Here is a 288,358-nt window from a genome sequence, read left to right as displayed (position 1 = left end):
CCAAGTCCTTTGTGTGTTAGCTGAGCCAGTGCATTTGAAGCACAAGTGTGTAAGGTTACTCCTCTCCCACTCCCCCATCAAGTCAGGATGGCCCATCCTGCCAACACCCAGAAAATCTATTGTGATATTGCCTGGGAAGAACACACAAAGGTCAATGGTCAACTACACCTAGCCAAGTGATCCAGAATGCAGACCAGACGTCTAGGACAAAAAATGCCAAATTTCTAAAAGTGGCATTTTCAGAATTCTGACTTAAAATCCGATCATATTTAAAATTATAATTCCTCAGATGCCAAACTTCAAGTTCTTACCAGCTCACACACAAAAGTCAGCACTTATTAAATGTGATAAGGTAACCCCTGTGGGAGAGGTTGCAGTAGTGAAACACAATTTTGAGAGTTTTTTACTACCAGGATATATGAAACTTAAAAGTATATGTCCAATTGTTAAATACAACACACTCCGCTGAATGTCCAATTAAAGCCTACCCTATGAGTGACAGGAATTAAAAAATAAGAATTAGACTTGGCAAATGTTTTATCTTGCCAGGTCAAAATGTCACTTTGAAACTGCACTACAAGCTGCAATGGCAGGCTTGAGACATTTATTAAAAGGGCTACTTAAATCAGTGGTACAATAAGTGCTGCAGACCAACCAGTAGCTTTTAACCCCTTCTGTGCCCAGGACGTAATGGTTACGTCCTGAGGCACAGTGCTGCTCTCGCTCCCTCTGTGGGGTTCCCCCCCATCCCCCCAAGTCAGGGATGGAAGGGGAAGCCCTTCCCCTCCCACCCCCGACCCCCCCTGTGACGTCAGCGCGCGAGTGCGCGCTGATTAGTCACAGGGTCTCCCCCATCGCGCTGGAAGCAGAGCTTCCAGCGCGATTGAAAAAGAAATGCTTTTGCATTTCTTTTTCAATCCCATGGGGAGGCCCCGAGAGGCTTCAAAGGGAAGGAAATGTATTTCCTTCCCTTTGAAGTCTCTCACAGGTTTCAAAAGCCGGATTGCTTGCAATCCGGCTTTTGAAACCCCACTAGACACCAGGGATTTTTTTTTTTCTTCTTGAAATTGGCAAAAGGGAGCGACCCCTTGGGCAAGGGTCGCTCGAAGGGGGTCATTTTTTTAGGAAGGCCTTTTCTGCCCCCCCTGGGGGCAGATTGGCCTATTATTAGGCCGATCTGCCCCCAGGGGGGGCAGAAACCTCTAGGCACCAGGGCACATTTTTTGTTTGTGTTTTTTTTTTGGTTCTTTTTTTTTTTTTAGAGATGGGGAGCGACCCATCAGGCAAGGGTCGCTCCCCTGGGGGGCAAATTGTATTTAGACCATTTCTGCCCCCCTGGGGGCAGATTGGCCGATTTTAGGTCAATCTGCCCCCAAGGGGGCAGAAACCACTAGGCACCGGGGATTTGTTTTTTAGCGCCAATGTCACGCAGGGGGAGCGACCCCGTAGGCAAGGGTCGCTCCCGGGGGGGGGGGGGTTGGGGGGGCAAATTTATTTTAGCCCATTTCTGCCCCCCCGGGGGACAGATCGGCCTATTATTAGGCCGAACTGCCCCCGGGGGGGGGGGGGGCAGAACACTCTAGGCGCCAGGGCAATTTTTTTTTTGTGTTTTTTTTTTTTGTTGTTTCTTTTTTTAGAGATGGGGAGCGACCCATCAGGCAAGGGTCGCTCCCCTGGGGGGGCAAATTGTATTTAGACCATTTCTGCCCCCCTGGGGGCAGATTGGCCAATTTTAGGTCAATCTGCCCCCAAGGGGGCAGAAACCACTAGGCACCGGGGATTTGTTTTTTGGCGCCAATGTCACGCAGGGGGAGCGACCCCGTAGGCAAGGGTCGCTCCCGGGGGGCAAATTTATTTTAGGCCATTTCTGCCCCCCCCGGGGGACAGATCGGCCTATTATTAGGCCGAACTGCCCCCGGGGGGGGGGGGGCAGAACACTCTAGGCGCCAGGGCAATTTTTTTTTTGTGTTTTTTTTTTTTGTTGTTTCTTTTTTTAGAGATGGGGAGCGACCCATCAGGCAAGGGTCGCTCCCCTGGGGGGGCAAATTGTATTTAGACCATTTCTGCCCCCCTGGGGGCAGATTGGCCAATTTTAGGTCACTCTGCCCCCAAGGGGGCAGAAACCACTAGGCACCGGGGATTTGTTTTTTGGCGCCAATGTCACGCAGGGGGAGCGACCCCGTAGGCAAGGGTCGCTCCCGGGGGGGGGGGGTTGGGGGGGCAAATTTATTTTAGGCCATTTCTGCCCCCCCGGGGGACAGATCGGCCTATTATTAGGCCGAACTGCCCCCGGGGGGGGGCAGAACACTCTAGGCGCCAGGGCAATTTTTTTTTTGTGTGTTTTTATTTTTTTTTTGTTTCTTTTTTTAGAGATGGGGAGCGACCCATCAGGCAAGGGTCGCTCCCCTGGGGGGGCAAATTGTATTTAGACCATTTCTGCCCCCCTGGGGGCAGATTGGCCAATTTTAGGTCAATCTGCCCCCAAGGGGGCAGAAACCACTAGGCACCGGGGATTTGTTTTTTGGCGCCAATGTCACGCAGGGGGAGCGACCCCGTAGGCAAGGGTCGCTCCCGGGGGGGGGTGGGGGTTGGGGGGGCAAATTTATTTTAGGCCATTTCTGCCCCCCCGGGGGACAGATCGGCCTATTATTAGGCCGAACTGCCCCCGGGGGGGGGGCAGAACACTCTAGGCGCCAGGGCAATTTTTTTTTGGTGTTTTTTTTTTTTGTTGTTTCTTTTTTTAGAGATGGGGAGCGACCCATCAGGCAAGGGTCGCTCCCCTGGGGGGGGGGCAAATTGTATTTAGACCATTTCTGCCCCCCTGGGGGCAGATTGGCCAATTTTAGGTCAATCTGCCCCCAAGGGGGCAGAAACCACTAGGCACCGGGGATTTGTTTTTTGGCGCCAATGTCACGCAGGGGGAGCGACCCCGTAGGCAAGGGTCGCTCCCGGGGGGGGGTTGGGGGGGCAAATTTATTTTAGGCCATTTCTGCCCCCCCGGGGGACAGATCGGCCTATTATTAGGCCGAACTGCCCCCGGGGGGGGGGGTAGAACACTCTAGGCGCCAGGGCAATTTTTTTTTTGTGTTTTTTTTTTTTTGTTGTTTCTTTTTTTAGAGATGGGGAGCGACCCATCAGGCAAGGGTAGCTCCCCTGGGGGGGCAAATTGTATTTAGACCATTTCTGCCCCCCTGGGGGCAGATTGGCCAATTTTAGGTCAATCTGCCCCCAAGGGGGCAGAAACCACTAGGCACCGGGGATTTGTTTTTTGGCACCAATGTCACGCAGGGGGAGCGACCCCGTAGGCAAGGGTCGCTCCCAGGTGGGGGTTGGGGGGGCAAATTTATTTTAGGCCATTTCTGCCCCCCCGGGGGACAGATCGGCCTATTATTAGGCCGAACTGCCCCCGGGGGGGGGGGGCAGAACACTCTAGGCACCAGGGCAATTTTTGTTTTCTGTTTTTTTTTTTTTGTTGTTTCTTTTTTTAGAGATGGGGAGCGACCCCGTAGGCAAGGGTCGCTCCCGGGGGGGGGGTGGGTGTTGGGGGGGCAAATTTATTTTAGGCCATTTCTGCCCCCCCGGGGGGCAGAAACCTCTAGGCGCCAGGGTAATTTTTCTTTTTTTTCTTTTTTTTTTTCTTTGTTTTTTTTTTTACAGATGGGGAGCGACCCATCAGGCAAAAGTCGCTCCCCTGGGGGACAAATTGTATTTAGGCCATTTCTGCCCCCCTTGGGGGCAGATTGGCTGAGTTTAGGTCAACCTGCCCCCAAGGGGGCAGAAACCACTAGGCACCGGGGATTTGTTTTTTGGCGCCAATGTCACGCAGGGGGAGCGACCCCGTAGGCAAGGGTCGCTCCCGGGGGGGGGTGGGTGTTGGGGGGGCAAATTTATTTTAGGCCATTTCTGCCCCCCCGGGGGGCAGATCGGCCTATTATTAGGCCGATCTGCCCCCGGGGGGGGGGGGGGGCAGAAACCTCTAGGCGCCAGGGGAATTTTTCTTTTTTTTCTTTTTTTTTTTTTTTTAGAGATGGGGAGCGACCCATCAGGCAAAAGTCGCTCCCCTGGGGGACAAATTGTATTTAGGCCATTTCTGCCCCCGTTGGGGGCAGATTGGCTGAGTTTAGGTCAACCTGCCCCCAAGGGGGCAGAAATCACTAGGCACCGGGGATTTGTTTTTTGGTGCCAATGTCACGCAGGGGGAGCGACCCCGTAGGCAAGGGTCGCTCCCGGCGGGGGAGGGTGGGGGTTGGGGGGGCAAATTTATTTTAGGGCATTTCTGCCCCCCCCCCCTGGGGCCGGCTGAGCTACAGGCCAAACACCACAGGTAGGCACCTTGCAAAAAACACCTCTGTTTTCTGTGAAAAAATATGTTGTGTCCACGTTGTGTTTTGGGCCATTTCCTTTTGTGGGCGCTAGGCCTACCCACAGAAGTGATGTACCATTTTTATCGAGAGACTTAGGGGAACGCTGGGTGGAAGGAAATTTGTGGCTCCTCTCAGATTCCAGAACTTTCTGTCACCGAAATGAGAGGAAAAAGTGTTTTTTGGGCCAAATTTTGATGTTTGCAAAGGATTCTGGGTAACATAACCTGGTCAGAGCCCCGCAAGTCACCCCATCTTGGATTCCCCTGGGTTTCTAGTTTTCAAAAATGCACTGGTTTGCTAGGTTTCCTCAGGTGTCGGCTGAGCTACAGGCCAAAATCCACAGGTAGGCACTGCTTTTTATAAAAAAATGTGATGTGTCCACGTTGTGTTTTGGGCCCTTTCCTTTCGTGGGCGCTAGTCCTACCCACACAAGTGAGGTATCATTTTTATCGGGAGACTTGGGGGAACGCTGGGTAGAAGGAAATTTGTGGCTCCTCTCAGATTCCAGAACTTTCTGCCACAGAAATGTGAGTAACATGTGTATTTTTAGCCAAATTTTGAGGTTTGCAAAGGATTCTGGGTAACAGAACCTGGTCCGAGCCCCGCAAGTCACCCCTCCTTGGATTCCCCTAGGTCTCTAGTTTTCAGAAATGCACAGGTTTGGTAGGTTTCCCTAGGTGCCGGCTGAGCTAGAGGCCAAAATCTACAGGTAGGCACTTCGCAAAAAACACCTCTGTTTTTTTCCAAAATTTAGGATGTGTCCACGTTGCGCTTTGGGGTGTTTCCTGTCGCCGGCGCTAGGCCTACCCACGCAAGTGAGGTATCATTTTTATCGGGAGACTTGGGGGAACGCTGGGTGGAAGGAAATTTGTAGCTCCTCTCAGATTCCAGAACTTTCTGCCACAGAAATGTGAGGGACATGTGTTTTTTTAGCCAAATTTTGAGGTTTGCAAAGGATTCTGGGTAACAGAACCTGGTCCGAGCCACACAAGTCACCCCTCCTTGGATTCCCCTAGGTCTCTAGTTTTCAGAAATGTACAGGTTTGGTAGGTTTCCCTATGTGGCGGCTGAGCTAGAGGCCAAAATCTCCAGGTAGTCACTTTGCTAAAAACAGCTCTGTTTTCTGTGATGTGTCCACGTTGTGTTTTGGGGCATATCCTGTCGCGGGCGCTAGGCCTACCCACACAAGTGAGGTATCATTTTTATCGGGAGACGTGGGGGAACGCTGGGTGGAAGGAAATTTGTGGCTCCTCTCAGATTCCAGAACTTTCTGCCACAGAAATGTGAGGAACATGTGTTTTTTTAGCCAAATTTTGAGGTTTGCAAAGGATTCTGGGTAACAGAACCTGGTCCGAGCCCCGCAAGTCACCCCTCCTTGGATTCCCCTAGGTCTCTAGTTTTCAGAAATGCACAGGTTTGGTAGGTTTCCCTAGGTGGCGGCTGAGATAGAGGCCAAAATCTACAGGTAGTCACTTTGCTAAAAACAGCTCTGTTTTCTGTGATATGTCCACGTTGTGTTTTGGGGCATATCCTGTCGTGGGCGCTAGGCCTACCCACACAAGTGAGGTATCATTTTGATCGGGAGACGTGGGGGAACGCTGGGTGGAAGGAAATTTGTGGCTCCTCTCAGATTCCAGAACTTTCTGCCACAGAAATGTGAGGAACATGTGTTTTTTTAGCCAAATTTTGAGATTTGCAAAGGATTCTGGGTAACAGAACCTGGTCCGAGCACCGCAAGTCACCCCTCCTTGGATTCCCCTAGGTCTCTAGTTTTCAGAAATGCACAGGTTTGGTAGGTTTCCCTAGGTGGCGGCTGAGCTAGAGGCCAAAATCTACAGGTAGTCACTTTGCTAAAAACAGCTCTGTTTTCTGTGATATGTCCACGTTGTGTTTGGGGGCATATCCTGTCGCGGGCGCTAGGCCTACCCACACAAGTGAGGTATCATTTTTATCGGGAGACGTGGGGGAACGCTGGGTGGAAGGAAATTTGTGGCTCCTCTCAGATTCCAGAACTTTCTGCCACAGAAATGTGAGGAACATGTGTTTTTTTAGCCAAATTTTGAGGTTTGCAAAGGATTCTGGGTAACAGAACCTGGTCCGAGCCCCGCAAGTCACCCCTCCTTGGATTCCCCTAGATCTCTAGTTTTCAGAAATGCACAGGTTTGGTAGGTTTCCCTAGGTGGCGGCTGAGATAGAGGCCAAAATCTACAGGTAGTCACTTTGCTAAAAACAGCTCTGTTTTCTGTGATATGTCCACGTTGTGTTTTGGGGCATATCCTGTTGCGGGCGCTAGGCCTACCCACACAAGTGAGGTATCATTTTGATCGGGAGACGTGGGGGAACGCTGGGTGGAACGAAATTTGTGGCTCCTCTCAGATTCCAGAACTTTCTGCCACAGAAATGTGAGGAACATGTGTTTTTTTAGCCAAATTTTGAGGTTTGCAAAGGATTCTGGGTAACAGAAAATGGTCCGAGCCACACAAGTCACCCCTCCTTGGATTCCCCTAGGTCTCTAGTTTTCAGAAATGCACAGGTTTGGTAGGTTTCCCTAGGTGCCGGCTGAGCTAGAGGCCAAAATCTACAGGTAGTCACTTTGCTAAAAACAGCTCTGTTTTCTGTGATATGTCCACGTTGTGTTTTGGGGCATATGCTGTCGCGGGCGCTAGGCCTACCCACACAAGTGAGGTATCATTTTTATCGGGAGACGTGGGGGAACGCTGGGTGGAAGGAAATTTGTGGCTCCTCTCAGATTCCAGAACTTTCTGCCACAGAAATGTGAGGAACATGTGTTTTTTTAGCCAAATTGTGAGATTTGCAAAGGATTCTGGGTAACAGAACCTGGTCCGAGCCCCGCAAGTCACCCCTCCTTGGATTCCCCTAGGTCTCTAGTTTTCAGAAATGCACAGGTTTGGTAGGTTTCCCTAGGTGCCGGCTGAGCTAGAGGCCAAAATCTACAGGTAGTCACTTTGCTAAAAACAGCTCTGTTTTCTGTGATATGTCCACGTTGTGTTTTGGGGCATATCCTGTCGCGGGCGCTAGGCCTACCCACACAAGTGAGGTATCATTTTTATCGGGAGACGTGGGGGAACGCTGGGTGGAAGGAAATTTGTGGCTCCTCTCAGATTCCAGAACTTTCTGCCACAGAAATGTGAGGAACATGTGTTTTTTTAGCCAAATTTTGAGATTTGCAAAGGATTCTGGGTAACAGAACCTGGTCCGAGCCCCGCAAGTCACCCCTCCTTGGATTCCCCTAGGTCTCTAGTTTTCAGAAATGCACAGGTTTGGTAGGTTTCCCTAGGTGGCGGCTGAGCTAGAGGCCAAAATCTACAGGTAGTCACTTTGCTAAAAACAGCTCTGTTTTCTGTGATGTGTCCACGTTGTGTTTTGGGGCATATCCTGTCGCGGGCGCTAGGCCTACCCACACAAGTGAGGTATCATTTTTATCGGGAGACATGGGGGAACGCTGGGTGGAAGGAAATTTGTGGCTCCTCTCAGATTCCAGAACTTTCTGCCACAGAAATGTGAGGAACATGTGTTTTTTTAGCCAAATTTTGAGGTTTGCAAAGGATTCTGGGTAACAGAACCTGGTCCGCGCCCCGCAAGTCACCCCTCCTTGGATTCCCCTAGGTCTCTAGTTTTCAGAAATGCACAGGTTTGGTAGGTTTCCCTAGGTGGCGGCTGAGCTAGAGGCCAAAATCTACAGGTAGTCACTTTGCTAAAAACAGCTCTGTTTTCTGTGATATGTCCACGTTGTGTTTTGGGGCATATCCTGTCGTGGGCGCTAGGCCTACCCACACAAGTGAGGTATCATTTTGATCGGGAGACGTGGGGGAACGCTGGGTGGAAGGAAATTTGTGGCTCCTCTCAGATTCCAGAACTTTCTGCCACAGAAATGTGAGGAACATGTGTTTTTTTAGCCAAATTTTGAGATTTGCAAAGGATTCTGGGTAACAGAACCTGGTCCGAGCCCCGCAAGTCACCCCTCCTTGGATTCCCCTAGGTCTCTAGTTTTCAGAAATGCACAGGTTTGGTAGGTTTCCCTAGGTGGCGGCTGAGCTAGAGGCCAAAATCTACAGGTAGTCACTTTGCTAAAAACAGCTCTGTTTTCTGTGATATGTCCACGTTGTGTTTGGGGGCATATCCTGTCGCGGGCGCTAGGCCTACCCACACAAGTGAGGTATCATTTTTATCGGGAGACGTGGGGGAACGCTGGGTGGAAGGAAATTTGTGGCTCCTCTCAGATTCCAGAACTTTCTGCCACAGAAATGTGAGGAACATGTGTTTTTTTAGCCAAATTTTGAGGTTTGCAAAGGATTCTGGGTAACAGAACCTGGTCCGAGCCCCGCAAGTCACCCCTCCTTGGATTCCCCTAGATCTCTAGTTTTCAGAAATGCACAGGTTTGGTAGGTTTCCCTAGGTGGCGGCTGAGCTAGAGGCCAAAATCTACAGGTAGTCACTTTGCTAAAAACAGCTCTGTTTTCTGTGATATGTCCACGTTGTGTTTTGGGGCATATCCTGTCGCGGGCGCTAGGCCTACCCACACAAGTGAGGTATCATTTTGATCGGGAGACGTGGGGGAACGCTGGGTGGAATGAAATTTGTGGCTCCTCTCAGATTCCAGAACTTTCTGCCACAGAAATGTGAGGAACATGTGTTTTTTTAGCCAAATTTTGAGGTTTGCAAAGGATTCTGGGTAACAGAAAATGGTCCGAGCCACACAAGTCACCCCTCCTTGGATTCCCCTAGGTCTCTAGTTTTCAGAAATGCACAGGTTTGGTAGGTTTCCCTAGGTGCCGGCTGAGCTAGAGGCCAAAATCTACAGGTAGTCACTTTGCTAAAAACAGCTCTGTTTTCTGTGATATGTCCACGTTGTGTTTTGGGGCATATGCTGTCGCGGGCGCTAGGCCTACCCACACAAGTGAGGTATCATTTTTATCGGGAGACGTGGGGGAACGCTGGGTGGAAGGAAATTTGTGGCTCCTCTCAGATTCCAGAACTTTCTGCCACAGAAATGTGAGGAACATGTGTTTTTTTAGCCAAATTTTGAGATTTGCAAAGGATTCTGGGTAACAGAACCTGGTCCGAGCCCCGCAAGTCACCCCTCCTTGGATTCCCCTAGGTCTCTAGTTTTCAGAAATGCACAGGTTTGGTAGGTTTCCCTAGGTGCCGGCTGAGCTAGAGGCCAAAATCTACAGGTAGTCACTTTGCTAAAAACAGCTCTGTTTTCTGTGATATGTCCACGTTGTGTTTTGGGGCATATCCTGTCGCGGGCGCTAGGCCTACCCACACAAGTGAGGTATCATTTTTATCGGGAGACGTGGGGGAACGCTGGGTGGAAGGAAATTTGTGGCTCCTCTCAGATTCCAGAACTTTCTGCCACAGAAATGTGAGGAACATGTGTTTTTTTAGCCAAATTTTGAGATTTGCAAAGGATTCTGGGTAACAGAACCTGGTCCGAGCCCCGCAAGTCACCCCTCCTTGGATTCCCCTAGGTCTCTAGTTTTCAGAAATGCACAGGTTTGGTAGGTTTCCCTAGGTGGCGGCTGAGCTAGAGGCCAAAATCTACAGGTAGTCACTTTGCTAAAAACAGCTCTGTTTTCTGTGATGTGTCCACGTTGTGTTTTGGGGCATATCCTGTCGCGGGTGCTAGGCCTACCCACACAAGTGAGGTACCATTTTTATCGGGAGACTTGGGGGAACATAGATTAGCAAAACAAGTACTATTGCCCCTTGTCTTTCTCTACATTTTTTCCTTCCAAATATAGGAGTGTGTGTAAAAAAGACATCTATTTGAGAAATTCCCTGTAATTCACGTGCTACTATGGTCACCCCGGAATTCAGAGATGTGCAAATAACCACTGCTCCTCAACACCTTATCTTGTGCCCTTTTTGGAAATGCAAAGGTTTTCTTGATAGCAATTTTTTACTCCTTATATTTCAGCAAATGAATTGCTGTATACCCGGTATAGAATGAAAACGCACTGCAGGGTGCAGCTCATTTATTGGCTCTGGGTTCCTCGGGTTCTTGATGAACCTACAAACCCTATATATCCCCGCATCCAGAGGAGTCCAGCAGACGTAACGGTATATTGCTTTCGATAATCTGACATTGCAGGGAAAAGTTACAGAGTAAAACGTAGAGAAAAATTGATGGTTTTTTCACCTCAATTTCAATATTTTTCTTTTTCAGCTGTTATTTTCTGTAGGAAACCCTTGTAGGATCTACACAAATGACCCCTTGCTGAATTCAGAATTTTGTCTACTTTTCAGAAATGTTTAGGTTTCTGGGATCCAGCATTGGTTTCATGACCATTCCTGTCACTGACTGGAAGGAGGCTGAAAGCACAAAAAATTGCACAAATGGGGTATGCCCCAGTAAAATGCCAAAATTGTGTTGAAAAATTGGGTTTTCTGATTCAAGTCTGCCTGTTCCTGAAAGCTGGGAAGCTGCTGAGTTTAGCACCGCAAACCCTTTGTTGATGCCATTTTCAGGGGAAAAACCACAAGCCTTCTTCTGCAGCCACTTTTTCCAATTTTTTTGAAAAAAACGAAATTTTCACTGTATTTTGGCCAATTTCTTGGCCTCCTTCAAGGAAACCCACAAAGTCTGGGTACCTCTAGAATCCCTAGGATGTTGGAAAAAAAGGACGCAAATTTGGCTTGGTTAGCTTATGTGGACAAAAAGTTATGAGGGCCTAAGCGCGAACTGCCCCAAATAGGCAAAAAAAGGCCCGGCACAGGAGGGGGAAAAGGCCTGGCAGCGAAGGGGTTAATTTACAAGCAAGGCATACACTTGTTGTGGCAGTTTTATTCTTTAATGTAAGTGTTAAAGACAGATACGTTTTTAGCTACTCGGAAGCAACAACTGCTAGGGCATTTGGCTGGTGGTCAAAATGCACAATAAACACTTGTGTTTTCATTTTGTTACTCATACAGTTTAAGTGTGTATTACACAAACCCTTTCTTCAGACTGAGACAAAAAGAGAGAAGGAAGAAATCGGAGAGGAAGGAAGGAAGGTAGGATGGCAGTGTCAAAAACACAAACTACAGTATTTTTCTTTGCAAAGGATCAAAGGCAAATTGTAATGCGCAGCTCATGTATCACTAGTCATATAGTACCTGTGGTTTGTGTAGGGGCAATAATATAATAGTGATACACTGTGCTGTAACAAGCCTATGTCAGCATTAGGAAGCAATGAAAAAAGTTGAAGCGGAAGAAGTAATGGATGGAAGAAGATATCTGAGGAGGAGGAAATGCACTACCAAGTAAGAAGTGGAGGGAGAGGAAAACAAGTGTGACAGGAAGGATAGAAAGAGAGAAAGGTGCAAAGAAAAAATGAAGCAAGTTATAATAGGACACTATTAGGATTGAGAGAAATCAAAGCAATAGTGGGTGTTTTTAAAGTTCCCCACAGCTACACATGCTTCATCTCTAGAATGTTTCTTAAGTGCATAATCAGTGCAGCACAATGCACTAACCAGCTGTGGTAGTCCATGCATAGGCCATTCATCTGACAAGCTCCCTTCCTCCAGCAAGATACACTTGTAGTTATCCCAGAAAACTGTAACTTCAAGGAGCGAGGAAGGTGACTACAACAAATGAAATAAGAAGAAAAAGTTACTGCAAATAAATTAACAGATAAACCCTGGTGGACTGTAGAACGCCCATTAGGGTGGCTGATGAACAACAGCACAATCGTCCTAAACAAAATATGTGAGAAAGTTACACAAACTCTGATTATAATTCCAGTCAAGCTGAGTTGGGGTACAGCCAGATGTCATGTCCACAGACAAAGCAAATCAAGTGGGAAGCCATATAATACCCCACAGAGAAGATTAGAGAACGGATGTTGCATGAACTAAAAAAAACTGTTTATAAATTGCAAATGTGAGACTTTGGAAATTAAAGACAAGTAAACAAAAGTGTTTGTCAAGAATAACAGAAATTATGTCATTGCTAATGTTGACAAACCCTCAACAAAAGAGTCTATTGATGCACTAAAAAATAAACTGCAGGCTTGGGCACGGACTTAAATTGGTCCTGGTCTAATTAGTACTCAGGATCTGAAAGTTCTGTGAAAGCTTGGTACATAGTAATGGTGATCAGAGAAGGCTTGACTAGTAGTCGGATGCTGAAGTAGAACTCATCCGTAATTTCCATTGTCTGTCCTCCCAGCCTACTGTCACCACTAGAACTCTTTGCGGGCCAACCGCTTTATCTTTGGCCATGTACTACGTTTCCTATTCCAAGGGCTCTGTCACTACAATCCTTCCACTGTTCTTCTATTGCAAGCACCCAGAAGGTGCAAATCCTGGCCTGATGGATGTGCTTTTTCTTGACTTAGTCAAAAGCATAACTACTTATGTCTAAATGAAGACTTGAAATAAACAAACAATCAAACCAAATGCTAGTGTCGGATAAACTTTCAGTAGTGGGACGCAAAACGTACATGTGAATGTTTGCACTAAAACTGTAGAAGTGCTCCTTTTCCATGTCAACTGAAACAATCATTGGTGAAGCCAATAGGCCTGGGGTTGGCCGCCATCCTTTTGGAAATTGTTTTGTCAAGGTTTTTGCAAAACATTGTTGTTTAGGAAGCTGCCAGACTCTCACTAAATCTAAAAGAAAAAAAACATTAGCTAGAGGCAAAAGTGTTTTTTTCTGTTCTCTGAAAAGTACATATTACCATAGGACACCCGGCTCTAAAGGGAAATACCTTGTGTGTCGATGTGCTCCTTGTAAAAGGGCAGTATGCCAAAACTCATAGTGAAGTCAGTTATCAGTGGCCTAGCATTGCCCCTTGCTGCATGCTGGAGTAGTTGTGAGAAACATGTTACTGACTCAGTTACATACCAATGGATGAAGTCTGGCGGACAACCTCTATAATTAATCATATTTACATACGTCTTGGTTATAAAAAGTTAGCAGTTTTGTATTGGCTGCTAGCCTTGCCTTTGAGAAGGAAGGCAAGAGTAGGCCCTGACTTCCTTGAAATGGTTTTCTCCTTACCTTTTGCCTTCAATTCTTCTGTTTTTGCTGGCTTTAGGACTCTGCACAATTCACCAGTGCTAACTAGTAAGGTGCTTGTGCTCTCTCCTTCATGCATGGTAACATTGGCTTATACTCAATTGGCCCCTTTACTTATTTGTAACTCCATACTAAAGTGATATTAAATGTATCCAGGGCTTGTAAATTAAATGCTATTGGCGGGCATACAGCACCATTTGTACACCCACTTAAGTAGCCTTTTAAACATGTCTCTGACCAGCCTTTGTAGCCTGTGTGTGCAGTTTAAATTGCAATTTTGATTTGCCAAAATAAACCCTTTTCCAGGCCTAAACCTTTCTTTTTAATACACTCATCCTATTACTATAAACTCCCAACTAACTGTGATGCTGTTAATTGTGTTTGACCAATGACTTTGTGTTTCACCACTGCGCATATTAGTTGCTCAATGTTCACCAGTAGCACATTATATGTTTTGTTCAGTTTACCTGCCTATTGGCTTTAACATGGAGTTAGCCATTTCATTCTGTATTCAGTTTAGCCGCCTATTGGCTTTAACATGGAGTTAGCCATTTCATTCTGTATTCAGTTTAGCCACCTATTGGCTTTGACATGGCATTAGACATTACATTCTGTATTCAGTTTGGCTGCCTTTTGGCTTTGACATGATATTAGACATTACATTTGATATTTAGGTTAGCTGCCTATTGGCTTTGACATGATATTAGACATTACATTTGATATTTAGGTTAGCTGCCTATTGGCTTTGACATGACATTAGCAGTTTAGCTGCCTGTTGGCTTTGACATGACATTAGACATTACATTTGATATTTAGGTTAGCTGCCTATTGGCTTTAATGTGGAGTTAGACATTGCAGTTGAGACATTGCAGAGATGTCTGTGTTTGTTCCAAGCTGTGTTTTTCCACAAGATGAACCAAGCTGTTTTCTTCACACCAGACCTTAGCTGATAAGAGCACGTAGATTTTGTGTTTACCACACAATCCAGCCTGAGAGCGGAATGACTCAAGAGAACTGACCATTCTCCAAGGCCGTTCAAATCTCACACTGAGTTTGCTTTTAAGGATGACTCTGGGCTACAGTGAGTTAGATTCGAATCTGCTTGACTTCAGGCTGGAGCTAGACGTCAGTTGCCAGTCTCCCGTTTGGGTAGATAATCTCTTTCTCGCAGTTGACCGGAGTCATCAACTTGCAGACCCCGGAAAGATGAAGCTGAATATAGGCCCTACTTGCCCATACAGTGATGAATTTGGACTTGTATGCTTTGCTTTGCCATTATATTATGCTATAATCATATATATTTGCTGTGTACATTGCAACTGAGAAGTACTGTGATATATTTTGCTTTCATTGCTGCGACTACTCTTTTAAACGTGTGCTTGAAATCTACTAATTTTGTCTCTCAGGAACTTGTGGGTGGGGGAGAATTAACAACAATAAAGGTCTTCTTTGAACTCAGAAGTGTATTCCAGAGAGGTTCTGGAAGCTCCGATAGGAGATATGTAGGAAAGCAGAACATTATGCCGTAGTCGTCAGTCTTGAGAGTCAAATTGGAGATTTCTATGTGCACAATTTAAAAGTGTAATTGTTTTTTGTTGTTCAGAGAATTACAGAAGCACGGCAGACCATGTTTGAAAATGCATGTGAAGTTAAACTGCCTGATGGTGCTGTGAGAAACATGTTTTCTTGCTGTGATAAAGCATATTTAGAAAATGTGCCTTTTGAAAGCAATGATGTTCCTTTTGTTCTTGACAGAAGGGTTTGGATACTTATATCTGCTTACAGAAAAATGCAGGAGAAATGTAGGCAGTTAGAACATGAAAATAAGAATTTACGTGAGCAAATTAGCCAGAACACATTAATGCAAGATAATGCTGAAAGCTATAAAACTGCAGTTTTAGAAGAATCTGGCTTTTCCCATTCCAGTAATGAGGGGGTTAAGACAGCTGTGACCCAGTCTGAGCCTCCGTGTGAGCCCGGCTTTTTGGCAGTTGAAGTGCATTCCTTAACTGATAAAATGGAGACCAGAGCTCAGAATGTGATTTACGAGGTACCGTCGCAAAATGTGCAGTTACTGGCACAAGTAAAACGAAAGATTTTAGAGATTCTTACTGTTTGCAGTAAGCAAGAGACACCGAGTTTCATTAGCTTGTTTGATTTTTGGAAACAGAATAGCCCTCATCTCAGTGAACTTCTAACACTTTGGTATAAAGTCACTAGAAAAAAAAATTTAAGCAGCTGCGCGCTTGTGATTTGGCAAATGAAATAAGCAGACTTTAAGTTTCTGCGCAGTGCAAGAGGGAAACATTGATTTACATGTAAATCAGGTACAGGGGAAGAAAAGAGTGACCCTAGCCAGGATCATACACTGGATCTGGTACATGCAAAACAGGGCTAGAGTCACTGCAGCCCTACATGAACAGGTGCCACAAGCCCCTTTTCAGGATGTGGAGAGGGTGCAGAGACTACCACAGGTAAAAGAGTCACCAGTGAAATTGAGTCCACCATTTGAATTTGTGTCCCCTGAGGATAAAAAGCGTGCATGTTTGACTAATGATTCATTGACTGAAATTTTGCTTTCTAGCACAGGAGAAGGAACAGCATTGTACAATGTGTGTCAGACTTTAAAGCAAGAGCTGCTTGAGATGTGTAGTTTTTACGCTGATCCTTGGTTCACTGCCAATGGTTTAGCCGTTTGGTTTTCCACATGGCTTGTACATAACTGGTTCACTTCCCTTGCAGATGTTAAAGAGAAAAATTCAGAGTCTGAAGTGTCCACCCAGAATTCTGACTTAGTGGGGATGGCTAAATGTGTGCACCAGAAATGTGGACAGCTAGGAGAAAAAGCCACTTACAGGTGGGCAGAGATGAGAGAGATGCACATTCCCCTAGATTTGATCAAAACTGTGCAGCACGCACAAGAGCAATCTGTCCCACAAGCACTCACAGACCAGTTGGAGAGAGGAAAGTTACCAGGACAGATATGGCAAATTGATCAGGTTTTAGTGGGAATGATTGCTGCAGATTACCTAGGAGAAATCAAAATTATGCTGATCCCTAGAAAAGAATCTGATTCATTCATACAAATTGGAGACAGAATGACCCAACTTGTCAATAGTGCAGTGAATGGAGGTTTGGTAAATAAGGAGTCTGTCCCAGCCCTTCTGACAGTGCAAGAAAAGGAAAGCTGTGGTGCAGCAGATAAAAACCTCAGTGCTGAGGTGTGGGCTGAATCCCCAAATGACCCTCTAGAACCTGCAGAAATTATAACAAAGGGCCTCAAAAGCGTCCTGCTGATTATAAAACAGGGAAAGGAAGAGGAAGGGTACATTTCAGATGACAAATGTTATTTGCAAGAAAAGTCATACTTTTTTCTTTTGCAGATCCTACCACGTTTTGCCACTGTCCTTGAGTGTGCTTTGTGGTCTCCCTTCAGGTGTGTGCGTGTGGGGTCGGGGAAGGGAAGGGGCCGAACCCCCAACCTGAACCTGATTGAGTAAAGTAAAAGCACCATGGATCCATTTTGTGCAACTGGCGCCTTCAGTTCAAGTTCAACTTGTTTGATTGCATTCTTCCACTGGAACTAAGCAACCTTAACAGTTAACTGTCTGTGTTTTTTCGTTTGGAACTCTGACTTTCGCTTACATTCCAGCAAACCTTTCAGGTGGACTCTGCACCTTTACATGAGTAGAACTCATGCTACATCAAATTGCTATTTTAGAGACACTTTTCTGTGTAGATGTATCTGATGTGAAAGGTTATGAGATCAATATGTTAACCCACTTCCATTGCTTTACAGTGATTTCTTTTATCATTCAAATCTGATTTGCTTACAATGTTTCTTTTTGTGTTGATGTTTTTGTTTTTTATTTTTGTTTGAAATAAGAGGTATGTGAAACAAAAATTCATTGGTCATAGGGTGGAATGTGATGCTATTAATTGTGTTTGACCAATGACTTTGTGTTTCACCACTGCGCATATTAGTTGCTCAATGTTCACCAGTAGCACATTATGGGGGTCATTACAACCCTGGCAGATGGTGGAGAACCGGCGGTAAGACCGCCAACAGGCTGGCGGTCTTACTTTGGTGAATTATGACCATGGCGGTTACCGCCATGGTCATCCGCCTGTTGTCCGCCCTGCCCGCCAGGGGGGAAACGGCATCTGGGCTGGAGACCTGGGTCTCCAGCCCCGCGGCCATCAGTATACCAACGGCGGTATTTGTACCCGGCTTACTGCCGTGGATTTCCAGCAGTTTGAACCGCCATGAAATCCATAGGGGTCTCCCCCACCCCCCACCCCCACCCGACTCCCTCCCCTACACCACCCATGCCACCCCCCAAAGGTGACAGGGCACCCCTCCCCACCCCGACCCCCAACATAACATTACTCACACACACCCGACACGCATGCAGGCACCACCAACACACACACGCACACACCACGACATACATGCCTACATCCACACACACAGTCAGGCACGCACACCCACATTCAAACATACACGCACACATCCATACAGACATACCCACAGACATACAAGCACTCATTCCCATACACACAACACTCCTGCAAGCATACACGCACTCACACACCCCCTCTGCATACACACACGCACACGGCCATGCACACACACAACACACTACACCACCCCACCCCCCTCCCCTAACGGACGATCAACTTACCTTGTCCGTCGATCCTCCGGGAGGGGACGGGAGCCAAGGGGGCAGCTCCGCCGACACCTCCACGCCAACAGAACACCGCCACGGCGAATCACAGGACGGGATTCGCTGGGCGGTGTTCTGTTGGCGTGGCGGTGGAGGTGGAGCAACCTCCACTTCCCTGCCGCCTGCAAGTATGGCTGTTGACGGCTCTCTGTCGGAATAACGACGGAGAGCAGCCAACAGTCATAATACGCCGAGCGGCAAACCGCCTGCACAGGCGGTCTTCCGCACGGCGGTCCCTCAGCGGTCTTACTAAAAGACCGCCGAGGTCGTAATGACCCCCTATATGTTTTGTTCAGTTTAGCTGCCTATTGGCTTTAACATGGAGTTAGCCATTTCATTCTGTATTCAGTTTAGCCGCCTATTGGCTTTAACATGGAGTTAGCCATTACATTCTGTATTCAGTTTAGCCGCCTATTGGCTTTGACATGATATTAGACATTACATTTGATATTTAGGTTAGCTGCCTATTGGCTTTGACATGATATTAGACATTACATTTGATATTTAGGTTAACTGCCTATTGTCTTTGACATGGCATTAGCAGTTTAGCTGCCTATTGGCTTTTACATGACATTAGACATTACATTTGATATTTAGGTTAGCTGCCTATTAGCTTTAACGTGGAGTTAGACATTGCAGTTGAGACATTGCAGAGATGTCTGTGTTTTTTCCAAGCTGTGTTTTTCCACAAGATGAACCAAGCTGTTTTCTTCACACCAGACCTTAGCTGATAAGAGCACGTAGATTTTGTGTTTACCTCGCAATCCAGTCTGAGAGCGGAATGGCTCAAGAGAACTGACCATTCTCCAAGGTCGTTCAAATCTCACACTGAGTTTGCTTTTAAGGATGACTCTGGGCTACAGTGAGTTAGATTCAAATCTGCTTGACTTCAGGCTGGAGCTAGACGTCAGTTGCCAGTCTCCCGTTTGGGTAGATAATCTCTTTCTCGCAGTTGACCGGAGTCATCAACTTGCAGACCCCAGAAAGATGAAGCTGAATATAGGCCCTACTTGCCCATACGGTGATGAATTTGGACTTTTATGCTTTGCTTTGCCATTATATTATGCTATAATCATATCTATTTGATGTGTACATTGCAACTGAGAAGTACTGTGATATATTTTGCTTTCATTGCTGCGACTACTCTTTTAAACGTGTGCTTGAAATCTACTAATTTTGTCTCTCAGGAACTTGTGGGTGGGTGAGAATTAACAACAATAAAGGTCTTCTTTGAACTCAGAAGTGCATTCCAGCGAGGTTCTGTAAGCTCCGATAGGAGATAAGTAGGAAAGCAGAACACTAACACTTCTGGATTCTTACCTCCTCTATCCCTCTATTACTCTAGTCAATACAACTAACAAACTCACATATCTTCTGCTCAAATTAACTCATAATATTCCTAATACAGTACTCATATTTCCCTATACTAATCCACCACTAATTCCTCTTGGGTTCAAGAGTAGCGTGCTACTCACCGAAAAGTGCTTTGACCCCTCAACAGCGGTAGTAAGCACTGTATAAATACTATTACAATTACAAGTACATCTCACCTACGGTAGGCCCAAAACAGCCCAGAGTGCTGGGTGCAATGCCCAGAGTGCTGGGTGCAAAGATGTTGGGCATGTACTTTTAATTTTTACATGTTCTGGTGGTGTGAAACTCTTAAATTCGTTTTTCACTCATGCAAGGCCTATCTCTCCCATAGGACAACCTTAGGATATCTTATTACATTTAATAAGATAAGTGCTAACTTTCAATTGGGAGTAGGTGGGAATATCGTGTTTGGTTTCTGTGCACGTTGTCTTCTATATCTTTTTCCAGCTATGGCAGATTCTTGAAAGCAATATATTGTTACGTCTGCAAGACTTTTCTGGTTCAGGGGATATATAGGGCTTGTACACTCATTGATAGAAATGGAGTTTCTGGTTGGCTATGGTATACATCTAAGCCAGGCAGAACCCGCCCATTCTAGTCAGGGCAAGGGGGTTACACGTCCAAGATAACCCCTGCTCACCCCCTTTGTAGCTTGACACAAGCAGTCAGGCCTAACCCGGAGGCAATGTATAAAGCGTTTACACAACACAGACAACACACGTAACCCACTATCCACACCACAAAGGATACACAACACCAAATTATATGAAAATATACTGTATTGTACTGTACTGTACACAACACAATTATTATACCAAACATCACATATCAGTAATATCCTGCTATCTTAGCAGTTGTCAGAACTTTACAAAGTAGTCACATATAACACACAGGTTACTGCAACATAAGCAGTAGTCAGGAAACAGGTTATTACACCAAAGCACTTGTCATGAGAATATCATAAACGCGCATATTAGGAACATTATAAAACGTATGGCAAGTCAGAAAAACATATTAGCATGTTATGCCCATAAAAGGAACATTTGCATAGACATCTGAAAAAATCATAAAACAGGTAGGCAACATATACATCAATAAAGTCTCTAAAAATAACTTATGTCATATACATTGTCTCTGAGTAGTATCTGATTAAGATCAGGGTACCTTCAGTGCCAGTGGAATGAAATTGGGCCCTCCAGCCCTCCTCTGCGCCCAACGGGGGTCTCCTGCTAGTTCTTGGGTAGAGGTGGGCGTCACGCACCCTCTCTGGATCAATGACAGGCCCCTCCTGGGGCCCACAATCGCTTGGAGCCCCCCCCCCAGATCTCAACCGACCCTCACGAGGGGGGGGGCCAAAGTAAAAAAACAATTCAGGAAGGAAGGGGGCACCACACACCCCCTCCGCTTTAATGAAGGGCCCCTCCTGGGGCCTGCGATCTCTGGAGGTCCCCCCCGGGCCTTCACTGGCCCTCTAACTAGGGGGGTGGGCAGCACAATGGCACAGATACTTTCTAGAAGTGGCATTTATGTAATAATAATAAAAAATACACCTACACCAGTAAGCAGCATTTCTTACCACCATTACAACCATACCAAACATGCCTATGCTACCCCTCATAAATCAGACAATTCCCCCTACATATACATCAGGGCATTTCTAATGCAATCCTATGAGCAGACAGCACTCACAGCAGTGAGACACCAAGTTAGGCTGTTTGTCACTACCAGGACAGGCCATGCAAACTGGCACATGTCCTGCCTTCTACATACATGGCACTCTACCCATAGGGCTAGCTAAGGCGTACCTTAGGGGTGACTTACATGTAGCAAACGGGGAGTTTTGGGCCTGGCAAGTAAATTTAGATGCCAGGTCCTGGTGGCAGAGAGCTGTGTACACGGGCCCTGAGCTAGCAGGCCTGAGACAGGTTTGAAAGGCTACTTCAGTGGGTGGCGCAAGCAGCGCTACAGGCCCACTAGTAGTATTTAATTTACAGGCCCTGGGTATAGAGATACCAGTGTACAAGGGACTTATAGGTAAATTAAGTATGCCAATTAGGCATAAGCCAATCATACCAACTTTAGATAGGAGAGCACCTGCACTTTAGCACTGATCAGCAGTGATAAAGTGCTCAGAGCCTAGAGCCAACAGCGAGAGGTCAGAAAAAATAGGAGGAAGAAGGCAAAAAGTCAGGGGATGAACCTATACAATGAATATAGAGAATGGCGAGGGGCAATAACACCTGTTCTTCTATTCTGTGTTCCCCCAAGTCTCCCGATAAAAATGGTACCTCACTTGTGTGAGTAGGCCTACTGCCCGTGACAGGAAACGCAACATGGACACATCACATTTTTACATTGAAATTTGACGTGTTTTTTTTTATGTCCCTAGCCTGTGGATTTTGGCTTCAGCCGGCACCTAGGAAAACATACTAAACCTGTGCATTTTTGAAAACTAGACACCCAGGGGAACCCAGGATGGGGTAACTTTGGCATTTTCACCAGGTTCTGTTACCCAGAATCCTTTGCAAACCTCAAAATATGACCAAAAAAACCCTCTTTTTCCTCAGATTTCTGTGATAGAAAGTTCTGGAATCTGAGAGGAGCCACAAATTTCCTTCGACCCAACAGTTCCCCAAGTCACCCGATAAAAATGGTACCTCACTTGTGTGGGTACGCTTAGTGCCTGTGTCGGGAATGGATCACATAATGCTCAATATTAGTCCTTAAATGAGGGCAACTGTTGACCCTGGGGTGATCCATTACTGACGCAGGAACTAGGTACAGGTACTCTAGTGAGGTAGCGTTTTTATCAGGACAGGTGGGGAAACAATGAGTGAAAGGAACTTTGTGGATCCCAGCATATTCCTGTAGTTTGTGTGACTGAAATGCAAGAAAAAATAGAGTTTTTATTCAACATTTAACCTTTGCTGGGTATTCTGGGTAAGAAAACTTTGGGGGAATCCACTCAAGTCACATCTGAATGGACTCCCCTGGGTGTCTAGTTTCCAGAAGTGCCTGAATTTGGTAGGTTTCCATATATGGCTGCAGAGCCCGGGACCAAAAACGCAGGTGCCTGTCTTACAAAACCAGGTTGTTCTGTGATAGATAATTTTGATGTTTCCACAATAGGATTTGGGCAGTGGAATTTGGGGCTGAACTAAATTGAGGAGCCCCCAAGAGAGCACTCTCTCTGTGTTTGCCGCCACATGCACCTGCTGTCTGGTTTGGGCTAACTCGCTATTGTCCCGCTGCACAGACTGTTATTGCCAAGAGACAGCAAGGCCGTCCTCATCACCACCCTCAGAATCACTGGAAGAGGGAGTTGTTGGAAAAATCACTCCCAGAGTCTTCGCCATTGTCCTATCCTTCAGACGCTGTCTCAGTATCTGCTGTCTCAGTCTCTGATCCTAAGTCAGAGCTGTGCTTTATAACCCAAGTTAGGGCTTGAGCAGCAGTCACCCAATGAGACACCATCTCTGATACTGGCTAAACTCTCACTCTAAAACACTAGCCTCCGTAGACGGTCACAAAATTGCTGGTCAGTGAGTGTGTGATGCGTGCAGCAGTAAAGGTCAGTCACCTTACCTTCGCTCCTTCCCTCAATCAGCACGTTCTCTCAAGACACTAAAAAAAAAAAACAGACACACTATTACTTAACCTTGTCACACAGCAATCATCACAGTCTTTAGCGCCTCTGGCGCCCAGTACAACAATCATTATTGGTGATCCCTCTCCCATGACCTCCGCCTCAGATTACCTCACTACCACCCAGCAAAAGTGCCCTTCAACTCTCCATAGTCCCCCTCACACATACATTTCATTTGTACTATTGCGCAGGTAATGGCTGGCTTTACAAATCCACTCAGCTATTTACATAAAATACAGATTTGATCTTTGCAAGAGGCATATAAACCTTCTGCACTACTTTATGGCATCAAAACTGCCACTAGACAAAAGTCAGATCGATTTGTAGGAGAACCATAATCACAAGAGTTACTTGACTTTTTTATTGCTGCCTAAATGCTACAGTTGAAACGCGTTAGTTGAAGTACATATATTGCTTTAAAGATGCAAGCTGCAACTGCAAGAGAACTGGTGGAGAATATATATATATATATATATATATATATATATATATATATATATATATATATATATATATATATATATATATAGAGAGAGATAGAGAGAGAGAGAGAGAGAGAGAGAGAGAGAGAGAGAGAGAGAGAGAGAGAGAGAGAGAGAGAGAGATCACTTTTATATGTGGATGTGGTTTTCCTGGGGGCTGATCGCAGCCCCCAGGGAAACCACACACGCATTGATAAAAGTGATCCCCCTCTCTCTCTCTATGTATACATATATATTTATATATATATCTATATATATATATATATATAGATATATATATATAGATAGATATATATAAAGAAAACCTCCAGGTAGGCCTATTGTAGCAATACAAGGAAGTATTTTTGAATTCACATCACAGTACATAGATACATTTTTAAATCCACTGGTACGTACTTTACCTTCATATTTGAAAGACACTACAGAGTTCTTGCAAAGGGTGTTTTATGTCAGTTGGGAGGCAGACATGATTCTGATGACTCTTGATGTGACAGCTCTATATACTAGCATCCCACATGAAGATGGAGTGAGATCTGTTGAATACTTTTTGAGGACAAGACCGAAAAGATTTTACAAACATAGTAAAATGTTAATTAGTATGATAAACTTGTGCTTAAAGCACGCTATTTTCTTTTTCAACAATGAAGTCTTTGAACAACAATGTGGAGCTGTGATGGGAAACTGTTTCGCCCCAAGCTACGCAAATTCATACATGGGTTGATGGGAGGGACAGGTTCTCAATAGTCCTCTGTTATATGCATGGAATGACCATATTGTAATGTGGCTGAGATTTATAGATGGCATCTTTGTTATTTAGAAAGGAAGTGTGGAAAGTGCTAAGAAATTCATTTGTAACATCAATGAGAATGATTTAAATTTGAAATTTACAGGCAACATAAACACACAAGATATTGATTTTTTAGATGTTAGAATCAGGATAGAGAATGGAAAATTGGTGACAACTTTATATAGAAAGCCTGCAGCAGGAAACAGTATATTGCCTGGGGCTACCTTCCATACCAAAACATTAAAAGAGAGCATCCCCTTAGGAGAGTTGCTATGAGCTAAAAGAATCTGTAGAACAGAAACATATTTTGAAACAGTTCAACAAGATGTGATGGCGAGATTAAAAATGCGAAGTTATTCTAATGCAACGTTAGAGGCAGCCAGTAGAAAGGTAGGCTCACGTTCTAGAGATTCTTTATTATTTAATGCACAAGAAAACAAGAAACAGATCAGGGAACAAGTAAACCATAGGTGTATAACGACCTACAATATTGCACATGTACAAGTAATAAGGATACTGCAAAAACATTGGCATATGTTGAAAAGTGACCCTTTGATAGGTGCACAAATAATGACGAGTCTGCAGATAACCTACAGAAGAGGGAAATCCATGAGAAATGTATTGGTGAAAAGTGATATCAGAAAGCAAGGAACAAGCAATGCTTGGATAAATAAAAAAAAGGGTTTTTACAAATGTTCAAAATGTAAAGCATGGGGAAAACACCAAATCGTTGGTGATGGGAAGAAAAACAATCCATAAGATCAGGGGACTATGCACATGTGTTAGACCTGACAGCCTTAGGGTGGTCACCCCTAACTTTTTGCCTGCCCCCCTCCACATTGTGGACACTGTTTTTTAGACTCTGTGCACTTTACCTCTGCTGACCCGTTCTAAAGTGCATATGCTGTCTCCCTTTAAACATGGTAACATTGGAACACTCCCAATTGGACTATTTAATTTACTTATAAGTCCCTAGTACTGTGCACTATATGGGCCCAGGGCCTGTAGACTAAATGCTACTAGTGGGCTTGCAGCACTGGTTGTGCCACCCACTTAAGTAGCCCCTTATCCTTGTCTCAGGCCTGCCATTGCAAGGCCTGTGTGTGCAGTTTCACTGCCACTTCGACTTGGTATTTAAAAGTACTTGCCAAGCCTAAACCCCCCTTTTTTCTACATATAAGACACCCCTAAGATATGCCCTAGGTAACCCATAGGGCAGGGTGCTGTGTAGGCAAAAGGAAGGACATGTAGCTATGTAGTTTATGTGTCTTGGTAGTGTAAAACTCCCAAATTCGTTTTTACACTGCTGTGAGGCCTGCTCCCTTCATAGGCTAACATTGGGGATGCCCTCATATGTTGTTTGAGTGGTAGCTGCTTATCTGAAAGGAGTGGGAAGGTCATATTTAGTATGGCAAGAATGGTGATGTAAAATCCTGTTAACTGGTGAAGTTGGATTTAATATTACTATTTTAGAAAGTGAGCATTTCTCTGCACTGAATTATTTCTGTGCCTTACAGTCCACGTCTGACTGGGTTTAGTTGACAGCTCCTTGTGCATTAACTCAGACACAGCCCAAACACAGGATATTCAGCCTCACTTGCACACATCTGCATTTTGAATGGGTCTTTCTGGGCTGGGAGGGTGGAGGGCCTGCTCTCAAACGAAGGACTGCCACACCCCCTACTAGGACCCTGGCAGACAGGAATGAACTGAAAAGGGACCTGGTGCACTTCTAAGCCACTCTTTGAAGTCTCCCCCACTTCAAAGGCATATTTGGGTGTATAAACAGGGCCTCTGCCCCTTCCAACTCAGACACTTCCCGGAGAAGAAACTTGTAACCAGAACTTGCATCCTCCCACGAAGACCTGCCTGGCTGCCCAAATAACTCGCCTGACTGCTTTCTGTGAAGGACTGCTGCCTTGCTGTTGCCTGGCTGTGGTGAAGAAGTGCTCTCCAAGGGCTTGAATAGAGCTTGCGTCCTGTTCCCTGAAGTCTCAGGACCAAAAAGACTTCTCTCTTGCAACTGGACTCCTTGTGTGGGGAAAATTAAACGCACAGCTTGCTAAAAACGACGCACAGCCTGCCCCGCAGTGAGAAATTCACTACAGGCTGAACCGGAGCGGCTTAGCCCTACTTCGCAAGGAGAAGATCAATGCAGCGCCTGCGTCGCGACCTGAACTTCGACACACGGCACACCGGATTGACGCACAGCCGACCTGTGATGACGCGGGACGACTTCCAGAGGGGAAATCCACGCAGCGCCTGCCGTACGAAAGAAATTTCAACGCAACGGCCACCGGAATGACGCAGCGCTTGTGACTCCACTCTGCAAGCCCAGGATTCCACGCACAGACCCCGGGGTATCTGAAAACTCCGCAACCCGAAGAGGATCCACGACCGGGCACCAGAAATCGATGCACAGCCATCCCTGCGTGGAAACTAAACGATGCAACAATGTGTGCGGCCAGAGAAATCAACGCACACCCCCTTTGTTTCCCCGCTTCTCTGCCTCTGCGGCCCATTGTGGAGATTTTTCATGGGAACCAGGTACTTTGTGCTAAAAAGAGACTTTGTTTGCTTTTAAAAGACTTAAGACACTTTGGGCCTGATTCTAACTTTGGAGGACGGTGTTAAACCGTCCCAAAAGTGGCGGATATACCACCTACCGTATTACGAGTTCCATAGGATATAATGGACTCGTAATACGGTAGGTGGTATATCCGCCACTTTTGGGACGGTTTAACACCGTCCTCCAAAGTTAGAATCAGGCCCTTTATATCACTTTTCCGTGATATCTCTACATTTACTTATTGCATCTTTAATCGTTTTGACCTGCAAATATCCAGATAAATATTATATATTTTTTCAAAATACTGTGTGGTGTATTTTTGTGTTGCTATATTATGTTATTGTATGATTTATTGCACAAATACTTTACACATTGCCTTCTAAGTTAAGCCTGAGTGCTCAGTGCCAAGCTACCAGAGGGTGGGCACAGGATAATTTGGATTGTGTGTGACTTACCCTGACTAGAGTGAGAGTCCTTGCTTGGACAGGGGGTCACCTGACTGCCAACCAAAGACCCCATTTCTAACAACATGCAAGAGTGAATTTGTAATATGTATTCTAAGATGCTATTTCCCTAAAATATATGTAGGAAGCATTAAGTTACAAGTCCACAAACGTATTTTACAACATTTAAGAGCCATCCAGAGTAGAGGTGATACTTATCCGGTCGCACAACACATCCACGAAATGCATTGTGGTAGGGTGGATGATTTAAAATATAGTGTGATAGATGGAATACCTAAAGATTTTAGAGGAGTAGATAGAGAAAAGAAGTTGGGGATGCTAGAGTCAAGTTACATAATAGCCATTGATACGAAAGAACCGAATGGACTTAATAGTAGCAAAGAACTTTACATACATTTACAATGATACAAGCAGTAATTTAGGACGTGATAAGAGGAAGGTATGTAAATAATGAGTTGAAATTGGGCAAATATTGATTTGGCCAATGCCTATTTCATGCTTTCGAGAAGTAATTACCTGATTATAACTAATTAGCCGGAGAATACATGAGAGTACATGTTCATCATATCTGAGGAAGACTTTCTGACATAAAATAAAAAGAAAACTTTGAGTCACCATTGAAGATATATAGGTTATCCTTGTTGGTAGCTAGTAAGAAAATATATATATATTTTTTACAGATGTGTTAAAGCAAATATGAATTCTTAATTTACATTCAAAATTTATAATCAGGACATCTGTGCAATTATTGGTATTATTATGTTACGTTTGAAATATCTTTACGAACTAAGCCCATTTGCAATAGAAATTCATAATATGTATAATTTTGAGATTACAATTAGGACTCCTTTATGGCAGTATGTTCGTGAATGTGTTTGTATGATTGGAAAATATTGTGAACATAAAAAATATAGGTAAATAATAGGGTCAATTATGTAACTATAAAAATCATTATGTCCTTTGGGCTTTTTCACGAATCATGTTTTTTGCAAAAATGATGTAAAAAGATTATAAATAGCATTAGATATTTATCTAAACTATTCAGAAAGGTGGTATTTCATAGTGGGAAACATTGTTTTTTTCTCTGTTTTTACTGTGTGCTATTTTGCTAAAGCGATCCTGTGATGGTATAAAAACAAAACAAAATATGGCGACTATCAGGTTGACAAAGGCAGAAATGCCGAAACATGTTCCTGTACGTCACTAAAATTCCTTTTATATTTTCCATGCTTGTGAAGTGCTGTGCTTCCGAATGAAGGAAGAAAGTGTGGATATTAAGACGTGGTGGTGCGCGTCATATGTTTGGCACCACTGGTGATCAGGTGCGGAGAGGCCACGCCGAAATCAAGTGTCTCTGTACACACATATATATATATATATATATATATATATATATACATATATATATGTATATATATATATATATATATATATATATACGCCATCAAAAGTTTTCTCCGCTGAGAGCCATGGTCTAAAAATAGGGCGGCCTCTGTGCTATGAAGGCGGAGAGCCTTCACAATAAATACCACAACTTTCTCCACAAACTAAAGTTTTTTAAAGATGCAAATGAAATAAAGTGCCCTATAACGCTGTTCTACTGGCCTGATGCACTTCTTGTGGAGAAAGCTGTGGGATTTATTGCGAAGGCTCTCTGCCTTCATAGCACCGAAGCCGCCATATTTTCAGACCATGGCTCTCAGTGGAGAAAACGTTTGATGGCGATTATGTGTGTAGGAGCCAGGTCTGCCTGAGTTCACAATCAAAGCATTTAAAGAAACTAAGGGTACAGAGATGCCGACCGAGGAAAATGAAAATACATTGTTTTACATGTGGAATCAGGAAAGGGAAGTGAAGAAGAAACTTATCTAATTCACTGGTTTTCAGCGTTTGGAGGGCACGAAGGTGAAATGGAAGCCATCAATAATCCTTAAAGCATGCACAAGGCCAATAAATAAGGAGCAGCTGTAGTGTGTTTATGAAATAATATTCAAAGACACGGTTTAAACATACACAAAGGAGTTCATTGCTGAGTAAAAGTAAGTGTGCTTTGATTTAAAAAGACTTTCACACTACAGCGCAAATTAAATGAAGTGCACTCATTGCTGAAAAGAGACATTGTGACTTTAAGACTATGATATATAACGATGGCTAATTTCATCACGTGGTTATTTTGAATCTGGAAAATGATGTACCTAAGATGAAGGCTGTGCTGTCAGCCGAAACGTGTCAGGGAAGAACTTTCCCCCTGTGAATTTCACTTTTCAAAAACAAAAAAAAATGATTTAAAATTACTTAAAAAAAATAAAATAATAATAATATATATATATATATATATATATATGCTCCCAGGGGGGAGGGGATGGACTGTTTTCAGTAGGGGCCGACCCCCTCAAGTGAAATCCCTGGTGTCTAATGGGTTTTCGTGGCCCTTGATCGCAGCTGTGCTGTGTTCACTGGCCAGGAAACCATTTCAGGAAGGCCTTGTTTGAAATGGGAGAATCTCCCCTTTCAAACAATGCATTCCCAAAAGGTGGGAGGCCCGTTTGGGCATATTTTCCCCACCTTACCTCCACTTCCTGCTGCGGTGGGGAAAACAGATTGTGACGTCAGCACGCCTAGTGGCGCACTGATGTCACAAAGGGGGGGGCACAGGGGGAGACACAGAAGCTCTTTTGTGTCTCCAGGGGGAATTTACTGTCCGTGACCCGCACCAGGGAGGTAGTGCTAACCTAACAGGTTAATGAGTATTACTGTAGAATACAAGCCCTTGTTTGTAAAAGTCAATACAACATTGTGCAGTAATACTTAGCCTTTTCTTATTGTGTATACTACATAACGTCATTGGCTCATAATGCTGATCAACCCACGAACGTCACTTCACCAAATGGCCTGGAGTAGCAGAAGTGACATCATGTACCATTTGATCTTTACTTACACTCACATACACATTTTTACACATACATACATACACAATCACACATACACATTGACTCTCACATACACACACTCTGATCTGCACACATGCACTCAACAGACATTTAATAGCATTTTGTACTTTTGGCAGCTACCAGGTAGGGTCATATTCTAGCTATTTGTATTTAATTTTTTATTGCACTAATAGTGAATATTGTTGTTCACTAATAGTGTAATAAAAAAAACTTGACAAAAACAAGGAGATTGGAGCCCCAACCGATGTTCATTAAAACAAACTTGCTGTGTTCCTTGCACTAATTTTGCCACCTCAAATGCAGTACCAGGGCTCACAAGGGGCAAGCCAGGGGTCGTAGTTGCTACCCCTGATGATCTGTAAATGACAACCATGCATCAACCTCCTTGATATATACTACACATCACACATATACAATGTTTATTTATTTAAAATTTGAATTTATTTGTAACACGCCAGAGATGCCCCAGAACATAATATAGCACATTAATTGACAAATCAACATACAACTTAACAAATTATATAACCGAAGAAAATACACAAAAAGTGTGCAGTACAACACAATCTCATAGAGAGCACTGCAGAAATACAACATTGGACAGCAGGTGAGAACAGACAGGACAATCGAGATGGCAGGCTTGTTGTCCCTCTCTTGAAAGAAGGGAAACATGCCATCATGGCCTCCATCTTGGAGCTTGCTTTCTCAGTGACACCCCACTCCATGGTTCCATACTTTCACTTAATCTTTCCTCAGTGAAGTTTTGAATGTTTTTCTAAACAGTAACTCATCCCATTGACGACATAAGAGAAAGACTGTCATTTAGTAGCATGAATATGATACATACTTTACACAGTCTTCGATTTGAAATTGCTGTGGGTTTAGCAGATTTTTGTTTTTTAGTAAGTGTTTATCAATTATTAGTCAGGCGTGGATGAGTTATACTAAAAGGGGTCCCATTCTAAACTTAGAGAGCTGAAGACCCACACCGAAAGGGCAGAACCTTTAATCTGCTTTAAGGTCCTCCATTCTTATGCACATGGCTCTTTGTCCTGCTTTAAAAAGCAGCCTCGGTACCTGATCTTGCCCAATCTCTCCACTGCTCTTGCAGAAAAAGACCTGTGATAATAAATAAACTAAAGAGGATTCAACAAAGGATTTTTCTCAATACGTTTCTTTCTTAACACTGTTGTCCAAGGAAAAATAAATTAAGCAACTTTAAGTAGCCATAGTCAATAGTAAAAGTCATCTTTTTTTAAATAATGCACAGCATTAATTTTTGTTATTATCACTTAGTTCAGAATTTCATAGAAATAAATTATTACATTTGTCAGTCAATGTATAGAAATACATTTCAATAAGTTAGCATGTGTAATATTGTCTAATAGATTAAAACTAGAATCAGACGTATTTGACTAAAACTCTTCTCTGGACAGTTGAGAATTTTCTGGATTTGTGTTTCACTTCGATTTGTAGCGTGAAAATATTTGTGCAGCTCTTTTGCGTAAATCCTCAAGAAAATCTTGCAGTTTGATTGCTGAATATTGTTCTCCAAGCGTGCAATCCTGAAACATAAAATGATCGTAAAATGAATATACTGAACAAAGAGGGAACTATGTTACATTCAATATTCAACATCGCTGATAGTAAGCACATTGCACGAGACCAATGACCATTTACACTTTTGCCAAGTTCTCATAGGTTAAAATAAAGTATCACCAAAAAACTTAATTTTAGCACAATTATTGAGTAAAATATGAAATATTGTGACCAACCTAAAAGAATTGCAGCTTTATTTTAGACAATTAACTCCAAGAAACATAGATAAATAATAATATTCAGGAATGCTTTCAATTAAATCAATAAATTGTAAAGTGTAAAACTACAAGATGGAGCAAAAGTTCAAAAAAGTTTAGAAGTAAGAAGAGGGCCTCCTGAACTACAAGGGCCCAAACTGTGCACTGTGTTGGTTTTTTTTCTTGCAACATATTCATTTAAATATTCGTTTTAGGAATCGGGGTCAAATTGTTCTAGTGACTTTGGGACGAGATTATATATAATGAAACCAGTTTTCATACAAAAAGTAATGTTTATTATTACCTTTTATTTTCTCACAGCCTATTCAACATTTCAACTATTGCATTTACGTTCAGTTTCCCTGTTCAAAAGTATATTTTGCCAACTACCTGGGAAAATGTTATTGCTTTGCAGACACTCTTTCACCCTTCCCTATTGGTTGAAAAGCTGGATCGTTTCCCCGTTCCACGCACTCTACATAGCTCCTCCATCATTCCCGAAGAGAGGTGGGGCGCCAGAGAATGGGGAGGGCAGCCCTCCCTTTTAAACATGGCTACTGTAGACATATTGCCTCCAGGTATTGATGAAGCAGCATCTACACATGCAATAACAGCAATAACAGTACAGCGTTCCACGTCTTGCCCAAGGAACATTTACAGTAATGCTTCAGAAGGAAATCTTGTGGTTTTTGGTACACAAACAAATACATTTTGCCTATTTCACAAGAAACAAAACATTGGTAAATCTAGGAAAGAAAGGAAAGTAAATACAAATCTTGTCATCTAACAACACTTTGAATACATTATATATATATAGGTATGTTTTTTTAATATATATATATATATATATATATATATATATATGTATATATATATATACATATACATATATATATATATATATATATATATATATATATATATATATATATATATATATTTATGTATATGCTTGCAGGGGTAGGAACTCCATTTGTCCCTTAGCACACCTTAATTTTTTTCTGTGATATTTTTACCTCTAGTGAGGATGCATGTGATGTTCCCTTTACTGAGAGATGAACAAGACATTCACATCTTTATTTAGTGATATAGTCTGACATATGCAGATTAGGCAATTAATGCCTTATTCTTACAGCATGGGTGTCTGTGCAGGCACCTCTACCGTAATTTCAGGCCATTAACTGGGGTTCCTTTGACTCTCTGTGCCCAGAGCTCATCACCCCGCTCTGTGCAGTGATCCAGTCTGCTCAGTCCCGGTGTCTGGGACAATGTCAGGAACAGGCAGCTACACTTAGTGTGTGCAGCTCTGATTCTATAACCTGTGGTTCTGATGCATAACCTTAAACTCGACCTTCTAGGTTTTGGCGTGGACTATGTTTAAGGCAAATTCTGAGAGCAGTAGAGGCAAAAGAAGATATTTCATACACTGCAAAACTTAGACATTTTGAAAGAGCATTTGTGTCACTAGGTGGAAAAGTCAGATTGAGAGATGACAGTTCAGGCATCGCACATGTGGGGGGACATTCATGATCATACTTGTGTTCAGAACTCTCAAGACTGGAGCACACACTCTGTGGTGTGTGGTGAGGCCCTTCCAGCATTGGCTCAACCTTGCTGTTTTGCAGTAGAGGGCACAACTGTACAGCCTACTGCTCTCCTGCTCGCCAGCAAGATCCTTAAACTTCAATTTTCCTGGCTTCCTGCCCCAAAATGTTGAAGGCAAACAGACACCAGTCATAGGATTCAGAATATTTACATCAGTGAGAATCTGTTCCAATTGAACAGTACAAATATTAAACCAGGGCTGACCGTTCTCACATTCTTTTGTCTTTAAAGGGTGCAGTGCTAGTGTTTCAAGTGTAAATTATAGTATTTCAAACAATTATTAGAACACCCTGACCATGTTCATCTACTCTGATTCACCCTCAGGTGAACAACTGCTGATAAATGCTGCTGTCTTGCTTATTAAAGCCTGTCTATTTGGATTTGATGATGACAAGCCAATCATTTGATGAACTGAGACTGCCAAGCCCTCTTCCAGTCCAACAAATGCCTCAACAGGATGGCTCCAATATTTCTCGGATATAAAACACAGCGCTGGTTGCCAAGCCTTTCTCTGTACACATCTAATCAAAACTTACTACCAATCCTTCCGGTGATAATACCCATAATAATAAGAAACACGCTTCACAGTGCAGTGACCCCAGTTATGTACTGGCTCGTTATTGCCATTCATGATAAAGTGAATTACTTCATCTTCAGAAAAAAACCTCCTAACTGAACTTTTTATGATTTTACCCATACAACCACTCTTCGAAATAGAGGAACCCAGAGTTCATTTAGTTTTAATTGGTGTGACAAAAACTCTTTACATTCATCCAACCATCAATCGTCATCCGTTGTAATCTTATTGGGGAAAAGTGTAGGTATCCAGTCAAGCATTAGCAAATGTCTCAGTGTCTCAAACTTATCGAGCATTCGTCGAAAGAAAGCTTTTTGAGCTTGACCGGAAATTCAAATGTGAGGCATGTGCTTTCCAAATACTAAGGGCCTGATTTAGAAGTTGGCAGATGGACTATTCCATCACAAACGTAACGGATATTCCATCCACTCTATTATGATCCCCATAGGATAAAATGGGTTCCTAACATGGAGGGTATATCTGTCACTTTGTGATGGAGTATTTACCTCCGCCAAGTTCTACATCAGGCCCTAAATCATTTGAATGGACTACTATTCTTGGAAGCCCCCATCTCTCTTTAAGCCAGAACTCCCGGGGTCATCTTTGTCAAAGATATCACCTTTGTGCCTAGGTAAACACAACATCAAAAGGCGTAAGATTTGAGCTAACTTGAACCTTTGTAATGGCACAGTGGGTCTCACCAAGAAACATATAGGCAGGGTTAAGAAAGTGAAACTTTAAGTTACCAAAATCTATCTTAGTCAAAGGGACTGAGACCGTGTGACTCAGCATTGAAAAACATCATTGACCTTCTGTGGAGTTGAGCATTACATTAAAAATCCTATGTACTATTTACAGAACACACAGTCAAAGATCCAAGGTGCTTATTACCTCCAACCTGATGCAACCAGCATCTGCATTTAGGAAACACTTTATACTAACCGGTTCACAACGACTTTCAACTGAGCTTGTTCATTGAGGCCAATGTCAGAAGAATATAGAATAGATATACCTCCCAACTGGGTACCCTGATCAATATCTATCCCATATGGTGCTCTAGCACTACAAAGTAAAGTAAGATGGCAGTGTGGCACTTGATAGCATTTATTAAGCAAAACATCAATACATACATTTAAAATCTGAAAAACACACTGAGTGGAGTCAAAACTTGGCCCCAACTCATGTCTCATTTCATTTCTGAAGATGTGCCACATCCGTTGTGGGTTCCTTTACAAGAGTTCAATGGGTTATTCTATAGGGCCAAGGTGTCCCCTTCTTTCCACTGTTTAAGTTGTTATACATAAGAGCAATGAGAACAATACTTACAGCTTTGCTCAGCCTGTGAAGATTGATCTGCAATCGTATGATTTGACCCTGCAGCGAGGGACAATCTGTGATTTCCTCCAGCACTTTTTTTGCCTTGCAAAAGACAGATTCATCCTGCATCTAATAGAGAGAAGATTTGGGACAATGATATCTTCATTTTCTTTCTAATCATTCAATTCTATTCCAAACATAACGACTTGTGCTGACAGTGTGTAGGTCCATTGTAGTCTTTGGAGGTGGACTACGTTGCCATGGGAGTCAACACTGAAATTGAGCATTTTTTGCTAAGTTTCTTTTTGCCCACTTGAGAAAGATGAGTTTGACCACCCCCTTAAGTTTACTTTATTATATTTAATTATCAGAATTGTTGCTACTGCCTCTGCTGTATTGGAGACATTTCAGGCTGAGTATCAAGCACTGGTAAAGAGCAGACACTGAGATCTGACCTCATGGTTACATTTAGATGGCATGTGACGAGGTTACAACCATCCAGAGGTAGTAAAATACCAAAATTACTCAAGTCCTCTTTCTGAGGTTATCTCGTAGTCACAGAGATCTTTTTTTGATATGGCACCTTATGAAAACCATGTATTGATCAATGAACTTTTGAAGTTGCTCACCTTAGTGTTTTCAAAAATATTTGTAACAAATGTGGCACAGTCATTCTGAAAAAGAGAAAATAAACAAATGAATGTCAGAGAAGGGCAAGTGTTCTGCACCTTATCTGTAGTCATTTAAGGATTGCACTGGACAAAGGTAATTCTCGCCAATATCTACACTGTCAATTTCAAGAGCCCCTGAACAACTAACTATTGCATTGCAGAAGAGACACAGAGGACAAGCAAGCAGAACCGTATATATGGGGAGGTGAAAAGGTCATTATTATTAACGAGAAGTATTGATCATTTATGATGGAACGCTTCTGGATGTTGCCACAGCACAGTGATCTCGCAATACCCAATAAAAGAAAAAATCTTACACCCAAACAGAATCATCACCTTTTTTCCATTGTGATTGATAGAGCTTATTACCCCTGAAAGTGGAGACACAACACTTACAAATCCTTTAGTTGGTGACAAAGCCCATTCAGTGGCACATCAGTGAAGTATGCCATGGTTGCTGTTTAGTAGGCCTGAGCCGAGTTCATGGAGTTGGACTCCTCGCAATTCCGCAGAGTTTATTAAAAACTCCATGGATTTCCACGACAGAGAAGTTCTGTGACTCATGGAGTTCTGAATTTGCCTGATCTCGGAAGTGCTAGTCAGGACTGGGTAGCCAGGCCCGACTCTGCTTAGCACTTCCAAAATCAGACACATTCAGGCGAGGGACGTAGGATAAGACAGCTGCTGTTTCAGGCCTCTTGGGCACTGGCCAGTCAGTATACACTCCACATGGGGCACGCCGGTGCACAAGAGACCTGAAACAGCAGCTTTTGTTTGCTGCCCTTGTCCGTGGCTGAATTCAGGCCTGGCCCGCAGTCAGCGAAGATACAGTTTCACTCTGTGTTTGTGCACCAGTGTGCACAAACAACAACAAAAAAGAAATAGGAGAGGAGGACTTACCTGGGTTGTCCTTTAACCAGCAGCCTGGCTCTCTCCCTGCCTCCCTCTGTCCTCTGCTCCGCTGCTGGCAGAGGGAGGCCAGGCCCTCCCTGGATGTCACCAATGCACACTGAAGCCCTGTTATGGGCTACACAGTGTAAGTGCAGACTGTCTGCGATTGCACTGTGTTACCCATAAATTGGATGAAGTGTGCACCAAGTGAATTCTGCTCTGCAGGGAAGCCTAGCATATTTGTTGGCAAACGCTGCGCTCCATGTGGATCGCAGAGTGACAAAAACTCTGTTAGCTCCATCAGCGGAGTGGAGCTGCCCGCCCAACTCTACTAATTAGCGGCTGCTCCCTTGATAACAATCAGTGAGCAGCCTGGCCTAAATTTGGGAGTTCTGTTCAGCAGTAGCTCAGATGGTGCAAACTGTATTCTGGCATTTTGTGAAGTACAGATCCTCTACCAGTCTGCACTATCTCATGTCCATTCGCTCTGGCTAAAAGGAATCCAAAGGGGCAGAACCACTGAAGTAGGTTAAAAATCTGCCTCAAAAAAATAATAGCTGACTTTTATATAGGGGTGTGCAAAATTTGTATATTTAGCTTTTTCGTAATTATGTGAAATTAAAGGACAATTCTGCAAAATGAGTGCTTGCTTCCATGTTTGACTCAATGATCCATTTTGTGGTAAAAAAATAAAAAGCCACAAAAGTCCCAAAATCAACATGTGCTCCTTTAACTGTCGCTTGCAGTGTTACAAGTTCTTGCTGTAAACATTTGTCACAAATGAAGTTAATCTAGCACAGTGAGCTATGAACTGCCATCAAAGAGCTGCATGCAATTCGCATGATACAGGTTAGAAAGTTATTTTTTAACAGTTTTTGATTATCCTAATTATGCTAAAAAAGGTTTGTTTGGGTAGAAATAAAGTGTTATTATTAAAGTCAACATTAACCACTCTGTTCTGAAAACTGAGTTTATTCTTCGACAGACAAAGTATTCTTAAACAATTGCCTACCAGTATGGATGACATAAATCCTACACCATGTAGTCCCCTTTGTCTTTTGTAACATTTTCTTTACACTGATTTACACATGTATGATTCATTGTCTTTGTATGTGTGTGTGATGTAAAGTTCTCCAACACCCTACACTGGGAAGAGGCAGTATACAACAAATGAAATAAATGTAAAAGATGTGCTATGGAGAGATGAGGGGGTCTGTTAGAAGGGTGAGGGTGGTAGAGTCATTGAAGAGCCCCAATAAAGATTGCTGTATCCTGGTGCAATGTAAGGTCATCATTTACTATGCCTTAAAAACAAAACAAATTCCATATATAATGAAAAATGTGTTGTACACTGCACCATGTTTGCCATTTTGCACAAAATTGTCTTTGGGCATGAGAACCACCAAACCCCATTATAGTGTCCAGGCTCACTCGCTAAGCACCCCATGGGGGCTAGTCTGACAAATGTTGCCAGGGCTGCTTTGGGTTTTCAGTCCGGCCCTGAGTTTAATTTAATAGTGTGGCATAATAGTGTAATTTCGTCAGTCATGTAACAAGCACAATGTGAAATTCACAAAATCTTTCGAATTACACCCAGGGCCTATTTTTATACAAAACACTCCAGGAACAGAACAGTGTCTAAGAGGAGATTTTATCATTACCTACCTCATTGGTGCTCTCTATCAACTTCAGGTGACAGAAGGATGGGCAGGCCACGCCATTACTCCAACCTGTAACCTGGAGGTCACAAACAGAGTCCTGCAGCAGGTGCACACACCCACTAAGCTAACTTGCCAGCATGCAGGAAGTGACAGCGTTCTTCTATACCTACACTTCATAGGCCCACCCACTCACCATGTTAGAGGAGAAGGAGCCAGCAGTGGCCATGATTTCCTCCAGGAGGGTACTCCTCATCCTGGAGCATCCGACGCACGCCACAGCAACGAAGAGAAGGGCACACCTCAGAGGGGAGCTCATAGTTCAGAATGCAGCACGTCTGCCAAAACCCCAAAGAAGACCAAGTTGTACTGTCTTCTTTTTACCCCAAATCGTCTTATATATTGAGTGGAGTTGTTCGGAGGGATTTTTTGGGGGCACTCCTCTGTTCGTCACAAGGAATTGGACTAGGAAATAGCAAAGCAAAGCAATAGAGATAAGAGATATGTGCCTCAGAGACTAATCTGTGGGTGACGGGATGCCCATTCTACATGAAAACCGCTGAGACAGGCATGAAGGGAAGGCCAACCGCAGAACTAAGACTTTGCCCTACATACGCTGCCACACAACAATACTGTAGAAGTGCCAAGTCCCCACTTAAACAGAAGAGAATCTGGTTTTGGAATAAAATCATAACTCCTCACTTGTGATATTTGGATTGCTTTAAAGCTTGACAAGGAAGCCTGTCACTTTGGTATGTCTAGTGGTACATCACACACTTACTAGGAATCACTGTTACGGTAGCTTTGCAGTAACACGTGAAGGAGTGTAAACTTTTTGCATAGATCTGGGTTTCAATGAGTGCAGGTACCCTTTGTTGCCTTATTGTCTATTCCAGGAATGTTATGGCCACAGAAAGTCTTACGCCTAGAGGTGAATGTAAACATGACAGGCACTACGAAGTGAAATGGACGAGTGTAGCCTTTACCCAGCCCTCAAATTAAAAAGCAAAACATTGGCAACTCCAAAGAACGGTCGTACCTCACAGATGACCGTTTCCTCTTTTGGACATCCTGCCTACGTTTTCTCATGCAATGTCCCCTTTAATAACAATGACAATTGTATCTATCGGGAGAGATACTCTAGACCAATATTCCCTATGACTGCCATTTACATAATACCGCCACGTGCCAAATAAACCCTCATTGCAGCCCTTCACGTGTGCCAATTCTGAATATTTCTGAATCACGATTTTAGAGTAATTATGAGCAACAAGTGGACGAATCTGCGTTATTTCTCCACCAAAAACGCCCCTATTTGGATATCTACCACTTCCCCTCAAGAACCACGTCGCCTACTGTAGCAAAGCTTGCTACTCCATTCCCTTCACATGTGGGTGTAGCGCTGCCATTTTGGGCGCAAGTCTCCCTGCTTGAGTAGTTCCTATACATTATTTCCTTTCAGCAGAATGTGCCTTCTTCACTTAGACTGAAAATGGAGTAGCAAGCTTTTCTGAAGTGGTTCTTGAGGGGTAGTAGTAGACATTCAAACAGGGGCTTTTTGGTGGAGAAATAACGCAGATTCGTCCAAACGTTGCTGATAATTTCTCTAAAATCGTGATTCGGAAATATTCAGAATTGGCACACGTGTAGGGCTGCAATGACGGTTTATTTGGCATGTGGCGGTATTATGGAAACGGCAGTAGTAGGGACTATTGGTCTACAGTGTCTCTCCCGACAGATACTATTGTCATTGTTATTAAAGAGGACATTGCATGAGAAAACCTAGGCAGGATGTCCAAAAGAGGAAACAGTTATCTGTGACATTCCACCTTTCTTTGGAGTTGCCAATGTTGTGTTTTTTAACTTGAGAGCTGGGTAAAGGCTACACTCGTATATTCCATTTCGTAGTGCCTTGTCGTGTTTACATTCACCTCTAGGCGTAAGACTTTCTGTGGCCTAACATTTCTGGAACAGGCAATAAGGCAACAAAGGGTACCTGTACTCATTGTAAACCAAATCTAAGCCAAAAGTAAATGGGATTATGTTAACCACATACACTCTTTCACGTGTTACTGCAAAGCTACGGTAATCGTGATTCCTAGTGAGTGTGAGATGTACCACTGCACAAGTTTAAAGCAATCCAAATATCACAAGTGAGGAGTTATGATTTTATTCCAAAACCAGGTTCTCTTCTGTTTAAGTGGGGACTTGGCACTTCTACAGTATTGTTGTGTGGCAGCGTATGTAGGGCAAAGTCCTAGTTCTGCGGTTGGCCTTCCCTTCATGCCTGTCTCAGCGGTTTTTATGTAGACTGGGCATCCCGTCACCCACAGATTTAGTCTCCGAGGCACATATTTCTTATCTCTATTGCTTTGCTTTGCTATTTCCTGGTCCAAGTGACGAACAGAGGAGTGCCCCAAAAAATCCCTCTGAATAACTCAACTCAATATATAAAACGATTTGGGGTAAAGAGAAGACAGTACAACTCAGTCTTGTTTGGGGTTTTGGCAGAAGTGCTGCATTCTGAACAATGAGCTCCCCTCTGAGGTGTGCCCTTCTTTTCGTTGCTGTGGCGTGCGTCGGATGCTCCAGGATGAGGAGTACCCTCCTGGAGGAAATCATGGCCACTGCCGGCTCCTTCTCCTCTAACATGGTGAGTGCCTGGGCCTATGAAGCGTAGGTATACAAGAACGCTGTCACTTCCTGCATGCTGGTAAGTTAGCTTAGTGGGTGTGTGCACCTGCTGCAGGACTCTGTTTGTGACCTCCAGGTTACAGGTTGGAGTAATGGCGTGGCCTGCCCATCCTTCTGTCACCTGGAGTTGATAGAGAGCACCAATGAGGTAGGTAATGATAAAATCTCCTCTTAGACACTGTTCTGTTCCTGGAGTGTTTTACATAAAAATGGGACCTGAGTGTAATTCTCAAAAATACATGAATTTCACATTCTGCTTGTTACATGACTGACGAAATTACACATTTTTTCATTATATGTCGAATTCTATTTGTTTTTAAAGCATAGTAAATGAGGACCTTACAGAGCACCAGGATACAGCAATTTTTATTGGGGCTCTACAATGACTCCCTCACCATCACCCTCTAACAGCCTCTCATCTCTCCATAGCCCATCTCTTACATGTATTTCATTTGTTTTATGCTGCCTCTTTTCAGTGTAGGGTGTTGGAGCACTTTACGTCTCACACACACACACACACACACACACACACACACACACACACAGAAATACAATGAATCCTACATGTGTAGATCAGTGTACAGAAAATGTGACATAAGTCAAACGGGACTCCATGGTATAGGATTCATGTCATCCATCCTGTGACGCAATTTTTTAAGAATGCTTTGTCTGTAGAAGTGTAAACTCAGTATTCAGAACAGAGTGGTTAGGGTTGTCTTTACTAATAACACTTTGGGCCTGGTTACAACTTCGACGGAGGGGATTACTCTGTCCCAAATGTGACGGATATCCCACCCGCCGTATTACGAGTATCCATAGGACATAATGGACTCGTAATTTGGAGGATGGGATATCCGTCACATTTGGGACGCAGTAATCCCCTCTGCCGAAGTTGTAATCAGGCCCTTTATTTCTACCCAAACAAACCCATTTTAGCATAATTAGGATAATCAAGGACTGGGAAAAAAATATTTTCTCACCTCTGTCATGCAGATTGCATGCAGCTCTTTGATGGCAGTTCATAGCTCATTGTGCTAGATTATGACCTTAACTTTTGAACTGCATAGTAACAGATGATCTCCGTAACAAAAGCAGTAACCCACTGAGCTATGCACATAAAATACTGTTTTGTGATCTGCATTGTACACATTCATTGTGACAAGCATATTAAACCCATGCTTTATCTTAGATTAGTCAAAACTGCCCACTACCACCAGTCCAGCCTTGATTACACTTCGTTTGTGGCAAAAGTTTACAGCAAGAACTTGTAACACTGCAAGCGACAGTTAAAGGAGTACCTGTTGATTTTGGCACTTGTGTTTTTCTTGCTTTTTATTTTTTTACCACAAAATGGATCATTGAGTCAAATATGGAAGCAAGGACTCATTTTGCAGAATTCTACTTTTATTTCACATAATTACGAAAAAGCAAAATATACACATTTTGCACACCCCTATATAAAAACCAGCTATTATTTTTTGAGTCACATTTTTAACCTAGTTCACTGGTTCTGTCCCTTTGAATTCCCATTAGCCAGAGCGCATGGACATTGGAGAGTGGGGACTGGTGGAGGATCTGTACTCCACAAAATGCCAGAATACAGTTTGCACCATCTGGCCTACTGCTGAACAGAGCCCGTAAATTTAGGCCAGGCTGCTCACTGATTGTTATCAAGGAAGCAGCTGCTAATCACCAGGGGTGGGCAGGCAGCTCCGCTTTGCTGATGGAGCTAATGGAGTTTTTGGCACTCCGCGTCCTGCTTGGAGCGTGGCGTTCACCAAAACCTACGCTAGCTCCCATGTGGAGCGGAGCTCACCCGCTGCACACTTCATCCCAGTTATGGGTAACACAGCATAATCGCAGACAGTCTGCACTTGCGCTGTGTAGCCCATAACAGGGCTGCAGTGCGCACCGGTGACGTCCAGAGAGGGCCAGGCCTCACTCTGTCAGCAGCGGAGCAGAGGACAGAGAGAGGAAGAGAGGGAGCCAGGCCGCTGGGTGAAGGACGACCCGGATAAGTCCTCCTCTTCTATGTTTTTGTTGTTGTTGTTTGTGCACACTGGTGCACAAACAAGGAGTGAAACTTCATCTTTCACTGCCTGCAGCCCAGGCCTGAATTCAGCCACGGCCAAGGGCAGCAAAAGAAAGCTGCTGTTTCAGGTCTCTTGTGCACCAGCCTGCCCCATGTGCAGTGTATACGAGACTGCCCAGTGCCCAAGAGGCCTGAAACAGCAGCTTTCCCAGCCTACATCCCTCTCCTGAATGTGTCTGATCTTGGAAGTACTAAGCAGAGTCGGGCCTGGCTACCCGGGCCTGACCCTGGTTAGCGCTTCCGAGATCAGGCGCATTCAGGACTCCATGGGTTACAGAACTTCTCCTCTGTGGAAATCCATGGAGTTTTCAATCATCTCCGCGGAATTCTGGGGAGTCAAACTTTGTGAACTCCACTCAGGCCTACTAATCAGTAACCACGGCTTACTTCACTGATGTGTCACTGAATGGGCTTTGGCATCAACTAAGGGATTTGAAAGTATTGTGTCTCCACTTTCAGGAGTAATAAGCCCTATCCATCACAATGGAAAAAAGATGATGATTCTGTTTGGGTGCAAGATTTTTTCTTTTATTGGGTATTGTGAGATCACTGTGCTGTGGTGACATCCTTTTCACCTCCCTTTATATACGTTTCTGCTTGCTTGTCTTCTGTGTCCATTCTGCAATGCAATAGTTACTTGTTCAGGACCTCTTGAAATTGACAGTGTAGATACGGACGAGAATGACCTTTGTTCAGTGCAGTCCTTAAATGACTTCAGATAAGGTGCAGAACACTTGCCCAACTCTGACATTCATTTGTTTATTTTCTCTTTTTCAGGATGACTGTGCCACATTTGTTTCAAATATTTTTGAAAACACTAAGGTGAGCAACTTCAAAAGTTCATTGGTCAATACATGGTTTTCATGACGTGCAATATCAAAAAAAGATGTTGGTGATCGTTAGATAACCTCAGAAAGATGACTGGTTGAGTAATTTTGGTATTTTACTACCTTTGGATGGTTGTACCCTCGTCAAATGCCATTTAAATGTAAACATGAGGTCAGATCTCAGTTTTTGCTCTTTACCAGTGCTTGATGCTCAGCCTGAAATGTCTTTAATATAGCAGAGGCAGTAGCAACAGTTCTGATAATTAAATATTATAAAGTAAACTTAAGTGGGTGGTCAAACACATCTTTCTTGAGTGGGCAAAAAGAAAAAGAAAAAAATGCTAAATTTTAGTGTTGACTCTCATGTCAACGTATTCCACCTCCAAAGACTACATTGGACCTCAGCACTGTCATCACTAGTAGTTATGTTTTTAGTGGAATGGAAGGATTAGAAAGAAAATGAATACATAATTGTCCCAAATCTTCTCTCTATTAGATGCAGGACGAATCTGTCTTTTGCAAGGCAAAAAAAGTGCTGGAGGAAATCACAAATTGTCCCTCGCTGCAGGGTCAAATCATACGATTGCAGATCAATCTTCACAGGCTGAGCAAAGCTGTAAGTATCATTCTCATTGCTCCTATGTATAGCAACTGAAACAAGGGAAAGAAGGGGACGCTGTGGCCCTATAGAATAACCCATTAAACTCGGAACAAACGGATGTGGCACATCTTCAGACATTAAATGAGACATGAGTTTGGGCCAAGTCTTGACTCCACGCACTGTTTTTTAAATGTATGTGTTAACGTTTTGTTTAGAGAATGCTCTGAAGTGCAGCACTGTCATCTTGCTTTACTTTGTAGTACTGGAGTGGTGGTAGATATTGATCAGGGTACCTAGATCGATTCTATATTCTTCTGACATTGGCCTCAATGAACAAGCTCAGTTGAAAGTTGTTTTGAACCGTTTAGTATAAAGTGTTTCCTAAATGCAGATGCTTGTTGCATCAGGTTTGAGGTAATAAGCAGCTTGTACCATTGACTGTGTGTTCTGGAAATAGTGCATAAGATTTTCAATGTAATGCTCAACTCTACCGAGGGTCAATGATGTTTTTTAATGCTGAGTCACACGGTCTCAGTCCCTTTGACTAAGGTAGATTTTGGTAACTTAAAGTTTCACTTTCTTAACCCTGTCTATATGTTCCTTGGTGAGACCCACAGGTTAGCACAAATCTTATGCCTTTTGCTGTTGCGTTTACCTATGCGCAAAGGTAAGATCTGTGTCAAAGATGAACCCAGGAGTTCTGGCTTCCAGAGAGATGGGGTCTTCCACGAGTTGTAGTCCATTGAAATGACGTAGAGCCTGATTTAGAACTTGTTGGAGGGAAATACTCCATCACAAATGTGACAGATATCATACCCGCCATATTAGGATCCCATTTTATCTTATGGGGATCATAATACGACGTACGGAATATCTGTTACGTTTGTGATGGAGTATTCCATCTGCCAGCTTCTAAATCAGGCCCTTGGTATTTGGAAAGCACATGCCTAAAATGTTAAATTTCGGTCCAGCACAAAAAGGTTTTTTTTGACGAATGATTGATAAGTTTGAGACATTGAGACATTTGCTAATGCTTGACTGGCTACCTACAATTTTCCCCAATAAGATTAGAATGGATGACGATTGATGGTTGGATGAATTTAAAGAGTTTTTGCCACACCATTTAAAACTAAATGAACTCTAGGGTCCTCTACTTCGTAGAGTGTCAGTATGGGTAAAATCATAAAAAGTTCAGTTAGGAGGTTTTTTTCTGATGAAGTAATTCATGTTATCATGAATGGCAATAACGAGCCAGTACATAACCGGGGTCCTTGCACTGTGAAGCATTTTCCTTCTTATTATGGGTATCATCACTGGGAGGATTGGTAGTTAGTTTTGATTAGATGTGTACAGAGAAAGGCTTGGCAACCAGTGCTGTGTTTTTTTTCTTGAAATATTGGAACCATCCTGTTGAGGCAATTGTTGGACAGGAAGAGTGCTTGGCAGTCTCAGTTCATCTAATGATTGGCTTGTCATCATCAAATCTAAATAGACAGGCGTTAATGAGCAAGACAGCAGCATTTATCTGCAGTTGTTCACCTGAGGGTGAATCAGAGTAGATGAACATGGTCAGGGTGTTCTAATAATTGTTTGGAATACTATAATTTACACTTGAAACACCAGCACTGCACCCTTTGAGGACAAAAGAATGTGGGAGCGGTCAGGCCTGGTTAAATATTTGTGCTGTTCAGTTTGGAACAGATTCTCACTGATGTAAATATACTGAATGCTATGACTGGTGTCTGTTTGTCTTCAATATTCTGGGGCAGGAAGCCAGGAAAGTTGAAGTTTAAGGATCTTGCTGGTGAGCAGGAGAGCAGTAGGCTGCGCAGTTGTGCCCTCTACTGCAAAACAGCGCATTTGAGCCAATGCTGGAAGGGCCTCACCACACACCTCAGACTGTGTGCTCCAGTCTTGAGAGTTCTGAACACAAGTATGAACATAAATGCCCCCCCCCCACATTTGCACTGCCTGAACTGTCATCTCTCTATTTGACGTTTCCACCTAGTTCCATGGCTGCACTTTCAAAATGCCTATGTTTTGCAGTGCATGAAATATCTTCTTTTGCCACTACCCACTCTCAGGATTTGCCTTAGACATAGTCTACACCAAAACCTAGGAGGTCAAGTTTAATGTTATGCATCAGAACTACAGGATAAAGAATCAGAGCTGCACACACTAACTGATCTGTGGCTGCCTGTTCCTGACATTGTCCCAGACACCGGGGCTGAGCAGAGTGGATCACTGCACAGAGTGGGGTGACGAGCTCTGGGCACAGAGAGTCACAGGAGCCCCAGATCATGGCCAGAAATTACACTAGAGCTGCCTAAACTGACAATGATGGCGTAAGAATAAGGCATTCACCTCCTAATCTGCATATGCCCCACTATATCACTAAATGTGCATGTCTTGTTCATCTCTCAGTAAAGGAAGCATCACATGCATCCTCACTGGAGGTAAAAATATCCCAGAAAAAAATTAAGGTGTACTAAGGGACGAATGGAGTTCCTACCCCTGCAAGTATATATATAAAATATATATATATATATATATATATATATATAATTGTATATATGTATATATATATATATATATATATATATATATATATATATATATATATATATATATATAATGTATGCAAAGTGTCGTTAGATGAAAAGATTTGTATTCAATTTGCTTTGATTCCTAAATTTACCAAAGTTTTGTTTCTTGTAAAATCGGCAACATTCATTTGTTTGTGTGCCAAAACACCACACGATTTCCTTCTGCGGCATTATTGTAAATGTTCCTTGAACTAGACTAGGAACTCTGTACTGTTATTACTGTTATCGCATGTGTAGATGCCGCTCCATCAATACCTGGAGGCAATATGTCTACAGCAGCCATGTTTAAAAGGGAGGGCTGCCCTCCCGATTCTCTGGCGCCCCCCCTTTCTTCGGGATCGATGGGGGAGCTATGCAGAGTGCGTGGCACGGGGAAACGATCCCGCTTTTCAACCAATACGGAAGACAAAAAGAGTGTCTGCAAGGCAATAACATTTTCCCAGGTAGTTGGCAAAATATACTATTAAACAGGGAAACTGAACATAAATGCAATAGTTGAAATGTTGAATAGGCTGTGAGAAAATAAAAGGTAATAATAACCATTACTTTTTGTATGAAAGCTGGTTTCATTATATATAATCTCGTCCCAAAGTCACTAGAACGATTGGGCCCGATTCCCCAAACTAATGTTCAATTGAATATATTGTAAGAAAAAAAAGCAACACAGTGCACAGTTTTGGCCCTTGTAATTCAGGATGCCCTCTTCTTACTTCTAAACTTTTTTGAACTTTTGCTCCATCTTGTAGTTTTACACTTAACAATTTATTGATTTAATTGAAAGCATTACTGAATATTATTATTTATCTATGTTTCTTGGAGGTAATTGTCTAAAATACAGCTGAAATTCTTTTAGGTTGGTCACTGTATTTCATATTTTACTCAATACTTGTGCCACAATTCATTTTTTGGTGATACTTTATTTTAATCGATGGTAACTCGGCAAAAGTGTAAATGGCCATTGGTCTCCTGCGCAATGTGCTTACTATCTGCACTGTCGAATAACGAATGTAACATACTTACCTCTTTGTTCAGTATATTTAATTTTAAGATTATTTTCTGTTTCAGGATTGCAGGCTTGGAGAACAATATTCAGCAATCAAACTCCAAGATTTTATTGAAGATCTACGCAAAAGAGCTGCACACATATTTTCACGTTACAAATCAAAGTGAAACACAAATCCTGCAAAATCTCAACTGTCCAGGGGAGAGTTTTAGACAAATATGTCTGATTCTAGTTTTAAGCTATTAGACAATATTACACATGCTAACTTATTGAAATGTATTTCAATACAGTTACTTACAAATGTAGTAATTTATTTTTGTGAAATTCTGAATTAAATGATAACAATAATTTATGCTATGCATTATTTAAAAAAGGATGACTTTTACTATTGACTATGGCTACTTAAAGTTGCTTAATTTATTTGTCTTTAGACAACTGTGTAAAGAAAGAAACATATAGAGAAAAATCCTTTGTTGAATCCTCTTTAGTTTACTTACTATCACAGGTCTTTTCTCCAAGAGCAGTGGAAAGATTGGGCAAGAACTGGTACCAAGGCTGCTCTTAAAAGCAGGACAAAGAGCCATGTGCATAAGAATGGAGGACCTTAAAGCAGATTAAAGGTTCTGCCCTTTCGGGTGTGGCTCTTCAGCTCTCAAGGATAAAATGTGACCTCTTTTAGTATAACTCACCCACGCCTGACCAATAATTCATAAACGCTTACTAAAAACTGAGATTTTGCTTCTGTTAAACCCATAGCAATTTCAAATCGAAGACTGTTTAAAGAATGTATCATATTCATGCTACTAAATGACAGTCTTTCTCTTACTTCGTCAATGAAATGAGTTATGTGTTTAGAAAAATCATGAAAACTTCACGGCTGAAAGATCAAGTGAAAGTATGAACCATGGAGTGGGGTGTCACTGAGAAAGCAAGCACCAAGATGGAGGCCATGATGGCATGTTTCCGTTCTTTCAAGAGAGGGTGGAGAAGCCTGCCATCTCGATTGTCCTGTCTGTTCTTACCTGCCGTCCAATGTTGTATTTCTGCAGTGCTCTCTATGAGATTGTGTTGTACTGCACACTTTTTGTGTATTTTCTTCGGTTATATAATTTGTTAAGTTATATGTTGATTTGTCAAATAATATGCTATTATGCTCTGGTGTCATCTGTGGCCTGTTACAAATAAATTAAATTTTAAATAAATACACAATGTATATGTGTGGTGTGTAGTATATATTAAAGAGGTTGATGCATGGTCATCATTTAGGAATCTTCAGGGGTAGCAGCTCCGACCCCTGGCTTGCCCCTTGCAAGCTCTGGCACTGCATCTGAGGTGGAAAAATAAGTGCCAGGAACACAGCAAGCTCGTTTGTATGAACATCGGTTGGGGCTCCAATCTCCTTGTTTTTGTCAAGTTTTTTTATTACACTATTTGTGAACAACAACATTCACTATTAGTGCAATCAAAATTAAGTTCAAATAGTTAGAATATGACCCTTCATGGTAGCTGACAAAAGTAAGGAATGCTTTTAAATGTCTGTTGGGTGCATGTGTGCAGATGAGAGTGTGTTTATGTATGTGTGATTGTGTATGTATGTGCAAAAATGTGTATGTGAGTGAAAGTAAAGGGCAAATGGTGGATGATGTCACTTCTGCTACCCCTGGCCTCTTGGTGAATTGACGTTCATGCCAATGACGATATCTAGTATACACAATAAGAAAAAGCGAAGTATTACTGCACAATGTTGTATTGACATTTACAAATGAGGGCTTGCATTCTATAGTAATACTCATTAATCTGTTAGGTGCGGGCGTCGGCCACTTGCTGATGCTAGCACTACCTCCGTGGTGCGGTTCACGACCAGTAGCCGACACCAGGAAGGGGGTTCAAAAAATCCTCTGGTGCATCTCACCGGAGGATATTTTTTAAAATTTAAAGCACCCCCGGGAGACACAAAAGAGCTTCTGTGTTTCCCCCTGTACCCCAACCCCCTTTGTGATGTCAGCGCGCCACAAGGAGCGCTGACGTCACAATCTGTTTTCACCACTAGAGCAGGAAGGGGAGGTAAGGTAGAGAAAATGGGCCCAAATGGGCCTCCCCACCATTCAGGAAGGCCTCGTTTGAAAGGGGAGATTCCTGAAACGGTTTCCTGGTTTGCGATTGAGGGCCAGGAAACCCCACGAGACACCAAGGATTTCACTTGGGGGGGGGGGGTCGGCCCCCTCTGAAACAGGGCATCCCCCACCACCCGGGGATATTAAAAAAAAAAAACATAATTATAAATGTACCCCTGATTGCGCCCCCCCGGGTTAAAAATATATTTTTTTAAAGCATTTAAAAAAAAAAAAAATGAAATTGACAGGGGGTCGTCCGTGAGCAGGGCGACCCCCTGTGGAAGCAATTTTTATTAAATAGTTGTATGGTACAGTGGCCCCTAGGGAAACCATACAACTATTAAAAAAATACAGGGATCTATAGATCTATATATTTATATATATATTTATATATATATATATATATATATATATATATATATATATATATATATATATATATATATATATATATATAAATATATATAGAGAGAAAGAGAGAGGGAGATGCCTTTTGTCAATGCGTTTGTGATTTTCCTGGGGGCTGCGATCGGCCCCGGGAAAACCACACCCACATACAAAACAAAGAAAAATGGAACCAGACACTGCTATCTTCAGTCTAAGTGAAGAAGGCACATTCTGCTGAAAGAAAATAATGTATAGGAACTACTCAAGCAGGGAGACTTGCGCCCAAAATGGCAATGCTACACCCACATGTGAAAGGAATGGAGTAGCTGAAAGGAAATAATGTATAGGAAGTACTCAAGCAGGGAGACTTGCGCACAAAATGACAATGCTACACCCACATGTGAAGGGAATAGCAGTGTGTGGTTCATTTTTCTTTTCTTGTTGCGGCCACAGATTTCCATTTCGTTAGAGAAAGGCTGGAACACATGCACATGTGATGTCCCATTTTTGTGCTCTCTCCATATCGCCAGTTTGTACAATTATCCCACTCTCTTCATTGGCCATCTTTTATTATTAGTGCTCACATGTATCAAGTAGACCCTCCCCCGATCTTCATCATGTGGTTCATACTATATACGCATCATACACCTTTACCTAAAGTTATATTTATTGAAGGGCTGGGCACAGCCACGTTCCCTTTCCATTCAGGTTCTCTTTCTAGGCGAGGACAGCATACATTTCCCCTGGTAGGCTATTCGCTCCCACAAATGCAGTGACATATCCTGCCAGTGCTCAATTATTATTATTTTTTGGACGAACAGATTAAAATATGTTACACAGACACATTCATCAGAGGGAGACTGAAAAGAAAGTTGAGGTCAGGAAACAGACTGGACAGGATAGTGCTTACAAAGATTAAGGGCTGTACCAGGGCAGGAGCACTCTGCTCACACTTCACTAGACACTTTGGGCGTGTGGTGTAGGGCAATATCATTGATCTAGCAAAGTATGGTAACTGATCAGTCTCAGGGGAGGTGATAAGAAGTAATAGAAGAAGTTCTAGAGTCAGGAATGGAGGGGGGAGATAGTGGATGAGGAAGGATGAGCACAGAGAGTGGAGAGGAGAAGGAATGGAAAATATGATTCTAATTTGCACAAAAAAACATGTTATTTGCTTTGATTTACTGTAACCTGATGACATAATTTAGGCATACACGGATGAGTAAAAAAAAACATAAAGACTAGAAATAAAACATGATTGGTAAACTAAAGTACTTGCCCACAAGACCTGGCAATGAAGTGCATTTTATTTTAGGTGGATGTGCACCAGTGATCAGGGAAAATGCAGTCACTAACGGAGCAAGAGAGTCGGTAGTGAATGTAGAATACCCATTGCCATTTTATGCGTCCGGTGGTGGGCAGAAGCAAAATGTGAATGACAGTTGAGAAGATCAATCAGTGAAGATGGCTGACCCACAGTGCATCTATCTATCTATCTATCTATCTATCTATCTATCTATCTATCTATCTATCTATCTATCTATCTATCTATCTATCTATCTATCTATCTATCTATCTGTCTGTCTATCTATATATCTATCTATCTATCTATCCTTTTTATTTATACATTTTATTAATGTATATATCTATCTATCTATCTATCTATCCTTTTTATTTATAAATTTTATTAACTACGTGAGGCTGGAGAGCTCTGAGGGTGTTTCAAGGTAAGACCTAGTAATGCATAGTGTTGTAAAAACAAATATGTAATTTTTGAAAAAGGTACAGAAATTAAGAACACACTTGTAGTATGAAATTGGGCTATTAGTTTGGTGAAAGGGGTGGCAGTGGAAGCCCCACTCAAACAACAACCACAATCCTTGTCAGAGTGAACCCATCTGGTAGCTTGACACAAAAGCAGTCAGGCTGAACTTAGAGGCAATTTGTAAAGTCTTTATGCAGCACACAAACAGCGATAAAGTGATAATACAGCACAAGGAAAATCACAAACCAATTTAGAAAACTAGAATAATTATAATAAATAAAATGATATCAGAATGAAAAAAATCCAATCAGTAGAACCAGAGACAATAAATTTTAATTTAGTGACAATAACAACTAAAAAAGTTCCGGCCGGTGGTGATAGAGCACAGGTTAGATACAGAGACCATCCATCCTTACATACATCTTTCACTCATCCATTCATTCACTCATCCATCCATCCATCCTTTCACTCAGTTCATCCATCCACTCATCAATACATCCATTTAACCTTTCACTCATCCATCCATCCTGTCACTGACCCACCCATCCATCTTTTCTCTCATCATCTATCCAACGATCCACCATTTCACTCATCCATCCACTCATTCACACTTTCACTCACCCACCGTTCCGCCCTTTCGCTCATCCATCTTTACATCCATCCTGTCACTCATTTAGCCATGCATCTATCCTTTCACCTTTTTACTCACCCATCCATCCACCATTTTACTCACACATCCATCCATCCATCCATTTACCTTTTCAATCATCCATCCATCCTTTCACTTACCCATCCATTCACCCTTTCATCTAGCCATCTGTCTAGCCTTCCTTTCACTCATTCATCCATTCATTCACTCATCTGTCCTTACATTTCACTCATCCATCTATCCATCCACCATCCGTTTACCCTTTCAACCTATCCAACTTTTACTCACTCATCAAACCATCCTTTCTCCCATAATCCATCCATCCATCCACCCATTCATTGTTTCACTCATCCATTCACCACTCCACTCATCCATCCTTCCTCCCTTTCACCCATCCATCCTTATGTCTATTATTTCACTGATTCAGTCATGAATCTGTCCATCCACGATTTCACTCACCCATCCATCCACTATTTCTCTCACACATCCACCCATCCTTTCATTCATCTAGCCGTCCTTTCTCTTATCCATCCATTCACACTTGCCCTCATCCATCCACCCTTTCATATAGCCATTCATATATTTTGTATTTCATTCGTTTATCCATTCTTTCACTTATCTGCTCTTACATCCCTCATTTCACACATCCATCTATACTTTCAACCCATCCATCCATTTACGCTTTCACTCAATCCATCCACCCACCACTCAATTACCATTTCAGTCCATCATCCTTTCACTCACTCATCCATCTATTCATCCTTTTTCTCATCATTCATCCACACTTTCACACATCCATCCACCTTTTCACACAGTTATCCATCCATCTATCTTTCCCACTACATGTGTCCGTTCTTACATCCATCCTTTAACTCACTCATCCAGCATCTATCCTTCCACTCCTTTACCTACCTATACCCCATTTCACCCATCCATCCATCCTTTCACTCACTCAGATCCTCATAATTTGCATTAAACATGAGCCTCTGTCTGTTGCGTTGAAGACTGAAAAGGCCCATCAAAACCCCCGCTGTAGCTTCTAAACTGGGAGGTTGATGACACCCCTATCTAGGTGTGTTTTGAAGTCTGGCTCTAGAGGTCCAATATTTACCTGGTCCAGCCTTTGTGTGAGGGTGCACTCCCTGTCCTACACTCACATCTGGTTCTGGAAAGCTCTTCTCTTGGTAAGGCTCCAAGACTGTCCTCATCACCTCCGTCAGAATCACTGGAAGTGGGGTTGTCAGGAAAATTACTCCCAGAGTCTGCGCCATTGTCCTATCCCTCAGATGCTGTTTCAGTATCTGCCGTCTCAGTCTCTGATCCTACGCCAGAACTGTCCTCTGTAATCCGAGTTAGGGCTTGAGCAGCAGTCATCCAATGAAACGCCATCTCAGCTACTGGCTAAACTCTCGCTCTAAAACACTAGCCTACGTAGACGGTCACAAAATTTCTGGTGTGTGTGTGTGATGCGTGCAACAGTAAAGGTCAGTCCCCTTACCTTCGCTTCTTCCCTTTATCAGCACGTTCTCTCAAAACACTCATAAAAACAAAAAAGACACACTATTACTTCACCTTGTCACATAACAATCGTCAAAGTCTTCAGCGCCTCTGGCGCCCAGCCCAACAATCATTATTGGTGATCAAAATCCCATGACTCCCTCCTCAGATTCCCTCACTACCACCCAACAAAAGTGCCCTTCAACTCTCCATAGCCCTCCTTGCACATACATTTAATTTATATTATAGCGCAGGTAATTGCTTGCTTTACAAATCCACTCAGCTATTTACTTAAAATACAGATTTGATAATTGCAGGAGTCATATAAACGTTCTGCGCTACTTTATGGTATCAAAACTGCCACTAGACAAAAGTCAGATTCCTTTGTAGCAGAAATATAATCACTAGAGTTACTTGACTTTTTTATTGCTGCCTAAATGCTACAGTTGAAACGGGTCAGTTGAAGTATGTGCATTGCTTTGAAGACACAAGCTGCAACTATAGATCACTTTTGTATGTGGGTGTTGTTTTCCTGGAGGACGATCACAGCCCCCATGGAAACCACACATGCATTGACAAAAGTGATCTCTCTCTCTCGATATATATATATATATATATATATATATATATATATATATATATATATATATATATATATATATATATATATAAATAAAAAGATCTATAGATCTATATATTTTTTTATAGTTCTACGGTTTCCCTGGGGGCCACTATACCATACAACTATTAAGAAAAATTGCCCCCACAGGAGGTCACCATGCTAACGGGCAACCCCAGTCAATTTCATTTAAAAAAAAAATATTTTTTACCCCTCCCCCCAGGGTAAACTTACTTTTTTTTTTTTTTTAAATGCCCCCCTGGTGGGCCCGGTTTCAGAGGGGGTGACTGTCCCAAGTGAAATCCCTGGTGTCTAGTGAGGTTTCCTGGCCCTCGATCGCAGTTGTGCTGCGCTCATGGGCCAGGAAACCGTTTCAGGAAGGCCTTGTTGAACGGTGGGGAGGCCCATTTGGGCCCATTTTCCCCACCTTACCTCCGCTGCCTGCTCTGTTGGGCAAAACAGATTGTGACGTCAGCATGCCTCGCAGCGCGCTGACGTCACAGAGGGGGGTGGGGGTTGGAGCTGCAGGGGGAGACACGGAAGCTCTTTCGTGTCTCCCTGGGGTGTTTTTAATTAAAAACAAATTTAACCCCCTTCGTGGTGTCGGTCACTGGTCATGACCTGCACCAGGGAGGTAGTGCTGGCATCGGCCAGTGGCCGACACCCGCACCTAACAGGTTAATGATAATTAAGTTTGTAAACATCAATACAACAGTGTGCAGTAATACTAAGCTTTTTCTTATTGTGTATGCTAGATAACGTCATTGGCTCATAATGCTGATCAACCCATGAACGTCAATTTACCAAATGGCCAGGGGTAGCAGAAGTGACATCATATACCATTTGGACTTTACTTTCACTCACATTTGTACACATACATACACAATCACACATACACATTGGTTCTCACATAAACATACTCTCATCTGCACACATGCACCCAACAGACATTTAAAAGCATTCCTTACTTTTGTCAGCTACCAGGGAGGATCACATTGTAACTATTTGATCTTAATTTTTATTGCACTAATAGTGAATTATGTTGTTCACTAATAGTGTAATAAAAAAACTTGACAAAAACAATGAGATTGGAGCCCCAACCGATGTTCATACGAACAAGCTTGCTGTGTTCCTGGCACTGATTTTGCCATCTCAATGCAGTGCCAGGGCTCGCAAGGGGCAAGCCACGGGTCGTAGCTGCTACCCCTGATGATCCCTAAATGACGACCATACATCAACCTTCTTAATATATACTGCACACCACACATATGCATCGTGCATTTATTTAAAATTTGAATTTATATGTAACACGTCACAGATGACACCAGAACATAATAGCACATTATTTGACAAATCAACATATAACTCCACAAATTATATAACTGAAGAAAATACACAAAACATGTGCAGTACAACGCAGTCTCATAGAGAGCACTGCAGAAATACAACATTGGACGGCAGCTGAGAACAGCAGGACAATCGAGATGGCAGGCTTCTCCTCCCTCTCTTGAAAGAAGGGAAACATGCCATCATGGCCTCCATCTTGAAGCTTGCTTTCTCAGTGACAACCCACTTCATGGTTCTATACTTTCACTTGATCTTTTAGCAGTGAAGTTTTCAAGGTTTTTCTAAACACATAACTCATCTCATTGACGACGTAAGAGAAAGATTGTCATTTAGTAGCATGAATATGATACATACTTTAAACAGTCTTCGATTTGAAATTGCTATGGGTTTAACAGAAGCAAAATCTCAGTTTTTGGTAAGCGTTTATGAATTATTGGTCAGGCGTGGGTGAGTTATACTAAAAGAGGTCACATTCTATCCTTGAGAGCTGAAGAGCCACACCCGAAAGGGCAGAACCTTTAATCTGCTTAAAGGTCCTCCATTCCTATGCACATGGCTCTTTGTCCTGCTTTTAAAAGCAGCCTTGGTACCTGATCTTGCCCAATCTTTCCACTGCTCTTGGAGAAAAGACCTGTGATAGTAAGTAAACTAAAGAGGATTCAACAAAGGATTTTTCTCTTTATGTTTCATTCTTAACACTGCTGTCTAAGGACAAATAAATTAAGCAACTTTAAGTAGCCATAGTCAATAGTAAAGGTCATCCTTTTTTAAATAATGCATGGCATAAATGATTGTTATCATTTAATTCAAAATTTCACAGAAATAAATTATTACATTTGTAAGTAAATGTATTGAAATACATTACAATAAGTTAACATGTGTAATGTTGTCTAATAGATTAAAACTAGAATCAGACGTATTTGACTAAAACTCTTCTCTGGACACTTGAGATTTTTCTGGATTTGTGTTTCACTTTGATTTGTAGCGTGAAAATATGTGTGCAGCTCTTTTGCGTAGATCTTTGAGAAAATCTTGGAGTTTGATTGTTGAATATTGTTCTCCAAGCGTGCAATCCTGAAACAGAAAATGATCTTACAATTAATATACTGAACAAAGAGGGAAGTATGTTACATTCGATATTCGACAGCGCAGATAGTAAGCGCATTGCGCAGGAGACCAATGGCCATTTACACTTTTGCCGAGTTCCCATTGGTTAAAATAAAGTAAAGAGTAGCACAATTATTGAGTAAACTATAAAATATTGTGACCAACCTAAAAGAATTGCAGCTGTATTTTAGACAATTACCTCTAAGAAAAATAGATAATTAATAATAGTCAGTAATGCTATCAATTAAATCAATAAATTGTGAAGTGTAAAACGTTACATGATGGAGCAAAAGTTCAAAAAAGTTTAGAAGTACGAAGAGGTCATCCTGAATTACAAGGGCCAAAACTGTGTAGTGTGTTGATTTTTTTCTTGCAAGACATTCAATTAAACATTAGTTTTAGGAATCAGGGCCAAATTGTTCTAGTGACTTTGGACGACATTATATATAATGAAACCAGTTTTCATACAAAAAGTAATGTTTACTATTATCTTTATTTTCTCGCAGCCTATTCAACATTTCAACTATTGCATTTACGTTCAGTTTCCCTGTATAATGGTATATTTTGCAAACCACCTAGGAAAATGTTTTTGCTTTACAGACACTCTTCCGTACTTCCATATTGGTTGAAAAGCTGGATCGTTTCCCCGTGCCACACACTCTGCATAGCTCCCCCATCGTTCCGGAAGAGAGATGGGAGACCAAAGAGCAGCCCTCCCTTTCAAACATGGCTGCTGTGGACATATTGCCTCCAGGTATTGATGGAGCGGCATTTACAATGCAAAAACAGTAATAACAGTCCAGGGATTTCAGTCTTGCCCAGGGAACATTTACAGTAATGCTTCAAGAGGAAATCTTGTGGTTTTTTGGCACACAAACAAATAACTAATGCCCATTGTACAAGAAACAAAACATTGGTAAATCTAGGAATGAAAGCAAAGTATATCCACATATTTTCATCTAACAACACTTTACATATATTATATATATATATATATATATATATATATATATATATATATATATATAATGCTTGCAGGAGTGGGAACTCCAATTCTCCCTTAGCACACCTTAATTTTCTTTCTGTCATATTTTTACCTCCAGGGAGGATGCATGTGATTTTCCCTTTACTGAGAGATGAACTCGACATGCACATCTTTATTCAGTGATATAGTCAGGCATATGCAGATTAGGAGGTGAATGCCCTAGTCTTACAGCATGGTTATCAGTGTAGACAGCTCCTGCGTAATTTCTGGCCATGATCTGGGGCTACTGTGACTCTCTGTGCCCAGAGCTCGTCACCCCGCTCTGTGCAGTGATCCACTCCTCTCAGCCCCGGTGTCTGGGACAATGTCAGGAACAGGCAGCTACAGATCAGTTAGTGTGTGCAGCTCTGATTCTATATCCTGTGGTTCTGATGCATAACCTTAAACTCGAACTTTTAGGTTTTGGCGTGGACCATGTCTAAGGCAAATCCTGAGAGTGGGTAGTGGCAAAAGAAGATATTTCATACACTGCAAAACGTAGACATTTTGAAAGCGCTTCTGTGGAACTAGGTGGAAAAGTCAAATTGAGAGATGACAGTTCAGGCAGCGCACATGTGGGGGGACATTCATGATCATACTATTGTTCAGAACTCTCAAGACTGGAGCAGACACTCTGAGGTGTGTGGTGAGGCCCTTCCAGCATTGACTCAACCTTGCTGTTTTGCAGTAGAGGGCACTACTGTGTAGCCTACTGCTCTCCCGCTCACCAGCAAGATCCTTAAACTTCAACTTTCCTGGGTTCCTGCTCCAGAATATTGAAGGCAAACAGACACCAGTCATAGGATTTAGAATATTTCCATCAGTGAGAATCAGTTCCAAACTGAACAGCACAAATATTAAACCAGGCCTGACCACTCCCACATTCTTTTGTCTTTAAAGGGTGCAGTGCTGGTTTTTCAAGTGTAAATTATAGTATTCCAAACAATTATTAGAACACCCTGACCAGGGCCATCTACTCTGATTCACCTTCAGGTGAACAACTGCGGATAAATGCTGCCTTCTTCCTGATTAACGACTGTCTATTTGGATTCGATGATGACAATCCAGTCATTAGATGAACAGAGACTGCCAAGCCTTCTCCTTGACCAACAAATGCCTTAACAGGATGGCTCCAATACTTCTCCGAAATAAAACACAGCACTGGTTGCCAAGCCTTTCTCTGTACAATCTAATTAAAACTTACTACCAATCCTCCCAGTGATGATACCCATAATGAGAAGGAAAACGCTTCACGGTGCGAGGACCCCCGTTATGCACTGGCTCGTTATTGCCATTCATGATAAAGTGAATTACTTTATGTTCAGAAAAAACACCTCCTAACTAAACTTTTTATGATTTTACCCATAAAGCCACTCTTCAAAGTAGAGGACCCTAGAGTTCAGTTAGTTTTAATTGGTGTGGCAAAAACTCTTTACGTTCATCCAACCATCAATCATCATCCGTTGTAATCTTATTGGGGAAAAGTGTAGGTAGCCAGTCAAGCATTAGCAAATGTCTCAATGTCTCAAACTTATTGAGCATTCGTCGAAAGAAAGCTTTTTGTGCTTGTCCGGAAATTCAAATTTTAAGCATGTGCTTTCCAAAGGCCCTGTTTTAGAAGTTGGCAGATGGAATACTCCATCACAAATGTAACGGATATTCTGTCCACTGTATTATGATCTCCGTAGGATAAAATGGGATCCTAATATGGGGGTCGTGATATCTGTTACGTTTGTGATGGAGTATTTCCCTCCACCAAATTCTAAATCTGGACCTAAGTCATTTCAATGGACTACTATTCTTGCAAGACCCCCATCTCTCTTTAAGCCAGAACTCCTGGGGTCATCTTTGACAAAGATCTCACCTTTGTACCTAGGTAAACGCAACAGGAAAAAGCGTAAGGTTTGAGCAAACTTGAACCTTTGTAATGGCACAGTGGGTCTCACCAAGAAACATATAGACAGGGCTAAGAAAGTGAAACTTAAATTACCAAAATCTATCTTAGTCAAAGGGACTGAGACCGTGTGACCCAGCATTAAAAAACGTCATTGACCCTCTGTGGAGTTCAGCATTACATTGAAAATCCTATGCACTATTTACAGAACACACAGTCAAGGTCCAAGGTGCTTATTACCTCCAAACTGATGCAACAAGCATCTGCATTTAGGAAACACTTAATACTGAACAATTCACAACGACTTTCAACTGATCTTGTTCTTTGAAGCCAAAGTCAGAAGAATATAGAATAGATATACCTCCCATCTGGGTACCCTGATCAATATCTACCCCATACGGTATTCCAGCACTACAAAGTAAAATAAGATGGCAGTGTGGCACTTAATAGCATTTGCTAAACAAAACGTCAATACACACATTTAAAAAACACACTGAGTGGAGTCAAGACGTGGCCCAAACTCATGTCTCATTTCATTTCTGAAGATGTGACATGCAGGAAAGTACCATCTTGCCTGGCATGTTACCCCTATTTTTACTTGTGTGTTGGTTTGTTTTTGCCTGTGTCACTGGGAACCTGCTAGCCAGGGCCCCAGTGCTCATAGTTTGTGGCCCGTATTTGTTCCCTGTGTGGTGCCTAACTTTACAACCGAGGCTCTGCTAACCAGAACCTCAGTGTTTATGCTCTCTCTGCTTTTTAAATTGTCACTTCAGGCTAGTGACCATTTTCACCAATTCTGATTGGCACACTGGAACACCGTTATAATTCCCTAGTATATGGTACCTAGGTACCCAGGGTATTGGGGTTCCAGGAGATCCATATGGGCTGCAGCATTTCTTTTGCCACCCATAGGGAGCTCAGACAATTATTACACAGGACTGCCACTGCAGCCTGAGTGAAATAATGTCCACATTATTTCACAGCCATTTTTCACTGCACTTAAGTAACTTATAAGTCACCTATATGTCTAATCCTCACTTATTGAAGGTTAGGTGCAAAGTTACTAAGTGTGAGGGCACCATGGCACTAGCCAAGGTGCCCCCACATTGTTCAGGGCAATTTCCCCGGACTTTGTGAGTGCGGGGACACCATTACACGCGTGCACTACATATAGGTCAATACCTATATGTAGCTTCACAATGGTAACTTCGAACATGGCCATGTAACATGTCTAAGATCATGGAACTGTCCCCCCAAGCCAAATCTAGTATTGGTTTGCCAATCCCATGCATCCCCGGGGCTCCAGCATGGACCCCGGGTACTGCCAAACTAACTCTCTTGGGTTTTCTCCGCAGCTACAACTGCTGCCAACCCTCGGACAGGTTTCTGCCCTCCTGGGGTCTGGGCAGCCCAGTCCCAGGAAGGCAGAACAAAGGATGTTCTCTGAGAGAGGGTGTTACACCCTCTCCCCTTGGAAATAGGTGTTAAGGGCTGAGGAGGAGTAGACTTCCCCCAGCCTCTGGAAATGCTTTGAAGGGCACAGATGGTGCCCTCCTTGCATAAGCCAGTCTACACCGGTTCAGGGATCCCCCAGCCCCTGCTCTGGTGCGAAACTGGACAAAGGAAAGGGAAGTGACCACTCCCCTGTCCATCACCACCCCAGGGGTGGTGCCCAGAGCTTCTCCCGTGTGTCCCAGACCTCTGCCATCTTGAATGCAGAGGTGTGAGGGCACAATGGAGACCTCTGAGTGGCAGTGCCACCAGGTGACGTCAGAGACCCCTCCTGATAGGCTCTTACCTGGTTAGGCAGCCAATCCTCCTCTGAGGGCTATTTAGGGTCTCTCCTGTGAGTTTCTCGTCAGACAACGAATGCAAGAGCTCACCAGAGTTCCTCGGCATCTCCCTCTTCGACTTCTGCCAAGGATCGACCGCTGACTGCTCCAGGACGCCTGCAAAACCGCAACAAAGTAGCAAGACGACTACCAGCAACATTGTAGCGCCTGATCCTGCCGGCTTTCTCGACTGTTTCCTGGTGGTGCATGCTCTGAGGGCTGTCTGCCTTCACCCTGCACTGGAAGCCAAGAAGAAATCTCCTGTGGGTTGACGGAATCTTCCCCTTGCTACCGCAGGCATCAAACTTCTGCATCACCGGTCCCCTCTCATCTTGACGAGCTTAGTTCTGGAACACATGAGCTGGATCCAAGTGACCCCGACAGTCCAGTGGTCCTTCTGTCCAAATTTGGTGGAGGTAAGTCCTCGCCTCCCCACACCAGACAGTAATCCTGTGTACTGTGTGATCTGCAGCTGCTAGGGCATCTGTGCACTTTTGCAAGGATTCCTTCATGCACAGCTCAGCCCATGTCCCCAGCACTCCGTCCTGCATTGCTCAACTCGCTGAGTTGACCACAGACTTCGTGGGACCCTCTTTTGTTGTGTTGAGACGACCGCCGTGCTCAGATTTCTTGAACACCTGTTCAAGTGCTTCCGTGGGTGCTGCCTACTTCTGCATGGGCTCTCTCTGTTGCCGAGCGCTCCCCCAGTCTCCTCCTCCAAGGGACCACCTCTTGGTCCTTCCTGGGCCCAGGGAGCACCCATTATCTTCAACCGTGACTCTTGCAGCTAGCAAGGCTTGTTTGTGGTCTTTCTGCGTGGAAACAACTCTGCATCCTCCAGCACGCCGTGGGTCATCGTCTGACCAAAGGAGAAGTTCCTGGCGCCTTCTGTTATTGCAGAATCTTTAGCTTCTTCCACCCGCCGCCCTTTCATCCGGGGTTTAGTGGGCTCCTTCCCCCCCGGACACTTGCGTGACTCTTGGACTTAGTCCCCTTCCATTGCAGGTCCTCAGGTCCAAGAATCCGTCTTCAGTGCTTAGCAGTCAGTTGTTGTCTTTGCGGAATCCCCTATCTCGACTTTACTGTCTTTCTGGAGTAGTAGGATAACTTTATTCCTACTTTTCAGGGTCTTGGGTTGGGGTATCTTGGACACCCTTAGTGTTTTCTTACACTCCCAGCAACCCTCTACACACTACACTAGGCCTGGGGTCCATTTGTGGTTCGCATTCCACTTTTGGATTATATGGTTTGTGTTGCCCATAGGCCTATTGTCTCTTATTGCATTCTATTGTGTTCTACCATGTTTGCACTACTTTTCTAACTGTTTACTTAACTGATTTTGGTTTGTGTGTATATTATTTGTATATTACTTACCTCCTAAGGGAGAATATCCTCTGATATAGTTTTGGCATATTGTCACTAAAATAAAGTACCTTTATTTTTAGTAACTCTGAGTATTGTGTTTTCTTGTGATATAGTGCTATATGATATAAGTGGTGTAGTAGGAGCTTGGCATGTCTCCTAGTTCAGCCTAAGCTGCTCTGCTATAGCTACCTCTATCAGCCTAAGCTGCTAGAACACTACTAATCTACTAATAAGGGATAACTGGACCTGACATAAGGTGTAAGTACCATCAGGTGCCCACTATAAGCCAGGCCAGCCTCCTACATGACACATCCATTGAGGGTTCCTTTACAAGAGGTTAATGGGTTATTCTATAGGGCCTCAGCGTCCTCTTCTTTCCCTTGTTTAAGTTGTTATACATAAGATCAATGAGAATGATACTTACAGCTTTGCTCAGCCTGTGAAGATTGATCTGCAATCGTATGATTTGACCCTGCAGCGAGGGACAGTCTGTGATTTCCTCTAGCACTTTTTTTGCTTTGCAAAAGACAGATTCGTCCGGCATCTAATAGAGAGAAGATTTGGGACAATGATATCTTCATTTTCTTTCTAATCATTCCATTCCATTACAAATATAACTACTTGTGATGACAGTGCTGAGGTCCATTGTAGTCTTTGGAGGCAGAATACGTTGACATGGGAGTCAACACTAAAACTGAGCATTTTTTGCTAAGTTTCTTTTTGCTCACTTGAGAAAGATGAGTTTGACCACCCATTTAAGTTTACTTTATAATATTTAATTATCAGAATTGTTGCTATTGTCTCTGCTATATTAGAGACATTTCAGGCTGAGTATCAAGCACTGGTGAAGAGCAAACACTGAGATCTGACCTCATGGTTACATTTAAATGGCATGTGACGAGGTTACAACCATCCAAAGGTAGTAAAATATCAAAATTACTCAACCAGTCCCCTTTCTGAGGCTATCTAGCGGTCACCGGCATCTTTTTTTTTTTTACATTGCACCTTATGAAAAACATGTATTGACCACTGAACCTTTGAAGTAGCTCACCTTAGTATTTTCAAAAATATTGGAAACAAATGTGGCACAGTCATCCTGAAAAAGAGAAAATAAACAAATAAATGTCAGAGATGGGCACCTTATCTGTAGTCATTTAAGGATTGTAGTGGACAAAGGCCATTCTTGCCAGTACCTACACTGTCAATTTCAAGAGCTCCTGAACAACTAACTATTGCATTGCAGAAGGGACACAGAAGACAAACAAGCAGAAACATAAATAGGGGGAGGTAAAAGGTAATTATTATTAACAAGAAGTATTGATCATTTATGATGGAACTCTTCAGGATTTCGCCACAGCACATGATCTTGCAATACCCAATAAAAGAAAAAATCTTGCACCCAAACAGAATCATCATCTTTTTTCCATCATTATGGATAGGGCTCATTACCCCTGAAAGTGGAGACACAATATCTACAAACCCTTTAGTTGGCGCCAAAGCCCAATCAGTGGCACATCAGTGGAGTAAGCCATAGTTGCTGATTAGTAGACCTGAGAGGAGTTCACAAAGTTTGACTCCCCTGATTTTCTGAGTAGTTGATTAAAACCTCTGTGGATTTCCACAGAGGAGAAGTTCTGTGACCCATGGAGTCCTGAATTCACCTGATCTCGGAAGCGCTAGGCACTTCCAAGATTGGACACATTCAGGAGAGGGACGTAGGTTGGTAAAGCTGCTGTTTCAGGCCTCTTGGGCACTGGCCAGTCTGGTATACACTGCACATGGGACAGGCCGCTGCACAAGAGACCTGAAACAGCAGCTTTCGTTTGCTGCCCTTGTCTGTGGCTGAATTCAGGCCTGTGTTTCACTCCTTGTTTATGTACCAGTGTGCACAAACAAAAAAAAAAAAGAAAATAGTAGATGAGGACTTACCTGGGTCGTCCTTTCCCCAGCGGCCTGGCTCTCTCTCTGCCTCCCTCTGTCCTCTGCTCTGCTGCTGGCAAAGGGAGGCCTGGCCCTCCCTGGACGTCACCAGTGCACCCTGCAGCCCTGCTGTGGGCTACACAGTGCAAGTGCAGACTGTCTGCGATTGCGCTGTATTACCCATAAGTGGGATGAAGTGCACACCGGGTGAGTTCTGCTCCTCCGGAGAGGGCTGCGTATTTTTGGGCAAACGCCGCACTCCAAGCAGGACGCGGAGTGCCAAAAACTCCATTAGCTCCATCAGCAGAGCGGAGAAGCCTGCCCACCCCTACTGATTAGCGGCTGCTGCCTTGATAACAATCAGTGAGCAGCCTCGCCAAAATTTGGGAGCTCTGTTTAGCAGTAGCACAGATGGTGCAAACTGTATTCTGGCATTTTGTGAAGTACAGATCCTCAACCAGTCCCCACTCTCTCATGTCCATTCGCTCTGGCTAATAGGAATCCAAATGAGCAGAACCACTGAACTAGGTTAAAAATCTGCCTAAAAAAAATAACAGCTGACTTTTATATAGGGGTGTGCAAAATTTGTATAGTTTGCTTTTTCGCAATGATCTGAAATTAAAGCACAATTTAGCAAAATGAGTCCTTGCTTCCATGTTTCACTCAATGATCCATTTTGTGGTAAACAAATAAAAAGCCACAAAAGTGCCAAAGCTCCTTCAACTGTTGCTTACAGTGTTACAAGTTCTTGCTGTAAACTTTTGCCACAAACAAAGTGTAATCATGGCCGGACTGGCAGTAGTGGGCAATTTTTACTAATCTAAGATAAAGCAGTGGGTTAATATGCCTGTCGCAATGAATGTATACTACGCAGATCACCGAACAGTATTTTATGTGCATAGCTCAGTGGGTTTCTGCTTTTGTCACGGAGATCTTTTGTTATTTTGCAGTTCAAAAGTTAAGGTCATAATCTAGTAAAGTGAGCTATGAACTGCCATCAAAGAGCTGCATGCAATCTGTATTATACAGGTTAGAAAGTTATTTTTTCCCATTCTTTGATTATCCTAATTATGCTAAAAAGGGTTTGTTTGGGTAGGAATAAAGTGTTATTAGTAAAGTCAACCCTAACCACTCTGTTCTGAATACTGAGTTTATTATTCCACAGACAAAGCATTCTTAAACAATTGCCTACCAGTATGGATGACATGAATCCTACGCCATGTAGTCCCCTTCGACTTTTGGAACATTTTCTTTGCACTGATTTACACATGTATGATTCATTGTCTTTGTATGTGTGTGTGTGTGATGTAAAGTGTTCCAACACCCTGCACTGGGAAGAGGCAGTATAAAACAAATGAAATAAATGTAAAAGATGTGCTATGGAGAGATGAGGGGGTCTGTTAGAGGGTGATGGTGAGAGAGTCATTGAAGAGCCCCAATAAAGATTGCTGTATCCTGGTGCAATATAAGGTCATCATTTACTATACTTTAAAAACAAAAATAATTCCATATATAATGAAAAATGTGTTGTACACTGCACATTGTTTGCAATTTTATCCAAAATTGTCTTTGGGCATGAGAACCACCATACCAAATTGTAGTGTCCAGGCTCACTCGCTACGCACCCCATGGGCTAGTCTGACAAATTTTACCAGGGCTGCTTTGGGTTTTCAGTCCGGCCCTGAGCGTAATTTAACAATGTGGCATAATAGTGTAATTTCGTCAATCATGTAACAAGCAGAATGTGAAATTCACAAAATTTTGCGAATTACACCGAGGGCCCATTTTTATGTAAAACACTCCAGGAACAGAACAGTGTCTTAGAGGAGATTTTAACATTACCTACGTCATTGGTGCACTCTATCAACTCCAGGTGACAGAAGGATGGGCAGGCCAAACCATTACTCCAACCTGTAACCTTGAGGTCACAAACAGAGTCCTGCAGCAGGTGCACACACCCACTAAGCTAACTTACCAGCATGCAGGAAGTGACACCGTTCTTGTATACCTACGCTTCATTGGCCCAGGCACTCACCATGTTAGAGGAGAAGGAGCCGGCAGTGGCCATGATTTCCTCCAGGAGGGTACTCCTCATCCTGGAGCATCCGACGCACGCCACAGCAACGAAGAGAAGGGCACACCTCAGAGGGGAGCTCATTGTTCAGAATGCAGCACTTCTGCCAAAACCTAAAGAAGACCGAGTTGTACTGTCTTCTTTTTACCCCAAATTGTCTTATATATTGAGTTGAGTTGTTCAAAGGGATTTTTTGGGGGCACTCCTCTGTTCGTCACATGGAATTGGACTAGGAAGTAGCAAAGGAAAGCAATAGAGATAAGAGATATGTGCCACAGAGACTAATCTGTGAGTGACGGGATGCCCATTCTACATGAAAACCGCTGAGACAGGCATGAAGGGAAGGGCAACCGCAGAACTAAGATTTTGCCCTACATAAGCTGCCACACAACAATAACGTAGAAGTGCCAAGTCCCCACTCACACAGAAGAGAACCTGGTTTTGGAATAAAATCATAACCCCTCACTTGTGATATTTGGATTGCTTTAAAGCTTGACAAAGACGCCTGTGACTTTGACATTTCTAGTGGTACATCACACACTTACTAGGAATCACGATTACCGTAGCTTTGCAGTAACACGTGAAGGAGTATATGTGGTTAACATAATACCATTTACTTTTGGCATAGATTTGGGTTACAATGAGTACAGGTACCCTTTGTTGCCTTATTGCCTATTCCAGAGAAGTTATGGCCACAGAAAGTCTGACGCATAGAGGTGAATGTAAACATGACAAAGCACTACGAAGTGGAATGTACGAGTGTAGCCTTTACCCAGCCCTCAAGGTAAAAAGCATAACAATGGCAACTCCAAAGAAAGGTGGAACGTCACAGGTAACTGTTCCTCTTTTGGACATCCTGCCTAGGTTTTCTCATGCAATGTCCTCTTTAATAACAATGACAATTGTATCTATCGGGAGAGATACTCTAGACCAATAGTCTCTATTACTGCTGTTTCCATAATACCGCCACGTGCCAAATAAACCGTCATTGCAGCCCTTCACGAGTGCCAATTCTGAATATTTCTGAATCACGATTTTAGAGTACTTATGAGCAACAAGTGGACGAATCTGTGTTATTTCTCTACCAAAAATGCCCCTATTTGGATATCTACCACTACCCCTCAAGAACCACGTCTCCCAATGCAGCAAAGCAGCATTTTTGTTTCCCGCACTTTCACACCTGCTGAGAGCAAGCATTAAAAGGAGGCTTCCATTCATTACAATGGGCCTCTGGGTGCCTTGCAGGCAGAGAGGCTAGTGCAGATTTGCATAAAAAAGTATAATGCCAGCTACCGCCATTCCAACGCCCCAGCTGGGCGTCATATTTATGGAATGACGATAGCCAGCACTGCGGCCTGGTTAGTGTCAAAAGAAATGACTGTAACCGGGCAGTGGAAGCGTAGGGAAGACTGGGGGTTGTGCGTCAAAGAATGGTGCAAGTCAGCTTAGAGTCCAAAATAGTGACTCTAACCAGACTAGCATCATTTTTTGATGCACAACCCCCCCCCCCCATGGAAAGACATGAGTCATGCCCCCCTGCCCAATGGCCATGCTCAGGGGACTTCTGTCCCCTGGGCATGGCCAATGGGCACAGTGGCATGTAGGGGGGCCCGAGTTAGGCCCCCCATGCCACTTCTACGTAAATAAAAAAAATACTTACCTCAACTTACCGTAGATGGGTCCCACCATCCATGTGTGTCCTACAGGGGTGGGCGAGGGTGGCAGGGGGTGTCCCTGGGGGCAGGGAAGGGCACCTGTGGACTGCTTCCATGGCCAGAGACCATGGAAATGAGCCCACGGGTCCCTTAACGCCTGACCTGACCGAGGCGTTAACAAATGACTGTAAACCGGTTTAGAGTCATTTTTAAGGCCCTCCCCCTCCCGTGCATCATTTTTGCGTGGAAGTATAAATAAGGCACAAATGCCTTTGAGTCATTTTTTGCCCAGGAATGCCTACCTTGCATGTCATTAATGCAAGGTAGGTTTCCATGGTAAGAAAATTACTCTGACTCCATAAATTTGACACTAAACGGGTCTAGCGCCAAAGTATAAATATGGAGTTAAGTTTGTGCTGAATTTGCTTCAAAACAATTACGCAAATCCGGCACAAACAGAGTATAAATTTGCACCTTAGAGTCAAATATTTTTAATGCTAATCCTGCAAAGCGCCGGACTAGCATAAAAAATTATGACACTAGTCCCTTAACTACTGCCATGGTGCACCCTACTTTAAATATGACGTACACATGGTGGCGTTAGGGTGGTGCTAGGGGGTACAAGAAAAGTGGTGCAGCACTGTGTGCAGCGCCGCTTTTTTCAAATATGTCCCATAGGGCTGTGCTTAATTTGTAAATAAAAAGGTACTGGTGTCCAAAGCCCCCCTCTTAAACATGCAGCTGCTGCAATTAAATGTGTGAACATGGAATACAGAGGCAGCGTAATCCTGATACCATCTCGGGCCTCTTCAGTCCATTTACAGGCACACCTTTACCCTTCTGCTCACTCTGGCAGATTTCTGTTTTTCCCCATTTTGACGCATTTTAGTTTTTCGGTTCCTCTGTCTTTCCCATATTTGTCTTTTTCTCGCAGTAAATGCTTGAGGCAAAAAGATAAGTGCTGGCCCTCAAAAACAAGCACAGATTAAGCACTGTCATAGGGGCATATTTAGATCCCCTAGTGCCACTCTAATGCCACATAAGTGTAATTATTTTACTCTAATATGGCATTAGAAGGCCAAAAACGCTGTGCCATATTTACAAAGAAGCACAATGCATGCATTGTGCCACTTTGTAACCCTCTGCGCTACATTATGCCTGCGCCACGCATAATGCATGCAAAATGGGCATCCCCCATCTGTCAGATTTCTTCGCATCATTTTGTTTCGCCACTTTTAATGCCTGGTCAGAGCAGGCATTAAAATGAGGCTTCCATTGGTTACAATGGGCCTCTGGGTGCTTTGCAAGATTAGCATCATCAATTTTGATGCTAATCGTGCAAAGCACCAGACTAGCGTAAAAAGTTCTGATGCTAGTCCCCTAACTACCACCATGGTGCACCATATTTTAAATATGACGCACACATGGTGGCATTAGGGGGCGCTAAGGGGTGCAAGAAAAGTGGGGCTGCGCTGTGTGCATATGCCCCATAGTTCTGTATTTTGCAGCAGGCATATTAACCGCCTATGCTACTTTATGTTGAGTCAAAGCTGCCACTAGGCAAAACCCCCATCTCTCTCTAGCAGGAACATTAATCACAAGGGGTATCTTGACATTTTAATTGTTTCTTGAAGACTAAACGCACAAGGAAGTTTTAAGCAGGTGCTTTTAAATCACAAGTTTCTTAAATTATTGCTAAACACAGAGCTCCCCTGAGGTCAGGGCACAGTGCAGTCCACCGCTCGCACCACCCAAAAGCCGACCCTGTATAAATAAATATATATATGCAAAGTGTTGTTAGATGAAAAGATTTGGATTCAATTTGCTTTGATTCCTAAATTTACCAATGTTTTGTTTCTTGTAAAATGGGCAACATTTATTTGTTTGTGTACCAAAAAAACACACGATTTCCTTCTGAAGCATTACTGTAAATGTTCCTTGAACAAGCCTGGGAACCCTGTGCTGTTATTACTGTTACTGGATATGTAGAGCCCGCTCCCTTAATACCTGGAGGCAATATTCCTACAGCAGCCATGTTTAAAAAGGAGGACTGCCCTCCCCATTCACGTGCGCCCCCCCTCTCCTCCGGAATGATGGAGGAGCTATGTAGGGTGTGTGGCATGGGGAAACGATCCAGCTTTTCAACCAATACGGAAAGGTGAAAGTGTGTCTGTAAAGCAATATCATTTTCCCAGGTAGTTGGCAAAATATACTAGTAAACAGGGAAACTGGACGTAAATGCAATAGTTGAAATGTTGAATAGGCTGTGAAAAAATAAAAGGTAATAATAAACATTACTTTTTGTATGAAAACTGGTTTAATTATATATAATCTTGTCCCAAAGTCACTAGAAGATTTGGCCCCGATTCCTAAAACTAATGTTTAATTGAATATATTGTAAGACAAAAAGCAACACAGTGTACAGTTTTGGCCCTTGTAATTCAGATTTTTGGTGATCCTTTATTTTAACCGATGGGAACTTGGCAAAAGTGTAAATGGCCATTGGTCTCCTGAGCAATGTGTTTACTATCTGCGCTGTTGAATATCGAATGTAACATACTTCCTTCTGTGTTCAGTATATTAATTGTAAGATAATTTTCTGTTTCAGGATTGCACGCTTGGAGAACAATATTCAGCAATCAAACTGCAAGATTTTCTCAAAGGTCTATGCAAAAGAGCTGCACACATATTTTCACGCTACAAATCAAAGTGAAACACAAACCCAGCAAAATCTCAACTGTCCAGAGGAGACTTTTAGTCAAATACCCCTGATTCTAGTCTTCATCTATTAGAAAATATTACACATGCTAATTTATTGAAATGTATTTTAATACATTTACTTACAAATGTAATAATTTATTTCTGTGAAATTCTGAATTAAATGATAATAACAATAATTTATGCTATGCATTTTTTTAAAAAGGTGTCTTTTACTATTGACTATGGCTACTTAAAGTTGCTTAATTTATTTGCCTTTAGACAACTGTGTAAAGAAAGAAACGTATAGAGAAAAATCCTTTGTTGAATCCTCTTTAATTCATTTATTGTCACAAGTCTTTTCTCCAAGAGCAGTGGAGAGATTAGGCAAGATCAGGTACCAAGGCTGCTTTTAAAAGGCACAGTGCAGTCCACCGCTCGCACCACCCAAAAGCCGACCCTGTATAAATAAATATATATATGCAAAGTGTTGTTAGATGAAAAGATTTGGATTCAATTTGCTTTGATTCCTAAATTTACCAATGTTTTGTTTCTTGTAAAATGGGCAACATTTATTTGTTTGTGTACCAAAAAAACACACGATTTCCTTCTGAAGCATTACTGTAAATGTTCCTTGAACAAGCCTGGGAACCCTGTGCTGTTATTACTGTTACTGGATATGTAGAGCCCGCTCCCTTAATACCTGGAGGCAATATTCCTACAGCAGCCATGTTTAAAAAGGAGGACTGCCCTCCCCATTCACGTGCGCCCCCCCTCTCCTCCGGAATGATGGAGGAGCTATGTAGGGTGTGTGGCATGGGGAAACGATCCAGCTTTTCAACCAATACGGAAAGGTGAAAGTGTGTCTGTAAAGCAATATCATTTTCCCAGGTAGTTGGCAAAATATACTAGTAAACAGGGAAACTGGACGTAAATGCAATAGTTGAAATGTTGAATAGGCTGTGAAAAAATAAAAGGTAATAATAAACATTACTTTTTGTATGAAAACTGGTTTAATTATATATAATCTTGTCCCAAAGTCACTAGAAGATTTGGCCCCGATTCCTAAAACTAATGTTTAATTGAATATATTGTAAGACAAAAAGCAACACAGTGTACAGTTTTGGCCCTTGTAATTCAGATTTTTGGTGATCCTTTATTTTAACCGATGGGAACTTGGCAAAAGTGTAAATGGCCATTGGTCTCCTGAGCAATGTGTTTACTATCTGCGCTGTTGAATATCGAATGTAACATACTTCCTTCTGTGTTCAGTATATTAATTGTAAGATAATTTTCTGTTTCAGGATTGCACGCTTGGAGAACAATATTCAGCAATCAAACTGCAAGATTTTCTCAAAGGTCTATGCAAAAGAGCTGCACACATATTTTCACGCTACAAATCAAAGTGAAACACAAACCCAGCAAAATCTCAACTGTCCAGAGGAGACTTTTAGTCAAATACCCCTGATTCTAGTCTTCATCTATTAGAAAATATTACACATGCTAATTTATTGAAATGTATTTTAATACATTTACTTACAAATGTAATAATGTATTTCTGTGAAATTCTGAATTAAATGATAATAACAATAATTTATGCTATGCATTTTTTTAAAAAGGTGTCTTTTACTATTGACTATGGCTACTTAAAGTTGCTTAATTTATTTGCCTTTAGACAACTGTGTAAAGAAAGAAACGTATAGAGAAAAATCCTTTGTTGAATCCTCTTTAATTCATTTATTGTCACAAGTCTTTTCTCCAAGAGCAGTGGAGAGATTAGGCAAGATCAGGTACCAAGGCTGCTTTTAAAAGCAGGAAAAAGGGCCATGTGCATAAGAATGCAGGACCTTAAAGCAGATGAAATGTTCTGTCCTTTCGGGTGTGGGTCTTCTGCTCTCTAAGGATAGAATGTGACCTCTTTTAGTATAACTCACCCACGCCTTACTAATAATTAATAAACGCTTACTAAAAACTGAAACTGTTGCATCTGCTAAACCCATAGCAATTTGAAATCGACGACTGTTGTATGTATTATATTCATGCTACTAAATGACAGTCTTTCTCTTACGTCGCCCATGAGATGAGCTCTATGTTTAGAAAAACCATGAAAACTTCACTGCTGAAAGATCAATTGAAAGTATGGAACCATGGAGTGGGTTGTCACTGAGAAAGGAAGCTCCAAGATGGAGGCCATGATGGCATGTTTCCCTTCTTTCAAGGGAGGGAGGAGAAGCCTGCCATCTCGATGGTCCTGTCTGTTCTCAGCTGCCGTCCAATGTTGTATTTCTGCAGTGCTCTCTATGAGATTGTGTTGTACTGCACACTTTTTGTGTATTTTCTTCAGTTATAACATTTGTGAAGTTATATGTTGATTTGTCAAATAATGTACTATTATGTTCTGGTGTCATCTGTGGCGTTTTACAAATAAATTCAAATTTTAAATAAATACACAATGCATATGTGTGGGTTGTAGTATATATTAAGGAGGTTGATGCATGGTCGTCATTTGGGGATCGTCAGGGGTAGCAGCTATGACCTGTGGCTTGCGCCTTGTGGGCCCTGGAACTGCATCTGAGGTGGCAAAATATGTGCCAGGAAAACAGCAAGCTCTTTCGTAAGAACATCAGTTGGGGCTCCAATCTCCTTGTTTTTGTCAAGTTTTTTCACCACACTATCAGTGAACAACAACATTCACTATTAATGCAATAAAAATTAAGTTAAAATAGTTAGAATATGACCCTCCCTGGTAGCTGACAAAAGTAAGGAATGCTTTTAAATGTCTGTTGGGTGCATGTGTGCAGATGAGAGTATGTTTATGTGAGAACCAATGTATATGTGTGATTGTGTATCTATGTGTAAAAATGTGTATGTGAGTGAAAGTATACATATGTGTGTGTGTTTTATATATATCTCTCTATATATATATAGTCTCCACCAGTTCTCTTACAGTGCAGCTTACGGCTTCAAAGCAATGCACATACTTCAACTGACGTGTTTCAACTGTAGCATTTAGGCAGCAATAAAAAGTCAAGTAACCTTTGTGATGATGTTTCTGCTACAAAAGAATCAGAATTTTGTCTAGTGGCAGTTTTTATGTCATAAAGTAGCGCACAAGGTTTATATGCCTCCTGCAAAGTTCAAATCTGTATTTTATGTAAATATCTGAGTGGATTTGTAAAGCCAGCCTTTACCTGCGCTATAATACAAATTAAATGTATGTGCGAGGGGGGCTATAGAGAGTTGAAGTGCACTTTTGCTGGGTGGTAGTGAGGGAATCTGAGGAGGAGGTCATGGGATTTTAATCACCAATAATGATTGTTGGGCTGGGCACCAGAGGCGCTAAAGACTGTGACGATTGTTATGTGACAAGGTGAAGTAATAGTGTGTCTTGTTTGTTTTTTTGAGTGTCCTGAGAGAACGTGCTGATTGAGGGAAGAAGCAAAGGAAAGGTGACTGACTTTACTGTTGCACGCATCACACACACACCAGCAATTTTGTGACCATCTACGTAGGCAGGTTTTTAGCGAGAGTTTAGCCAGTAGCAGAGATGGCGTTTCATTGGATGACTGCTGCTCAAGCCCTAACTCGGGTTATAGAGGACAGCTCTGATGTAGGATCAGAGACTGAGACGGCAGATACTGAGACAGCATCTGAGGGATAGGACAATGGTGCAGACTCTGGGAGTGATTTTTCCGACAACTCCTCTTCCAGTGATTCTGAGGGAGGTGATGAGGACAGTCTTGGAGCCTTGCCAGGAGAAGAGCCAGATGTGAGTGTAGGACAGGGAGTCCACCCTCACACAAAGGCTGGACCAGGTATAAATATTGGACCTCTAGAGCCAGTCTTCAGAAAACACTTGGACAGGGGCATCATCAACCTCTCGGTTTAGAAGCTACAGACGGGGTTTTGATGGGCCTTTTCATTCTTCAACACAGCAGACAGAGGCTCATTTTTAATGCAGAAGGGTGAGAATCTGAGTGAGTGATTGGATGGATGGGTGAAATGGGGTATAGGTAGGTGAAGGAGTGGAAGGATAGATGCATGGATGAATGAGTTAAAGGATGGATGTAAGGATGGATACGTGAAAGGGGAAGGATAGATGGATGGATGAATGTGTGAAAGGGTGGATGGATGTGTGAAAGTGTGGATGGATGGTGAGAAAAAGAATGGATGGATGAGTGAGTGAAAGGATGATGGAGTGAAATGGTAATTGAGTGGTGGGTGGATGGATTGAGTGAAAGGGTAAATCAATGGATGGGTTGAAAGTATGGATGGATGTGTGAAAGGAGGGATGTAAGAACAGATGAGTGGAAGGATGGATAAATGAATGAAAGAAAAAATAGATGAATGGCTAAATGAAAGGGTGGATGGATGAGAGGAAGGGTGAATGGATGGATGAGTGAAAGGATGGATAGATGAATGAAAGGATGGATGGATGTGTGAGTGAAATAGTGGATAGATGGATGAGTGAAATTGTGGATGGATAGATGCATGGCTGAATGAGTGCAAGGATAGATGGGTGGGTGAAACGGAGGAAGGATTAATGGGTGAAAGGGTGAATGGATGAGTGAAACAGTAAATGGGTGTATGGATGGGTGGATTATGAGAGAAAGGATGGTTGGATGAGTGAGTAAAAGTTGGATAGAGTGAAAGGGTAAATGGATGGATAGATGGATGAGTGAAATGATGGATGGATCAGTGAAAGGACAGATGAGTGAACGAATGGATGAAGGAGTGAAAGGAAGGGTAGACAGATGGCTAGATGAAGGGGTGAATGGATGGATAAGTGAAAGGATGGATGGATGAGTGAAAAGGTAAATGGATGAATGGATGGATGGATGTGTGAGTAAGATGGTGGATGGATGGGTGAGTAAAAAGGTGAAAGGATAGATGCATGGCTTAATGAGTGAAAGGATGGATGTAAAGATGAATGAGCGAAAGGGTGGAACGATCTATGAGTGAAAGCGTGAATTAGTGCCTGGATGAGTGAAATGGTGGCTTGTTGGATAGATGATGAGAGAAAAGATGGATGGGTGGGTCAGTGAAAGGATGAATGGATGAGTGAAAGGTTAAATGGATGGATTGATGAGTGGATGGATGAACTGAGTGAAAGGATGGATGAGTGAATGCATGGATGAGTGAAAGATGGATGTAAGGATGGGTGGTCTCTGTATCCAACCTGTGCTCGATCGGCCGGAACCTTTTTTAGTTGGTATTGTCACTAAATTAAAATTCAATGTCTCTGGGTCTACTGATTGGATTTTTTTCATTCTGGTATCATTTTATTTATTATAATTCATTCTAGTTTTCTAAATTGGTTTGTGATTTTCCTTGTGCTGTATTATCACTTTATCCTGTTTGTGTGCTGCATAAATACGTTTTCACATTGCCTCTATGTTCAGCCTGACTTCTCTTGTGTCAAGCTACCAGATGGGTTCGCTCTGACAAGGATTGTGGTTGTTGTTTGAGTGGGGCTTCCACTCCCACCCCTTTCACGCAATTAAAAGCACAATTTCATTAAAGTGTGCTCTTCATTTCTGGACCTTTTACAAATTCATTACTGTACCTTTTTCATAAATTACATATTTGTTTTTAGAACACTATCCATTACTAGGTCTTACCTCGAAACAACCTCAGAGCTCTCCAGCCTCAAGTAATTAATAAAATGTATAAATAAAAAGGATAAAGAGATAGATAGATAGATAGATAGATAGATAGATAGATAGATAGATAGATAGATAGATAGATAGATAGATAGATAGATAGATAGATAGATAGATAGATAGATAGATAGATAGATGCGCTTTGGGTCAGCCGTCTTCATTGATTGATCTTCTCACTGTCATTCACATTTTGCTTCTTCCCACCACTGCACGCATAAAAGGGCAATGGGTATTCAACATTCACTACTGACTCTCTTGCTCCATTAGTGACTGCATTTTCCCTGATCACTTGTCCATATCCACCTAAAATAAAATGCACTTCATTGCCAGGTCTTGTGGGCAAATACTTTAGTTTACCAATTCTGTTTTATTTCTAATCTTTATGTTTTTTTTCTTGTCGGTGTATGTTTAAATTATGTCATCAGGTTACAGTAAATCAAAGCAAATAACATGGTTTTTTGTGCCAATTAGAATCATATTTTCCATTCCTTCTTCTCTTCACTCACTGTGCTCATCCTTCCTCATCCAGTATCTTCCCCCTCCATTCCTGATTCTAGAACTTCTTCTATTGCTTCTTATCACCTCCCCCGAGACTGATCAGTTACCATACTTTGCTACATCAATGATATTGGCCTTCACCACACACCCAAATACAGAGTGTCTAGTGAGGTGTGAGCATAGTGCTCCTGCCCTGGTACAGCCCTTAATCTTTGCAAGCAATATCCTGTCCAGTCTGTTTCCTGACCTCACCTTCCTTCTCAGTCTCCCTCTGACGAATGTGTCTGTGCAACATATTTTAATCTGTTTGTGCCAAAGATAATAATAATTGAGCAAAGCAATTCTCACTCACTCACATCCTCACCCTTTTGTATTGAACACGAGCCTCTGTCTGCTGTATTGCAGACTAAAAAGGCCCTTCCAAACCCTCACCCCCGCTGTAGCTTCTAAACCGGGAAGTTGATGACGCCCCTGTCCAGGTGTGTTCTGAAGACTGGCACTAGAGGTCCTATAGTTATAGCTGGTCCAGCCCTTGTGTGAGGGTGGACTCCCTGTCCTACACTCACATCTGGTTCTGGAAAGCTCTTCTCCTGGCAAGGCTCCAAATTATCTGGAGATGACAGAAAGCAGGGCTGGCATCGTGTCACATTCCTGTGATAGTGCAGGAGTCAAAGCCCATTGAAGTGTAAGTGGGGTTGATTGCCAGGGTCATCCTGTCATCCTGCCAGGATAGACCTCACTGCCAATATTGTGTTACTGCATGGAAGCAATACGCAAACCCCAACAGCAGGGCCATTAATAGTCATGTGACCCAGAACACTGGCAGAGGGCACAAACAGTTACAAGAAAATGGCAACCTTCTGAAACAGGCCTTATCAGAATTGTGACTAAATATCCTAATTCATCATTCAAGAGTATTTTAAATTACAATTCATTTGAGTGTCAATAGTATCTCTCTATCTTCTCCCAAACAAAGTTGGCACTTATTAAATGTGATAAGGTAACCCAGTATTAGTCAATGGTAGAGATAGGCCGTAAAACTGTTAAAAATGACTTTAGGATTTTTTGACTGCCAGGAAATGTATACCATTATTACACATGTCCTACTTTTTAAATAGAATGCAATCTGCACTATCTATCTTAGGGGTGATTAATAAGTATCAAGAAGATGTAGGCACATGTTACCATGTTTGAAGAAAAAAGCAAAAACATATTAGTAGTGGTTTGCAGTGGTAAAGTGCAGAGTCCTAAAGCCAACAAAACAAATACATCAAAACAGGAGTAGTGAAGGCAAACGCTTGTGGGAATATCATGCCAAGAATACCATATCTAACAACACTGGTTTCAAACCTTAATGCCAATTTTTACATTGTGATTTATTTTAACTACAACAGTGGGGGGGGGGTCTCAGTGGATGAGTACAAGAAAGTGCTATCATGCTGGTTAGTAAGTGAGAGGTGTATTGCAGTGGTGGCATTTGGAGTAAGTATTTTCCAGGAAAGTTTGCCTGAGGCCCCACCTCCCAATCTCAAACAGGGGACACTGCTTCTCACTAATTTCTTCATAACCCTTGTGTGGGGTCTTAACATCAAACATTAATTTGAGGGTTGTCATCCCATCTCCCCCATCCACTCCCTCTATCACACATTCTCTCTGTAAGTCACCTGATCCCATGACTGTACTCCCAATAAACATATAACATTAAGAATGACACAGTTCATTACTGTCATTATTCAGGAGGTTTATCAGGGAAATATAAATTGCACTCTCCTAGGATGTCAGTTTCAGAATGAACCAGGCAACAGAAACAAAATATGAACAGCATGTGTGTGTCCACACCAGGTCAGAGGAACTTGCCAGAATCCTGCCTTGTACTTACCTGTAGTTTCTGCTATCTCTACAGTTTCAGGAAGCACACCCTTGTCCATTGCCTGCCTTTGTTACGGTCACAGTAAACCATCAGAAGGTTTGTCTATGGTGAAATATTAGCTCTGTGGATGTATATATTGACAACGGGAAAAATAGTGTGGTTAAGAAGTACTATCCTTTTTCTACATCTTCAAAGTCCAGTTCCTCCTTTGACATATATGATTAACCTTCTGACTTCCTTTAGTTGGCTGGCCTGTGCACAGGAGAGCTGCATGTTTCTTCTCAGCTCTGGCTAGGTTCACACTATACAAATACCACATGCATACAGAGTGAATGTTTAACGTGCTCATAAAAAGTGCACTGAGGAAACAAATTGTCTGCTATTGCTTGGCAGGCTTTTTCCAACATCCCATCAGTGGTGTACTGGCGGTTCCCTAATGGCTCCAGCACTATATTTTTAACAGAAGACCTGGCACTGTCGACCTGCTAATCCAGCCAGGCTCGGGTTTCCTATTCGGTAATACTCATGAGACTGAAAATATTATTTTAGACTGGGGCCCTCATTACGACCCTGACGGTCAGCGGTAATTTGGGGAATGGTACTGCCAACGGCCTGGCGTTACCTTTTCCCAAATTATGATTCTGGCAGTTTGGCTCAAGCCAAACCGCCAATGTCCCACTCCGTCAGCCAGGGTGGTAATGACTGCTGGGCTGGAGACTTCGGTCTCCAGCCAGGCGGCCGTCACAATCCCACCCTCGGGATTATGCCCTGCCTACCGCCATGGTTTTCGTGGCAAGCCTATCGCCACGAAAACTATGGCGGGAGGCGCTATCAGTGCCAGGGAATTCATTCCCTGGCACTGAAAGGGGTCTCTCCCTACCCCCTCCCCAGAGTTCTCCCCCATCCTCCCCCTCCCTCTCCTGTCCTCTGGCTGGAGACGGGACGCGGAGGTGCTGTCAGCAGCAGCGTCCGCCAGCTAAACACCACCAGGCTGTATCATTGCTCATGATACGGTAGGCAGTGTTTTGCTGGCGTGGCGCTGCTGCTGACAGCATAAAATTGTATATATAAATATGTGCAGAACTATATTAAGATATCAGAAAATTCATGTAGGAGATATAGCCCCATTCGATCAGCGCCTAACATAAAATATTTTTCCTGTGGTACACACCCTTTAACATAAAAACAGCTACATTAAAACACAAATAGCGGTCTCCAAGTTCAGACAAAAGGTCCATTGTAGTGTTATTGTCTCTAATATTGTGCTTACGAAAAAGGGGTTTACGATAAAAGCACCTAAGATTCTTATGAAAAACACAAAAGAGCATAAAGTACATAGGCCTATATTTATACTTTGTGGCACAAACCTGCGCTAACGCAGGTTTGCGTCAAAAAGTATAGCGACGGCTAGTGCCATTCCTAGATGCAGGCCGCATGCCATATTTATGGAATGGTGCTAGCTGGCGCTAAAGCCCGGTTAGCGTTCTTGGAAAAGACACTAACAGGGCCGGGGAGGCATAGGGGGGACTGGGGCTTGTGTGCCAAATTATGGTGCTACACTGTTTACAGGCAAAAGAATTGCCTCTAGGCAGTGTAGCGCCATTTTCTGGTGCACAAGCCCCATGGACATGGCTTCTGTCATAGTAAAGACAGGAGCAATGCCACCACCCCAATGGCCATGCCCAGGGGACAAATGTTCCCTGGGCATGGCCATTGGGGCCAGCAAGGGGCCCCAAGTCAGGGCCCTTGAGCGGAGTTGGACAAAAAAATATATACCCACCCGGACTTACCTTCAGATGGGTCCCCGATCCGTGGGTGACCTCCTGGTGTGGGTAGGGGTGGGTGGGGGTGTCCATGGGGACAGGGAAGGGCACCTGTGGGCAATTTCCATGGTCTCTGACCGTGGAAATCTGCCTAACGGTCCCCTAATGCCTGCCCATACCTAGGTGTTAAATAATGCCACTAACCCTGCTTAAGGCCCCACTCCTCCTCTGCGTGATTTTTGCGCGGGAGGATAAATTGAGGCATTTTTTACCCAGGAACGCCTACCTTTCATTTCAGTGACGCCAGGTAGATTTCAGGAGGCAAAAAATGACGTTAACTCCAATCTTTGTGCTCTAGACATGTCTAGCGTCAAAATATAAATATAGAGATAAGTTTGCGCCATGATTTGCATTGAAAAAAATGACCCAAATCTGGCACAAACAGAGTATACATATGCCCCATAGTGCATTGTATGGACGTCCCATCACAGGGGCACGGCAGCATATCGAGCGGGGCTCTTCATTTTTAGGGTCAAGCACACCAGCGCTCCGTCCCTGTTGTAATCTCTATTTGGGCTTTTAACCACCCCCATGTCACGCCTGTCACTTTCATTGGTTCGTGGGCTTGCCTTCTAAAATCTGCTTGATTTCATTAGTGAAAGGCATGCATTCGTCTTGCTTTCTCAGGTGTATAGCCTTCCTTGAGCATACTGGGCAACTACTGAAAACATTTGAGGCTCCTTGTTTTCAGCATGGTTTCCAGACTACTTTATCTTTTTATTTTCCACGCAGTGTGATTGTGCTGGGTTTTACATAGCGTGATTGTGCTCGGTTTTTTGGTTTTCAATTTCAGTGCTATTGGGCTGCGATTTACATAGAGCGATCACGCTCATTTTATTTCTTTAAATTTGTGTGGAAAGAAAAGTCAGGTTAGGAGTTTACAATGCTAATAGCTCTAACTCGAGCAAATGCGAGACCTGTTGAATTGCAAATGCTTGTTGGAAATGCGACCAGATGGTGAGCCTTGGTAAGCGGTGGTGCACATTATTACGCAAGTTATGTAGAAATGGCAATCATATATGGAAAAACATGCCAAAAAAGAGTCAACTGTTGTTTTATTCACCTCAATAAAGTTAAAAAAAATTCTGTGACCAATCTGTTAGACAAGGATGCAATTTTAGACGGTTCATGTTGTATAGCCTTTCAATCGATTTTGTAAAATGTGATTTAGTTAGTGACGAGAGCGCCCAAGGAGTTGGATACCTCTCCCCACTTTCAGCTGGGAGGGACACATGTCAGACCTGACAGCCTTAGAGTGGTCATCCCCCAACTTTTTTGCCTGCCTCCATCCATTTTTCTGACACTGTTTTTGTTGGTTTTAGGACTCTGTGCACTTTACCACTGCTGTCCAGTGCTAAAGTGCATATGCTCTCCCCCTATACATGGTAACATTGGTTCCTACCCAATTGGCATATTTCATTTACCTGTAAGTCCCTAGTAAAGTGCAATACATGGGCCCAGGTTCTGTGAATTAAATGCTACTAGTGGGCCTGCAGCAGTGATTGTGCCACCCACATAAATAGACCCTTAACCATGTCTCAGGCGTGCCATTGGAGGACCTGTGTGTGCAGTCCCACTTGCCAAGCCTTAAACTTCCCTTTTCTACATATAAGTCACCCGTAAGGTAGGCCCTAGGTAACCCATAGGGCAGGGTGCTATATAGGTAAAAGGCAGGACATGTACTCATGTGTTGTATATGTCCTGGTAGTGAAAAACCCATAACTTCGTGTAGGAGGCTGACCTGGTTTTTAGTGGGTACCTAAGGTACTTACACCTTATATTAGGTCCAGTTATCCCTTATTAGTGAAATGTAGGCAGTGTTCTAGCAGCTCAGGCTTTCTAGAGGTAGCTATACTTAGGCCCAAATTTATACTTTTTAAGCGCTGTATTTGCTTCATTTTTTTTTTAAAAGCGGCACAAATGCGGCACTAAATAAGTATAAATATGGGTCTAAGTGTAACCAAAAATAAAGGTACTTTATTTTAGTGACACAGGGGCAAAAATATCTTAGAGGCAATACTCCTTCAGGAGGTAAGTATCATACACAATATATACTCTTTAAACAGCCATAGAATAGTGCAAACAGTAGAAAATACACTAGATTGCAATGGGCCTAGGGGCAACACAATCCATACACTAAAATAGTGGAATGGGAAACACAAATTCTCCCCTAGGCAAGTATAGTGTGTAGAGGGCGCTGGGAGTGTAGGAAAACACCAAAGATAAGTAAAGTACCCCATCCCAGAGCCCAGGAAAGCAGGAATAAAGTACAACAAATTTCCGCAGGACACACTACAAGTCGTGATAAGAGATTTTGCAAGAACCAAGCAAGAATGCAAGCAACAAACAATGGATTCTTGAACATGAAGACCTGTGGAGAGAGGAGAACAAGTCCAGAAGTAAAAGAAGTGTCCAGTAAGGACAGAAGCCCCTGCCAACCTAGAAGATGGTGCAAAAGTGGATTCTACAGTAAGAAGAAAAGTACAGAAGAGCACCAAAGAAGATGGCTGTGGGTTCCTCCTTGGTGCAGGTGATGTCCCATGTCGAGTTGTTGGACGCAGGCTGTTTGTGTCACTGTATTCCACAAACAAGCCTTGGTTCAAGCAAGTACGCGGTTTGCATCAAAAAGGAGCTGCTGGAACCATGAGGGACCTTGGGGTCTCAACTTGTACAGAAGAGACACAGGGGGCTCTCAGAACTTCAGAGAGCCCTCAGAAGACCAGACAACACCCACTGGAGTCCCAGAACACAGGGACAAAGAAGATGCAAAATGCGGTTGTCGCAGCACTACACTGGAAGGTCCCACGCCGGTGGAGAACAACTCAGGGAGCTGTGTGTCACAGGATGGAGTGCTGGGGACCTGGGCTACACTGTGCATGAAGGATTCTTGGAAGAAGTGCACAGAAGCCTAAGGAGCTGGAGAAGACGCAGTTCACAGAGCTACTGCCGCAGCACAGGGAGGCAAGCTCCTACCTCCACCAAATTTGGACAGCTGGACTTTTGGACAGTCTGGGTCACTTTGTTCCACAACCTGTATTCCAGGGAGCATGCTCGTCATCGGGAGGCGAGTCCCGGGGCACCGGTCGTTGTCACAGAAGGGTGCCTGCAGAAGCAGGGAAGTTTCCTTCAGTTCTTCTGGTGCAGGGTGAAGACAGGCAGTCCTCAGAGCGTGCGCACCTTGGAAACCGTTGCAAATGCTGGCTGGAGCTGAAGTTGCAGGTCACAGGAGTCGACCTGGATACTTTGTTGCAGTTACAGCGTTTGTGGAGCAGTCTGCAGTTGATCCGATGGTCAGAAGCTGAGGCAGAGGATGCAGAGGATTCCTGGAGGAGTCTTGCAAGCTGAATCTGAGGAAACACCCAGAGGAGAGACCCAAAATAGCCCTGAGAGGGGGATTGGCTCCCTATCCAGGTATGCAGCTATCAGGAGGGGTCTCTAGTGATACCTGTTGGCATGGCCACTCAGAGGTCTCCAGAGGGAATCCAAGATGGCTAACGCCAGGGACACTCTGGAGGAGCTCTGGGCACCAACCCTGGGGTGGTGATGGAGAGGGGAATGGACACTCCCCTTTCCTTTGTTCAGTTTCGCGGCAGAGCAGGGACTGGGGGTCCCTGAACTGGTGTGGACTGGCCTATGCAAGGAGGGCACCATCTGTGCCCTTCAAAGCATTTCCTGAGGCTCTGGGAGGCTACCCCTCCCAAGCCTGTAACACCTACTTCCAAAGGGAGAGGGTGTAACACCCTCCTCCCAAGGGAAATGCATTGTTCTGCCTTCCTGGGATTGAGCTGCTCAGTCCCCAGGAGGGCGGAAACCTGTCTGTGAGGTGGCAGCAGCTGGGGCTGCAGTGAAAACCTTGGAGAGCCGGTTTTGCAGTACTGTGGGTTCATGGTGGAGGCCCCAGGGTGCATGCGATTGGCTCCCCAATACCAGATTTGGAATGGGGGAACAAATCCATGATCTTGGACACCTTACATGGCCATATTCGGAGTTACCATTGTGAAGCTACAGATATGTATTGACATATCTGTAGTGCACGGATGTAATGGTATCCCTAAACTCACGAAGTCTGGGGAATTGGCCCTTGACAACGTGGAGGCACCTGTGCTAGTGCAAGGGTGCCCTCACACACAGTAACTTTGCACCTAGCCTTCAGTAAAAGAAGGTTAGACATATAGGTGACTTATAAGTTACTTAAGTGCAGTGAAAATGGCTGTGAAATAGTGTGTGCACTATTTCACTCAGGCTACAGTGGCAGACCTGAAGAAAGGTTTGTCTGAGCTCCTTATGGGTAGCAAAAGAAATACTGCAGCCCATAAGGATCTCCTGGAACCTCAATGCCCTTGGTTCCTAGGTACCATATACTAGGGACTTATAAGGGGGGCCCAGTGTGCCAATTAGAATTGGAATATGGAGTCACTAAACTATAGTGACACATTAGGTAAGTAGAGAGAGCATAAGCACAGGAATTCTGGTTAGCAGAACTTCAGTGACACAGTTAAGCATACTGCCAGCACACACATAGGCCACAAACTATGAGCACTGGGGTCCTGGCTAGTAGGATCCCAGTAAGGCATGCAAAACACACTGACAAATAGGGGTTTAACTATGAGCACTGGGGTCCTGGCTAGCAGGATCCCAGTCAGACAGTAAGAACACACAGACAAACACTCATAAACAGGCCAAAATGGGGATAACCATGCTAGAAAGAGGCTTCTGTCTCACATTTCGTTTTCCACTACTGTGAGGCCTGCTCCTGTCATAGACTAGCATTAGAACTGCCCTCATATATTTGTAAATGGTAGATTCTGATCTCGAAGGAGTAGCCCTATCATATTTGCCAGAATGGTAGTAGAAAATTCTGCTTACTGGTGAAGTTGGACTTAATATTACTATTTTAGAAATGCAACCTTTAGCAAGTGGGCATTTCTCTGCACTTATTGCCATCTGTACCTTACAGCCCTGTCTCCAGTCCACGTCTGGTCTGTTCTGGTTGACAGCTACCCTTGTGCATTCCACCCAGACAGTCATAAACTCAGTTACATCTGCATACTGAATGGGTCTCTCTGGGCAGGAAGGGTGAAGGGGTCTCTCTTATATTTCAAAGGCCAGTGGCCTGCCCCCACACAAAGGACTTATAACCCCCACAGGGATCCTGGCAGACAGGACTGGGCTGAAAGGGGAACTTGTGCATTTCAAAACCACTCTTGAAGTTTCTCCCACTTCAAATGTATTTTTGTTTACAAAAACTGGGTCTCTGACCCGGCTAAATCAGACACTTATGGACCTACACCTGCACTCTTTCAGAGGAACTGCCTGGCTGCCCAAAGGACTCAGCTGGACTACTTTGCTGAGAAGGACTGCTGCACTGCCTGTTGCCCTGCTGCCTGTCAGGAAAACGATTGCCAGTGTTGTTAAGTTCTTCCCTCAGCAAAAACGTTTTCCCTTTTCCTTGTACCCACGTTGGTTGCAGTGGCGTCCTCACTCCCGGTTGCTCTTGCAGAGGCTGTTCTTAGAACAAAATGGTGGCTGCAAATCTTTGTGAGGTCAGCGTTCTAGTGTTTCTACCTTAGTCTCATGCTGAAGCTTCCCTCCAGCTGTTTCTCTTTGGGAGCTGTGCACTTCAACTGTCATCCTGAGTAGAATGAGCAGTGTTCCTGAGGCGCTTCGTTTCATAGAGAATTCTTCCAGTTTTGAGTAATTAATTCTTTTTCTTGTTACAATGTGCACACCAGCTACTTTTTCCCTTCTGGAGAAGCTGAATTTCTTCCTTCTTCCAACAACTGGCTATCGGCTTTCTGAGGAGAATTTGTTTTAGCCTAACAGAACTTCAAGCAACTGCAGTAAGGAATACTTTTGTATGATTTCCAGACTTGCCAATATACATATGTACATATATATATTAAACAAATCTTCGCTTTGCAGACTTGTCAGTTCTAGAGACACACCTCAGTGTTCAGACTAATTCCTAGAGACTGTGATTGAGAAAACTGAACCTTGAGAAGGAGTTTTCGTTTCCTGTAAAAGACATTAGTAGTTTGTATATTTGTAAACTTTTGAACTGTTTTCCAGAGAACCTTGGAAACCTCTGACTCCTGTGGAAAATAAGACATTAAGTTAACATTGTTCTCTTAGAGAGAGGCTGGTCTCTCAAAAGATCCAGGTTAGGAGAACGATAGAATTGAGTGAATGTGAATGGCTGAACAGTTGAAAGCGCAGTAGTAATGTACTTATCTATGCTCTTATCACCCGACTGCAGGTCTTTCCTTTAAAGAAATCCCAATAAGAAGAAAGGTGCAGGTTACAGAAGCACACACTGAGGGGCATATTTATACTCCGTTTGCGCCGAATTTGCGTCGTTTTTTTCGACGCAAATTTGACGCAAAACTAACTCCATATTTATACTTTGGCGTTAGACGCGTCTAGCGCCAAAGTTCATGGAGTTAGCGTCATTTTTTTGCGTGAACACCTTCCTTGCGTTAATGAGATGCAAGGTAGGCGTTCCCGTCTTAAAAAATGACTCCCAGGCATGTGCATGGTATTTATACTCCCGGGCAAAAATGACGCCCGGGAGTGGGCGGGGCAAAAAACCCTGCATTTGCGCCTCTTTTAACGCCTGGGTCAGGGCAGGCGTTAAGGGACCTGTGGGCTCAGAATGAGCCCAGAGGTGCCCTCCCCTGCCCCCAGGGACACCCCCTGCCACCCTTGCCCACCCCAGGAGGACACCCAAGGATGGAGGGACCCATCCCAGGGAAGAAAAGGTAAGTTGTGGTAAGTATTTTTTTTTTAAACAATTTTGTGGCATGGGGGGCCTGATTTGTGCCCCCCTACATGCCACTATGCCCAATGACCATGCCCAGGGGACATAAGTCACATGGGCATGGCCATTGGGCAAGGGGGCATGACTCCTGTCTTTGCTAAGACAGGAGTCATGTTAATGGCGTCTGGGCGGCCAAATAAAATGGCGCAAATCGGGTTAAGACGATTTTTTTGCCTCAGCCTGACTTGCCCCATTTTGGGACACCCAAACGCCATTTTTCCCTACGCCGGCGCTGCCTGGTGTACGTCGTTTTTTTTCACGCACACCTGGCAGCGCCGGTCGGCTAACGCCGGCTAACGCCATTCAATAAATACGGCGCCCGCATGGCGCTTCAGAATGGCGTTAGCCGGCGCTAATTTTTTTGACGCAAAACTGCGTTAGCGCAGTTTTGCGTCAAAAAGTATAAATATGGCCCTGAATATCCTTTCTTCAAATTGAAACACAGGCTGGAACTGGATCTGGAGGCGGTCTCTCTTTTTCTATTCCCATTTCCCTTTTCCCGTAGCGGATGCAGAGTTCAGATAATAAGTAAAGTCTGAGCACGCATCTGTTGGAGGTAGTTGGGTAAAAGGCATCTGCTCCTGTGGAAGTTTGATTTAATGGGTAATCTCCTGACACTGACCTGCTGGCCTCTAGCCTTGCTGGAAGTACTCTGTCTTCCCCAAAAGTGCTCTCCAGGGCCTGGATTGAGCTTCCCTATGTTCTGAAGTCTCAGGGCCCACAAAGACTTCACCAGCTAGCATTTAGTGAGTTTTCTGACTTCAGCGATGCCAAGAATGACTTCAGTGACGCCAGCACTGCTGCCATTGCTGCTCCCACTCCATAGACAACGCTACACGCAATGACCGCATCAAGCAACAAAAGCCCAACATTGCTGCAACACCACTGCAAAGTTGACTCATCATATCTAGACCGACTGGATCCATTGACCCCGCTGGGTCACCAGGAACCAGGGCCTCACCACTGATGCCACACCAGCTCTCTCTGCAACCAGACAGAACTGATGCCTCGCCTCCCTTGCCTTGCAGTACGAAACTGATGCCTCACCTCTTCGGACACTGTAAGGGACTGACACCTCATCTCCACGACTCCATGCAACGTCTTTGTTTCTTTGTTTAGTTTACAAGGGCACTGCCCCTGGGGTTCTGTGTGACTCCGTGATTGACGCCTGTGACGTCGGAGTATTGGGAACGACTCCATCAACGATGCCGTGATAGCCCCAGTTGGAGCTATTGAATTTCTAAGTGCTTCAGTGGGATTTAGTCTTTAAAAATACACAACTTTGCTTGTGTACATTGGATTTCAGATAAATATTACCTGTTGTTCTAAACCTGTTGTGGTGTATTTTTGTGGTGTTTCACTGTGTTACTGTATGAGATATTGCGCAAATATATTGCACATTGCCTTCTACGTTAAGCCTGCGTGCCCTGTGCCACTCTACAGGATAATTTTGGGTTGTGTTGTGACTTACCCTGACTAGGATTGTGGTCCCTACTTGGACAATGGTGTATACCTCTGCCAACTAGAGACCCAATTTCTAACAGTCTGTATACAATAATCCTGGGATATAACGATCGGCATTGCTGGGGGCATCGACCGACAGGGCCTGGAGGCAATCATCCATTTCCTTTATAGAAAGCGAAAACAAAAATGGAGCTAATACACAGCCCTGTCTTATACCTCTACCCACCCTAAAAAATGGTGAACATTCCCCTTGGGGACCAAATCATACACAGGAGGACAGATTCTCATAAAGGTGTACAGTTAAACATATGATCCTCTTCGGGGCACCAAGGGTGGCCATGGCTGACCAGAGAATGGAATGATCGACTATATCAAATGCACTACTTAAGTCGACAAATCAAAGATATAAGGACCCCGGCTTGGCCCTAATATACTTCCTGATTAATAGGTCTAAGTTGACACATTGTTTGACCACGCCTAAACCCTTCCTAAAACCAAACTGGGCACCTGATAAAATAGAATTGTCCTGTGCCCATTTTTCAAGATTCCTTAAAAGGATCCTGCTCATCAACTTAATAGAGGAAGCAAGGAGGGAAATAGGTCAGTAACACTTGGGATCTGATTTATTGCCCTTTTTGAATATCGGCACAACGATTGACACAGCCCAGGATGCAGGGAACTGATATTTGCTGATGAATGAAACACCCTAATCAGGATGGGCCCCCAAAACTCCTTAGCTAAGATAAATGCATCGACAGGAACCCCATCAGTGCCATGGGCCCTATCAGCTGCACTTTGCTCCAGGGCAGGGAAGACCTCATCAATGGTAGCATTTAAAGGGGTTTCGGCCGCCATTTTGGGTCAGCACTCTAGTTGTTGGACTGCTAGACCTGAAAGCATCTATTTAGATGCTCTAATTTAAACCTCCCCTCCTGCCGGCCATGCAAGGTATGTGACGGCTTTTGTGCCAAATACATGTAATAAGCCACTCATTTTATGGCGTTTTAATGTTTTTTACTAAAACGATCCTTTTTATATATGTGAGTTTTTAAAATTGAAATTCCTACTACTGGCCCTTGCTATTTCAAACTGCTCTGAATTCTCTACTTTCTCCCTGCCGTTGCCCGTATTCAGAGGCACTACACTCAGCAGTCTTTCTTCTTTATTTACTGTTTTTTACTCGTCGGGACGGTTTCGGCTGCCATTTTGGGTCAGCACTCTAGTTGTTGGAGTGCTAGACCTGAAAGCATCTAATTAGATGCTCTATTTAAACATACCCTCCTGCCGGCCGCGTCCGTCCGTGCCTGGGATAACCCAGAGCCCAGAAATGCTGCCTGTCCTACCGTGGAAAGGTTGGTCCACTCTCCTCAACAATTGCTAGCCTATAACAACACTCCCATATGTCCGGCATCCTCAACTGTTCCTCTAGACCCTGCTAATTGGTCTTGCCACAGCTGCTTCTGTACTCCATTGACCGTTCTGTCATCCCTCACTGAGACCAGCCCTAATTATTTAGGCAGATTGTTTTTGCTCAACTGCCGCTCCCTGCCTGCCCACTGCCTGCATATTTTCTCGCTTTTAGAAGACCATCATCCTGATACCCTATTTCTGACAGAAACATGGCTCAATGATGACACCTCTTTTGAAATCCTCAAGGTACTTCCTCCTAACTATTCAATTGCTCACCTAGTAGATCTCAGGCTAGAGGAGGTGGTATTATCATCATCATCCATAAGAAAACAATTAAATGCGTCACCACCACACTTGATATTCCAGGATGTGAATGTATGGCTTTCTCGTTACATCTTTCTGCTACATTTACTTTCTCTGGAATTCTTATTTACTGCCCCCGGGCCCTTACACAAGCTTTCTACAAGCTCTACCTGATTCTGTGGCAGGTCTTCTTTGTAAAACCCCTAACTTAACCATACTTAGAAATGTTAACATCGAGATTGACAACATGCATTTCCCATCTGCAAAATCACTCCTATCCTCGCTGGCAGCATTAGACCTCACTCAACATATTATTGGGCCTACTCACCATAAAGGCCACACCATTGATCTCATCTTTAGTAATCTTTCAGATCTCTCTCGTTACACTCCTCTGCCTCCTACCTGGGCAGACCTCTATCTACTGTCATTTACACCTCCCTTTGAAACCTCCGCTGGTCATCCTGCCATAAAAACTACTGGGCGTCAATGGTCAAAACTTGACTCCAAAGAATGGCAGAATTTTCTCTGTTTCTAACCCCCAATTATAACGATCTTAATTTCATAAATGTAGAGCCATTTAATAATTGGATTTCTACCTCTTTAGATTCCATTTAGCCAATTAAGACAAGACTAAAAAAGCCTACACATAAGCTTAATTTCTGGTTTATTCCTCAACTGTTACAACAACAAAACAAATTGTAAGAAGCTGGAAAGAATCTGGAGAAAAGACTATAGTATTTCCTCCAAGCAAATCTATAGAGAAGCCATTCGAAACTACCATGACAAATTTAAATTAGCCCAATCCTCATTCTACAGTGTTAAAATAGAGCAATCGACAAATTCCCAGAAAAGAGATCTTTCAGATCTTTAAAGAACTTACCCATTTACCCTCTGACGAGTCACCAATAGAGGCCTCTATTGAGCGCAGGAGAAAATCACTGATAGATATTCCTCCTTTCAAACTACCACCAATCTGGAACCCACGAGTGAGCAATGTGCCAATTACCAGTACTCTGGGATTTCGCTGGCAGCTTTCCAGCTTTTAACAGAAACGTCGGTTATGGACCTCCTCCACAGTATCAAGTCAGGATTCCCCCTTGATCCCGCCCCTCCCGCTATTATGATGTCTGTCTCTGACATTATTGTTCCGCCATTGACAAGGATTCTTAACCATTTTTTAACTTCAGGATATCTGCCACAGTCCCTTAAACATGCTATCATTAAACCACTTTGAAAAAGCCTAAACTCGACCCTACTCTGCTCAGTAATTACAGGCCCATCGCCCGTCTTCCAATTTTAGCCAAAATCATGGAACAGCACGTCAATAAGCAATTGACCTGCTTCTTTGAGGACCATGAACTTTTAGACTCGCCTCAAATGGGATTTAAACCACAATAAAGTACTGAATCGGCCCTTCTGGCAGTAACTGAGTCCACCCAGCAATTTGTAGCCCAGGGAGGTCACGCAGACATCATTCTATTGGACCTCTGTGCATCCTTTGACACTGTGGATCATAACATCCTTCGTCAAAGGCTCTGTAGTATAGGGATAGAGGGGACAGCATTAGCTTAGTTCTCTTCTTTTCTTACCGGAAGAACCTTCCAAGACCTGGATCGTTATTTCTTGTCCGATACATATCCCTTGACCTGTGGAGTCCCACAGGGCTCTTCTTTGAGCCCAACTCTTTTTAATATCTATCTTTCCTCCCTAGCTAAAATGATCAAACCATATGACCTTTCAGTCGTCACATAGGCTGACGACACCCTACTAATAGCATCTCTTTCCAATACCAAGGGTTCTCCCTTAACGAATCTTTCCCTCTGTCTATCTTAGCTAAGGAGTTTTGGGGGCCCATCCTGATTAGGGTGTTTCATTCAGCAGTGGAATATGAGTTCAAATGCTCTAAGAAAGTGTAGTAGACCAGTCGTAACCGGCGTATTCTGCAATCCACATACATTCCATGAGGCAAACTTTCAAGACCCACTAACTTCACTGCGTTTCCCAAAAAGAAGCATGGTTGGCTGTACAATATGACTCGCGCTATTTACGCTGATAAATTCAGAGACCCCCTTATTCGCTGACACACATCCCATGGTGCCAGAAATAGATGACCTTCTAGGGTACGATATGTCTAAAGCAGAGGTCGGGGGCTCCCCATTTCTATCCTCATCCGATTTGGAGACACTTTTGGCAATATTGATATCTTGTAAAGAGCTTAGTGCCTGGAACCTCTTTAACAGGTTTAGCAGTGAAACACACAGATAATTATGGTATGGCCCTAGTCGATTGCCAGGCAAACTATGCTCTAACAGTTAATTTTTACAAATGACAGTAAAAAAAAAGCCCAAGGGGTGTAATATTATATTCCTTCAATCGTGCCAGGGCTTTTCCAACTAATCTAGGATACTTAAAATTAATAATAATACAGTCTCCAGACAATTGTTTCCTTAATGGGCCAATCCATCCAACTCTCCTAACCAACAGTATTTGGGAAGCTCTATAAGCAGGAAAAAGAGAGCTCACGCTAAGCCAATGGACCACTTTGTTCTTTAACTCCTCCGGACATTCACACACACACCAGGGACCGGGGGAAGGTGCTGACAGTAGACAAAATTGCAACATAGGGGCAACAGGCTGGAGGTAAATTAATAGTCACAGCTCCCCACCACCCAGCCCTGGCATAATCATTTCCAGTACAATTTGGTAGTGTAATTGTCATTTACTGGCCTGGCTGAGAATGATAACCATGTGAGCCAGTGTGGTCCTTATTTACGGCACCCTCATCAGCAGCAACCAGCAGCACCCTTAGAATATTTATGGGGGATAGGCAGAGTGGGTAATGGTGCAGAGGTTTCTCCACAAGTGGTCGAATCAATAATGGGAGGCCTAGTACTTTTTCCCTGTGTACATGGATCCACCAAGGTTTGGCTGGTCTGACCAGTCGCAGATAAAGCCTGAGGAAAAGCAACCTCCCTGGGCCCTGATCCAATTGGCCACTTGAAATGCAGGTATTCCTTGATAGCCACCAGCCTTTTCATAATTGGAGTCAGCAGCTCATGCATAAGCCCACTGATCTTACCAAGCATTTACTCTAGAAATACAGTCAAAAACTCTGCAGAAGCAATGTTACTGCAAGAAACACCACACTCTTGATTATTAGAAGACTCAGGGTTCAGTGCAGCCTGAGTCATGGGAGGTCCTCTTTTTGTACCCTGGCATTTTTTCTGTTTAATTGGTGGACCACCAACCAGGGCTCTGTCTGATGGAGATGTGAGAGAGTGGCTCTGAGTTGGATCCTTACCAATATCCTGCTCCACCAGACAAGACAAAGAATCCATGGTAACTTGCTGAGGATTACTAATAAGCATGTTAGAAGGTGTATTGGTCAAGTCTGGGAGCAGTGTTGTATTAGAAGCCAAGGCTACAGTAGCAGATGAATGCCTTTAGGTACTCTCACTCCACTTGTTAATTGTTCCTATTGCCCTCCTTATAAAACCATCTAGTGTGGAGTCTCAGACCCTAACAGAAGGGGGGGGGCCATCCTTTTACCCATGACCAAGAGTAGAGAACATACGCAACCGCCATGGAAGGAATAAAGCAACAGTCAGGACAGTACCTTAAAAGTGCACTTCACAAATTAAAACCAAGGGAGGTGGCCCAGCCTAATCTGGCGGCGGACGGGTGCAGATGGGCTCGCTCTTGGACCGGTCTTCGTCCGGGCATGCGCCCCCATGCGCCCCCTGCAGTGGGTCCATGGTGTTTCTTAAAAGCGCCCCCAGGCGCGAGATGAGGCCGGGCAGCCTCCTACTGCCACAGACACTGCCGGGAAATGTAATTTATGGGCCCCAGTCACACAGACAGAGTCTCCTTCCTGAGAGTCATTCAGCCAGTCAGCGATTGTTGCTGGACTTCAGCATCCCTTTTCAGAGCTGACCAGAAGATGCAGAGCAGTGGCAGGTTGCAAATATCTTTTGTTCAGATGTGAACAGTGGCCATGTTCTTGTCCACAGTGTTGCTTCTTTAGGGCCGCAGAATCACCTGTAGAAACATGTTTCATCCCCAGAGACGAAAACAGAGAGCCCTTCTCAGCTCCCTTGAAGGTTTTTTAATCCGATCAAGACACCAACTAACTTAGGTACAATGGCCTGTGGAGTAAAGGTGCAGAGAATTAGCCTGTTGGAGGTGAAGTGAAGGTGCTGCAGCGTCACGAAATCCTAGCTATTACTTAAGCTTAATAGTGGATTTTGCGCAAGAAGTCAATGGATCGAAGCGACAAAGGATTGAGGGGATGTCATCAATGGGCAATGTGATTATCAACAATAAACAACATATTTAGAATTCTGAACCTCAAAAAGTAACCACACCAGTTTATTAAGAAGAATTATGAATTTATTTCCCTAGATTTACAATGCTTATGTCACGAATATAACTCGCAAACATATGTGATAAGCATATAGGCTCAATATTGGCCGATTAGAACGTCTTATAAATCTGAGTTTAATCAAAACAATCAAGCAACAAATCTCCAATATCATAACACTGATTATTAGGACAAGCAATCAAAGAGTGTCAATATGAATCTCGAGCATTTGAAAGTTAATACCCTCACAAACCACAAATTAGCATTAACATTTTGGACTTCATGCAAAGAATTTAGAAACACAAATTTAGAAAAACATAATAACTCAGGTTAAAAACATTATTATTAATATGTAGCATGTAAACTATATGTTGCAGCTAGTACCTGCAAAGCAAAAGAGACACATTTAACAATGCATTTTCATCCATTACCCATAGAACAACAACATGCAGTCTACTTCAGCAAAGGGACACCATCAGGTAAGTCTTCGGAAGATCAGGCCTAATGTCAGCTAAACCCAAACTTCTGGTATGACTCGAACTATCAGGAACTCGAACTAAGGATCTCTCTCTAGAGTCTCTCACTCTTTTCTTCTCATAAAGTCTGTCTGAATCCCCAGCAGAAAAATCCTACCCAGATTGTTGTACTAATCTTCAAGAAGTTAATGATTGTTCAGTACATGGGGTGGTTATGATTTAACCAATAATAGCTCTAATTGATAACCTAAATTGTTATGACATCAACGATAACCAGGGCACATTCATAACAATAACTTTTCCTCCTGTGACTCCATTGTTCCATCTCGTCTAAATTTCTCTTCTCAGGAAGAAACTTATCACATTGTAACATCTACTTTCATCTTTGAGGAAGAAACCACGGATTAGTGACAATTTCCAACAATAGAACATTCAACTTATGCAAGAACTTTATCAAACTTGACCTTGTAAAACATAATGCAGCAACCCACTAGGGGTAGCTCTGTACACATCTATTAAGCTACTTAACACACTTTTATGTAAGCATTGAACCACGGAAAATAACCACGACTTTAATTAGAATTTTGCTCAGCCAAAGAACAGAAATGAATTATGGCAACCATTTTCAAAATACACCCGTTTTTGCATGTTAATTCACAATACGGTTAATACATTAAAATTATGAATAACACATATTAGAAAATTCACACTCTCACTGAGACGAGGCAGCTACATGAATGTGTATACCGTCTAATAGGAAAACCCAGAAGCAAATGGCTATACTTATAGAAACAATGCCACCAAATGGTGTATCAGGCCTCCTCATGCATTCCCAAGCACTCTACTCCCTTACTCTCACACTCGAAGGCAATAAGTGGGAATCAACATAACAAACTGCACAGATTCACAGAAAACAGCAGTGTCATCCTCTCCTTACTTAGGATGCAGTGAATAAGCATGTACACCACAACTAATAACCTGCACTGAATGTCAGTTGCACAGTGACCTAGTTAAGGGAACCAGTCACTCATATTAAAAGGGGTTCATCTGCCTCTGGCACGGTTGAATATTCTGCTTGGAAGAAACCCATCGAAAAATCACGGAGAACCTCTGCTTGTGGATTTGTGACACGATCCCCTCTGCGGCAATCATTGCCTGGCTATTAGAAATTAAGGAACAGGGCAGGAAAGGGTTACTGCACAAGAGACGTTCAACCCCACAGACAATTTTACAAACATTTTGTCTACAAGCAAAGGTATTTAAAAACATAAATTTAAAAATTACACCTAGGTGCAATCCCCAGCTTAGTTATTTTTCATACAGAATGATTAACTCCTTTAAAACTCTCCTTTAAAGTTACTCTGGAATTGAGGTCACAAATGGGTTGAATGGGCGTAGTCCCCAGTTCACCTTTAGTTTATACTACTTAATCAGAAATATTACACAATTTGCTCCCCATGCCAGCGTACACTCTTTAATAATGTGTTTCATAATATTACACCAAGGGGACTATGACTTTTCATCATGCATTTCTAGTGATCGTGCTCAGTCTGTTACTAGGCACATCTTCACCTGACTTCTTCAGCAATCCAGATTTTTTCAAACAAAAATTGGATTGAACAGAAACCATGGTCCCTTCGTTGACAACACACACAGCATGGCTGTGAAGTGTACCCACTGTGCAGAGACAAAGTCTAAAATAGAGTAATAATTTTCATTTTGCTATTAAACATATGCTTGATAAATCCTGTGCTGGTTCTTATTGCCTCCTTCACTCTCACAAAATACTACAGCTTCCAAAATAACGCACTAGGCCCTAAACACTCAACATAGCCGACATATGTTACAGCTTCAACAGTTCAGCACCGATCAACAGCATGTGCGATCAAGATACACCCAACTCATGCATCCGACGCAATACTTCAGCAAGACTGAATCAAATGCACGGAGCACAGATCAGATGTGCATTGTAGACAGCTATCACCAGGGCCCCAACAGCACCTACCAACCTTTAGAGCATCCTCATACAGAGAGCTCGCTCTCAAATCTAGCATGTTACACAGCTATCAAGGGGAGATCAAGTGCACAAAAAAGCCAAAAGTTATATTAACAGCATATCCTTTACTCAAGTCTGAGTAACTGCTAGCCTCCTATGCACATTTAACATTCATATTACCCATAAACATGTCTCTTCATTCAGTAACAATGGTTGCGTGTCATAGTTTCCTTTAAAAAAACTAATGAGTCTCTTCTGTAGATGCTCTAAATGAGCATACAGGGGAGGGCATTAGTACTGGTGGCGCCCTGTGCGACAATCTTTGTGCCCCCGATTCCCACACTACCACCCAGCAAAAGTGCCCCTCATCTCTCCACAGCCCCTCTCTCACATACATTTCATTTGTTTTAAAGCCCTGGTAAAGGCTGGTTTTACTAATTCACTCAGCTATCCACATAGAATACAGATCTGTTCTTTGCAGCAGGCATATTAACCCTCTGTGCTACTTTATGGCGAGTCAAAAGTGCCACTGGACATAAAACTGATCTTTCTTTGTCAAGAATATTAATCACAAGAAGTATCTTAACATTTTTATTTTTGCCTGACAGCTCGCACACATGGAACTTTGCTTCAGGTACTTTAAATTGTAAGTTATAGCTCAATACTTGAGGTCAGCGCTCCCCCTTCAGGTCAGCGCCCAGTGCAGCTGCACAAGTCGAACCTCCGTAAAGCCGACCCTCTAAGCACGCCAGTGCTTAATTTGTAAAAGAGTGAGTTCCGGTGCACAAAGCTCCCCTCAGAAGTCAACGGCCAGTCCAACTAAATGCTTGCGCTCGCAATATCAAGGCTGCCTAGTCTTGAATCAACATCAAGACTATTTAATATCTTACCAGACAATCCCTGCACTTTTAGTTCACTCCTGCAGATTCCTGCCTTTCCCTTTGTGACAATTTTGGTCTTTTTCTTTTTCTGTCTTTCTGCTTTGTTTGGTTTTCCCTCTCTTGCTTTTGAAAAATGTCTGATTGTGAGAAAGTAGCCTCTTTTTAGCATGGTTACCCCCATTTTCGGCCTCTTTGTCAGTGTGTTTTGACTGTGTCACTGAGATCCTGCTAGTCAGGACCCCAGTGCTTATGGTTTGTGGCCTACTTGTCAGTATGTTTCACAGTTTTCTCAGTATGCTTAACTGTGTCACTGGGATCCTGCTAACCAGGAGCCCAGTGCTTATGCTCTCTCTGGTTCCAAATTTGTCCTTACATATTGGTAAACCAGTATCTCATCCCAAATTGGCATACTGGACCCCCCTTATAAGTCCCTAGTATAGGGTACCTTGGTATCCAGGGCATTGGGGTTCCAGGGGATCCCTATGGGCTGCAGCATTTCTTTTGCCACCCATAAGGAGCCTATGCAAAAGCTTCTACAGGACTGCCATTGCAGTCTGTGTGAAATAGTGCATGCACTTTTTCACAGTCATTTCACTGTACCAGGTCACTTATAAGTCACCTAGTCACCTATATGTAAGGCCTTTCAGAACCTGAAGGCTGGGTGCAAAGTACTAGCAGAGTTGCCTCACATTGTCCAGGCCCATTTTACCAGACTTCGTGAGTGCGGGGACGCCATTTTAAGTGTAACCTGGACAGAGCTATGTGCAGCTCACAATGGTAACTCTGAATATGGCCATGTAAGGGTCTAACACCTAGGAACTTTACCCCAATACTGATTCCAGTATTGATTGCACAATCCCATGCACTGTGGGGGCTCCACAGTGGACCCCCGGTACTGCCATACCAGCCTTCTGAGGTTTTCACTGCAGCACCGGCTGCTGCCACCTCACAGACAGGCTTCTGTCCTCCTGGGGCTTGAGCAGCTCAATCCCAGGAAGGCAGAAACATGCATTTCCTTTAGGAGAGGGGTGTTACACCCTCTCCCTTTGGAAATAGGTGTTACAGGCATGGGAGGGGTATCATACCAAAGCCTCTGGAAATGCTTTGAAGGGCACCTATGGTGCCCACCTTGCATAATTCAGTCTACACCGGTTCAGAGAACCCCCAGTCCCTGCTCTGACACGAAACTGGACAAAGGAGAGAGGAGTGATCACTCCCCTGTACATCACAACCCTAGGGGTTAGCTCCTCCTGAGTGTCCCTGCGTTTTGCCATCTTGGATTCCAATGTGGTGGGGGACTCTGGGAGCATCTGAGTGGCCAGTGCCAGCAGGTGACGTCAGAGACCCCTCCTGATAGGTGCTTACCTGGTTAGGTGACCAATCCCACTCTCAGGGCTATATAGGGTCTCTCCTCTGGGTGTTTCTTCAGATTTGGATTGCAAGACTCCAGCAGGAATCCTCTGCATCCTTTACTTCATCTTCTACGAATGGATCAACCGCTGTCTGCTCCAGGAACTCTACAAAACTGCAACAAAGAAGCTAAGATGATGTCTGCAACATTGTATCTTCAGCTCCTGCCAGCAATGGTTTCCAGTTCATGCATCCTCCGAGGACTGCCTGTCTTCAGCCTGCACCAGAGGAATCAAACGAATCTCCAGTGGAGTGATGGAGTCACTTCCCTGCTTCAGCAGGCACCTCTCTGCAGCGATGACCGGTGGCTTGGGTCCCCTCTTTAGATGACAGGTGTGGATCCAGTGACACAGGTGGTAGACTAAAGTGACTCTGACAGTACCAACGTCCAGCTGTCCAAATTTGGTGGAGGTAAGAGCTTGCCTCCCCACACAAGACAGTACCTCTGTGTACCATGTGACTGCAGTTGCCAAGGCTTGTGTGCACCCTTCCAAGAAGTTCTTAATGAACAGCACAGCTTAGGCCCCCAGCACTCTATCCTGGGACGCACAGCTTCCTGAGTGGTTCTCCGGCAGCATGGGAATCCTTTGTGTCATGCTGAATGGGCCTCCATTTGCACCTCCTTTGTCCCCGTGCTGTGGGACTCCTGTGCATGCTGCCTGGTCTTCTGAGGACTCTCTGAGTTGCTGAGAGCCCCTCTTCTCCCCCTCCTGGGTAAAGACCACCAGATCCCTCTTGGTCCCGTGCAGTGCCATTTTCCACCAACCGCGTCTTTTGCGTGAGCTAAGGCTTGTTGGCATAATCCAGTGACGCAAACTAGACTGCATTCAGTCATCTGGCGTGGGACATATTCTGCACCAACCAGGAACCCGCATCTGTCTTCTTTGGTGCAATACTGACTTTGTCTTCCCACTGGTGGTTCCTCTTTTGCACCTTCATCAGAGTTAGCAGTGGCTCCGGTTCTCCCTGGACTCTTCATCGGGTCTTGGGCTTGGTCCCCTTCTTCGACAGGTCTTCAGGTCAAGGAATCCATCATTGGTGTCTTGCAGTCTCTTCTGGTTCTTGCATTATCTTCTTTCACGAATTCTAGTGTGTTTTAGGAAACTTGCTGTGTTTTATTCCTGCTTTCCTGGGCTCTGGGGTGGGGTACTTTACTTACCGTTGGTGTTTTCTTACGCTCCCTATGCCTCTCTACACACTACACTTGCCTGGGTGGGAAACCGACTTTCGCATTCCACTATTTTAGTAAATGGTTTGTGTTCCCCCTAGTGTCAGGGTCACCAGATCCTCGGGGTCTGTGCACGTTCCCAACACTTCCACCACAAGACAGCTCCAAAACTCTGATTAGATTTTTCACAGAGTCTAAGAGAGTCCAAGTGGGGAAAAGGGGATTAGGAAGGGAACAGCTGGGAAGGAGACCTGTAGGAAGCAAAAGGTTAAAACACACAACATCAAAATTACATCTCATGAAATCAGTACTGTGCTATAACTCTAAGCTTGTCATTCTGAAAACATGAACAACCCTAGAATAGTCCTAAATGGACCAGGCTTTAGATCACCAAATACCTGAGGAGGAAACAAGAAAAGTTAAATAGAACTTTCAGATTCAAGTACTTTCTTTAGCATGAGAATCAGGAAACACTCGGAGTAATTTCCAAATCATCATATGAATCTCCATTTAAGAATACATATCAGGAACACACAGCATTACATCTAGAACTATGGTCTAGTTGTGTTGTTCTCAAAACATTAAAGAGTGAATTTCGCACATTGCAGGTTTTTATATGTGTGTTGAACACCATAAAGGATTGTGCACCATGAAATCACACAACTTAGATTCAAGGAATAAATCACACGACTTGTTAACTCGAAATGCTACCAAGGAAAATCCTTAGAATGGTAGCGCACAGTAGTTTACATTATTTATACACGATGAAAGAATCGCGTGTCTTGCCGATTCGAGTGCAACCATGTAACTGCCAAAAAATGGTAGCACACTATGAATAACGTGAATTAAACACGAGGAAGGAATCGCGCATCTTGCCGATTCGAACGCCACCATGAAATTGCCAAGAAATGGTAGCACACAATGAATATCATGAATTAACCAAAAGGAAAAGAATCGCGCATCTTGCCGATTCGAATGCCACCATGAAAATGCCTCGGAAATGGTAGCGTACAATGAATATCAAGAACTGCACACAAGGAAAGAATCGCGCGTGTTGCCGATTCGAATGTCAGCATGAAACTGCCAAAAAATGGTAGTGCACTATGAATAACATGAATTGAAACTCGAGGAAGGAATCGCGCATCTTGCCGATTCCAATGCCACCATGAAAATGCCTAAGTAATGCTAGCGCCCTATGAATAACATGAAATCACACTTAACGAAAGAATCGCGCATGTTGCCGATTCGAATGTCACCATGAAACTGCCAAGAAAATGGTAGCGTACAGTGAATATCAAGAATTACACACAAGGAAAGAATTGCTTGTGTTGCCGATTCGAATACCACCATGAAAACTGCCAAGGAATGGTAGCGCACAATGAATAACACAAACTAATCACAAGGAAAGAATCACGCTTCTTGCTGATTCGAATGCGTGCCTACAAATGCCATGAAAAGTTTAAATGCACAATTACATGCGCAAGAGCAAAATGTTATTATCGTAAAGAATTAAGCCCAAGAAGTCGAACGTCTTCGATTACGGGGTCGGGGGCCCAGCCCAACCTCCACCTTACCGCCCTGACTAAGGATCACCACTGTAGTATGAAGCACAGAGGCCTGGAAGGTCAAGGTAGGCCACCGGAACAGGAGCTCAGGAAGTTGCTGCTGCTCTGCACCGGGACCTCTGAATAGTGAGCACGTGGAGCTGGGCTGACTCCCTTTTATAAAGTCTTGGCCCAGCCCACAACCACACCCAGGCATGCTGCAGGGAAAGCTTCTACAAGGCCCTGGAAATGGACCATATCCTGACTCACTGTGAAAGCCTGCAGCAATACATTGTAAATGAACAGTATTTATAAGCACCTTAAGAATGAATCTCCTGGATTGAATTCTGCAATGCAAAAGGTTAAACAATAACATATCATCACAATGCATAAATTACAATAACTTGAGAGTGTTGGGTTTTTGCATTCTAGATGCCCGTAGAGAACGCACTGTCCTGATGTTGACACCTAGGCCCATTGCAAACTATTCTAATTTTCACTGTTTTCACTATTTTCTGACTATTTACTTACCTCTTTTTAATAACTACTGTATATATTGTGTAACTTACTTACCTCCTAAGGGAGTATAGTCTCCAAAGTATTTTGCCATTGTGTCACTAAAATAAAGTACCTTTATTTTTGGTAACACTGAGTATTGTCTTTCATGTGTGTGAATACTGTATGACTACAGTGGTATTGCAAGAGTTTTGCATGTCTCCTTGTTCAGCCTTGGCTGCTTTACCTACAGCTACCTCTAGACAGCCTGCTTCTACACACTGACTACCTTTCACTGATAAGGGATAACTGGACCTGGTGTAAGGTGTAAGTACTTCCGGTACCCACTACAAACCAGGGCAGCCTCCTACACTGATGTAGAAAAATAGGTGTTGATCCCCAAAAATGACTACTAGTGGCCCCCATCAGCAATCACCAGCTCAAATTAAGCACTGTCAACATCATACTCATTAAAAGATTGCTAGACTCTTCTTTTCTCTGGCCTGATTCCGTGCAGGCTAAACGAATTGTGACCATCGGATTGTTTGTTGTTCTTGAGCGGGATTTGCTGTTTCCTTCTGTATTTGTAACATCAAAAAACTTTATTTTACATTTATTTTACGTTATATACAATTTACATTTAGATAATATTTAAAAGAAACATAATAAATATAACTGGGTTACAGTCAATATCTGTCATGAGAAAATACCAGCTTATTTTTAAGTTTAAACAAACTCACTTATTTTAATGGTGTTTAAGGACTGTGCTGGTGCTAATATGTGATTAAATAGTGATGTTTTAGATTGAAATATTATTAGGCTTCCATATCAATGAAGACAGTCTTCTTGCTCAGTTGGAGATTTTTCATGCAGATCTAAAAAAGTTGCTCCATAGCACTTAAAAAATGTAAACATCATGATGTATCTTGTACATAACACCTTCAATGAGATTTAATTTGGGAACCATTAGGCTTCTAAATATGTATTTGCACTCAAACTAGAGTCATCAATGAAAAGGATAGTTGACTCAGGCAGTTGAGTGTCAGTAGAGTGGTGTAAGGGAATCCTTTTGATAATACAATGTCCACAAATATTCTAAACTTACATCAAGGTATTTATGTCTCTAGTAGTCTCCGTTGTTGTAAAGATCAAGAACCTTTTTTAGAGTTTGTCAGATGAGCTACTCAACCACAAGGGCTAATGAATGTTGGCCCGCTGAATAACAAGGCTGTGTAGGCTTGATTTCACATCATGCTTCACACTTCTTTAATCCACAACCTCACACTCTTCAACCCCTTATCTCAGTTTTGCAGGTTCTTGTTTCTCCCTTCTTTCAGTCTTTCTCTTCCTGCTGTTTAACTCCTTGTGTGTCTTTTCACTCTCTTGCTCTGGGTCAAATTCCGCTGGGCCAGTGAGCTGAAACAGTGTTTCTGCCTGCCGGCCCAGCGGAATGCTGGACATTGCCGACAGCTCCAATGTAGCAGTGCAGTGGGTGGAGCAGCACCCGTTGCGCATGTCGCTACCCGTAAATCGGGAAGTGACATGCGCAATGGGGCTGTGCACGGGGGTTCATGCACTGCCCATGCCAAGTGCATGGGCAGTGCAGGTACCCCCAGGGGGCCCAGGGGCACCCATTCCGCCAGCTTTTCCCTGGTGGGGGAAACCACCAGGGAAAGGCTGGGGGAACACAGGTTCTTTATCCGGGGGGCATCGCTGCCCTGTCAGATAAGGAACTCCTTCATCGTCAGGCTGCCTGGTGGCGGTAGCCTGGTGGTGGTGGAGTTCCACCTGTGGCGGTCTCCATATGAACATTATATAGCTGTCTAGACCGCCACCGCCGGCATGGCGGTCCAGACCGCCTGTGTTCATAATGACCACCTGAATCTCTGCAAAGAAGCTTGATATAGGAGTTCCATAAACTTCACTAATCTGACAGATCCCCGAGCATTGCTACACCCAGCAATCAGAATCCAAAAATATATGAGGTGGAAAACAATTCGTACACAACTGTGTATATGAGATCTACCTTGCAATCTTGTGGCCATGCCCACCATATGATAAAGCAGGAGAAAGTGTTAAAATATTGCCAGTATATAGTAGCACAGTTCAGCTTACCTTGACTTTCCCACCCAAGGACGCCTGAACTTAGTTCAGTGCACCAATGTTTTAATGTGAAAGTACAGTGTTGTAGCCCTACACAATCCCACTTAATAGATAGTTGAAGTGGTGCTTTCTAGGTTACTAAGGGATGCAGTGGTAATTGAGACCCAATATTGTTCTTTATAACATCACACACAAGTACTACACTATGAAAAAGACACTATTGCTAAAAGTGTTTCAGATAACACATAATTGAAAACAGCACTGATGCTGAGAATAATATGAACATTTCTACTGTTGTTTAAATATCATCTGGCAATCTAACATCCTAAAAACTACAATTGTGCTATACTATGACAGCTTAGAGTAGCGTAACTTGCATCTATAGTTTCTTAGGATTTAGCCACCACATACCTTTTAACAGCAAGAAGATGTAGGTATCAGTAGCGGGGAGGCAGTGTTTCTTCGAAATTAAAACAAAGATCAACCGGGCTCAACCCTTCTCCTCTCGGACTCAGCACAGCTCTTCTCTCGACTCGTGTCAGCTCTCAATGTAGGACTGGATGCTCTGGTACAACAATCTGCCAGTCCCTACCAGAATCTCTGGTCGCATCTTGTGTGATAATTTTGGCAAAGGAGCTCTCTATTTAACTGTCATCTTGATGAGGTTTTGACACTGTTTAGTACAGATCTTATGTTACATGGGACATTTTGGAAACATTTCTGACATAACCTGTGTGCATCAATATACTAGTCTTAAGCTACATTAATATAAACTAATATGCTAAAAATGTCACTTCTGACTACCTCATTTATATTATTGTTGTTAGCTGACCATGAAATATAGATAACAAAGAACTTGTCCCAGACGAATGTCACATTAGGTGTCTTATCGATGTCATTGTCTGGATGACTTGACATCTACACAGGTTCCTAGAAAGATAATGAAAGACAACATCGATGCCAGAGGTAGACATGCTGATGATCAGCTAGAAAATTGATTCTCAGCCTGCACAAAATGGAATCTGGCCTTATGGGCTTTATGTCAGCATAGGCAATCTGAAGTCTGAGCTGATATATTGTTGTCAGACCTGGCATCATTGGCATAGTACTCTCCCTAAGCTTTTGCTTTCAAACCCTTCTGTTTTGCTGAGTTTAGGACTCTGCACACTTTGCCACTGCTAACCAGCGTGGAAGTGCTTGTTCTATCTCCTTAAAACATGGTAGAACTGGCTTAAACCCAATTGGCATATTTAAGTTACTTGTAAGTCCCTAGTAAAGGGGCACTACCTGTACTAAGGGGCTGTAAATTAAATAAGGCTACTAGTGAGTCTGTAGCACTCATTGTGCCACCCACTTAAGTAGCACTTAAAACATATGTTGGGTCTGCCATTTTGCCCTGGCAAAATAAACCTGTTTTGCCAGGCCCAAACCTCCCTTTTTAATATACATATCTCAACCCTATGGTGTGCCCAGGGGCAGAATGCAGTATAATTCAAAAGTTGGACATATATGTTTTAGTTTTTCAAGTTCCGGTAGCGAAAAACTCTTACATTTGTATTTCACTACTGCAAGGCCTCCCTCTTTCATAGGATAGCATTGGAGTTACCTTATTACATTTAATAAGTGCTAATTTCTAAACGGGAGGAGGTACTTATATCCTGTTTTCTGTCTTTTGAAATCCTAAAGAAAAAAAACATCCTATGGTGAAGTCAGATATTAAATTGCAATTTTGAAATTGCTACTTTTAGAAATTTCGCATTTTCCAGCTATAGCCGTTGAGGGCCAGATGTAGCAAAGGTTTTTCCCCATTCTGTGTCTATGAGAAAAAGTGTTCGTACATATGGCCCTTAGTTCCTGCAGCCTGTCTTTGGGTCACATAATGGGTTGTAGCTGCCATTTGAGGCTTGTGTATTTCTTGTAGACAGCTGCATGCTATAGAGAGCTTAGGTGTGCCTGGATGGAGATCACTGGCAGATTGGGAGGTTGAAGGTGGGAACAGCCCTACTTACAATTAAATTAGCTGTGCCCTGCCTCCACACAAAGGGCTGCGTACGCTCTGTAGTTAGTCTGGAGCCAGGGCAGGGAAGGCAGGAGCCTCTGGACTTCAAAGGGAAACCTCTAGAAGCTTCTCCCCCTTTAAAGGAAGGCTCAGGTAGAAATATGTGTCCTCAGGCACCAACTCTTCAGTACACTTCTGGGCCTGTGGAGACTCTCCCAGGAAAAAGGACTGCCAAAATGCTGAAAGGACTGCCATAATGCTATATTGACTACCACTGCTGCTATGAAGGACTGCTGCCTGCTGTGCTGACCTGCATCCTGTTACCCTCTTGCCTGTGTGAGAGGGACTGCATCTGCATCTGTTGAACCCAGGACCTCAGAGTGATTCCAAGGGCTAATTGGCTGACCTCCTGACAACAGCCTCAGGGACAGAATGTTCCAGCAGCCTTGAATCCAGCACTTGGACTCTGCTTTCTTTGAGTCATACTATGTCAAGTGGTGCCACCCCAGTCATGGATGCTTGGAAGTGGCCTGAAGGTGATCTGCCAGCCATTTGTAAATATAACAGAACCAACGCATCCCCTGTGCTGCACAGCACAAACCTGAATAGTACAGATGCATCACTGATACTGTGAGGATTCTCTCAGCATAAGGACTCCCGATAGACCTCACAGACTGCATCTAAAGTGCTGCTGTGCAAAGCTTCCTCATTGTAGGATCTTATATCACAAATCTCTCATTGGCAGCAGCCTTAACGATGATGCAGGTTGTCGCATCACAGCGCGTCAGAACCAGCAAATGACTCAAACTACGCACTGCATCCTTGATGCCTGATTTCGCATCCCAAGCCCTTGTTGACAGGATCATGAACAGCAAAGTAGTACCTCACATCGTAGATTCACTTCTCCTCGGGACCAAAGCACTTTCAGCACAGGACCTCACAGCGCTCCACAACTGGATTTAAGATATTCTTGTTCAGTGGGCCTAACTGCGTCCCTTTAGCTGGCCTGCACTCCATTACGGTAGTCCTGGACTTGTGACTTTGTCCTGGAACAGCACAAAAAGATTTCCACATTTGGCACTCTGGGGGTGATTCTGAGTCTGGCGGGTGGCGGAGGCCGCCCGCCAGACTTCCCCCACCAAAATACCGCTCCGCGGTCGAAAGACCGCTGAGGGTATTTTGGGATTTGCCCTGGGCTGGCGGGCGACCGCCAAAAGGCCGCCCACCAGCCCAGGGCAAATCAACCTTCCCACGAGGACGCCGGCTCAGAATTGAGCCGGCGGAGTGGGAAGGTGCGACGGGTGCAGTGGCACCCGTCGCGTATTTCAGTGTCTGCAAAGCAGACACTGAAATACAAAGTGGGGCCCTCTTACGGGGGCCCCTGCAGTGCCCATGCCATTGGCATGGGCACTGCAGGGGCCCCCAGGGGCCCCGCGGCACCCCCTACCGCCATCCTGTTCCTGGCGGGAGACCCGCCAGGAACAGGATGGCGGTAGGGGGTGTCAGAATCCCCATGGCGGCGGAGCGCGCTCCGCCGCCATGGGGGATTCACAAGGGCAGCGGAAAACCGGCGGGAGACTGCCGGTTTTCCGCATCTGACCGCGGCCGAACCGCCGCGGTCAGAATGCCCTGCGGGGCACCGCCGGCCTTTCGGCGGTGCTCCCGCCGACCCTGGCCCCGGACCCCCTCTGTGTTTTTTAGAGCTATTTTCACTGAAACTTTTAAAATTGCGTTTGACCGGCTCTACTGATTGGATTTTTGTCATTTGGGTTTTGTTTTATTTATTAAACGTTACTCTATTTGTTTCTAAATAGATGTGGGATTTCTCTTGTGTTGTGTTTTCACTTTATTACTGTTTGAAGTGCTGCATGAATAATTTACACATTGCCTCTAAGTCAAGTCTGACTGCTCTGTCCCAAGCTACCAGAGCATTTAGTACAGAAGCGTTTGCGTTTCACTTGTGCCTCATCCTGGCAAGGATTGTGGCTGCTACTTGAGTAGGGCTTCACCCCTCAACCAGCAAACCAATTTCTTACAATTGTGAATTCAGAAAAATTGAAGACAACCCTCAAGCTAATAGTAGCTAAAAAAAAAACGCAAGAGGCGGTTTAAGGTTTGCCATACAAATCAATGAAATTCCTAATGGTAGAATCAAATTTCCAAAAGAACGCATTGGAAATTAATAATGGAAGTGAATAGATCACATACAAGAACTTTGGAAATATCTCCTTTTTTATGGTGTTGGGATGTTCCAAAAGGCTAATGGGAAAAACAGTCATGCCGGAAAAACTGATTCAGTAAAGTTTCCCAGCTGATATTAACAATCACACCAATATTTTTTGTACGGTGAATCAATAAATACACAGTAGATCTGACAAAGTAGGAATATATTATCCCATTGTCACTATTACTAGCAATCTGTTTTGTGTTAAAATTAAAACAGTACATATAGTGAACCCAAACACAGCCATCTTTCTGTCAACATTCTTTATGAATATTTCTACATTGTGTGCATAAATAAATATTTTAATCTCAGTCTTGTTCACAACCACCAGATTGAGACTCTCCAAGATGAGTGTGCATCTTAAATGAGATTCCACATAGAAAGAAAATGATAATGGTGAATAGGTCTCCCAAGGCATGTGCCACTACACAGGTCTCAAGATGGGCTCCATGGTGACCACATCGGTTGTGGGTGCCTGTATATACCCTAAACTTTGTCTGGTAAAGTCAAGCCATGAACCATCAGAAGACCTATACACTCCTTCTCCACTTCCAATAATATCATAAGAAATACCTTGCTTCTGACTTCCAACACATGTCAAATATTGTTCTTGGCTAAAGAATCTTAGAAAAACAATTTAATACATCTAATGGCCTGCATTTATTGGAGATAGACCTGTAAGATCAACACTCACAAGCTGGCCGCCCTTTTTGAGAAATATAACACTCCTAATTCTATTCCAGGACTCCAGTATTCCTATGTCATGTCCTATTTCAGCTACCAATTCTATTAATTCAATAATTATACTTGACTGTATTAGATCCTTCCTGGGGCCTTCCAGTTATGCATCGCTTAAATAATTAACTTAAAGCAATGGAGGTACATAAAAGTGAAGATTTTTCTCAAGACAAACTTTCAAGCTGAACATGTTCTTTGTAATTATCAGTATCTCACACAACCTCTGTGCTGTCTTCTACATATTGTTTTTAAAATGATGGAAAACCCTCCTAAATATTTAAAGTTCCACAGATTTGGAATCCCTTATTGTTAATAATTTAAGTAATGCTATTTTGAGCAAGATCTTGAATGTCAATATTTTAACGAGTTCTTCACTGAATGTATGTTCTTTTTGCCTTTGCCTTTGACGGTGGTAAACCACAGCAGCCTTGCTTCTGTAAACTCAAGGTACTTGTGCTGGTTTCCCTCCTAACCACTGATATTCTTCTTCTTACTTAGGGTCATTGTTACAAATAGTATATAATGCACCATCTCCTAGAGCAGCACTGGTTTGCATCCTTGCTGTCTCTGACTCTTTTTGAGCCTACAGGCGGAACCAGTGAGCATATTTCCTCTTCATCAAGGCCAATTTTATGTATACCGTTGAAGAAGAAGTTACCTACCTTTGGTTACGCCTTTTCTGGTAGTGACTCTATCTAGCTAAAGATTCCTTGCCTTCGAATGATCTCCTGGTGTCAGAGCAGATCCAGAATTGTTTTGTGAGTAGCACCCCTTTGCGCCTGCAGGTGATGTAATTCAGCTCTGTGTGGGGTTGTCAGTGTTGTCTGCTCCAGAAGTGAAGTGTGTGGTGCCTATGTAGACACCACCCTAGCAGACTGATGTCAATTTCTTTTTGTGACTTTCCACGCCAGAAGCGTAATGACAAAGAGCACTAACCACTAGTGTGGAAAAATAGGGCCCTGAAAGGGGAAAGCCCTGTCCCTAGAAATCCGTTTGCAGTGCGGGGACGATGAGTGGGTCAGCAAGGAACCTGCGGCTAAACAGACCCTTCATCAAATAAGATGTTACCAAAAATAAGTAACTTGTTCATCTGAGAGACTTATAGCCACAGATTCCTTCCCTTAGACTAGGGCACAGGCTCCGGCCAGGAAGACACAACTCCAGTTGGTGCCGGAGTTGGTCAAGGCCCCTTCAACTCTATGTCAGAGTCGGGTATCAGAACGGGATGGCGTCGCCCATGGGTACTGGGATGGATGGCATCAGGACTGGCGCAGGGGAAGGTCGAGATAGTATGTCCCTGCTGGCTCGGATCTAGCCATGGATTCAAGGGGCCCAACTGGTGCCAAGGTAGGAGCTACCAACGTGGATCTAGTAGGGGCCCCTCCGGAACCCATGGGGCCCCACATGCACACCAACAGCAAGCGAGCCGCTCAAATATGAGGAGCATGGCTTCATAAAACTCCTAAGTTGAGCAGGGGTTGCTTTGTCTCTTAGAAGCTCTGAGAGGCGCAGAGATGGCCTAGGTGCTGGCTCAACTATGTAGCCAGGGTTCAAATACTGATGCTCCCTCATCTCGACTGACAGACAATGTGAAGTGGAAGATCTCTTAAACGTCTTGCGGTGGAACTTACTCCAAAGACCTGATGCCTTCAAGTGTGACGAAGTTCTTGGACTCCGCGACCACTCTGGGACTTTCCTCTGACTGGGTTTGAGATAATCATGGCGTAGCATGTTCAGCTGCTAGGAACTTGAGGGATTGCTCCCTCAAAGCCTTTGGGTTCATGGTGAGGCAATTGAAGGAGGCCTCCAGATTGTGGTCGAGCCACCAAAGGCATACAAGGTGCGGGTCCATTCCTGACATACATCGAGCAGTGACAGGCACCAAAGGTCTTGGAGCCAGCCTTCCGAGAAGACATCCCTACAACACCAGAAGAAGATTTTCACAAAAAGACTTCAACAAAAGTAAAAAAAGATTAGTCTAAAAGTGATTACGTGGTAGCTCTCTCTGGATCAGCACGCTGGGGTAGTGCCTATTTAGGCACAGTGCATGTCCCTTCCAGTGCAGACAACTACACAACGCGGAGCCAAACAATTCCGCATACCGGCATGCATGGGTACTGCTCATAAAAAATTTCAGATACAGTTTGACACCTGGAGATAATTCTACAAGTAAGGATCCTGCCGCTAGAAGACTATCAGATTGAGCCATCTCATGTAGTCTTAGTCACTGATTTGCATCTCCCCTGTAATTCTGAGTCTTTCGGATCCCAGAGATAGTGTATCTGACTTCACCCCCCTCCAAAAGGACAATGTAAAGCATCCCAGAAAATAATTAGTGGTGCTCAGCCGATATTATCTGATGGAAAACACCTAATCCTGATGGAGATCGCTTTCATATACTCATAATCCCAGAGCAAGGAACGAACAAATGACCATTCTGACTGAACACCAATCATAAATTCAGGGTTATTGTCAAAGGTAACCTTTGGATGAACTATTATTAATGATAGTCCAAAATCTCAGTGGAACAGAGAAATACATTGATCCTTGAATATTGTGTATATACAAAAATAAAAATGTAAATCCAGACTGCGATGCCTTCAATAGTAGCCAAAAATGTTCTAGTCACAGAACCGTAATAAGTCAGAAAACAGAAGTCGAGGCCCTACCCTACAGTCTTTTGTCCTAGGAATAGGAGTGGCTCGAATCATGTTCAATACACAATTATAATGTAAGGAAATAATAAATACCCCCTTCCCGAAAATATTGAGATTTCGTTACTAATGTGTGAAATGAAGATTGGTTCATTGATATAAGATTAATAAATAAAAAAGCACATATATATGTGGTGGCATAAGAATTAATTGTGCTGTAAGTCTTTTTCCCCTATTGTGTGCGGAACTTCACTGTGTCTGCCATAAACCTCTATGAGCAACTATAGCAACCCCATAAACGGAACCTATTCAGAGATGCTCACAGCTGTTTTATACCATCAAATGTCTTATTTAAGCACAACTCCTACAGCAGGAACATGCCTCTATAGTCACACAGTGCTCACAAAAATCGACATATTATGGCCACATTTGCAGCTACAACACCACACCATAAACACTTTATTTAAAGAAAGGTAGGCCCTATCAATAATACATAATTTGGGTAGGTCTTCATTCAAATCACAAAATTAACATGCAATAACCGCCCCAACATATCATGGTTCTTCTCCAAGTTTACATATCTCTGTTTATTTTATAAATCTAGCCTGAATTAATCTCCGAAAAGATCTTGGCTCCCCAGTAAAACATTCTGTTGTGCATATATTTAATTTAAGTCGAAACAAACCCAGTATTTTTATGTGAAGTCGAGAAAAGTCTTCAAAGGGAATTTTGCATTTTACAAATAATTACACACTCAATATGACAATGAAATTACATAATTAAATCAAAATATTTCTCAATTGAACACCTAAAAGGGGTAATGTCATTCTTAGGAAGACGTTAAGATCTACAACCATTCTTATCTTCCTATGTCTCTAAAACTTATATCTGGTTGGTTTTAATAGTTTCAAGTTAGAAAAATGACAAGAAACAAATATATAACTGATGAGTGAGCCTAAAGGGATTCGAGGTGCACCATTAAATTGGATTTAAATTGAATTACATACACATTTATGAAATATGCTTTATTTTTCTACATTGTTCAGACTAATGGAATGGGACGAAATGTTGATCCCAGGCTACCACGATAGGATGTCAAAAAGTGGTGCAGGTACTGGTGGAAGTATATTGAGAGTGCTATTTGTATTGATAATGCAAAATTATTTATTTTATTTCCATTTATAAAAGCTCTTTACATTATTAGCAAAACAAGTGATTAACCAGCATAAATGGAAAGCTAGTTAGGAAAACACAGCATGTGTCACTGTTATTTTAGCTAGCTTTTGGCATGTATGTATTGTGCTTTGCAGTAATCTAACTTTGACATTAAATTGGCCCTGGTAGTCATTGCCCTACAATGAGGGCTTTGCTTTGGCTAAATAGGCCATTGGTGAATCAAAAAGCTGTTGACTTAAAGATGAATACCTATTGCATTTAGGGTCACAGTTGTCATGTTTGTTTGTATGTGGAGTTTCTGCACCCAGTGACAAAAGTTCCTTATTGTCTATAATATCCCTGTAGTCACACGTTCTTCATGGTGTCTCGCCCCCCATGCACCTATTCGGTTCCTCAGATAGGCGCATGGAGGGTGAAACACCTTGAAGAATGTGTGACTACAGGGTCTGCCCACTCAGAGCTGGCATTTTGTAAGGAGTTATCACGCAACAACATATTCACAAGAAGCGACACAGTGTACATCATAAGTTATGATCAGTTGTAAAAAATCTAGGTCTTAGCGCACATGCGGCATCAGTCCTGATGAAAGCCATATTGACCCAGTGGGTTCTTAGCTGAAATGGCTGAAACAGGTAGACTATATTGTGGGATGCGCAAGATCAATTATGTCTCCCAACAACATCCACCACTGATTTTAATCTTCGCCCAAAGTGAACATTATTAAAACATAACGTAAGTGGTAGGCAATCTTGAGGCAATTTCAAATCACTTATTTACACCTAGATTTCCAGATGGACATTATTAAAACATAACGTAAGTGGTAGGCAATCTTGAGGCAATTTTAAATCACTTATTTACACCTAGATTTCCACAACACAACCCGCTCTGCTGTAATTCAGGTATTGTAGCATACCCAGATGCATTCAGCATCTCAGCGGGGAGCCCTATGAAAAAATATGCCACCAACTAGTGTTGGTGGGTGAGGGTTCTTTTAAGAAACCCTTAGGGTTCCCCTACTGTAGAGGAAGGGGCATCTCTTGAGCCTGTTTACTGTGGTGGCAAACTCCTTTCCATTGTTTGAGAGGAGCAGCTCCTCCGTAATAGCGAAGGAGCGTTGACCCTCTGCTCAGTCAGGCAGTGACAAATAAAATGACAATAAAATGATTTTTATTATCATTTTGTCACTGCCTCACTGAGTCATCATTCAAGTCTAGGGTGGGGCTCTGGGCCAGGCCATGGCTGGGAGGAGGAGTGGTGGGCACAGTAATGTGAGCATGTCAGTTTGTCCAGCCATCTTAGGCTGGCCAAACCAACATGCGCACTTACATTTTTCCAACCTAACTGTGTTACACAGCAGGGTTGGAGAAATGGCACAGGCTCCCTGTGCCTAAGCGAGTATCAAACCAGCCCATTCAGGCCAATCCTGTAGCTGTTCTCATGCTTGGCATAACATGTGAGCAGCATCTTTACTGAAAGCGTGTGCCACAGTGTCTGTCAGGAAGAGAGGAGCGACGGAGGCAGCCAGAATCAGGAGTGGTACACAGGTACATTAAAAAAATAATATTTTTAACCCCTCACTGACAGTCCCCCACCACCACCCTTGATTGGCCGCATCCGCCACTGTTGTTTGATTATATGTAGACAGGGAAGCCTAACAAGTTATCTTCTCACTCTCTCATTGTGTTATTATGTATACCCATATCAATCTTTGTTACCCAACCCTATGATTGTTGTTGAAATTTCGAGCAGCCTTTAATCTGTTGTTTTTAGATAGGCAAAAGTTTGCAGCTTTCCTGGAGGAGGAAGGTAAATGTGGTTGAGGTTTCTAACATTTTAATGTGCACTTATTGACTGACTGTTTATATTTTTTAGGAAATAGAAGATCGATTTTAAAACCAATTTTTTAAAACATAAAATTTACCATTATTTCAAGGCAATTTCACTGCTTTTAGATATGGAATTTGTTGATGTTGCATGCGCAGTGGGAAGGATTTTAAGAGTTATTCTTTTTTTGATGTATGAACTGTTGCGGATTAGCTTGCTTTAAGTATTGCTGCAACATTTATTTATTGGCTTTACAGACTACGGTCTAAACACACTTATTTACTACTACTTCTTCAAAATATCAGAAAGTTACATTTTATAGAAGCCCCCACTTGTGATTCATTGATATTTACCTGTTAAGGAAGTTGCCTTCATATTGAGATGAACTGCTGATTGATCTTTTTTGGTAGCCCAAATTCACAGTTATGATGACTACCCAAGCAGTGGCATGACTTGACTTCACGTGACACCATAGTAGCAGCAGCAATGGCTGACACAGGAGAAAATTGTGTGGGCAAAAACAATCTGAATTAGAGGGGGGATGACCACGAGATCATTCAAATGTCCACAGAATTGATTGCTCTGATCTTTGCGATCCCACTGCAGGGAACCCATCTTCAAACAGGCTTAAACTACTAAAAAGATATCAGATGTCATCAAGTACAACACTGACATCACAATTTAGACAGGCTTCTGGGTAAATAGCTGAGCTATCATCTGAATACTCTCCACACTTTCTAGAGGAGAAAATGGTCACGACTTTCCACGTGTCCAGAAAAGCAGAATTAATTTGATCTACTAAAGTGGAGTCACGTAAGACGATTCCTCACTGCACAAATTACTTACACTGTGAAGAAGTGACTTACATTTTTACAGATGTTGTGAGAGCAGAGATGGAGATTTTTCCTTTGCCACAGCAGACGGTAGAGAGCTGTCCACAGTCTTCGTGATTACAAGATTGGGATGAGCACCAATTGAATGGATTTGAGTTGTCCATGTATGACCTTTTCTTTTATTTCAGCTCCTCGAAGGAGAAGGATTTCTTTAGTTTTTTTACCTCATCTCCATTATCTTGTCTGGCAACCTCCCATCTTTAGACAAGCTTAACTCACTAGGCATAACACTGACCTTGCACTCAACACGGTTTCTGAGTAAACAGCTGATTTATCATATGAACATTCTGTACACTTTCTAGAGGAGAGAGGGGTCAAAACCTTACTCAAAGCACTCTGAACTGTTTCTCCTAAAGATGAATCAGAACAAGACTTAAAAAAACTAGACTGTAAAGAACCGACCTCCATTTTCCAGAAATGATGACAGCAGAGATAGAGACTCTGCATTCACCTTTCAGTTGTCCAAAAATAAATAACAATAATTTCCTTGAAGGAGAACCAGGTAAACACTCTGAAGGAAAGTCCAAACTATAGATATGCAGACCAGTAATGTTCCTCAATCAAATTTCCCAGATACTTCCTGTGACATTTTCTCATGAGAATACAGATGTACGTATCGTGGAAGTCCAAAAACACTAACCTATCTTGTTCATGCAGAACCTTGGCACCTTTTGCACTGTAAGTAGATATTAATTTCAATTTGAAAGCTTCCAAAAGACTTGTACCTCCTCTTCCTTGATGACTTTAAAATTAATTAACCAGCAGGGCTCACCCACAGCTGCGTTGTTTGATTACTTAAGGCACCAAAGACATTCATTATGAGGATCTACCAGCCGCAAATCAGCTTCCTTCAAAGCAAGGTCAAACCCCGATGGTATTGGAAGACACATTGTCTCAAAAGTCAAAAATGTGTTAAGAAATCTTGAAGAAAAATTAACAGTGTCAGAGCCTGGTCCGTCCTGAAGTGGAAAAAGTGACAGCACTTGTAACACATTTGCAACAAAACCAACTGTGGGGCGTCAGGGATATGTGTTTGAAACCATCTTTTTCAGGTGAGGAGGTGCTATTTCAAATGTTTCCAAACCATGCCTGGCACCTTAAAACCGGGATCTGCAGGAAAAAGTAACCATTAGAAATGATGCCAATCATTATTCATCCACGCTTCGTTCTCCCGGGAGATGCATTCTGCTACTTTGGTGTCCTGCTCTGGGGTTTTAAACCGGTGGTATTACAAAGGCATTCAGTTATTGAAAGAGACCCTTTGAGAACAGAAGCAGTCAATAATTTATATTCAGATTAAATAAGTGCTTTAAAACTTTCTTAGGCAGAGAGGGAGTCCTTCTATTTCTCCATTATATCCCCAAATTAACTAAAGGAAGTGTTCCATCTCGTTGACATGTAAAATGGAGCAGCTATCAACATTCAGAATTTTCCTATGTGCCTCAGCACAGAAAATGCATTATACGCGCATATTTTTATTGTTGCATTCATGCTTTGGACTGTTATGTACATCTACCTGTACACCACCGTGCCCAGACCCTGCTCCAGTCATAACCATTACGTCTTTACCCTATAAAAAATGTTTTTGTAAAATTCATAAAACTCCCCAAAATCTGTGCTGGTGAGGTTTCTGATATTATCTCTTCCACTGTCTACTAATCTGCATTTGATATATTAATTCAATGATTGTTCAGTCCCTTTCTTTACACACAGTCATTCTCTCTTTTATTTGGCTTATACTTGTGCCCTATCGTGCTTCATTTTTTCACTAAGCACGAAGTTTTCATTTTTTAGAAATTAGAGAAGCTCAGCAAAATGCTACCTATAAAAATCTGAATGCAAAATAGCAGCCGATTGTTTGTGACTCGCATTGTCTTGTGTTTTGAATAAGTCAATGTGCTTTGCTATCAGGCTATGAAATACTTTGCCATGACTTTTGCTAAATTTGCAGATTCCAAGATTGTGAAAAAACATACAAATCCATCAGGGGCTAATCTCATCTCTTCCGACCTTCAAATGTGATTGACTGAAGTAACAAATGTGATATGCGCGAATTCAACCAACGAGATATTCAGAAGTGTTTACCCTTTCAAGCCCACCCAACACCTTTTTCAAGTTTAACTTACTAAGTATGCCTGAATGGATTTACGTCAAACTACAAAAAGCATATTAATGACAAATTTAGGGTAAATCTTTCAGCTAGTTTTGCTGTAGTGGCTAGAAAGCATCTATCAAGAGTTTGAATGGGAAGCACTTGCTAGCGCGCCTTGTCCTTAGTAAGTAAACTTACATGGGGACGCGTATAGGTCGATGAACCTTTTGGATCGCATAGGGTATCCTAGTTAAGTATTGTGAGTAAGAAAACATCCATTCTAAATGATTTATAAATCAACACATAATACCTAAGACCAAACTAAAAGAAAAAAACCATCATTCATAAGAAGTTAGTTTGTTTTATTCCCTATTAGTTACAACTCTAATCAAAAACCTTTATTCAGCGGAACCATAATTTCCAAACTTTATTAGCAACAAGAGCAATGATTTATCAGAATTTTATTAATATGCGACCAACATTATTCAAGCATAGTGATTCATGAATATTGAAATAATTCAGCAATGTAAATCAGTCAGTCTTAGTCAAAGTCACCCTTAATTTCCTTCGTCAGCCTACCTATCTCAAATTAGCATCAGCATGTGGGTTTTCATGCGAAAAACAATTTAGTCAAAAATCAATAATTTGGAAAAGTTTAACTAAAGAGAAAATCATTTTTTAAAAACAGCGCAGTCAGATTATAGCTACCTATCCAAGATAGATCAGCAATGAGTCAGTCTTCGTCTCCAGGTCATCAGTCATCAGCAAGGCTCAGGCTCACGGAAACAAGCCCAAGTTTCAGCACATCAGACAGCGTCTCCTGACGTCATCAACATTCGCCTCTCCGTTCTGATTTTTCCTCTCATGTCATGACTTTTTATTAGGGTCTATCAGTCCGTCCCACAATTTGCCCATTGGTCAACCTTATCAGGGGTTATGACTTTAACCTATAATTGTTGTTTAACACTTGTCTACGTTATTTTGAGAATCAAGTTCCATTAACATGATTGGTTCTTTAGTCGATGAGGACCGGCTCTTCAGGTAATGAAGTTGTTGCTCCCAGCTCTTAGTCTGTAGCTCCATTGTTCAAGTCCTGAGAAAGTACATTTAGCCTACTCTACACATAATTGTATCAATTTGTTCTGAGCGTCTCTTGTCTGCTGGTGAGTTTGCAGATTTTTCTAGCAGTGTTCAACGGGGAACTCTGTACAGTTCAAGGTCCTTTTCTCCAATTCCAGTCTGCAGCAGCTCATCGCGTCTCCACGTTTAAGCAAACAAGGCCCATCGCTGACTAGGCCTCTGGCTAAGCTAAGAACGTATTGCATTACAAAACATAGATTTTATAGTTAATCATGATATATTAATACAAAACTTTAAAACATTTTACATTATTTAGTACTGTTAACACAGATGGTGACCACTCCCCGTGGGCACATTTTGCACATTACAAGTTATTTTCATTTATTAATATTGTTCTTCTCAATAGTATGTATACGCAAATCAGTAGCATATTTTCATATTAGCATATTTGCTGCAACACACTTTTTTAGTCCCTCAACCCCTTAATCTCCTTCCATCCCCGCACCGCCCTCCCTCCCCAAGACCCACAACAAATATAACTTGCTACGCATAAATACAGGCGAATAAGCAAAATGAGTGCAACATTTCATGTTAATTTACCAAACGGCACCAACGACGTAGGTAAAACAAAATATTCCTTCTCCATAAAAAGTGCATTTGAATCATAACTGCTGAGCTGTAAACAGGTTGGGTCCTGATTATGGGTGTTCAGAAGGATGATGGAATGATCATAGCACCCATGACCTATAATTCCCTGTGGCTTTGAATTTAGCGGGTCCGATTATTACTTATAAGTACAAGTTTAGCCATTTAAAATGTGCTTAACATTAGGATTTTGGTCATTCCTACATCAAAATCCATGTCTCCCTATCTAACGGCCATTTTACTCAGTGTATGTATTAAAAGGTTTCACCTGCTAATATGTACCTTGGATACAATTACAGGGATACTGGTTATCGCAACTGGAATTCCTGGATGTGGGAAATGTTGCACAATTTAGAATCACAATGCTTGAGCATAACACAACCAGGGTTTGCGTAGAGTATAGCATTGTCCCATTATGATATCCCAATCTCAAGGTTCTTACACAAAACAAAATACACATGCAAATAACCACCAAGGCACCACACACCTAAAAGACACCTAAATTATCCAACTGCAAAAAAATCCCCAAACGAGAAGGCAAACTCTTCCCTTTTGAGCACGTCTCCTGTCAGCATCCGAACCGAACACTCTTACAAACATAAAGACAACACCAGAGGCAGTGCTTAATTTGTAAATACAAAGGTGCCGGTGCCCAAAGCCCTCTTCTTAAATTCACGGCTGCTGCAATTAAATGTGTGAACATGGAACTGATCCAGCGTAATCCTGAATCCAACTCGGGCCTCTTCAATCCATTTAAAGCCACTACCCCGCCCCCCCTTCAGCTCACTCTTGCAGCTTTCTACTTTCTCCCTTTCTCCCTTTCTGACGCTTTTTTGTTTTTCCCTTCACCCGCCTTTCCCATATGTGTCTTTTGCTCGTAGCAAATGCTTGAGGCAGAAGAATAAGTCCCGGGCCTAAAAAATAAGTGCAGGTGCTCAGCACCGTAAACAACAAGCACAAATTAAGCACTGACCAGAGGTACTTTACACTGGACTATCACTTATTTCTGTCCCTTGAATATTTTACACATTATTTAAACATTCATCTGGCACTTCACACAAGGAATAAGCAGTACAGTGGGGCTGGTTGCACCTCACACTAGACAGTGACACAAAGGGAGCTGGGGTGTAGTCTGCATTTCCCGATGAGCCGTCTGTGTTAGGAGGGAGGGGAGGAGTGGTCACTTACACCTGAAAGGGCTGTGCCTGTCCTCACACAATGCAGTCTCCGACCCCCTGGTGAGTGTCTGGGGCCTGGCCTGGGCAAGGCAGGATTTCACATTCAAAAGAGACTTTACTTTGAAGTAGGCCTACTTCATAGGAGCCATTGGGTATAAGAAGGGCACCCAAAACCACAGACTTTGGACCACTTCTGGAAACAAGAGGAACCTCTGCCTGGAGAAGAGCTGAAGGGCTGAGGAAGAAGAGCTGCCCTGCCTGTGACTGTGCTTTGTGGGGCTATCCTGCAGAGTAAGAGGGCAAAGACTGGACTTTGTGTGCATTCCATCTTGTGAAGAAATCTCCAAGGGCTAGATTTAGAGCTTGCCTCCTGTTGTTTGAAGTCTCAGGGACAGGAAAGACTTCTCTCTACCAGCACCTGGAGTCTCTGGAGAGACTCGTGCTCTGACAAGTGGTGCCCTATTCAGTCCCTGGGCCCTTGAAAGGAAAGCTGGTGAAAATCCAAGGAAATCGATTTTGGACGACTCCGGACCGACACCGCTGCTGAATCCGGTGACGCCGCCTGCAACCGACTCCGTGATCTTCGCTGGAACGCGATGATCTTCGCAGGCCCGACATCGCTGCAGCCCCACCGAAGTCCGCTACTTCGTGGAAGTCCCTGCACCACGTCGTGGCTGACGCCACTCGAAGTGCGCGGATTCAATGTTTCACACAGACGCAGCGATCCCCGACTTTGGGCATCGGCTTGTTTTCACTCTTCACCAAAGGTACTGTACCTGGGAGTCTGTGCGACTCCGTGTCCGCTGCTGCTGGTGTCGGATTGTTGGGAACGACTCCGTCTCGACGCCGTATTAACACCTCATCGAAGTATTTTATGTTTCTAAGCGCTATTTTTAAGTTTAATCTTTAGAAATTCATAACTTGACTTGTGTATATCGGCTTTTTGGTGTTTTGGTCTTGTTTTGTTTGGATAGGTATTTCCTATTCTTCTAAACTGGTGTTGTGTTATTTTGTGGTGTTTTCATTAAGTTACTGTGTGTGTTGGTACAAATACTTTACACCTAGTACTCTGAAGTTAAGTCTACTGCTCTGCCAAGCCACCAAGGGGGTAAGCAGGGGGTAGCTGAGGGTGATTCTCTTTTACCCTGACTAGAGTGAGGGTCCTTGCTTGAACAGGAGGCAACCTCACTGTCAACCAAAGACCCCATTTCTAACACCAGGGATCCCAGATCTTCTCGAATTTGTGTGGGCAACATCTGGCTCCGCACACAAGTTTTCTTCCCCATGCACCAATCCATGCATTCCTCCCACTTCCATTTGGGAGGCAGTGTTAGCACCCACAATACTTCAGAATATCTCTGTAAGCCACCATCAGGGCCAGGTTGAAAATAATGGGGCATAGCCGTCGAGGGTTTGTTTGCCCCAGATGCCTAATGAGACCAGTTGGGGTGTGCCTCACTTCTGAGCCCCAAATGTCTGATGTTCTATCACCCACCCGTTTCCAGTAGACCCCAATTTTTGGACATTCCCACATTGTATGCATCAGGGTAGCCTTCATTCAATAGCCCCTCAGGCAATGTTCATATGTTGCTCGACACATAAAGAACACTCAGGTCCCATTGTATTATATGCTATAGAGGATTTTCAATTGGAACAAATGGAATCCTATCAGAATCGCTGCCTCTCTGGGATACCCACATGCATACACCCAAGTCATCGTCCTCCAGTCTACCCAGATCCCTTTCCCATATCTCTCTCAAAGGTTCAAGTGATGGAAGGCTGTTACTTGAGAGCGTAGAGTCATGACACCACAAGCTCCATTGGCGGGGCACCCAGCACCTTGTATTCCAGTGGAAACTTTGCTTCCACCTCCTGTAGGGTCTCACATTTGCCTAATATGAATTGCATCTGTTGGTATCTCAGAAATTGACTTCCTGACAATTCACATTCAGTTTCCAAATCAGTAAACAGGATCACTGCACCTCCCCTCCCCTCCATACATCACCTAGTTTGGAGATCCCAATAGGTCCCATTTTTCAAGTCCCTCTATCTCACGTAGACTACGGAGGACATCTGAGTCTCAAAGTGGTGCCACCATTGTCAGTCAGCCTCGCCACCCCAGTGCACACGTCATCCTCTTCCATATGTTGACCACTGAAAAGGGGAAGAGGGTAGCCCTCCCCACCTCAGAGTCATTGGAGGTATCCCTCCGGGGCCATTGCAGTATAGTCTGCTCTCAAGGATTCTTGTTGGGACAAAAAAAAACAGTCACTAACAGTCAAAAATAACAGATGATGGACGGAATGCTGAACTAATCAAACATTCACCCAAGTCGCAGATCTGGGTTTAACCCATTGTGTTTTTTCCTTACCACGCCTGTTTGGGCCTAACCATAGGCAAATCAGTCTTGATCCTGCTCCCCATGGGAACAGTCCAGCCCGACCTGCCATGCAAGGTCCTCCCTGGGCCGGAAACAAGCTTTGGTTCAAAGCAGCCAAGTTGATCCTAATATTGTTAGAAAGATGATCACAAACTCTTCTCAGGTATTTGGGAATGGATTGTTAATGTGGGACTCTATGACAACTTGAATATTCATCTGCTACATGGGGATGTTAAACATTTTGCCCCTTTTTGAAAAAACTTGATGACAATAAACATAATCTGAGCTCCCTTAACTGTTGTATACAGAAACATACATATTACAAGATGTAGGACATTCAGGCATTATGACTGGTTTTGTCAAGAAGTTATGATTGTAATTTCTCTTGGCTATTCACATTTATGCGTAACTGTGAGTTATGTTGAAGCCCACGGTTGTCTCTTTTTCTCTTTGATGTTTTATTTTGACTAGTTAATTTTTCCTATTAATTTGTTATTATTAATGTTTATTGATTTGTTATATTATTTCATTTTACTTTGAAATCAATGCAAAACGGTTCACACTGGAAAAAACTTATGCAAGTAAATGTAATAATCATCTGGCTGCGTCACATTTGCTTACATGGTGTAGTGCTTTCCTCTTATTTAGTTTCTAAGCACTAACATAACACAACAGAAATGCACTTCTGAGGTCAAAGAAGACTTTTATTGTTGTTATATGAATGACGAATTAGTAGCTTTCCAGTCCGCGTTAATCAAACAAAATATATCAGTTTGCAATATACACAGCAGGTTATATTTATAAGATATTGAATGCAAAGCAAAACAAATACTTCACCGTGTAGGAACTATTCACAGCTTCATCTTTCTAAGGTCTGCAAGCTGAGGACCCCTGTCAGCCGCGAGAAAGAGAGATTCATCTACCCACACGGGATGCTGGCAGCTGGCGCCAAGCTCCAGCACGAGGTCCGGCAGATTCGAATCTGACTCTCTGCAGCCTGTTACATTCGTTACAAAGGTGTGCCCCCTCCTCTCAGACCTGGGAAACTGAGCAAGCCTTTTGGAGACTGGCCAGGTCTCCAAGACTACTCCTGTTCCCAAGCTCAAGCGAAGAGAAAAACAACGCCCATGTACTCTCTCTTATCAGGTCTAGTCTACTGTGAGAGCAAAACATCTTGGTTCATCTGAATACAAAATGCAATGTCTTATATCATGTCAAAGCCCATAGGGAGCTGAGCTGAATACAAAATGCAATGTCTTATATCATGTCAAAGCCCATAGGGAGCTGAGCTGAATATGAAATGCAATGTATAATATCATGTCAAAGCCAATAGGCAGCGGAGCTGAATACAAAGTGTAACATATGATATCATGTCAAAGCCAATAGGCAGCGGAGCTGAATAATATATGATATCATGTCAAAGCCAATAGGCAGAATATCTAGTAGCATGTCAAAGTCAATAGGCAGCTAAACTGAATACATCATGTCAAAGTCAATAGGCATGCAATGTCAAAGCCAATAGGCGGCTAGACTGGATACAGCATGTCAAAGCCAATAGGCAGAATACAGAATGTAATGGCTAATGCAATGTCAAAGCCCATAGGCGGCTAAACTGAATGTAATGGCTAATGCCATGTCAAAGCCAATAGGCAGAATACAGACTAATGACTAATGCAATGTCAAAGCCCATAGGCGGCTAAACTGAATACAGAAAGTAATGGCTAATGCCATGTCAAAGCCCATAGGCGGCTCAACTGAACAAAACATACCATGTGCTACTGGTGAACATTGAGCAACTAATATGCGCAGTGGTGAAACACAAAGTCATTGGTCAAAACAAACTTTATCAAATGGCAGGACATTCCGCCCTTTGACCAATGAATTTTTGTTTCACATATCTCATATTTCAAACAAACAAAAAAAAACATCAGCACAAAAAAAACATTATGATCAAAGCAATCCCTGTAAAGCAATAGAAGTGAATTAACACATTGATTTCATAACCTTTCACATCAGATACATCTACATAGAGAAGACTGGGCACATTTTTTTTTTTCTCTGAATGAGTCTCTAATTCAACAGTGTTAGCAATTTGATGTGGCATGAGTTCTGCTCATGTAAAGGTGCACGGTCCACCTGAAAGGTTTGCTGGAAGATAAGCAAAAGTCAGAGTTCCATACGAGAAGGGAAAAAAAAAAAAAAACACAGCAAACAAGTTGAACTTGAACTGAAGGCGCAGTTTGCGCAAAATGGATCCATGGTGCTGGCACTTTACTCAGCCAGGTTCAGGTTGGGGATTCGGTCCCTTCCCCGACCCCACACGCACACACCGGAAGGGGGACCACACAGCGCACTCAGGGACAGTGGCGAAACGTGGTAGGATTTGCAAAAGAAACAAGTATGACTTTTCTTGCAAATAACATTTTTCATTTAAACTGCACCCTTCCTCTTTCTTTCCCTGTTTTATAATCAGCAGGACGTTTTTGGGGCCCTTTGTTATATTTTCTGCAGGTTCTGGAGGGTCACTTGGGGCTTCAGCCCACACACCAGCACTGAGGTTTTTATCTGCTGCGCCACAGCTTCCCTTTTCTTGCACTGTCAGAAGGGCTGGGGCAGACTCATTCTTTACCAAACCTCCATTCACTGCATTTTTGTCAAGTTGGGCCATTCTGTCTCCAATTTGTATGAATGAATCAGATTCTTTTCTAGGTATCAGCATAATTTCGATTTTTCCTTGGTAATTTGCAGCAATCACTCTCCCTAAAACCTGATCAATTTGCCATTTCTGTTCTGGTAACGTTCCTCTCCCCAACTGCTCTGTGACTGCTTGCATGACAGATTGCTTTTGTGCGTGCTGCACAGTTTTTATCAAATCTAGGGGAATGTGCATCTCTCTCATCTCTGCCCACCTGTAAGTGGCTTTTTCTCTCAGTTGTTCACATTTCTGGGGCACCCACTTAGCCATCCCCACTAAGGCAGAATTCTGGGTGAACACTTCTCTCTCTGCATTTTTCTCATTAACATCTGCCATGTAATTGAACCAGTTAGGTACAAGCCATGTGGCTAAAACATTATCAAAGAACCAAAAATCAGCATAAAAATGACACATCTCACGTAGCTCTTGCTTTAAAATCTGACACACATTATACAACGCTGTTCCTTCTACTGTGCCAGAAAGCAACATTTCAGTCAATGAATCATTAGTAAAACAAACATGCTTTTTATCTTCAGTGGACACGAATTCAAATGGTGCATACAATTTCATCGGTAATTCTTTTATCTGTGGTACTCTAGCCCTGTCTTGCAAGTACCAGATCCATTGTATGATTCTAGCTAGGGGCACTATTTTCTTTCCTTGTTCATGATTTAAATATACATCAGTTTTTTCTTCTTGCACTGCGCAGAAACCTAAAGTCTGCATTATTTCATTTGCCAAATCACAAGCGCGCAGCTGCATATTATTTTTCACAGTGACCATATACAAAAGTGTTAGGATTTCTCTCAAATGAGGGCTATTCTTTTTCCAAAAATCAAACAAGCTAATTTTTTGCAACGGTAACTCGTAAATCACATTCTGGTCTCTCTCGTCCCTGTTATCAGTTAAGGAATGCATTTTGTCTGCCAAAAACCCTGGCTCACACGAAAACTCAGTGCAGCTCGGAGCTGTCTTAACCCCCTCATTACTGGAATGGGACAAGAAAGATTCTTCAAAAACAGCCCTTTTATAACTTTCAGTCGGGCTAATTTGCTCACGTAAATTCCTATTTTCATGTTCCAACTTCCTACATTTCTCCTGCATTTCTCTGTAAGCAGATAAAGGTATCCAGACCTTTCTGTCATCATTACTTCCAATACTTTTTCTACATATATACAATGGGAATTATTTCTCAAAGCATTATCAGGCCTTTTAGCTACACATGCATTTTCTTCTGTAATTCCCCAAACAGAAAACAATTCACAGTTTTTCTTAGCACCATCAGGCAGTTCATCAACACATGTATTCTCAGACATGGTCTGCCGTGCTACTGTGATTCCCCAAACAGAAAACAATTTCTGTAATTCTCCAAACAACAAAAAAAAAACAATTACACTTTTAAAGTGTGCACTTAGAAATCTACCAACTCGTCAATACCCTCTTAATCACCTCTTAATGACCGGCCCCACTTCTGGTACCAATTGTAGTGCTTTCCTCTTATTTAGTTTCTAAGCACTAACATAACACAACAGAAATGCACTTCTGAGGTCAAAGAAGACTTTTATTGTTGTTATATGAATGACGAATTAGTAGCTTTCCAGTCCGCGTTAATCAAACAAAATATATCAGTTTGCAATATACACAGCAGGTTATATTTATAAGATATTGAATGCAAAGCAAAACAAATACTTCACCGTGTAGGAACTATTCACAGCTTCATCTTTCTAAGGTCTGCAAGCTGAGGACCCCTGTCAGCCGCGAGAAAGAGAGATTCATCTACCCACACGGGATGCTGGCAGCTGGCGCCAAGCTCCAGCACGAGGTCCGGCAGATTCGAATCTGACTCTCTGCAGCCTGTTACATTCGTTACAAAGGTGTGCCCCCTCCTCTCAGACCTGGGAAACTGAGCAAGCCTTTTGGAGACTGGCCAGGTCTCCAAGACTACTCCTGTTCCCAAGCTCAAGCGAAGAGAAAAACAACGCCCATGTACTCTCTCTTATCAGGTCTAGTCTACTGTGAGAGCAAAACATCTTGGTTCATCTGGTGCAAAAACACAGCTTGGAAAAATACAGCTTGGATTCTCAACTGCAATGTCTAACTCCACGTTAAAAGCAATGGGCAGCTAACCTAAATATCAAATGCAATGTCATGTTAAAGGCAATAGGCAGCTAACCTAAATATCAAATGCAATGTCTAGTGTCATGTCAAAGCCAATAGGCATCTAAGCTGAATACAAAATGCAATGTCTTATATCATGTCAAAGCCCATAGGCAGCTGAGCTGAATACAAAATGCAATGTATAATATCATGTCAAAGCCAATAGGCAGCTGAGCTGAATATGAAATGCAATGTATAATATCATGTCAAAGCCAATAGGCAGCGGAGCTGAATACAAAGTGTAACATATGATATCATGTCAAAGCCAATAGGCAGCGGAGCTGAATAATATATGATATCATGTCAAAGCCAATAGGCAGAATATCTAGTAGCATGTCAAAGTCAATAGGCAGCTAAACTGAATACATCATGTCAAAGTCAATAGGCATGCAATGTCAAAGCCAATAGGCGGCTAGACTGGATACAGCATGTCAAAGCCAATAGGCAGAATACAGAATGTAATGGCTAATGCAATGTCAAAGCCCATAGGCGGCTAAACTGAATGTAATGGCTAATGCCATGTCAAAGCCAATAGGCAGAATACAGACTAATGACTAATGCAATGTCAAAGCCCATAGGCGGCTAAACTGAATACAGAAAGTAATGGCTAATGCCATGTCAAAGCCCATAGGCGGCTCAACTGAACAAAACATACCATGTGCTACTGGTGAACATTGAGCAACTAATATGCGCAGTGGTGAAACACAAAGTCATTGGTCAAAACAAACTTTATCAAATGGCAGGACACATGGGAAGCTCCTTTTATGGGGAACTCTCTTACCGATGCCCGCAGATGTCAAGAAGATTTCACTCAGTTGGGAAATTAACTGAAACTGCTCCTGTTCAACTGCTATCTGTTAAAAATTCTATGCCTCTTTCCCTCTCCTCACCTCTTTACCCAGACTCAAAAACTCTCCTGCCTGCTATCCATATTGTATAGTGAACCTAACTTGACCTTACTAATGATAAAGTCCACCAACTTTTCTTCTCTCCTAAGTACTTAGCCAATCTGATTTATTTTTTTATGGTTGTTGAGTTGTGATATGTATTAAATCCATTACATTGATATAGCAACTCTATAATAAATGGAAAATACTAAGTAATAATAATAACATTGATTATAAATAATGATTTTAAAAATCCCAGCATGCAACGTGCTGCTCGCAAAAAAGCCAGGATTTATTAAAGGTGAAGCACATGAAATGGGGTAAATTGTCAATTATGCATTGTGCAGAATCTACAACATTACAATTCTTTCTGAATTGATCATGTATAAAGAAAACTGTGTCTGTTCTTGTCAGAGAGTTAAAACTACATCATCTGCTTTCATAGCACATATTCAAACAAGTGCAACGTTGTGTTCTTTGAACCCACTTGTCCAGTGACGTACATACTCACTGAATTACACAGAAGTAATATGCGTGAAGGCTGTCAAATACAGAATAATGGGCAAAAATCAGAGCAATGCTGAGTCTCAAGTGTGCAGTAAAATCAAAAAGAGAGACGAGAAACATAAACACAGAATGAATATAATGATATGGCATCCATTTGAACAAGATGGTGTTGAGGCCTACCTGAAGCCTAACTAGCCCTAGCCAGAAAAATACACCTTAACACTACGTCAGAACATGTGCGAATTAAGGTGCAGAGCGCCAGTGGTTAAGGCACATTTTAGTTCTAACACACAGAAGCTCCCTAGGACATGAAGTGAAGACAACAGAATACACCACGGATATCGGCCAATAGCCACTTCCAGACAGATAACCCAGCCCAGAGAAATGTCTACCACAATAAATCCACCAGTGGATCGGGTCCACTGGACATCTTGTCCATCTTTATCACAATCTGGTAGTGATAAAATGGAGCCGGGTCTCAGAACAGTGGCATTACCCAGCAGTTTTTTCAGTTAATTGTTTTATTCAGCATGCAAAAGACAAAAATAGTGCCTGATTTGAATGCTCATGTATTTTCTTTCTCACTTACAATATTGCCCAACATCATAACAGTATGTTGCCAGCTGGGATTGCTGTACCCTTTCTTGTTTCACAGATAACATGACACCAATCACAGTTATGACGAGCTAATAATTACTAAACATAGGTTAATGTGTTTAAAATGTATTGGAATTTTTATAATTTTAATCTCTCCAACCTGACCAGGCACTTAACTATCCAATCTAGAAGAGTGGTTGCCAACCTGTGGTCCGGGCACCCCTAGGGGTCCACCAAGTCTACTCAGTGGGTCCGTGACTGCTTAGAAAATTAAATACTAGTAACAGATTAATTAAGTGCAGATACATAAAGTGGCTAAATGTATAACTGAAAATTTTAAAACGTATTGTAAACGTCAAGACATTTGAAATTGGAGTTTAAAAATTAAATTAGTATCCTCAGATTGATTTGGGGGAGCAGTACAAGTGCATCAAACAGAATATAGTATGGACAATGTGTGGCTTCAATTAAATTTAGAAAAGCTTCAACCTTCCTCTTAAAAGTAACAGTTTTATTTTTATTTGTTTACAAATACATAAAATGTGTTATCATTTGTGTATGTGTTCAATCAACGCTTGTCTCTATTTTTTTGTGCAGTTGTTTTGCAGTTAAATCATCAATAGTTTAGGCTGGGGTCTCTGGCTTCCAGGAATGGCTTAGGGGGTGGGGAGATGGGGGATAAGGGCTCCATGATTCCAATAATGATTTAGTGGTGGTCCCCGGGTTCCAGTAATGATAAAGTAAGGGTCCACCCAAGTCAAAATGTTGGGAATCTAGAATGTCCACAAGAACCTTTGGTGATAAGGCATGCTTAGCACTGCCACACCTGGGACTCTGGTCAAAGAGAAAGAGGACAAAACAAAATCTAGGAATTTACGAGGTTAACAAATCTTCCTCTCATGCACTTGCAATGAATAAGAAAAAACGGATTAATTTAATAGAGTTAAAAAAAATACAAAAGCATTTTTTGCTTTGTACTAAAACACTACAGCAAGGTGGCGAAGAGGGAAGCGACCACCCCTTTCTTGGGGTGATTTCACACAAGGAGCACTGGCTAAAAAAAACTGATTCTACATTGATACACAGTTTTCACATTGTGAGCCTAATCATCTCAATTTCATTTACAGCTATTAAGCAACAAGATATAAAATATATGCAATTTTGAGAAGAGGCATATTATTATTATGGGATATTTACCCAATGTAAATATGCTTCTCTGTCTCAATCTCTTTTTATTTTACTTCTTAATTCAGTGACAGAGTTGGTTGGCTAATACTTAACAAATATTATTTTATTTCCATTCTTTATCGTTACGTTTTTCATCCTTGTCCGTTCAAACTACACCTTCGGTTTACGGTAATTTAAAGCTTTTCTTTGTGCCAAAAAAAACTAAAAATGCCTTCCAAAACTGTTGCATGTACATCTGCTTGCAAGAAAGCATGTGCAGTTTTCTGTTATAATTATGTGTGACGTTCATGTTATTATTTTAAGATTTTTAATCGGAGCATAAGGGGCTGCCACATTTAGGCAGTACATATTTTCTTTTTTTCACTTTGCTTTTTAAGTGCCTTATGCTTGCAATAAAAAAAGTAAAATATCACATCACAACTGCTTGCCATGACACCCAGACACCCTCGAATTGCAAATGATTGTATTTGGTTCTTGCTTACCATGGCTCTCCTTTACCAGTTTTTGCCACAAGGAAGCACAGAAAGTCACCCAGCTGCACTGCCTTGTGTCAAAGAGGAAGGCCAGGACTGCTCTGCATTAATTAAATCCCTGTCCCTTCTGCTTGTGCTGGTGCACCAACACGGGCATCCTGTGGTAGGAAGCTTCTCATGAAAACTGAAGCAGTAGTTTACTTGTTTATCTCTTTGTTAAGATTACCCACGGTATGCCACGTCCATCTGGCTCGGAGCACAACAGCAACTCACTGTTGCCGTTCGAAACGTCGCCAGTGTCCACTCCATGCACAAGAGAGATTACAAATCATAAATAACACTCTTGAGACACACCTCGAGACATACATACATCATATCACCGTCCCCCTTTTGAAAAACAAAGACAAATTCAATAAATATGCTTTTGATTTTAAACATAAAAGTAATGCATTAAAACGAACCTGCAATAAATACATATTAAATACATAATACATATTAGATACATAAATACATATTACATTGCAACAACATGAAAAATGTGATAAAGTATAGTCCCTTATGAAGTCATCATTTCTGATGTGTGAACCTAAAATCACTTCTTTATCTTTTCAATCCCTGTCACACTGATCCAATCTATTGGGTGGCACTTGAACAGCGGCTTCACCAGCATTCTTGTGCTCTACATTCGTGTGTAACTATTGCTCCCAATCATGGTCATATAAAGAAAGACACACCACTCTTCTTTTGGTTCCTGATATCAGCTTGTTCTGGTGTTACCTCCAAAAGTTGTCTTTTTTCCACCAACCTTTCCCTGTAATAAAAGCTGTGCCTTTCCTAACCTTGCAAATTTGAACAGACATAGGAAACTTAGGGGCATATTTATACTCTGCCTGCACCGATTGTGCATCAAAAACTTTGGCGCACAATCAGCGCAAACGTTGCCCCGTATTTAAACTTTGAGGCCCGAGCCCGCGGACGACAAAATTCTGCTGTGTGCATAATTTTTTGGATGCGGCAACCCGCCTTGCGTTAATTATATGCAAGGTAGGCATTCCCGTCCAAAAAATTGCTTAAAGGGCCGTGCGTCGTATTTATGCTTTCGGGCAAAAATGACGCACGCCCAGGAGGCGGAGCCAGAAAATTACACACAGCCCGATTTGCGCCAAAAATGAACACCTGGGTCAGGGCAGGCGTTAAAATGGTGCAAACACACCTGTATTTAATCAGAACACACAGAACAAACATCAGAGCAGCAGAGCAGCAACAGGGAGCCATGGAGGTGATACTAATCCAGCGTGCACGCAGACGCAGAGCCCAGCAGCAACAACAGAAGCTACCACAACACCAGCAGGGACCCCAAAGGCAGCGCAGAAGGCAGGAGAGGATATTCCGCCCAAGAACCACCCTTCAGGGCCTCAGGGAACACGACATCATCCAGAGGTATCGGTTGAACTGGCAGGCCATTCAGCAGCTGCTGCGCAACATTGAACAGCAGTTGGTCCCCACTTTGGTGACACCCCGCACCATCCCAACAGAAACAAAGCTGCTTGCCGTACTTCATATGCTGGCAAGTGGCTCTTTCCAAACAACTGGTGCCCTGGTTGGCGGAATATCACAACCATCATTCTCTGCCTTTTTGCCCAAAGTACTGGATGCCATAATTCGACTGACACCCCGCCACATCTGCTTCCCTAACACACTGTAGAAGCAGCAGGAAACAAAACAGGGGTTGTACCTCATCAGTGGCTTCCCACACTTCCTTGGTGCAATCGACTGCACACATGTACGCCTTGTGCCACCTGCTGCAACTGAACACCTCTACCGCAACAGGATGCACACACATTCCATCAACGTGCAGACCATAGTCGATCACCAGGGATTGATCACCAACATCGTGGCTAAATATCCTGGGAGTGTACATGACTCATACATCTTCTGTCACTGCACCATCAAAGAACACTTCCAGGATGGACGGTATGGCAATGGACTACTTGTTGGTAAGTACAAAAACCTACTTATATACACACTGCACAGCAACCTTGTAGGACACACATACACCACAACAGCAACATGTGAACAGGAACACACTAAGGTCGTGACGTCGCTAGCCATGTTTCTTAGGTCACCATTAAACCTGTCACACATCGGAAATTAGTGTACAGCCTAATGTTAAGACGTCAATGAGTGTGGTTGCCTAAATGTCACCTTGCAAATTGTAAGTGTCCCAATGACCTTTACATTAATCCATTGCCTAAGTCTAAAGGTATGGGATGTCCAGGGTACATTGATATGAACGTGTTAACAACACTGTCAATTTTAACTGTGCATGGAACTATCATCTCACCCCCAGTAAAGACACATGGACGCCTGTATCAGAAGTCACAATGCTAGGGAGGGCACACTGTACTGCAAATCCCAAAACATACTGCTGACAAACGGTTAGCAGACAAACACTCGTTCAGCCAAGGAAACAACACAATGCAGATGGTACATCCTACAAGCATAGGATGCCACATTATTACACAAAAGAGTCACAGACAACACAAGACAACTACTGCCATGAAATGTCATTTCAATAGTGCCAGCTACATCAACATGATCCCAATCATTTTCTCTTGCAGCTGATCAGGGGTATGGCATCCAGCCATGGATCATGACACCATTTGGCAACCCAAGTACTGCTGCAGAGCGTGCCTACAATGACACCCATAGGAGGACACGCAGCATTGTCGAGCGGACCTTCGGCATCCTCAAGTCAAGGTTCCGCTGCCTCAACATCACTGGTGGTAGCCTCCTATATTCCCCAGAGATGGACTGTAGGATCATCCTCACATGTGCAATATTGCACAACATTTGTATCAAAATAAACATTCCCCTCCTGGAACCAGAGCCACACATGCCAGAAGAGGAGGAAGAGGAGGATGCTGGTCTGCAACAGGAGGGGGAACTACAGAACACGGCCGCTGGTATACGCAGGCGGCAACAGATCGTAAATAATTTCTTTTGAATATGATCACCTTCACCACTTTAGTTAACAAATTTAAATAAACACCTATTCTAATCACCATATCATGGTCTGGCTATTCCTTTTTGCACACCTTCATCTCTACTTATCGGAATAAGAGTGTTGCCTTATGGAGCATTGCTGAGATACTGAGTAGGACACGGAACATCCCAGAGCTAATGTGATGCCTAACATACAATGGTCACATACACACACACACACTCTTAATGACATATATCATGTACATTTCTCCTTTGAAGGCCAATAGCAGAGGACCACAACTATTTCACACATACATGTTGAAATCAAGGTCCAACGCAGCATATGACACACAACTAAGACACCATCACTCAATAAGGGGAAAACAAGCCTCATACATGAGGCAGTCAATGTGCTTTGGCATCAGTAACAGGAATGCCTGACCAGACCCTTGACAGCAGTAAGTCCAACTGCATCCAATATTTGCAAGGACTATCTGTGACCAGAGTCCCATAGAAGCAGCACAGAGACAGCACAAGTGCCACACATATGAGCAGCATTGCACACATGACATTCCATGTACATGTGAGCCCATTTCCTAACTCCTGACACACCCATGCACCTGGTCAAAACCCACCTGTCGGAAGAGGTCCCTGGAATACTAATATGTGTACCCTGATATTACCTCCTCTACACACACAGACCAACATTAGCAAACCAGTGTGCTACACCCTTTCCTATGGTATGCCATTGTCATAGAACATCTGACTGCAAGGACGTCAGGTCAACTTATACACTATCTTCTAGTTTCAAAGCCCTGTTAGCACATGTAGATTGCTTCCCCTGTGAAAATGTCTGTTGGCCCTTAGAATGCAAGTCTCACCTACATGACTGGTGAGAAACGGATGCAGCCCACACCTGTGATCACCTCCATGCACACCACCCATTTAAAAAAGCACTGCCCCTGATGATGCCTGGAACAGCATAGGAGTTGCCATTATGTCAAATACACCGTCAAGCATTGATACTAATTAAGCCGTGTAACACAGCCACTGGGTTAATTTGTCACCTTCAAAAACACATGACATACACAGTTTTACATGTCAACTGTCTAGTTTGTCCTCCAAACAGTCTCAGTCAGACCACTGATTACGCAACTTGTCAAGTAGCTGGATCCTGAATCACCTTGCATTCTGTCACTGTAACTGTGGTGTCTGACTGGCAACTGTCTGTGCGTCACACTAAAGTATCCCTGTGTCCACATATGTACCACACTTGCGTTAGCAAACCTCTCATTCATCAGGGGGCATTGGGCATGGGCTTCTTCCATGTATACACAAATACATTGTACAGCATCATCTGCCTTTTAACTGTACCATTTGAGTTACATCCTCTTGGAAAAGCAAAATTCATGGCCCATCCCTTGTCTGGGTTGCATTTATGCATGAATGACAAAGTGTGACAGAGGCCCAGGGCCGTAGGCAGGGATTGGGTACAGGGCTTTCAGCACAACCAGCAACCTCTGATAATGTCCATGAATCATACACAAATGTCAGGACCATGACAGTTCACACACAGAATCACAGTGTGCACAACATAGTGATGGGCCGTGTGTGGTGAATAGCTGCGAGAATAATCAGCACAGAGGCTATGATGTTCCCAGATGCAGTGGGAAGTGCAGAGGCCAACCTGTGTACAAATGTTGTAATGACACCTGCCGGAACATGACACCTGAGACATTATCTCACTCAGCACACCAAGGTTGCCCTGTTGACTGTCTCATTACACGTTTTCAGTGAGAGGGTGGGACCATCCACATGTTGGTTCACATGTCCACATCCACTTTACTCACATTGATCAACCAAGGATACTCAGTAGATACAGGAATAGCTGCCACTGACTCATCATGAGTCCTGGACCGAACTGTGACAAATTACACCCCCAAAAATATACAGGATCATCATTGGACCACACACATGAACAAGACACCTATGTGCAATTGATCACTGGAAATAAGTGGACACTGCTGTCTTGTATGCTGGCCCACCACAGCCACTTGATAGTTGGGGCTCACTTCTATGGCCTCAACTGTGGTGTCATCATACATTTGAGATTCACCCTTGTCTGTCTGTGCAAACAACATGGTACCCACTTTCTCAATGCATGTGTATGACTCACTGTGGGATTCTCCAAGTAGTGCCTAGGAAGTTCTTACCAATACTCTAGGACAAGGGATGTAGAAAATGTGGACCATTGACATGGACAAGTGTCTGCCATCCATCTGGTGCATGCTATGTCACATGTGGTGTCTACGTGACCCTAAAACTTGGAAGTACACTTTACGGGTGTTGTTACGTGTCTGACTAACACATGCCCTCGCTCATTTCCAATATGACTTGCATCTAAGGATTGGACACATGGACGTCACATTCATACAACCATATGTACAATTATGCTTCATGTGATACACAAACACTTGGTCAACCAACACATTAGTTGCCAAAGCACACAATTTGAGCCACAGGCATTTAAGTATTGTACATATGTGCGTCACATTGCTATCCTCTCCTTATGCCAAACATGCCCAATTTGTGCAACACATATATGTAGGCCACACTTATGACCATCTATTGCGTCAGCCAACTGTAAAACTACTGTGAAGGGTGTAGTGGATCATGTTCCGCTGCAGTATGATGTCACACATGTGAACATACACCATCAACACCACACTGTCTTCAATTAGCCAATCTCTGATGTGTCCCAAATGTAACATAACCAAAAAACAAGTAAAAATGCCCCAAACCAGTTAATGCACTGTAATTTTGACGTCCCTAGATTTGTGCGTAATTTTTGACAACCAAAACTGTATTTGCAACATTTTTTTTGACGCACAGGAGTGAAATTTAGCCCGAATCCAGATATTTGTACAGTCCATGTACTATTATGTGGATGCGGGTTCATATTCACTTCTGTGCGTCCAAAAAAATGACGCAAATACAGTTTTGGTAAACAAAAAATGACGCATAACGCAAAAAAGGCGGGACTTTTCACACAGGAAGTGATGTAATAGGATATCCTGTTTACAGATCATGTACAGTGGGTGTACTTTCACTTTCACTTTGCATTCTATGATCCTTCTAGACTGTGTGGCTGTGTAGAGACTGTTGTCTTGAGATTTTGTGCTGTTTTTGTCCTGTTTGCTATCTGTATTGTCAATTTGTGAAATAAATATTGTTGGTGTATACTGTACTACTGTGTTTTGTCCACATTTGTCCATTTATCTTGTGTTTTTTTTGTTTGTGGGAGTCTGTTGTGGGTAGTGTTAGTTTGGGGATTGTTGGGCTCTTTTGGTGGTTAGGTTTACTTTTTTTTCTGTTTTTGTACCCCTACTTTCCCCCTTTTCCCCTTTCTATTTCTTTTACCCCTATTCCATTTCACTTCTAAGTATGTGTGGTAGGTCACGTCTTGGCAGGATGGGTGAAGAGGAGTTGGGGGGTTTCATCTGGCTTGTGACGCATTTCTTGCCGCTCATGATCCAGGCAGGGTGATACAGGGGTATCTGACAGAGGCGCGCAGAATCCGGCGGCGAAAGGTGCTGCATCACCTGCAGCGTGTGTATGCCAGCCAGAGGAGTGACCACCAGCTGAAGCACTGGTGGGCTGACCTCATCACCAGGGAGCAGGATCTCTTGGATCACCTGGGAATCATGATTGGTGGTACTGTTGGTGAGTACAAATTATGTTAATGTGCACAATTAAATGCTCTGTAGTGACATCAGGGGATTAGTACAATGTCTGCCAGCTAACTTGCTGACTGTGTGTAATGCTGGGGAAATATAAGGGGATCATTGATGCACTATGGCAAGGATCACAATTGTTAGCTGTCAAGTAGCACATGCTCAGCAAACTTAAAGGTTATTTTTCCATGAAGGAAATTGGTGCGGCCTTTTTGTCAGAAAAGCTAACAAAATATGAGCCAATCATGTCTATATAGGGTACTATTGACAGAGAAGTACAGATGTACCAACATTTAGGCCAACTTTGTTGACGCAATTGCTAGACTGACTTTAGAATCACTACATGATGCAGTAAATGAGTGCTGCCTTCACGTCAATTGATAATAGCAAAGTGGCTCAGGCATATGTCTCATGTGAGTCTGGTGAGTGTGGAAGGAAAGCGTTCACAGAAGTACTATGAATGTGTGGGATAATTGTGTTCCTTGATCTTTTTTGATACATTTCAGTTCTTGATTTGAAAACATTGTGAAAAGGTGTAAGGTGCCCTCAGCTAACATCTTAAGATGTTTGTTGGAATTAGTTGAGCCACAATCCAAATATGGATGGCAGTCCAAGTGTATGGACATGGCCTCACATCTCCATGGTTGGTGCAAATCACCATAGCTGGGCCACATCAATTGAATAAACTGTAACAACAGGATGGCTTACAAAAGTCCCTGCCCCTCCCTCTGTACATTGGATCTATGTGCAATAAATGTGTCATGGCCACAAGGCATGTTTGACTGGTAATGCAGTCCTCAAGTAACCAGGCCTTGAATGTCTCTCTTGGATGCATATGATGAGACGATTACACTCCATATTTTTTACTGCTCACCAATTACGGGGCATATTTGCAACCACATGATAGTTAGGGCCAATGTATGTGTGCAGATATGTGTGTAACTGTCACAGGAGACCCATGCTATGTACAAGTTGGCCGTGATATATCAGATGCAGTACCATCATGTCTGAATGGCTGCCATTTCCTTGTTCAGCCTACACATTGTATATGTTTATGAAATTGTTGCACTGTGCCCATATTTTGAGCACATTTCTTCCTTCCATACCTTACAGGTGGACCGGCACCCTACACTGTGGGAGAGGTGGCGACATTTGAGGACCCCGACCACTCCAGTAAGTGTTGATATGTCTGTTATGTGTTTCGTTTGCTGGTTATGGACTTGTGTGAGTTGGACGCATAGCAAGGTGTGATGCGTTGGGCAAGCTTTTCTCTTGTTCCATGAGTGGGAATGCAGTTCTCACATGTTTTGAGTTTGCCAATGCGTATCCAATGGTATCATGTAGGGATTGTAGGACATCCTTGTAGGCCCCACTGTGAATACAGGGGTTAGTCATGTGTATGACACTTGTATCACCAAGAGTCGCAATGGAAGTCAGCCCCAATTTAGTCAGCCTGTCAGACCCACATTCTCTAAGATTGGTACAGCAAATAGCTTTCCAATAGACATCTGCTTCCCTATTTACCTACGTTATTTTGAAACAGAACCTGAGTGCAATGGCCTAGGTGTGCATGCAATTCATGATCATAGGTGTTCTAGCAACTCTGTGTCTGATGTAAGTCAGGCCTCACTGGATGTATATGTTGTGTACCAAGTTCTGCATTTCCTGACATGTCTGACCGTATGAGTGCTCTAGGGTTTGCTGACTCCTAATTGTAGATAGACCTTACCTGTGGTGTGTCTGTAGAGACAAACATGTGTGAAGTTTCCTATACACTCCTCGGTGTACATGTTGTTGGCAAATTATAGTTGTGTATCCACCCCCCCCCAAACACGGCCATGGGTTTGTAAATGGGGTACCTAGTACTGATGCTACCAGTATGTTACACGTACATGTGAATAAGTGACGGTTTGGTTGCATACTAGTATACACACTCAGGTTTGGCACTTGGTACTACACTGGCAAGTCCAGTTACAACTTGCAGACCATGTGGCTTTAGTTTTGCTTTCCGTACACTGACATTTGTAGCCCAGGTCTTGGCGGAGGATATGCAGCATGATTCTTAGCTGATAACTGGCAGAACTCAGATTGCAAGTCAAAGCCAGTTATTACCCATCTCTAGGTTATGGTTGTGCTTTGTGTGATGTGACCTTTGTAGTCTGGCCTGCCATATACTTCCTCAGGGACATTCAATGCTCTGTATTGTGATATGAGCTGTTACAAGTACAGTAGATGTAATGTCTGATAAACTTGCTGTGCCATTTCACACAATGCAGTTACTAATGTAGAATATCTGCATTTGTCTTCACAGCTCCTAACATGACTCCAGACCAGGTCTGTGAATTTCACCGCCGGGCCATGCGATATCAGCACATCCTGCTGGTGGAGTCGGGGTTCCAGAGGATGGCCCGGCGATATCGCCATGAACGGGGCATGGAAAGCCTTCCCACAGAGTGGGCCTACTTTGCCCACCACAGCCACCACCAGCACAACCACCAATACGAGCCAGGTGGCCCCACCCACAGCTGCCACTGTTGGTCCGACATCTGCTGGACTTCCAGGCCCCAGCATTGCCACCGGTGCAGGACAGCCCACTAGGCCTGGCACCACACCCACACAGACCTCCTCCACCGGTACCCAGACTGCCACTGCTCCATCTGTTGACCCTGCAGCCTTCAACCGAATGGATCATAAGCTGGACAAAGTGCTGCGCAAGTTGAGCCACCTGAACCGGGATGTGCGGCACATTAATCGGCGGGTTAAGTCCATTAAGAGGACCCTCCGGAGGGCCAACCTCTAGACATTTTTTGATGGACATGATTCCCTCCCCTCCCTCCTCTTTCCTTGTTCTTATAGTTAGTGGGCTTAGGGGGCTTAGTGTTAGGTTAGTATAGGCTGTTAGTTTAGTTAATGTTAGTGGGTGTGGGGTGGGGGGCCTGCTTGTTTCTATTTTTACTTATTACATGTGTGGGTGGGGGGCTATGTTGGGGTTCTTTTGTGTTAAAAAAAAAAAAAAAAATCATAAGAATACAAAAAAATATATATTTGTGTAGGATAGTCTATTATGTGTTTAGGTTAGTATGTGTTGTCCTCCATGTGTCCCGTCTCATAAGGGGGGTGGGGGGTAGATGTTTAGAACGTTTCGTTACACGTGATAGGTAAGTGTAGCTTAGGTTAGTTAGGGACAGTTGTGGGTAATGAGTAGTCAGGGTAGATTAGGGTGGGTAAGATTTTTCCCTTAGTTTCCTCATCTGTGATTAGCATTTAATAAATATTTGGTTACCCCTTAATTGTATGTGTTGAATGGTACTTGATTGTGGGTTTGGATTCAGTGTACATCAATTTTGTACTATAACATCTGTATCCTATGCTACAAACAAATCCCAACTGAGCTGTACGATTGGCAGCTAGCCCAGAGCTACCTTGCAAAGTGTCGACCCTTCGTTGCAACCACCAATCACAGTTAATATGGATCCCAATGTGTTTCTATTGATAAGTGTGTTTTCAAAGTCACAAACAGTGCTTCCAGACTTGGTATTGGGGAAACAGTTTTAGGTCTGACTGCGGTGTGATGATCATGCACACCCTTATAAGATGAGTTCTCATTGGCAATCTTGTATTCTTGTCTTCATGACCCTCATACATCATTTGTGACACAGTTCGGCATGATTGCCTATTTGTATGTTAACTCAGACACCTTCATTTGTGCAGTTTTTTTAGTGTTTACTTAGATTAGTGTGGCATATTTTTTGTGTTATTTTTGCATGTTTACCACATTTTGGGGCCACTATTTGATGACTTAGTTATCCCCTGAGGAAGCATTCTTCTGTCCAACACAGCATGGTGGTGTATGGTTTCTCACTTCATCCGATTTGTCCCCCAGGATGGGCAGAGTATGATGCAATCATGGGCACTGTGCAGAATTCTCTGACTACATATTATCAGGACGGTTGTATTGACAAGCTATGTAATTTGACAGTAGGCACATTTCAGTTATCTACTTCACAGTTGATATGTCACATGACTCAGAGACAGATTTGTTGTGTAAGTGCTATTTATTGAAACGTGCTGTAGTGCTATCTGTACATTGTCCGTGATTGTGTGTCCATTATAGAGACATCTTAAATTGGGATCCAACACAAGGGGTTACGGAAATGCTTTTGACATGCTGGGGTTGATGTTTCAGACAGTGCAGAGGGATAGGATTTGGCAATGAGTAGGAGAGAGACAATCACTGGGCTGGGTGACAAGATATACAGTGGTTTGCAGAACAGTGCTCGAGTAAAGTTGTTGCAAGACTGGCAAGTTACAATGCGCAGGACCTTGGTAAATGTGGGCCATGTGGCAGGGACTAGTGCTTCCGGGTCATTTTCCTTGTGAATGTGATCTGTTCCATGTCTTCTTCTTCTGATGTGTGTGTTGCCTGCTTTGTCCTTGTTGTTGTTGGTTGTGAAAGGGCTACACACACCTCAGTGTTAGAAGACGTGGAGTCAGACATCCCGGTCGCTGCTCCCTGTGAAGGTCTTAAGGGCAGTACTGCAGCAAGGAGGGCCTGCTGGTTCTTGAGAATAGTAGCCACATCACGATGCTAGGCAGCCAGGTCGGCCCTGAGGGAGTCATGATTGCATTTGTGCATGCAGTGGAAGGTTTGGGGTGCGAGGTGTTGTGGCAACTCCCTTACTGCAGTGGGGAATTCCTTGACAGTTTCTTGTAGTCCTTGCAGTATGGATGTTAGGGCTTGCATAGCTGCTGCCTGATCTGCAGATGACATCATGCACGAACGCATCCCCTCAAGGCTGGCTGCCATAGTTTGCATCCCCACCCGCACCTCCTTGGCCAGCTCCCGCTGTACTCCAACTATAGTTCTCTCAAAGCTGGTGCCAGTGTCGTCTGAGTCCTCAGCTGTATTGGAGCTGGCAGGTCTTACAATTGGGGTGGTGGGTGGATCCTCTGCGATGGCTGCTTGTTCTGTGCTCCTCCTTGTGACTGAAGGTGGGGTCTGGACGGTGTCAAGGACCTTTTGGATAGTCTCCTGGGGAATGTTTATCAGCTTGTCATCCATGTAATCAGGGAAATCTGGGACAGGCATATCAGCAGGAAATCCATCTTCCTCTGCAATGAAACAGGGTACAATTAGTGTGTCTAAGTTGTGGCAATTTTGATGTGACGGGCCTGCCTTTTGATGAATTCACTTTGTGATCTTGTTTTGTGTTAATTTCTCCAGTCCTTCAGGTGGGCATTCTTCCAGGCCTATGGCCCACCTGTGTGTCACATGTTTGTTATTGAGTTATCAGACTTGTCAGCCTCATCACCTCTAGTTGTTGATTTATGCCAAATAGAGAATTGCCACCTTCTTTTCCTACTCAACGCTCCGTGTACATCCATTCTCATGGTGAGACCTTTCACTGGCTGTGGGTGTACTGATGGCCCTGGCAGCACACTTAACAATCTGGACCTGCCCCAATCTCTGATCTTTCACATCCACTTAAATGTAATTGACATGTGGCATATCCTATGCATGGCAATGTTATGATCCGATATGGATGTTGACATTGGTAATGTGTCCTGCTGATGTTGGGGAATGTGTGTTACATTGGATTGCCCTGATAATCGTATCAGTGTCCTATTTCATCCTCTGACTGTGCAGGTGTATTTCAGTGACCAGTTACATGTGTCCCCTCCTCAATGCTGTTGTCTGAGCATGATGACATTTGGGATGTTGCATTGTTACCCAGGCACAGGATGGACCCTGAATATATGCAGCATGGGTGTGTCCTTAGTGCTGTGTAGCTCCTATTGTTGTTTACATTGGCTGATGTTTGCGACAACTGTGGGCATTGACATTTGACAGTACTGGGGCTTTTGTCTTGTTTCTGGGGATTGTTGCAGTTGTCATCGTCACCCCCTAATTTAGGTGTGTATGATCCATAGGGAGGTTACTGCCATTGGCTACTTGAGCTGCACACAGAGCAGAGGAGGTAGTGGCAACTGTTGTCGCAGTTACATTCCAGTTGTCGGTATGGCTAGAGGTTGTTAATAGGGCCCTAGTTAATGTAGGAGGTATGTTGGCTGACGTGTGCCAGGATGTCAGTTTGACGTAGTGGCCTTCCCTCCTTGCGTGGCTTTCCCTTTGATCCATCGTTGGCATGACAGCATGCCCCCATGGGACTGTTGTTGGTGTTGTGTAATGGTGTGCCCCAGGTCTTCTCAGAACGGGCCATGCCCCCCTGCCGTGCCCCTTTACCCATGCCACTCCATGTATTAGATGACTTCCATCCCCCCCGGTTGTAGATGACATTATTGCATTTTAATTCCCATGCGACTTACCCTGCATGTGCTTTGTCTCCTGGTAGTCTGCGCTGTCCTGTCCTTGAATCCCTGTGATGATCTCCTCAGGGATAACGGCTGCGACCATCTCCTCCATGTGTTCCAGGGCCTCCTGGTGTGCTGGACTTCCCCCTCCAGTCTGCAGTGCTGCCTTTCTGTTCCTGGCCATCTTTTCCTTGGTCCTGCGCTTGCAGTCATGCCAGCGTTTCTTGCACTCGATGACAGTTCTGCGTACTTCAGCCACACTGTTAATCATGTTGACAATTTGTTGCCATATGGCCTCTCTCCTACTGATTGGCAACTTTGATGTGACAAACAGTTGGTGCTGGTGTTCCGTCACCTCTTTTGCCAGAATTTCCTGCTCCTCTGCACTAAAGGGACACTTTCTTTTCTTCTTAAAAGTGTCCTGGTTCTTGTGTGGGACATCCTGGCTGGTTCCTGGTCTCCTGTCATCTTCCTGGGGTCTGTAGTGGCATCTGGGATCCATTTTGGCTCTCCTCTGGTGAAATGGCAGTGTTTGCTGTTTTTTTGGACGCTATTGCATTAAAAAAAAACTGCGCATATCCGGTTTGCGGTGTCGTAAATCGACCCACAGTCATTTCCGCCGTGTTAGCGTAGTTTTCCGTTACGACTTGATAATGACTCCCACCTGTGGTTTGCGCCGCCGTGCGTCAAAGTATAAATATGACGCCCGCATGGTGCACCAAAATGGCGTTAGCTGGCGGTAATATTTTTGACGCAAAACTGCGCCGGCGCAGTTTTGCATCAAAAAGTATAAATATGGTCCTTAGATTCCCCTTATTTAACTGCGTCGGGTTTCTTAATTCAATCTCCACCTAATACAGCTGTCATGCCATACTTTATTATAATTCCACACCTTCTGCTCAATAAACTTCTTTGCATACATTCCTGACGCTATGGCAATTTGAATGCCCTCCTTCATAATTTTATTTCAACGCACAACTAAACTATTAGAAGTAAGTGAGTACAGCACCACTCTAAAATGTTTTCTGTCCTTTTCAGACATTAATTTTTTTTAACATTCGTTCTGAAACACATTGTGTAATTATCTGTGACGATGACTTTAGGAGCTCCGGTTGCATCAATGTCTGGGGTTTTTACAGACCTATAACACATCCATTTTGAGTAATAGTTCATGGCTAAAATTAAATACTTCATGTTGTCAGGTAACACAGAATACAGACCAGAAAAGTCCAAACCAATTTTTTCCATGCCACATTCGGAAACAGAGTGGGAATGTGATGGTGTTTGAACCGTTCTCCAATGTTTATTGGATACTAAACATTCTGGACACTTATAAAGCTCATTGTGTTTCTTCTCCCCTTTGTCTCTTTTCTGCATTTCTCCCTGGTGCCGCTGCTGCCCCTGCAGCCCGACCTCTCCCCCTGTGAAGCGCTTTTCCCGCCCTCCCGCTCCCCAGCTTACTGGACCGCCCGCCTTCCTCCCCTTCTCAATCGCTGCTGCTGCGCAGTGAGAGGGTGACTCCTCTGACCTCCTGGTCAGCGTCTATTGCCCGCCCCTGCAGCTCCACCTATTGCTGCTGTCTCTGCCTTGGGCGAATTGAGAGCCTGCTTGACTCTCAGTTCGAGGCCCATCTCCACCCACAGGCTCCCTCCCACCTGTGCTTCATCCCTGGTGGCCTAGTGGCCACCTGCAAGTAAATATCATCTGTCTCTCTCTCGCTACTGTGTTTTACTTCTGCCTTTTACCTCTGTTTTTACTTCTGTTTTATTTCTGTCTTTCATTCCTTTTTTTCTCCCCTTGTCTCTTTGTCCGCATTTCTTCCCCCGTGTCGCTGCTGCTCTTCCTCCCCCTGTGAAGTGCTTTTCCCATCCTCCCACTGCCTAGGTGACCGAACCCACTGCCTCCCTCCCCTTTTTAATGCCGGCCACTGGTTCACCAAAAGCAAGCCTGTTTGCACCGGTCCGCGTCTGGACCGCACCCAATGCCACAAACCCTAGTTCTCCCCCCATCTGCTGGTTCGATGCCAACACTCTACGTGCTCTCAACCCAGGAATATCCTCAGCCTGCAACTGAGCAGCCCCAGGAACATTCAGGTATCTTTTTCTTGCTGACTCTGCTCCAGCACCCTCCAAGGACCAGCTCTTGATCTTACACCAAGCACAGACAGCCACCTTAAGTGCATACTCCTCAACACATGCTCAAGCATGCAATAGAAGTCTGGGACCTCCTTGACTCAACATCCCCGGACATCGCCTTCTTCATGGAGACATGGATCACCCCCACCGCTGCCCCAGACATCGCCACAGCCATTCTGGACAGCTACAAACTCAAAAGGACAGAGTCAAACGGCTTGGACGAGGAGGCGTTGCCATAGTCTACAAGAACAATCTCTGCCTGACAACCAACAATGAGTCACAGTCTCAGTCAACCCACGAGCACCTACACTTCCAGATTCAGACAACCCAAACAACTCCCTTTGTTGCACTCTCATTTACAGGCATCCTGGACCCAGAGCCAGTTCTGTGAAGACATCGCCGACCTCGTCACCCCCCAAACGCTCACCTCCTCCAACTACATCCTACTCAGCGACCTCACTTCTACCTTGGTACCCATGATGACCTCAACACCAAAAACCTCCTGGACACCCTCATAACTCTTGGCCTCAACCAACTCCTCAACATCCCCACCCACAGAGCCAGACACCTTTTCAACCCGGTTTTCTCAGCAGGGAACAACATCACCATCTCCAACACCTTCAAACATCATTGGACCGACCTCAAGTGTGTCCACTTTACCTGCACAAAGAACCCCGCATGCCACTACACCACCCGATCCCTTGCAGACGCTGGGGCAAAGTCACAGAAGTACAACTCACCAATGCTCACAACCAATCCCTCCCACCCGATGCACCGGGCGCAAATGGAGCCGCACTCAACCTACACCGCTGGCTACTGAACTGCCCCGACAATGTAGCCCCCCAAAGGAAAACAACAGGAAATCAACAAAGCAAAACACCTAAGTGGTTTACGGAAGACCTACAGGAATCCCAGCGTTCAAGCAGATGACTGGAATGGAAAGGACGGATCAGCAGATCAACCGAAGACCTCACAGCTCACAAGAATGCAGTCACCACACACCACCAGAACATCAGAGCTGTCAAAAATCCACCTTTCAAGCACATCTCAACACCAGCACTCACAACAGTAAAGAGCTCTTCGCCATCGTCAAAGAGTTTACAAACATGAGACAGGTACCTCATCCACCCCTCCTTCCCAAGATCTCTGCAATGACCTATTAGCCTTCATTCACCGAAAAATCCTACAAAGACTTCAGGAACTAAAACCTGCCAGCAGCACTCACCACCGCGGACCTAGCACTTCACCAGATTCTGAACTCCTGGACCACCACTACCAAAGAGGCCACCCAAAGACTCATGAACTCCAGCCACTCGGTAGCACCTTTGGATCCATGCCCTCATCATATCTTCAACCTGGCCATCGCCACCATAGAACCAGAGCTCTGCCAACCTATCAACCGATCCTTTGAGACAGCCACCTTCCCCTCAGACTGGAGGCACACTAAAATCAAGCTGCTACTCAGGAAACCCACCTCCCACCTTAGGGAGCTAAAATACTACAGAACTATCTACTCCTTTTTTCAGCCAAGGTAACAAAGAAGGCCGTCAACCAGCAACTTACCGAATTCCTGAAGACACACCACAGCCTAGACCCATCCCAACCTAGATTCAGAAGCAACCACAGCACTGAAACCGCACTCTTAGCACCCACCGATGACATATGCATCATTCTGGACCACAGAGGCACCTCCACACTCATCCTCCTCCACCTCTCTGCTACATTTGACACTGTTTGCCACTCCACCTTCTGCGGCAGACTGCACTATGCCGGCATCCGAGTTAAAGCTCTGGATTGGATCAGGTCCTTCCTCACCAGAAGAACACAGAGTATCAGACTTCTACATGGCCCGCTTGCCAAGATCATCAAACTACACAGACTAAACATAGTCACCTACGTCAACGACACCCAACTGATCCTCTCCCTGTCCGAGGACTCTGCTAGGGCCAAGAGAAATTTCCACAATGGGGTGGGAGCAGTTGCCACCTGGATGGAGGCCAGGTACCTCAAACTCACCTCGGACAAGACAGAGATCCTCATGAGTGGCTCCACCCCTTCTGCCTGGAATGATTCCTGGTGGCCCACCTCTCTGAGAAATGGTTCCACCCCCAAGGACCATGCACGCAACCTGGGCATCATCCTGGACTCCTCTCTACCCATGACCCGCCAAGTCAACACCATCTCTTAGTCATGCTTTCACCCCCTCCGACTCCTGCGGAAGATTTTCAAGTGGATTCCGTCTGAAACAAGGAAGACAGTCACCCATGCACTCATCACTAGCAAACTGGACTACGGCAACTCATTCTATACCGGCATCACCAAGAAACTTCAATCAAGACTAAAAAGAGTCCAGAAAGCAGCAGCCAGACTAATCCTGGACATCTCCTGACACAGCTGCATCTTCTCCCACCTCGGAGACCTACACTGACTCCCAGTCAACAAGCGCATCACATACAAACTCTTGATCCACACCTACATGGCACTGGACAACATAGGACCTGCATACCTCAACCACTGTCTCACCTTTTGCATACCCAACAGACATCTCCGTTCCTCCAAGCTCACCCTCGCAGCTATCACCAAGATCTGGAAAAGCACAGCAGGAGGAAAATCCTTCTCCTACCTAGCAGCCTGGACATGGAACACGCTACCTCTCAAGCTCAGGCAGACTGAATCATTGAAGCAGTTCAGGACCTGGCTCTTCAACTAAGCAGCACACCCACAAACAGCGCCTTGAGCTTCTATAGGTGATTAGCCGCTCTTTACAAATCTATGATTGATTGATTGAACCATCTTCCTAACTTGCTTGTCAGTAGCTGGCCACCAATAATGTTGTTTCACTTTCATACAAGTTTTTGTCATACCAAGATGGCCTTGGTGAGCTTTACCTATGATTGCACTGTCACAACAATCTGTGAAAATGTTTTAAACTCCCCACTCAAACATCTAGTTTCTGCCCATTTATAAGCATGCTTCATCACCTTTGTTAATGTTACATCGTTTGCACAAGCCTCCGTCCAGTTTTTTTCAGTTATGGCAAACTAATATTCTGCTACAGCATCCACCAAAGCCTCACCTTCTGCGTCATCCATGTAAGAATCATCACCATCACTCTCCAATGACATTATGGACAAACAATCTGCCCTGAAGTTTTTCCCACCAGGGATTTATTTTAATAAAAAACTGTACTCTTGTAACCTGGATACTAACTTTGTAAGCCTTGCTGATAGATTATTGTTGCTTACTTTACTAAAAATGAAAACCAGTGGCATGTGATCAGTGATGAGTTCAAACTTGCTTCCCCAAATGTATCTTTTAAACTTCTGCACTGTCCACATACATGCAAGTGATTCACTTTCAATTGTACTATATTGATACTCAAACTATTTCAGAGTTCTTGATGCAAATGCTAGAGTTTGATCACGTCCGTTCACTCTATGGCTGAGAATAGCACCTAAACCACGCACACTGGCATCCGCCATTATTAAAGAAGTTCAATCCTCCCTGAAGGCAAGTAACGCTGGAGCTGTTACGATTCATTGTTTGACCTTGACAAATCCCTTCTCCAAATCATAAGTCGACTTAAGCACTTGGCCTTTCCTCAGCAATTCTTGTAACGGTTCAACAGTTTGAGCATAGCTAGCTTCAAACTGTGCATAATATTCTGCTAACCCTAAAAATAAACATAGGGTATCTCTATCTGTATGTGGTTTAGCATCAGTAATTTGCTTAAACAACTGAAAACTGTGGTTCTAGTCCGTGGATGACACTTTGTGGCCCAAGTATTCCAATTCATTAGTAGCAAATTTACATTTTTCATATCTGAGTGTCATACCTCTCTTTTCCAAAATAGTTAACACCTCTTCCAACACTTTATTATGTTCCTCCATAGTGTCTGCATATATTAGAACGATGTCTTGATTTGCAGCACCCTTCTGATGTCGTGGAGCAATGTGTCCATTAGTTTCTGGAACAAACTGTCCGCTGAGAGTTGTCCAAATGGTAGCCTCAGAAACTTGTAGACACCAAAAGCGTTACAAACAATGTAAACTTTTGAAACTCTTTAGTTAGCAAGACCTTCAGGTAGGCTGACCACAAAACAGTTAGAGAAAACCAATTTGCCCCCCCCAGATTTTGGGTAGAGGGTGTCAGTCTACAATGATATTGTTATTTTGGGCACTTAAGTCAGCACACAGCCTGATTGTTTTAGTGCAACTACTATGGGCACCACCCACTGTGATGAGTCTGTGGGGTGAATGACCCATTGTGCACATAGATTGGAAGCGTGTTCTTTAACTCTTCTCTGACATTAATAGGTACAGGTTTTGCTTTGTGTGCCATAGGCTGTGTGTCAGATGCCAGACTTATGTGATGTTCTACTCCTTTCACCAACCTACTTGTTTTCCAAATACTGACTGAAACTTAGGCCCTCATTACAACCCTGGCGGACGGTGTTAAAGCGGCGATAATACCGCCAACAGGCCGGCAGAAAAAAAAAATGGGATAATGACCATGGGGGAAACCGCCAACATAGACAGCCACTTTAACACTCTGACCGCCGCGGCGGTACAAACAAACAGCGCAGCGAACACCGCCAACCGACAGGCAGAAGACAATGTACCGCCAACCCTACCACAACACGGCTATCCGCCACCTTTTCCAGGGCGGATCCAACACAAATAAAAACACAGCTGAAACAGTCCACAGAAGGGAAAACACTCACCTCTCCACACCCCACAAGGAACCAGGACACCATGGAGCCCGAACTGCAGATCCTGCCGGCGATGGTTTTCCTGCTCCTTTATCAGGAGCTCCAATGACGGCGGCGACAACCACAGTGTGTACTGCACCTACAACCCAGGGGAGGGGGGAGGAAAAAGAGAGTGACACACACACACGCAACACGCAACACCCCCACCCCCACCCTCACCCACAACACCATACATACAAACACATGCTGCAACATTACACATACACCACCCGACCCCCCTTGAATAACGCAAGGACAAAAGGAAATGATTGTAACGATTGTAATCCAAAAAAAACATCAGTCAAAACCAATACCAACTACACAAGTCCGGATAGTGCACCAATCATTGTCCGTGGACCACTGGGCCCAAAATGTATGGGCGAGGCCCAAACTAGATACCTGACTGGAAACGGAGTGAACACTGCTGGGGCATCAGATCGAAAATAAACAGGCACCTCAGGGGGAGGGAGGAACCTCAGCCAGTTGAACGCAGAACGCCACTGCTCCACGAGGGGGCTCCATGCCCATTGATGTATCCTGGGGAGTGCAAAGCCACAGTCTCTCAAGTCACTCCAGTGGGTGCTTTGCCCACTGCTGTATCATGGGGAGTGCAAAGCCACAGTCTTTCAAGTCTCTCCAGTGGGTGGTTTGCCCACTGCTTAATTCTGGGGAGTGCAAAACCACAGTCTCTCAGGTCTCTCCAGTGGGTGTGTTGCCCACTGCTTTATCCTGGGGAGTGCAAAGTCACAGTCTCTCAAGTCTCTCCAGTGGGTGGGTTGCCCACTGCTTAATCCTGGGGAGTGCAAAGCCACAGTCTGTCAAGTCTCTCCAGTGAGTGGGTTGCCCACTACTTTATCCTGGGGAGTGCAAAGCCACAGTCTCTCAAGTCTCTCCAGTGGGTGGTGTGCTCACTGCTGCATCCTGGGGAGTGCAAAGCCACAGTCTCTCAAGTGGATAACAGTCTCCACTGGTTCTGGAGGGGGGTTTGTGCCCAGAGTGCTTCATCCTGCCAAGGACTGAGGTAGTGGATGAGATACTTCATCCTGCCAAAGACTGAGGTAGTGGATGTATCTCTCCACTGGTTCTGGAGGGGGCTTTGTGCCCAGAGTGCTTCATCCTGTCAAGGACTGAGGTAGTGGATGAGATACTCCACTGGTTCTGGAGGGGGCTTTGTGCCCAGAGTGCTTCATCCTGCCAAGGACTGAGGTAGTGGATGCCTTTTTCCACTGGTTCTGGAGGGGGCTTTTTGTCCACAGTGCTACATCCTGCCAAGGACTGAGGTAGTGGATGAGATACTCCACTGGTTCTGGAGGGAGACTACAATACACTCGCCTGGGTGTGTGTGCCACAAGATTGCCAAGGTACCGGTAGGTTGATACGCCATGGAGACAGAGACATACCCCACACTGTTGCCGCTTCGCATTCCATATGCAGGTGACAACTGTGATGACAGTGATGCTTCATAGAAGCTGCCCAGGCTTCTGGAACTCACCACCAGCCTCGGATGACTGACCACTGGGGATGGCAGCCATGTCTGCAGTGGTGCCACTGGCTCCGGATGTCGCGGTCCGCTGGCGGTGCTTGCGGCGGTGTCAGTCGCGGCGGTGCTGGCTGCGGGGTCTGTGGCAGCGGTGCTTCCAGCGGGCTCTGTGGCGGCGGTGCTTCCGGCGGGCTCTGTGGCGGCGGTGCTGGCTGCGGGGTCTGTGGTGGCGGTGCTTGCGGCGGGCTATGTGGTGGCGGTGCTGGCTGCGGGGTCTGTGGCGGTGGTACTTGCAGCGGGCTCTGTGGCAGCAGTGCTGGCAGCGGGCTCTGTGGCAGCGGGATCTGTGGCGGTGCAGGTGGCGGTCTTCTCTGCCGTACAGGTTGGTGTCGATGTGGACAGAATGTGTGACATTGGTCCCTCAGTCGGTGCCACCATGCCCTCTTCTGACCTGCCCTTCAGTTTCTGGCCCTTCCCCACCTTTGATGGTGACGCAGCTGTCTTGCGACTATCCCCTTTTTTTTCCTTGACCCCTTGGTGGCAGGTGTTTTCGGCTTCTCCCTCCGGGATGTGGGCACCTTTTTCACCTTGGCAGGTGGCGGAATGTCCTTGCCCTCATTCCGTGGCACACTGGCAGCCCTGATGGTTGGCGCACTCCATGACCCCGCAGATCCTAGCACCACTGTGCCGGGGGATGGATGTGGTGGCTGAGGTGCTGTGCTGGGACCTGGAAAGACTGGCCATAGGGGAAGGACGGGGGGAGGTGTAGGGAAGAGGTCAATATTAGCAAGGAAACGTTTTTTAGACACACTGGGACAGGTAGATGGAGGGGGTTTGGGAGTGGAGGTAGAGGTAGTGGTTGTAGGCGGTGTACGTCTGCTGAGTCTGGGTGAAGGTGCATGGGCTGGAGACTGTTTTGAGGTGGATGGCTGTTGGGTGGGTGTGTGCCTGCGTTTGTGTACTTTGGGAGGAGGGCTCACAGACACACTGGGAGAGGACACTGTGGATGTGTGTATGGTAGTGGGGGTGGTGAGTGCACGTGAGCAGTGTGTGGTGATGGGCGTGCTGGTGATGGAGGTAGTGGCTGAGGATGTAGTGCATGCAGGTGTGAGTGAAGGCGAGACTGGGAAAGAAGGAGGGAGACGTGGAGGAGAGGGACACAGTGGAGGCAGTGGATGTTGGTATGTGTGCCTGGGTATGATGCTTGTGTGAGTGCCTGTGGGATGTGTGGTGCTTATGTTGCCTGAGCCACCCTTGTGTGTTGATGTGTGTGCATGCTGGTCTGATGGTGTGCTTGAGATAGGCTGAGGTACAGGGGATTGGGTCTGGGTGTAGAAAGTTGGAGGGGGGAGGCTGGACACAGGGACAATGGCTGCCATCAGTGGTGAGGCCAGAGCCTGAAATGCTCTCTGTTGGGCTGCCTGGTCAGAATGAATGCCCTCCAGGTATGCATTTGTTTGTTGCAAATGCCTCTCAACACCCTGGATGGCATTCACAATGGTAGACTGCCCAACAGTGAGGGATCTCATGAGGTCAATAGCCTCCTCACTGAGGGCAGCAGGGCTGACTGGGGCAGGGCCTGAGGTGCCTGGGGCGAAGGAGATGCCCACCCTCCTGGGTAAGCGGGCACGGGGCACATGCTGAGGGGCTGCTGGGAGGGTGGTGCTGGTGGGGGGTGGCGGCTGTACCTGTTGATGTGGGGGGCACAGAGGGGCCTGCCACCGCAAGGGAGCTCCCATCAGAGGAGGAGTCGCTGCCACTGCTGTCTGCTCCTGTCCCCGCCGTGGGGCTCCCCTCGCCCTCTGTCCCACTGGTGGCTTCAGACTCCGTTGTTTCGCCCTCCAGGGCCAAGTGGGATGCAGCTCTCTCCTGCTCCGGTGCCACTGCTCCTCTGCCTGATAATGCTATTGCACACAAGAACAGAGAGACCACAAAAAGGGGGGGGAGACAGAAGAAAGACATGTTCAGTGCATGCAACACCACTACCGTTGGCGGACACAACAGACACAGCAGCCCTCTGCACTACGCCATGCACTTATAGTTCCTAGATTTATCAAATGCCCATGGGGTACAGTGCCTAAGCTGGATAGCTGCACACCTGGAAGTCACAGGAGCCTGACTATGTGTAGATGGCACTAACCACTAGTGGGGCTGGTGTGCCACAGAGCCTGCCTCACAGGGGACCTTGCCTACAAAGCTCACGCTGGCCTAGGGGAACCCACCTCCCCCGCCCAGACACCTTGTAATGCACGCAAAGTCAGCAGAAGGATAGTGTACTCACCCCCTTGTGGCTGCTGTGATGCCCTCAAGCGCCCATCCAACTCCGGATATGCCACCGCCAGGATCTAGAACATCAGGGGGGGTCATGGTGCGACGGGCACCCCTCCCACGTTGGGAGGCCATCCCCAGCTGGGCCTCCGCCGTCTTCTTGCTCCAGTGGCAAATGTCCTCCCATCTTTTCCAGCAGTGGGTGCTCCGTCTGTGGTGGACCCCCAGGGTCCCGACGTCCTTGGTGATGGCACGCCAAATATCCTTCTTCTGGTGGGTGCTGGCCTAGAGGAATAGTACAGGGGAAAAGGAAAATCTTTACCCATCTGGACCGTCATGCTCTTTGGCCCACGTTCCCACCCTTGCCCTGACGCACATACACTCACCGTCCGCACATGCAGGCCTCAGTCCCCCCCATTTTTTTTCCATCCACACCACTTCAAACAGGCATTGCCATTCTCACAGTGTACTCACCTGTTTGTCTGGAGGACCATACAGCTGTGTGTACTGGGGGAGGACCCCATCCACTAGTTTCTCCAACTCCTCCGAAGTGAAGGCAGGGGCCCTATCCCCAGACACATGAGCCATCGTCGCTTCCAGACTGCAGTCACAGCAGCACTTGCAGTGTAGGTCCTCTCCTGTTGAAGGTCAGGTATCAAGTGAGGGAGCAGACAGAAAATGGCGGTCACATCCACAGCGGTGCGTACTGTCACTGCCGGCGTACATCGTCATTGGCTCCTGGGACCCATAGGGTCCAATGTTAACCAATGCAGGATTGACGGTGTACAACGCAAGCGCAGTTACCTCATATCCCCTTCTCCCACCTTACAGGTCAGGCAGCCGCTATTTCAGGGGGCCACCAGGCATTAATTTTAACTGCGTCACACCAATGTAGGCCTTGCATACACACAGTAACAGGCACATTGTGGATTAATAAATGTGTGCAAATTACATTTTGTGATACCTCAGTGTTGGCTGACTCTCTGCTCGCTGTTCTCGTCCATAGGGCACGTCCGCTGGGGCAGGTGATGAGATGGCAGCTTCCTCCGGTGTACAGACCGCTGGTGGACCTGTCAACAATGGAAGAGAGACACGTAATAGTCACCTACAGACTTGATCGTGCAACAATCCATGAACTGTGTGCCCAGTTGGAGCCAGACCTGATGTCAGCTATCCGCCATCCCACAGGGATCCCCCCATCTAGTGCAGGTCCTGTCAGTACTCCATTTCCTGGCAAGTGGTTCCTTTCAAACAACAATGGCCATTGCATCAGGGATGTCCCAGCCAATAATTCTCTAACGTGTTGTCTGCCCTGCTGAAACACATGCGCAGCTACATTGTGTTCCCTCAGGTGGAGGATTTGCCCACAGTGAAAGGTGACTTCTATGCCCTGGGACATATCCCCAACATCATAGGTGGCATTGATGGGACACATGTGGCCTTGGTACCCCCCGCAGGAGTGAACAGGTGTACAGAAACCAGAAGAGCTACCATTCGATGAATGTGCAGATGGTGTGTTTGGCCGACCAGTACATCTCCCATGTGAATGCCAAATTTCCTGGCTCAGTGCATGACGCTTACATTCTGAGGAATAGCAGCATCCCTTATGTGATGGGGCAACTCCAGAAGCACCGTGTGTGGCTAATAGGTGAGGACAAGGACCCTATACAGTGTGAATAGTTGTCTGGGTCTGGGGTTGTCCCTATGGGTTAGTGTGTGTCTAACAGTTGTCCCTCGATATTTGCAGGTGGCTCTGGTTACCCCAACCTGTCATGGCTACTGACCACAGTGAGAAATCCCAGGACAAGGGCAGAGGAACACTACAATGAGGCACATGGGCAAACTAGGAGGGTGATTGAATGGACCTTCGGCCTCCTGAAGGCCAGGTTCCTGTGCCTCCATATACAGGTGTTTCTCTCTACTACTCACCAAAGAAGGTGTGCCAGATCATCGTGGCCTGCTGTATGCTGCGCAACCTGGCTCTGCGACAGCAGGTGCCTTTTCTGCAGGAGGATGGTCCAGCTGGTGGTCTTGTGGCAGCTGTGGAGTCTGTGGACAGTGAAGAAGAGGAGGCAGAAGAAGAGGATATCGACAACAGAAACAACATTATCCAGCAATACTTCCAGTGAGACACAGGTAAGAAGATGTCACTTCCTCACACATCTCAGACTATTGTTGGAGCTAGCATTCGTCTGTCATTTTCACTCAGTGTATGGACCCTGACTTGTCAATTTGCCTTTCCATTTAACAGATGTGGGTCCCACTTTGTGCCCTCTGCTATATTTCCTCCAGCCCTACAGCTGTGTTTCATTGGTATGTGAACAATTAAATTGACATTGCTATATTCCATAGTTATTGCAATTACACATTTGTGAAAGCACAGAGTGACTCCAGATTGTTTTTTAATTGAAGTGTGTTTATTTCTGTGCAAATAAGTGGAGGGAGTTTTCAAATGGGCAGGGGTGATAGTGGAGGAATGTCCATGGCAGAGTCCAGTCTATTTGTTTCACAGGTGCATTGTCCAAAGGGGCATAGGAAGTGGAGCAAGGGCAGTTGATGGATGGACAGGGTGACAAAGTGGGACAGAAGGGTGACATTCAGGGGGGGTCTCATTTCCTTGCGGGGGTCTTGGCAATGTTCTCTGTCTTGTTCCTGGATCTCAGGGACTGTTTGCGGGGTGGCTCTCCATCTGCAGAGGGTGGGGTGCTGGCTGTTTATCATCCAGGCTAGTGTCAGGGGCCCTTTGTTGTGTCACAGTGTCCCTCCTGGTGTTGACAAGGTCTTGCAGCACACCTGCAATGGTGACCAGGGTGGTGTTAATGGACTTCAGTTCCTCCCTGATCCCCAGGTAGTGTTCCTCCTACAGCCGCTGGGTCTCCTGAAACTTGGACCGGTGGTGCAATATCTGATGGGCTCCCCTTTCGGGGGCTCTTTACCGGAGATCTTTTATTTATAAGGGTGGCTGTCGTTAAGATCGTAGAGGTCAGACACTCATTATAGCAGGAGAGTGAAGAAAATTTAAAATTGATTGGCAACCCCAAAGTAATCTACTTTACTAGCTATATCAAGGGGTTGCGATCAAGATTAAAAACAAACAGAAAGTGGAGAATGAGGATAATGCCCAACCACTTTAGAAATGCCTGGAGATCTGGGAATTGTTGGTGTTACATGCAGGGCTTGGTTTTGGGATGTGTGGGTTGTGTTGGTGGGGTATCTTTGGGTTGTTAGGGTGATGGGTGTGAGGGTGAGGGTGAGGGCGGGAGTATGTGATGGAATGCAGGTGGGGTGGGGGGATAAGGTAGTAAAGATTTGCCTTACCTGACTCAAGTCCTCCTCCTACTCCTGCGAGGCCCTCAGGATGCAGTATTGCCAAGACATGCTCCTCCCATGTTGTTACTTGTGGGGGAGGAGGTGGGGGTCCACCGCTAGTCCTCTGTACAGCAATCTGGTGTCTGGAGACCACAGAACGCACCTTCCTCCATAGGTCGTTCCACCTCTTCCAGATGTCATCCCTAGTTCTTGGATGCTGTCCCACTGCGTTGACCCTGTTGACGATTCTGCGCCATAGCTCCATCTTCCTAGCAATGGAGGTGTGCTGCACCTGTGATCCGAATAACTGTGGCTCTACCCGGACGATTTCCTCCACCATGACCCTGAGCTCCTCCTCAGAGAACCTGGGGTGTTGTTGAGGTGTCATGATGTGGTGTGGATGATGTGTGAAGTGGTGTGTGTTGTGATGTGTGAGGGGATGTGTTGTTGTGTGTTGGTTGAGGTGCGTGGATGTTGTGTGAGTGATGGTGTTGTGTGCCTGTGGATGCTGGTGTTGTGTTAGGTAGTCTCTCTCTCTGGCCTTCTTTCAGAATTTAGGTTGTAAAGGTTTGTGGGTGTGTGCTTTATTTTGAATTTGGGTGTGTGAGTGTGGTGTGTGTATGTGTATCACGTGTGTGTATTTTGAATTGTCCAATGTTGTTGTGTTTTGTAGATGTGTCTGTATTTTGAGCGCAGCAGTGTGTACCGCCAATGGAATACGGTGGTTGAAAGACCGCCGCATGGATTTGTGGGTCGTGATAGTGTGGGCGTATTCTTGTTGGCGTGACGGTGCCGGTTTTGGTATCACCAATTTATCACTGGCCTTTGGTGTGGCGGACTTGTGTGGGTGGCTGGATTATGGCGGATTACGAGCTGTGGGTCGTAATAGCTGTAGCGGAATTCCCCCGCCGCAGCGGTGTGTTGGCGGTCTTCTGCACGGCGGTAAGCGGGATTTACCGCCAGGGTTGTAATGAGGGCCTTAATTAGGATTACATTGACTGAAGCCACCTCACAATCCACAAGGCACACAGGCAAATCTCCAACCATCACAGGGTTCTCAGCTCCTGGAACAAGAAACAAACCCATACATGCCAAGTCTTGCTAACCAATTATGCACTTCCTCCTACATGCACCTTTGTGTAGGTTTCTCTGCCTAGGCACTGTACCTTGGACCAGAAAGAGCCAACCATTTATATGTCTTTTTTCCCAAACGTTTTGGGGTTCACATCTTATTATGGCAAAGAAACACTTTTTCCCCCAATACTCATGAAAGGCAGTGTCCCTTGGAATAGTTATGGGTGATCCAGAATCTGCCATGACCTAAAAGGAATAGCATTAATGATAGTTGTACACAATGGTCCCTTAGCCATTTTGAGCTTATGATCACAGTCAAGCGTTAAAATCATAATGTTGAGTGACTCAGAACATGTGTCCACTTCGAGGCCAACACAACCAACTCTTAATGTCTTCTTGTTACCCTTACATACATTTTGAAAAAAAGTCCACGAGCCCGATGGAAAACAGCGAGCCTCGCATGTTTTCTGTACTTGGTCGCTGCGCTGGAGGAGGGCTAGCCACCGGAAAAGGCATGCCATATGCGTTCCTTCGACTAATAAAAGCAAGCGGATTTTATTAGGGAAGCCCTTGAACCAATAAAAAACACTGATGTGAAGTTGACAGGGCTCCAAGCCCTTTTATAAATACAAAAGAGTCTCCCTGCGAAACGCATGCGCAAGCGCATGCAACGCAGGCTCGACCCTAAAAAGTACTCAGCAGCAGAAGCAATGTATTGAGGAGCAGAAACAATGTGGCTTACTACAGAATTTGGCAGTGGAAGCCACTTCCAATACAGCCACCATGCACAAAATGGACGCTTAGAGTCATGCTGAAGAGTGCACTCTGAAAGAGATACATTTTCTCCCGCAGCCACTTCCATTATATCCACCGCACATGATGTGATAACGCTGAGTCATGCTGAAGGGTGCACACTGAAAGGAATCAACACGCACCCGCTGGTGTACGAGTGCAGAAATGCGCTGTATCCCAAAACACCAGTGCACCACAGGATGCCGCACAGCACCCAGCGGCAACACCACAGAATCTTGACAGGAGGCCTCCAGACTGCCCCACGGCAAGAAAGAAAGCAATGGGAGTCAGGTCACTACCTTGATTACACGTTGGAGTTGCAAAAATCCTTCAATTAGGTTCGGCTGTGTGGGTGTGCAGGTGGGTGAAGTCCAGTCATCACCAAATGTGCTAGAAGGGATCTCATGAAAACTAAAGCAATAGTTTACTTGTTTATTTCCTCATTAAGATTACCCAGTGCATGCAGCGTCCATCTGGCTTGGAGCCAAACCGCAATTCACTGTTGCCGTTCGAATGCTTGGCAAGGCTCGCTCCATGCACGAGAAGCATTATAACTCATAACACTCTCAAGGCACCCCTCAAGATGTACTGACATATATCAAACACCCTTGCACCATGGAGCAAGGGTGTCTGCGTTGAAGGCACAATTGTTATTGTGCACGAAGGGACACCCTCCCCAATTGAGGCATTTCACTCTTTGTGTATGTGCTGCAAAATGCAACACGCATAGAAAGAGGAAAAAATTAGGAGAAATAAAGTTATTTGTCCTCGTTACACCTCCCCTGGTGAGGTGCACAATTTTGACCCAATCCCAGGTTTACAGACTCTTGTAAATCTGGGAATGTGTCAAAACCAATGGGTGTTGCATGGGAAAACCCACTGCAACGCCCATGGAACACCTCCTTGGCGTGAGTATGGGAACACAGCACTTTGCGCTGCCTTGCCCTACTCCATATCTATGCAGGGTGGCTTTGCGCCACCTCATAGATATGATTGAGAGGCCTGTGCCACCGGAACATCATAAAAAGTGATGACACAGAAAAGAAGGTCTCACAAATATTCATATATCATATAATCAAAATCGTATAAGGTAGTGTGATTTTAGCAAAGAAAATTAATGTACGTGGGAAATTGTGCCCATGGGATAGTTCGCCATTATTATAAACAAGCTTAATTAATCATGGAGAATTGAAAATGTACCAATCCGTCATAATTGCAAATGTATTCTATGATTTTCTTGTCAAAACTGTTATATGCTTAGCTTAAATTTAGCAGAGGCTTTGGCCTAGTTGCCTGGTCTCAAATTTAACTGCGTGGTTTTCACTTGCATTAACAAAGACATTAGTTTACTTTAAGGTTGTATTTTTCCAGTAGAAATGACTAATACAGTTATCTCAAGGTTTCGTGCTAGGCTTGTTTCATCCCTTTTTTAAGCAAGGTCAGGTTCTGCAGGTGTGGACAATAAAAGCACTGATACCGAAATAATTGGCAAACTTTGTTGCAACTTGTGTTTCAAGGCCCCAAGGACACCTTATGTAAAAATGAGTACTAGGAGAAAGACACTATTCATTGGTCAAATTGAAGCCACCTTATGAACCCTCCAATGGAAGACCCTGAAGGATTTGGAACGTTTCTTACTTAGACCCACCGGACAAAGAGAAGTCAGCCATTTTCTACGATGCCATTTTGAAGCAAGATTCAAGAAGCCATTTTAGAACGACCTCTTGATGCCTTTTCTCTGTCGCAGAGAAAGAGACTTTAAAGAATTCTCACCCTAGAGACTTTAACTTTAATTTTGCCCCGTCTTGCCCATGCAGTAACTTTTGCCCCATTCTCCTTGCTGCCGCAAGGAAACTTGCCTTAACTTTGCTCCCTTGAAATCTGCCCCATGCTGATTGAACCGGTACCTGAAGGACGAAGACTTTTCTTGAATGCTGATTGTATTTGGTAAATATGAAAGGATAATTGTATTATGCATTGTGTTTTCCTTCCTAGGTACCAACTGCTTATTTTGATAGGGCCCAAGCTGGAAGTTTTATAAATTTGTGTTGACTAAATTAGTTTTGCATGAAGCCCCACATGCCAATGCTAATCGAGGTATTCATCTGATGCACCATGCTAAATTGAAATCTTGTTATGCTGACAGATGTATGAAATTAGTCAAATTCAATTGCTTATATTAGTGATTTGCATTGCTATAACCGAGTGCATTATAATCCAGATATTGCGTAGATTACGTTTCTTTCGTCGCTATGGACAGCTAGTAATGTTCGTATACATATATCATTTGGTTTTGAGACTTATTTACATTGTGTTAGCTTTGTTAATATAGGGAAATAAAAACATTAACTTTTAATAAACTGGTGTTGTTATTCATGACTGAAAGGTCATGTTTCGTCAAAATATTGATTGTTATTGATTCCAAATGTGTTAACTGATTATTAATTGATTATTGGGTATTGGTTATAATTAATTATCGATGATTGATTTGAGTGATCCGACTATTCTTGGATGAGGAGAGCCCAACTAGGTAAAAAGGTCCACCGACCTCCAGCATGTCCGAGTACAAGTAATTTATAAGGACTGGACGCGCTATCAAAAGTGACAGCAGCGGAGGCCTCTTGTAAATGAGGCACCTTGTGTCTCATATAAATAGACTGTGCCCAAGGCTTGTGTGACGTCAGAGAGAGGGCATTTAATCACTGAACATACACCTGACCCAAAATTCCACTTCTTAGCTATGTCACAGCGTCGTGTTAATTATTGGGAAATTCTGACCACAAGCTTCATATTTTGGATTTATGGCCATAAATAATTCCTCACAGATGTGTTGTGCTACTTTAAACTCACGTATGTTGTTACCCCCAAACTAATGTAATTTTGAATTTCTACATCAAGCATGAGACTGCTCCCCTCACCGTACACCCTTGGTCATAGGTCAGGAAAGACTGCTCAATGATAATGTTAGGCAGCCTTTGAGACGCAAAGCAAAAGCTTGATGAATATGGCCCCAGTGTGTAGTGTAGTGTATTTTTTGAAAGTATCATTGCCCTTCCTTTACAAAGCTAGCACATCATAGGAGGTGGTTGATAGGCCCAGCAGCCAATAGCATGAGGTGGCTGGGTAATACTCCTGCTAGGCAGAGTTAACACCCACTTAAGCATTAGCAACAACACGTCATTCAGGCAGCTGAACTGCTGAGCAAGACTGGAATGTCTTTAGACTTCTCTCTCTTGAGTTTTCGTATATCCCTTATTCACTATTTCTGTTATACACAATAGCTATCATACCTTTTAGCTCTGTCATCCATTTTGTTGGGTAAAGGTGTTAAACAACTGTGCACAACAGCAACCACGGACTGAGTCATCAGGGAGTAAAGCTTGGGATTTTCTCACACAGCTAGAGGAAGCTGTTTTCAAGCCTGGAATAGAAACCCATTCAAACCTGAAAGGCAACCATTCAAGCATCAGTATTCCTCATCCTCATACCTGCCCAAACTGTGGCCTCAATCTCCCTGAGCATTGGAGCCATGGCCAGAGAAGAGTAGCCCTCTCACTGCTGGATCTTCAGTGTTTTTAAAGGAATAAACAAGAGGAACAGGGGCTCCTGGAAATATACCATTGCCAAAGGCTGACCTGGTCTGTTTGTTTCCCCAGGACAGCCACGTACTGCTATGATCAGTGCTTTTTACATAGAGATATTTAGGGGCTTAGAGTCAGCTGCTACATGACTATCATACTGCTGAAACCCTCACTTCACCTATAGCCATGTGCTAGTTCTGACAGTCTTTGGTGTGGTCTTCCTCCAAATTTCTTCCTTGGCCCCTCCTGTTTGCTGAAATTTGTTTTGTTGGCTTTAGCGCTCTGTGCACTCTGCCACTGCCAACCAGTTGTAACTTGCTTGTGATCATTCCTTAAAACATGGTATAATTGGCTTACACCCATTTGGCATTTTTAATGTACTTAAAGGTCCCTAGTAAAGTGGTATTACATGCACCCAGGGTCTGTAATCTAAATGCTACTAGTAGGTCAGCAGCACTCATTGTGCCTCCCACCTAAGTAACTATTTAAAACATGTGTGCCATTGCAGCAAGTGAGTGCAGCTTTAAACTGCCAAATTGACCTGGCAAAATAAACCTTAAGTCAGGCCTAAACTATCCCTTTTTAATAGTATGTCACCCCTAAAGTGACCACAAACTGCCCTTAGGGCAGCGTGCATTGTATTTAAAAAGTAGGACATGTGTTTTACATGTCCTGATATTGAAAAACAAAACATACTGTGAGGCCTACCCCTCACTAGAATAACATTGGGTGACCTTATTGCATTTAATAAGTGCTAGCATTTGATTGGGAACATGTAGTAATATCATGCATTTTCTCAAATTAATTGTAATTTAAAATTCTCTTTAATGCCTGTGTCCCAGGTCACATGAGAGATGGCCTTTGGCTTTTGTGGATTCCCCCTAGACAGTGAGACAAAGGGGGACTAAAAGTTGGCAGAATGAGCCATCCTGCCAGGACAGATGGCGCGGAGCTGTTCCCTGCCACACTTAAATTTGAAAGGGCTGGCTCCGGCACACTCACAAACAGACCAGCTTATGGTAATTCTAGACCGCTTGAATCCTGGGTAGAGGAAGGAAGGGAATTTGTAGAACCAGATGGGAGGATAGCCTAGAAGTTTCTCTCACTTCAAAGGCTGGAATGTAGGAAAGTACCATCTTGCCTGGCATGTTACCCCCATTTTTCACTGTATATGTGTTGTTTTAGTTGTATGTGTCACTGGGACCCTGCCAGCCAGGGCCCCAGTGCTCATAAGTGTGCCTGACTGTGTTACCTGTGTTATGACTAACTGTCTCACTGAGGCTCTGCTATCCAGAACCTCAGTGGTTATGCTCTCTCATTTCTTTCAAATTGTCACTAACAGGCTAGTGACCAATTTTACCAATTTACATTGGCTTACTGGAACACCCTTATAATTCCCTAGTATATGGTACTGAGGGACCCAGGGTATTGGGGTTCCAGGAGATCCCTATGGGCTGCAGCATTTCTTTTGCCACCCATAGGGAGCTCTGACAATTCTTACACAGGCCTGCCACTGCAGCCTGAGTGAAATAACGTCCACCTCCCCCAGCCTCTGGAAATGCTTTCATGGGCACAGATGGTGCCCATTTCTGCATAAGCCAGTCTACACCGGTTCAGAGACCCCTCAGCCCTGCCCTGGCGCGAAACTGGACAAAGGAAAGGGGAGTGACCACTCCCCTGACCTGCACCTCCCCTGGGAGGTGCCCAGAGCTCCTCCAGTGTGCTCCAGACCTCTGCCATCTTGGAAACAGAGGTGCTGCTGGCACACTGGACTGCTCTGAGTGGCCAGGGCCAGCAGGTGACGTCAGAGACTCCTTCTGATAGGCTCCTTCAGGTGTTGCTAGCCTATCCTCTCTCCTAAGTAGCCAAACCCTCTTTTCTGGTTATTTAGGGTCTCTGCTTTGGGGAATTCCTTAGATAACGAATGCAAGAGCTCATCAGAGTTCCTCTGCATCTCTCTCTTCACCTTCTGCCAAGGAATCGACTGCTGACCGCGCTGGAAGCCTGCAAAACTGCAACAAAGTAGCAAAGACGACTACTGCAACTCTGTAACGCTGATCCTGCCGCCTTCTCGACTGTTTTCCTGGTGGTGCATGCTGTGGGGGTAGTCTGCCTCCTCTCTGCACTAGAAGCTCCGAAGAAATCTCCCGTGGGTCAACGGAATCGTCCCCCTGCAACCGCAGGCACCAAAGAACTGCATCACCGGTCCCCTGGGTCTCCTCTCAGCACAACGAGCGAGGTCCCTTGAATCCAGCAACTGTGTCCAAGTGACTCCCACAGTCCAGTGACTCTTCAGTCCAAGTTTGGTGGAGGTAAGTCCTTGCCTCCCCACGCCAGACTGCATTGCTGGGAACCGCGACTTTTGCAGCTACTCCGGCCTCTGTGCACTTCCGGTGGAAATCCTTTGTGCACAGCCAAGCCTGGGTCCACGGCACTCTAACCTGCATTGCACGACTTTCTAAGTGGCCCTCCGGCGACGTGGGACTCCTTTGTGCAACTTCGGGTGAGCACCATTTCAGGCTTCTTTGTAGTGCCTGTTCTGGCACTTCTGCGGGTGCTGCCTGCTTTTGAGAGGGCTCCTTGTCTTGCGCGACGCCCCCTCTGTCCCCAGACGCAATTGGCGACATCCTGGTCCCTCCTGGGCCACAGCAGCATCCAAAAACCCTAACCGCATGATTTGCAGCTAGCAAGGCTTGTTGGCGGTCTTTCAGCGGGGAAAACACTTCTGCACGACTCTCCACGGCGTGGGAGATCCATCCTCCAAAGGAGAAGTCTCTAGCCCTTCTCGTTCCTGCAGAATCCTCAGCTTCTACTGTCCAGTAGCAGCTTCTTTGCACCCAGAGCTGGCATTTCCTGGGCATCTGCCCATCTCCGACTTGCTTGTGACTTTTGGACTTGGTCCCCTTATTCCACAGGTACCCTCGACTGGAAATCCATCGTTGTTGCATTGCTGGTTTGTGTCTTTCCTGCAGAATTCCCCTATCACGACTTCTATGTCCTTTGGGGAACTTTAGTGCACTTTGCACTCACTTTTCAGGGTCTTGGGGTGGGCTATTTTTCTAACCCTTACTATTTTCTAATAGTCCCAGCGACCCTCTACAAGGTCACATAGGTTTGGGGTCCATTCGTGGTTCGCATTCCACTTTTGGAGTATATGGTTTCTGTTGCCCCTATCCCCATGTGTCCCCATTGCATCCTATTGTAACTATACATTGTTTGCACTGTTTTCTAAGACTATACTGCATATTTTTGGTGTTGTGTACATATATCTTGTGTATATTTGCTATCCTCATACTGAGGGTACACTCTGAGATACTTTGGCATATTGTCATAAAAATAAAGTACCTTTATTTTTAGTATATCTGTGTATTGTGTTTTCTTATGATATTGTGCAAGTGACACTAGTGGTACTGTAGGAGCTTCACTCGTCTCCTAGTTTAGCCTAAGCTGCTCTGCTAAGCTACCACTATCTTTCAGCCTAAGCTGCTAGACACCTTATACACTAATAAGGGATACCTGGGCCTGGTGCAAGGTGTAAGTACCCCTTGGTACTCACTACAAGCCAGTCCAGCCTCCCACATGGAACCAAGTATAAAGATTGAACTCCCAGACCAACTCTTCAGTTCACCCCTGGACCTGACGTGGACACACAGAAGGACTGCCTTGTACCCCAGAGGGCTGCTCTGCTGCTTGAGGTCTGCGTGGGACCTCAGAGGACTACTCTGCTGCTACCAGAGAACTGCCCTGCTGTTTGAAGCCTGCCTTGTACCCAAAGATGACTGTCCTGCTGCTTGAGGCTGCCTTGCTGCTTGAAGCCAGACTACTAGAATGACTCCAAGGGTAAGTTGGCTGGTCTCCTGTTATAAGTTACATGGGAAAAACACGCTCCAACAACCTTGAACCCTGCACTTGGACTATTTCTGAAGAGGGGGCATCTAGTCCTGTACACTTAGAAGTGGTGCTAAAGGTACTTTACCAGCTAAACCCTTAAACTTGTGACTTACAAACTTTTCCACCAACAAGTGGTCTGATAACTATCGAGAGACTAGGACCTACCTGCTCTCCGATTCGCCTGGGATGCTTCGCCAGTTGTCCTAACTTCATGGTAGCTCCTGCTTTGTTCTTCTCTGCAGCAACTCATCTTGTGCAGCAGTTACTCTCAGAACGGATATTCAGCCTCACAGAACCCTCATCAGGCTTAAGCTTTGTTCTGCTGGAGATGTTAGACTTTGAAAAAAAGTGAAAAACTCAAAATGTAGGGATACTCACCGCAGCCTTATCTAGAGGCTCACCAACAACAACACCTTCTCATTGGACACTACCAGCTGCCTTGCCCCTTGAACTTTACCTTCTCAGAAACTTTTAAGTGAAGTTTCTTATAAGTATGAAAGTAAGCCCATATCGGGCCCAATCCACCTTGCGTATCTGAACCGCACTCCATTGCGGTTGGCCTTAACATTTGATCTTGCGCCAGTCTTGTTGACCAGATGCTTGCGGTTGGCACTATTTTTCACTTTTAAACTTTGAAAATTCATAACTGCAATTCTGCTGTTTGGATTTTATTTGTTATGGTGTCAAATTATTTAATAGCTTTTTACTCTACTTTTCTAAATTGGTGTGGACTTTTTCTTGTGTTGTGTTTTCACTTTATTACTGCTTGAGCACTGCATAAATACTTTACACACCGCCTCTAAGTTAACCCTGACTACGTTTGTGCCAAGTTACCAGAGGGTTGAGCTCAGGTTAATTTAGTGACTTTTATGGTTCATCCTGAGGTTGGATTGTGGCTGTTTCTTGAGAAGGGCTCACATCCCTTCAACCTACAACCAAGTTTCTGACAGCAATGCTGTAATCGAAGGATGGAAGGAGTGGCCAATAATACCTAAAACCAGAGATGGATGGGAGAGGGAGCCAGCAGCTGTGTCAAGCCTTGACAGCATCTCTAGAAATTGATCACGACCAAGACAAATTTCTTGCCCCTTGGAGTAGAAAGTCCTTTAAATGTACCTCTCTCCTCACCAGACAAGAACGTTTTATTAGTAATTCCAGAGAAACATACAAGGGCATAATATGCTTTTCAAGTACTTCAGTCAAGGAAAGTGGTTTGAAATATCTGAAGAAATTATATCTAACATGAAGTCCAGAATACATTTCTCACTTTCTCCAGCTCATAATTTGACCTGCCACATTAGTAGAACAAGAGACATTCAAAGGCCCATTGAGACTGCTCACAATGAGAAGACTTTTGAGCCCACCAGTGAAGAGGAGACCCACTTTATCCACCCTGTGTAGACACTCCCCTACCTTCTTTAGACTTTCAGTTAATTGCTAACTAAAGTACTCCCACTTAGATGGCAGTAGCACTCTCAGCAGGAATGAATGTCGGAGCACTCACCACATCATGGTGGCTCCTTTGGAATTCTTTTTTTTCAGAAATAAACATCAAAGCCAGGTTAGTCTCTTGTCTATGAAACACAAAAAACAATGGATCTGATGTAAAGGGAGTATTCTCCCTTCATGTGTGGACCACTTATGATTTTGTCTGCCTGGGTGTCGCAGGTGAGGCCCTCAGTAGGGTGGTCCGCATGATGCACTAAAGAGAGCCACCAGTTGGAGTTGGGGTACTGCCAAAGATTGTGCACTAGCAGTACCTGCAGAGTATCTATCAGTAGTTCTCTCACCTTTAAATCGGGTGGAGGGCCACACTTTCGGAAAGGACGAAGTCCCACTGATTTGCTATGGGTTTTCCCCTCTTCCTAACCCTAAACCAGGCCCTTTATTCTATAAAGGGATAACACAGTACTTAATAGTAGTAGGTTGTTACTTGGGGTACCCGAAGTAGCTGCTTCATAAAATTATTTTCTTCAGTTTATGCAGGAGTGGAATTTTTGTGGCCTGAATTACAAGAGTGCAGTAATGAGACACACCTCAATAAAAGACAAGTATCTGTTCCCTGCTCCTCTTTCTGCACCCCATTAACAGTGCTTTGGAAGGCTCTGATTCGGTTGAGAAGTGACCTTAGGTTCTGCTGCTAAAATGCTTATTAGGTGGATATGATATTTCCACTAACATAATGTTTTTGTGCAAGGCAGTTATTGACACTATAGGCGTATCACCCAATTATGAAAATGTCCACCACATACTGGAAAATGAATCCTTATCCTCAGGGTGTAGGTGGGTTTTGCAAATGGACTCCCACTTTGACGATTATTTCCAGAGCCCACATTTGTGGCTACAATGTCACCATTTCACCATGGCATAATGCTCCTGACACACAGGGGCGTAGCTTGGTCAGTAGGATTGAGGGGCGGAGTGAGCTTCTGAATTTCTGACAATCACGCTGCCATATAATGTAAAACTACATTATACGGGAGCAGGGTGCATGAGAGGGGCTTAAGGGCAGTAGAAAGGGAGGGGAATGCAGTTGGTAGGAATACTAAATGAGGGGAAACACTATATTGTGAAGTTACCAACATCCGACAGACACCTCACCATACCCAACTAAAAGCATCTTACCCAACTATTTACCAAAAAATCAATTAATTAGGGGGGTGCAACACCCAAAACACCCCCTGAAGATAAGCCCCTGCTGACACATAGGCCCTCGTCATGACATTGGCGGTAAGTCCCGCTTACCGCCATGCCGACTGCCCTCAACATACCGCCGCCGTGGCGGTTTACTGCTAACGATATTATGACCCACACATAGCAATCTGTCACAATACAGACACACACACAAGTCCGCCAGCCCAATGGTCAGTGATAAACTGGTGGTATCCAAAACCACACCATTATTCCAACAGAACTACGCCCACAGCATTATGACCCACGAATCACAGTGGCGGACATTCTACTGCGGTAAACCATTGGCGGTACGCTAAAAATAGACACACACATACAAAACAACACCACATTGGACAATTCAAACTAAACACACCTGACACACATACACACTTCACACCCACACACCCACACCACTATAAAACACACACACACATTACCCACAACCCTTTACGACTCAAAACAATTGACAACTGAGAGAGACACACACCAAAAACACCCACAGAACCAGAGCCACAGAACACCATCACCCATACACCATCCACGCACCTCACAGCACACACCCCAACACATCACCCCACACACCCTCTCATACACCACACATTACACCCATGGCACCACAAAGACACCGCAGGTTCTCAGAGGAGGAGCTAAGGGTCATGGTGGAGGAAATCATCCGGGTAGAGTCACAGCTATTCTGATCACAGGTGCAGCAGACATCCATTGCTAGGAAGATGGAGCTATGGCGGCGAATCGTGGACAGGGTCAACGCCATGGGACAGCACCCAGAACAAGGGACGACATTAGGAAGAGGTGGAACGACCTACGGGGGATGGTGCGTTCCGTGGTTGCAAGACACCAGATAGCTGTAACAGAGGACTGGCGGTGGACCTCTCACCTACTCCCCCACAACTAACAACATGGGAGGAGCAAGTCTTGGCAATACTGAATCCTGAGGGCCTCGCAGGAGTAGCAGGAGAACTGGACTCTGGTAAGTCAAATCTCTATTACTATCACCCCCCTACCTGCATGCCATCACAAACTCCCACCCCTACCCTCACCCCCATCACTCCAACACCTCACATACACCCAATCATCACAACCAACCCATCCCAATACCAAGCCCTGCATGCACCGCCAATGCATGGGACCCCATCAGAGACCTGCATAGACACCCATCACTAAAGCATGCACATTAGAGAAAATCACCTAGCCCACAAAATCACTACTCATACAAGGCAAAGCTGACAGGGCAATCACAGCCATACAAGGCAACACACCCATGCACAAGATGTCACACACAGAAACAATAACACTGCATTTACATCCCCACAGGTCCCCCACCCAACATCACCGGACAGGAGGTGCCAGCAACATCCAGTCTCCCCACAGAAGAGGCCCACAGTGATGACAGCACCTCTGGTCGCCTGGATCTGGTGACCAACCTGGCCCATCAGGGATCTCCGTACAGTCGGTTACCCAGGCACAGTCCCATACCACTACAGAGCCTCCCCCCTCAGGAAACACCACCACAGCACCCACCCAGCAGGCCCATACCTCTGTCCCCAGGAAACGTCAATCAGCAGTGTGTCCACCACTACAGGGACCCCAGGCAACCCCACAAACACAGAACGATCACGGACCTGGAGTCAGTGGTAGTGGGCACACGGTTCAGGGGACAGAGGCACAGGACAACAGGGACTGCTGTGCGACAGGGGGTGGACAGGCCCAGGGAACCGACTCTCCATGAGGCACTCACCAACATCCTGGGAGCATACCACCATTCCCAGGAGACGATGGGCCAGATACTGTACAAGTTGAAGGAGATCCAGCGGCTGCAGGAGGGACAATACCTGGGAATCAGGGGGGACGTGAAGGACATCCACACCACCCTGTTCACCATTGCAGGGGTTCGGGCAGACATGGCCAACACCAGGAGGGAGGCAGTGGCACACCACCAGGCCCCTGACACTAGACACACCGATGAACAGCCCTTTACCTCCGCTAGTGGACAGGAGGCCCAGCCACAGGAACAACCAGCCACCAGCACCCCTCCCCCTGCAGAAGGAGAACCACCCCGTAAACGGTCCCTGCGATCCAGGCAGAAGCCAGAGAACATTGCCAAGACCCCCGCCAAGAAATAAGACTCTCCTGATTGTCATCCTTGTGTCCCACTCTGTCACCCTGTCCACCTTGAACTGCCCTTTCTCCCCTCCCTATGCCCCATTGGACAATGCACCTGTGATGCAAATAGACTGGACTCTATGCTGGACTTTCCTCCATTATCCCCCCAGCCTATTGCACATCCCCTTCTACATCTTAGCACTTGAATAAACACCCTTTGAAAAAAGACAAGTATGGAGTATATCAAATGATTTAACTATGTATTTGTTTTACAAGGTTTAAACACTGCAATACAACTGTACAGTAATGTATACATAGGAATGACCTGTAGTTGGCTGCAGTCAACACGTCAGGTGCCAGAGTAGGGCACAGATATCTGAAAATAGAGATGACAAATGGTACAGTAAGTGGCCATAGAATTGGGAGAATCTGCCTGCCATGTACAATCTCAAATACAAAACTGTCAATTTAAAGTGAAGTTACAGTGTCTTACCCATGTGTCACTGGAGGTACTGTTGTAGTATTGCTGTTCTGTTGTCCTCATCTTCATCCTCTGCCTCCTCATCTTCACTGCCCATAGGGTCCCCTACTGCCACATGCCCATCTCCAGCCTCATCCTCCTGCAGAAAAAGCACCTGGCGTCTCAAGGCAAGGTTCTGCAACATGCAGCTTGCAGCATGCAGCATGCCACCATTATCTGGCACACCTTCTTGGGTGAGTAGCACAGGTTAGGTGGAGGCACCAAAACCTTGCTTTCAGGAGGCTGAATGTCCTATTAGTCTCCTTGTTCACCTATGTGCCTCATTGTAACGTTCCTCTGCCCTTGTCCTGGGATACCTCACAAGGGTCAGTAGCCATGAGAGGTTGGGGTAACCAGAGTCACCTGCAAATATCGAGGGACAACTGTTAGAGACACCCTAACCCTTAGGGCCCACACCATACAGCAACATCCTCTGGGTGGGAACTAGGGCTCACCTATTAGCCACACCCGGTGCCTCTGGAGTTGAGCCATCACATATGGGATGCTGCTATTCCTCAGGATATAGGCATCATGCACAGAGCCAGGATACTTTGCATTGACATAAGAGATGTACCGTTCCACCAGGCAATCTATCTGCACATTCATGGAGTGAAAGCTCTTTCGATTTCTGAACACCTGTTGGAGCAGCTGGTTAGTATTCCACATTTCCAAACACTAAACTGCATTGCATGTTGTGACTGTAACAGTATATTGTTGGATAGGCCCAAATGGTGCCTATGTGTACTGTGACGCAGTTAGGAGCCGTGGCCTGTCCCCCGACTCTGAGATGGCATCCGCCTGTCCTGTTTGGAGGGACAGGTGGAAATGAGGTAATTCCGCTGAAGTTGTGTGCCGTTGCGGGAGGCGGTCGAGTACCGCCGTGCAACTCCTCATTGGTTATCATCAGGCCTTATGGGTTACAGTGGCCAATGGTGATGTATACCGGCGTTGACGGTACGCACTGCCGCAGACTTGACCGCCATTTTCTGTCTGTTCACTCACTTGCTACCTGACCTTCAACAGGAGAGGACCTAGACTGCAAGTGCTGCTGTGACCTGTGTCTGGAATCGACCATGGCTCGTGTCACTGGGGAAAGGGCCCCTGCCTTCACCGCTGTGGAGTTGGAGAGACTGGTGGATGGGGTCCTACCCCGGTACCGAATGCTGTAATGGTCTCTAGACGAACAGGTGAGTACACTGCGAGCACGATGCAAGGGGCATGGATGCATGGAGTGCTGTGTGTGAGGGCCTCGAGTAGGGCGGGTTGGTGGAAGGGTTCTAGGCAGCGTGTTGCATGTATGGTGGGCAATGTCTGTGCACAAGGGGATGTGAGGGCTATGGTGGGCCATGAGTGTAACAGGCTGGACGGCATGACTTATACCTTTTTCTATGTATCTTTTTCTGCAGGTCAGCTCCCATCAGCAAAAGGGTATATGGCGTGCCATCGCGGAGGACGTGCGGACCCTGGGGGTCTACGGCAGGCAGAGCACCCACTGTCGCAAACAGTGGGAGGACCTGAGACACTGGGGAAGGAAGATGGCAGAGGCCCAGCTGGGGATGGCCTCTCAATGAGGTAGGGGTACCCGTCGAACCCTGAGCCCCCTGATGGCCCGCATACTGGTGGTGGCCTATCCGGAGCTAGATGGGTGCTTGAGGGCATCACAACAGCCACAAGGGGTAAGTACAGTTCCACAATATACTACTTGCGCATAGTGGGGTGGTCTCCGGGTGGGGGATGTTGGCCTGTGGAAGCCCATAGGCCAGGCCGGACATTGCAGGGTAGGTTCCATGTTGGGCAGGGGCTGATGAACACCACCTCCTAACAAGCTAGTTGTCAAAGCCCAGCTCACCTGAGTTCTTGTTCAGTTCTGATGGAGGTTGAAGACAATCCGACCCCACCCTGAAACTGCTTGTTCCAGCACACTAGTTTTTAAAACAGTGCACTAAGAACAGAAGCTCAAGGGAAGGGGGGAAGTGGATAAAATAAAAAAGAGAGACAACACCGTTCTTGCGTTTCCACTGTTGAAGTGCTGCACAAATCTGCGGCCCTTTCTGTCTTCTGTAGAAACTGGTGCCTAATGAAACATAAACAAAGAACAGATAAGTGCAACCTATTCCTAAATGGGTTCCTGACTATCCCTTTATTTATTAGAAATTCTCTTCTAAAAGTACCTCTTGGATCCTGGTCTCTAGTTTCCAGGTTTGGAATGTGTTACTGCTCTGGGATGTGTTTTCTATTACTGTAAAGCTTCTAAAACATTAAACAAATACCGTTATCAGAATTACCAATATCAAACATTCATCATAATATAACTAAAGCCTAAATTCCCAATAGCAGACTCACTTTTCCCATATTTCCAGAATCTTTTAGAAAACAAATACTGTACTTTTACATCAAAATGCAGCATGTAATTTGTGCAAGTCCTTGATTTACTGTTTGCCTTGCTGTTAATGGTTTCCACTGTTCGATTCTTAAAAGTTCCATGAGAAAAAACAATGTTTGCTTCACAAAGTTCTGTACACGAATCCAGAAATTGTTGTCAAAGTTCTTTCAGGTAATAAAAGGTTTTGCACTTACTTGTTGCTGGCAAGAGATACTGATCAGTCTAACCTTGTCTTCTTTCTCTTTTGCAGGTTACTCATAGGAGAGAGGCTGAAGCAAGGAGGAACCGGAAACCGGAAGAAGGAAGAGCCAGAAGCTGCGCCCATTGAAGTCAATGAAAGTCTGTAAAGGACAGGAGTGCCAGCACCGAGGGATCTGTTCTCAGGTAAGCGGGAGGTAGACGAGCACAAGCACTGGGTGAGGCTCGGGGATGCCTTTTATAGACAGGGCTGGGTGTGGTTTGAAGGGCTGGGTGTGGTCCTCACATGCTGCACATGTTCTTGGAAGGTGTGCAGAGCTGGGTGTGGTTTGAAGAGCTGGGTGTGGTCCTCACATGCTGCACATGTTCTTGAAAGGTGTGCAGAGTTTCAGTTATTATACAAATGAGTTGGATTAACACATGGCCTAGGGAGGAGTATTTTAAAGAAGCCTTGGTAAAAGCAAGGCCCAATGTGTAAACAAAACAGCACATTAAACAACATACACAGAAGCCTAGGGGGGGGGAAGGTGAGATAACAAGAAAGGCTTTCAATAGTAAGTTTAAAAGGGAGCTATTACAGAACCCACTAGTGCAGTGAGAGGGGACATGCTCTTTGCTGTGTACAAACCCTAACACTAGTAGGCATCCACTACTGGACAGGGGTATGTGAGTGTCAGGTATCCTGCTATTGGCGTTAGGTATTCCTGTCCATGGTTTGGTGACTAGCATTGTGACCGGTAGTGCATTTGCTAGTGCGTAGGGCTGTTCCCTGTGTGTGTGTGTGTGTGTGTCGTGTACACCAACGGTGGTGTTGTTGCTGACATTGACCAAGTGTATCCTTTGTCTCTTCCCCCCCTTTTTGTTTTGTCACCCTGTCCTTATGTACATTAGCATCATCTGGCGGAGGAGCAGAGGCCCAGGCGACGGTTGGAGCTGCATCCCACAGGGCCCATGAGGCCCAATCCACTGACAGTGAAGGCACCAGTGGGGCAGAGGGCGAGTGGAGCACCACGGCGGAGACAGGAGGGGACAGTTTTGACAGTGATACCTCCTCCGATGGAAGCTCCCTGCTGGTGGCGGACACCTCTGTGCCCACCCCAACTGCAGGTACAGCTGCCACCCCCATACCAGCACCGCCCTCAGCGAGTTTCCCATGCCCGCTCACCCAGGAGGGTAGGCATCTCCTTCACCCCAGACACCTCAGGCCCTGCCCCAGTTAGCCCTGTTGCCCTGAGTGAGGAGGCTATTGATCTCCTGCAATCCATCTCTGTTGGGCAGTCAACCATAGTGAATGCCATCCAGGGGCTTGCAGGCCATTTGCAACAAACAAATGCATTCTTGGAGGGCATTCACTCTAGCATGGCAGCCCGACAAAGATCAATCCAGGCTCTGGCCTCCTCCCTGATGGCAGCCATTGTCCCTGTCTCTAGCCTCCCCCCTCCAACATCCTTTACCCAGTCCCATTCCCCTCAACCCCTACCTATCCCAAGCACACATTCAGACCAGCATGCACCCAAGACAGCACACAGGAGTGGCTCAGGCAAACACAATCACCACACATCATCCCACAGACACTCATACAAACACCATCCAGATGCAGACATAACAACATCCACTGCCTCCACTGTGTCCCCTTCCTCCTCCTTGCCCACCTCCCTCCCAGTAGCACCTCCACTCACACCTGCATGCACCACATCCTCATCCACTACCCCCATCACCATCACACCTATCACTACACACCCCTCACTGGCAGTCAGCACCCCCACATCCATGCACACGTCCCCTGTGTCCTCTCCAACTGTGTCTGTGCCCCCTCCTCTTAAAGTACACAAACACAAGCACTCAGACACCCAACAGCCACCCACCTCACAACAGCATCCAGCCCATGCACCTACACCCAAACACAGCAGACAGACACCTCCAGCAACCACTCCCTCTTCCTCCACTACCAAACCTTCACCCTCTTCCCACCCCAGTGTCCCTAAGAAGCTTTTCCTCTCCACTGTTGACCTCTTCCCTACCCCTCACCCCCGTCCTTCACATCAGGCCAAGGTGGTCAGAACCCAGGCTAGCACCTCAGTCACCCAGTCCACGGCCACAGTAGTGTTGGCAGCTACTGCAGGTGGGAGAGGCTCCAGGGAACCAACCATCAGCACAGACAGTGTGCCTGCACCAGCTGCCAAAAAGAAGGACAAGGAAGCACCACCAGCTGCCATGGGCAAGGAGGCACCACAAGCTGCCAAGGGGAAGGGCAAGGAGGCACCACCAACTGCCAAGGGGAAGGGCAAAGGGACTGCACCTGCAGACAGGAAGGACAGGAGGCCTGGTGCTGGGACTGATTCTGAGCCCCCACCACCAACCATGGCGGTTCAGCCGTCCGAGGCTGCAGGGGAAGGGCTGGAGCCTCCCCTCACCACTGGCATCCACGACACCAGCACCGCCAGCAGCACTACTGCCAGCAGTAGCAGCCCCAGTGGGCAGCCGTTCGAGGCTGCAGGGGAAGGGCTGGAGCCTCCCCCACCACTACCAGCCCGACACCATTACCAACACTGCCACCACTGAGCAGCCGTCACTGCCGGTGTGCAGTGTGTAGTCCTGCCTCCATGGGTTGTAGTGCGTCCTGGAGCCTGCAAATCCTGTAGGTGTGACACCCAGGTGAGAGACTGTGACCTTGCACTCCCCAAGTGCTGCATCACAGAGCACAATGCCCCTTCCGGAACCACTGGAAGAAGCCAACCACTCACCCCCTCCTTGCCGGGATGAAGCACACTGGGCACAAGGCCCCCTCCAGAACCAGTGGAGAAGCTACCCACTAGAGAGACTGTGGCTTTGCACTCCCTAGGACCAAGCAGTGACAAACCACCCACTTGAGAGACTGTGGTCTTGCACTCCCCAGGGTCAAGCAGTGGGCAAACCACCCACTAGAGAGACTGTGGCTTTGCCCTCCCCAGGACCAACCAGTGGGCAAACCACCCGCTTGAGAGACTGTGGCTTTGCACTCCCCAGGACCAAGCAGTGGGCAACCCACCCACTTGAGAGACTGTGGCTTTGCACTCCCCAGGACCAAGCAGTTTGCAAACCACCCACTTGAGAGGCTGTGGCTTTGCACTCCTGAGGACAAAGCAGTGGGCAAACCACCCACTCGAGAGACTGTGGCCTTGCACCCCCAAGGACAAGTCAGTGGGCAACCTACCCATTTGAGAGACTGTGGCCTTGCACTTCCCAGGACATCGCACAGGACATGTAGTCCCCTCCAGGACCAGTGGTGTTGTACCACCTTCCGGCAGAGGTGCCCCCCGTTCCCCGTCCCCCTGAGGTGCCTGTGTATTTTTGACCTAATGCCCCTGCAGTGTTCTCTCTGTGTTGTTGCGGGAGTCAAGTGGGGCCTTGGCCTATGTGATGTGGCTCTGTGGCCCACGGACATTGAGGACTGGGCAGTGTCCCTCCATTTATATATATGTATGTACTGTTTTGACTTTGAATTACGATTTCCATGTATTTTATCTTATTACACTCACTTTAATCAATTCTTTTTGTCCTTGCATTATTCCTGAGGGGTAGGTAGTGGATATGTAATGTTACTGCATCTGTTTGTGTGTATGGTGTTGGGGGTCGGGTGTTGCGTGTGTGTGTCACTCTCTTTTTCCTTCCCCCTCACTTGTGTGCTAGGTGGCAGTACTCGCCGTGGTCGTCTTCGCCGGCGTTGCTGTTCGTAGTGAATGAGGCGGTATACAATCATGGGGAAGATGTGCAACTCCGGGTCCATGGTGTTGTTGTTGTTCCTTGAGTCTCCAGAGATGAGTCCTTGGCCTTCTGTGCACTGTTTCTGCTGTGCTTTTGATGTCGTTGGTACCGCCCCGGAAAAGGTGGCTGTTAGGCCTGTTGCAATACTGTGGGCGGTATATTGTCTTCCGCCTGGCTGTTGGCAGTTACCGCTACGGTGCTTGTTGCTACCGCCATGGGGGGTCGGTGTGGTAAAGTGGCTGTCTGTCTAAGCATCCCCTGGCATTGGGACGTCACTTCAGACAACAGCCACTCTGACATCTTGATCCTAGAAACATTCAAACCGTTCCCATAGAATTTGCAGCAGATTCTTATCAGCAGACAAGAGCCAAGTGGATTCCCAGTAATTAGTTGTCTGGTTCAGTAGTTTTTGGGGTAAAAGTGAGGAAACATAACATCCGACCCTTGGCAAAGTCAATGTTTGCACAAGTCTTTTTTTGCTTTTAGGAAACTAAACATGGATTAATGTATTGGGTTTGGAGACACCCAAAAACAAATTCTTAGAATAAATATGGAAATCCAGTATTCTTTGCAAATGTGTCGGGACTTATAGTAAACCGATAAAGGGCGACAAAACATGTTGCTTTTCAATTAAAATCATATTGATCGTGCTGCGAGAAAGCACAGTGTTACTCGTGGGGTTTGTTTTTTTCCAAATAAGTTCTTTCTCAAACAAAATGAGAAGGGGCATACAGATGTAGCACTTAATCTATAAAACATTGAAAATACATGTTGTAAAAGACCCGTTCACCAAGTTCAGATTTACAGCTAATTTATCATACTTTTTCACCACCACACATTGTCAACTTGAAGAGCGGAAGATTGACATCACAGATTTTCATATGAAGATACAGTCTCTAGCAGTGTCGTAAGAATCCTATCCACTTAATCAGTGGTTGAAAGAGGTGCTGGCCAACAAAAATAATCTGCAGTGGCAGCTGTTCTGCTTATAGACTTAGGGGGTTATTGAGAGTATTGTAGAGTGGAGGCACCCCTGAAAATTGGCACAGCTTCTGCCCCACCAAATTTCCATTTCCTCTGCTCCATTTGTAGTAAGGAGAAGTGTACACCAGCGGAGACCATGCTGGCGTATACCTTTTTTTTAAGTTTAAAGAGAAAGTTTATTGATAATTAATACAATATTTAAAAGATATAAATACATTTGATGACAGGAGTGAAATAATACAGTAACAGTTCAATTTCATGAGAAGCACTTATTGAGGAAACAATTAATATATTAATACTTTAAAACATAAGTATATATGGATATATAAAATATAAAATATATTAAAAGAGAAAGCTATAAGCAATGTAAGTAATTACAATAAAAAGGTAAAGAAAAACAATTCATGGCGGTTTAGAAACCTCCTCATTTCTAGGAGAATGATTACACGAAGAGTAAGCCAAAGAGTTATGGTAATTTGTAATAGATAACCATAACATATCTCGTTTAATAGCAAGGGATACGGGGGGAACATAATCTCTATCCAGCCTAAGAATATAACATACACACACCGTACCACAAAGCTTGAAAGGATAATTGAGGAGAGTCCTTCCACGTTTTTGTAATTTGTTGAAAAGCAACAGCCAATAACAAATCTAAGATTACAATAGAACTCTTTGGAAGGCAAGACCAGTCAGTGGCAAGGCTACCTAAAAATATGTATGCAAAGCTTCAGGTAATTTGAGTTTTAAAAATAATATTCATTTGACTCCATACTTTAACCCAAAATTGAAATGTATATTGACATTCAAAAAGCATATGTTTAAGATCTGAGACCAGCTTATTACAGGACCAAGAGGACGAAAGGTTAGAATTCATTATATGCTAAGATGAAGGTGTAATTAATAACCTATTATATATAAAAAATAAAGTTTGAATTGGATTAGCCGTATTTTAATCCACACTTTATTCCATAAAGAAGGTGAAAGTGAAATATCCAAATCTTTCTCCTATTGTATTTCTATTGCTGATTTAGGTCTATCATCAGGAAGAGCTGTAATTGTTTGATAAATACAAGAAGCTGATGCTGACTGTAGTAGCAGATTCTTAATTGGAGAAGGACGGACCAAAGGAAAAGATTGATATGAACTATTTACAACATGTATTAGAGCATCATATTTCCTATTAAAAGAAGTTGGAAACAGAAAAAGAAGTTGAGCCTGTACAAATGAAAGAGGGGAATCATTTTCAAATAGTTGATGGACCCATCTTAACCCCTTCAAATGCCACGATTTCCAGTAGATGATTCTATTATTCAACTTGATGTGCTTATTGTACCAAATTGAAAAATTTAGAAACTGTACTCTAACTCCATTGTATGAAGCAAAAATAGGCTGCAGAATTCTGCAAGAATTTTTCAAAATCGGGAGGGATATAGATGTTGGTTTATTTGATAGAGGTAATACCTTCGGAAATGTAAAGGGAACAACAAATGACTTTCCAACTTCAACCCATGAAGGTAAAAAAGCAGAATCATCTTCATTCAATAAACAAAAAGCTTGCTTAAGAGAAAAAGCCATATAATAAGAGCGAACATTCGGAAAATTAACCTGTCGGCAGATTTTAGGTCTCATCAATTTTTGGAGGGACATTCTGGGTTTCATAGTATTCCACAAGAATTTAGTTAGAATGGAGTTCAGCCTCTTAAAGGAACTATTTGGGATATTAATTGCCATGTTTGATAAATAAAAAAGAATTATAGGAATTAACATAATCGTAAAAAAATCTAATCTACCCCACCAGGATAAATAAAAAGGTTCCATTTAGATATGAGAATCAAGAAGAGAAAATAAGTGAAAGAAATTACGAGAAATTGTATCTTTAAAAGAAGGTTTAAACCAAAGACCTAAGTAGTTAATTTTATCATCGTTCCAGTGAAAATTTGAAGATTCTAAATCTTCAGGAAGGCAAAATGTATTTAAAGGGAGTATTTCACACTTATCTTTAGTTAACTTATATCCTGAAATACAAGCCAAATTCTGTACTTCGAAAAGAAAAGAGGGAAGAGAAGATTTCTGATTTGAAATGAATAGTAAGATATCATCAGCATAAGTCAAACATTTTATCTTTCCTTCCCTATTCCGGAAACCATGTAAATTTGGATTAGCTCTAAGTTTCAATAAAAAAGGTTCTAAGGCAGAACAAACAAAAGCGGTGACAACGGACATCCCTGACGAACTCCTCTATGGAGTGAAAACGAGGGAGAGATGAGACCATTTGGAAAAATAGCGGCTTTAGGAGAGGAATATAATAATATGATAAGATTTATGAATTTAGTTCCGAAGCCAAACCATGAAAGTGTTGAAAAAACAAATAGCCAATTAACACGATCAAAATCTTTTTCAGCATCTAGAGCAATTGCGGATAGAGAGTCCTTATACATCACAGACTTACTTAAAATATTAAAATATAATTGTGTGTTGTCAGCTAATAAGCATCCTTTAATAAAGCTAGACAGCTCTTTACCAATTAACTTAGGGAGAATCAATTCCAAACGCAAAGCAATAATTTTAGCAAACATTTTATAGCCCAAATTTACTAGAGAAATAGGTCTATTATTCTTACAAAATTTTGGATCTTTGTTATCTTTTAGTATAAGAACTATTAAAGCCTCTTGAAAAGATCCTCCAGAGGGTATGGCATTAACAAAATAGGTAAAAAGTTTAAGTAATCTTGGAACTAATAATTTGGAAAAACATAAATAGAATTCCATAGTAAAGCCATCTGGGCCAGGAGCTTTACCTTTTTTAATATGATTTAGTGCCTTGAGAATGTCTTTAATGGAAATATCATTATCAAGAGCAGAAAATTCAGAAGAGGTAAGTACAGGTGGGTTAATGGTAGACAAGTATTGATCAATAGGATCCTGCATGGGAACAGAATCAGGAGTATATAACAGTGTGTATAAATGAACAAATTCATCCAAAATTTCTTCATTCTTATGTACTAAAAAATTGGAAGAGTTATAAAGAGATTCTATCTTTGTTCTATCTTTTTTAATTTTAAGATAATTTGCTAGAAGTTTCATGATTTATTTTGCCCCCCATAATACTTAGCACTGGACTTAAGAAGATAAGAATTAGCAATATCAGTCGAATTTTTATTAAAAGCAAATTTAGCTTCGAGTGATTCATTAAGACAATTTATAGACTTTGAAGAGTAATATAAGGTTTCTAACTGTTTGATACGATCCATTAAATTAAGTATTTTCTTATTCATTGTTTTCCTTTTATTGTCAACAAAAGCAATAATAAAATCTCTAGAGGCTGCTTTGAAAGCATCCCGATTAATTTGAACAGACAGCTGAGGGGTATTGTTTTCTACAAAGAATTGTGTGGCACACTTCTCAAAAAGCTGAGTAAAATTAGTATCAAGAAGTAATGGATTTTTAAATCTCCATCCATTACTTGGTTGATTATGTGCGATAAGATCAAGATCCACACTCACTGAAGCATTATCCAAGATTAGTATGGAACCAATTTCCGAACTCAAAAAGTGTTGTACGAGATGCTATGAGGCAAATAAATTATCAATCCTTGATTGGGAAGAATATACTGGGGAAAAAAAGGAAAATTCCTGTAATGTGGGGTTTCACAATCTCCAAACATCCGTTAATGCTCTTTGTTTAATCATAGAGGTAAACTGTGAAAATATGGTGGATGGTACAAATCTAGAATTGGATTTACGATCAATAAAAGGATCCATAACCAGATTACAATCTTCTCCAAAAATGTAATAGTTATCCGAAAGAGTCATTAACTTAGCTAATATTTAATTCCAAAAAGATTTATCAGGTTGGGTTGGAGCATACACAATAAATATAGTTAAAGGTACTTTAATAATATTAATTGGAACTATAACCCATCTACCCATTTCATCAAAATCTTGAGAAAAGTCAGAATTGTTCAAAGCTTTATGACATAGTATAATAACCCCATTTATTTTCCCCGTACCCGGAGATGCAAAAACATGGCCTACCCATTGTCTTTTAAGTTTGGATACCTCATCACCTGTTATATGAGTCTCTTGCAATGGGGCAATATCAGCTCTCAATTTAAAAAAACATGTTAAAACTCCTTGACGCTTTATTGGGGATCCCAAACCTTTAACATTCCATGAGAGAAATATAATTGTCATTTAATATAAAGAGTAAGTAACATGACCATGAATTAATGCACATAAACCAATTATTATTATGAAGAAATTGACCAAAAGAAATAATTTGATGTACAGAAAGAGAAGAATAAAACTATGAACATGAGAAAATAGAAATAAGAAGAGAAAAGGAGAAAAAATAAATAAAAGAAGAGGTAATGAAGAATAGAAGAAAACAAACAAAATAGAATACAGAAGGAAACATTAAAGCAACAGAAAAAACAAAGAACAAGTAATAAAAACATACCTATAAGACAAAAGCAAAGTGAGGGTGGTGAAACCACAAAGTGAAGACGACACACCCTTCACTCCATGACTGCAGATACAGAAGGGAAGAGATTCCCGGCCACACAGGTTGCTACCACAAAAGGCGTTAATGAATGAAGATCTAAAAAGAGAGGAAAATAGAAAACATTTAAATAGACCATTTGTCGTCCAATATTTTTAATTGTTTATTTGTATCTTCCATATATGGTTCAAGCGCCCATATTTCCTCAAGAAGTAACTCCATACATTTGGTATCTACAACTTTAATAGGAGATGGAGAATCCTTTGTAGCTCTCTTATTCGTGGACGATGAAACTGTTACCAGAAGCTTGGACGATACTTTATTAACAAACAGTAGAGAGAGAAACAGGTGTTGAAGATGTAGCATCAAGAGTAGTAGCCCCTCAAAATGAGTTTGATAAAGGAATATTATCGGACCTTTTATTGCTCTGTACTTTGTTATTAGTCAATTGAAGGTTCCTAGATCTGCCATAAGCAAGAATACACATTTCTGCCCAGTATTTAGTAAAACAGATATTCTATGAAGTAAGAGTCAACCTCAGAAAAGAGAGTAGACCAAAATACAAAATAAACTGGACAAAATCTTCCAAAAAGTAAGATAAGATGAGCAGAAAGTATAAACATACATTTTTAGACCAAAAATTGCAAAAATAATTTCTCAGGCAGCAATGTATAAAGTAAAAAAGGAAATTGTGAGGTGAAAACAAAAACAAAATGGCGGTTGCAATGGGTTACTCAAACGACCGCCATGTAAATCAGTCGAATAGGGCATAAAAAAATACCATTTAAGTAATTTTAAGGGAAACAATGCATTCTCTGCATATTCCCCTAACTTTTTTTCACTGCAGGCTTGTTAAAATATGCCCTGGAATAAGAGCCGATCTTCCAACTCCTGCCGCGGTCACGGCGCTCCAAAGGAAGGCGGCCCTCTCCGTACGGCGTCAAGCCACGCCCATTGCTGGTGTATACGTTTGACCTGATGGCTAGACTGCCACCGGACCATTGGGTCAAAGTGACTGTTGTTCTGTTCTATTTAGGGTGGGACAACTGCCACTTGTTTTCTCTACCCAGGGCTGCCATAAATGCCACGCCATGGTTGTCTCAAGTAGGAAAACCACAGTGCCCCCCATATGCAGACTCGACCTCCACTAGGGGAATGGAGGTCGCATATCAGGTTTCAAATCAACCCCTTCTGTTCCTTATTGGCAGTTTGGTCAAGCAAGAGCATAGCAAATAATCAGCTGTGCTCCCTACCTTGAAACTTGCCATTCCCGTCTCTGTTAGGAGTTGGGGGAAATTCTGTGTTGCCACAGTAAACCTGCGGCCTGATGGCCATGCACGACAGGGCAGTCAGGTAAAAATGTCAGCCAATGTGCCCTATTTATGCCTGGCAACTATAGCTCATTTTCTCTAACAGCAACTGCTGTAACTGCAAAAAGGGGCATGATGTCTCTGGGAAGAGAAACCATACAATGGTTACCCAGCAAATGAGGTGCATCAGTATAATTTATTTTGTTTTTAAGGAACAAACACCTGCTTTGAGAGTTTGTTTCTTTAAAACAAAAAATACTTTGCCAACCAGACACATCAAACATACCACTTACCTAGCACAGTTTTAGGGCCTTCAGCAGCAGTAATGCTGTAGCAGTTACTCCACTGAAGACAGAGATGGCATGTCTGAGTGATGGGGACCTCTAAATATGGAAGGTGTCTGTCTGCCAGGCCAAAGCCTCTGCTGACCCAGCAAGCTGGTAGGCTGCTTGCCACCTGTCAAATGTAACTCCTTAGCTTTTGCAATGTCATCTCTAGTGTGAAAGTGCTCTTGGTCATAAAAAATCATACTTTTACTAAACAGAATTGCTGAATATGGGAACCTGATGTTGTGATCCTACACAAGGTACAAAAAAGACATACAGTGCCACCAGGGTGTGTGCAGACCTCCAACATGCCCTAAAACATCGGTTCTCTCACTAATGCCCTGGATAGACCTCTCTAACGTGTGATTACTTTTCAATTGCAGAGGATCAAGTCAAAGTATCCCTTCCTTGTCAAGGTTGGAACACTTGGGCATGTACTCAAAATATTCCTACAAATTTGTTTGTGGATGGACAGCCTACCAGCCTCTGAGGCACGCACAAAAGATGGTTTCCAAATCCCCGACTGCTGTTCCATGTGCCTCCCAATGGCGGCGGGTGACTTTTGAAAGTGGTGGGGCATCAAAGTTCTTACCTTCGGACATAGTCGTTTTTTTCAAGGTGAAAACCCTAAACCTACATGCCCTACCATATACTAGGGAGCTATCCTGCAGTTCCTGCTTCTGCCTGGTGAATGGGGACAAAGACTGGACTTTGTTGTGCATTCTTGCTTGTGAAGAATTCTCCAAGGGCTTTTCCTGAGCTTGCCTCCTGTTGTTGAAGTCTCAGGTCCATCAAAGACTTCCCCTGCCAGCACCTGGACTCTCTGCTGAGACTCCTGCCCAGCCAAGTGGTGCCCTATCCAGTTCCTAGGGCCTTAACAGGTGAAGCAGGCAGACCAAGATTGAAAATCCAAGCACAGACCGGCCTGACGGTAAATTTCCAATGCAACGTCTGAAACGCGGCTGAAAAAACGACGCACCGCCGTCTTAGTGACTGAAATTGATGTTCCGCCTGCAGCGTGGCTGGAAGATCGATGCACGCAGCTGGAGAAACTACGTGCAACACCGCTAACGGAGGCTGGTAACATCACAACCCACACAGCGCAGTTTTGCTGATACCATGCAGCAGGACTTTCGACACAAACCTTGCTGGGTGTGGAAAAACGACGTAACGCCTGCCCAGACCCGAGTGCTTGCCCAGATCGACTCATCGCTCTCTTGCGGAGAGGAAAAATGACGCACGCCAACCCGACCGGAGAAGGAGAAATGACGCACGATCTCGCTTGCGGGTGAGAAACCGACCCATCGCTAACCTTTTTTGACACACACTCGCCCATGCGTGTTATTTTGATGCTACCCAGGTACTTTTCAATGCTAACAGTGTTTTTACTGTTTACAAAATGATTTAAGACTCTTTTGCTTTGACTGCCAACCAAAGACCCCATTTATAACAAGCACCAACACTTGGCAATGGATACACCTTTTACAATGAACTACCTCCAATATGTCAGCACAAGCATTTTGCCACCTGTGTCCCATATGCCAAAACGCACCTGTAACGTGCCAGCATTTTCCCATAGGTGTACCTTATGCCAAGAATTACCTCCAATATCCCAGCACGATATTTTGCCTTGAGTGCCTCAGTAACCAAGAATGACCTCAAGCATGCCAGGGTCTGTGGTAGATTGGCCCACATAACACACTCACAAACACACATTCTCATTAACTCATGCTCACTTACCTTCACTCACTAACACTTATTTTCATTCACATTCATTCTCACTAACATCCCCTCATTCTGACTTGTTCATTCTCTCTCACTCTATCACTCTTATTCACACTCACTTTCTCTGACTCACAGATGCTCAATATCACTCTCATTTTCACTCAGTTTCATTTAGCCTCAATCACTTATTCTTACAATTACACTCACTGTCATTCACTCCTCCGTCCTTTACATTCAATCATACACATATGCGAAAACAAACTCTCTCATGCTCTCACTTAAATTTACTCATAGTCATTCCCACTCAGTCTCAATCACTCACACTCCATAACACTTTCGTACTCATTCTCACACACTCACCCTCACTCACTTGCACTCACTCTTACACTCAGAGTTTTACTCTCTCGCTCTTATTCTCATCCAGCCTTACTCACTCTCACTCATTAAAACTCACTCATTCTCAGTCAGTTACATTAATTGTTGGTAATTCTCAGTCACTCTGCCTGTCAGTCACTCTCGCCCAAGTTTCATTCACACACACATTCACATTCTCAAGCAGGCACATACCCACTTACAACCCCCACACACAAATACACACCTGACATTTGCGATCTTTTTACTTAACTTCAACAGCCTGTGTGAGCTTATGTCAATTGCCAGTACTTAATAGTCCCTCTGACAGGCACACAGCTCCTTACAACTCAGGTCAAGAGGCTGAAAACTGCAACTCCCGCGGCCTCCAGCCTTTACACTCTTGCTTTTTGATCTGGCCCTCTCCCAGCTCATCATAGGCAGAGGTTGGGTCAGTGTTGATCCTGAGCTGACCCCATCCTGTAACATGATTTAGAAGGAGAGGTGACAGCTTGATTGAAGTGTAGACTCAGGCACTACAGAACTGAAGCCTAAAGAACCTTTAAAGGTGACACTGCAACTTGTCACAAAAGGAAAGGTACTTTGGTGTGTCAAACCTCTAAGACAATGGCTGGGACTTTGCCAACCCAGGACAATCTCTCTGAAGGGTGGCACAGTCACCTCTATACGCCTGCGATAACCATGAGACAGAATTACTGCCTCGAACTAATGCTTGACATTCACTCCAAGCGACAGGCGTTTTTAAAATTATATAATAGTAAGTAATAATAATTTAATATTCACAAGTGGCTTAATTGAAAAGGGGCAGAACGCAAGGAGGACGGAGGACGAAGCCCCATGGCCTTCCGTTCAAGCTGCCAGTGATCAAAGGCAAGATATCAGACATACAACAAATAAACTCGTGTGAGTCTGCTATTTACAAAATAGTATAAAAAATAAACACAATATTGTAACATAAGTGGGTGTTGATTAGTTTTGTTGACTATTCACCTTGCATTCAGGAGAGGAAATGGGGCTATTAAATCTATATATTTACTTTTGTTGAAGTCAGAAGAGTACGTTTTGTGAGCTTTTGTGTAGTAGAGATGAACATCTGACACCTCAAATTTGCATTTTCAAGTAAAGATACTGTGTAACTGGGTTGATCACATTTGATTTAATTGGTAACATCTTTTACTTGTATCAGGAAGCCTGTTTGCTTTAAAATGGGTCACTAGAATATGATAAGCTCTGAAAATATTGTTTAGCTCATATGGTTTTGGGGCACATTTACTAATATTTTGCGTGATGAATGTTCCTCTTTTTTGGTGCAGCCACCACACAAAATAGATTTTCTGATTTTCCAAGCCAATTAAATCAGATTTGCACTGGATTTGCACTGGATTTTTCCCAAAAAGTAATGCTAAGCAGAGCACTGTATCAAAATGCAACACCTTCCTGAACCAGAGGTAAGGAGGAGAAAGATCTTGTTTTTATAAAGGAAGGTATGCCTTTCAGCACAAAAATAATTCTGCCTTTAAAGCAGGCCCCCTTGCACCATGGTGCCAGGGCGCCTGTGTTGGCATGAGCAGCCACAAGTGCCCCAGCACAGAGAGAGAGCTGAAGAGTGCCATATCTTAGAAATGGCACTCTTCAGGGCTCCAATTCATGTAATGCAGCTCAGCAACTTGCCTTGCTGTGCTAGGTTGCATAAATTGTAAGCCCCCCTTAGTACATGGTGAACATTATGTGCTAAATGAAAATCTTTTTCACAACGCATTTTGAACAGCTAACCTCAACTTAGGTGACCAAAATAATCACTTCATGGATGTAAAATGTCCATCGAGGTATTGGAATGTTGTCATGTGCATGTATAATAACAGGTGTTTTGTCAGTATAGTACCATTGTCACTTTTACAAGTTTAGGGAGAGGAAAGGAACCCTGGGTACTACCAGGTGTGGGGACCTACAAAAGTAAGTGATCACTCACAAACCTCTAAGTTAGTGAGTATTCACTCGTGTTCCAAGTCGGTTCCCATTCTTGAAACACACACAAATCAGATAACTTACTCAGCAGAAATGAGGATGAAATGACACGTCATCTAATAGGGGTGTGGAGATAAATATGCGTCACAAGTTAAAACGAACATTTGTGTCACATAAGCATAATTTTCCATCTGATGAAAAATCTACATCCATAATTGTAAGGAACTGGAGTGTCATTAATTTCATAGAGTACTGCTGTAAATCTTTGTGAATATGCTCTAAATGTAATAGTAATCCTATGAGGATAGATTTTCATATTTTGGAATTGGCACTTTGTCAATCAAACACAAGAATATTGGGCACTTGCCTTACATTCTTATTACAATCTTTCCCATCAACATATAAAAAAGCCGCAAATCAAGGCGTTACGGAAAATGTGCAGACATCCCCCCCTCCTTATTGATCTGTGTAGGAATCTCCATCTGCTTTTATTGTGAACACTTTTTTCAATGTGGACTTCTGGAATTTTAACTAGAGAGGTTGCCTGAGGCCTGCTATGCTGCTCAGCCACATATATTCAGCTAAAATAGAATGCTTTCTTTTATCGCCGTTCAACGCCTGCTGAAGTGGAACGGCCTCACCTTGCCTGTCAGGGTTCCAGCCTTCCATTGTAAGGCAACAATCAGTGCAATCCACCATTCCCATTGCATCAGTGATAGACATGGAATTGTGGGGACACCCAACCTTGAAGTGTGGGGATATTTCGCTCCAAAATTTACAATTCCTGTCATGTACATTAAAAACAGTACAGTTACTTTCAGTCATGTACTGGACATGTCTCAAAAGGCTAAACAAAAAATAATTCCTAACTTGGATCTCAGAGACAGTGACATCCGTTGATATCAAAATCAATTCCTAAATATATGATACTGAAGAAGAGTTGAACTGAAGTTAGTGCCTAAACGTTTGCCATGACTAGTCCTGTCTTCACCAAGCTCCTTTCAGGGGAGTAGTTGAGTAGTGCCAATATAAGATACAGAAATGTCCTTGAACTGGACCTCGTTAGCGATGGATATAGTTGCAGGGCAACAGTTAGCTTCCTGTCCGGAAAGGTGTTTATATCTAGGTTGGATTTTGCCTCGCAAATAGTTACTTGAAAATTCTGGTCCCATGGGTTTCCCTCAGTGCACATTAATAAGGGTTCGTTGATAACGTGCAGCAAAGGAACTCACAGGCAATTGTTAAAAAAGAAGTTGTAAAACATCTCTCAATTGAGTCATTGAATTTGACCTGTTACATCTTCTGCCATCATCACTTCATGTATAAAATAAAAAATAGCCCCTACAGTCAAAATAATTAATAGTTAGCACTAAACCTACCCCACCTCTTCATTATGTTTTTATTTGGACTTTCTGGCGCTACGCTTGGGCTCCTGGATCTATTATGTAAATTTCTACAGCCCACACGTCTTACTTCTAACCTTAACCTATCAGCCACTCTCCTCTATGGATAAGGTCTACTGTATTCTGAGTGCTCTTGATACCCCCTCCAACTTAATTAAAATTTGGCCAAAACTTTACTGAATGTTCCTTCATCTAGCAATCTTCTGCCTCTGACTTTAGCAACAAGCCGCCATTTACATTTTATACGTACCCTACCCGACTATCTCATCATAGTGACACTTACTTATTCAGCCTGGATTCTAGCACTTATCTGTGTCAGGATGGGAGATCTTTTTCAGGACAAACGTGGAGGAAATAATGTTTTTATTCCTACTGCAGGCGCTGAGTTACATGGGCTGTTTGAGCATGGCCCCCCAAATATTTATGGAGAGAGCCCCAGGGTTCGACTAGAATCTTTTACATTGTTTATCCTGGTCAGACTCTAGAGGCAGTGGCAACTGACTTGTATTTACAGTGAGGGGGTGAAGGGGCACAATTTTTTTTTTTTTTTCAAAATGGCACTTACCTGATGCCATCTTCCTCTCCCCCCCTCTCGTCGCCTGTCTCCTGGAAGCTCCAACGCAGGACCCAGGAAACTGCACTAACCAATCCAGATGCAGCTCTCATGCTGTTAAACAGCATGAGAGAAGTGTAAGGATTGGAGGGAGTGGCCGCTTTCAGCGCTCTTAAGAGCTCTGGAGGCCTGGGCTTTCTCTGGGTTAGAGAAGTTTAAAGTGTACATGTCTGGCTGGCAAGACAGCCAGCCAAAGGGACGTGCGTACTTCAAACTAAAGCGCAGCGCTCCCTGCTGCTGCCACCTAGCAGCAATTGCCCTGCCCCTTCCTGACTCGGTTCAGGACAGGGCACTGAAAAATAAAATGGGAATAAATAAACTTTATTACCATTTTATATTCGAGTTCTGGGGGCATTTCTTTTGTGGGGCAACGCTTCTCCGCTGTCGTGGAGTGACCGCCCTTGCCTAAGGGGAGAAAGCATGTCTGGCTTTAGGGCAGTGCAACCAGTTGAGCTGCACCCTCTGCTGAGCTTCTCTGTGTGTCCGGCAGTTTTCAGAAAACAATAAACATGTCAAGATAACTCTGGCCATTAATGGTCCTGCTGCGATCTCAGTTTTGTCTAGTGGCAGTTTTAATCATCATAAAGTAGCACTGAGGGTTAATGTGCCTGCTGCAAAGAACAAATACAATGCAGATCACAGAACTGTATTTTATGGGGATTGCTCAGTGGGTTACCCCTTTTGTGGCCGAGATCATTTTGCTACTTTCAGTTCATAAATTACAATCCTAATATAGCACAGAGACTAATGTTTAACTAATGTTAAATAACTGCATGCAAACTGTAAGGTAGAGGCTTGAACGTTATGCTTTTTCATCAGCCTTTCATTATACTAATATTGTTAAAAATAGATTGTTTGTGTAGAAATAAATCCTGCTCTATAAAGTGTAACACAAAATGGCCACTGTATCTCTCTACTATATTGTTGTGGGATTACAGAGGAGAAAGGGCTGTACACAAAGAGCGCAGCAATATGACTTGAAAGAGAGATGGGGAGACGATGACTGCATTGATTAGCTGTAAATCATGTATGGTTATCATTGTGTCATCTCGTCCTTCCTTTAATGAGGCTGAATTACGTGGTTTAGTAAAAAAAAAAAAAAAACAGCAATTAGTGAAAAGAAATTTAAAATACATTTCATGAGAAAACCCTCCATTACAAAAGCCCCAAAATGGTACTAGAAAGGTGAGAAAACATTAGAGAACAGGTTTGAAATCCAAGCAAGGGATACAAAAGTAATAAACATACACACTAACATTTCCAACAAGGTCGCAGTTCAATGCATACATTGTCTGCCTAAAAACACAGTAAAAATGAACTGACTTGTAACCAATGCTCAGTCTAAGTGGGGTTTGACTCGACACTGGTTGCTCTGTTCTCTGTACAGAATCATGATTGCTTGCCTGCCTGCACAACTCTCTTTCCCTGGAGCCTTGCTGTCAATGTTGTGCCTTCTTAGTTACTTTGTGCTGCACTCGCTGCTCATTGCTGCCCTCTTTGCTTATGTCTCCCCTGCGCCTTTCTGATGAGCCGTTCGGCTCATGATTCCTGGTTCCTCATGCTCCGGGTTGTTTTCCAAGTCTCTTGCTCTCTCAATCTGACACCCTTCTGCATTCATGGAGTCATTCACTTAGAAATCTACCTGCTGCATCACTCTCTGTTCAGTGCTCTTTGCTTCACGCTTTGCTTTGCTCTCTTTTTCAGCCCTATGCTGTTCAGCTTGTGCTCTACTTTTTTCCATGTGCTCTTTGCAGTGGCGTAACAAAACGTGAGTCCCCCCACTGCCACCGCACATTACATGGAGGGACCCCCTCTCCGGACTCACTCAGGAGATTTCTGGCCAGGATACTGTGCTGAGGGGGCCCCCTGGAACTTGCCTTCCCCGTACCGCGGGGGCTGCGGTGGGCCTTTGGTATGCCACTGGAACACAGTGGCTTACTGAAACATAAAGGGGAGCCCTGCAAAGTTCCTGGAGGGGCCCCTTCCTCCTGGGCCAGGGTCAGGGGCTTGACGCTCGTGCACTGTGTACTAGGCTGAGGGGGCCCCCTGGAGCTTGGGCACCGCCCCGCACGGCGGGGCCTGCCGAGGACTTTGTTACTCCACTGTGCCTTTGCACCAGTCGATTAATAATAACTCGGGAAAGGGGAATTTTTACCAACTTAATAAAACACACAGGGTGGGTTTCAACCTATGTTTTTCTTCAACCTATGTCACAATTAGGAGGCTATTCCCAGCAATTAAGATACCAAAATGATCAAAATTGGAGATGGGGACTGCAGATATGAATCTTTAAAGTTTTGTTTCTAAATTCAAAGTATTTTATTGATAGACTGAAAAAACAGACGAGAAAAAAAAACATAAACGAAGATACTTCATGATATTGCAGACTGAGATGCAAAATAGAAATGAGTACAAGATTCTTAGGTTTCTGCATCTTGAAGCAAACACAGGAAATGAATAAATAAAGAAACGGAAGCATTAATGAAAGGAAGAAGAAATACATATGGCATACGGCCAGGTTTTGAATGAGACAGCCGCAGTATTCATCCAGTTATTAAGGACTAACCTACATGCTGCCGTCAAAAGAATGTCCAGCAGGAGACTGCCATTGCGTGTTTGAATCTGTGGGTCAAGAAATCCAGTAATAAGTGATAAAAAGTCTCTTTTTAAGTTGAAGCTGAAAAGAGTGTGAAGGAAGTCAAAGATACAATTCCAGAAATGAGAGTCAGAGCTACACTGGAAGAGTAGGTGTGGGAGATCATTTTTTCAGTTCCAACAGTTTGGGACTGATCTAATGGACATTTTATGGAATCGAGATGGGGTCCAAAACCCTCTGCGTAGAAGCCAGTATTTCTTTTGAGATAAGGAAGAGGTGATTTTGTATAAAACTACTGATTTCCATATTAAGTTCCAGTCTTTTGGAGAAATCGTTCCTAAGGGATTCCACTTGCTCATCAGCTTTGATGTAAGCATGTTAAGTTTGGTTTTAGGAGGTGGTGGAATTTAGAGGATGGGCAGCCGGTTTTGTTGAAGAAGGAGATAATGTTCAGATGGGAGGGGTCTCTTTTTGCTTATGCTCGACTTGAGGTTGAAGGAATCATAAAAATCTATATCTAGGAGATTATATTGTTGTTGAAACTCCCTGAATGATAAGGGGTTTTGAAGGGAACCTAACTGTTTAGGAAAGTGTATGCCCTTAGCAGCCCAGGATTGCCAATAGATGGGTTTAGTCTGGATTTTTATTTTTGGGTTGTGCTAGAGTGAAGACAGGTTGGAGCGGGAGATCAGTACCTCGATCAGCCTGTCAAGGTTCATAAGAGCCCCTTTGGTATTATTGAAAATGTATTTGGCAGGAGGAGCGATTTTTATTTTGGCTGATAAGAGGGCAATGGGGTGAATATCGCCTAGGATTTCTTTTTCAATCGCTACCTATTGTGGGACATAATCATTAGGAGTGGAGAGCCATAAGGACCCTTGCCTGGCAAGGAAGACAGTTTGGTATTGGTTAAAGTGGGCTGGGTTAATCCCTGCTATATTAGTAGGAAGGTGTAGTTTTGCTATAGAAATCCTAGGGCGTTTATTCTGCCAAATAAAAGTAGAAAGCAGTTTATTGAGTTTCTTGTGAAACTCCTCTGATAAAATCAGAGGCAGCATGTTTATAAGGTAGTTCACTATCAGGGTCACCATCATTTTAATTGTTTCAATGCGGCCCCTTCAAGTTATACATTTCAGGTTCCAACACTCCAATAGATTTCGATCTTCTTTAGCGTCACCTTTTCTTTGTGGTGGAGGGTTTCAAAGAGGTCATAGGTAAATTTTAATCCTAGATATTTTATGGAGCGGGGCAGCCAGGAGAGACCTGTGGAGCTAATATTGGATGGGATACAGAGGTTTTTAAGACCCATAATGTCAGATTTATCTTTGTTTCATTTGTATCCTGCAACTGAGGCATATTCTTCTATTGCATGCAGCATTGGGGCAATAGAGTTTCTGGCGTCAATAATAAGATATCATTGGCATATGCAGCTATTTTAAAGAGTTGCCAGAAATAGATGGATTGTTCTGGATACTGTGGAGGAAGGGTTCAAGTGAAAGAATGAATAGAGTGGGGACAAGGGTCAACCTTGTCTAGTTCCTCTTTCTAAGTTGAGGGGGTTAAAAAAAAGGCCTCAGACTCTAACTCTGGCTAAAGGTCCACTAGAGAGGCCATTATCATCTTGATGAAGGTTTCAGCTAGAATAAATTTGAGGAGGGATTCCTGAAGAAACATCAATGAGACTCTGTCAAATGTTTTTTCGACATCAAGGGTTACTACTGCAGTGTCTGAGGTGGTGGATTTGGCTTCAGTAATAATATGACAGAGCAGGTACGTGTTGTCGTTCGACCGGCAGTTCTTCTTGAAGCCCACCTGAGACTGAGAGACCTGGTGTGGGAGAAGGGGTTCTAGTCTTTTGCACAGGATTTTAATGTATATTTTAACATCTAGATTGATTAACAAGAACAGTCTGAAGTTTTTAGCGTATGTTGGATCTTTACCTTCTTCCAGGAATACCACTATGGTGGCCTCACTGGCTGTGCTCATGATGGCACCACAATTTGCAGAGTGATAGAATAGATTAAGAAGTATGTGACTGAGGACGGATGCAAAAGATTTATAAAAGTTGGCCGAGAAGCTATCAGGGCCCGGGGCTTTCTGTGGTTTGAGAGATGTGATAGCTTTATTAATTTCTTCTCAGTTTATTGGTGATTCTAGGGATGCTCTTTCTGAGTCGGTTATAGTGGCAAAGTGTAATTTGTCTAGATAGCTCCTGCATTTTTCTTTTGTTATATGTGAATCATATTCATATAGGGATTTATAGAAGGATTGAAAGATATCCACAATTTCTTGTAGTTTCGTATAGGTAACATTCTGATTATCCTTAAGTGCAGTGATACTCCTGTTGGATTATTTATTTTTCAAGTGTGACACTAGTAGTTCTCCAGCCTTATTCACCTTTAAAGTTTAAAGCTTTTGTATTTATTAACCCAGACCTCTGCTTTTTTGCCAAGGATCCCATTATATTCATATTTTATGTAGCTGAGGGAGGATCAAGTTTGAGCACTCAGATAGGCCATGTGGGAGGATTCTAATATCTTAATCTCACTGTCGCGGTGCTGAAGGTCTTTAATATGTTTTCCATTTAACTTGGATTGAATATCTATTTGTGAGCCTCTAACTGTGGCCTTGACTGCATTCCAAAATATATTGGGTAAAATGACCATGTGTGAGTTGTATTTGGTATGATTCATGATGGTTTGTTCTATAATTTTTTTGTGCGCGATATCCTTGATCAACTCATCGTTGAATCTCCAGATTTTGCAATGTGGTTTGACAGAAGTACCCATGAGAGATAGAGAGACATCAGAATGATCGTAAATCAACCTTGGGAGGATGTCTGTTTGGTGAAGCAGATGTGCATGTGATTTGGATAGTAGAAGGTAGTCTATTCTTGAGGATGATTGGTGTTGTCTGGAAAAGAAAGTGTAATCCCTGGTGTCTAGGTGTTGGGGTCTCCAAGGGTCAAGGAGGTTAAATCATGAAGCATCAATCAATCAACCAATCAAAAACATTTATAGAGTGCGCTACTCACCCGTGAGGGTCTCAAGGCGCTAGTGGGGGGTTGAGGGGGGTTACTGTTCAAACAGCCGTGTTTTGAGGTTTTTTCTGAAGAGTAGGAGGTCTTAGGTTTTGCGGAGGTTGGTGGGGAGGGAGTTCCAGGTCGTGGGGGTGAGGTATGAGAAGGCCCTGCCTCCTGTGGTGGTTCGATGGATGTGGGGGACTGCAGCTAGTGCGAGGTCGGCTGATCGGAGGTTGCAGGTGGGAGTGTGGAAGTTCACTCTTTCATTGAGGTAGGTCGGGCCGGTGTTGTGGAGGGATTTGTGTGCATGGATGAGGATCTTGAAAGTGATTCTCTTGTCTATGAGGAGCCAGTGAAGAGATCTGAGGTGTGGTGAGATTCGTTCGTGGCGGGGAGGCCAAGGACGAGGCGTGCAGCTGTGTTCTGGATTCTCTAGAGTTTGCGTTTGAGTTTGAGTGTGGTGCTGGCGTAGAGGGCGTTACCGTAGTCAAGTCTGTCACTGATGGGTGCATGGGTGACTGTCTTCCTGGTTTCTGGGGGAATCCATTTAAAGGATTTTTTTAGAGTGCAGAGTGTGTGGAAACAGAAGGAGGTTAGTGCAGTGATTTGTTGTATCATGGAGAGGGAGGGGTCCAGGATGATGCCAAGGTTGCGTGCGTGGTTTGCGGGGGTGGGTGCGGCAACTAGGGCGGTGGGCCACCGGGAGCCGTCCCATATGGTTTTGTTGGGGCAGAAGATTTTGATCTCGGTTTTGTTGGAGTTAAGCTTGAAGTGGTTATTTGTCATCCAGTTGGCGGTGTCGTGGAGAGCAGCGTGTAGGTTGGTTTTGGCGGTGGTGGGGTTGTGAGTGAGGGAGAGGATGAGTTGGGTGTCATCTGCGTAGGAGAGGATAATGATTCTGTGTGGTCGGAGGATGTTGGCTAGGGGGATCATGTAAATGTTGAAGAGTGTGGGGATGAGGGAGGACCCTTGGGGGACTCCGCAGATGATCTTGGTAGCGGTGGAGTGGAAAGGTGGAAGGCGGACTCTCTGGGTCCGGTCGGTGAGGAAGGAGAGTCTAAGACTTTGTGGCAAATTCCTATGTTGTGGAGGCGTGTGCGGAGTGTGTGGTGGCAGACAGTGTCAAAGGCTGCGGAGAGGTCTAGGAGGATGAGCGCGACTGTCTCACCTTTGTCGACTCTGGTCCTGATGTCGTCAGTGCCTGCGATGAGGGCGGTTTCAGTGCTGTGGTTCTTGCGGAACCCGGATTGTGAGGGGTCAAGAGTGTAGTTTCTCAGCAACCTTGGTGGGGAAAGGGAGGAGGGAGATTGGGCGATAGTTGGAGAGGATCTCCGGGTCAGCTTTGGCTTTTTTTAGGAGAGCAGTGATTTCCGCATTCTTCCAGGGGTCTGGGTAGGTGGCGGAGTCGAAAGAGGAGTTGATTATGTCACGGAGTATGGGGGCGATGGTTGGGCTGGCTTTGTTGTAGATGCGATGTGGACAAGGTTTGCACAGGGTTTTGTGTGTCTACATTGTATAGACTGTCTGTCCAGAGAGAGGTCTAAGGGAAGATTAACCCCTTTACTGCCAGACCATTTCTCCCTCAGGTTCCAAGCATTGTTTTGGCTATTTGGGGTAGTTTGCGCTTAGGCCCTCATAACTTTTTGTCCACATAAGCTATCCATGCCAAAGTTATGTCCTTTTTTTTCCAACATCCTAGGGATTCTAGAAGTACCCAGAGATTGTGGGTTCCCCTTGAGGAGACCAAGAAATTAGCCAAAATAGAGCAAAAATATAGTTTAAAAAAATAATAATGGGAAAAAGGGCTGCAGAAGAAACTTGTGTTTTTTCCCCCTGAAAATGGCATCAACAAAGGTTTGCAGTACTAAAATCACCATCTTCCCAGCTTTCAGGAAGAGTCACAGGACTTATGTCATAAAACCACATTTTTCAACACAATTTTGGCATTTTACTGGGACACACCCCTTTTAAAAAAAAATTTGTGCTTACAGCCTTCTTCCAATTAGTGTCAGAAATGCGGTGTGAAACAAATGCTGGATCCCAGAGAGCTAAACATTTCTGAAAAGTAAACAGAATTATAAATTCAGCAGGGGGTCATTTGTGTAGATCTTTCAAGGTTTTCCTACAGAAAGTAACAGCTAAAATAGAAAAATATTGAAACTGAGGTGAAAAAAGAGCCATTTGTGTCCGCATTTTCTTCTATAGCTTTTTCTAGCTATGGCAGATTTTGGAAAACAATATACTTTTACATCTGCTGGACTCTTCTGGTTGCAGGGATATATAGGGCTTGTAGGTTCATCAAGAACCCTGGGTACCCGGAGCCAATAAAGGAGCTGCACCTTGCAATGGGTTTTCATTGTATACCAGGTATACAGTAATTCATTTGGTGAAATATAAAGATTGAAAAAAGGTATCAAGGAAAACCTTTGTATTTCTAAAATGGGCACAAGATAAGGTGTTGAGAAGCAGTGGTTATTTGCACATCTCCAAATTCCGGGATCCTCATACTCATACTAGCATATGAATTACTCAAAAAGACGTCTTTTTACACAATGTCTTACATTTGGAAGGAAAAAATGTAGCGAAAGACAAGGGGCAATAACACTTGTTCTGCTATTCATTCTGTGTTCCCCCAAGACTTCTGATAAAAATGGTACCTCACTTGTGTGGGTAGGACTAATGCTGGGGACAGGAAACGCAACATGGAGACATCACATTTTCACATTGAAATCTGACGTTTTTTTGGAAAGTGCCTAGCTGTGGATTTTGGCCTCTAGCTCTACCTAGGGAAACCTACCAAACCTGTGCATTTTGTAAAACAAGGCACGTCGGGGAATCCAGGATCGGGTGACTTGTGGGGCTCTCACGAGGTTCTGTTACCCAGAATCCTTTACAAACCTCAAATCTCGACAAAAAACAAGTTTTCCTCACATTTCGGTGCTAGAAAGTTCTGGAATCTGAGAGGAGCCACAAATTTCCTTACACCCAGCATTCCCCCAGGTCTTCCAATAAAAATGGTAACTCACTTGTGTGGGTAGGCCAAGTGCCTGCGACAGGAAATGCCTCAAAACACAACGTGGACACATCACATTTTCCCAAAGAAAACTGACCTGTTTTTTTCCAAAGTGCTTAGCTGTGGATTTTGGCCTCTAGCTCAGCTGGGACATAGGGAAACCTAGCAAACCTATACAATTTTGAAAATTAGACAGCTAGGGAAATTCAGAATGGGGTGGCTTGTGGGGCTCTCACCAGGTTCTGTTACCCAGAATCTTTTCAAACCTCAAAATTTGTAATAAAAACACTTTTTCCTCACATTTCGGTGATAGAAAGATCTCATTCCCCAAGTCTCCTGATACAAATGGTACCGCACTTGTATTGGTAGGCCTAGTGCCTGCAACAGGAAATGCCCCAAAACGCAACATGGACACATCAAATATTTACATTGACAACTGATGTGTTTTTTGAAAAGTGCCTAGCTGTGGAATTTGGTCTCTAGCTCAGTCGGCACCTAGGAAAACCTACCAAACCTGTGCATTTTTAAAAACTAGACACCTAGGGTAACGCAGGATGGGATAACTTGCGGCGTTCTCACCAGGTTCTGTTACTCAGAATCCTTTGCAAACCTCAAAATGTGGTAAAAAAAACACTTTTCCCTCACATTTCGGTGTTAGAAAGTTCTGATATCTGAGAGAAGCCACAAATGTCCTTACACCTAGCATTCCCCCATGTCTCTCAATAACAATGGTACCTCACTTGTGTGGGTAGGCCTAGTGCCTGCAACAGGAAATGCCCCAAAACACAACATGGACCCTTCAAATTTTCCCAAAGAAAACTGACCTGTTTTTTTGCAAAGTGCCTAGCTGTGGATTTTAGGCTGTAGCCTATCTGGCACCTAAGAAAACCTACCAAACCTGTGCATTTTTTAAAACTAGACAGCTAGGGGAACTCAGCATGGGGTAACTTATGGTTCTATCACCGGTTCTGTTACCCAGAATACTTTGGAAACCTCAAACTTTGGCAGAAAACACCTTTTTCTCACATTTTGGTGCTGCAAAGTTCTGGATTCTGAGGGGAGCCAGAAACTTCCTTCTACCCAGAATTCCCTCAGGTCTCCCAATAAAAATGGTGCCTCACTTGTGTGGGTAGACCTAGTGCCTGGGACAAAAAATTAAATTAGGCTGATCTGCCACCAAGTGGGCCAGAAATGGCCCCCCGGGAGTGACCCTTGCCTAAGGGGTTGCACCGCTTATGAAATTATAGAAGAAAAAGAAATCCCTGGTGGCTACTGGTTTCTGCCTCCTTATGGGGCAGATTGGCCTAATAAAAATAGGCTTATCTGCCCCCAAGGGGGACAGAAATGGCCTAAAATAAAATTGTCCCCCAGGGGAGTGACCCTTGCCAAAGGGGTCGCTCTCCACCTGTAAAAAATAAAAAAATAAACAATCCCTGACGTCTAGCGGTTTCTGACCCCCTTGGGGGCAGATGAGCCTAATTATTATAGGTTGATCTGCCCCCGAGGGGGGCAGAAATGGCCTTATAAAAAAATGCCCCCCTGGGGAGCGACCCTTGTCAAGGGGCCGCTCCCCTCATGACAAATACTAAAACAAACAAAATCCCTGGTGTCTAGTGGCCATTTCTGCAGCCTGATCGTTTTACGATCGGGCTGCAGAAATGCTCAGAGAGACATGAAAGTAAAGGAAAGACCTCTGCCTGTCCCCACTCCTGATCAGAAGAGAAATGCAAGCATTTCTCTTCCGATCGCACTGGAAGCTGAGCTTCCGGCACAATGGGGGCGGCCTCTTATGAGGTCAGCGCGTGAACGCACGCTGTCATCAGACGTCATGGGGGGCAGGGGGTGGAACTGGAAGGGATCGCCCTTCCATCCCTGCCCAGGGGAGGGGCAGGTAGGCCCAGGTGCAGGACGGACTGGTCTCGTCCTCGGCACACGGCAGCCGAGGGCGAGACCAGCTCGTCCCAGGCACCCAACAGGTTAAAGTCTCCGCCTAGGATAATCAATTCATGAGACGGGACTTTGTTCAGTGGAACTGTCATTGAACTCTATAAATTCATATCATCACATTTGGGCCATGTACATTAAGGAGATGGAAGCAAGTCTTGTTTTTAGAAAGTTTCAATAAATTCCATCACCCATCTTTGTTTTTTGAGTGTGAGTCAACAGAAAGGTCAGAGTTATTATTGATTAAGGCAATTATACCTCATTTTGTTATTAATAATGTGGGAAAACAGAGCAATACTAATCCAATTTCTTCCAAATGAGACTAAGGGGGTCATTCCAACTTTGGCGGGCGGCGGAGGCCGCCCGCCAAAGTTCCCCCGTCGAAAGACCGCGGGGGTCATTTCGACTTTCCCTCTGGGCCGGCGGCCGACCGCCAGAAGGGCGCCCGCCGGCCCAGTGGGAAAGACCCTGCAACAATGAAGCCGGCTCCGAATGGAGCCGGCGGAGTTGCAGGGGTGCGATGGGTGCAGTTGCACCTGTCGCGATTTTCACTGTCTGCAAAGCAGACAGTGAAAATCTTAATGGGGCCCTGTTAGGGGGCCCCACGACACCCGTTCCCGCCATCCTGGTTCTGGCGGTGTAAACCGCCAGAAACAGGCTGGCGGGAAGGGGTCGGAATCCCCATGGCGGCGATTCTCTGGGCCAGGGGTAATCTGGCGGGAAACCGCCGGATCCCCTTTTCTGACCGCGGCTTTACCGCTGTGGTCAGAATAGCCCTGGAAGCACCGCCAGCCTGTTGGTGGTGCTTCCGTTGCCCTCCGCCGTGGCGGTCATAGACCGCCAGGGTTGGAATGAGGGCCTAAATCTCTTCCAGTGATCTTGGTTTCCTGTAAAAGGAGTATATCGGCTTTAACTTTGTATAGATAGTTTGTAATTTTTTCCTATTAACTGGGTGATTAAGCTCTTTGATGTTCAAGGAAATTATTTTTAAATTTACATCAAGAGGGTTAGTGGACATAAGATAGTAGTATGAACATGGTGAGGTGCTGTTTGACATGTGGAGTGAAGTGCATAATCAATCGGTAGTGAGGGGTTAGTTTGCTATTGGTGTACATCAATGGGAGAAGTAGACCGACTGCCATCCTGTACCATATGTCACAAAGCATACAACTCAGTAGAGTAAAAGATTCCAAAGTAAAATCAACCAAAAGGAAAAGAACCCCTAACCCCGTACCACCACCCAGATCTATAAAAAAGAAAACGCCCAACTTGGGAGACAACAGCAGGGTGAGGTCTGCCATAGGTAAATAGTAATTAAGTAGCAATATCATTAGTCTGCATATTTGAGAGCAGGTGAGTTAACGCTCAGCTCAGGAGTGGAAAACTAGAAGAAGGCTAGGCCTAACTTGGAAACATATGTGGAGTCTAGAATTTGCATATCTTAAACAAATGTATTATTGGGATTAACCAGTTAGCTGCCATACAGTATTAATAGGTAACCAACGGCTTGGGAGTAGCCAGAGCAGTGCAATCAAAGCATGTGTGTGTCAAACCTTTAATTAGGAAATCTTTAGCCAAACATACCCTTAATATACCATACATGGGTTGTCTTCATGCCTAGTATCAGAAGTAAGTCTTTGATTAGGGAATCAGAATTGTGGAAAAAGGGCTCTGAAACACCCTAATTAGTACAAGCGAGGACAACAACATTCTGATTTGGTGGCAGGCGATTGGTGCATTTCCATCAGATACCCATCTTTGTCATTGAGGAAGATCTGAAGGTCTTTGCGGTCATTGAAGATGTGATGATTCCCATCAGCTGTTTCCTTGAATTTCGCAGGACAGATAAATGAGAACTGAAGGTTCGCCTTCCAAAGCCCCGGTCTCAGGCCAAAGAAGCCTTTTCTGATATCCACTGTTGATTTAGAATAGTTCTGAAATATGAAGATCTTGTGGCCATTCCACATGGTGTTGTTTTTTTTTCACATGTGGGGAAGGATTGGCTCTGTGTGCTGGTACCTCAGTGGTCGACAAAGAATCTGACTAGCGATGTTCAGTACATTAGGCTTGACTGATGGAACTCAATAAGCTCTTTCTAGCTCAAAGTCTTTTTTAAAGCTTATACCAGTAACCTGTAGAATCCATTTCTCTAAGAATACTATGCAAGAGGCAGAAGCATTTTCGGAGCCCTCCGGGACTCCAAAAATATGCAGTTCCCCCTGCGAATTCTATCCTCCAGCTCGACCATTTCTTTTTGCAGTGCCTTAGTGGAGATTTATAGATTTTTAGTGTCCTTGTGTAAGAGCTTAGTGTTGTCCTCCAGGGAGATGATTTGAGATTCAGCTGCTGAAGTTGAGAGAGTTAAAGTCTGCTCTTATCACATATATTTCCTGCTGCATTACATCTGTGTTGGTTTTGGTAGATTTAGCTTTTTCATGGACCTCGTTCAGCTTTTTGAGAATCATATTCATGGTATTGCTGTTGTCCACTGCTTTCACTTTGATGGGAGAGTCAGGGAGTGGTGGGCCTACTTTGGTATGCTTGTGTCTTGTTTCAATTTCTTTTGTAGCCATGGGTGCTGATTCAGAGATGATATGAGGGTATCACAGAGTTAGTGTCAGTATTGGACTGAGGACTCAGAATTGTGTGGATGAATATTGAGGCAGTAAATTGTCCCAGTGTATGTTCCTGAGTTTGACCAATAGTGTGCATGGTGTTTAAAGCATACAGAATTTTCTGTAGAGTTTAACAGGCTTGCAGACAATGAGGATTGTTAGTCCAGCTGAGGGACGCTCTGCTTAGTAGTGCCTGACACTGATGTTTTGGTTAACGTTAGGTGATTATAATAGTGTTATTGGTGCCATCACAGTATACTGGAATGCCACATCGAAGCCGCAAACTTCAGGTCAGGAGAAGCAAGATGCGGTTCCCAGTAGTTGTAAGCACTATCAGGGATAAGTTGTTGGTTAGTAGGAGCGCACCGGTGGTAAAAGTCCATAATATCTGTTTTATTGATGGCACCAGAGTATTGGAAAACAAGTGTGCCTCGTGGCGGCCACCATCTTAGAGTCAGGCGTTAGTTGGTAAAAAATCGCTGGCAGACTTAGGCTGAGATTGGCGAAGAAATTGAGCCGCTCTTACTTGCGAAGGTTAATATGCTTCTCAGCTGTACTTGTTATAGACTGCTAGCCATTTTGTTTGCAGGAGGGTGGTCGCGACGTAGGACCTAGTTTATTTAGATGCGCTGCCTGTGGTTCAGCTCATTAACCCCAACTAGTCGGATCACTAACAGCTCTTCAGTTTCTCATTTTCAGATCTGACTTCAGTGGGTCTCAGAAAGTCTGTAGACCGTGTCCATGGCGATTGTCATACTGTGGCAGGAGGAGCGACTGAGTCAGGCCGCCATTAACCATGGGGTTCAAGCCACTCCCCCATGAATTTTTAGAGTTTTAAGGTAGAAGGTGTCAGGAAAAGTGAAGCGATTTCAGGGCAACAACAATGGAGCACAAGTCAAGTTCATCACGCAGGCCACACTGTCTCTTTCAACCTAGTCTATTTATTGGAAGTCATAATCCTCCAGTGACGCAAGGTCTAATTCAGCAGCCAGTGGTGGTCTCTTGTAGTCTGGTATGTTGTTGCTGAGCTCATGCTAAAGCTGTTGGTTTTAGCACCCACAGCTCTCAGAGGGTCACAGCAGTATTTTTCTACCAGCTTGATCACTTCGCCAGTGTAATAGATTTGCCTCCTCACCCTGGTGTATGGTTTTACTTTCAAATGAAGATACATTTTGCTTCTCAAATCCTACAATAACGGCAAACCTGGAAGCTGTAGTCAGGCACAGCTTCACAAGGCCAGATACCTCTACTACACAGCCTGCTGAATCACTGACCCAAAAAGCTCTGAATGGGACAGACATGATTTCCTTGGCCACTTAAGGTATACCCTTGCTAGGCAGGCCTGTGTACCCTGCTCTGAGTCCCCTGAGATGGAAAAATTGCTAAGTCACACTTTTCTACAACTGCTAGAAAATTACCTCCCGATCGTTCCTGCATCCCATGGGTTGTTTGGGCAGTAGTCTAGGTACCATGTCTCTTGCAAAGTCTATTTCAAGAAAAATTTCCTCAGTAGTCACCTGGGCCTTCTCGGAGTAAGGAGTCCTTTAGCTTTCTGTGTACCGAAATCAGACAAACAGAAAGTCACTCATCTGACCCTTGGAGAGCAGTGCTAGTAGCAGGGACCTGAAGGAAGCAGGAGTCCTTGATTATTCTTTTGTCAAACAGGCTCTTCTTCCACAGGCCCAGAAATAACCTAAGAGGGAGGGAGTTGTAGATGAAGTCTCATCACGTTGTCTCTGTCAGGGCCAGTAACTCTTTTCCCCGTACTGGGACTGGTGACAGAGAGTCTAGAAGGACCATGAAAATGAATCAAAGAAGATCTTTACAGACCATTGAGCATCTCTTGATCAAAAAGGGTAATGTGAAGGAAGAATGAAGCAATGCCAGACAGTTTTAAAAACATTTGAAATCATTGCATCAATGTAATGACATTTTGATAAAACTTTGGCCCGTATTTATACTTTTTTAGCGCCGCATTTGCGTCACTTTTTGACGCAATAACGGCGCAAACTTGCAAAATACAATTGTCTTTTGTAAGTTTGTGCCATTTTTGCATCAAAAAGTGGCGCAAATGAGGCGCTAAAAAAGTATAAATACGGGCCTTTGTATTGTATTCTTTAGAATGTGTAAATCTGTGGTCTAGTAAATAATGTCAGCAGTTTGTCTGATGGATGGGGCAGCCAAAAATTATTTATTGATGGGGCACATATGTCAGCTTTGTAAAGTGTTATAATAAATTAAGCCACTTTCCATACCATCAGATACACAACTGCTTCTTATTTGGTATTAAGTTGACAGATATTCAGGCTGTTTGTGTTGTTTTTGTATGATATTTTCAGGTACGTATCTATGCTGTTTACTAGATGGCTACCCATCAATATCTCTTTGTGTAATGGTAGCTTCTGTTATGTTATCCGAGTCAAAGGCCACTACCTGCTATTTTATTTTTTCAATTTATTTGTAGTTTTGGTGTAACATTCACATCTCTCTCCTTTCTATTTGGATTTCTTGCAGGCAGAAGCATGAATTGGGAGGGGAGATACAAAGATTTAGGTTTACAAGCCTTAGTGACATAATAGGTCTTTTTCCAATCTGTGTACTTGGCTGGGCAGGTGGCAGAGAAGATAAGGAATGTTGACACTATTTGGTTGAGTGTTAGAATCAAGGTTTTTTACCTGAGTTCCTTCCTCCTAGATGGTATTGCAGCAGTAGAGCCCTACAAGAACTAGTTCATCTCAACAAATTTGTTTAGAAGTGGAAGATCTCCACCTAATACTTTAAGGCATTTTTGGCGACTAAGATAGTTTATGGTTATAAATGATGGGTGTGGAAGAGAAGCTAGAGTCTGCAACTTAAAAGAAGGTGTTTGTCTGGAGGGTGCTGTAGCATATTGTTTGTTTAAAATGACAAGGCGATAATGTTTTGTTTAAAGCTCTTGAGTTATTATTATTAAAAGATCTCAACAATGCTGAAAAGTTTCTTGCTAATTTCTCTCACTTTTACTTGCAGGATCTTCTTTCTTATTTCCCTGGATAAGTGTAGCAGAGAAGATCAGTTAGTCTCTTCAGTACATTTGTGGAGTCCTCTTCACCCAAAGTTTCTCACATTTCTCTCTAATTTCCTTAGTACATGGTGCAGCAAGGTTAAAGGGGTAAAATAGTAACGTGCACTTAGGTCATCACCGCCATGCCATTAATCTATTTTGCATTAGGAATAGCTGTGCAAAAAATATTAGCTACAACACTTGTTTTTTTCGTTGCCACCATTGTAGTTTGTGGCACTCTTGACTAGCACAAATTTCTAAATGAACTTTTTATATGTATCTCTCCTGTGGCACTAACGATATTTGCTCTTTAATTCCTTAAATGTATGTGTAATCAACTCCACAAAAGGGTTCTGTTTATTTTCCCGAAAGAGCAAAACAACAACGAGATACACATTTGTTTGACACTGTTTAATCTTTAAGGTATATCAGTTATCTGGCTGGTTCAATTCTTTTGCTGGTGACCTTTCCTGCGGATATAAAATTACCTTTGCAAAGCAAGACTTGAGCTAAATATTTTCCTGTGAAAGCAACCTGTTTGGAAGAATTTGGTGTCTCAAACTCACAATTTTCAAAAGCTCTGTACTGCCTAGATAACATTGGAACAACAGAGTGAGTCAAAACTCGAAAATGTGAGTCACTGTTTACTTAAGAAAATGCTAAACAGGAAGTTGTGACCAACAGGAGAGATTTTATCACAGTCAGGAGTCACTACAGAAAGGGAGATTGGGGAATATAGCAATAGTAGTAATGTTTTCTCATCTTTTGCCACTGAATGTCATGCATCACAATACATACAAACACACCCCTTTAACAATGGCCACAGTAATGATACACTAATAATTAACCTTCTTCTGGGGATCATGAAATGTGACCTCATAAGGAGGTCCAAACGTATTTCCACTTGTGGATCTCGCTGCAGCCTTCAGCATGGTTGATCAGTCTATTTTCTCATGGAGTAAATTCCTCAGCCAGGCATCCTTGGTTTGGCACTGGAGAAGATAGCTAAATATTGGGTTGATACCTCCAAAATGTGATTCTGACCCTTGCCCTTGACTAGGCAGGGTTTATTAAATCTCAACCTCTTAGTAAGATCATCAAAAAGAATCCCATATTGGTTTTTTGGACTTTTGATTGTTGACTTGAAGTGTAAGAAAGGAACTAACATTGACAATACATTTAAAGTATGGTGAAGCCAATGTGGATCCACAAGATTCACAGAAAGGATGGTGTTCAAACCTTAAGGGTTTTATTAACAATTAAAAACAAATTAAAGATCAAATTCTTCAGAAAAAATGAAGGGAACATGTGGAAGTAGCATACACATTTACATGACCATGCAGTGTAAATTTGTAGATGATCAGGAAAAAAATAAAAAATAGAATCACATAAATAAAACAAAATATCAACCGTGCAGGTTACATAAGGGAACTTGCCTGTACTAAAAAAAGTATGGAAAGTGTCAAGGGGAAATTCTATGTGGAAGGCGTCAGCATCAGATGAATCAGGTTTGATATTCAAGAGGAAAGGGTGAGTGCTCAAGCATCAAGCTCAACACTTTCGGCAGGTGAAATCAGCAGAGACGCGACATATTCTCTCAGTGATGTCAGGACACGGTCTGCACAACTGTTCAAAAGATTACACATTTAGAGCAGCTAAGATGATTCTAGATGGCTTCTTCCTATCAGTTTTCACTAAACAAACCAATCTGAAGACAGTGTTCTCTGTGAGCAGGTAGACTCCCTAGATTCCCAGCTTCCAATCTAAGGAGTAACCAGCCAGGTGCCCTTGGATGTTAGATCAGTCCATTATGCATGGTACAGGAGGGGCTCTCCCAGCGTCTCAGTCTCCATCTCTGAGGCCAACTTCTAATTAAAAGTTCAATCACCTACTAGTCTAAAACAATAAACAATAAGGTTTTTCCAACTTAATGAGGCACACGATAAGACACTTGCAGAAAAGAGAAAAAAAGAAGACACAAGACATTTTATGAAAATGCATCATGTTCTACTCAGGCCTGGGGACAAGTTAGGCCAACCTTAGGTTCAGATTAGACTATAAACAAGTACAGCAAGCATAAGTGAATATACTGAACACATTTAAGAAGGGTATACATGCCTTTTAGGACAAATACTTTATTATAATTTAGCTAAATATACGAGTGTCAATCATCTAAATGAATACATACCCACTCACGACAATTGAGTAATAAAATGCACACAGATTAATACAGTTAGACACACATTGAATATATAAATTGCATATAAAGGGGTGGGGGACAAATTATGCTGTTTCAGCCTGTAGCATCTTACTAAGGTGACCCCTCTGGGTTTCAAGATCACCTTGGTGGGAATATTAAGCTGTGTGACTGTGATTTCAATATCAATGCAGATTAGAAACCTCCTTGTCATTTGGATGGGGTGTGTATGTAGAGGAAAATATTGTTACTTTCAATGAGGAAAAGTGTTTGAGCAAACATAAATGTTGTTAGATTGCTGAATTGGCACCTGACATGAAAATGGTTCGGTGTTAACAGCAAACTTTGCTGGGCTCATGGTAAAACGCTTGGTGTGCCATTAATGGCAGTAATCCCAGTCCATATTGTACCAGAAAGTAAGTAATTTAGTAAACTTTATTTGTATGTTATTGATAAGGCTTCCAATACGAATTACAATGTAATAATAATTACTAATAAGTGAAAGAGTCATTAGACCAAAAACTGCCATTGCTTTCACTGCTTTGGAAGCATACTCCGAACTTTACATAAACCTTTGCAGCTTGAATCGTAAACTCACTAGGCTGGCAGATTTCTGTAATTACATTTTCCTTCATAACGCTTCTTTGACTTATGAGATGCTACAAAACATTGTCCTAAGAGCGATGGAACCAGTACTACCTATATCCTTTTCCACCTACTAACCTGCTTTGAAATGCGCTAGTTTGCGCAGTAAAATAACCAATATACTTTGTATGAATGACTTAACATTGTGAGAATAATGGGAACGAACATTAGGAATTATATTTATGTATTCAATATTGTTCTTGCAAAAGCGAAATATGAATGGGAAAAGAAGGACATGTATCCAACCCCTTCCATTTGTCAAGACATTCATTCAGTGAATCTGCAACATATCAAGAACATTTTTACAAATGTTAATAATTCTAACAGACAATAATGTGTAAAAAGGTGTCGGAGGAAAAGTAGCTTAGCTGTGCCTAACTGAGCTGAAGCTGAGTCCTAGAGTGACCGAGTCTGAGACTGAGCTGAGGGGAGTTGATGAGCTGAACCGTAGCTGAGTCTCCTGAGATGCCATTATCGACAACTACCTTCTCTGTGTAAACTGGCTGGCTCTGTGTGTGAGATAGTTATTCATTTTACTGTAAAACTGATGTAAACATTCTACTGGGACAGAGAAAATGCATGAAAGTGTTGCAGAGTAGAATGATAGCAGTAAGCACTTGGAACTGATAGACGTGGGAAATTGTGCTAGCGTAGGAAAGATAATTCTTTTTAACCTATTTGCGAATTATTCCCAAACTGAACTGACTATGAAAATTGGCTTCTAAAAGTATTCTTTCATTCTGTAAGCACGAGATGAGCAGAATGGGGACAGATTCAGGACGCACTTTATGCTTGTTTCTGTACAACTTTATTGATTATTAAAGGGAATTACTGATTGGTTCTTATCATAAATATATTAAAAGTCTCCAAATCTCCCTTTAGTGAATCCAACATTGGATTCCCTCCACTTTTTGGACACTGTTTTTGCTGGTTTTAGGATTCTGCACACTTTACCACTGCTAACCAGTGCTAAAGTGCATATGCTCTCTCCCTTAAAACATGGTGACATTGGTTAGTACCCAATTGGCTTATTTAATCTTCTTGTAAGTCCCCAGTAAAGTGCACTACCTGTGCCCATGGGCAGTAGATTAAATGCTACCAGTAAGCATGCAGCACTGATTGTACACCCCACCTAAGTAGCCCCTTAACCGTGCATCTGGCTTGCCATTGCAAGGCCTGTGTGTGCAGTTTCACTGCCACTTCGACTTGGCCTTTAAAAGTACTTGCCAAGCCTTAAACTCCCATTTTTCTACGTATGTCACCCCTAAGATAGGCCCTAGGTAGCCCATAGGGCAGGGTGCTATGTAGATAAAAGGCAGGACCTATGCCTGTGTAGTTTATATGTCCTGGTAGTGTAAAACATTGGGGCAACCCTCATTTACTGTTTGAGTGGTAGATTCTGATCTGAAAGGAGTAACAAGGTCATATTTAGTATGGCCAGAATGGTAATACAAAATCCTGCTGACTGGTGAAGTTGGATTTAATATTACTGTTTAAGAAATGCTACTTTTAGAAAGTAAGCATTTCTCTGCACTTAGGGCCAGATGTAGGTACGTTGGGTTTTGCCACTCACAAGGGGGTCGCAAATGCCCACGTCATGAATATTCATGAGGTGGGTCGCAATTTGCGCCCCCCTTGAGAATCGCGGCACTCACAGGGATGGTGGTCTGCTGGAGACAGCAGACCACCATGTATGTGGCTGCTTTTAAATAAAGCAGTTTTTTTTTTTTTAAAGGAAAACGAGATGCATTACAAAACTAAAAAATGAAACGTTTTTGTTTCATTTTTTCAGAGCAGGCAGTGGTCCTATGGAGGTATAGGGTGACCTGACTGACAACCAAAGACCCCATTTCTAACAAGGGGAAAGTAGTTGTTCATTCAAAATTGTGATGTGCTTCTTTAATGCGTAAGCACCCTGCAGTTAATCTGGTAGTAGAAGGGTGGTTGAGTGCTAGGGAAAAATAAACTTCAAACATTAAAAAGGCATTACAAGTTAGGAAGAAATAAAATAAAGTATTCAGATGCCCGGAGCCCGACTGCAGTAGCGGATAAGGTGTGGTTGATGAGGCGGTGGCAGTCAAAGTTGGCAGTTGCAGGACCAGTGTACGAATTTGACGAGCGTGAGATTAAATGGTGTTGATGAGTCAATATATATGGTATTGAGATGTTTCTTTCTTTCTGTATATATAATACATTGTTAGGTAAGTAAAGAGGTTATCAGACTAAAAAGTGATGTAATATACTGGAATAGATAAATAAGGTAAATAGAGAATTGCCTGCTTAGTGCAGTGTAAGTCATGAGTCATCATCAGCTTTACACCAGAATATGGAAATAAAAGAATCTTTGTGTGACTGTACTAACAGAAATTGGTAATTGGGGAACCTGATGTGCAAAGGTGAGTCATCATTAATTGGGTGCCTTCCTACAGCCCATGAACTCAGTCTAATAAATAGTGGATTCAGAAATCAGAAGCTTCTTAAAAGCCATGTTCCAATAGACTTAGAGATTTCTTCTGATTTCTTTAGAAGAAGCTGACAAGATTTAAATAACTTTTGTAATTCTGGTGGTTTTCCATTGAAACAGGAGAAAATGGTAAAGGAGGGTGAAGCGCTGCAAAGAGTGAGTTGTAATGTAATAGACTGCCGGGATGCTATTGGCTGGTTGATGTAAGAGTTACATTGTGATCGGTTGAAGTTCGGCAAACGAGATGCTTGGTTCTTGATCATTGTATATCTGAGTAAATAGTAAATTAGACAAAAGGGAGGTTGTGTTTTACTTAAACCAAATTAGATTTATTTCATTGATTAGGTTTTGATAATCATGAAATTGTTGACGGTGATTACAAGGCTGATAAGAGGAGATGCAGTGATTCCGGCTAGAGAGGGTGAAGAGGCTCCTCCTGATGGAGGAGCAAATCATATGATGGTTGAAAGAGGATTACATATGTGTGTTTGGCTTCATGAGTGGAACAGGATTACTGAAAAGGAGGAAGATTTGAGATTCCGAAGATGGGGAACTTTTTTTGGTAATTCTTAGACAATTGAGATATGTTGTGTCTGAATTAAACCACCTGCTAGACCCTCAGAATTTGAAATTTGAAGCATTGTGTGAATGGGAGAGAATGGCATTAAAACATGATGAGGAGAGATTTGAGAGAAGAACTAAGAGAGCAGTGAGGAATTATGCGGATGCAACTTGGGATAACAGAGCACAAGTGTGGAGGAAAGCTGAAGGTACGTGATTGCATCCTATGCATACAAAGGAAGAGCAGAAAAGACCAAAGGACAGTGAAAGACCACCTAGTAAGGAATTTAAGGGTGAAGATGAGGCACAAAAAGAACCAAACACAGACACTGATTCTGATTCAGGAGACAATATATTAGAATAAATGTTATTTACAAGCCCACCACCTTATGTAGAACTCACCATGGTGAATGCTGTGAATAATGTAATACATGCTGAGCACCTATATGGTTCTGTGATTTCACAAATCACTAATCAAAGGCAAACACTGATGCCTATGAATGTACCCCATGCAGTGACACAACAAATTCCACTACAAATAGTAATTGCCCAACCAATTTCTTCACAGCCTGTTATCACACAGCCTTTGAGACAGTAGGCAATTCTTAGAACACCTGCTCAAACTCAGAATCCTCCATCGATTCCACCTGTGAAAGTACCGATTAATCAGGTCTCAGTAACCCAGATGACTGGATTAGTTATGCAACTGACATAACCAATCCAGGTTACACCAATTATAGAGATTCAGCAGACCCCTGGGGATACTCCAATAGCTAGGTTTGTCGCAACTTCACAAGATTCACAAATTGTTGTTTGGACATTACTCAAAAATAATATGGCTTTGGGAGAGGAAACTCGGTTTGGCTTTACAACATAACCAACTCCAACAGAAGGAGTTGCAGAGGAAAGATGGGTTCCTTAATGGAATGAGGAAGTCATTCAGACTTGTGCGAAAATGGAGGGTTTAAAAGGACCAAGTTGAAGTATAAATGAAGAGATCAGCCCCATACTCAAAAGGAAAGGCCAGTGAATGTGCCACATTTAAAAGTTGAATTGGAAGAAATTCTGGGAGGGTGTTCAAATCTTGAATACATTGAACAGTATCAGCAAAGATAATTGGTTTATTTGTGCAAAGAAATTATGAGAAAAGCAGCAATTGTGCATGATCAGCTAACCAAATTAGCAAATAAATATGATGTAGATATTTCCAAAACTGCACCCTTACAGAGAAGCTTCAGAGTACAATTAGGTGATAAATCAATTAAAAACATGCATTCTCCAGGGTTGCAGATACACCTTACTGAACTGGTAAAATGTGTACGCAAATGGAGTGAGATGGAAAAATATAAAACTAAATGGGCACAGAAGCAGAACAAGACAAAAAAATTAGCTGAGAAAGCTGGAGAGAAAACACGTTCATGTACCATGGAGTCGAGGGGGACCTTTTATCTTTTACAAACAACTTTCCAAAATTAAGAGACAGTCCAATGGAGTGGTTTATGCAGGTTGAGACATTTGTGAAATTAAGGTGCTGTGTTTTTTTTGATAATCATGAAATTGTTGACGGTGATTACAAGGCTGACATTGTGATACCAAGTGATTTACGGGCCCAGTGTAAATCAGTAGCTCATTGCTCAACTTGGGAACCCCAGAGGGAAACTGTTGAAAATGCACCATCATGTGTGGTAATGACCAAATATAATGAAGCAGTAGGATATTTAGAGAGACGAATTCCCCCTAAAGATTTGAATTATTTGAAATTGAACAAAATGCATTAGGAAGTTAAAGTAACAGTGCATGAGTTTTATGAACAATTGAAGGCTTTTCAGCAGCAAACAAGGCAGACACATTTAGACCCAGAAAACATAGATTTCTTTATTATGACTTTTGTGCTTGGAATGAGACCTGAGATTTGTCGGCACATACAACAGAATGAGATTTGTTGTTAGACAAAGGGGGTCATTCTGACCCTGGTGGTCATGGACCGCCAGGGCCAACGACCGCGGAAGCACCGCCAACAGGCTGGCGGTGCTTCTGGGGCCATTCTGACCGCCGCGGTCAGAAAAGGGAGGTTTCCCGCTGCCCCAGGGAATCCTCCACGGCGGCGCTGCAAGCAGCGCCGCCATGGGGATTCCGACCCCCTTCCCGCCATCCTGTTTCTGGCGGTTTTCACCGCCAGAAACAGGAAGGCGGGAACGGGTGTCTTGGCAGACACTGAAAATCGCAACGGGTGCAACTGCACCCGTCGCACACCAGCAACTCCGCCGGCTCCATTTGGAGCCGGCTTCCTCGTTGCTGGGGCTTTCCCACTGTGCGGGCAGGCGGCCTTTTGGCGGTCGCCCGCCAGCCCAGCGGGAAAGTCAGAATGACCGCTGCGGTCTTTTGACCGCGGTACGGTCTTCTGGCAGTTCCCACCAGAATGACCCCCTAAGTCCTTAGATGAAATTTTAAAGCAAGCACAATGTTGTAGCAATGAGCAAGAGATGAAACAGTGAAAGATTAAGGAAAAATTAATGTTAGCCCAGACTAAGTTTGCACAGCGGGGTTTTCAAAGTTTGTCAGGTGCTGGGAATGCAGCAGCTATTCAGAACATGAGAGGAGTGATGATGAGTGGAGTACAGACATGAGTTCAGATGTCACCTGGAAGAGGAAGGAAGGTTCCTATTGACTCAGGTACAAGTGTTGATGTTGCAAAACTAAAGAAAACAACATGTGTAATAAGATGGAGCACTGGAAGCGGGGATGTAGATTTAATCCAGATAATAATCAAGTTATTCAGATGCATGATACCACTCAGGTACAAATGTCAAATGTTCCAGTGAGACAAATACAAGCCCCAATGCACTAGCAGAATTAAATCTTGGCTATGCCACAAACTCCTGGGATTTAGCCTGTTGCGAATAGAGCCCAGTTTAATAAAAATCAGTTGCCTAGGAGGACTCAAAAGGTGTTGCAAAATCCCAAGTTGATACAACAATTTCCAATGTTTGATGAAAAAGAGATCCTGAATTTTTGCCCGTCTCAATGAAGATGCCTGGGAGGGGAGGTAGATTGCATGCTTGGTGCCATCTTAACAGTAGACTAGAGTGGACCATTTTTAGATGTAAATGTAAATGACCATCAAATTGTGTTTTTAATAGACATAGGAGCTACCCATCCCACTGTGAGAAGAGTGGAAGTGCCAGACCTACCCATCTTAGGAAGAGTAATACAAGTAGAAGGAGTAGCAAACAAGCTAGTTACCAATTCAATTTCAGAAGTCCCAACAAAAATAGCAACTTTTTAAGATAAACACCAGTTTGTAGTCTGTGGTTCAAGTCCCATTAACCTTTTAGGGGAGAGACCTACTATGCAAGTTAAATTGCACTATCAGTTGTAGTATGGATGGAGTTGAGTTTCAAATACACAATGATGAGGATGTAGAATTCAAACCTGCACTGAGAGAAACAGCAGATTTTTTTTCCATGTTATTGTTAAGTCATTTACCCAAGGAACTAATTGAAAAAGTTAAAACTGAAGGGTGGGATGTAATCAGAAGGGACATTTGATTAATTAAAGGAGTTGAAACTGTCACTATCTGGATGCTTCTTTCCGCGATTGATTGTCAATCTCGAGGTACCACCTGGTCTCTTGCTGGTTCTGGACTGACCAAGGTAAGGGCGACCCTTTCCAATAGCCACGGTGCTGCTGATAGAGTAACACCTGACCTCCAGAAGGAGTCCCAGAGGAAAAAAAACAGTCCTGGGAAAAACCTTAGAAGGAAAGGAACTCCTGGAAAGGAAGTAAGAAAAAAGAGAAGCGTAATATAAACTGAAAACAGCAATACTGCAGCCAAGAAAAAACAGGAGAAGTCCAAAAATCACTGGAAACAGGAGCGAGGAGCACCACCAGAACGGAAGTGATTGCAACTAAAGGACCAGAAGATCAACTGTGCTTATATACTGGAAAACAGGAAGTGACACACAGGAAGTTCCAAAGACACCATCTTGAATTGGGAAAAGCCACATTTGAGTCAATGGAAAATGGCCATGGTGTAAAAGAGGAAGCAAAGCATACAGGGAAGGAAACACAGACTCCTGAGACGAAGAAAAGATGGCTAAGAGGAAAACCATAAAGAAAGAGAAAACAAGAAAAAAGGCAGAAAGAATGGGGAAGAGAGATTATAAGGGCGAAAAGCGGGCGCAGCGCGAATCAGCACCCAAAGAAAGATTGACTGGTCACGCTGTGGACCGAAAAATAGGCAGCGGCCCAAAATGCGGCTCAAAACGTGGCCTGTGGCAGAACCAGCTGTCCAGGACTCGGACCGCTGATCTGACCGCGGTCCGCAAGTCGGGCGCCGCAGGTCCTTGCGGCATCACAGTAGGTTCCCTCCCCGAAGCCCCAGGCTTGTCTGGAAAATGCTGAAAAAAGGTACGGACCAAGCGGGGAGCATGGACAGAGGAGCCATCCTCCCATGAACAGTCGCTAATGGGATAGCCCTTCCAGTGAATCAAAAACTGGAAGTGATTCCGAAAAATGCATGAATCGCATATCTCCTGTACTTCATACTCGGGCTGACCATCAACCAAAAGAGGAGGAGGACCATGGACAGTTCTCTGGTAGGGATCTGGAACAAAAAGCTTGAGTTGGGATACGTGAAAGACAGGATGCACTTTCCAAGTTAATGGCAGGCGAAGTCGAACAGAGACTGGATTAATCACATGCAAAACTCAAAAAGGCCCATAGTAACGAGGTTTGAACTTGTTCTGGGATAAGTGAAAAGGCAGAAATTTAGAGGAAAGACGGACCTTGTCCCCGGGCTGAAAAGATGGAGCAGCATTACACCGAGCATCAGCTACCTTCTTCATATATCGTTTTGTGGCCAAGAGATTGGCACGTATCAGGTTCTGGATCTGATGGAGATGACGAACAAATGAAGTAACTGCAGGAACAGGGGAGTTCTTAGGAATGACATTAGGAAAAGCACTAGGGTGAAATCCATAAGTGCAATAGAAAAGTGTAGACTTAGTTGCACTATGGACGGTATTGTTATAAGAAAACTCAGCCAACGGTAGGTAAGAAGACCAATTATTCTGAGTTGCATTACAAAAACAGCGCAAATATTGTTGGAGTCCTTGGTTAAGGCGTTCTGTTTGACCATTGGTCTGCGGATGGAAACTGGAAGGTAGAGCCACATCAATATGGAAAAATTTACAAAACTCTCTCCAAAAACGGGATACATATTGAGGTTCCCGATCAGAAATAATTACTTTTGGAAGACCATGTAATCGAAAGATATCTTGTATAAAGACTTGACTCATTTCTTTAGCAGTGGGTCATTTCTTCTGTGCTGAAAAATGGGCCATCTTAGTAAAGGAGTCCACTGGACCCATTATGACCTGATAACCTGCAGAAGATGGCAAAGAACATATCAAATCTGTGGTTACCGTATGCCATGGAACGGAGGATACTGGTAAGGACATCAATAGACCCGCTGGCTGAGTCCAAGGTGTTTTCGTTTGAGCACACATTGGGCAAGATCTTACATATCTTTCAGCATCGGACTTTAACGTTGGCCACCAAAAAGAGCGAAGGAGTAGTTCCTGTGTGTTCTTAATTCTGTGATGTCCAGCAATAGGAGAGTCATGACACATTTGCAAAGCTTCTGTCTGGACCTTCTCGGTAGGCAAAAATATGGTGTTTTTATTAAAGTAATATTCCTGATGCTTTTGTAAGTGGGGTTTTAAAGTGTTCCATTCTTCCATGGATAACGTCTGATACTCGGTCTTCACCTGATCAAGAAAAGATTGAACAAGATCCACAATACGACATGGCTCAATGGTGTATGGAGTAATGGAAATATTGCTCTCCGGATATCGACGAGATAAAGCATCTGCCACAATATTTTCGGATCCGGGAATGTAAGTAACAATAAAATCATATTGACTGAAAAAGAAAGCCCACGTGGCTTGACGACTATTCTGACATTGAAAACTGCGGAGGCATTGTAGATTGCGATGATCAGTTCGTACTTCAAAAGTCTCCTGAGAACCCATTAGGAAATGCCTCCATTCCTTGCAGGCAGCCTTTAATGCCAGTAATTCTCTTTCCAATACAGAATAGTTATGTTCTGCGTTGGATGACACGTGGGATAGGTAAAAGAGTGGATGTTCAAGGTTATCATTGTCTTGTTTTTGAAGTAACATGGCTCCAATGGCTCGATCTGAAGCGTCCGTGACCACAATCAACTTCTTATTAGTGTCAGGATGGGGAAGAATCGGGGCTTGGGTAAAGCCACGCTTTAGAGTCTGAAAGGCCCTTTCCGCTTCTTCTGTCCAAATGAACCCCTTCTTTAGGCCTTCTTTTTTGATGGTCTGGGTTATACATCCTTGTTGTTGGGCAAAGTCCTTTATAAATTGCCTATAGAAATTGGACAACCCTAAGAAGCACTGTGTTTCTTTGACAGACGTAGGAGAAGGCCACTCTAATATGGCTTGTACCTTTTCAGGGTCCATGGCGATTCCAACTGGATTGATACGAAAACCTAGATATTGAACTTCGGTCTTGTTGAACTCACACTTCTCTGGTTTACAGTGCAAATTATTTTGTCGGAGTCTTTCCAAAACTTGAAGAACATGTTGAGTGTGTTGTTCGGGACTGCGAGAATGTAATAGAATGTCATCTAAATAGACTACGACACTCTGGTTCAAAAGATCAGAGAAAACCAAATCCATAAATCTTTGGAATATGGAAGGGGCGTTGGTAATACCAAAAGGCATAACACAATACTCAAAGTGGGCCAACGGGGTACGAAAAGCGGTCTTCCATTTGTAACCTTCCTTAATTCGTAAGAGATGATAGGCACCTTTAGGTCTAACTTAGTGAATATTGTAGCTCCTTGACTGCTTCCAGAACATCCTTAATAAGGGTTAAGAGATACCTATCCTTGATGGCAATCTTATTCAACTCTTGAAAGTCTATACAGGGGCGGAGATCTTTAGTCTTTTTAGGGACAAAGAAAAGAGGAGCCCCAGCAGGTGATGAAGAGGGAGCAATCAATCCACTTTGTAGGTTTTCCTCTATGTATTCCTTGAGTACCTTCTTTTCCTGTTCTGATAAGGAATACATTCTTCCAAATGGGACCACTTCCACAGGTATCAAAGGAATAGAGCAGTCATAGACCCTACGAGGAGGCAGGATGGGTCTTTGAGGATTCTGGAATACGTCAGAGTACCCCCTGATAGCATCTGGGTACTCCTTAAATCATATTAATAGTACTGCTTGCTTCGTTGGAGGAAAACATGGACCCTTTTGGTGACTAGTAGGAGTCAGTAGAATAACAATGCAACTGACAAAAAGTGGGAGGAAAGGGATATAGTCCGTGTCTCCCAGTTTATATATTGTAATTGTAATTGTAATTGTAATCGTATTTATATAGCGCTTACTACCCCTGACGAGGCGTCGAATCGCTTTTCGATGAGTAGCACGCTACTCCGGTACCCAACAAGAATTAGTGATGGATTAGTATAATTTAATAAGGAGTACAGTTTTAGTATTATTATGAGTTAATTTGAGTTGCGGATATGAGAGTTTGTTAGTTAGATTGACTGGAGTAATGGAGGGGTGGAGGAGGAAAGAAATCCAGAAGTGTTAATTGGGAGTTTATCCTTCATTTACTCAATCCAAAGGCTTGAGATGAATAAAAGGGGAGCGGAGGGGAAAGAGGATGTGGAAGGGTTAGGGAGAGCATAGTAGCAGGGTGAGATGAATGCAGGAGAATTTTAGTAGGGTTGTGTAGGAGGTCACAGAGGTAGAGTGAGGTTTGGTGAGTTAGATGTGGGGGTGGAGGGAAGAGCTTAGGCAGAGATATTTAGGAGATGAAAGTGGTCGAAGGGATTTGGGATGAGTCCGAGTGAGAATGGAGGATAGTTTGATAGAGACATGACATAAGAGTGATGAGTAGATAAGTGTGATAAAAGAGAGCAGAAATTCATAGATATCTAGTATAACAACCCCAAAAAAAAAAAAAAAAACAGGAGCCATGCAATGATCCACAAACATGCCAGGCACAGAAACAACATATACACATACATACACATATATATATATATTTATACACACACACACATGAATACACACACATATGCACATACAATACATAATTAGAATCATGGGTAAAAAATACTTAGTCATCCATCCATCATCCTGGTAAAAAGGCGGGAATTCCTTTACCTACTTCGAGGGTGGACGGGGTGTGGCTCAGCGGGCGGAGCTTACAGGTGGTTTATAAAGGGAGAACCTTCTACTCTGTGTCTCCAGCAGAGGAAGATAGAACCCGCGCGTCACAGTCAGATACAGATTACGCTCCAGTACATCATCAGTTCACCTCCAGGAAGGATTCTAGATCTTTTCTGCTATGGGATCTCTGAGCGCACAGCCTTGCTTTATCTTTGCCAAGCCCAAGAGTTAGGGTGGCTTGTCCTTTCCAGAAGGTGAGCTTCAACTGCGGCATCTGCTGCGTTTATATTGTACACTAGGGGTACGTGATGGGCCATGGGGTAAAAACGTCTCCAGCAACCTTGTGTGCCTTTGGCAATGTTATTGTTACTAGTGCGTCTTTGTGGAGATGTCCTCGTGCTTCTGCGCATCAACAACGCATCACGTGAATCGGCAGTAAACGCAGTGGGGTCGTTTTGGAAAGCTGTCCATCATCCTGGTATGGGTTGTGTCTTGCCAGCGAAGGAATACCCAAAATCATAGTATGGTTTGGGGAAGATATCAGGTCGAAGGCCACATGTTCCTTATGTCTTCCAAATTGCAGGCAAAGGTTGGGTGTGGTATCAACTACTGGTCCAGAAGCTAGAGGAGAACCATCTACAGTTTGGACGTGTTTTGGGATTTCTTTAGGAACATGAGGTATTCCTTTTTCTTTAGCCCACTTCTTATCTAAAAACATACCACTGGCTCCACAATCCATTAACGCAAAGACTTGTTCTTCCTGGTTCGGGCACTGAAGAATCACTGAGACAATAAAAAAAGCGGAGTTGTCTTCTCTGGAGTAGCACATTGAAGTAATTTCAATACCTCCCGTTCCCTTCCTTCTCACAGGGGGCGGGAGTTGGCTTTTCCCAAAGGTCTGATGGGACAGATGGGACACATTTGAATGAAATGACCTGAACAGCCACAGTAAAGACATAGGCCCTCATTCTGATTCTGGCGGGCGGCGGAGGCCGCCCGCCAGAATTCCGCCCTCCAAAATACCGCGCCGCGGTCAAAAGACCGCGGCGGGTATTTCAAGTTTTCCCCTGGGCTGGCGGGCGGCCGCCAAAAGGCCGCCCGCCAGCCCAGGGGAAAACGACCTTCCCACGAGGATGCCGGCTCGTAATCGAGCCGGCGGAGTGGGAAGGTGCGACGGGTGCATTTGCACCCGTCGCGTATTTCACTGTCTGCCAAGCAGACAGTGAAATACTTGTAGGGGCCCTCTTACGGGGGCCCCTGCAGTGCCCATGCCATTGGCATGGGCACTGCAGGGGCCCCCAGGGGCCCCGAGACTCCCCCTCCCGCCATCCGGTTCCCGGCGGGAGAACCGCCAGGAACTGGATGGCGGGAGGGGGAGTCGGAATCCCCAAGCCGGCGCAGCAAGCTGCGCCGGCTTGGAGGATTCCTGGGGGCAGCGGGAAACCGGCGGGAGACCGCCGGTTTCCCTTTACTGACCGCGGCTAAGCCGCCGCGGTCAGAATGCCCCGCGGGGCACCGCCGGCCTGTCGGCGGTGCCACCGCGTCCCGCGGCCCTGGCGGTTCTATACCGCCAGGGTCGTAATGAGGGCCATAAGCCTTTATGTCGTTGATTCTCTCGTTCTGCTTCAGATAATGGGCCACAGGCAACATGGGTTCTTCCTCCATAGTAGTGGGGAATTCTGCTCGGTTTTCTTCAGGACGACGTGGAGACGGGCGAATAACCACTGTCCGAGACTGGACCCTGGATCTTCGTTTCTCTAATCTACGTTTCCATAAACTGTACTCAACATTAAGTGCCAGGTCCATCAGTGCCTTCAATGATTTTACTGGAGTAGAATGCACCAGTTCATCTTTTATTTCGTCTCGTAACCCTTGACGAAGAAGTGTCACAAAGGTGCGTTTAACCCATGTGGTTTCCGCCGCTAGTTGTTTAAATCGGGTTATGTAAGTCTGAACATCCTGATTTCCTTGTTGTATCTCACATAACGCCTCTTCTGCAGCAGCTTCCAATCCAGGTCATTCAAACATCTGTTTAAAGGCTTGCAGAAAGTCTGAATAATTGGATATTATCGGATCATTGGCAGCTACCAAAGGAGTTGCCCAAGCTAGGGCTGCGCCGGTCAAGGAACTTATCAGCTAACCAACCTTGGTCTTATCCTGGGTAAACTAAGAGGGTCAAAACGCAAAGTATACCGTTAAGAAGTCCAGAAATTCCTTTAACGTGTTTGGATCTCCAGTATAATGAGGCGTGGAAACAGAAATAGCAGGTACATCACTGGACCGTGACACCAATGCTTGCCTCAGAGCTGTGTTCTTGGTACGCAGTTGTTGTAATTCCTGTGTCTGTTGTTGTATAGTATGAAGCATAGACTGCGTTTCCACGACATCATCAGTTTGGACGTCCATGGTTCCAGGGCAACGCAGATTCTTTTGGCGTTGCAATCTGTCACGATCTGAATGCTTCTTTCTGCGATTGTTTGTCAATCTCAAGGTACCACCTGGTCTCTTGCTGGTTCTTTACTGACCAAGGGAAGGGCGACCCTTTCCAGTAGCCACGGTGCTGCTGATGGAGTAACACCAAGCAGACAATGAGCTCCAGAAGGAGTCCCAGAGGAAAAAACCCAGTCCTGGGAAAAACCTCAGAAGCAAGGAGCTCCTGGAAAGGAGGTAAGAAAAAAGAGAAGCGTAATATAAACTGGAAACAGCAATACTGCAGCCAAGAAAAAACAGGAGCAGTCCAAAAATCACCGGAAACAGGAGCGAGGAGCACCACCAGAAAGGAAGTGTTTGCAACGCAAGGAACAGATGATTAACTCTGCTTATATACTGGAAAACAGGAAGTGACACGCACGAAGTTACAAAGACACCATCTTGAATTGGGAAAAGCCACATTTGAGTGAATGGAAAAATAGCCATGGTGTAAAAGAGGAAGCAAAGCATGCAGGGAAGGAAACACAGACTCCTGGGACGAAAAAAAGATGGCTAAGAGGAAAACCATAAAGAAACAGAAAACAAGAAAAAAGAAAAAAGGCAGAAAGAATAGGTAAGAGAGATTATATGGGTGAAAAGTGGGAGCAGCGCGAAGCAGCACCCAAAGAAAGATTGACTGGTCACACTGTGGACCCAAAAATAGTCAGAGGCCCAAAACGCGGCTCAAAACGTGGCCTACGACAGAGACGGCTGTCCAGGACTCAGACCGCTGATCTGACCGCGGTCCGCTGGTGGGGCGCTGCAGGTCCTCGCAGCATCACAGAAACAGTGCAAATTTATGTAAAACCAGATGCGATTTTACCAAAAACACCTCCTCATCCAATGACGCCAGAAATTGCAGGGATCACATCTTTAATAAGCAAAATGCTAGAAAAAAGAATCTTGAGAGAATGCATTGGGAGTCCATGCAACTCACCAATCATGGGATTATCAAACCAAATGGCAAGTACAGAATTGTTCAGGACCTGAGAAAAAGTTATGAAATTTGTAATCCCATGTTGTCCTGTGGTACCGAATCCAGCCACCATGTTTGATCAAATTCTATATACAGCTGAATGGTGCACTGTGACTGACCTCTGTTAGACTTTCTTTTCCATACCCTTTCTCAAAAATAGTCAGTTCCTATTTTCCTTTGTGATCAGACAGAAGGTAATTACATGGCGTCGTGTCCCACAAAGGAGTACGAAAGACTGTCCCATTTTAATCAGATCTTAAAGATGAATTTGGAGCCTTTGAATCTACCCGGAAAATCAATTCTGATCCAGTATATCGACGATCTACTTAGGGACATCTTAAGGATTTTAAGGGTCCTGGACCAAACATATTTTTGGGGGCCCTGTTCAAAACAGCTTTGAATTTATGATCAGATTTCACTTCTTTCATGACCTTTTTTGGCCAGATCACTGACAGTGCACAGGCACACTCATCCAAGTCCTAAATGAATTGACATCTAATATTCAGAGATAGTGATGTGTTATAATATTGTAACACAACAGCAGCTCACTGACATTGATACAAATAATCACTGTGACACCCTCCCATTCCTCATATGTGAGGATGTCCTGTTTTGATCTAAAGAAACTTCACTATGGAGGTTGCATGAACCGTAAACACTACATTTCTCTACAAAATGCCTGTGATGTACTCTCACACATCACCCACATTAAAAGTAAATAAAAGTAAAATGGTATTCACGGCAATCTGTTTAAATTTATTCAAGGCCATTAGGGCAAGACTGTCTGCAGAACAGTGATGACTCTCTCAGGGGGCCTCCTGAAAAGCTGGGGCCCTGGGTTAGTGTCCACTTTGCCTATGTCTTAAAACTTCTTGATCTACTGATTGCTTCAAGTACTGAGGAGAACTGTCAGGTAGACTCCAAAGCATTGCTAAATCATTTACCTGAGAATAGACACAAGGTGTCACCACAGAAATTACAATACTGTAAGAAAGAAGTGCAGTACTTGGGACCTATTGTTTAGAAAGGCGTAAGGAAAGTGTCCAAGGAAAGAGTTGAAATGATCCTGAAAATGATCACCCCAAAAACACAGAAGGAGGTCATAATGGTTGACTATTGTAGACAGTGGATACCCAACTCTTCTTTGGTGGCAAACCCTCTACTGAGAATGACTCACAGAGATGTAACTGATCTGATTCCATGGGACAACAAATTCATGGAGGCACTTCTGGAGTTGAGGGGAAGTCTTTGTTGTGCACCTGCATTGGGAATGTCAGATTACACTAAAGAGTTTATTTTGTTTTACGGTGAGAGGGAAGGGTGCGCTCTCTCAGTGCTAACCCAAATTCCTGGGGGGTACAAAAGACCAATTGCATACTTCCCTGTCACTCATGACCTTGTGGCGGCTGCTTTGCCTGAGTGCCGTAAAGGAAATGCTGCAGTGAGTGCCAGTCTTGAGAAGTTTGAAAATATTGTGATGGGATTTCCGTTGACTCTCATGGACCCACATTCGGTTGAGATGGTTACTAAAAAAAACTAAAATTCAGCTCCCCACAAATTTGAGACTGACCAAATATGAGCAACAGATATTTTCTGGAAACAAAGTGGTGCTAAGGAGATGTCATGTTTTAAATCCTAGCACTCTGTTGCCGAAGAAAATGGGTCTGTCCATTATGAACAAGATTGCCTTGAAGTTACGGATTTGTGCACCAAACCCAGACCAGACATAAAAGAGGAGCCTTTGATCAATGCAGATTATGTCCTTTTTGTGGATGGTTTGTGCCTAAAAAAAAAAATGAAGGATACTTAAGAGCAGCATAGGCAGCCTGTACAATTCAGGTAATTGTTGAAGCATCTTGGTTACAAAAGGTTTCATGAGCCAAAGTTGCAGAATTGATTACTCTTAATAGAGACTGCAAAGGCACTACTGGAGCGAGAGTGACACTTCTACAGACAGTCAATATGAGTTTGGTGTTGTGCATGACTACGAGCTTTTTTGACCTCATCAGGCACACCCATTTGAAAAGGACAACAAGTAAAAGAACTATTGGAATTCTTACAGGAATCAACAGAAATAGCTGTTGTACATTTGTGCATATAGGAGCAACTGTAGCTATGTCACAATCGAAACAGGTATGCCGATGAGGTGGCACACTTTTGTGCAATTCTGTCATGAACATACACTGGAAGTCAGGAAGGAAATGTTCTTGCTATGATTTTAAAAACAACAGATAATTCGGATGAATTGAGATGATGCAAGAAAATGCACCAATTGAAGAAAAACAATGTTGGACAAGCATGGTTTGTGGAACTGATGAGAACAATGCATGGGTTTCAATGAATGGACAACTGATATTGCCAGACAGTTTACTTATCCCAATTACACTACACCTATATGGACAGGCACATTTAGACAGAAATACTATGATCAGAATCTTCAAACAATATTGGTATGGCCCAAACTTCAGAACACAAGCAGAAGAAATTTGTAGTAGCTGTGTTGAATGTCAACAGATGAATGTGGGGAAAAGAACGCATGCCACCTTGAGTCATTTAGGCATATCTGGAGGTCCTTTCAACAGGATGCACATGGGTTTCGTTAAAATGCCATCTTTCAATGGATTAAGGTACATTTTGGTGATTGTCTGGATCTTTTCTAGATGGGTGGAGGCATATCCAACAAGAAACAATGACAGTCTCAAGGTAGCAAAGTTGCAGCTAAGAGAACTGATACCCAGGTATGGTATGCTGTCTCTCTGGAACCAGATCGAGGTACTCACTTGAATAGTGAAGTTATAAAAATGTTATGTGCAGCATTGAGAATTGATCAAAATCTCCACTGCAGTTATCGTGCTGAGGCTTCTGGACTTGCCGAACAAATTAACCGTCCTATCAAAACAATATTAGCAAACGTTTGTGCGTCTACATCATTGAAATGGGCAGATACTTTACCTTTGGTATTAATGAGTCTGTAAAACACACTAGATCAAAGAACTGGTTTGTCGCACCATGAAGTGTTGATGGGAAGGGCCATGAGATTACATGCAGTTCCAGCAAATGTGCTTGTGTATATTTCAGATGACATGGTACTCAGTAACTGAAAAGGTTAAAGTTGTAACTGAAATCCCAAGCCAAGATCAGTGCCACAGCTTAAACTGTGGTGATTGGATTTACATTAGGAACCACGTGAGGTAGCCCTGTTTAGAGCCACGTTGAAAAGGCCCCTACCAGGTGATTGTGATCACAAACACTACAGGGTAGTGTGATGGAGTTCTAAATTATGCTCATGCATCTAATACCCAGAGAGGAAGGAATTCACATAAAGAAATAGAGCCTAGAATTTTGGTGTATGTACCACCGAATATTCTACAAAAAGAAACTGGTGATCAGAGCAAGTATGGAGGAGATAGATGTGAAGAAACTCTAACAGGTGAAGTTGTTCAATTGCCAAACATCGCACAGAGTGACAACGATAATGAAGTACTAACCATAATTGTGGGAGACCTATGTCCAGGAGAAGACACAGAAACAACTGAACGATTTGAAGACACAGGAGACGGTACAAGTTCTGTAACCATCAACAATGAAAGGGCAGTAAGCGAGACTTGGCCAAGAAGTGTAAAAAAGAAACAAACATCTGAGTGTGAATGACAAATTAACAACACTAAAACAATCAAGGAAAAGGAAGAATCAAATGATGCCAGTGAAACAAACGAAGAACTTAACACACTCAAAAGGTCAAAAAGAGCTTGAGAAACTTGTTGAAGGTATAGATCACATGAAAAGACTTTCTATTTGAGTCAGAAACTAGACTTACCTATCTCTGACATACTTAACTAGAGCAAAGAACTGCCAGAACCTCCTTCAAAAGAAGAACATTGAATGAACTGTGTAAAGAAAGAATAATGAGATTACCTAGAGCCAAGGTTAAGAAGAAAAAACTTAGGGATAACAATTTAGAAGAAAATGGAGTAGGGATAAAGATTGTCTAAAGAAGATTGTATTAACAATAAAAATAGCATTTTTCTAACAACTGAAGTGAAGGAAATATTGAAATTATTAATCTATAAAAAATTAAATTGCTGTCACTAACAAATTGATTGGTAGTAGATCTGATTGTAGAGACAACGTGTGTACTGTAACTAGAACTAGAGTTAAGATATTTTTGGGAACCTTACTTATCTTGATAATGTTGATAGCTATAGCAATAGTTTAGTGATTCATTTTACACCAGAAACTGATACAACAATACTACAGTTTCAGAATACAACATATCAGACTATAAGCAATGAGGACAAGCTAAAAAACATCCTTTGTAGACTATATGGATGATGTCTATATGATGAATATTTACTCTAGGTTAGTACAAGAATACATTAAGGCTTTAGACGTTAAGGATTGTTAAGCCTGCACACATGTCATCCTCGGATGATGAACAACTTTCATATCATCACATACATTCATTTATGCCACATCCTTTAGTATATTGCTTAGTTTAGTATGTAGATTGTGACATTTTGAACGTTATTTTCAAAGTTTTAAATGATTCTTTGAAACATTCCTTTTATAAGGGACATGCTGACACGCTCGCGGAGGTCTTCTTCCCTCCTCAGATTCATAAAGCGCTCTGGTGGGACACCATACCTTATCCCACCATTTAGAAGTTGACTGGATCGCTGGACTCCGTGAGGAGTGTGGCAGTTAGATTCATTCAATCACAAATCAACAACATAAGAACCATAAGCAATTCTGGACACCATGAACAATTTAAACACCAAATCAAAATCCAAATTGAATAAAGTTTCAAAGCTTTATTACAATCCCAATATCAATGTAATGTTTTTGGTGCACAAAACTAAATTATACACATACATGAAAACCATAGGCTCACCAAAATGTCTAAAGAGATGAATCCAAATTTAAGAAAAATGATGCTCAACTGCGCCAGCGCAGTTGTGTGTCAAAAAAATTAACACTGCATAACAACTTTCCTTAGCGCCATCCATGTGCTGTATTTATGAAACAGTGCACCATATCGCTAAGGAAAGTTTAGCATCAAAACAATAACGCTAACCATTGCGACACGTTGTAAAGAAAAATTACGCTCATGCTGCAAAAGTGGCATTAGCATGATAAGCGGCACATTTTTTATGCTAATTGTGCTAGCGCCATTTTTGCATCAAAAGCGTTTAAAAGAGCCAGTGAGAAAGAAGCCACGAGGACCCAAGATGGAGAATGCAGGACAGGAGAGACCCCAATCAGCCCAGTACAAGCCAGGATGGACAAACAAAATCACAGGAGAAAGGGAAAAGGAAAAGAAAGTGTTGTTTCAGTGAGGGAGAGAATACCTTCTTGGTCAGAGAGGTCACAGAGCACCAACACCAACTCTTTGTCACCTCTAATTTGCCAATAGGTAGAAAGGAGGCCATATGGCAGCCAATTGTCAACAAAGTCAACAGTGTGGCAGAGGTGAAGGGGACTGTCACCAATTGTAATGAGTGCTGGCACAATTGCAAGCACAGAACTGAAGTGAAATTGGCCAGGAACCAAAAGGCAGCACTGCAGACTGGAGGTGGAAGTCCCATACCCCAGGAGGACCTGGATGAGATGGAGGAGATGGTGACAGTGGTCATCCTGGAGGAGCTGGTCACTGGAGTCTCAGGACAGAACAGTGCAGACTTCCAAGACCCACCACAAATGCAAGGCAAGTTACGGGGGCAATCTTGAAACTAACAAATGGCAGAAGGGGGAGGCACATAAAATACACTGAATGCATGAAACTTCTAATGCGCTCACACCTTCCACCCTACATGTACAGACTATTTCTCAACCCTCACAACAATCCCTTCAGTGGTGCAACTGAACCACCTGCCCATGTGTAACACTCATTGCGCAACATGTACTATGCTTGTTGCACAGGGTGGGCCATGCAAGATGCCTACATGCACCATTGGAATGGGCACAAAAGTGATCATACACAATATGTCTGTGATTATCATCTGTGCTGCTGTTCAAGTGGCTTCCATTTCACCATGTAGCAAGGTTGCCTGTGTAGTGGGAATGGTTGGTGTCATGCAGAAAAGGACACCTTCAAGCATAACATCAGTCACAAGTGGACTCAATGTTTCACTAGGGGCCCATATTCACAAGCCCGTACTGCATCATTAGCATCATATCGATTGATTTCAATGTGGACTCAAGCCACCCATTCCCCTTTTGCGACATTAACAGTCACACAGTGCATGCATAGAGCCACTTTGTACTTTCTTGCACCACAACATGCCTGTGCAAGATATGCTGTATGCAAAGAAATATTTCTGACACAGGAAAGGAAGAATAAATGGGGCAGACAATCCATCAAGATTGCACCGTGCTATCTGTTAACCGTATTTGTAAGGCCTGCCAATAACAGATGTGAAAGTGACGCAAGCATTGTAAGCAATGGACATCCCTGTTCTTTGCTGCACTAGTACCATCATTTATGATGCCAATGCAGTAAAGCACCACTATATTGCCAAACACATGAGGCTACTGTGGAAAGGTGACCAGTAATGTAAATGAGGTGCTCCCATGATGTTGTTGGCTAGGGGAAAGGGGCTGCAAGGAAAATGTGGTTTTGGATCAATGCACCAAATACATGGAGCGTTTGATGTCTGTGTGATGCATGAAGCAACACACAATGAACAACCAAATTCTTTGGAAATGCAAACTTGTCACACACCCACTTGCCACTCCCACACCACCTTTGTGTTCTTGGACTACACTGAACCAAATCCAGATGTGCATATTTTTAAAGGCATCGGAAGCTGGGTGGGTCACACGTGTTTAATGGGAAGATCCCAGCTATACACCTGGAATGCCATCTACATTTCAGTGTCAGGTGTGAGAAGGGCACATGAGAATTAGGTCAGGATAAGGCATGTAAGGTGCCTTACCTTGGCATGGTAATTATGAGCTACTACTATCCACCACTGGAGTTTATTTTAAGAAAATGCTGCATTAGTAGAGCTCTATGATGTCCCTGTCTGGGCCTCGTGGCACATATTTTTCTATTTATGAAGAAAGACGCAGTGCAACAGCTCAGATTGCTGTACTGTTCAGCAATTTTTCAAATGTGCAGGGATGTGTAGTTGTCACAGATAGTCTATGCAACCCTCTATCAACCTTCGTCATGGCAAAAGAAATGACGGACAATACCAACTTTGCAACACAATCTGCATGGTGCAGGAGTGCCCCTCTTGCCAGTCCAAATGCACATCTGCAGGAAGGTACACATCCTGCAAATTCAGCTAACAGGAATGCTGTCTGCCACTTGCAATGATTGATGATGATTACAACATACATTGAAAGTAGTCCACAATAGGGCCACAACAATATCAGTCCTTAGTACCACAACTGCAATGCCACCCCTGATGTGGTGTCCCAACATGATGCATCCACATATCAACGAGCCTCAAAATGTGTCAGGTCCTCATACCACCCCATGTGTGTTGTCAGAAAGGTGATGGAAGTGGGTGGGCTTTCCACATGCATCCTCCTAGCCACTTTAAGTCATGTGTTCAGCATCCTGCACCGCACATCATAACAATCAGCCACCTCATGTGTATGTGTGCAAACAGGAAGGTCTAACTTTCAGCAAAACAATACGCAGTTTAGAAATGCAGGCATCCTTGCAGATATGCAACAAGGAAACCTGTGATGCACGGATGAGTGTTGTTCTGCAGGAAGGGAAAAATTCCTGTTTGCACACATACAAACAAGGTGGTTAAATCTCACAATGGTTAGTGCAGGATGCTGAACACATGACTCAAAGAGGCTAGGAGGATGCATGTGGACAGCTCACACTCTCCCATCACACATGTAGGGTGGCAGAGGAGTCAGTTACTTACCTGAAGGCAAATTATTCTGTACATGGGCATTTTTGGTGTGTGCACAAATCCCTATCAACGCCCATGGCATGCATAAGTAACACTTTAAAATCAATGAAAGGGGTACATATGTAGAAGATCAAGATAAGTAAGTCAAGGTGGGTGAAACACACTGTGAAATGTGGACTGGCAGATTGTGCCTATCGCGACTCAACAGAAATGATGCTAAGGGGGTACAGTGTGCCACCAGGGGTCCATAAATGTGTGTGTGGATCTGTACCATGTCACGAAGCCACCAGTAGCAAGTAACTGATAACTCTTGTCAACAGCCACTACTTTCCAAGATTGACATTTCACTTTCCCATTGCAGAGGATGAAGCCTTACCTCCTGCGGAGCTGCCTGTCCTGGATTTCTCTGATGGTCTGGATGACCAGCTGCCATCCATCAATGCTGATGCTCTCCAGAAAGTCCTGGGTTCCTTCCACCATCTCCAGTAACATGGAGGACACACAGCATTGCGAGATCTCCACGTGAACCACCCAGCAATCAATACACAGCACCGACCAGTATAACCACAGCCCTGGAATCTGAGACCCAGGCGGTACCTTTTAGAGGACAGTGGTAGGATTCCAACAGGAGCTGGAACAGCAGGTGCAGGTGGGGATGGAGTCCATGGCAGCCAGCCAGCCTAGAGGGAGTGCAGAGGTGCCTCAGTCCGAGTAAGGACAACTCTTCTGCCATCAGAAGCACCCACTCTCTGCAACGTGGACTCCAGCAGTCCCTGGCCGACATAGCTGCTGTCCTGAGGCAGAGGCTAGAACAATTGCCCTACCAAAGAGGGAGCAGCAAGACGGACAATAGGCAGGGGGCTATCCAAAATGTCCTGGAGTCCATGTGGCGCAATCTGGCCTCCCTCCTTGAAAACATGGCTGCCTACCATTGTGATGTAGCTGCTGTGTTGCAAAACCACCAGTTCCTCCTTGTTGCAGTGATGCCTTTTGCTTTCCCACAAATGGCAGCTGCCGGGACCTTTGATTCCACATCTCTATACCCTGATGTGCGTGTGCCCCCCTCAACTTCTACACCAGCACCACCCATGGCACAGGAGGCACCACACATCAGAGGATGAAGATGTGGAAGGAACACCATTCATCGAAAAAAACACATGGTAGCTACAGTCTGTGCCCCATGGACAGTATCTTTTAACACTGTGTTCAAGATCATGTGATTGTAGTGACAGCTGGTAACGTGCCCGCCTCACTCCACTGCTGACTTGTCATGCATGAACTGTCATAGTCTTAATTCCTACCTATTGTCAAATTGGACACCTCCTCACTGATGCACACCTCTCCTACACATGTTTCATGACATGTCCCTCACTCTTGGACTCTGACTGGACATTCAATGGCTTGGGCTCTCTCATGGGGTCAATGAACTGTACTTTGTACTTCATATGAAACAAAACTTGCACGTGAAAATAAATGAACATATTCACATATGTTCTGCTTTTTTCAGTGATCCATCAACTGTTTCAAATGTGTGCATTGTGTGAAGCTATGACAATCAGTATTGAACAAAAGGACATGTGTGGCTTTCTGTCAGACACAAAGCCACACACATAGACTCAAACATGATTAAGGTGACTGATAGCACTGTGGACTCCTACAAAATGTCTTAATCTTCCATGCATGTATTAAACAGGTACCATGCCAGTTTACATATGGCATTTTTGATTCATGACAAATGTCTAGAAATATCTCTGATGGTTGTATCAGTACACAACATTGATGTGACAAACAAAATAGGCATATGTGAGACTGTGATTGGCAGCTGTTAGTGTACCACTCTCCATTCCCCAAATTAGGTAGAATGCAATGTTTAAAACCTTTGAACATTGAATGAAACATTGCTTACCAAAAACAATAAATAGTGCCTGATTACCTGTCTTAGATTTTGTATCCATGCGCAATCAAAGTGTCAGGAACTGCGCTGAATAGTGTATTGAGTAGCTGATGTCATACCGCTGCCAATCAGACAGGTACTTGGTCATAGGGGATACACAGCCACACATGTTAACCAATATTGAATGCACACAATATTGAATGAACACCCAAAAGCTAACGTGACCAGTGCAGACATGTTAAAACCCAGACAGTCTCTTATCGTGGACGCCATATTGTAGGAAACTAATTTGATTTCTTAATACTAAAAATGTATACCTAGCAAAAACGTAAGCTACACACTAGCCTTCACTAACCTAACCTATACTAACTCATCTTAACTTATCTCTACAGCTAACCATCCTTATCTAAACTTATCTTGTACGTGTAATGCCACACAATAAACATTTCTCCCCCCACCCGCTTAAGAGACAATAGACAAGAAGGACAACATGAGCTAAAGCTAAACATGGACTAACTAAACCTATTGCCTAAACATTATATTTATATTTTTATATGTTTTTATTAACATATACCCCTATATATAACACCCCTAAAACCCTTCAAAACAAATTAACCCCAAATCCCACTCCCCAAACTATATCAACTATCATCTAAAACTAACCTAATCAATCCTAGCTTACCTATGCCTACCCTTCTAAAACCCAATAAAACTATTTACAATTAAAACTAGGAGAAGGGAAGGTACTGGTAAGTGGAAAAGGTCTAAAGTCAGGGGTTCTTCTTCATCTTTTTTATGTACTTTAATTATTTCTCTCACTTGCCACCTCCAATTTGGCCAACCTCAATTTGATCTCAGCCATATCCTTCCTCATTTCGTCCTCAAATCTGGAGGCAGTGAAGGCTGGTTTTGGCCGTGGCTGCGCTGCTGTTGTAGTTGGAGTCGTTGATGTTGAGGGGGTGTACCTTGCAGACCCACCCTTGACCTTCTGTTGTGAGGTTCCAGTAGTGTGCTTGCTAGTAGCAGGCTTTTTGCCTGGTCCTCCATGAAGAAAAACCTGCCACGACCTCAATGTTTTCTCACTTCTGTATTGCCTGGCCATCCTGTGGTGCCCTCCCTGAATCTCACAGATGTGCCGAAACCTCTCCACGCTTTTATGAAAGGCACACTTCTGCACTGGAGTCATTGAGCCCACTAAAACATGAGGGAAACATGCCATCAAAAACTGTGTTGGGCACAGGAAGTTAAAACATGCAATGGAAACATCATCTACAGATGACACATGTTGTCCACAAGACCTCATAAAAAAGTCAAGCCCAAAGTCTATACCAATCTGCCTCCCAAGCATCCATAATATATATTGTTCATGTCGCAGGGATAACAACTGTTCAGTGTTGCACAGTATCTGTGCACAAGCGTGTAACATGTCCTAAGTACCAGGTAACCACATCTCATACACATGTGATGTGACCATGCTCGCTCGCACTCATCATGATGGGTAAATCATGTAGGTTCACCTGCACACATCCTTTTTACTTTAATCCATAGACATGGACCACAATCATCAGAACAAGATCTGAAATCTCAATGTGTACTCAACTATTGGCCTTCTCAAAAAGCTCCTTGTGTGGCTGGTGCATCACTTCATTTCTGAGGAGTAGTGAAGCACCTGTGGTGCAAGTGTCTCATTGATAAGCCCCTTGGAGACCACTACGCATGGACATAAATTGTACCATATCCAGTGTAAGTTTGGGCTACGTGTGGCACATAGTACAGTAACATGTGCTGTGACAAATATGTTGACAACATATATATTTCTGAAACCAGCACATCTATCAGATATCTTGACTGACATCACTGTGTTTCTGTGCATATTTACCTATTCCAAGGACTCACAAACCCCTTGCAGCACACATTGTCGCCTGTGCATCATTTTGTTGTATTCCACATCCTCAACATAACATCAGACATACTGTCAGTACCCAAGGATAGATTGTGGTGTCTTAATTGACATACATGCCATTTTAACATGGCATTGCACACATCATACTACCTGACACACAACACATGATCCACGCATTTGACATACAAGGTAACACTTGCTGGCTGCATGGGGTCTTCAAATCGTGAAACCTCACCAATAGTTTAGGGTGCATGTCCACCTGCAAGATATGACAGGAAAACATAGCTTTGTTTAGCTGATTGACCTAGTTAACTTAGGTTTAGGAATGACCAACTGGCATCAACAACACGTCAATTAGACAGACATTTTTAGCCCACAAAAACACAGAAAGGTATGGGATTCACCCATACGTACATGTCTCAAATACATACGTAACAATTTCTAGGGAACAGGACACTGTCAGTTCTCAGAAGCTCAGGACTATGTTGAAAATCTATATGTAAATGGAGCATCAACTCAGAGGCTCCACTTTTGCTGCAGCCCCCTACCACTACCTAAATCCACCATGTGTGTGCCATATTTGACACACTGTGCACCATGGCACATGTTAGGACACTAGCGTTGTAAACTATGACATTATGTTGGCACTTTGCATGCTTTGCACCATACATGAAGGTGCCAAACCTACAAAGTGAAATTAGGTGCATTGAAAACAATGGAAGTGTCATCTGTCATTTTCAAATTCAAGTAAACTCCAACACTGACACAGTGGAATCCAGCCCCAACAAACTTTACTACCCCTAAGACAAACACCTGACAATACTGACACAATAACAGGACAAAAATGTACAAATACAGTAACACAAATTACTATATGAACAAGACACAGACAGCACTCAGCACAAAAGACTCCAAATCCACAACTCCTGACACCCGCACAACCACCACACAATCTTCCCAGGCACAGACTACAAGACTGCAAAGTAAATGTGAAAGTAAATTCACTTTTCCATGTATGCAGCAAAGAAGTCTCATTACATCACTTCTTGGACGTATGAGTCACGTTTTCTGATATGCGTCATTTTTTATGACTCATGATGGCCATGCGTGAAATTTTGTATGAAGGCTGACAAGGCATAACGATTTAGTTTAGACGTGCAGGTGCAAGGCGTCAGTTTTGGTATTTGCAATGTATGAAGTACTACCATATGCGTCCATTTTTTTGACTCATGACAGGCAAGCATGGATGTTAGAGGGAAGGCTAATAGGGCACCCAGATTCACATTTCTAGAACTCATGTTATAGGTATAAAACATAGTTTTGTTAGAATTCCCACTGTTCGTATAACAACACAGCATAATACAGGTGAGCCATGTGCATAACATGTTCATGCATATGATACCCATGACAAATGATTAGCTAAGGATGCTGTTGACTTAGGCTGGGTTATGATCCGGTAACTCATGACAATGTAAGTGCAAGTGTGTGTCACTCTCTGGTGTGTTCTAAGGGCAGGCTTCATAATGCAATGCAACACGTGTAACGTATAGTTACCCATGCATGCAAATTCTTGAAGATGGGTTTTGACATGTGTCCTGGTTGTTATGAATGTGACATGTTTGTGTATGAAAAGATATGTTTCCTGTATGATAAGTAATGCATAATACTGCAGTGTGTTCAGGGATATGACAACTACCAATACTCGATTTCAGCATGGATATATGTAGACCATTGTATCACATTTGTGTACTCATATCTGTGTTTACTATCTTCCCCTATGTAGAAACATATGTACTGGTCATATTAGTTGCAAGTAAAGATTTGACACCTGAACATTATCATTTTTAAATTGTAAAATTTGGTCCATGCGCAAATAGACAGCAGCAAGCCTGGTCCCCCTTGGTGGGATATGTGTACTAAATTTTAGGAATTATATGATTGGAACATACACTTGGAATGTACTATGACTCGCCCAGATTTCCCTTTTAGCGTACAATCTGTATGGCAGGACTGCTTTCAGGCAGTGATGGCAGCCTATTCATCAGTGCTCCAGCGGCACTTTGTGTGGCCACACAAGCACACTGTTAAATGTCTTGACACAGGTTGACTGTGGTAACCTTAGCACAGTTCCCTATGCAAAGGCAGGAGGCCCCTGAAAATCAATTATCAGCTTGCAATGGACAGTCACCTGCAGACATACACCTGCACATTGGCCAACTATGTTTTGTTAACAATGAGGTTGTTGATGTCAGGCTTGCACTATTATTTACTAGGGACTTACAGCTTGTTTGTGTTGGACATGTCTCATCATTTGCTATGGTTGGACATGACTTTGCAAACATAGGCACGATTATTCCTATGATACTTGGTTAGGTCATTGATAGATCGGGGGACTGGGTCATATCTGCACACTAAGGGAACAGATACTGTCACTTGTCACTTGCTTCAATCACACTTGTTTGTGCTGGCCAAGCACATAGTTGTACTTTTTGCCAATGTGACTGGAATATGTACAGACCTACACAATCTCTGTGAATATATGTCTGGTTTTACATGGAAACATTGTTGTATTGTACAGTGAGTATTAGTCTATGTGTGTTCCTTCACACACGTTGATGGCATATTTTGCCAGGTATGCTTCTAGTTGAACATTGCAGGCATGATTTATGCAGATTACCCATAGTACCCATCTTCATCATCAACATTGTCTCTTCATTCATACATAACATACTAAGTCAAACTTGTGGCCTTTGTAGCTGGACATAGCTTTGTCTACAGACCAAGCAATATTTACCCTTGCATTTCCAGGCATTGCAAGATCACATAACTGACCCCACACATTACAGAACACCAGCTACAGCACTTGTGGATTGTCTGAGTGACCTATACATATTGGATCTCAAATTGAAGTAAGGGAGTCTCTCAGCTGTCCTTCCACATATTTTATTTGACATGGGCACTCACTTACATCTGCCCTTTGTCACATTCACTACGAGTGTACTTAGAGTGTGTGATTACTCATGCCAGCTATGAGTAGAGAAGATGCATCATTCAACCTATCTGTGTCTTTCATCACATCTACAATTTGGCAAGGGTGGTTGATGTGTTTAGACATTGCTTGGCTTACATGCACATTCCAAACTGGATTGAGTGTGACAGATCTAGGCATTTAAGTGTTTAGGTTCCTGTATGTCACTCTCTCTTGGTCACACATGTAAGTGCCACTGAGGAGTATGTTTTCAGTTATCACCTGTGATAGTGACATTCAGACATTGCTTGGTTACACAGCAGACAGAAACCTGCCATTGTAGGTGATTGCTAATCTTTTTCTACCGAAGCCAGACATCGGTACATCAGTCTTCATGTGTATTTCTAGGATTGCTGCAGGCGTATGTCAACCCAACACACTTGTGTAATATGTGTGTCACAATGTAAATTGTCGGTGCTACAGACTATGCCAACATTTCGCCCACACATTCATGTGATAGTGCATTGTTTTTATTTGATTTTAGTTCCTGACTGTGTTTCTAAGTTATATACATCTTTTGTGGAGTAGTCATGCCCTCTGAGATGTGGGTTACTTAAGTAGGGATGTGATGGTGAAAAGAAGTACTCCATGAGGTATCATAGTTATTTTTATATATTGATGCTTGCAGTACAGTCTCGATGCAAAAAAGTTGTGCACAATTTGGTCTCTTCTGCATGCTCCAGCAGCAGTTTGGATGTTGTGCAAAATTGCACAGACAATTATTATTTTGCACACAAGGGGTGGTGCATATAACAGGCTTCCTCCAGTTAGACCTAGGCACCTGAACCTGGATTTCAGCATGCCAAATGTCCTTTCCACCACATTCCTGATCCTTTTGTGCGCTTCATTGTAAGCCCACTCAACATCAGTTAGTGGGTTTCCATATGGGGTCATGACCCATGGTTGGATGCTGTAACCTTAGTGCAATGGAATGAGAACATGTGTTTGACATGCATATCTGTTAATTGCTATTTCCATGGCACATATTTGTTTTTTAGTAGAGGGTGATTCAGACATGCATCAAGTGTTGTCTGTGTTCCTGTTTGAATGCAAGGTTGTATTGGTGTGTGGTGGTGCACTTTACAGTCATGGGTTGTGTCTCAAGAACCTGATGCTTGTTGTTTAATTTCTGGTCTGACAGTTCACAGATGCAGAATATGTGTGGTGTTGTCTATATTTTTCCCTTAGTCCCATAACTTTAGACCTGTAGAAGAGTGGCACCAGTTCAGCCATGCAAAGTCCCATGTCTCCTTAAAATTTTGAATTTCTGGCCTTTACCTGTGCACTGGTAGTAGTTCAGTTGCCACAGTCCACGGTTGGCACCCATGTATCATTGTAGGGAGATGTGGAATTTACATGTATGATTGTTGGTGGGCTGTGAGGTGTCCATTCCTACTCATGATCAACCAATGATGGTGATGTTCTATTTCAATGTGTACTGCACAATGCACCACACAAAGAAAAGGTAAACACAATGAGTATATCAGGTATATGTTGATGATATGTAAATGGTAATGCCACCACTAGAGTGGCATTAATTGTCGATGCTGCCTCAGGTTTCTACAGATGGTAAATGTGGGGCAGTGCCAATATGTCAGTTGTTTGACAGTGGCATTGCCAGTGCATTACACATAGCTGAGCTATTCCATGCTAAGTGTTATGTGTGAAGGATCTGTATTTGGTGATAAACATGTGTACACATGTAGTAGTTTGAGCCCAGCTTTTGAATTCAGAGGGGACATTGCTCCCCAAGTCCATCATGTATAGTGTCAGTCAGGTGGTGCTAAGAACTTGTACATTTGGGTGTATGTGAGGGTGATGTGCCTTGAATTCGGTGTAGTCAAGCCTGTGGCATATCTATTGTTGTCCAAACATCTGTGTTTCCCTGTCCATGTGTGTGTAGTGTGGTGTATGTATTGTTTGTCCCACATGTTTAGTGTGTTGTCTGTATTATGAAGTGTATGCTGGCTTAATTAATTGTAGAGTGTCTGATGAAGGCATCATGACGTTGCCCGGATATTTAGCAAGGATGTTGTTAAATATTCCACAATGGTCCACAATGGCCTGCACAGTGAGTGTGTATGTTTTCTGTTCCCGAAGATGTGTTCCCTTGCAGCAGGAGGGACAAGTTGGACATGTGTGCAGTCAATTGCACCCATCACATACAGGAACCCAGCAATTTGATGGAATCCTAGGTTGGTCTCCTGCTGTAGTTGCTGGGTGCTGGGGGACCAGATGTCATGGGGTGTGAGGTCCTTGATGGAATCCAGGATCATAGGAAGGAAAGCATAAAGATGGTTGTAAGATACCACCCACTTGTGCTGAAGTGGCCTGAAATTATCCAGAAGCTAGCATGTGGAGGATGGCCAGAAGTCTGGTCATGGGTGGTATGGTTGTGTGACTTTCCACTCTTGCTGTGATGTCAGCAACAATATGGTGGACCAGCCATACGATGGACTCCTGCTTGAGACGGTACAGTCTGATGACATCTTTGTCCCTGAGGCCAAGGATGGATGCACATGTGTGGAATATTCTCTCCCTCCTTCTGTGCTACCTTTGTTGCTGCAGTGGTGGTGATTGAGGTTGCTGAAGTGGTGCTGGTAGGACCTGACATCATCGCTGTTGTCTTCTCCGGGTGCCAAACTGTAGCAGTAACAGGTGCATGTTGTCCAGTTGCTTTCAGGGTTCCTTCTTTGTGTTTTAGTTATGTAGTTGTCTGACCAGGTGTCAAATTTTTGACACTATTTGGAGCTAGTGTCATTTTTTCCGTCCAATCCTAGGTGTGCAACGTTTTTCTGTCCGCTTGTAAATTTGGCGCTAGCAAGCTAGCATTATTCTGTAGGAGGGAATGCCTACCTTGCATATCACTGTTGCTCCTACTAAATTACTCTAAGTCTGGGAATTTGTCGGTAGAGTGCTCAAGCGACACTGTCTAAATATGGCATTGGGTTAGCGCTGCTTTTGAATACAAAAATGTCACAAAGGCGGTGCTAACGTTTTTAAAATTTGGGTCTAAGTCTGCTAAACCTCAATACCATTAGATACTCCAAAAGAAAAACATAAATAAGCAAAGCGATAATATGCACAATAATTTCAGATTTCAAAGCAGACTATGGTGACATCAGTAAATCATCAAAATAGTTCACTCAAATATAAGTGCACAATATCTCCATGTTAAAATGTGATGTCAAATATGAATGTAGGCCACATTGCCCACCATAATTCAAACGTGAACTTTTTACATTTCCATGTTAATTTTTCTGTTTCGCCTTTAAATTAAGGTTTGTAAGTCACCATGTGCTAACTTCTTTGTCACTAGTGTATTAGTAAAATGTGGTCTCTATCAGACCTGAATTTACATCAAGATGCTAGAGAAATGGAGACAGCTGACATTACTTTACAGTGTTTCCTGTGAACACGTTTAAGGCACGTGTAACATGTAGAATGAATGAGCAAGAAAAAGTTTTTATACAGATGTTGGAAGAAACGAATGAGAGACTTACAATGGCTGAAATCAATAAGGAGGATGTACAAAAGGATGTTTGGAAAAGAGAAGAAGATGAATTCAGGAAAAGGGTAGCAGTACCTAAGTTAAGATTGTAAGAAAGGTTGTAAGGGATATTTAAAGGAAGAATACCTGGAAAGAAAGTGCCAGTGGGTAGTAGTTATTCTGAACAAACATTTGAATTGTCAGGGGGTGAACGGCAAATTTTACAAGAAGATGATCCAATCTTAAAATTATTATTCTTCCCAAAGTTACTTTTCTGTTTAATGCTATTCCTCTAGAATTCAAGAAAAGTTGGTTTAAAAAGATCCAAGCAGATTTAACTTCTTTTGTATGGTCCTCCAGAGGGGGTAGGATTGCTTGGCATAAGTTATGTAGGCCTAAGGGTAAAGAGGGGATCGCGTCTCCAGACTTTTATAAATATTATTTGGATTTTCATTTGAAGAATGTTCGGTTTTTACTTCGTGATAGTTCAGAATACACTTTTTTGTGGGCTGTATTGACTCAAGAGTTTTCAGCTGCTGGTAGTTTCTTCTTGTATAAGTTTGGTCATCCCAAATTCTTAAAAAAAAATCATTTGAAACTTCTCAAAGATGCTGCTAGAGTTTGGTGGCTGGCTCGGCAAGCACGAGGTATTCATTATTATAGTTTTTGGGCTCCTATTTGGGAATCCCCTGGTATTCCTGAATTTCTTTTAGATAAATTGTCTCTTCCATTGAAGGGTATAATGAGATGGGGACAAATTATTGAGGAGTCCAGGCTGCTATCCTGGTTTAGGCTCGGGAGCTAACAGATAATAGGCTTTCCAAGTTTAAATACTTGCAGCTATTGAGTTGGGCGGCTTCCCTTCAAGGGGGGGGGGGGCAGTAAGAACTACTGGGAGGAGTGGCTGTTAACAGGTTTGATTCATAAAGAGATTTCAGTCTGGTATTGGGCGTTGCTTGAAGCTTCGGACTCAGAGGCCTCCCTCCCAGAGAAGAAGTTGGGTAGTGTCTTGCCAGCCCCAGATATAGCGCTGATTTGGGAGTTTTCATTTTCCATGCTTTGGTCGGTTACTAGATCAGTGGCCCTGCAGAAGAATCATCTGTATACAACACACAGGGTTTACTGGACACCCCAGAAGTTAACCGCTTTGGGGAAGGTAGAAAAGAAGTGCCCAAATTGTAAGGTGTCTAATGCAGATGATACACACATGTTCTGGAGTTGCCCTAACCTCTTTTCTTTTTGGTCCGCGATCAATGGCTTTCTTAACAGGCTATTTGCATGGAGGTGGAAGTGACTCCAGTATTAATATTTTTCGGGGTTTCTTTGGGTACCTCATGGGACTCTAAGTTGTCCAGATCACATAAGGGTATGATGTTTTTACTGATGTTGCTGGCTAGAAGACAAATATGTTAAAACTGGGTTAAATCTACATCTCCGAATATACGTGACTGGTTTGTATCTGTTAATAATTTTTGTGATTTGGAACGCGTGGGCCCGTTGGGTATCAGAGATGAAAGTTGGGCCATTTGGGAGAACTTTGTGCAAACTGTCACCTAAGACATATAGGGGGTCATTATGACCCTGGCGGAAGGCGAAGAACCAGCGGTAAGACCGCCAACAGGCTGGCGGTCTTACTTTGTGGAATTATGACCATGGCGGTTTCCGCCATGGTCATCCGCCGGTTCTCCGTTCCGCCTGCCGGGCTGGAGACCTGGGTCTCCAGCCTGGCGGCCGTCACTATACCGCCGGCGATATTTGGACCCGGCTTACCACCGTGGATTTCCAGCGGTTTGAACCGCCATGAAATCCATGGCGGTAAGCACTATCAGTGCCAGGGAATTATTTCCCTGGTACTGATAGGGGACTCCCAGACCCCCCACCCTGACTCCCTCCCCTACCCCCCCACCACCCCTGCCACCCCCCAAAGGTGGCAGGTCCCCCCTCCCCACCCCGACCCCCAACATCACTTCACCCATACCCACACGACATGCATGCAGGCACCACCTACATACTTACACGCACACACGCTGACATACATGCCTACATCCACACACATAGTCATACACGCACACCCACATTCAAACATACACGCACACATCCATACAGACATACCCACAGACATACACGCACTCATTCCCATACACACAACACCCCCGCAGGCATACACGCACTCACACACCCCCTCTACATACACACACGCATACCCTCATGCACGCACACAACACACAACGCCCCCCCACCCCCCTCTCCTCACGGACGATCGACTTACCTGGTCCTACGATCCTCCGGGAGGGGACGGGAGCCATGGGGGCAGCTCTGCCAACACCACACTGCCAACAGAACACCGCCACGGCGAATCACAAGACGTGGTTCGCTGGGCGGTGCTCTGTTGGAGTGGCGGTGGAGGTGGAGCAACCTCCACTTCCCCGCCTCCCGCCAGTATGGCTGTTGGCGGCTCTCCGTCCGTAAAAGGACGGAGAGCTGCCAACGGTCATAATAGGCCGAGCGGCAAACCGCCACCACTGGCGGTCTTCCGAACGGCGGTCCCTTGGCGGTCTTTAAAAAAGACCGCTGAGGTCAAAATGACCCCCATAGTCCAATGATTATTACCACCTCCTTCTGTCCATTTTCTTTCCCGCCCCTGTCTCGTGGCTGGCTGCCGGATGGTGGTTTTGCAGGTCACGAGTTTTGGTACCGGCAAGGAGAGGTGAATTCCATACGTTTTCTCAGGTTGGATCTGCCAATATGGGATCGCCTTACGTGACACGTAGCAAGGTGGGATTTTTCTTTCCTCATTATTATGAGGACGATAAAATAAAAAAAAAGAGGATGATCCAACCATACCAGCAGTGTATTTCATTTGGTGAGGATACACATATTTTAGATTGCCTGTATTCTTGGATGGAATTTGTTATTTGGGATTGATATTTCCAAAGGTGTGTCCTGTAAATTCTTTAGATGTACTGACAATGACACCAGAACACAAAAGGTATACACGAAGTATGAATGAAAAGAAAACAAATGGTGGGAGATATATTTGGAGCAATTATTCAAGCTGCAGGTGTGATGTTCAACAATGAAAATATAAGACGACTATCCACAGTAGTAGAAAGACTAGCCACAAGCAAATCTAGGGCCATATTTTTAGAAAACACAGAGCTTATTACTGTTTTGCATTAGACATTCTTTTAGCTGAAAAGGGCAGAGTTTGTAAGATGGTAAGGATTGAAAACAGTTGTAGTTACCTACCAGGCAAGAGTAAGTAGATAACAGATTAGGTGGATAACATAACTGATCTCAAGCTAGATTTAAAACCTTTGGAGACCCTTACCATAGTTAAGAATGTTTCCAACGAGCTTACAAGATTAGGAACCTGGCTAAAGGGAGTAGGAGGTGGAATCCTTTGCACTATATTAGTTCCTGTTATAGTGGTGATAATATTCATCTTAGCTATATATTGCATGTATCAGGCAATAGAAATGCTAATTCTGTAAAGAAGAGAAAACATTGTGAATAAAAGTATTAAAAGGGATATAGAAGTGAGTGAATGAAGAACACAAGAAAGTGACAGAGAAAGAAAAATTGAAACGAAAGAGACAAGAGTCAAATATTTCTGTTATCAATATTTTTGTGCATTCCATAGAGCATATTGAAATTCTATATAGTTGCTCATGGTGTTTAGGCTATGATGTTTTTGTTGAACGATATATGTGTTGTCAATATTGTGACATGCAACCAGTGAGAAAGCAATAGTCCTCTTGCCTGATACAAACTGGGAATTACGTTTTTTAAGTAATAGTTAATAGAGACTGACCCAAACTATCCAGTAGCTAAAGGGCCTTCCTCAGTGTGTCTCCTCTATGTGTGCTGTTCAAATAAAAGCTGTCTGCCCTGCCCTAAAAATTAAAAAGGTCAGTGCGCACACTAAAGCAATGGGAACAGTAGGCTTCATTGAAGATTTATTAAGAAATACTGGTTCCTTGGCTAAGCATTCTGTTAAGAGGAAAAATTAACTAGTCAGAGTAAACCAGGAGCAAATGTAGTGACTATCCAAGCAAATGTCACAAAAAATGTGCTCCAGTAAATAAAATCAAAACAAGAACAGTTAAGCAAGTCCACAGTTTAATGCAGGAAAGAATGGAATTTTAATGATTATCGTAGGAGTAAAATATTGGTTCTAGCAGTAGGGTAGATATTGACCTTGCTTAAAGCTGCAGCCTCTCTAAAACAAGTAGAGGCCTTCCCCAGGCTGATCAGAACAGCACCCTTGTAAAACTTATTTCAACACTTCAAATTAATGGATCAAAGAAGAAGTGAAGGAAAACAGTGAGTACCTTGAGCAGAGAGAGCTTTTTAAAAGGAACCAGTGCATTTGTACATTTGGTACTTGAAAAGTGATTACTCAGGCCTTTTTTGTAGATCATTACAACCCTTGAAATACTACGTTGTCATAATGAGCACTTGTCATTATCCGCTGGAGACTTGTTCAGTAGCTAGTGTTACAAGCATTGACAAAGCAAAAACAATATATATATGACCCGGTTTGCATCCTGCATCACAAAATGTGGTGCAGGAGCGATGCAAAACTTAAGTCAGATTTTTGAAGCCACACAAAGCCTATCTGCAATTCTGTATGCCAACCCCACACAATGTTCGACCTGTGCCCAAATGGCTGGGGGAAGCTGCCACAAAACAGTATGTAACACGAAAAACTGCAGAAAGTTGCAAAAACAAACAGGATCTAAATGCAAGATAAACAGCCATGTTAATTTTAGCGGCTATACTAAGCGTTGTGGCAAAAGATTATTATTAAGGCAGATAAGACTGAGTTACGAGAAATGTTGTCCCAGCCACAGACAAATGATTTCAGAAAATTGATTCATCTGAGCACCAGTGCCTTCTACGAGAATTCTAGGACTCAACATACAAAGTTTAAAATTAAAACATTGCACAGTAAATTTGCGATAGTTAGTAACAGGCATTGGCAAAAACATTAGGTCTTGCCTATGAGAACTATTGGCCTTCAGTATGTTTTGTAGGCAGATCAAGAAAGAAGGACTTGGATGGGAGCTTGGGGGAAGGACAGATGATAGGGGCTTGTTGCAATCAGTAGTACAACAGAGGTTAAGCAGGAGGGGATGGAGCAATCAAGTGGACAATGGAGTGTGAGTGCGAGCGGCAAGAGTCAAGAACACAGACAACAGAGAGTGGTCAGGAGGGGCTGGGAGCAAGCACACGGATAACAGAGGGTGATCAATAGAAGCAGGGGTGACCATAACAACAACAGAGGGTGGGCGGGGGCAGAGGGTAACCACAAAACAGAGGGTGGTTGGGAGACACTGGGGTCAACCAAACAGATAGCAGAGAATGTGCATGAGGGGCAGGGGCAAAAACAGGAACAAAGTAGGGCTGAGGGGTGGGGTCAAGGCCATGCACATAGACAATGGAGGGTGGGCAGGAGGGGCTGATGGAAGCACACAGGTAACATAGGGAGGGTGGATAGAAAGGATGGGGAATAGTACAGAGGAGGGAGAAGTACAAGAAGAGAGATAGCTAAAAAACACACACCCTTTCAGAGCGAAAAGAAAAATCTAGCAATGTACTGCCAGGAAAAGTGAACATTGGAAGGACACAGTATTGCGTCTATGCTGTGAGAGAAGGCCTCTCTTTGACATGGTTATCCTCCCACCTTCTGCATGATGTTGAGGTGTTCTAGAAATTGTAGAGCCCAGGGCCCCTGATAACCAGATTCCTGGGCCAGGGCTCTTTTCCTAAATCTGTTGTGGTGCATTGGCACAATAGGAAACACCCTTAGCTAACACTATAAGTCCTTAGTAAGTGGATATCTATGTGCCCAGGGCATGGGGTACGATGGATAGGTCCCCTAAGGGCAGCAGCACTGATTGTGCCACCCTCTAGGGCCATTCATCCAGATGCACCCAGCACTGCCATTACAGGCTGAGAGCTCTGATGCAAACCTAAAATACAAACTCAACATGGCACACTGCCTGGGTGCATGTTCACCATACACTGCATTTACTATGGATAAGACACCCCTCTGGCAGGCCTTACAGCCCTAAGGCAGTGTGCTTCATATTATATGTGAGGGCATAGCTGCATGAGCAATATGCCCCCACTGTGTTCTTGCCAAACCTGGGGCATAGTGAGTGAACAGAGCAGCCATTTTAATACATGTGCTGGACACTGGCCAACACAAATTCCCCAGCTACATGATGGCCACTCTGAACCCTGGGTTGTTGTATCAAACAACCCAGAATGATAAATCCACACTGGTGCCAGTCTTGGATTTATCCCTAAGTGTACCCAGGCCCACCTTAGAGGTGCCCCCTGAAAAAGCTAACTATTCTGGCATGGTTGCTGTCTGGTCCTATCCAGCTGCCACCTCCAGACAGCGAATATATAAACCTTGGAGGAGAGCCCTGTCTCTCTGGCTTTTAATGCAATGCCCTTCCTGGGTGAAGGAGCTAACACCCCCTCCTTCAGGAATGTGCACTGTCCTAGGGGTGAGCTTCAAAGGGCTTACTGCCTTTGAAACTCAACCTCCAAGCCTGCTGCTAGCAGCAGCTGGCATCCCCCTTTGCAGACCCTCAATTTTGGCCGGAGCAAAGGTGGGAAAACTAACACAGGGTAGGAAGAGTGGCCTCACCTGGCATGGACCACCCCTAAGATGTTGCCTGCGAAATGGACCATCTATTTAATTTTCCTCCATCTTGAATGGAAGGAAAATAACCAGTTAGGTTTAGGACAGTGACCCTTCCCACAGGAAATATTCACTGTAGTGGTTGTAGCCACCCAAAGGTAAATGTCCCATTGGACTTTACCAGGTTCCCCTGAAAACGCACACTAAATTCAGTATTTAGTGGGCATCCCTGGACCAAAAAATCTGATTCGAAAGGACAAAGAAGACTAGCCTAAAGAAGATCCAAGGCACAAGAACTGTGGACCTACTCCACAAGAAAACGGCATCAAACCCTGCCTGCTGCACCCAGGACCGGACAATCGCTGCTGCGGAGGAGCTGTACACTGGACTGACCTCAATAAGCCCAGAGGCCCACCAGGCTTCACAAATCACCCAAGAGCTCTCTTCTGAGTGGAGGTACCACTCTGCAACCAAAAATAACCAACAACCCAGTGAGGGTTACTTCACTGACCGTCCAATATCTTCAGAACCGGAAGTCTCAGCGAGACCTGATGACACACCCACAACCGACAAATGTGGCAAGTTTTGTGGCACTGCACCCCCTGGTGGCCATAACGTACCAGTACCCTGGGTACAGGTCAGCTGACATCGGACAATAAGAAAACCAGCTCCAGAGCTGAAAAAGCTTCAGGAGAAATCCCCAGTCAAGGGGCTTCAGGAACATCCTGGACCTCCCACCAGAGTGCCCTTGTTGTCCAGTAAGTAGCCCTCAAAGAAACCCACCTCCAGCTCCAAAGGGCTCCGTTGCGCACAGCTCCTGCATCAACAACTCGCTCTGCAGCTGGCCACTGAGCACCCTGCAACGAGGAACCAGCTGTGTCCCCAGGATCTGACACCTCTTGATGCCTCTCACCAAAAGGTGAACCCAAGCCACCTTTAAATCTGCAAGAACCACCTTTTTCCAAGTGGTCCCCCTCAGTGGCCCTGCACCTGCTCCAAGAGACTTTTCAACACTGCTCCCGCTGGAATCGGGAGCTGCCCGAGCCTCTCCAGCTGGCACAGTATGCCCACCGACGACCTCGACCAGTCTGCAAAAGCGGAACCTGGTAAACCAACTGGGCAATCTTATATGCATTTTTTAAAAGTGACTGCATTTTGATTCCTGCGGTGTGTAATTACTCACAGAAAGACTGCATTTATTAAAACTTCAAAAATTCTTATCGTAAAAAGTACCTAACCAATTTTAACAATCTTGGTTTCAAAATGTATATAACAATCTGAAGTATTTTTATAAATTGATGTCAATTATTCCTTTGCTTGTGCGGGATGCATGATTGATACTGTGAGTATAACAAATGCTTTGCACCTCTCTAACATTAGCCTAACTGCTCGACCAGGCTACCTCAAAAATTTGAGCATTAGGCAATCTAGTTTCGAAACCAACGAGTGATTGCATGGACCCCCTGCACAGCGTGCCTCGCTTTGCACATTACATAGAGGGCCAATCTCCTACACATGCTCAAGGGGAGGGACAAACACATGCAGAGGAAGAAAGCATACGGAGATAATGAATAAGAAGCAAGCAAATGAGAGTGACAATGAAGCAAACCAATGATACGCAATGTGCAGCCCCTAAGGCCCCTCTAATGTAACAAACTGTTTCTCAACAAATTATGCCTACAAAACCTAAAAATGGCACCTATGTTATCCCTTTCACATACTCAGTTTATTGGACAACTAGGGTATCTAGAGTCAGCTGGATCTGATGGCTAAGTGCATCCACTGCAGGGATCTTTGTTTAAAATCATGGCTATTTGTTAGAGAGTTTCATTTTTCGATGATGACAAAATGAGTGTCTCCTCATTGGGTAACAGTAAACATCTGTTATATAGTGCCTAGAGACCCCTTTGGTGAACGTGTGCTTTCCAAATACTCATGTCATGTTATGCCCAAGTAGCTATCTGGCAGCAACGAAACCTCCTGTAATTGCTTTGAAACTGTGTAAGGTATAGAAGTCATAGATAAATATTCACAGAAGAGTAGGCAGTTTAGAAATATGCACACAAATTTCATAAAATGATGGTACAAAGTCTAGTCATTTATTGAACTGAAGACGGGCATCCCTTGATTATGTTTCAGCAAGCAACCCGACCAAAAAATATCACCCTCTCTATGATAAATTGGACTTTTTATAGTACACTCCTACAATAGAATGAATGAATATATGACGAAAAGTATTGTAAACGTCCACTAGACCTATGTGCAATCATGAAAATAAGGATGCTTGTAAATTCGTTCCAAACGTGTTGCATTGTCTTACATCATTGCTCATCACTCGTAAACGTATATCACGATGTCATCAGCATTACTGTTCCACTGATAATGTTTCTTGAGGACCATCATGCTATGCTGGCTAATTCTGGTAGAGAGCCTTCAAACAAATATATATGCTTTCCTGTCGTTTTCCCACAGATTTTTATGCACTTAAAAAGATGTGAAGATTAAGCTTATCCACTTCTTGAAAGGCCTGTTGAAGTACTCCCAGATGTTGTATCAGAATATTAACCACAAAGAGGTAATCACTGATACACTCTCAACCTCAACAACAAGCAGCTGTAGCGGTCACCTGGAACCCAAACAACAACTGGGACAGGCACACTACTAGATTTCCATATCATTCTCAGATGGTCCTTCTGAAATTTGAAAATGGTTCATTTCTGTAGAAATGTTTTTTCTCTCAGTAATTACCTGAGACTGTGCTTGGACCTCACCTCAGTTTCTGGTTGCCTCTCAGCCATTCTGCTGATTCAGTGTTGCTTCTGTGCTCTAAGGTCTGAAGGACGCATAAGTATGGAATGGCACCAGAACACACAGGGAAAACAACTACAGGAATGAATACAAAAAAATGAAGTTAATGGAATTCAAACTGCTCTTATAAATGTATTTTCTAACAAAGAGGTATGAAGGACAAATTCAACTTCAAAGTAACTATTGCTTCGAGGTCGATATAATTGTCAATCTATGAGCCGAATATTTTAGTGTGCCTTCAACTTCGCAGTACAATTTTGAATAAGAAAAGCAAATATGGGTTCATGAAAAATTCTGTTGGCCTGCACAATGTAACATTTCTGGACTTCTGGATTTTGTCACAAGATCTTCAGAGGGGTGAAGGTGAGTTAAGCCAGATTTAAAAGGACACTGCATTCCACTGGCAATTTTTTAAGTGTCGAGCAACGTTTCTGGCAACCAGAGTCTTCTTTTGCAGTGGGCATTTGCCTGACATTCAGGTGTGTCCTGGTACAGACCTAGGGCCTGATTACGAGTTTGGTGATCGGACCGCCAGACCACCTTGTTGGCGGTCCTAAAAAGACCGCTGCACCGGCAATCCCTAGCCCTCCATATTACGATTGAAACACCCAGAACTGCTGCCCGCCAGGCAAAAAGGCAGATTGCCAGCAGCGCGGCGGTCTTGTATTTAGGCAGTCCAACCTTCAGTGCCAGCAGCACCGCGGCCAACCACTGAGCCAATTATGAACACACAGTTGCTGTGGTGGTCCCCCTGTGGTGGTTAGCCAATTCACACTATAAAACATATCCCTTCAAAGATCACAATCCTTTGCATCTCCCCTGCAAGATGAGACCACTGTTTTGGTAATACTGATAGATAAACCACCCATTTTTTCACCCTTCCATTTAACGCCTTGCAACACTTTGGTTTATTTGCTTCCTTTTGCACCTCCCCTGTCAAGTAAGTCCCTGTCACACACTTTAGTTGTCCACCATGTCACGTCCCAAAAATCTCTGTTTTTCTGAAGATGAGTTGAGAGTCATGGTGGATGAAATCATAAGAGTAGAGTCGCAATTGTTTGGAGCCCAAGTCCAGCATACTCCTCTCAGTAGGAAAATGGAGCTGTGGCAAAGAATGTTGAAGAGTGAATGCTGAAGGCACCACCCTGTGCATAAAGGACATCAGGAAGAGGTGAAATGACCTAAGGGGCAGGGTGCATTTTCTGGCCTCCAGGCAATAGACGGAGGCCAACAAGACTGGCAGGGGCCCTTCCAGTGTTCCATTAAGACTCTTTCCCTGGCAGAAGAAGGTCTTGGCCATCCTGCATCCTGAGAGTTTGACAGGAATAGATGGACACGTGGAGTCTGGTAAATTACCACACAAAAACCTTTTAAAAAATGCAATATCCTGCATGATGACAGCTCAGCTTTTGCCACTGTGTTCATGTAGTTCACCAACATTCAATATCCAGAGTATTTGAGATGTAACACTATCAGGTGTATTGCTGGACCCAACACCACAGCTATCAAGGACCATCACATGCCATAAGTCGAAATGGTGCATGTAAATCTCCCTGTATCACAAATTCATCCCAGGAATCACGGTATGTCTCAACATGTAAACGTAAGCTAAAACCTAAATGCAGTCTGCCTACAGATATGTAATACCCAATATTTTTCTAGTGTGTGAAGTGCAGGGAGTGACCTGACTGCAACTCCCAGGAGGCTCTGTGTCTGTACTTCCAACCGCCAGCCCAGTAGTCAACTGCTCATATACTCCTGTTTGTTAACTCTCAATTGAAGTGTACTCAGCTGGAAGGATACCATTTGTCAAGTGTGGAAAGTAGAGGGAGTGACCTGACTAAAACTCCCATGAGGACCTGCGTCTTTAATTCCAACTATCAGCCCAGTGGTCACCTGCATATAAACCCCAGTTTGTTAACTCTCACTTGAAGTGTACTCAGATGAGAGGACACCATTTGTTAAGCATGGGAAGTAGAGGGAGTGAACTGACTGCAACTCCGAGGAGGCCCTGTGTCTGTACTTCCAACCACCAGCCCAGTGGTCCACTGCCAATATACCCCTGTTTGTTAACTCTCAATTGAAGTGTACTCAGCTGTGAGGATACCATTTGTCAAGTGTGGGAAATAGAGCGAGTGACCTGACTGCAACTTCCAGTAGACCCTGAGCTTCCAACCACCAGCCCAGTGATCACTTGCCCAAATCAACCTGTTTGTCAACTTTCAGTTGAAGTTTACTCACCTGTGAGTGTACACCAAGTACTCCTAATGCCTCAAGCTGCAATACCAGATTGGCTTGGCAGCAAACACATTTACACAGCTCTGCACACATGAGGACTGCAGTTACATATTCAACAAAGTTCTGTGTTTGCCTGCATCTCACTCAACTAAGTCTCCAAATGGTTAAAGACATATGGTGCCACCCCACTGTTTTGGCTTCATTGTTGGTAAGATGTAATTTCCATTCCATCATCCAATTTAGGCAAGCTTTACACATGTCATGTCAAATACTCCAGTACCATGGTAACATGGCACAACAGGCTAACTTACAACTTAGGAATGTCCAGTGTCTCTGCTTTCTTTAAAACAAATCCTTTGGAGGTAGATGTCACACTTCAACCAGCAACAATGTACCTACTTCATCAACAGGTCAAGCTGCCACTGTGCACACCGAGGCTTCCGAAGACACCCACTAACCCCTGGATAAAGCCCTCAGTGATGATGAGCCTCCTGGACTTGTGGACATGAAGGACAGTTCTGGCCCATCCAGGCAATCTGGTCAGACAGCAACAGGGAGTCTCACTGTGCCCAGAACGTCACCTACCAGCATCAACATCCCAGGCAACAATGCACCCCCCCAACCTGTGCAGCTAGCAGTTTCCACCATCTTGTGCCCCTCAGTCCTGGATCCTGAGGTGCAACTCAACATTCCTGACACTGGTGGTTCAGAGCCCATTTGGAGAGGGCATCCTGTGCCAAGGGCACAGGCTTGTGGGGGTAGAGTGCGTGGGAGGGATGCTGTGGGCCAGCGGAGAGAGGGCACTGGGGCTGCTGTCGGCCAGGACACCCTCAGTGGGCCAGGTATTGACTGAACTCCAGGAAATGAAGCAGCTTCAGAGAGTCATGAGTGAAAAAATGGATGCCCATAGCAACAAAATGGGCACCCTAGCAGGGGGGCTAATAGAAATCAACACCACCCTGAGCAGGGCTTTCACCCCACCATCTACCCTTTCCAGTGTGGAAATGACATCACAGTAAAGTACATCTGTAGCAGGCACGGTAAGGGAGGCCCTGCCAGAGGCACAACCACCCACAGATCCCCCTGCCTCTGCAGCAGCTGATCCCCCTGCATCAACAATAGGGACGTCCAGCAAGGAATCCAGGAGGTGCAGATGGCAACACACCCACCACTGTCAGCAATGAAACTCTTCCTTAATGTCCTCCTTTGTGTGTCACACAATGCTCTGTAAACTGATCATCCTGAACCACAAACCATTTGTAATGGGAGGAATACTCTGGACTTTGGACCTCCAGTGGTGTGGCATCTACTCAATTGATTTCATTCACCATGACTGACCTCTTCACTTTCCATTTTTGTTGATTTCTGTCACCAATATTTTCTGATAGTAGGAGCATTTCAATAAATTCCTCCATGACAAACTCATTGTCTGCTGTCTTTAATTTCACATTTAGCCATGTAGATTTTTCAGACCATGTGAACCATACAATGATGATCCAAGGTACTTGTGCAAGCAGGGATATGTTGCATGCACACAGTGTTCAGCTCAGGATTACAACCATTCCACACAAACACATAATTACATGTGTCTTGTCAAAGAAGAAATGTTATTACATTATTATTACATTGTTCAGCCCACAGGCTGTGCTGTCAATATATCTGAAACAAATCACACATGAGTGAAACATACTAGATAAATGATCAGATTTACAGGTACAGACCGCCAGACCATGGAAGGAATGGATTTAACAGACATTGGCCCTCATTCTGACCTTGGCGGGCGGCGGAGGCCGCCCGCCAAAGTCCCGCCGTCAGGTTACCGTTCCGCGGTCGAAAGACCGCGGCGGTAATTCTGACTTTCCCGCTGGGCTGGCGGGCGGTCGCCTTCAGACCGCCAGCCAGCCCAGCGGGAAAGAGGCTTCCACGATGAAGCCGGCTCGGAATCGAGCCGGCGGAGTGGAAGCTGTGCGACGGGTGCAGTTGCACCCGTTGCGTATTTCACTGTCTGCACAGCAGACAGTGAAATACATGTAGGGGCCCTCTTACGGGGGCCCCTGCAATGCCCATGCCAGTGGCATGGGCACTGCAGGGGCCCCCAGGGGCCCCGCGACCCCCCCTACCGCCATCCGGATCTCGGCGGTCCGACCGCCGGGATCTGGATGGCGGTAGGGGGGGTCGGAATCCCCGCGGCGGTGCAGCAAGCTGCGCCGCCGCGGAGGATTCAATGGGGCGGCGGTACACTGGCGGGACCCCGCCAGTGGTGCCGGTCCGACCGCGGCTTTACCGCCGCGGTCGGAATCCCCATTGGAGCACCGCCGGCCTGTCGGCGGTGCTCCCGCGGTCCTCCGCCCTGGCGGTCAAAGACCGCCAGGGTCAGAATGACCACCATTGTCCTGTAGAATAGGAAAATATGAAAGTGGTTGAAATCAGCTGGAGCCATATCGCCTACCTAACAAAAATACTCTAACATCATATGATGCAAGACTCAGACAGATGGCAATACAACAGTTTCTGATCACAGGATCATTACAATCCAGTGCTTTGGCATCTGGTGGTATGACACAAACAAACTTCAGTGATGTGACACAGGCACTTTGACCTGCAATGATGAAACACATCAACAGCTACATACAGCTCATACAAAAGAGTGTTTAGCCAATGTGAAGAGAAACTAACATGATTTTGGCCTACAACTACATATTTTCTGGCCCCATAAAGACACATATGATGCATCAGAGACACCACATGACAAGGAACAAATCCAATGGGGTCTTCTAAACTTCCATCCTATCACTGTGAAAGGTGTCTTGGCACAGGTCTTCTAAACCCAAAGTCTGTGACCTACATTCCCTGGAACAATCCATGTCCAATTCGTATGTCCGAACAGCATCACATACCTGCCCATGTCACAGCTCTGAAATTGCCTTATGAAGATGTCATGGTGAAGGTACCTGAACAAAGGACTAAACAAGGATTATAGGTATGACAAAAGTCACATAACAGCATCTGGGGAACAAAGTACATTACAATAGTTATATTACAAACAAAGCAACATCATCAAGATGTGGATGTGTCAAAAGCTACCTCATCAAACACCCTTTGGCTGATATTGCCTGAGCATCAGCTCCCTAACTATTTCTAAGATTTTACTACACATATTATCACAACTACAGTTCACTGTACAGTCAAAGTCGTGGCATCACATGACATACACCCATGAGAAGAAGCTGTCGATGAGATCTTATCGCAAGTCATTTCCTTCCTCTTCACCACTATCATTTTCATTTAGCATTTCAGGATTCTCACCCCGTGGCACTTCAGGCTCCTCCTCATCTGCTATGTAAGGGATATTCCTTCACAGGGCTATGGTCGTGGAGCATGCAGCATGCCACAGTGCTCATGTTTCCAGGTGAGTAGAGGAGATCTCCCCCAGTCCTGTCCAGACAACAAATTTGGCCTTCAGGAGCCTAAAAGCCCTTCTGTGTACTTCATTGGGACTCATTGAAGCCGACTTTCCTTGGCATAGTTGGATTTCTCAGTGGTGTCAATAAACAAGGACGGTTTGGATATGCTGGGTATCCTGTTTAGGAATCAGACACAGTGAGTCACTCTCTTTGTGATTGTAGCAACTGACATTGTTCACACAAAATCAGGACAGATGTGACTGACCAATCAGCCAGACTATCTTTATTTTCAGTTGTGACATCAGCTGGGGTATGGTGCTGTTCTGCATTACAAAGGAATCATGGGCTGAACCAGGCACAGACGTTTGAGGTGTAGAGATCTGACAATCAGACAACTTGCACGTAGATGAATGGAAATGTTTCCTGTTGTGATAGACTTGTTCAGTTGCCAGCGGTGTCACTAAGACAACATGTGTGCCATCAATGGCTCCCAACACATGTGGCAGGCAAGCAAAACCATAGAAGTCAGCCTTCTCATTGTCTAAATCCTCATGTCGTGGTAATCTTATATAGCTGTCAATGTGTTTCATCACTTCTGATAGGACATCTTTTAACACAAGACTGAACATAGGTTGGGACATACCATCGGATATGGCCACTGTATATTGGAAGGACCCTTTGGCCAGGAATTGCAATACTGCCATGAGGTGAACAATGGGTTGTATGCAGGTTGGATTACTGTTTTCAGGCATCAGATCTGGATCCAACTGACAACATAAATCCACAATTGTTGGTCTATTCAGACGGTACTGTTTTATGGTGTTACATTCTTCCATGGTTTGAAGGTCTGGCGAAGGACAGTACAATGGAGGTTGTCGCCTCCTCCCTCTCCAATGCTACGCATGAAAATACATGAGTTGGAACATTAGTCATTGTACCCATACAAACGTACATGATGTATAGCACCAAAATCATGCGACAAAGCATTTCTGACTGGAAATGCATTACACCCAGTATGCATCACACCTGTCAACTACACAAGGGTCAAATGTGACCCTCATGGTTGTCAACACATGTCAACAATTTGCATTTGAGCAACATCTAACTATCTGCTCCTCTAATGTCCCAAAAATATGACAGTCTCTTCTGACTGCCAAAAATACTGTCAGAGATGGTGGACAGTGCACAGCCGTCATATGTCACCTATGCCCAGCAACACACTACATTGATGATTGTGCAGAATAAGATACACAACAAGGCTGCTTTAGAATGTTTGTGATGATCTGACACATATTGGTGTTGTGATGCACTTATCAGGGCCCGATATTATATATCTAACTGCCAAAATGGCAGATGCCTGACCTACTTTAATGGACATTAGGAACCATCCAACGCTGCCAACCTAAATTGACTGTGCGGTGGGCGGGTCCAACCGAGACAGGCACAACCATAGGCTAACGTAATTGCTTGTGACAGTCAAGGGCCAATGGCTGTGGCCGTCGGAGGGGATGACTGCGTAGGTGGCGTACATGTACACTGCATTTTGCAAATTCAATCACTTGACTCCTGACACTGCTGCCATAAACACCTCCGCCACTTCAGCTGCTGTGTGCTGCCTCTGGGAGCCTTGTCTCCTGAGGAGCTGGACAGGCTTGTTGATGAGATCCTTCCCCGGTACGGTCAGCTCTATGGCTCACCAGAGGAGCAGGTAGGAACCTCATAGGCACATCTGTTCAACACCATCCTTTCCTTCCTCATAGGCTACAATGTGCCTCTGTGTGATAGTTAGACTTTTTGGGTGTATGTTGTCACATTTTGTGTGCCATACATGGGATGTACATGGTGCAGGTAGTGGAGACAAGTACTCTAAGTACTTCACATCAACATTGTGTTGTGTGATGTGTGATAGGCTTAGATCCTGCCTGTATTGCATTCAAATATCTAGGCAAGAAGACTTTACAGCCATACAATGACATATCTTTGGCTATGGTGGTTGTAAATGTCAAATGACTTAAATGTACATCACAGCATGAACTGTTTGAGTCATTTGAGGATCCTGTTAACAATGTGTATAGTGCCACAGATCACTCAGTCACTTCTGGTCCTGCCAAACTGTTGTATGAGAACCATATGAAACTCACTGTGCCCTTCAGAGTGTCACAAAAGCCACAACCCACATAGAGAATGGGCACATGATGTATTGTCATGGATGTGATGAAAATGTGAGTGTAATATAGGTTCTGTATGCTCAACCTGTAGAGACCAGGGCCTGTTAAATGTATCTTCCATTATGGGACATAGGCCAGGCTGGTGTAGAGTTACTGTGGCTATGCAACTGTGATACTCTGCCCACTCAGCCCACTCCCTGTAGACCTGCAAAGCCTTGCATGTGGCCAAAATGAGTCTCCAGTGGCAAGACTTGACATGAAGGCCTTTGTCCATTGACTACATTAGGAATGGATACTGATGTAACTCCCTGACCTTGTACATTTGTGCATTTTGCCTCATTGTCAATGTTTGTCATTGACTTATGACAGGTCTCTTACTCCCTCAGCTCTGTTGTCACCTTTGCACGAGCCATATGTGTTTAGTACAGGCATATTGCACAAGTGACAAACCAACAATGCAGATAGTTTGTTGATTCCAAGGAGGCCATGACATTAGCTTGGTTACATGCAAACAAACAGACCAAACATACTTTAGCATGTTTGATGCCATCTCTGTAGGATTGCCACATATAGTAAAAGATATGGTCTGTGCTACAAGTACATACCACATAACCCCACCCTGAAGTAGTTTGAGTTTACATTGGGTAGCCTACATGTACACACATGCACAAGGAAGAAACTTTCATTGTCACTTAAGTGTGTAGGGTGAAGTCTGTATTATGGTAGTTGCCTGTAGAGACTGTATGCATTGGGCCAATGTGGATGGATGTAAATATGTCTGTCCAGTCAAGCCAAAAAGTGTAAACTTCAGAATGCTACAATCGTGTGTCGTGTTTCATTGGTGCTTGCCTGAGCCTGGGCTACATGATGTCAGTAGGCTTGCTTAGTCAGTGTAGGCCATAAGCAGAGTAGTGGGATAGTCTGCAGATGACTCCAGAAGTGTGTTGTCATGTTGACTCTAAAAGTGTGTTGTCAGGTCCCTGTACTTATCAGCATGTGTGCTTTATACTTGTGGTGTGCTGACAATTACAAAATCTCTGTGTTTGGTGTTTCTGAAATGTGTGTGACACAACCATTTGGCCAAAGAAATGGATTTGTAAACGTTGGATTTGTCTCTTGCATCCATACAAGTCAACGCTCATCAGAAGAAAGGAATCTGGAGAGCCATCGCCTAGAAGGTGCGGACACTGGGGTTCCATAGCCGGCCGAGTGCTCCTTGTTGGAGGAGGTGGAAGGACCTGAGACTTTTGGCCTGAAAGATGGCTGAGGTCCAGATAGTTCTGCCCTCCCAGCATGGGTGGGGCGCATGTCGGAGCCTGACCCCCCTGAAGGCCTGCATTTTGACGGTGATCTACCTTGAGCTTGATGGGCATTTGAGGGGAACACAGCTGCTAGAGGAAGGTGAGTACTGTGCATATTCCTGCCTGTTACATTGCCAAGTGGATGTGTTAGAATCTGCCATCTCCCCCTCAAGATTGAAGATGAGCCATATGTGACACACAAGATGAGTAATTGTTTGTGTAGGTATGAGATTTGGTGTATGCTGATGTGCCTTGTCTATTATTCCAGTGACCTAGAACACAGCAGAGTAGGATCCACAACCAATTAACTCTCCAAGGTCAACACATGGCTGAGTACATTTATCAATTAAGTTGTTAGACTTGGCATCCTTGCCGTCTTCTCCCCTAACTTTTTGCCTCTGTTTCCCAGGTTGGTGATGTGTGTTGGCCTCTGTTTTTGATACTCTGGGCACTTGACCACTGCTATCCAGTGAGTGCTAAAGTGCAAATGCACCTATGTAAAATATGTGTGTAATTGGCCTTCCATGATTGGCAGATTTGATTTACAAGTAAGTCCCTAGTACAGTGCACTAGAAGTGCCCAGGGCCTGTAAATCAACTGCTACTAGTGGCCCTGCAGCACTGGTTGTGCCATTCACATGAGTAGCCCTGTAAACATGGCTTAGACTTGCCACTGCAGTGTTCATACATGTAAGGCACCCCTAAAATAGGTCCTAGGTAGCCCCATGGGCAGGGTGTAGTGTATGTTTAAGGTAGGACGTATATTAATGTGTTTGATATGTCCTGACAGTGAAATACTGCCAAATTGGGTTTTCAAGGTGCAAGGCCTATCTCTCTCATAGGGTAACAAAGGGGCTGCCTTTAAATATTGTTAAAGTGCATATTCTCTTTGGAAGCAGATAGAAATATTGTGTTTGGGGTCTCTGAACTCACAATTTAAAAATACATCTTTTGTTAAAGGTTGTTTTTAGATGGTGTGTTTGAAAATGCCACTTTTAGAAAGTAGGCATTTTCTTGCTTAAACCATTCTGTGACTCTGCCTCTTTGTGGATTCCCTGTCTGGGTTGGTATGACAGTTGGGCTGTTTGTACCTCTTCTCTAGACAGTGACACAAAGGGAGCTGGGGTGTAGCCTGCATACCCTGATGAGCCATCAGTGCTGGGAGGGAGGGGGGAAATGGTCAGTCACACCTGAAAGGGCTGTGCCTGCCCTCACACAATCCATTCTCAAAACCCCTGGTGTGTGTCTGGGATCTGGCCTAGGCAAGGCAGGATCTTATCAACAAGGGAGACTTTTCTTTGAAGTTTGCCTACTTCAAAGGCAGAAAGGGGTTTTTGTAGTGTGCCCAAAACCCCGGACTTTGGATTACTTCCAGATCACTTCTGGAATAAAGAGGAACCGCTGCCAAGGAGAATAGCGGAAGAGCTGAGGAGAAGTGCTGCCCCTGCCGATGGCTCTTCTTTGTTGGGCTATCCTGCAGTTGCTGCTTCTGCCTGTGAAACAGGACACAGACTGGACTTTGTTGTACATGCCTGCTTGAAAAGACTCTCTAAGGGCTTGAACTGAGCTTGCCTCCTGTTGTTAAGTCTCAGGGTCATCAAAGACTTTCCCTGCCAGCACCTGGACTCTCTGCTGAGACTCCTGTCCTGCCAAGTGGTGCCCTATCCAGGCCCTGGGCCCTTGAAAGGTGAAGTTGGCATACAAGAACTGAAAATCCACGCACATAGGCCCTCATTATGAACTTGGCGGGTATCACCACTGACCGCCGTGGCAACGGTGAACAGAAGACCGCCAGTGGCGGAAGACTGGACACCGCCGAATTATGATGGCAAAAAGTAAAACCTCCAAAAATTCTGCAACCTCCACCCACCGTCTGGGCCCACAACGGCGGAAAGGCAGTATACCCTACCCCGCCACTGCCATGCAGACAAATCCTCCGCCCACCAAATAATGAAGTACAAATCAGCGTGACAGATAGTTGATGCCGAACGACCATTTGCGGTACAGACCGTCACGGCCAGCAATGGGACCCACCAACATCAAATGCACACATTGGCAACTTTGAAACCCACACACCTGACACACATCCACAACACTATAAAAAACACACATACACACCCCACAATCCTTTGCATCACCAAGAGCACAACTGAGACTGACAACACAACACGCATACACTGAACACAACATAACACCAGTCACGCTCCCAAATACACCACTAAAAACATACAAACTCCAAACACCTTTACAAACCACACACATAACCACACAACAGCACCCTCACCAATACACCTACGACACACCACCCACAACACACACTATGGCACCCCCTAAACACCCCTGCTTCACAGATAGGGAGCTAAGGACCATGGTGGATGAAATACTCACAGTCGAGCCACAACTATTCGGGGCACAGGTGCAGCAGACACCCGTGGCCAGGAAGATGAAGTTATGGCAGACAATAGTCAACAAGGTCAACGCAGTGGGAAACCATCCACGCACAAGGGATGATATCCGGAAGAGATGGAATGCCTGCGTGGGAAGGTTCGGTCAATGGCACCCAGGCACAACATCGCCCTACAAAAGACTGGTGGAGGGCCCCCACCTACACCCCACGAGTACACCGACTGGGAGGAGAAAGTCCTGGCTATCGTGCACCTGGAGGGCCTCCCTGGACTCACGGGAGGACGGGACTCAGGTAAGTCAACTACAATACCTTAACAGTTACCTCACCTATAATGCATTCAACCCCCCTCCCCTCTCACCACCACCAGGACCCCATCACCAGCCACTCCACAACACCCACATCCAACTACCCTGCATGCCCACTATCCCACAAACAGACCTCCATCCTGCCCCCTGTGTACTGTCACCTACCGCTGGATGGATTCCCAGTGGCACTACAGCACCCACAATGCACCTCCACCCCCCACATGAAATGCAAAGATATGTTCACAAAGGGACCTTGCATGCCACGACAGGGGAATATAAGCACAAATTAGGGCAGAGCAGTGCATCAAATGCCGATAAAGTACCTGCCACCCACATGTCCAATCAACCCCCAAAGGCACCACCACCCATGCCACCCGGATGGAAACTTCAAGGAGTGCCAGCGCCCCACACGAGGACAGAGGCCCCACTCAGGAGAGCGCAGAGCGATGTATGGAAATAGAGGAACACCCTGGCCCATCACACAGTCCTGGACTGCCACACCTCAGCAGCCCCACCCAGGATACCACTAACGGCCCTACCGCCCAGCCACCATCATCAGCTCTGGCCAAACGACCCCACACCAGTGTCTCCCGGCCACAGGCTGGTGGCCCACATGTACAGAGGCCAGTCTCCACCCACCCACAGGCAGGATGATGAAGGGCCCAGTGCAAGTGGGACTGCCAGACCTGTGCAGGGGACACAGGCACAGGGGGCTAGGGCCAGTGGGAGGACATCAGTGGCCCAGGGAGGTGGCCAAAGGATGGGTGCAGAAGCCCAGGAGGTGATATCTGAGGTCCTGGGAGCATACCACCATACCCAGGACAGGATGGGCCAAATCCTGGCCACCCTGGAGCAGAATCAGAGGCTGCAGATAGCACACCACCAGGAGGCCATGGAGCAATGGAAACAGGTAAATGCCACCGTGGCCACCATTGCAGGGGTGCTGCAGCACCAGTACCACAACCAGTCTGTGACCCCCACCCACCTGTGGGCCCCTACCACTAGCCAGGGCACTGCCCTGCCATCTACATCTGCAGCGGCTACTGGACTGGTGGCACTGCCAGAGGGCACCCAGGAAACCAGCACCCCTACCCCTGCAGGCCAACTCCAGTCATGCAAACGTGCCCTCAGACCCAGACGTCCCACTGAAACCCCAGCCAAGACCAAGCGCAAGCTTAGGCTGAACTAGGAGACATGCAATGCTCATGCAATACCACTTATAGTTACACAGTACTTATACACAAGTAAAGACAATACTCAGTGTTACCAAAAATAAAGGTATTTATTTGGGTGACACAGTACCAAAAATATCTTAGAGACAATATTCCTTCTGGAGGTAAGTATTATACATAATATAAACACTAGACACCAAAATTAGGCAAGTAAATGGTCATGGAACAATGCAAACAATAGGAATTGCTATAGAATGCAATGGCGGAAAATGGGTCTAGGGGCAACACAAACCATATACTAAGAAAGTGAAATGTTAATCACAAATTCCCCCCTAGACAAGTGTAGTGTGTGCAGAATAGCTGGGAGAGTAAGAATACAGTAAAGGTAAGTAAATTACCCCACCCTAGAGCCCAGAAAAGCAGGAGTAAAGTACTGCAAGTTTCCTTAGGACACACTAAACCTCCTTTTTGGGATTTTGCAGCAGCCAACCAAGTCTGCAAAGAAAGACTGCTGGATTATTGGACTTGAAGACCTGAAAAGGAAGGGGACCAAGTCCAGAAGTCGAAAGAAGCTCCAGGAAGGACAGGAGCCCCTGCCAACCCAGAAGAGGGTGCAAAAGAAGAGTCCCTGGTTAGTTGAAGACTGCAGAAATGCACCCTAGGAAGATGCCAGTGGGTTTCTGCATGATGCAACAGATGCCCCACGGCATGAAGATTGTTGCAGATGAGATGTTGTGTCGAAAGGCACCAACAAGCCTTGGCTACGACAAAAGTACATTTTTCATCAAAATGGTGCTGAATGGACCCAGGAAGGACGTGGGGGCCTCAAATTTGTGTGAGGAGAAGGAGGAGGCTCTCAGCACCTTAGAGAGCCCTCAGGATGCCAGCCAGCACTCCCAGAAGCCGAAGGATCCAGGTTCAAAGGAGGTGCAAAATGCAGTTGATGCAGGACCACAAAGGTTGGTCCCATGCCACTAGCGAACAACTCAGCAAGTTGAGCATCACAGGGTGGAGTGCTGGGGACCTGGGCCAGGCTGTGCATGAAGGAATTGTGCAAAGATTGCACAGATGCTTCAGGAGGTGAAGAAGACACAGTACACAGGGGTACCATTGTTCTCGGAAAAGGCAAGGTCTTACCACCTCCAAATTACGTTAGCAGTACCTCAGGACAGTCTATATTGATGATGTCCACCCTCTGTGTCCTTAGGAGCACGCCGTCATTGTGAGAGGAGTTCCAGGGTACCGGTCGTCATCTTGGAAGGTGCCTGCTTGGAGCAGGGGAGACTCCGCCACTCCATGGGAGATTTCTTCAGTTCTTTTGGTGCAGGATTAAGACAGGGAGTCCCCAGAGTGTGCAAACTGTGGAAACTGTTGCAGTTGCTGTCTTGGAGCTGAGGTTGCTGAAGAAAAGTGTCTCTTGTCGACACTTTGTTGCAGTTACAGCATTTCTTGGAGCAGGCTGAGGTTGATCCGAGGTCAGAAGAGTCTGAAGTTGTTGCAGAGGATTCTTGAAGGAAACTTGCAAGCAGAATCTGAAGAGAACCCAAAGGAGAGACCCTAAATAGCCCTGAGAGGGGGATTGGCTACCTTATCAGGTATGGACCTATCACGAGGGGTCTCTGATGTCACCTGCTGGCACTGGCCACTCAGAGCCCTCCAGAGTGCCCCCACACCTTGCAAAGCAAGATGGCTGAAGTCTGGGACACACTGTAGGAGCTCTGGGTACCACCACTGGGGTGGTAATGGACAGGGGCGTGGTCACTTCCCTTTCCTTTGTCCAGTTTCCCACCAGAGCAGGGGAGAAGGGGTCCCTGAACTGGTATATCCTGGTTTATGCAAGGAGGTCACCATCTGTGCCCTTCAAAGCATTTCCAGAGGCTGGGGGAGGCTACCCCTCCCCAGCCTGTAACACCTATTTCCAAAGGGAGAGGGTGTAACACCCTGCTCTCAGAGGAAATGCTTTGTTCTGCATTCCTGGGACTGGGCTGCCCAGACTCCAGGGGGGCAGAACCATGTCTGTGAGGTGGCAGCAGCTGTGGCTGCAGTGCAAGCCTCAGAGAGCTGGTTTGGCAGTACTGGGGGTCCATGGTGGAGCCCCCAGGATGCATGGAATTGGCCACCCCAATACCAGATTTGGAATGGGGGGACAATTCCATGATCTTAGACATGTTACATGACAATATTCGGAGTTACCATTGTGAAGCTACATATAGGTATTGACGTATATGTAGTGCACACGTGTAATGGCGTCCCCGAGCTCACTAAGTCCGGGGAAATGGACCTGAACTATGTGGGGGCACCTTTGCTAGTGCAAGGGTGTCCTCACACTTAGTAACTTTGCACCTAACCTTCAGCAAGTGAAGGTTAGACATATAGGTGACTTATAAGTTACTTAAGTGCAGTGAAAATGGCTGTGAAATAATGTGTGTGTTATTTCACGCGGGTTGCAATGGCTGGCCTGTGCAAGGGTTTGTCTGAGCTCCCTATGGGTGGCAAAAGAAATGCTGCAGCCCATATTTGATCTCCTGGAACCCCAATGCCCTGGGTACCTAGGTACCATATACTAGGGACTTATAATGGGGGTCCAGTATTCCAATTGAAATTGGTAAATTAAGTCACTGGCCTAGGATACAGTGACAAATGTAAAAGCAGAGAGAGCATAAACACTGAGGTTCTGGTTAGCAGAGCATCAGTGACACAGTTAGGCACTACACAGGCATACACATTAGGCCACAAACTATGAGCAAAACATACTGACATATAGGTTTTTATCTATGAGCACTGGGGTTGTGGCTAGAAGGATCCCAGTGACACAGTGAAAACACCCTGACACACACTCACAAACAGGCCAAAAGTGGGGGTAACCATGCTAGAAAGAGTCTACTGTCTCACATCAGTGAACAGTGTCAATGACTATCAACACCACATTAACAGTTACATGAGTCAGACTGAAACTATGCAGTGAAGACATCAGCATCATCGAACAGTACCTTAGAGTCACTGGAAGTATAGGCGGATCAGCTGGTTCCTGGAGTTGACATCTTCCCCATCTTCTTCCTCAACATCACTCTCATCCCCTCTCTGAGGATGCTGGGCTGGTTGGTCAGCACCCTCCTTTTCCAAAAGGGGGATAGATTTCCTCAAAGCCAAGTTGTGCAGCATGCAGCGGGCCACGACTATCTTACACACTTTGTCAGGGACATAGCACAGGGATCCCCCAGAGAGATGGAGGCAATTAAATCTAGCCTTCAGGAGACCTATAGTGCACTAAATCAACCTCCTAGGACATCCATGGGCCTCATTATAATTCCTCTCTCCATCTCTCCTGGGATTCCTCACAGGTGTCAGGAGCCATTGCACGTTGGGGTAGCCAGAATTACCTGCAAAAGTGGGTGAAACAGGACCTTAAGAAACTGACTTTACATGCACATTGGCTGGCTGTCAGCTATGTACAAATGGGGTGTCATACACACTCACCAATGAGCAAGCCATCCTCTGTCCCCTTGTAGTTGTCCCATCAAGTGTGGTACACTGCTGTTTCTCAGGACAAAGGAATCATGGACTGAGCCTGGGAACCTGGCATTCACATGTGAAATGTACTGGTCAGCTGTACACACCAATTGTATATTCATGGAGTGATAGCTCTTTTGATTTCTGTACATTCCTATTCATTCTCTCTTGGGGGTATGAGAGCTATGTGGGTTCCATCAATGGCACCAATCACATGTGGCGTGTTAGCAAAGGCATAACATCCAGATTTCATGGCAGGAAGTTCTGCCCTTTGGGGAAACTGGACATAGGTTTGCAGGTGTTGGACGAATGTATCCAGGAATTATGACATGATGAGGCTGAACATTGGCTGTGAAACCCCTGCACCCATGCCCACTGTCACCTGAAAAGAGCCTGTAGCCAACAAATTGAGAACAGATAGCACTTGCACAGTTGTAGGGATGGCATGCTGATTCTGATTAGCCGGTTTCAGTACAGGATCCATTAAGGCACAGAGGTCATGGATTGTAGCTCTATTGAGTTTGTAGGTGACAATGATGTGACGTTCCTCAATAGTTTCCAAATCAACCAGAGGTCTGTAAACAGATGGGGCCCTCCCTTTGCCACATGGGTCTGTACTTATAGTGAAGGAAGAACACATATTAAGTGTAAACATACCCCTGCATCACATAATGTCTCTGTATCTATGTAAGTGCAACACGTAGGTAACACACACAGACGCAAAGTATGAAGTACACCGTCAGGCATGTGTGTGCAGAGTCAACTCTATAATAATGGCATCCCAGTGTGGACACAATTCCAAAGATAGGTGCAATCTGAGGATCCTCAACTCATGTCAGCAAGCGTCTAAGGTTGGAAATTAGGAGGCCCAGGATGAGGCCCCTGGCCAGGCTATGGTGACGTGGTGGTAGCTAGATGTCAGCCTCATGCTGTCCAGGTATGAGGGAGTGGAAGTGACTTCATTCTGCTGGCGTTAGTCATCATGGTGGAAGGCGGTGTTTACTGCTGTGCACCCAATCATTGGATTACATGGATGTCAATGGGGAATCTGGGCCAATCATGATTGCCGCCGGCGGTGACGGAGCACACCGCCATGATACCTAAGCCATGTCGTCAGACCCTTGACACTTGACTCCTGATTCCCATGCAGGGTAGTACTCCACTGCGTGTGCTGCTGTGTCCTGACTCTGGTCCCTAAGATGGCACGGGTCCAGGGGAACGGGCCCTGGCCTTCATCGTGGAGGAGCTGGAGAGGCTGGTGGATGGGGTCCTACCCCTGTATGCCAAGCTGTATGGTCGACCAGAGGAGCAGGTGAGTTGGCATCTGTCATCCTTAGATGTGTGTGATTGTGGCAGATGCCTGTATGCATGTGGGTTCGATTTGTGACTACCCAGCCGTAGACTGCCTGGAATGTACTGTATGTGAGTTGATAAAATGGCTTTCAACAATGGCCGTTCCATAGGTACCAACCTGTCATCTGAATTCGGTGCACACATACTGACGTCTGTTTATTTGCTCTGTGTGTCACATGCAGACCAGCGCCCATCAAAAGAAAGGCCTGTGGCAAGCCATGGCTAAGGAGGTGTGGACCCTGGGGGTCTACAACCGGAGGAGCACCCACTGTAGGAAGAGTTGGGAGGACCTGAGGCGATGGGCCAGGAAGACCAGAGAGGCCCAGCTGGGGAAGGCCTCCCAACGAGGAAGGGGTGCCCTTCGGACCCTGACCCCCCTAATGGCCCGCATTCTGGTGGTGGCCTATCCAGATTTGGATGGGTGCTTGAAGGCAGCACAGCAGCCACAAGGTGGTGAGTACCAATACTGTTGTGATACTGCTAGATGGATAAATGTTGGTGCTGTGGTATGTATGCTTTCTAGTGCCAGGCACTTGGACAGGTGTGTTCCTGCAGTCCTGCCCCCTCAAAGTCCCTGTAATGGTATGAGGGATAGTTTGGGCATCCTCAATAGTCCCCAGGGGGTCCCTTTCTGTCATCTGATATGCTTTGTGGCCTTATTGACTTGTAGGTGCATTGGCTGGGCATGGTCTCTCATGAGTGTACTCCACACAGTTTATCAGGTCCGTGTTTCCTGTGGGTAATGTTGTGTATTCTGGGGTAATGGCCACTTGTCAGGGGCACAGTCATGACGTATGTTGTAGGTTCTGCGTGTAGGTGTGTGATGTACATATATTCAGGTTTTGACAGAGTTCTCCCTTGTTTTGTCTCTCCGCCCCTGTGCTCTTCTGTCCTTTGTGTACATCAGCATCATCTGGAGAGGGAGCAGTGGCACCGGCGAGTGGAGATGCAGCAGCACACGGTTCCAAGGAGGCAGAGTTTACAGATGCCAAGGGGACCAGTGGGTTGGAGGGTGAGAGGAGTACCACGGGGGAGTCAACTACCACTGGAGGTAGTGACCCTGATACCTCCTCCGATGGGAGATTCCTGGTGGTGGCAGGACCTACTGGGCACACCCATTCTATACCATATCCCGCAACCCTCCATGCCATCACCGCCCTCCCAGTTGCTCCCCACCGAGTTGCCCATGCCCGCTCACCCAGGAAGGTGGGTGTCTCCTTTGCACCAGGAACCTCATCCCCTGCCCCAGTCAGCCCTGCTGCTCTCATGGAGGAGGCTATTGACCTCCTTAGAACCATCTCTGTATGGCAGACAACCATTGTGAATGCCATCCAGGGGCTAGCATCCCAGATGCAGCAATGCAATGCATACCTGTAAGACATTCACGGTGCCATGTCTGGCCTACAGAGATCTTTTCAGGCTCTGGCCTCCTCTTTGATGGCAGCCAGTGTCCCTGGTCTTTCCGTACCCCCTCCCATCACCTCTACCCCTTCCAGCATCTAACTCCCTTCACCCATCCCAAGCACACGTATAGACAGCCATGCACTCATGTCAGCACACAAGAAGCACACAGAGAAACACAAGCACCCCACTTCCCACCACAGGCAGGCACACACCCAACATACCAAAGCACACACAATAACATCCCCTTCCCCCAGTGTGTCATCCTCGCCTGCCGACATGTGTGTACTTTGGTGCAGGTCTTTGTTGCATTGTGTCTGGTAAGTACATCTTGTTATGGTATGTATGGCTTGGTGGGAGGGGTTGGGAGTGCGTTGCGGTGTGGGTGGGGTGGGTGTGTAACTGTGCCTTTTCTTCCCATGTGTACTAAGTTGCGGAACCTACCGTTGTCGTCTTCGTCTGTGTTCACGGTCATGGAGGTATATGGCAAGGAGGAGCACTGGCATTATTTCCATCTCTCTCTCCATGTCTGCATCAGCGTGTTTTTGTGTGCCTCCGGTGAGTGTTTCCTTTTACATTGTTCGTGGTTCCCACCCTGGAACTGCTGGCGGTCTTGTGTTTCATTATTTGGTGGCTGGGTAGGACCTTTCGCCGGCGTGTGGGCGGCCTCCTCCGTCCTCGACGGGACTACAAAGATGGCGGTGAGTGGATGGACCGCTACTTGTTTCTCATTGACTTCATTATTTGTATTTGGCGGTCTGGTCCGCCAGCATGTTGGCGGTTGTTACCACCACCGATGGCGGGGTGGTGTTTACCGCTGTGTTCATAATGACCATCATAATGCCGTGCAAGGACATTTTCAAAGCACCTTCTGAAACGCGTCTGATAAATGACACGTTGCTGGCTTCGCGGCTGAAATCAATGCTCCACCTGCATTGCGGCTGGGAGATCGACGCGACGTGGCTGAAGAAACTTTGTGCAACACCTGCTTACGGAGGCCGATAATGATGCAAACCCCACTCTGAGCAGTTTTCTGATACCGTGCAACCGGATTTTCCACACATTGTCCCTGGGCATCCAAGTCAACCTGACTCTGCGCGGATCCAAGATGCCCGTCCAGTAATCGATGCATCACTCTTTTGTGAGGGGAAAAAATGACACATCGCCGACCTGACCAGAGAAGGAAACGACGCATGGACTCACTTGCGAGTAAGTAATGGACGCATTGCTTCCCGTTTTCTGACGCACGCTCCCCGGGGCGGTTTTATTTCTGAAGGTACTTTGTGCAACAGCAGCATGCTCACTGTTTTGTAAGGATTAAGACTTTTATTCTTTTTTTTTTCTCCTCATTCACTTAACCAGCAACAAAATGTCTCCTTGGAGACCTCATCTAGGTGGTCATTTAATTCATATTAAATCTCCCCTTGGAGGCTTCTATCCGGATTGGTCCGAATCTCTGATTGGTACAAGTTTAATAGCGCACCTCCAAAGCATTTTCCAAGACCAATGATTAGTATATTCATATGGCAGGCCAATTATTGCCTTTCTAGCCATCATTTTAATTGGTTCCAAAATGTATATTTCTTATTCTCCTTCTCGTTCCCCCTTAGATAAAGTTTTAAGTTATAAATTAATGAATCCTTCCACTCCAGCACGATTGGGGAAGAGGCACTAATCCATTTCTTACATATCTCCCTCCTAGCCAGTAGAATCATAAAGAAAAGCAGTTTAACATTGTCTCTATTTAGCTTCCTTAAATTCAGTACACATCCAAAAATAACTAATAGGGGGCTTACCTGACAATTTGTAGGTAAAGTTCTATTAACTGTTCCACCGACCTCTTTCCAAAACAGGCTGAGCTGGGAGCACTCCCAAAACATGTGTAGGTCATCTGCAGAGTCCAGGCCACATTTTATACAACTAACCAAGCTACCATGCTTCAGTTTGAAAGCTTCTATTGGGTCCAAAAGGCCCTGTAGGTTGAAAACAGATTTTTCCTTCTTAAACAGGTGGGTTTCACTGTAGAATACAACAAAGTAATAGATACTTGCCATAATTCTCCTATCTGTGATCCTGGCAGGTGATCGCCCCAAATTTCTTCTGGCATGATGAATTCTCCATCTGCGGTTTCCATCAATGTCAAATACCATCTCGCCACTTCTTTCCTCAAAGGAATATCCTGATGAAGTAGCCCTTCCGCCTCATTGGACCCGCCCACCTCTTCTTTAACACTCTTCACCCAACTCATTATTTGAAAATATTTTAATTTAGAGAGCTTCCTATCCATCTCCATATTAAGGTCCTCATGCGAAATCAAGTCCCATTATCACACAGTTCCCATTGCACAAACCCAGCCTCTTTCAAGGGTACAGCCAAAGCATCTTTGGTCCATTCTGGTGAACCTGGTGAATCCCAAAGGGGCGCATATTTGCTATAGTATGGTAACTTAGTGGCCCTCCTTTCCTGCATACCAGTTTTCCTGAATCCTGAATTATTTTAAATCTCACCTTTGCTGAAGCAGATATGTTAATTAGAAATATTAATGAGTGTTTATGAATTTTGAATAATAAGAAAAACGTAGAAATAAATAACATAGAAAATTAATGTGCACGTTTGAAAATGTGCCCACGGAGAGTGGTCACCAAGATTCACAAATTATATTATAAATGACTAAAAAAATGTTGAAAATGCGTAATAATGATGTAGTAATATGTCATATTGAGATATATAACATATATTTTACATTATATTGTAGAGCTAACTTAGCCGAAGTTGTGGCCTAGTTTTGCCAGGTCTCATGCAGAAGCTTAACCCCTTCGCTGCCAGGCCTTTTCCCCCTCCTGTGCCAAGCCTTTTTTTGGCTATTTGGGTCAGTTCGCGCTTAGGCCCTCATAACTTTTTCTCCACATAAGCTAGCCAAGCCAAATTTGCATCCTTTTTTTCCAACATCCTAGGGATTCTAGAAGTACCCAGACTTTGTGGGTTCCCCAGAAGGTGGCCAAGAAATTAGCGAAAATACAGTGAAAATTTCATTTTTTTCAAAAAAATTGGAAAAAGGGGCTGCTGAAGAAGGCTTGTGGTTTTTTCCCTGAAAAGGGCATCAACAAAGGGTTTGCGGTGCTAACATCACCAGCTTCCCAGCTTTCAGGAACAGGCAGACTTGAATCAGAAAACCCAATTTTTCAACACAATTTTGGCATTTTACTGGGACATACCCCATTTTTACGATTTTTTGTGCTTTCAGCTTCTTTCCCGTCAGTGACAGAAATGGGCATGAAACCAATGCTGGATCCCAGAAACCGCAACATTTATGAAAAGTAGACAAAATTCTGAATTTAGCAAGGGGTAATTTGTGTAGATCCTACAAGGGTTTCCTACAGAAAATAACAACTGAAAAAGAAAAATATTGAAATTGAGGTGAAAAAAACATCAATTTTTCTCTACGTTTTACTCTGTAACTTTTTCCTGCAATGTCAGATTTTGAAAGCAATATACCGTTACGTCTGCTGGACTCTTCTGGTTGCGGGGATATATAGGGCTTGTAGGTTCATGAAGAACTCTAGGTACCCAGAGCCAATAAATGACCTGCGCCCTGCAGTGGGTTTTCATTCTATACTAGGTATACAGCAATTATTTTGCTGAAATATAAAGAGTAAAAAATAGCTATCAAGAAAACCTTTGTATTTCCAAAATGGGCACAAGATAAGGTGTTGATTTGCACATCTATGAATTCCGGGGTGCCCATACTAGCATGTGAATTACAGGGCATTTCTCAAATAGACGTCTTTTTTACACAATGTCTTACATTTGGAAGGGAAAAATGTAGAGAAAGACAAGGGGCAATAACACTTGTTTTGCTATTCTATATTCCCCCAAGTCTCCCGATAAAAATGATACCTCACTTGTGTGGGTAGACCTAGCGCCCGGGACAGGATATGCCCCAAAACACAACATGGACACATCACAGAAAACAGAGCTGTTTTTTGCAAAGTGCCTACCTGTAGATTTTGGCCTCTCGCTCAGCCGGCACCTAGGGAAACCTACCAAACCTGTGCATTTTTTAAAACTAGAGACCGGGGGGAATCCAAGATGGGGTGACTTGTGGGGCTCTGACCAGGTTCTGTTACCCAGAATCCTTTGCAAACCTCAAACTTTGGCTAAAAAAATATATTTTCCTCACATTTCGGTGACAGAAAGTTCTGGAATCTGAGAGGAGCCACAAATTTCTTTCCACCCAGCATTCCCCCAAGTCTCCTGATAAAAATGGTACCTCACTTGTGTGGGTAGGCCTAGCACCCGCAACAGGATATGCCCCAAAACACAACATGGACACATCACAGAAAACAGAGCTGTTTTTTGCAAAGTGCCTACCTGTAGATTTTGGCCTCTCGCTCAGCCGGCACCTAGGGAAACGCACCAAACCTGTGCATTTTTGAAAACTAGAGACCGAGGGGAATCCAAGATGGGGTGACATGTGGGGCTCTGACCAGGTTCTGTTACCCAGAATCCTTTGCAAATCTCAAAATGTGGCTAAAAAACCACATTTTCCTCACATTTCGGTGACAGAAAGTTCTGGAATCTGAGAGGAGCCACAAATTTCCTTCCACCCAGCGTTCCCCCAAGTCTCCCTATAAAAATGACACCTCACTTGGGTGGGTAGTCCTAGCGCCCGCGACAGGAAATGACCCAAAACACAAAATGGGCACATCCCATTTTTTGACAGAAAACAGAGCTGTTTTTTGCAAAGTGCCTACCTGTATATTTTGGCCTCTAGCTCAGCCGGCTCCTAGGGAAACCTACCAAACCTGTGCGTTTTTGAAAACTAGAGACCTAGGGGAATCCAAGATGGGGTGACTTGTGGGGCTCTGACCAGGTTCTGTTACCCAGTATCCTTTGCAAACCTCAAAATTTGGCTAAAAAAACATATTTTCCTCACATTTTGGTGACAGAAAGTTCTGGAATCTGAGAGGAGCCACAAATTTCCTTCTACCCAGCGTTCCCCCAAGTCCCCCGATAAAAATGGTACCTCACTTGTGTGGGTAGGCCTAGCGCCCGCGACAGGATATGCCCCAAAACACAACGTGGACACATCACAGAAAACAGAGCTGTTTTTTGCAAAGTGCCTACCTGTAGATTTTGGCCTCTAGCTCAGCCGGCACCTAGGGAAACCTACCAAACCTGTTCATTTTTGTAAAACTAGAGACCTAGGGGAATCCAAGATGGGGTGACTTGTGGGGCTCTGACCAGGTTCTGTTAACCAGAATCCTTTGCAAACCTCAGAATTTGGTTAACAAAACACATTTTCCTCACATTTCGGTGACAGAAAGTTCTGGAATCTGAGAGGAGCCACAAATTTCCTTCTACCCAGCGTTCCCCCAAGTCTCCCGATAAAAATGATACCTCATTTGGGTGGGTAGTCCTAGCGCCCGCAACAGGAAATGTCCCAAAACACAAAGTGGGCACATCCCATTTTTTGACAGAAAACAGAGCTGTTTTTTGCAAAGTGCCTACCTGTATATTTTGGCCTCTAGCTCAGCCGGCACCTAGGGAAACCTACTAAACCTGTGCATTTTTGAAAACTAGAGACCTAGGGGAATCCACGATGGGGTGACTTGTGGGGCTCTGGCCAGGTTCTGTTACCCAGAATCCATTGCAAATCTCAAAATTTGGCAAAAAAAACACATTTTCCTCACATTTCGGTGACAGAAAGTTCTGGAATCTGAGAGGAGCCACAAATTTCCTTCCACCCAGCGTTCCCCCAAGTCTCCCGATAAAAATTTATACCTCACTTGGGTGGGTAGTCCTAGCGCCCGCGACAGGAAATGTCCCAAAACACAAAGTGGGCACATCCCATTTTTTGACAGAAAACAGAGCTGTTTTTTGCAAAGTGCCTACCTGTATATTTTGGCCTCTAGCTCAGCCGGCACCTAGAGAAACCTACCAAACCTGTGCATTTTTGAAAACTAGAGACCTAGGGGAATCCAAGATGGGGTGAGTTGTGGGGCTCTGACTAGGTTCTGTTACCCAGAATCCTTTGCAAACCTCAAAATTTGGGAAAAAAAACATATTTTCCTCACATTTTAGTGACAGAAAGTTCTGAAATCTCAGAGGAGCCACAAATTTCCTTCTACACAGCGTTCCCCCAAGTCCCCCGATAAAAATGGTACCTCACTTGTGTGGGTAGGCCTAGCGCCCGCGACAGGATATGCCCCAAAACACAACGTGGACACATCACAGAAAACAGAGCTGTTTTTTGCAAAGTGCCTACCTGTAGATTTAGGCCTCTAGCTCAGCCGGCACCTAGGGAAACCTACCAAACCTGTGCATTTTTAAAAACTAGAGACCTAGGGGAATCCAAGATGGGGTGACTTGTGGGGCTCTGACCAGGTTCTGTTACCCAGAATCCTTTGCAAACCTCAGAATTTGGTTAACAAAACACATTTTCCTCACATTTCGGTGACAGAAAGTTCTGGAATCTGAGAGGAGCCACAAATTTCCTTCCACCCAGCGTTCCCCCAAGTCTCCCGATAAAAATGATACCTCATTTGGGTGAGTAGTCCTAGCGCCCGCAACAGGAAATGTCCCAAAACACAAAGTGGGCACATCCCATTTTTTGACAGAAAACAGAGCTGTTTTTTGCAAAGTGCCTACCTGTATATTTTGGCCTCTAGCTCAGCCGGCACCTAGGGAAACCTACCAAACCTGTGCATTTATTAAAACTAGAGACCTAGGGGAATCCAAGATGGGGTGACTTGTGGGACTCTGACCAGGTTCTGTTACCCAGAATCCTTTGCAAACCTCAAAATTTGGCTAAAAAAATATATTTTCCTCACATTTCGGTGACAGAAAGTTCTGGAATCTGAGAGGAGCCACAAATTTCTTTCCACCCAGCATTCCCCCAAGTCTCCTGATAAAAATGGTACCTCACTTGTGTGGGTAGGCCTAGCACCCGCAACAGGATATGCCCCAAAACACAACGTGGACACATCACAGAAAACAGAGCTGTTTTTTGCAAAGTGCCTACCTGTATATTTTGGCCTCTAGCTCAGCCGGCACCTAGGGAAACCTACCAAACCTGTGCATTGTTTAAAACTAGAGACCTAGGGGAATCCAAGATGGGGTGACTTGTGGGGCTCTGACCAGGTTCTGTTACCCAGATTCCTTTGCAAACCTCAAAATTTGGCTAAAAAAACACATTTTCCTCCCATTTCGGTGACAGAAAGTTCTGGAATCTGAGAGGAGCCACAAATTTCCTTTCACCCTGCGTTCCCCCAAGTCTCCCGATAAAAATGATACCTCACTTGTGTGGGTAGTCCTAGCGCCCGCGACAGGAAATGTCCCAAAACACAAAGTGGGCACATCCCATTTTTTGACACAAAACAGAGCTCTTTTTTGCAAAGTGCCTACCTGTAGATTTTGGCCTCCAGCTCAGCCGGCACCTAGGAAAACCTACCAAACCTGTGCATTGTTTAAAACTAGAGACCTAGGGGAATCCAAGATGGGGTGACTTGTGGGGCTCTGACCAGGTTCTGTTACCCAGATTCCTTTGCAAACCTCAAAATTTGGCTAAAAAAACACATTTTCCTCCCATTTCGGTGACAGAAAGTTCTGGAATCTGAGAGGAGGCACAAATTTCCTTCCACCCTGCGTTCCCCCATGTCTCCCGATAAAAATGATTCCTCACTTGTGTGGGTAGTCCTAGCGCCCGCGACAGGAAATGTCCCAAAACACAAAGTGGGCACATCCCATTTTGTGACACAAAACAGAGCTGTTTTTTGCAAAGTGCCTACCTGTAGATTTTGGCTTCTAGCTCAGCCGGCACCTAGGGAAACCTACCAAACCTGTGCATTTTTGAAAACTAGAGACCTAGGGGAATTCAAGATGGGGTGACTTGTGGGGCTCTGACCAGGTCCTGTTACCCCGAATCCTTTGCAAACCTCTAAATTTGGCTAAAAAAACAAATTTTCCTCACATTTCGGTTACAGAAAGTTCTGGAATCTGAGAGGAGCCACAAATTTCCTTCCACCCAGCGTTTCCCCAAGTCTCCCGATAAAAATGATTCCTCACTTGTGTGGGTAGTCCTAGCGCCCGCGACAGGAAATGTCCCAAAACACAAAGTGGGCACATCCCATTTTGTGACACAAAACAGAGCTGTTTCTTGCAAAGTGCCTACCTGTAGATTTTGGCTTCTAGCTCAGCCGGCACCTTGGGAAACCTAGCAAACCAGCACATTTTTGAAAACTAGAAACCCAGGGGAATCCAAGATGGGGTGACTGGTGGGGCTCTGACCAGGTTCTGTTACCCAGAATCCTTTGCAAACCTCAAAATTTGGCTAAAAAAACACGTTTTCCTCACATTTCGGTGACAGAAAGTTCTGGAATCTGAGAGGAGCTACAAATTTCCTTCGACCCAGCGTTCCCCCAAGTCTCCTGATAAAAATTATACCTTACTTGTGTGGTTAGGCGAGCGCCCGCGACATGAAATGGCCCAAAACACAACTTGGGCACATCACATTTTTTCATAGAAAACAGAGCCTACCTGTGGATTTTGGCCTCTAGCTCAGCCAGCCCCAGGGGGGGCAGAAATGGCCTAAAATAACTTTGTCCCCCAACCCCCCCAACTCCCCCACCCCCCTCCCCCACTGGAGCAACACTTGCCTACGGGGTCGCTCCCCCTGCGTGACATTGGCGCCAAAAAAAAAATCCCTGGTGCCTAGTCTTTTCTGCCCCCTTGGGGGCAGATTGACCTAAAATCGGCCAATCTGCCCCCAAGGGTGACAGAAATGGTCTAAATACAATTTCCCCCCTAGGGGAGCGACCCTTGCCTAATGGGTCGCTCCCCATCTCTAAAAAACAAAGAAACAAAAACACAAAAAACTATTTGCCCTGGCGCCTAGAGGTTTCTGCCCCCCCCTGGGGGCAGATCGGCCTAATAACAATAGGCCGAACTGCCCCCGGGGGGCAGAAATGGGCTAAAATAAATTTGTCCCCCACCCCGCCAACCCCCCCCCGGGAGGGACCCTTGCCTACGAGGTCACTTCCCCTGCGTGACATTGGCGCCAAAAAAAAATCCCCGGAGCCTAGTGGTTTCTGCCCCCTTGGGGGCAGATTGACCTAAAATCGGCCAATCTGCCCCCAAGGGGGGCAGAAATGGTCTAAATACAATTTGCCCCCCAGGGGAGCGACCCTTGCCTAATGGGTCGCTCCCCATCTCTAAAAAACAAAAAACACAAAAAAAAATTGCCCTGGTGCCTAGCGGTTTCTGCCCCCCGGGGGCAGATCAGCCTAATAACAATAGGCCGATCTGCCCCCGGGGGGCAAAAATGGCCTAAAATAAATTTGACTCCCCCCCACCCGGGGAGCGACCCTTGCCTACAAGGTCGCTCCCCTTGCGTGACGGTGCAAAAAAAAGATCCCTGGTGCCTAGTGGTTTCTGCCACCCTTGGGGGCAGATTGACCTAAAATCGGCCGATCTGCCCCCAAAGCGGGCAGAAATAGCAGAAATACAATTTGCCCCTCCAGGGGAGCGACCCTTGTCTAAGGGGTCGCTCCCCATCTGTAAAACAAAAAAAACAAAAAATCCCTGGTGCCTAGTGGTTTCTGCCCCCCTTGGGGGCAGATCAGCCTAATCAAAATAGGCTGATCTACCCCCCAGGGGGGCAGAAATGGCCTAAAATAATCCCCCCCCCCCCCAGGGAGCGACCCTTGCCTAAGGGGTCGCTCCCCACCTAAAAAAAAAAGAAAACATATCAAAGAGAAAAAGAAAAAAAAATGATCCCTGGTGCCTAGAGGTTTCTAATAATAGGCTGATCTGCCCCCAGGGTGGGCAGAAAAGGCCTTCCCCAAAAAATGCCCCCCTGGGAGCGACCCTTGCCCAAGGGGTCGCTCCCCTTGCGTGAAATTCACGGACCAAAAAAAACTCCCTGGTGTCTAATGGTTTCTGCCCCCTTGAGGGCAGATTGGCCTCATCAAAATAGGCCAAATGCTCTGCATTTCTCTTTCAATCGCGCTGGAAGCGCGATGGGGGAGATCCTGTGACTAATCAGCGCTTGCTCGCGCGCTGACGTCACAGGGGGGGTTGGGGGTGGAAGGGGAAGGGCTTCCCCTTCCATCCCTGACTTGGTGGGGTACCCAACAGAGGGAGCGCTAGCGCTTCCTCTGATCTCTGTGACCAGGACGTAATGGTTACGTCCTGGGTACAGCAGCACTGTGCCTCAGGACATAACCATTACGTCCTGGGTACAGAACGGGTTAATAATCATGCAATGTAGAGATGCAACATTTACGATACCTGATGAGCTGGATGATGAGGACATCGTACAGTGAACCAATCAATACCTTGAGAACTGTGTAATACTAGAATTCATAGATTTGAAGAACTGAAATTATTGGGTAGAGTCATAATTGGAGATTAATTGACCAATTGAAATTTGGGCGATAGCCTGGGTGACTTTGATATAATGACGTGACAAAGGGAGAAAACTTTAGATGCGGATGGATGAAGGAGATGTTAGGTACAGATGTCTGGAGAGAGACTACGAGAACGAAGAGATTCTGTCATTGGGCTCATGCTCTTGAGAGCCTGATGCGTTGCTGATGAATTGATGACCTGAAGACGAAGACTGACTTTGTTGCTGATCCATACCGTGGATAGGTAGCTATGACAATGTGACTGAATTACCTTTTGTGCCTTTTCTTCCTAGGCACCAACTGCGCTGTCTAAATAGTTTTTCTCTTAGCTAGATGTTTTTCCAAATTCTCGTTCTAAACTGTTTTCGCATGAAGTCCCACATGCTAATGCTAATTTGGGTTAGGTAAGGTTCCTATTCTGAGACGTTGACATATACAATGAAAAATGATTGATGGACTAATTTGCCGAACTCTGCTATTGATGTTGACATAATCATCTTTGTTGGCTTACGCTGAAGCATTAGAATGTATGTTTTCTCAAGTTCTGATTAGATTATGTTATTGGTGGTCACTAATGAATTAATCTGGAGTTGATTGAATAAAGTTTGAATTAATCTCATGAATTAGTATTTTAACCAACAGGGAAATAAAATTGCTAAATCATATTGAGTTGTAGTCATTCATGAAATGTGGATGCTAATAATAGTTGATTAATGATTTGCTTAATGGTTATTGATCTGTGTATTTGATTATTGATGGTCATCGATTACTACATAGCTATGATACTCCATGAGAATCAAAAGGTTCATCGACCTCTACTCATTCCCTTGTAAGTTTACTTACTAAGAACCAGGTGCGCTAGCAGTTTTTGGTAGCCGGGGATGGTTAGTTTCCTTGGAGAACTAGTTATGTGGTGACTGATGGTTATGGTGGTAGTTTGAGTTAGGGTTAGTTGTTCATTATTATTGTGATTGTGATTTTATTTTTTGTGATGGCAATTATAGCAAGAATGATGTCCCCTTAAACCCAAAAATGACTTTCCCAGATCCTGGATCCTGCTAGTAAAGTTGGGTTTGTTCTTGGCGTTCTAGGGATAGTGTGAAAGTGGTAGGTTGCGCTTGCAAAGGCTTATGCAAATCGCAGATGAATTGTGACGTATGTGAGGGAAGCAGGGAGTCTGCGTACTCCAGTTGATGTTTAATAGAAGTGTGCACACTCCGCAATATGAGAGTAGAGTAGTCGTAGAACTTCATATATGTGTGGCGCTTTGTGCTCAAAAAATGTCCACATGGTTGTTGGTGATGTATGGACCCTGCGTGGTCTAAGACTCCAGAGTATATTGGCAAGTATAGGAGAGACTTGGTTATGTGTTGTAATCTGTCTGGTTTAGTAGGTTGAATGGGCGTGGTCAACAAGTCGGTGTGTAAGTTAAGAGAGAAAGAGAAATTTTCGCCTGAGATTTGGCGAGTCCTATGTACACCAGGACAGACCCATTGATCAGTTGAGAGTAAAATTTGCGGGTTGCATTTTGCTTGCGAATGTGAGAGACTGAGAAAGAGGAATAGCTGTGAAAAGGGCTATCAGTGAAAATCCGTAAGGTCTCTGAAGCAATTGTGTACCTTCCTGTAGTAAACCAGCAGGTTGTTTTGGTTATAGGTTTTTGGTTAGTGCTCGCAATAATTTTGCATTCGTTTTGTGTGAATTGAAGATTAGGAGGACAATCCACAAGACTTTGTCAGCCGCAGTGTGTGAGTGTGATGTGCGCTGAGATAGGTTG

Source organism: Pleurodeles waltl, chromosome 7, assembly GCF_031143425.1.
Source record: "Pleurodeles waltl isolate 20211129_DDA chromosome 7, aPleWal1.hap1.20221129, whole genome shotgun sequence".
In the NCBI taxonomy this organism is placed as follows: domain Eukaryota; kingdom Metazoa; phylum Chordata; class Amphibia; order Caudata; family Salamandridae; genus Pleurodeles; species Pleurodeles waltl.
This window is presented reverse-complemented; position numbering follows the sequence as displayed.